The following is a 288,358-nucleotide window of genomic DNA, read 5'->3' as shown; positions in this document are numbered from 1 at the left end:
TGGTCATGTAATAGCGAACTGTTTCTGATTGAAGAGGAAGGAGAAGGAAGCAGTCCCAGATGCTTGTGTTCAACATACTGAAACCCTGTAAATCCACAGGGTTTGATAAACACAAATGAAGCTTTGTTTGGGTCTGACCAAGTTAAGAAGGAATATGATCATTTTATAACTGAAGGATTTGTATCCTTGAAAGAAGGATCTACTCCGGTGCCAATAAAAATCCTTAGGGATACTGGAGCTTCTCAGTCACTGATGTTAGACAGTGTGTTAAAGTTTAATGAAGAGTCTCATACTGGTGAGGTAGATTATATATGAGGTGTTGGGAGTGCCCTTATTTGCATACATTTGCATAAAGTAACTTTAAGGTCAGGGTTAGTTACAGGACTTGTTAAAGTAGGACTACAACTTAGCCTACCTGTGAATGATATTTCTTTATTGTTAGGAAATGATTTGGCAGGTGGACAAGTTTTTCCTGAAGTGCATTTGACAATAGAGTCAGAGGAACCATGGATGGATTCTAACACAGATTCTTCCAGTGTTGTAACTCGAGCTATGGCTAAAAAGATTAATGTGCAGAATGAAGTTGTTACCCATGACTGTTCAACTCAGGATTCGAGTTTTGAGGATGTGTCAGAAACTTTCTTACCTTCATTGTTTGAACAATATTCTTGGAGTAAGTCTGACCATGAAGATTTGTCTCTGTCTCAGAAGGAGATGATAGCAGAGCGAAGTAGAGAACCTGAGATTATCAAATTAAAAGAACAAACTCTTCTGATAGTGAAGTTGATAAGGTGCCAGTAGGATATTATTTTGAGAAAGGTGTGTTGATGAGGAAGTGGAGATCACCTACAATTCCTGCAAGTGATGAATGGAATATTGTTTACCAGGTAGTTCCTAAAGTTTGTCGAAATGAGATTTTAACTTTCGCCCATAGTGTGCCCTTGGGTGGACATCAAGGGGTAAGGAAACTGTGGACAAAATTTTAAAACATTTTTATTGGCCTGGTTTAAGAAAAGATGTGGTGACATTTTGCAGAACGTGTCATACTTGTCAAATTGTGGGTAAACCAAATCAAGTTACTCCAGTGGCCCCACTGCAACCTATTCCAACATTTGGTGAACCATTTTCTAAAATTATTATAAATTGTGTAGGTCCATTACCAAAAACAAAAACTGGTTATCAGTACTTGCTGACTATCACGTGCACTGCGTCTAGGTTTCCAGAGGCAGTACCACTTAGGAATATAACAACTAAAACTGTGACAAAGGCTGTTATAAAATTCTTTACTTATTTTGGGTTGCCTAAAGAAATACAATCTGATCAAGGCAGTAATTTTATGTCTGGATTGTTTCAACAGATAGTTTATAAATTGGGAGCTAAGCAAATTACTTCGGCTGCATATCATCCAGAATTGCAAGGTGCCTTGGAGAGGTTTCATTCTACCCTCAAGACTATGATTAGGACGTATTGTGTGGAAAATGAAAATGATTGGGATGATGGTATAATACTTACTTCTATTTGCATTAAGGGAGTCGGTCCAGGAATAATTAGGTTTCAGTCCATTTGAACTTGTATTTGGGTAGAGAGGACCTTTAGCCTTATTAAAAGAACAATGGATTAATAAAGAGGTACACACTAATTTGTTGGACTATGTTTTAAAATTTAAGGACAGATTACATAAAGCTTGTAGCTTAGCCAGGGAAAATTTAAAATTGGCTCAGGAGAAAATGAAAACTTGGTACGATAAAGAAGCTATAATGAGGATGTTTAAGCCTGGAGATAAGGTGCTGGTTCTTTTCCCAGTGCAAACGAATCCTTTACAAGCTAAATTTCATGGTCCTTATGAAATTGTGTCTAAAATTAATGAAGTGGATTATGTGATAAAAATTCCAGATCGTAGAAGGCCAACGCAACTTTGCCATATAAATATGATGAAACCATATTATGAGAAACAGTCTGCTACTGTGACTGTTGTGGTCAATAATAATGAGTCTGATCTCACCAGGAATGTAATAGATGATTCATCTGAAACTCGTTCTAAACCCAACGTTGTTTCTGTCAGATTACCAAACTCAACCATTCTGGAAAATATTGATGAGATATTAGCACATTAACAACCAGAGCAGAAGCAGCAGATGAAGCAATTAATTTTTAAATATAAGGATTTGATTCCAGACGTTCCTAGAAGAACCACTGTAGCTTCACATGATGTAGATGTTGGAGATGCCAAACCCATTAAACAGCATCCGTATAGGATGAACATGGAAAAGTGTGAACTTGCTGAGAAAGAAATTAAATATATGCTGGAGAATAATGTTATTAGACCTTCTAACTCGAATTGGAGTTCACCTTGTGTTATGGTGCTTAAGTCAGACGGTAGTATTAGGTTTTTTAGGGACTACAGGAAGGTGAATGCTGTGACGAAAACAGATGCATATCCAATTCCTAGAGTAGATGATTGTGTAGATAAAGTCAGAAAAGCAAAGTTCCTTACAAAGGTTGATTTATTGAAAGGGTATTGGTGTGTTCCATTAACGGATAGAGGTAGAGAGATTTCTGCGTTTGTAACTCCATCTGGGTTATATGAATATAATGTTCTTCCATTTGGGATGAAGAATGCCCCAGGTACTTCCCAGCGGATGATTAACTCTGTGATTCAGGGATTGAAAGATACAGATGCTTATATTGACGATTTAGTGACAGGAAATGATACTTGGGAAGCACACAGTACTGCAATGGAGAAATTATTTGAAAGGCTTTCAAAAGCTAACTTAACTATTAACTTAGCTAAAAGTGAATTCGGACATGCCACTGTGACTTACCTTGGTTATATTGTGCGTCAAGGCAAGGTAGCTCCTGTTCAGGCAAAAGTTTGGGCAATTTTAGAGATCCCCACTCCAACTGGAAAAAAAACTCTCAGAAGATTCTTGGGAATGGTAGGATATTACCGAAAATTTTGTAAGAATTTTGCAAATGTTGCCCTTCCATTAACTAACCTCTTGAAGAAGAATGAGAAGTTTGTGTGGACAGTGCCTTGTCAAGAAGCATTTGAAAATGTGAAAACTATGATATGTCAACAAACTGTGCTCAAGGCACCTAACTTTGAAAAACCTTTTTCATTAGCTGTAGATGCTAGCGATGAGGCTGCAGGAGCAGTATTATTGCAAAGGAATGAGGGTGATGAGGTTGATGATCCAGTAGCTTACTTTTCTAAGAAATTTAATGAGCATCAAAGAAACTATTCGACCATAGAAAAGGAATTGTTATCTCTTGTTTTAGCTTTAGAACATTTTGATGTGTATGTTGGTACAACTCAAAAAGCCACTTATCGTCTACACTGATCATAATCCGTTAGTGTTTCTGAGTAAGATGAAAAACAAAACAGGTTATTAAATTGGAATTTAATGCTACAGGAGTACAATATTTTGATAACTCATGTTAAAGGCAAAGATAATGTGATTGCTGATTGTCTATCTTGATGTTGAATATACAATGTAATTTTTTTTGGAGTGATATTTTAACACTTGTAACACTCCTGTGTAATAATTTGTAAGGTGCTGTATGATAATACTATGTATACTGTGTATATTGTAGCTTTTATACATTTGTATTTCTTCTCTTGTAAACAGTTAATTGTTAAAATATTGTTCATGACAGACCAAATGTTTTTTGGAGGGAGGTGTTACGTACCCATGGGAGTCTTGTGCCTGTCACATGACCATGATGTAGTTGAAGCTATGCTGGGTATGATGTAATGGTCTTGTGATGGTGGAGTGACAAGAGTGCTGATTTGCCCGAATACTCTCGCCCTAATACTCTAACCCTAAAACTTAATCCTAAGGTCCAAGGGAGTGCATACCCGCACTCACCCCCACAACTCCGATGATCTGCATCTGGAGGGGAAAGATCCAAGAAAGACAAGTGTTGGACCTGGTTAATGAAAGTGTGGGCCAGATCAAAGTTATTTTTTTAACATTAGGAGATTAACGAATATTGTTTACACTCCTTCACATAGTACTCCAGAATGTATCATTTCATTAGATGCTGAGAAAGCATTTGACGGAGTTTTATGGCCATATTTATTCACTGTATTAGAGAAATTTAATTTTAGTTTGACATTTATCTCTTGGATTAAATTGATATATAATACCCCAGTAGCTTCGGTTAACACTAATAATCAAAGATCTCCCTTTTTTCGCTTATTTCGGGGCACCAGGCAAGGTTGTTCTCTTAGTCCATTACTATTTGATATTGCTTTGGAACCTTTAACAATTGCTATTTGGGAATCATCTAATATTTTTGGTATTACCCATGGGAATGAGATACATAAACTATCATTATATGCAGATGATCTATTATTGTATATTTCTAATCCTGAGGAATCCATTCCCGCAGTTTTATCTTTGTTGGCTCAGTTTAGTAATTTTTCAGGTTATAAACTGAACCTTATTAAGAGTGAACTGTTTCCTCTAACTATGCAGATTCCAATTTATGGACATTTACCCATTAAATTGTTTATCGACTATTTTATACATATTTAGGGGTTAAAATTACAAAAAAACATAAAGATTTATTTAAGGCTAACTTTTTACCTTTAATTGATCAGTTTAAACATTTGTTTACTAATTAGTCACCAATGTCTTTGTCATTGATAGGTCGGATCAATGATATCAAGATGATTATATTACCTAAATTTTTATATTTATTTCAAGCGGTGCCAATTTTTATTCTGAAATCTTTTTTTAATAGTGTTGATTCTAAAATTTCTTCTTATATTTGGCAGAATAAAAATCTGAGGCTAGGTAAAAGATACGTACACAGGTCTAAAAAGGAGGGTGGTCTGGTGCTGCCAAATTTTAGATTTTATTATCGGGCAATTAATATCCGCTATTTGAAATTTTGGCTATGGGACTTGGATATAACTTCAAGCCCTCATTGGGTAAATCTCGAATGAAAATCAGTACAAGGGTTTTCACTGGGTTCTAATTTAGGGACTTTGCTTCCCTTTACTCTTTCTAAATTGTATAAACAATTAGATAATCCAATAGCTAAATACACTTTATGAATATGGTTTCAATTTTGGAAATTTTTTGGGTTGAATTGTTATGAGTGCTGAACAGACCTGATGGAAATGGGGTGCAGAGTTAACCATTCCCCCCTCCCCTTTAGAGAACCATGAACTATTGCTATTGCTATGCTGCTAATGAGAGAGAGAGATGAAGCACAGAGGCAGGGACATCTGCTGCAGATAAGAGAGAGAGAGACACACACATTTGATTTATGTATTATGGCTTCTTCCTGGATTGTTTACCTTGCGCTACAAGGACGTTACTTTGCTCGTTAATATTCCTAAGGAGACAGCAGGAGTGGCCTGATGTGATGGACATGGTCATTTTGAGTTGATTGATGGCTGATACCCCATCAATGGGGATAAAAGACAGGTGTGGGGAGACACCCCTCAGACACACCAGTGGACACTGACTGAGTGTTGTGCACCCACAGGAAGGTGGGGCCTTCGAGGACCAAATCAGGAGATCAGTCAACAAAGCTCACAGTGTGACGGCAGGGCCAGTGGGGACTTGTGTGTATGTCCACTCATGCCAGAGTGACGAGTCCACCACAGAAGAACGGTCTAGCCGAGAATGGAGAGGTCATAACCGAATGACCGCAACGGTACGACGGAGTAAGAAGACAACGGAAGGTTTGCCTGCTGCAGCTGTTACACCTCGCTCGCTCTCTCGCTCTCTCCAACAAATTACAATACAACAACCGCAACTACCTCAGCACACATGAACTGAACTGAACTTTATATTCTTCAATGACAATTCATTTACCCCTAGACATTGATAGAGCTTGTTTATTATTGTTGATTATTATTCTTACACTTCTAGGTTTATTGTTGCTAACCTGTTTTATATGTATATTTGCATTTTTGATATTGTATTGTGTAGTTTACTAATAAACACCTTTAGTTTTCGGTACCACCAGACTCCAACGGATTCTTCTATTTCTGCTGGTCTGTAAACCCAGTTACAGAGTACGTAACAGAATCAATTTATTCTAGAAAATCCTATTATATCTAATTTTTTTTTCTATCCCTCTATTATGGACCAAGCCTATTTGACTTGGAAAACTAAAGGCATATCACGATTTTGTGATTTATTTTTGGATAATTGTTTCATGTCATTTGAACAATTATCTAACAAATATAATTTACCTAGATCCCATTTCTTTAGATATTTACAGGTTAGAGACTTTTTAAATACCATCCTTCCTACTTTCCCGAATCTATACTCATAGATAGTTCAGAAAAAAATTTAGATTTAAATCCTTTTCAGAAAGGTGCAATAGCAACTACCTATAATATAATTATGAAAATTTGTTTAGATGCATCTAATAAAATTAAAAATGATTGGGAAAGGGAACTTAAGCTTACTTTACCTATCAAAAATGGGAAAAAAATTCTTCAATTAGTTAATTCATCCTCTATATGTGCTAAACATTCGTTGATACGGTTCAAAATAGTGCACAGGGCCCATATGTCCAAAGATAAATTAGCTCGTTATTACTCTCATATAAGTCCAGTGTGTGATAGATGTCATTCTGAGACAGCCTCTTTAACTCACATGTTTTGGTCATGCTTTGAAAAAATATTGGAAAGATATCTTTGACATTATTTCAACTGTTTTGAATATTGATTTACAACCTCATCCTATTACTGCAATTTTTGGTTTACCAATGATAGAACCACACTACTTAACCACTTCAGTGTGTTGGATGATTGCATTTCTTACATTAATGGCTAAAAGATCTATTTTGCTGAATTGGAAAGAGATTAATCCACCCACCACATTTCATTGGTTCTCTCAAACTATGTTATGTTTAAACTTAGAAAAAAATCAGAAGTGTTATATATGATCCATCTATTAAATTTGAAAAGACTTGGAGGCCTTTTATTCAACATTTTGATATGATGTAATTTGACCTCTTTCCAAACCTATTCTTGTGTTAATATATGCAGGGAGGTTTGGAGTTGATGATACTAATGGTCCTTTTTTAAAAAATGTTGCAAACAGCCCATGTTCTTTTCTGTTCTTAGTTTTTTTTTGTTAGTATTGGTTAGATTAGTTTGTTTGGGGGGGTATAATTTCTTTTTTTATTTTTTTCTCTTTTTGGATATGTTAATCTCTCTTTTTTTATATATTCTACATTTGTACTCGAAAATTTTTTGGGAAGTTTATTACCTTTGTATTAACTGAATATATAGTTATATATGCTATCCATTAACATTGTAATCCCAACAATTGTGTAGCAATGCTATTATGTTACATCCTTTATTTTGATATTAATAAAAAGATTGAAAAAGGCTTCACCCTGGCCATACCCCAAAAACCTGATGACCTGTGTAAAGAGGAGCAAGATCCAATAATGGCAAGTATTGGACCTGGTTAATGAAGGCATGGGCCAGATCAAAGTGGCAGGGTTGCGTGACACTGAATCTCAAGTAATGAGATGAAGAAGCAGAAGACTGCCGATTCATCCACTCCCTGTATAATCTCAACTTAATCCTAACCCTAACCCTCACAGTGACAAGCTCATCATTTTTACGATCCACGAAATGTCGAGATACCAGCGTGGTGCAAGATAACTAGTTGGTTAAACACAAGCTGAGACCACAGAAAACAAGTCATTACTGAACTGTATGACATATGTAGTGACACTGAATCTCCAGTAAACCCTGTCAATTTACCCCATCAATCCCATGCACAGATGCAAAATAAAGACCATTGTAAATTTAAAGTCAGGAAATTCAATCTTACTTCATATAATTGCTCATACGTTGCCCTCAGAACATACTACTCCCTCATAACTTGGCCTCAGAACATACTACTCCCTAATTGCTCAAAATAAAGCCCGGTAATGAAGGCAAAAATACCATAACCCTCAGAGTTACATGACTCTCATTATCTTGGTTCATGGGATAAACAATAACCAGGCCTGATCAACCCTGTCTGGGTCGTCAGGCTTAGGGTGTTATGATTAAAGACCCGAGACACCTGAGATACCTGGTTATATTACTGTTGATGTGTCCCAGTGCACATATACATCCATTAACCTTAAACTTAATTCTATTCCTAGCATCCAACAGCTCACACACCCCAACGTACTTTAACTACATCCTGACAAACTCTGGTCACTCCCCCCATAAACCAGCTGATGTAGAAGGAGGAGGCAGATCCAATAAAGGCAAGTGTTGAACCTTGTTAATGAAGGCGTGGGCCGGATCAAAGTGGCAGGGTCGCGTGACACCGACTCATGACTGACAAGATACAAGAGGGATGATTTTCCCACTGCCCAAATAATTGCATCCTAACCCTAACTCTAATCTCCCCTAGTCCCACATATACATCCCGCAACCTTATCTTTAACCCTCATCCTAACGTTGAAAGGTCTGCACACCCCTACTACCTGGGGAACACCCCGCCTAACTCTGGCCACTCCTCCCACAAACCAGCTGACATGTGTAAGGAGGAGGAAGTTTCAATAAATGCAAGTGTTGGAATCGGTTATTGAAGGAGTTGGCCAGATCAATGCGGCAGGGTTGCGAGACACTGAATCTCGAGTGATGAGATCAAGAAGCTGAAAGCGGCTGATCTTCCTAACCAATGTTACTCTTATCCTTTCTATTTTTTCAAGAACCAACACCATGCACCGTATTCCAGGTGTGGTCTCTCAGTGCAGGTAGGATGTCAGATATGGCAGTGGAATGTTCTTCCTGTAGGATCAAAACATAGAAACATAGAAAACCTGCAGCACAATACAGCCCTTTGGCCCACAAAGCTGTGCCAAGCATGCCATTACCACAGACAGACAGACATACTTTATTGATCCTGAGGGAAATTGGGTTTTGTTACAGCCGCACCAATTACCTAGGGTTACCCATAACCCTCTATCTTTCTGAGCTCCATGTACCTATCCAGGTGTGTCTTAAAAGACCCTATCATATCCACCTCCACCACTGTTGCCGACAGCCCATTCCACACACTCACCATGCTCTGCATAAAAATCTTACCCCTGACATCTCCTCTGTACCTACTTCCAAGCACCTTAAAACTGTGCCCTCTCGTGCTAGCCATTTCAGCCTTGGGAAAAAGCTTCTCTATCCACATGATCAATGGATCTGGGAATTTATGGAACCTGATAGTCTCCCTGATGACTACAGCTGCAGGAAGTGCAGCCAACTCCAGCTCCTGAAAGACCGCATTAAGGAGCTGAAGTTGAATGAACTAAGGATCACCCGGGAGAAAGAACAATTGATAGATACAACTTTTGAGTAGGTGGTTACACCCAGAGTGCAGAATTTGGGAGTAGACAGGTGAACACCAAGAGAGGTGAAGGGAGAAAGAAGTCAGTGTAGGGCATTCCACTCAGAAACGGGTATACTCCTTTGGACACTGCTGAACGGGATGACCTTTCTGGGCTAGGCAACAGCAGCCAGACCAATAGCACTGTGGTCAGTTTGGAGCTTCAGAAGGGTAGGGTGAAGTCAGGTGGAGCAATAGTCATAGGGGACTCGATAGTTAGGGGGAGATAGATAGGAGATTCTGTGGCAGCAAAATAGACACCAGGATAGTGTATTGCCTCCCAGGTGCTCAGGTCCAGGATGTCTCTGAGCGGTTGCAGAACATTCTCAAAGGAGAGGATGAGCAGCAGGAGGCTGTGCTACATGTTGGTACTAATGGCATAGGCAGAGGAGAGGTAGAGGTCTTGTGCAGTATGCTTCGGGAGTTAGGAAGGAAGCTAAACAGCAGGACCTCCAAGTTGGTAATCTCCGATTACTCCTGGTGCCATGAGCTAGGGAAGGTCAGAACAGGAAGATAGCACAGATGAATGAGTGTCTGAGGAGATGGTACAGGGGGTAGGGTTTCCAGTTTGTGGATCATTGGAAGCTTTCTGGGGAAGAGGTGACCTGTACAAGTGCGGCAGGTTGCACCTGAACTGGAACCAATATCCTGGGAGGGAGGTTTGCTGATGCTATTGGGGAGGCTTTAAACCAGGTTTATAGGGGGTTGGAATCAAAGTGAAGAGGCAGAGGATGGGGCAGTTGGTGCACAAGTAGAGACAGCTTGTAGGGAGTTTATGAGGAAGGATAAGCAGATGATAGAGCAAAGATGTTCTCATCCATATGGTCTATTTTAATGCAAGGAGTATCATAAACAAGGTGGATGAAAGAACATGGATCAATACATGGAACTATGATGTGGTCATTACAGAGACTTGGATGTCTCAGTGGCAGGAATTGCTGCTGCTGAATGTGCCAGTCTTTAGATGTTTCAAAAAGGACAGGGAAGGAGGCAAAAGAGGTGGGAGAGTGGCTTTGCTAATCAGGGATAGTATCATGGCTGCAGGAAAGAAGGAAGTCATAGAGGGATTGTCTACTGAATCATTGTGAGTGCAAGTTAGAAACAAGAAGGGGGCAATAATTTTCAAGGGTGTTTTTATATACCCCCCAATAGTAACAGAGAAATCAAAGAGCAGATAGGGAGACAGAACCTAGAACTGTGTAATAAATGTTGTTGTGATGGGTGATTTTAACTTTCCTAATATTGACTGGCGTCTCCTTAGAGCAAGGGGTTTAGATAGCGTGGAGTTTGTTAGATGAGTTCAGAAAGGTTTGTTGATGCAATATGTAGATAAGCCAAGTAGAGGGAGGCTACTTGTTTTGGGAAATCTGGTTTTGGGAAATGAATCTGGTCAGCTGTCAGGTGTCTTGGTGGGAGAGCATTTTGGTGGTTATGACCACAAGTCTATCTCCTTTATCATAGCACTGGAGAAGGACAGGAGCAGAAAATTTAGGAAAATGTTTAATTGGGAGGGGGGAAATATGATGCTATTAGGCAGGAACTTTGGAACATAAATTGGGATCAGATGTTCTCTGGGAAATGCACGGCAGAAATGTGGCAGATGCTCAGGAACATTTGCGTGGCGTTCTGCATTGGTATGTTCCACTGAGGCAGGGAAAGGATGGTAGGATAAAGGAACCAGGGTGTACAAAGGATGCAGAAAATCTAATTAAGAAAAGAAAGGCTTACGAAATGTATCTATTTTTAAGTATCTTAAATGTATCTATTTTAATGCTAGGAGCACTGTAAGAAAGGTGGATGAGCTTAAAGTGTGGATTGATACCTGGAATTATGATGTTGTAGCTATTAGTGAAACATGGTTGCAGGAAGGGTGTGATTGGCAACTAAATATTCCTGGATTTAGTTGCTTCAGGTGTGATAGAGTAGGAGGGGCCAGAGGAGGAGGTGTTGCATTGCTTGTCCGAGAAAATCTTATGGTGGTGCTTTGGAAGGATAGATTAGAGAGCTCCTCTAGGGAGGCTATTTGGGTGGAATTGAGGAATGGGAAAGGTGTAGTAACACTGATAGGAGTGTATTATAGGCCACCTAATGGGGAGCGTGAGTTGGAAGAGCAAATGTGTAAGGAGATAGCAGATATTTGTAGTAAACACAAGGTGGTGATTGTGGGAGATTTTAATTTTCCACACATAGATTGGGAAGCTCATTCTGTAAAAGGGTTGGATGGCTTAGAGTTTGTGAAATGTGTGCAGGATAGTTTTTTGCAACAATACATAGAAGTACCGACTAGAGATGGGGCAGTGTTGGATCTCCTGTTAGGGAATGCAATAGGTCAGCTGACTGATGTATATGTTGGGGAGCACTTCGGGTCCAGTGATCACAATAGCATTAGCTTCAATATAATTATGGAGAAGGACAGGACTGGACCTAGAGTTGAGATTTTTGATTGGAGAAAGGATGACTTTGAGGAGATGCGAAGGGATTTGGAGAGAGTGGATTGGGTCAAGTTGTTTTATGGGAAGGATGTAATAGAGAAATGGAGGTCATTTAAGGGTGAAATTATGAGGGTACAGAATCTTTATGTTCCTGTTAGGTTGAAAGGAAAGGTTAAAGGTTTGAAAGCACCATGGTTTTCAAGGGATATTAGAAACTTGGTTCGGAAAAAGAGGGATGTCTACAATAGATATAGGCAGCATGGAGTAAAGGAATTGCTCAAGGAATATAAAGAATGTAAAAGGAATCTTAAGAAAGAGATTAGAAAAGCTAAAAGAAGATACGAGTTTGGTTTGGCAAATAAGGTGGAAGTACATCCGAAAGGTTTCTACAGTTATATTAAAAGCAAGAAGATAGTGAGGGATAAAATTGGTCCCTTAGAGAATCAGGGTGGTCAGCTATGTGTGGAGCCGAGGGAGATGGGAGAGATTTTGAACGATTTCTTCTCTTCGGTATTCACTAAGGAGAAGGATATTGAATTGAGTAAGGTGTGGGAAACAAGTAAGGAAGTTATGGAACCTATGACAATTAAAGAGGTGGAAGTACTGGCGCTTTTAAGAAATTTAAAAGTGGATAAATCTCCGGATCCTGACAGGATATTCCCCAGGACCTTGAGGGAAGTTTGTGTAGAGATAGCAGGAGCTCTGACGGAGATCTTTCAGATGTCATTAGAAACGGGGATTGTGCCGGAGGATTGGCGTATTGCTCATGTGGTTCCATTGTTTAAAAAGGGTTCTAGAAGTAAGCCTAACAATTATAGACCTGTCAGTTTGACATCAGTGGTGGGTAAATTAATGGAAAGTATTCTTAGAGATAGTATTTATAATTATCTGGATAGACAGAATCTGATTAGGAGTAGCCAGCATGGATTTGTGCGGGGAAGGTCATGTTTGACAAACCTTATTGAATTTTTTGAAGAAGTTACGAGGAATGTTGACGAGGGTAAGGCAGTGGATGTAGTCTATATGGACTTCAGCAAGGCCTTTGACAAAGTTCCACATGGAAGGTTAGTTAAGAAGGTTCAGTTGTTAGGTATTAATGCTGGAGTAATAAAATGGATTCAACAGTGGCTAGATGGGAGATGCCAGAGAGTAGTGGTGGATAATTGTTTATCAGGATGGATGCCGGTGACTAGCGGGGTGCCTTAGGGATCTGTTTTGGGCCCAATGTTGTTTGTAATATACATAAATGATCTGGATGATGGGGTGGTAAATTGGATTAGTAAGTATGCCAATGATACTAAGGTAGGAGGTGTTGTGGATAATGAGGTGGGTTTTCAAAGCTTGCAGGGAGATTTATGCCGGTTAGAAGAATGGGCTGAACGTTGGCAGATGGAGTTTAATGCTGAGAAGTGTGAGGTTCTACATTTTGGCAGGAATAATCCAAATAGAACATACAGGGTAAATGGTAGGACATTGAGGAATGCAGTGGAACAGAGAGATCTAGGAATAACAGTGCATAGTTCCCTGAAGGTGGAGTCTCATGTAGATAGGGTGGTGAAGAAGGCTTTTGGAACGCTGACCTTTATAAATCAGAGCATTGAGTACAGAAGTTGGGATGTAATGTTAAAATTGTTCAAGGCATTGGTAAGGCCAAATTTGGAATATTGTGTACAGTTCTGGTCACCGAATTATAGGAAAGATATCAATAAATTAGAGAGAGTGCAGAGACGATTTACTAGGATGTTACCTGGGTTTCAGCACTTAAGTTACAGAGAAAGGTTGAACAAGTTAGGTCTCTATTCATTGGAGCGTAGAAGGTTGAGGGGGGATTTGATCGAGATATTTAAAATTTTGAGAGGGATAGATAGAGTTGACGTGATTAGGCTGTTTCCATTGAGAGTAGGGGAGATTCAAACGAGAGGACATGATTTGAGAGTTGGGGGCAAAAGTTTAAGGTAAACATGAGGGGGTATTCCTTTACTCAGAGAGTGATAGCTGTGTGGAATGAGCTTCCTGTAGAAGTAGTAGAGGCCAGTTCAGTTGTGTCATTTAAGGTAAAATTGGATAGGTATATGGACAGAAAAGGAGTGGAGGGTTATGGGCTGAGTGTGGGTAGGTGGGACTAGGTGAGATTAAGAGTTCGGCACGGACTAGGAGGGCCGAGATGGCCTGTTTCCGTGCTGTGATTGTTATATGGAAATATTCAGGAAACTAGGTACTCTTAGACCTTTAGAAAATTACAAGAGTGCCTGGAAGCAGCTCAAGAATGAAATTAGGAGAGCTAGAAGGGGCTATGAGAAAGCCTTGGTGTGCAGGATTAAGGAAAACCCCAAGACATTATATAAGTACGTGAAGAGCAAGAGGATGAGCCATGTGAGAATTGAACCGATCAGGTGCGATAGTAGAAATGTGTGTGTGTGTGTGTGTGTGTGTGTGTGTGTGTGTGTGTGTGTGTGTGTGTGTGTGTGTGTGTGTGTGTGTGTGTGTGTGTGTGTGTGTGTGTGTGTGTGTGTGTGTGTGTGTGTGTGTGTGTGTGTGTGGAGCTGGAGGAACTGGTGAAGGTACTTAATGAATACTTTGCTTCAGTATTCACCAGTGAAAAGGACCTTGGCAAGTGTGGGGATCATTTACAGTGGACTGAAATGCTTGAGTGTTTAGACATTAAGGATGAGGATGTGTTGGAGCTTTCGAAAGATATTAAGTTAGATAAGTCACTGGGACCGGAAATGATATACCCCAGGCTACTGTGGGATTAAGGGAGGAGATTACTGAGCCTCTGGCGATGATCTTTGCATCATCAATGGGGATGGGAGGGGTACCAGAGGATGGAAGGTTGCAAATGTTGTTCCCCATTTAATAAAGGGAGTAGAGACAACCCCAGAAACTATAGACCAATGAGTCTTTCTTCAGTAAACACAAAATACTCTGCAGATGCTGGGGTCAAAGCAACACGCATAACATGAGACGAAGGGTCTCGGCCCAAAACGTAAACTGTTCGTTTCCATGGATGCTGCCTAACCTGTTGAGTTCCTCCACTGTGTTGTGCATGAGTCTTTCTTCAGTGATGGGCAAGTTGTTGGAGAAGGTCCTGAGAGGCAGGATTTATGAGTATTTGCAGAGACATAATCTGATTCGGAATAGTCAGCATGGCTTTGTCGAGGGCAGGCTATGCCTTACGAGCCTGATTGAATATTTTGAGGATGTAATAAGACACATTAATGAAGGTAGAGCAATGGATGTAGTGTATACGGATTTCAGTAAGGCATTTGATAAGCTTTCCCATGCAAGGCTCCTTCATAAAGTAAGGAAGCATGGGATCCAAGGAGACCTTGCTTTGTGGATCCAGAATTTGCTTGTCCGCAGAAGACAAAGGGTGATTGTAGATGGTTTGTATTCTGCATGGAGGATGGTGATCAATGGTGTTCTGGGATCCTTCCTCTTTGTGAATTTTATAAATGACCTGGATGAGGAAGTTGAAGGGTGGGTTAGTAAGTTTGCTGATGACACAAAAGTTGGAGGTGTTGTGGATAGTCTGGAGGGTTGTCAAAGGTTACAGCGTAACATTTATAGGATGCAGAACTGGGCTGAGAAGTGGCAGATGGAGTTCAACCGAGATAAGTGTGAAGTGGTTCATTTCAGTATGTCAAATTTTAAGCAAAATATAGTATCAACGGTAAGACTCTTGGCAGTGTGGAGGATAAGTAAGATCTTGGAGTCCGTGTCCATAGGACACTCAAAGCTGCTGTGCAAGTTGACAGTGTTATTAAGAAGGCATATGGTGTGTTGGCCTTCATCAACCATGGGACTGAGTTTAAAAACCAGAAAGTAATGTTACAGCTATATAAGACCTTAGTTAGACTCCACATGGGGTACTGTGTTCAGTTCTGGTCACCTCACTGCAGGAAGGATTTGGATACTAAAGAGAGAGTGCAAAGGACATTTACAAGGATGTTGCCTGGATTGGAGAGCATACCTTATGAGAATAAGTTGAGTGAACTTGGCCTTTTCTCCTTGGAGCAAAGGAAGATGAGAGGTGACCTAACAGAGGTGTATAGGATGATGAGAGGCATTGATTGTGTGGATAGCCAGAGGCTTTTTCCCAGGGTTGAAATAGCTAACAGGAGGGGCGTAGTTTTAAGGTACTTGGAAGCAAGTACAAGGGGGATGTCAAAGAAAAGTTTTTCATACAGAGTGGAGGGTGTGTGGAATGCAGTGCCAGCAAAGGTGGTAGAGGCAGATGCAATAGGGTCTTTTAAGAAACTCTTAGATAGGTACATGAGCTTAGGGAAATAGAGGGCTATGCGATAGGGAAATTCTAGGCAGTTTCTAGAATAGGTTACATGGTCGGAACAACATTGTGGGCCGAAGGGCCTGCAATGCCCTGTAGGTTTCTATGTTTCCTTTTTCCATGTTATGGGACTGAAGTTTAATATTGTGGATCTAAAACAGATAAAGGAATTAAAGACCCGAAAAAATATTTATTGTCCTGCGTGTGTATTTTCCCAGACTGCAAAAACTGTTTTATTGGCACGTGGCGTGGAAGAGGTACTTAGATATTCCTACAATGGCACCCTGATTACCCAGAAACCTTCGCGCAATAGAATTCGCCGTTAGTGACCCTGTGATCAAATGCGCAGGCGTAAGGGTCACAGACAATTCCGGAAATCGCGCGTGCGCTCAGTGGACGAAATATTCTGGAGGATTGGCAGCAGGTAGGATTGGGGCACTGGGCAGGGCTTTTAATAGCATAGGGTCTGAGAGACAATTGTGGTGAGCTCCGGACACACTGTGGTCCCGCACAGGTCCGGTTTTTTGCCCCTCCATCAGCCCCACGATCCGTTCTCTGGGGCCCCGAGGGGCTTTCGGCTGATGAGCGAAGGCGGCGGAAAATGGGAGCGGATGGATCTCTAGGACGAAAATTATCTTAAAATTGCTCATCTGTTCTTTCCTGGTTCAGCTCAGTGTATTCGGATATATATTCACAAACAAAAGGGGACGACACACGTGTTTAAACCACAATAAAACACTTTATTAGAACTAGCGCAAATGCAATAGAAAGGTAGAAACAAATCTCTACAGCACTGAGACAGACAGACAGACATACTTTATTGATCCCGAGGGAAAGTGGGTTTCGTTACAGCCGCACCAACCAAGAATAGTGTAGAAATATAACAATATAAAACCATAAATAATTAAACAACACACACAAAATGCTGGTGGAACACAGCAGGCCAGGCAGCATCTATAAGGAGAAGCACTGTTGACATTTTGGGCTGAGGCCCTTGGTCAGGACTAACTGAAAGGAAAGATACTAAGAGATTTGAAAGTAGTGGGGGGAGAGGGAAATGCGAAATGATAGGAGAAGACCGGAGGGGGTGGGATGAAGCTAAGAGCTGGAAAGGTGATTGGCGAAAGTGATACAGAGCTGGAGAAGGGAAAGGATCATGGGATGGGAGGCCTTGTGAGAAAGAAAAGGGGAGGGGAGCACCAGAGGGAGATGGAGAACAGGCAGAGTGATGGGCAGAGAGAGAGAAAAAAACCAAACAACTAAATATGAAGGGGAGGAGAAGCATTAACGGAAGTTAGAGAAGTCAATGTGCATGCCATCAGGTTGAAGGCTACCCAGCTGGTATATAAGGTGTTGTTCCTCCAACCTGAGTGTGGCTTCATCGTGACAGTAGAGGAGGCCATGGATAGACATATCAGAATGGGAATGGGATGTGGAATTAAAATGTGTGGCCACTGGGAGATCCTGCTTTCTCTGGCGGACCGAGCGTAGGTGTTCAGCGAAACGGTCTCCCAGTCTGTGTCGGTTCTCACCAATATATAAAAGGCCACACCGGGAGCACCGGACGCAGTATACCACACCAGCCAACTCACAGGTGAAGTGTCGCCTCACCTGGAAGGACTGTCTGGGGCCCTGAATGGTGGCGAGGGAGGAAATGTAAGGGCAGGTGTAGCACTTGTTCCGCTTACAAGGATAAGTGCCAGGAGGGAGATCGGTGGGAATAATTAAATAATAATAAGTTAATCATGCCAAGTGGAAATAAGTCCAGGACCAGCCTATTGGCTCAGGGTGTCTGACACTCCGAGGGAGGAGTTGTAAAGTTTGATGGCCACAGGCAGGAATGACGTTCAGTGTTACATCTCGATGGAGTGAGTCTCTGGCTGAATGTACTCCTGTGCCTAACCAGTACATTATGGAGTGGATGGGAGTCATTGTCCAAGATGGAATGCAACTTGGACAGCATCCTCTTTTCAGACACCACCATCAGAGAGTCCAGTTCCACCCCCACAACATCACTGGCCTTACGAATGAGTTTGTTGATTCTATTGGTGTCTGCTACCCTCAGCCTGCTGCCCCAGCACACAACAGCAAACATGATAGCACTGGCCACCACAGACTCATAGAACATCTTCAGCATTGTCCGGCAGATGTTAAAGGACCTCAATCTCCTTAGGAAATAGAGACGGCTCTGACCCTTCTTGTAGACAGCCTCAGTGTTATTTGACCAGTCCAGTTTATTGTCAATTTGTATCCCCGGGTATTTGTAATCCTCCACCATGTCCACACTGACCCCTCAGTGTTGAAGTCTGAGGTGTAGATGGTGAAGAGAAAGGGAGACAGGACAGTCCCCTGTGGAGCCCCAGTGCTGCTGACCACTCTGTCTGACGCACAATGTTGCAAGCGCCGGTACTGTGGTCTGCCAGTCAGGTAATCAATAATCCATGACATCAGGGAAGTATCCACCTGCATCACTGTCAGCTTCTCACCCAGCAGAGCAGGGCGGATGGTTTTGAACGCACTGGAGAAGTAAAAAAACATGACCCTCACAGTGCTCGCCAGCTTGTGGGCGTAGACACAGTTCAGCAGGTAGACGATGGCATCCTCAACTCCTAGTCGGGGCTGATAGGCGAACTGGAGGGGGTCTAAGTGTGGCCTAACTTAGGCCGGAGCTGCTCTAGAACAAGTCTCTCCAGGGTCTTCATGATGTGGGAGGTCAATGCCACCGGTCTGTAGTCATTGGAGCCATTGGGGCGTGGCATCTTCGGTACAGGAATGAGGCAGGACGTAGTAGCAGTACAGAAGTCAAACTAATAGTTATCCTGTAAATGAGATGATCTGCGGAATGCTTCTACATAGCCTTTCCTCTCTTTCTCTGTATCTAACTCCAATTCGCATATTCTGACTCTTTGACGTACTGTTCCCTATCTTAGCACCAGTTACTATCAGTGACCTAGCCTAGGACAAAACTCTCTCCCCTTGCATCAAGGTGCCTTTTATACCCTTAAAAACCCCTCCCACAGGTACATTTCCATTTATTTAGAGTCACAGAAAAGTACAGCACTGAAACAGGCCATTCAGCCCACCTAGTCCACGCCAAAACATTTAGACTGCCTATTCCCCATCAACCTGCACCAGGACCATAGCCATCCATACCATGACCATCCATGTACCTACACAAACTTCTCTCGAACATTGAAATCAAGTTCGCATGCTGGTTCCCACTCTCGCAACCCTCTGAGAGAAGAAGTTTCCCCTCATGTTACCCTTAACCTTTTCAGCTTTCGCCTTTAACCTATGACATCTAGTTATAGTCCACTCAACCTCTGTGGAGTTTACCCTATTACCCCATCTATACCGCTCATAATATTGTGTACCTTGATCACATCTCAATCTTTTACATTCTACATTCTAAGGAATAAAGTCCTAACATTCAATTTTTCCTTGTATCTATGTCCTTCAGACCCGGGAACATTCTTGTAAATTTTCTCTGTACTCTTTAAACCTTATTTACATCTTTTGTGTAGGTAGGTGACCAAAACTGCAACAATATTCCAAATTAGGCTTCACCAATGTCTTAAACAACTTCAACATAGCATCCCATCTCCTGTACTCAGCACATTGATTTATGAAGGCCAATGTGCCAAAAGCTTTCTTTATGACTCTATCTACCTGTGTTACCACTTTCAATGAATTATGGACCTGATTTCCCAGATTCCACCACACTCCTCAGTGCCTTACTGTTCACTGTGTAAGACCTAACTTTATAGGGAACTGTGGATGATACTGATGGAGAGAGTCAAACTGAGTCAAGTCAAAGGTTAAAGACAGGCAGAAATGGGCAAATCTGATACAGACAGGAAGATTGTCAGAGAATTTGATGGTCGTTCCAGATGCCTGAACCATGTCCAGTTAGAAGATGAGAAGTTGTCCCTCCAACTTGTGCTGAACCTCACTGTAGCAGTGTGATGTCAGAGTTCAACATAGAGTGCCATCCTTCACCTATTGATGTTTTTTGTAATTTTTTTTAGGGATTGCAAATTTGTGAACAGGAATCTCAGACACAACAACACATCAGTTTTGCTGTGTCAACGCAGATATTTAAGGAGTGACCACATATTTCCTTTGTAACACCAAAATATTCATTGTTGATCGTAGCAGATGAAGTATCTCATTCCAGCTGGAAATGTGCTTTGTGCCTGAAATGAAGATTCCTGTTGTAACTAAATGAAATCCACTGGAACGGGAGTGCTGAGATCACACCAGATTTATTCACTGGGCAAGGGATTCACTACGTCTTACATTTGACTTTCTGAATTCCCAGAGAATTGATAGAGAACTGTGAGCCGGGATTCACTCACTCACCTACAGACACACCCTCGAGTTCACATGGAGGAGAGGCTGTTCACCTGTTCTGTGTGTAGGAAGGGGTTCACTCAGTCAGTTGACCTACTGGCTCACCAGCACATTCACACTGGTGAGACACTGTTTACCTGTTCAGATAGTGGGATGGGATTCACTCAGTCATCCGACATGCAGAGACACCAGCGCGTTCACACTGGAGAGAGGCCGTTCACCTGCTCTGAATGTGGGAAGGGATTTACTCAGTCATCTCATCTGAAGGTACACCAGCGCATTCACACTGGAGAGAGACCATTCACCTGTTCTGACTGTGGGAAGGGATTTACTCAGTCATCTCATCTGAAGGTACACCAACGCGATCATACTGGGGAGAAGCCGTTCACCTGCTCAGACTGTGGGAAGGGATTCACTCAGTCATCTCATGTGAAGGTACATCAGCGAGTTCACACTGGGGAGAAGCCGTTCACCTGTTCGGATTGTGGGAAGGGATTCACTCAGTCGGCTGATCTACTGGCACACCAACGCGTTCACACTGGTGAGAGACCGTTCACCTGCTCCGATTGCGGGAAGGGATTCACTCACTCTTCCAACCTACAGAGACACCAACGAGTTCACACTGAGGAGAGACCATTCACCTGTTCAGTGTGTGGGAAGGGGTTTACCCGCGCATCCAGTCTACAGACACACCAGTCAGTTCACACTGGGGAGAGGCCATTCACCTGCTCAGACTGTGGGAAGGGATTTACTCGGTCATCTTATCTGAAGGCACACCAGTCAGTTCACACTGGGGAGAGGCCATTCACCTGCTCAGACTGTGGGAAGGGATTCACTCGGTCATCTGATCTGAAGGTTCATCAGCGATTTCACACTGGTGAGAGGCCATTCACCTGCTCAGATTGTGAGAAAGGATTTACTCGATCATCTGACCTACTGGCACACCTGCGAGTTCACACTGGGGAGAGGCCGTTCACCTGTTCTGTGTGTGGGAAGGGATTCACTCAGTCATCTGATCTGAAAATACATCAGCGAGTTCACACTGAAGAGAGACCATTCACCTGCTCCAATTGTGGGAAAGGATTTACTCGGTCATATGACCTACTGGCACATCAGCGAGTTCACACCGGGGAGAGGCCATTCACCTGTTCTGTATGTGGGAAGGGATTCACTCGGTCATCCGGCCTACAGACACACCAGTCCGTTCACAGTGGGGAGAAACCGTTCACCTGCTCAGTCTGTGGGGAAGGATTTACCCAGTTATCTCATCTGAAGGTACACCAGAGAGTTCACACTGGGGATTGAACATTCACCTGCACAGACTGAGGGAAGGGTTGCACTCGGTCTTCTCAACTGATGGTTCGTCAATGAGGAGAGGCCATTCACCTACTCAGCATGAAGAATGGGATTTACTTGGTCATCTGACCTACAGACACACCAGTCAATTCACAGTAGGGAGAGGCCATTCACCTGCTCGGACTATGGGGAGGGATTCATTCAGTCATCTCATGTGAAGGTACATCAGCAAGTTCGCACTGGGGAGAAGTTGTTCATCTGCTCAGATTGTACGGAGGTATTCACTCAAGTCATCTCATCTGTAAGTACATCAGCGAGTTCGCACTGGGATGAGGCCATTCACCTGCTCAGACTTCGGGAAGGAATTCACTTAATCCACTGACCTATTGACACACAGTGAGTTCGCACTGTGGAAAGACCATCTTGCTGTTCTGATTGTGGGAAGGGACTCACTTTGTCATCTCAATTGAAGGCACATCAGTGATTTCACTAGGCATTTACCTGCTCTGAATGTGGGAGGGGATTTACTCAGTCATCCAAGCTTGTGCACAAGCCTCTAATAACTGTACAATATATAATTCTGGAGATTTCTTTGAACTGCATTAATTAAGTGCATTCTCATTGGTTAATTTTTGCTGCAGTGTTGGCTAAGTACTTTCTAATTATTATTTATAGAACTGAATGGATTTTTTAAATCTTTGGGTATAGAAATAGTTGTTTTATGTTAGGTGCCGTCTTTAGTTTCTCTCTCTTCAAGTTGTAGACCCCTGTCACTGTTCTGTTCCTGTTTGATCAACTTTGAATAAAATGATCATGAAGCAACGAGTTTTATGCCTCATTCTTGACTTCTAAAAGAACCTCAGATTTAAACACCAAAATCCCTCAATTTTGATAAGATTATTGAAATATACCATCGATGTTGAAGCTAATGAAACATGGCTCGTAGAAGATATTATGAAAGTCTGCGATAAGACCCAGGTAATAGCTTCTGTGGGTTCAATATAAGACTGGGTGGTCACTTGGATTGAATGTGTGAGCAAGTGAAAGAGTTTGCTAGATGAATAAGGTTAGGGTTTAATGTCACATCTCCCCCCTCTCCCAGTTTCATCTACCATCTTGTATGTCTTCCTTACCTTGACTCTAGCCCTAACTCTACAGAAGTGGAATAAATTACAAAAACAGCATGATAGAGACAGTAAAAAAAATGTCTAAAATGCAAATCTTTGCTTCAACTGAACGAGTGAAAGAACAAGACAATAATTCAGTCGAAGTCACACATACAAGATGTTGGAGGAACTTGTGTTTGTGTGTGTTATTTGGCATTTCTAACACTTGCAGAATTTCTTGTGTTTTTAATTTACTCAATGTACTTTGCTCAGAGCTCAGAAGCAAACAAACAATGTCAGAAAATGCAGGGGTGACTTCCAGTGGGCAGTTCTGCTGGTGACGCTGCTGGGTCACGACTGCTGGTGTTCCACCCACAGAAGCACCTACATCTCAAGCTCCACTTTCTAACAGTCTCCCTATTCAGCGCCACCATGCCAACTCTGGAGAATTACATCAAACAGTCATGGAGACAGCAACACCATCCTAATTCCTGAGAATTATAAACATGAGAAAATCTGCAGATGCTGCAAATCCAAAGCAACACAAACAAAATGCTGGAGGAATGCAGCAGGCCAGGCAGCATCTATGGAAAAGAATAAATAGTTAACATTTTGGGCTGAGACCCTTCATCAGGACTGGAAAGAAAGAGAAGTCAGAGTTAAGGGGAGGGGAGGAAGAAGTACAAGGTGGTAGGTGAAACTGGGAGGGGTGATGTGAAAGAGCTGGGAAGTTGATTGGTGAAAGAAATAAAGGGATGGAGGAGGGAGAATAGATCAGCAATGGTGAAATGGCAGAGTAGACTCAATGGGCAAAATGGCTTAATTCTGCTCTTCTACCTTATGGTCTTGTGGAATGGGAATAGTGAAGGAGAGGGGGACAATTACTGGAAGTTCAAGAAATTGATATTCATGCCATCAGGTTGACAGTAACCCAGACAGAATATAAGTTGCTCCTTTAATCTGAGTGTGCAGCCCTCATTGCAGCAGTAAAAGAAGCCATGGAATGACATGTTGTAATGGGAATGATAAGTAGTATAGAAATGGGTGATCACTGAGAGATCCAGCTTTTCAAGGTGGATCGAGTGGAGGTGCTTGATGAAGTGGTCTCCCTATTCACATCGGGCCTCACTGATATACAGGAGGCAACACCGGAAGCTCTGGATACAGTAGGTGACCCCAACAGACTCGCAAGCCAAGTGTTGCCTCAACTGGAAGGACTGTTTGCAGCCCTGGATGATAGTGAGGAAGGAGGTATAAGGATACGTGCTCCATTTGCAGTATGTGGGAAGTGAGGGAGAGCACAATTGTCCTGTAAAAGGTGCATCCAGCTGCAGCTCCTGACAAACCATGTAAGGGAGCTGGAGCTGGAGCTGGATGAACTTCGGATCATTTGGGAGACGGAGGCAGAAATAAACAGGAGTTACAGGGAGAAAGTCACCGCTAAGAGTCAGGAGACAGGTAGCTGGGTGACTGTCAGGAGGGGGATGAGGATTAGACAGAATGAGCAGAGCACCCCTGTGGCCGTTCCCATCAATAATAAGTATACCATTTTGGATACTGTTGGTGGGGATGACCTACCAGGCACAAGTTGCAGTGGTTCTGGCACTGAGACTGGACCCTCAGCTCAGAAGGGAAGGAGGGAAAAGAGGAGAGCAGTAGTGATAGGGGATTCAATAGTTAGGGGGACAGATAGGAGGATCTGTGGAAGAGATCGAGAATCCCGGATGGTCTGTTGCCTCCCTGGTCCCAGGGTCCGCGATATCTCAGATTGAGTTCTCAGTATTCTTAAGAGGGAGGGTAAGCAGCCGGATGTCATGGTCCATGTAGGGACCAATGACATGCGTAGGAAGAGTGAGGAGGTCCTGAAAGGTGAGTTTAGGGTGTTAGGCACCAAGTTAAAGGACAGGACCTCCAGGATAGCAATCTCAGGATTGCTACCAGTGCCACGTGCAGGCGGGTTTAGAAATAGTAAGGTAGCATAGATCAACATGTGGCTGAAGACATGGTGCAGGAGGGAGGGCTTCAGATTTATAGATAATTGGGCAGTTTTCCAGGGAAGGTGGGACCTGTTCCGGTGGGATGATTTACATCTGAACTGGAGGGGGACAAATATTCTTGCAGGTAGGTTTGCTAGAGAGGCTCTAGTGGATTTAAACTAGGTACTGGGGGGGAGGGGAACCAGAGTGTAGGAACAGATGTTGGGGAGAAGGAAGAAAAAGAAGATAGTAAAGTTGTTTGCACCATTAGTGATAAACAGAGAGTAAGAGGTGGAGAATTTCTTAAATGCATTTATTTTAATGCTAGGAGCATTGTAAGAAAGGTGGATGAGCTTAGAGCATGAATTGATACCTGGAAATATGATGTTGTAGCTATTAGTGAAACATGATTGTAGGAGGGGTGTGATTGGCAACTAAATATTCCTGGATTTCGTTACTTCAGGTGTGATAGAATCGGAGGGACAAGAGGGGGAGGTATTGCATTGCTTGTCAGAGAAAATATTACAGCGAAGCTCTGGTAGGATAGATTAGAGGGCTCGTCTAGGTAGGCTATTTGGGTGGAATTGAGGAATGGGAAAGGTGTAGTAACACTTATAGGGGTGTATTATAGACCACCTAATGGGGAGCGTGAATTGGAGGAACAAATTTGTAAGGAGATAGCAGATATTTGTAGTAAGCACAGGGTTGTGATTGTGGGAGATTTTAATTTTCCACACATAGACTGGGAAGCCCATACTGTAAAAGGGCTGGATGGTTTGAAGTTTGTAAAATGTATGCAGGATAGTTTTTTGCAGCAATACATAGAGGTACCAACTAGAGAAGGGGCAGTGTTGGATCTCCTGTTAGGGAATGAGATAGGTCAGGGGATGGAGGTGTGTGTTGGGGAGCTCTTTGGGTCCAGTGATCACAATGCCATTAGTTTCAATATAATTATGGAGAAGGATAGGACTAGACCCAGGGTTGAGGTTTTCAATTGGAGAAAGGCTAACTTTGAGGAGATGCAAAAGGATTTAGAAGGAGTGGATTGGGACAATTTGTTTTATGGGAAGGATGTAATAGAGAAATTGAGGTCATTTAAAGGTGAAATTTTGAGGGTACAGAATCTTTATGTTCCTGTTAGGTTGAAAGGAAAGGTTAAAAGTTTGAGAGAGCCATGGTTTTCAAGGGATATTGGAAACTTGGTTCGGAAAAAAAGAGATATCTACAATAAATATAGGCAGCATGGAGTAAATGAGGTGCTTGAGCAATATAAAGAATGTAAAAAGAATCTTAAGAAAGAAATTAGAAAAGCTAAAAGAAGATACGAGGTTGCTTTGGCAAGTAAGGTGAAAATAAATCCAAAGGGTTTTTACAGTTATATTAATAGCAAAAGGATAGTGAGGGATAAAATTGGGTCCTTAGAGAATCAGAGTGGACAGCTATGTGTGGAACCAAAAGAGATGGGGGAGATTTTGAACAATTTCTTTTCTTCGGTATTCACTAAGGAGAAGGATATTGAATTGTGTAAGGCAAGGGAAACAAGTAGGGAAGTTATGGAAACTGATGATTAAAGAGGAGGAAGTACTTGCACTTTTAAGGAATATATAAGTGGATAAATCTCCTGGTCCTGACAGGATATTCCCTAGGATCTTGAGGGAAGTTAATGTAGAAGTAGCAGGGGCCCTGACAGAAATATTTCAAATATCATTAGAAATGGGGATGGTGCTGGAGGATTGGTGTATTGTTCATGTTGTTCCATTGTTTAAAAAGGGTTCTAAGAGTAAACCTAGTAATTATCGGCCTGTAAGTTTGTCGTCAGTGGTGGGTAAATTAATGGAAAGTACTGTTAGAGATGGTATATGTAATTATCTGGAGATACAGGGTCTGATGAGGAACAGTCAAAATGGATTTGTGCGTGGAAGATCATGTTTGACAAACCTTACTGAATTTTTTTAAGAGGTTACTAGGAAAGTTGACGAGGGTAAAGCAGTGGATGTTGTCTATATGGACTTCAGGAAGGCCTTTGACAAGGTTGCACATGGAAGGTTAGTTAGGAAGGTTCAATCGGGAGACTAAATGGAGTAGGTCGCATTTTTGGCTCTGCACCGATCCTTTTTCAATATCCTAATCTCCCCTTTATTATATGTATCAAAGTGTCTTTAACATCTTTATATGTTTCAAATTTGAAGTTTAATTGACGGAAATGACTTCCAGTATAAGAAAGGCATTAGCCGAAGGCAAAGAAACCAGTAATGGAAACAGGAAGAAAGAAGACCAACCAACACAACCTCAAATTACTTTACAAGCTATTTCGAACTTACTGGATTAAAGATTTGCTGTATTGGATGAAAAACTGGTTGAAAAACTTGATAAAAGATTTGCTGCATTGGAAATAATGCTGAAAGAGAATAAAGGCAAATTGAAAGCACTCGAAGAAGAGAACACAATACAACGTCGGCAAATTACCGAGCTTACTGAAGCTGGGAAACAGAGGGATTCCAGAATGAACTCTTTTGAAAAGAAATTAAATTCGACTACTCGCACACTGGAGCAGTATAAAGCTAAGGTTATCGATTTGGAGAGTCGCAGACAGAATTTGTGAATAATAGGTCTCAATGAAGACATCGAGACCGGGGACCTTACTGAATTTTTCTCTAAATTCTTAATGGATGTTTTCGGATCGGAGGTTTTTAATTCACCCCCGATGCTCGATAGAGCGCACAGATCATTAAAATCTAAACCACCGAAAGAGTTAAAACCATGTCATGTTATTCTGCGGTTTCACTATGTGAGTACGAAGGAGCGCTTAATTCGAATTGCTCGTTGTAAAGGAATTATTGAATATTAGAATCTCAAGTTTCGTTTGGTTCAAGATTATTGCCCCGAGGTAATGCAAGAAAGAGTGCGTTTTAAAGAAGTCATGTCGCAATGTTATCAAAGGAATCTTCGACGGGCTCTGCTGCATCCTGCCCGCTTAAGAGGATAAATCAGTTAAATGGTTCACATCAGTGGAAGATGCAAAACAATTTCTTGAAGAGAGCTGGGATGTTTAATTAATCTTCCATTTCTATATATCTGCATACATCGGGTTTGTTAGTTAATAATTACTTATAGAGTCGGACATTTTAAGTTCGTGAAACTGTGTCCTTGGGCTGATGTTTTGGATATTTTGTTTGGGCTCATGTCTGTTTTATATTAAAGATTTCTTCCTTTTCCTTTATTATTTTACTCTTCTATTTTTAATTGTTCGTTTTAAAAAATTATTAAGACTTTTACATGGTGATTAAATACTATGAAGAATGTACTCTGTTTTATTTTTAAGACCTTGTTTTTTAAAATGGTCTACAAAGGTTTTTTTTCACTTAGTCTGTGTTTGGCATTCTTTTCATAATATTTTGGCTATGGGGAGTTTTCTTTCTCTTAAAATTTGGAGACTTGCTATCAAGAGAGATGGGGGTTGGGCGGGTCTGAGATAGCTTCCTGGCTGCCTACTTACCGGGTTTCTTGGCTTTGGGGAGGGGGCAGGGTTTTCTGTTACTCTAGTTTTTTTTTCACTTGGGCTGCCTTGAAACTACAAAAATGTCTCTATTGTCATAACTTCCAGTTCCTCTTTAAACTTTTTTCCTCTTCCTGGTTCATGAGTTTCCTATGCAACTGGGTTAACCCTTTACATACCATGTGGTTTATTTAAGGAAAGTGTATAAGATTAATTTTGTTTCATGGAACACAAATAGTTTGAATTATCCAATTAAACGGAAGAAGATTTTAAAGGTTTTTCATAGATTAAATGCTCAGATTATATTTGTGCAGGAGACTCGTGAGGAAGGAGGATAATCAGTTTTTTTTTTAGGTTTTGGAAAGGACAACAGTTTCACTCTAATTCTTCGACCAAAGTGAAGGGTGTTTCCATTTTTATAGACCCTTCGATCTCATTCGTTCATTATGACATAATTTCAGATCCATATGGTAGATTGCTATTAATTACTGGTTTACTTTGTAACCAAAAAGTAGTTTTGGCTAATGTTTATGCACCTAATACAGACTATCCTGAATTTTTTTAGGCAGCTATTTATATCTTTTCCCAATTTAAATGAATATAGGTTAATAATGGGAGGAGATTTTAATTGTTGCTTGAACCCTACTTTGGATAGATCTGCACCCAATCAGGTACCTCCAAATAAATCTGCAACTTTTATTAATTCCTTCTTAGCTGACACGGGAATTTTAGAAATTTGGAGTTTCTACATCCCAATGATAAAGAATTCTCCTTTTTCCCCCATGTTTATCACAATTACTCTAGAATCGATTACTTTTTTATTGACTCTCATTTAGTTTTGTCTGTCACTACCTGTGAGTATGATGCAATCGCCATTTCTGATCATGCACCTCTGAAATTATCAATTAAATTTAGTGATGTAACTTCTAATACTAGACAATGGCGGTTCAACTCTATTTTGCTTCAGGATTTAAATTTTGTTAATTTTATTAAAGAACAGATTGCATTTTTCTTTTCATCTAATTCAACCAAAGAAATTTCCAGTGGGATATTATGGGATACCTTTAAAGCATATATCCGTGGACAAATTATTTCATATTCTGCTGGATTGAAAAAATGAATTAATAATGAGATACGTGCATTGGCTGATAAGATTAAAGATATTGATAAAAATATTCTATTGCTCCCAATTTGGAGGTTTATAAAGAAAGAGTTAAACTTCAGATGCAACATAGTTTGTTATTAACATCGCCGATTAAAAACCAATTACTTAAATCTAGGAGTCAATTCTATATACATGGTGATAAATTGAATAAATTGTTGGCTAATCAATTGAAAGCAGCTTTGGCGAAGCCAGATTAATAAAGTACGTAGACAGGATGGTGTCTTGACGGTTAATCATGATGAAATTATCAAATCTTTTCAAGAATTTTATACTAATTTATATCAATCAGAATTTCCTGATGGTACTACTATAATGAATGAATTTTTAAGGAAACTAAATTTTCCGGAATTACCAGTTGATGAACGTTTAGTATTAGATGCACCCATTACTGAAGAGGAAATAAAGAAGGCAATTTTTTTGATAAACTCAGGTAAAGCACCCGGTCCAGATGGTTATATAGCTGAAATTTTTAAAACCTTTTCAGATTTACTCTCTCCCTGGTTATGTAAAGTTTTTAAAGATGCTTTATTATTAGGTAAATTACCACGATCCTTTTATGAACCATCAATTTCCTTAATTCCTAAAAAAGATAAAGATCCTACTGAATGTACATCATATAGGCCTATATCTTTGTTGAATGTGGATACTAAAATCTTTTCCAAAATATTAGCAATTAGATTAGAGAAGGTATTGCCTCAGATTATTTCTGAGGATCAGACAGGATTTATTAAAAATCATTATTCACATTTTAACATTAGGAGGTTAATGAACATTGTATACACTACTTCATCTAATTCTTCAGAATGTGTTATTTTGCTTGATGCTGAGAAGGTGTTTGATAGACTTGAATGGGAATATTTATTTAATATACTTGAGAAATTTAATTTCAGTTCAAAATTTATATCTTAGATTAAACTGTTATACACCCTTGGCTGCCGTAATTACCAATAATCAGCGATCCTCTTTTTTTTAGGCTTTTTCGAGGTACTAGACAGGGCTGACCTTTAAGTCCTCTATTATTTGATATTGCCCTGGAGCCCTTGGCAATTGCTATTTGTGATTCATCTAATATATTTGTCATTATTCGTGGGAACGGGACACATAAAATATCATTATATGCAGATGACCTGTTATTATATATTTCTAACCCAAAGAAATCCATTCCTGCGGTAATAACTCTACTTGCCCAGTTTAGTAGTTTTTCTGGGTATAAATTGAATCTTGATAAGAGTGTACTTTTCCCATTAAATATGCAAATCCCTGTTTATAGACAATCACCATTTAGATTGGCTACTGATTATTTTATTTATTTGGGGGTTAAAATTACTAAGAAGTATAAGGATATATTTAAAGTTAATTTTTTACCTTTAATTGATCTTGTTAAACAGCTGTTTACTAAATGGTCCCCATTGGTAGAATTAATGCTATTAAGATGTTTATTTTACCTAAATTTCTGTGTCTGTTTCAGGCAGTATCAATTTTTATTCCTAAATCTTTTTTTGATACTATCGATTCTAAAATTTCTTCATATAAGTGGCAATATAGAAATCCCAGGTTAAGTAAGAAATATTTACAGAAATCAAAAAAGGAAGGCGGTTTGTTAAAATTGTACAAGGCATTGGTAGGGCCAAATTTGGAGTATTGTGTACAGTTCTGGTCACCGAATTATAGGAAAGATGTTAACAAAATAAGAGAGTACAGAGAAGATTTACTTGAAAGTTACCTGGGTTTCAGCACCTAAGTTACAGAGAAAGGTTGAACAAGTTAGGTCTTTATTCTTTGGAGCGTAGAAGGTTGAGGGGGGACTTGATAGAGGTATTTAAAATTATGAGGGGGATAGATAGAGTTGACGTGGATAGGCTTTTTTCATGGAGAGTAGGGGAGATTCAAACAAGAGGACATGAGTTGAGAGGTAGGGGGCAAAAGTTTAGGGGTAACAGGAGGGGGAACTTCTTTACTCAGAGAGTGGTAGCTGTGTGGAACAAACTTCCAGTAGAAGTGGTAGAGGTAGGTTCGATATTGTCATTTAAAGTAAAATTGGATAGGTATATGGACAGGAAAGGAATGGAGGGTTATGGGCTGAGTGCAGGTCGGTGGGACTAGGTGAGAGTAAGCATTCAGCATGGACTAGAAGGGCCGAGATGACCTGTTACCGTGCTGTAATTGTTAATATGGTTATATGGTTATAAGTATCAGGAGGGAGATCAATGGGGAGAGAGAAGTGGACAAGGGAGTCGTGTAGGGAGCAATCCCTGTGGAAAGTAGTGGGGGAGGTAAGATGTGCTTGGTGGGAACCTGTTGAAGGCAGAAGTTATGGAGGATTATAGAACCATAGAACACTACAGCACAGTACAGGCCCTTCAGCCCTCCATGTTGTGCCAAACCATATAATCCTTAAAAAAAAAAAGTACTAAACCCACACTACCCCATAACCCTCTATTTTCCTTTCATCCATGTGCCTGTCCAAGAGGCTCTTAAATACCCCTAATGTTTTAGCCTCCGCCACCATCCCTGGCAAGTCATTCCAGGCACTCTCAACCCTCTGTGTAAAAAAACTTACCCCTGATGTCTCCCCTAAACTTCCCTTCCTTAATTTTGTGCATATGCCGTCTGGTGTTTGCTATTGGTGCCCTGGGAAACAGGTACTGACTATCCACCCTATCCATGCCTCTCATAATCTTGTAGACCTCTATCAAGTCCCCTCTTATTCTTCTACGCTCCAAAGAGAAAAGCCCCAGCTCTGCTAACCTTGCTTCATGTGACTTGTTCGCCAAACCAGGCAACATCCTGGTAAATCTCCTCTGCACCCTCTCCATAGTTTCCACATCCTTCCTATAATGAGGTGACCAGAATTGAACACAATACTCTAAGTGCGGTCTCACCAGTGATTTGTAGAGTTGCAACATGACCTCTCTACTCTTGAACTCAATCCCCCTGTTAAGCCTAGTATCCCATAGGCCTTAACTACCCTATCAATCTGTGCAGCGACCTTGAGGGATGTAAGGATTTGAATCCCGAAGTCCCTTTGTTCATCCACACTCTTAAGTAACTGACCATTAATCCTGTACTCAGTCTTCTGGTTTGTCCTTCCAAAATGCATCACCTCACATTTGTCCGGATTGAACTCCATCTGCCATTTTTCTGCCCAACTCTGCAGCCTGTCTATATCCTCTTGTAACCTTTGATAACCTACAACTCCATCCACAACTCCTCCATGTCATCCGCAAACATACTCACCCATCCTTCTGTCTCTACATCCATATAACCATATAACAATCACAGCACGGAAACAGGCCATTCCGGCCCTCCTAGTCTGTGCCGAACTCTTAATCTCACCTAGTCCCACCTACCCACACTCAGCCCATAACCCTCCACTCCTTTCCTGTCCATATACCTATCCAATTTTACCTTAAATGACACAACTGAACTGGCCTCTACTACTTCTACAGGAAGCTCATTCCACACAGCTATCACTCTCTGAGTAAAGAAATACCCCCTCGTGTTTCCCTTAAACTTTTGCCCCCTAACTCTCAAATCATGTCCTCTCGTTTGAATCTCCCCTACTCTCAATGGAAACAGCCTATTCACGTCAACTCTATCTATCCCTCTCAACATTTTAAATACCTCGATCAAATCCCCCCTCAACCTTCTACGCTCCAGTGAATAGAGACCTAACTTGTTCAACCTTTCTCTGTAACTTAAGTGCTGAAACCCAGGTAACATCCTAGTAAATCGTCTCTGCACTCTCTCTAATTTATTGATATCTTTCCTATAATTCGGTGACCAGAACTGTACACAATATTCCAAATTTGGCCTTACCAATGCCTTGTACAATTTTAACATTACATCCCAACTTCTGTACTCAATGCTCTGATTTATAAAGGCCAGCGTTCCAAAAGCCTTCTTCACCACCCTATCTACATGAGACTCCACCTTCAGGGAACTATGCACTGTTATTCCTAGATCTTTCTGTTCCACTGCATTCCTCAATGCCCTACCATTTACCCTGTATGTTCTATTTGGATTATTCCTGCCAAAATGTAGAACCTCACACTTCTCAGCATTAAACTCCATCTGCCAACGTTCAGCCCATTCTTCTAACCGGCATAAATCTCTCTGCAAGCTTTGAAAACCCACCTCATTATCCACAACACCTCCTACCTTAGTATCATCAGCATACTTACTAATCCAATTTACCACCCCATCATCCAGATCATTTATGTATATTACAAACAACATTGGGCCCAAAACAGATCCCTGAGGCACCCTGCTAGTCACCGGCCTCCATCCCGATAAACAATTATCCACCACTACTCTCTGGCATCTCCCATCTAGCCACTGTTGAATCCATTTTATTACTCCAGCATTAATACCTAACGACTGAACCTTGTTAACTAACCTTCCATGTGGAACTTTGTCAAAGGCCTTGCTGAAGTCCATATAGACTACATCCACTGCCTTACCCTCGTCAACATTCCTCGTAACTACTTCAAAAAATTCAATAAGGTTTGTCAAACATGACCTTCCCCGCACAAATCCATGCTGGCTACTCCTAATCAGATCCTGTCTATCCAGATAATTATAAATACTATCTCTAAGAATACTTTCCATTAATTTACCCACCACTGATGTCAAACTGACAGGTCTATAATTGCCAGGCTTACTTCTAGAACCCTTTTTAAACAATGGAACCACATGAGCAATACGCCAATCCTCCGGCACAATCCCCGTTTCTAATGACATCTGAAAGATCTCCGTCAGAGCTCCTGCTATCTCTACACAAACTTCCCTCAAGGTCCTGGGGAATATCCGGTCAGGACCCGGAGATTTATCCACTTTTAAATTTCTTAAAAGCGCCAGTACTTCCACCTCTTTAATTGTCATAGGTTCCATAACTTCCTTACTTGTTTCCCACACCTTACACCATTCAATATCCTTCTCCTTAGTGAATACCGAAGAGAAGAAATCGTTCAAAATCTCTCCCATCTCCCTCGGCTCCACACATAGCTGACCACCCTGATTCTCTAAGGGACCAATTTTATCCCTCACTATCCTCTTGCTTTTAATATAACTGTAGAAGCCAGGTCATTTATAAAAATCACAAATAGCAGGGGTCCCAGGACAGATCCCTGCGGCACTCCCACTAGTCACCGACCTCCAGCCAGAATATTTTCCTTCTTCAACTACCCTCTGCTTTCTTCCTTTAAGCCAATTTTTTTATCCAAACAGCCAAGGTTCCACATGCCTCATGACTTTCTGGATGAGTCTCTCATGAGGGACCTTGTCAAATGCTTTGCTAAAGTCCATGTAGACCACATCCACTGCCCTACCCTCATCACTTTCTTTTGTTACCTCTTTAAGAAACTCAATCAGGCTTGTGAGGCATGATCTTCCCTTCATAAAGCATGTTGACTATCCATGAGTAGACTGTAATTCTCCAAATGCTCGTAGATCCTATCCTTAAGAATCCTTTCCAGTAGTTTGCATACCACCAACGTAAGACTCACCAGTCTATAGTTCCCAGGTTTCTCCCTATTACCTTTTTTAAACAAGGGAACTACATTTGTCATTCTCCAGTCCTCCAGCACTTCCCCTGCAGCCAAAGAGGATTCAAAGATCATAGCTAGTGCTTCTGCGATCTCTTCTCTCAATTCCCACAACAACCTGGGGTGTATCATATCCAGCCCTGGGGATTTATCAATCTTAATGTTTTTAGGAAGATCCAGCACTACTTCTTCCTTAATCTCCACATTGTCCAGCACACAGGCCCGCTCTACTTCGACCTCATCCTGATCAAGATCCTTTTCACTTGTGAATACTGAAACAAAGTATTCATTTAGGACCTCCCCAACCTCCTCTGCCTCCAAGCACATGTTGCCCTCTTTATCCTTTAGCGGTCCCACCTTCGTTTTCATCATCCTACTCTTCACATACGCATAGAATGCCTTGGGGTTCTCCTTAATCCTACATGCCAACGCCTTCTCATGCCCCCGTCAAGCTCTCCTAAGTCCTTTCTTTAGCTCCTTCCTGGCTACCCGATATTTCTCATAAGCCCCTCCTACTTACTGCTACTTTTCTCTAACATATGCTTTTTCCTCTTGACGAGTTGCCTCGCATGTTTCGTCAGCCACAGTTCCCTTTTCCTACCATTTTTTCCTTGCCTCAGTGGGACAAACCTATCCTGAACTCAGCTCAAGTAGTCCCTAAACTTCTCCCACGTTACTTCTGTGCTTTCCCCTTTGAACATCTGTTTCCAATTTACTCTTGCTAGTTCCTGTCTCATCCCTTCAAAGTTAGCCCTTCCCCAGTTAAGCATTTTACCATTTCGTCTGATGTTATCCCTTTCCATAGCTATGCTGAAGCTAAGGGAGTTGTGGTCACTCTCACCAAAATGCTCCTCCACCAAGAGGTCTGTCACCTGACCAGGTTCATTACCCAGAACTAGATCCAGTATAGCCTCTCTTGTCGGCCGGTCCACATACTGTGTCAGGAATCCTTCTTGAACACACCTGACAAATTCAGCCCCATCTATCCCCCTTGCACTCGGGAGGTGCCAGTCAATATGAGGGAAGTTGAAATCACCCATAACTACTACCCTGTATTTCCTGCACCATTCTAAAATGTGCTTGCTTATCTGCTCCTCAGTGTCCCGAGGGCTATTTGTGGGCCTATAGACTACTCCCAGCACAGTGATTGATCCCTTCCTATTTCTGACTTCCACCCAGACTGACTCCATGGACAATCCTTCTGCAGCGTCCTCCCTTTCTATAGCTGTGATAATATCCCTGACCAGCAATGCCACTCCCCTCCCTTTTCTACCTCCCATCCTATTCCTTTTAAAACACCTGAACCCCGGGACCTGCATCATCCAATCCTGCCCTTCCTCCAACCAAGTTTCAGTAACAGCCACAACATCGTAGTTCCACCTACTAATCCATACTCTAATTCATCCTCCTTGTTCCTAATACTCCTAGTATTGAAATAGACACATATCAACCCCTTTAACTGGCTACAGTTATGTTCTGTCCCCTGCCTGTCCTTCCTCATCAACTCAACTCTTAGCATCATGCCCTTGTCCTTCTACCTTAATCCCTGCACTCAGATTCTGATTCCCACCCCCCTGCCAAACTAGTTTAAACCCGCCCCACCAGCTCTATCAAACCTTCCCGCCAGGATATTGGTCCCTCTGGGATTCAAGTGCAACCCGTCCTTTTTGTACAGGTCACACCTGCCCTAAAAGAGGTCCCATTGATCCAGAAATCTGAATCCCTGCCCTCTGCTCCAATCCCTCAGCCACGCATTTATCCTCCACCTCATTCTATTCCTATTCTCATTGTCGCATGGCACAGGCAGTAATCCCGAGATTACTACCTTTGAGGTCCTGCTTTTCAACTTCCTTCCTAACTCCCTGTAGTCTTCTTTCAGGACCTCTTCCCTTTTCCTACCCATGTCATTGGTACCAATATGTATCACAACTTCTGGCTGTTCTCCCTCCCACTGCAGGATATCTTGGACGCAGTCAGAAACATCCTGGACCCTGGCACCTGGGAGGCAAACTACCATCTGAGTTTCTTTCCTGCGTCCACAGAATCGCCTGTCTGAACCCCTGACTATAGAGTCCCCTATTACTACTGCCTTCCTCTTCCTTTCCCTACCCTTCTGAGCCACAGGGCCAGACTCTGTGCCAGAGGCACGGCCACTGTCGCATCCCCCAGGTAGACTGTCCCCCCCCAACAGTACTCAACAGGAGTACTTATTGTCAAGGAGTACAGCCACAGGGGTACTCTCTAGTACCTGACTCTTCCCCTTCCCTTTCCTGACTGTGACCCATTTCTCTGTCCCTCGTGGCCCTGGAGTGACCACCTGTCTGTAACTCCTCTCTATCACCTCCTCACTCTACCTGACCAGTCGAAGGTCATTGAGCTGCAGCTCCAGTTCCCTAACACGGTTCCTTAGGAGTTGCATCTCGACACACTGGTGCAGATGTGGCCATCCGGGATGCTGGTGGACTCCAGGACCTCCCACATCTGACACCGACCACAGAAAACTGGCCTCATGCACATGCCACCTCCTTCTGCAATCAACAACTGCCTCACCTCGTCCTGTTACCACCGAAGCCTGTGGAGCCAAAGCCCTTTCATTCTGCTGCCTCTCACTCCGCTGCCTGCTGGATATGGCTGCCTTCTTTTTAAACTGTTCACGCTCAACTGGCTGACACCACGCGCCTGAACAGTCTGGCCTCTCTTCTCCCCCGAGAACTCAAAATATCTTCCGGCTGGAAATCCTTAGGTGCTCTCCCACTGCCTTGTTCCGAATCAAATCAAAATCATAATTCAGATCAAAATCCTAAATTGATTCTCTCTTTATTAGCTTTTTTCTTAACACTTGCAGTATAATAAATGATTTGTCCTCTTAAAGGCGTCCCATATAACAAGGCTAGAAGTCTCCTCCACTGTATTCTCTTCAAAAAAGAGAATAATTTGTCTCTCCAAGAACTTTAAAAAATCCTTGTCAGATAACAAAGTTAGATTAAAATGCCAGTATCTGTTTGAGGAAAACCAGTAAGATTTAAAGATAAAAGCACAGGAGCATGAACAAAGATACCAATCTCTTTATATTTACAAGATCAAACTAGTGGATCATTTGGATATCAATAAAAAATAATCAATTCTGGAATACGTATGATGAACATACATATTCGGCACGGACTAGAAGGGCCGAGATGGCTTGTTTCTGTGCTGTAATTGTTATATGTTATATGGTTATACAACATGAGAGAAAAACAAACATTCTCTATCTGCTGGATGTAGAAAGCACCATACATCAACAATACCACATTTCATTAGAAATGAATGAATAAACAAAGCTGATTTATTAAGTGTCACTGGTTTAGAAGGTGACCGATCTAAAACTGGATCTAACCAGCAATTAAAGTCTCCTGCCATCACCAATGAGTACAAACTCAAATCAGGCAGAAATGAAAAAAAAATGCTCCAAGAATCCTGGGTCATCTATATTTGGGGCATATACATTAGCAAATACCATTAATTTATTCTCTAATTTCCTTGATACTATAACAAAACGCCCATTAGTATCAGAGACTACCTTGTGTTGAACAAAGGGAACTGTAATATCTATAAAAATTGAAACTTCCTTAGACTTGGCCTGAAAAGAAGAGTGAAAGTGTAATTCTCTCCATCGGCTAAAAAGGCATGAATTATCAGAGTTATGTACGCGAGTTTCTTGTAAAAAAAATAATTGGGACTTTAAGTTTTTTAATATAGGCAAAAGTTTTATTTAGTTTCACAGGGTGATTTAACCCTTTCACATTAAGACTAAGTAAGTTAGTAGTATAATCCATTTTAATACTATTTAAAAGAAAAGTTAGAGGGATAATACCTGAAATGATAAATAAAACTAAACAATAACCTTTGACCAAGTAACAGGTTTGGCTAAGAATTCAAAACAGCTTCCAGGAAAAAAACCCAACCCCCTCCCCCCTCCCAAAGAGAGAAAGTCGATGCCTACACCTAATGATAACATCCCCCCCAGAGAACCTACTGGCTTAGCTCCAAATTAATTTCAAGGTTAGAAGTATTCCAACCTAGTCAAAACAACAGATAAAAAAGAACACTTAATTCTAATATCAAGAACTCTAGAGAAATAAGTATAATATAAAATAATATGAACACACAAAGTATTAGCTCATTAAAGTATTATTCTCAAAATAAAGCCTTAAAAGGTTCAAAAAGAGAGTTGACTACAAGGTTTACCAAAGGTAAAATACACAAATATTCATGTAAAAAATAATAAAGAGTCAATTTTCTGACTCTAAAAATTTCTGAGCCTCTACACTTGAACAGAACCATTCCTTCAAACCATCCCTCAGTGTAATTCTGAGCCGAGCCGGATACTGTAAAGAAGATTTAAAATTTTTGTTGAACAGCTCTGACAGGACACTTTTAAACTTAGCATGCTCCCTCATGATCTCTGCTGAGAAGTCCTCGACAATCCTAATCTTCTTGCCATTGTAATTGATCATACCTTTCTGATGGGATTGATGAATTATAAAGTCCTTTGTTTGAAATTCATGAAAACAGATTAATACTGAAAGAGATCTGTTTCCAGGCATTCTATTCCCAGGCACTCTGTGAGCTCAGTCAATTATTGGTGTCGACTTTAAAATATTAGGGAATCGCTGAACCAGAAAATTTGCAAAGAATTCGGCAGGGTAATCACCTTCAGTTAACTTTTCGAGACCAAGAATTCGTAAGTTATTTCTTCTGCTTCTATTTTCTAGATCAGTAACCTTCTGTCTTAATTCTTCATTAGCCTTGGGTTGTGTTTCATAACGCTTTTGCAGGTCATCCATTTTCTCATCCAGAATTTCTTTATTCTCTTTTATTCATTTATCGTGTTCAGTTAAGGTTTTTTGAATAGAATCCAGTTTTATACTTAGTTGTTTAATTTCAGAGTTGAGTTGCTGGAACTCTTCAGAGGATTCTTCTCTGAATTGCTGAAATTCCTCGGATGCTTATTTTCTGTGTTTTTGCAGCAATTCAATAATAGAATCCAAAGATGTAGACGGATCTTTTTTAGTACCTTTAGCAGTTCTTGTAGCCATGGTAAGACAAAGTCACGTTCAAAAGTAAGGTTTCAAATCAGGTTGGAAAGTAAGAAAAATAAAGTAAACTAGGTGCATCTGCAAAAAGCTGTTATTCCATCCACAGCCAGCAGGAAAGTCTGGGGTCCCTTTCAAATGCATTGTTGAAATCCATATGCACTACATCTACTGCTCTTCCTTCATCAATGTGTTTAGTCACCTCCTCAAAAAATTCAATCAGGCTCGTAAGGCACGACCTGCCCTTGACAGAGCTGACTATTCCTAATCATACTATACCTCTCCAAATGTTCATAAATCCTGCCTCTCAGGATCTTCTCCATCGACTTACCAACCACTGAGGTAAGACTCACTGATCTATAATTTCCTGGGTTATCTCTACTCCCTTTCTTGAATAAAGGAACAACATCCCCCACCCTCCAATTGTCTGGAACCTCTCTTGTCCCCATTGATGATGCAAAGATCATCGCCAGAGGCTCAGCAATCTCCTCCCTCACCTCCCACAGTAGCCTGGGGCACATCTCATCTGGTCCCGGCGACTTATCCAACTTGATGCTTTCTAAAAGCTCCAGCACATCCTTTTTCTTAATATCTACATGCTCAAGCTTTTCACTTTGCTGCAAGTCATCACTACAATCACCAAGATCCTTTTTCATAGTGAATACTGAAGTAAAGTATTCATTAAGTACCTCTGCTATTTCCTTCGGTTCCATACACACTTTTCCACTGTCACCCTTGATAGGTCCTATTCTTTCACGTCTTATCTTCTTGCTCTTCACACACTTGTAGAATGCCTTGGGGTTTTCTTTAATTCTGCCCGCCAAGGCTTTCTCATGGCCCCTTTTGGCTCTCCTTATTTCCTTCTTAACCTCCTTCCTATTAGCCTTATAATCTTCTAGATCTCTAACATTAGCTAGCTGTTCTTCTTGACTAGATTTATTACAGCCTTTGTACACCACTGTTCCTGTACCCTACCATAACTTCCCTGTCTCATTGGAACGTACCTATGAAGAACTCCACACAAATATCCCCTGAACATTTGCCACATTTCTTCCATACTTTTCCCTGAGAACATATGTTTCCAATTTAAGCTTCCAATTTCCTGCCTGATAGTTTCATAATTCCCCTTACTCCAATTAAATGCTTTTCTAACTTGTCTGTTCCTATCTCTCTCCAATGCTATTGTAAAGGAGATAGAATTATTATCACTATCTCTAAAATGCTCTCCCACTGAGAGATCTGACACCTGACCAGGTTCATTTCCCAATACCAAATCAAGTACAGCCTCTCCTCTTGTAGGCTTATCTACATATTGTGTCAAGGTAACAAGCTAACAAGCTCCACCCCATCTAAACCCCTTGCTCTAGGGAAATGCCAATCGATATTTGGGAAATTAAGATCTCCCATCACGACAACTCTGTTATTATTACACCTTTCCAGGATCTGTTTCCCTATCTGCTCCTCGATATTCGTGTTACTATTGGATGGCCTATAAGAAACACCCAATAGTTATTGACCCTTTCCTGTTCCTAACCTCCACCCACAGAGACTCCACAGACAATCCCTCCATAGCGTCCACCTTTTCTGCAGCCGTGACACTATCTCTGGTCAACAGTGCCATGCCCCCACCTCTTTTGCCTCCCTACCTGTCCTTTCTGAAACATCTAAAATCCGGCACTTGAAGTAACCATTCCTGCCCCTGAGCCATTCAAGTCTCTGTAATGTCCACCACATCATAGCTCCAAGTACTGATCCACACTCTAAGCACATCCACTTTGTTCATAACACTCCCTGCATTAAAATAGACACATCTCAAACCTTCAGTCTGAGTGTGTCCCTCCTCTATCACCTGCCTATACTCCCTCTTGGCACTGTCTACATGCTTTCTCTATTTGTGAGCCAACCTCCTCTTCCCCAGTCTCTTCAGTTCGGTTCTCACCATCAACAATTTTAGTTTAAACTCTCCCCAGTAGCCTTAGCAAACCTCCCCACCAGGATATTGGTCCCCCTGGGATTCAAGTGCAACCCGTCCTTTTTGTACAGGTCACACCTGCCCCAAAAGAGGTCCCAATGATCCAGACATTTGAATCCCTGCCCCCTGCTCCAATCCCTCAGCCATGCATTTATCCTCCACCTCTTGCATCAAGCAGAACGCAACCCCTAGAGCCATTCTCACTGCACTAACTGTGCCCTAACAGATGAAGAATGAAGAATAAAGAAAAAGAAACTTACCAGGTACCTCGTCCAAGCTTGATGAACCTAAGCCACTCCTACACTGGCCCACTCACACAATGGCAGATCTTCCAATAGATGCTCCACTTTCCTTGCTTTATTTTTATTTGCCCTTTCTCATGAATTCCATTCACTGAATGGGCACTGTTCAACTCTGAAAACTGCTGCAAAGTGCTGCTTTTAAAATCTTCAGCCATTACCTAAGTAAAATTGCCATTTCTTCTCGTGCTCCCACTGACTGATTGAGTGCAATTTAACGTACCCCTTAGTCTCTATTCTCCAACACTCTCAAGGACTCTACTTGTTCCCACAGATACACCTCACTGTGCCCCCAACTAAAGAGATTCCTGTCACTGTTGCTCACCCAAAACATAGAATAGTACAGCACAGGAACAGGCCCTTCTTCCCACGACATCTGTGCAGAACACAATGCCAAATGAAACTGAATCTCTTCTGTCTACATGTGATTCCTATCCTTCCATTTCCTGTCTAAAAGCTCCTTATCATACCTGCTTCCACCATTCCCCATGGCAGCCCATTCCAAGCCCCACCACTCTGTAAGTAAAACTAAACTATTACTTGTTCAGCCCACAATCTTTAACTTCTCACCCTGTCATCTTCTTGTGTTTGACATTTTCACTCTGGAAATATTATTCTGTCTACCTTGTCTATACCTCTCATAGTTTTAAAACTACCGCATCTTTCCTCAGCCCCCTTCACCCCAGGAATAAAAAAATCCCTCTGTACTTCACTCGTGCAGTTTCTCTCCATAAAAATAGTCATCTGCCTTTTGATTTCTCCTACACCATCACTATTTACTACATTAAACTCCATTTACCAAGTGTTCTTCCTGTCACCCAAACTCTCTAAATCTGGTTGCAGAGACCAAATGTCCAAACACCTTGCCCCCAACCCCCATCTTTTTCCTATTTTTGATAGACTTGGATCCCTCACACTCTGACCCCTCCTCCAAACGATTAGTATCAATGGTAAATAGTTGATGACGCAGAACTGATCCCTGGTCTGCTCTACTAGTTACATCCTCTGAGTGTGAAACTGACCTGTTTATTCTATCTCTAGATGACCAGTCTTCAATCCTTGTTAACTCATTTCCCCCAGTCATGTGAGTTCTGGTGTTGTGCAACAGTCTTTCATATGGCACCCTGTCAAATGCCCTCTGAAAATCTAAGTCCATCACATTTCCAGGTTCCCTTCTAACTGTTAGGAAAATCTTTGACAGTTTGGTCAAACATGAGTTGCCTTTCACCAAACGTACTGACAGGTGTCAAACCAGGGCACAGGTAGACATGGTGGTGAAGTAATCTTTTGGCACACTGGCCTTCATCAGCCAGTGCACTGAATAAAAACATAGAAAATAGGTGCAGGAGTAGGCCATTCGGCCCTTTGAGTCTGCACCGCCATTCAGTATGATCATGGCTGATCATCCAACTCAGAACCCTGTACCTGCTTTCTCTCCGTACCCCCTGATCCCTTTAGCCACAAGGGCCATATCTAACTTCCTCTTAAATATAGCCAATGAACTGGCCTCAACTGTTTCCTGTGGCAGAGAATTCCACAGATTCACCACTCTCTGTGTGAAGAAGTTTTTCCTCATCTCGGTCCTAAAAGGCTTCCCCTTTATCCTTAAACTGTGACCCCTCATCCTGGACTTCCTCAACATCGGAAACAATCTTCCTGCATCTAGCCTGTCCAATCCCTTTAGAATTTTATATGTTTCAATAAGATCCCCCCTCAATCTCCTAAATCTTCTAAACCCTAATGTACAAGTTGGGATGTTGTTGAGGCCATATTGAAATATTCTTTTTTAGTTTTGGTTACCCTGCTGCAGGAAAGATGCCATTAATCTGGAAATAATGCAATGAAGATTTACAAGGATGTTGCCAGGAACTCGAATGACTGAGTATGAATAGAGGTTGAGCAAGATAGGTCTGTTTTCCTTGGAATCTAGGACAATGGAGGCAATGTAATAGGCAGGTATAAAATAATGAATATCATAGATATGGTAAATGTACAGAGACTTTTTAACAGGGATGTGGAATCAGTAACTAGAGGGAACAAGATGGTGAGAGGGCACATATCGAACAAGAACCTGATGTTCTTTCCCCCACTGGGTGATCAGGATATGAACCAGCTGCCAGAGGAAGTGGTTGAGACAGGTACATTAAAAATATTGTAAAGCTATTGGACAGGAATGTGGATAGGAAAGGCTTTGAGCAATATGTATGCAACTTAGATGGGAGCTTTGGCATAGACCAAGTGGGCCAAAAGACCCATTTCCATGCAGTGTGACTCAACAAATCTAAGCAATGTTGATTTGGTTTGATGACATTAAACTTCTCCAAATGACTTGTTATGCCTTCATAGATCATAGATTCCAGCATGTTGCAAACAACAGATGTAAAGCTAACAGTACCACAGTCCTGTATGTTTGCGTGCCTGTCTAAGTGTCTCATAAAAAGAACTATCATGTCTGCATCCACCTCCATGTGTGGTTGTGCATTCCATGCACCTAATACTCCCTGTGTAAAAGAAAACTTGCCTTACCCATCTCCTATTAACTTGGAGCTGTGCCACTTAGTATTTGATGTCTCTATCCTGAAGGTAAAGACCTAACACCACCTCCATGAACTCAACATTCTTTAGAGAATTAGCATTCTCCAAGTTGCTCTCACTCCCTTCAAGTCTTTCTCCTTGGTGAAGACTGATGCAAAATACTCAATTAGTATCTCAACCATATACTTTGGCTTCAGGTAGAAATCTCCTTGTTTATCCTTGAGAGGTCTTATGTTTTCCATGACAGCCATCCTATTTCAAGTTTATGTATAAAGTACCATTGTAGTTTCCTTAATGATCTTCATGTTTCATGAGTTTTAGGAATGTAGCACAAGCATATAGTCAGTGGCCACTTTATTAGGTTCAGGAGTGGAACCCGGTTCAGCCCATCCACTTTGATGTGTTGTGTGTTCAGAGATGCTATTCTGTACACCACTGTAATAATGTGTGTCTATTTGAGTTACTGTCACCTTCCGATCAACTTGAAGCTGTCTAGCCATTCTCCTCTGACATCTCTCATTGACAAGGCATTTTTGCCCACAGAATATTTTTTGTAAATCACACCATTCTCTGTAAACCTGAAAATCAGTTGTGTGTGAAATTACATCATCAGTTTCTGAGATAATCAAACCATCAACAACCATTCCACCATCAAAGTCACTGAGATCTAATTTCTTCCTCATTCTGATATTTGATCTGAACAACAACTGAACCTTTTGATCATGTCCTGCTTTTATGCATTGAGTTGGTGCCATGTGATTGGCTGATTAGACATTTGCATTAATGAGCAGGAATAGAGGTATATCTAATGAAGTGGCCATTGAGTGCAGAACAGATGATAAGACCTTAAGATATCAGAGCAGAATTAGGCCATTTGGCCCATTGAATCTGCTCTGCCATTCAATCATGACTGATCCTTTTTCCCCCTCCAAAGCCCCACTCCCCAGCCTTCTCCCCGTAACCTTTTACACTGTGGCCAATCAAGAATCTATCAATTTCAGCCTTAAATACTCCCAACGACCTGGCCTCCACAGCTGCCTGTGGCAACAAATTCCACAACTTCACCATGCTCTGGATAAAGGAATTTCTCCACATCTCTATGTAACTCCCTGGGGAATGTTTCACTGCTAACGTAATGGTCTTTCTGTAGAAGCAGTGTTTGGGTTATGGTTAGAGATAATGGGTGCTTTGGAATGTGAGCCATCCAATGAAGGGAGTGTGTTTTCACGTTGTATGCCTGACACTGGTGTGAGCTGGGTCTTTTGTTCGGCGGGAGATGAAGGAAGAAGACGCCAAAGAGAAGAGGTCGTAGGACTCGACCCGGAGTGCAGGGAGATTGAAGGAGTATCGACAAAAGGGAAACCATGAGCTCCAACTTGTGCACATTAGACTGTTTCATTAAAATGGGTCCTTTTTTTTTTGCTTTTTCTTTACTAACCCTTTAGTCAAATTAAGAATTGTAAAGCTAAATCGTTTAATTGTATGCGGTATACTGTCTATTATTTAGTGGTACTTATTTGTAACAGGGTAATGAATTGTGCAGCATCCACACAAACAGAAGGTTTTGGGGTAGGCTCACAACTCAATCTCAAAAGCTGGAGATTGTCTTCCCTAGACTTACGCAGCCAACGGAACCAGTGTGTTTCATCTGCTTTAAATGGATGCCCTCTTGTACTGGACTTCTCACCAAGGGAAACATCCTTTCCACATCTACTCTGTCTTGGCCTTTCAATACTCAAAAGGTTTCAATGAGATCCCCTTCATCCTTCTAAATTCCATCAAGTACAGGCCCAGAGCCATCAAATATTCCTTATATGATAACCCTTTCATTCCCGAAACTCCTCTGAACCCTCTCCAATGCCAGCACACCTTTTCTTAGATAAGGAGCCCAAAACTGTTCACAGTACTCAAGGTGAGGTCTCACCAATGCCTTATAAAACCTCATATCCCTGCTCTTATATTCTAGACCTCTTGAAATGAATGCTTACATTGCATTTGCACTCCTCACCAGCAACACAACTTGCAAGTTAACCTTTAGACTGTCCTGCACAAGAACTCCCACCTCCCTTTCCATCTTAGATTTTTGGATTTTCTCCTCATTTAGAAAATAGCACATTTATTTCTACTACCAAAGTGCATGGCCATGCATTTTCCAACATTGTATTTTATTTGTCACCTTCTCTTAACTTAGTAAACAGTCTCATGTGTCGCACCTTGTCAAAGATTTTCTGAAAATCCAAATATACAACATCCACTGCATCTCTTTTATCTATCCTACATGTAATCTCCTCAAAGAATTCCAACAAGTTCATCAGGTCGGATTTTCTCTTAAAAATCATGTTGACTTTGTCCTATCTTGTCCTGTTAGGTTATGAGTACTCCATAACCTCATCCTTAAGAAATGACTCCAACATCTTCCCGACCACTGGAGTCAGGCTAACTGGTCCATAATTTCCTTTCTGCTGCCTCCCTCCCTTATTAAAGAGTGGAGTTGTATTTGCAATTTTCCAGTCTTCTGGTACCATGCCAGAATCCAATGATTTTTTAAAGATCATTACTAACGCCTCCACAATCTCTACCGCTACCTCTTTCAGAACATTAGTTTGCAATTCATATGGTCCGGGTGACATGTATCCTCAGGTCTTTCAGCTTTTTGAGCACCTTCTCCCTTATAATAGTAACTGCACTCATTTCTTTTCCCTCACACCCTTCAACATCTGGCACACTGCTAGTGTCTTCCACAATGAAGACTGATGCAAAATAATCATTTAGTTCATCTGCCATCTCCTTGTCCTCTCTTATTGTTTCTCTGGCCTCATTTTCTAGTGGTCCTATATCCACTCTTGTCTCTCTTTCATTGTTTATATACTTGGAAAAGCTTTTTCTATCCATGTTGATATTGTTTGCTAACTTGCTTCAATATTTCATCTTTTCCCTCTTAATGATTATTTTAATGCTCTGTAGGCTTTTAAAAGCTCCCCAATTTTCTATTTTGCTTTTGTTTTTGCGTTTGTTGTATGCCCTCTCTTTTGCTTTTACATTACCTTTGACTACCCTTGACAGCCACAGTTGTACTATTTTACCATTTGGGTATTTCTTTGTTTTTGGAATACATCTATCCTGCACCTTCTTCATTTTTACTAGAAACTCAAGCCATTGCTGCTCTGCTGTCATCCCTGCCAGCATCTTCTTCCAATTTACTTTGACCAACTCTTCGCTCATACCACTGTAATTTCCTTTACTCCACTGAGTTACTGCTATGTCAGATTTTACTTACTCTCTATCAAATTTCAAGTTGAACTCAATCATATTGTGATCAGTTTCTCTGAAGGGTTCCTTTATCTTAAGCACCCTATCATCTCCAGTTCATTACATAACACCCAATCCAGTATAGCTGATCCCCTGGTAGGCTCAACGCCAAACTGCTCTAAAAAGCCATCTCATAAGCATTCAACAAATTCAGTCTCTTGAGATCCATTACCATCCTGATTTTCCCAATTGACCTGCGTGTAACATCATTCACACCATCATAACCAGACTACAAACCCAGCACCCGAGTGCCCTCATTACCATCTCGGGTGACTTCAACTATGTTACCATGGCTAGAACACTGCCCAACTTCACGCAGAATATGATCTGTACAACTAGAGGGGAAAGGACTCTGGACTTGATGTATGCTAACATTAAGGATGCATACAGCTCCTCTCCCCTCCCCCACTGGGAAGGTCAGATCACAACCTGGTACATCTCAAACCCTGCTACGTGCCTCTGGTGAAGAGTAAACCTGCAACCTCGAGGACAGTGAGGAAATGGTCGGGGGAGGCTTATGAGGCACTCCAGGGTTGTTTTGAGGTGACAGACTGGCAGGCAATTTGTGAACCACATGGAGAGGATATTGATGGGCTCACAGAGTGCATCACTGGTTACATCAACTTCTGTGTGGACTGCAATGTTCTGGCAAGAACTGTTCTTTGTTATTCAAATAACAAGCCATGGGTAACAAAGGACATCAAGGACATCCTGAACGCTAAAAAGAGGGCATTTAGAGATGGAAATAGGGAGGAGCTGAGAACAATACAGAGGGACCTGAAAGCAAAGATCAGGGAGGCTAAAGATGTATAGGAGGAAGCTTGAGTGGAAACTCCAGCAGAACAACATGAGAGAGGTCTGGAGTGAGATGAGGACCATCACTGGGTTCCGGCAAACTAGCAACAGAGGAGCTGAAGGCAGTGTGGACAGGGCCAATGAACTTAACTTGTTCTTCAACAGATTTGACAGTGTGGCCCCTGCCCATCCCCCGCATGATTAATCTGTTGTCGGCCCCCAACCAACACAAACTCCACTCTCCCCTCCTACTCCTCCTCACAGCCTCACACCCTGCTCTCATGACTACACCCCTCCCCCACCTGAAACCACCACGGTGGGCTTCACAGCTGAACAAGTGAGAAGACAGCTGAAACGTCTGCACCCAAGCAAGGCTGCAGGCCCGGATGGTGTCAGCCCCAGGGTGCTCAAAGCCTGTGCCCCCCAGTTATGTGGAGTACTTCACCATGTCTTCAACCTGAATCTGAGTCTCCAGAGGGTTCCTGTGCTGTGGAAGACGTCCTGCCTCATCCCTGTATCGAAGATGCCACGCCCCAGTGGCTCCAATGACTACAGACCAGTGGCATTGACCTCCCACATCATGAAGACCTTGGAGAGACTTGTTCTAGAGCAGCTCCGGCCTATGGTTAGGCCACACGTAGACCCCCTCCAGTTTGCCTATCAGCCCCGACTAGGAGTTGAGGATGCCATCATCTACCTGCTGAACCATGTCTATGCCCACCTGGACAAGCCGGCGAGCACTGTGAGGGTCATGTTTTTTGACTTCTCCAGTGTGTTCAACACCATCCGCCTTGCTCTGCTGGGTGAGAAGCTGACAGTAATGCAGGTGGATGCTTCCCTGGTGTCATGGATTATTGATTACCTGACTGGCAGACCACAGTACGGGCGCTTGCAACACTGTGTGTCAGACAGAGTGGTCAGCAGCACTGGGGCTCCACAGGGGACTTTCTCTTCACCATCTACACCTCGGACTTCAACTACTGCACAGAGTCTTGCCATCTTCAGAAGTTTTCTGATGACTCTGCCATAGTTGGATGCATCAGCAGGGGAGATGAGGCTGAGTACAGGGCTACAGTGGGAAACTTTGTCACATGGTGTGAGCAGAATCATCTGCAGCTTAATGTGAAAAAGACTAAGGAGCTGGTGGTGGACCTGAGGAGGGCTAAGGCACCAGTGACCCCTGTTTCCATCCAAGGGGTCAGTGTGGACATGGTGGAGGATTACAAATACCTGGGGATACGAATTGACAATAAACTGGACTGGTCAAAGAATACTGAGGCTGTCTACAAGAAGGGTCAGAGCCGTCTCTACTTCTTGAGGATACTGAGGTCCTTTAACATCTGCCAGACGATGCTGAAGATGTTCTACGAGTCTGTGGTGGCCGGTGCTATCATGTTTGCTGTTCTGTGCTGGGGCAGCAGGCTGAGGGTAGCAGACACCAACAGAATCAACAAACTCATTTGTAAGGCCAGTGATGTTGTGGGGGTGGAACTGGACTCTCTGATGGTGGTGTCTGAAAAGAGGATGCTGTCCAAGTTGCATGCCATCTTGGACAATGTCTCCCATCCACTCCATAATGTACTGGTTAGGCACAGGAGTACATTCAACCAGAGACTCATTCCACCGAGATGCAACACTGAGTGTCATAGGAAGTAATTCCTGCCTGTGGCCATCAAACTTTACAACTCCTCCCTTGGAGTGTCAGACACCCTGAGCCAATAGGCTGGCCCTGGACTTATTTCCACTTGGCATAATTTATTTATTATTATTTAATTAGTTATGGTTCTGTATTGCCTTATTTCTACACTATTCTTGGTTGGTGCGACTGTAACGAAACCCAATTTCCCTTGGGATCAATGAAGTATGTCTGTCTGTCTGTCTGTCTAACATCTCCCATGACTATCATAACATTACCCTTTTGACGCACCTTTTCTATTTCCCATTGTAATCTGTAGCCCACATTCCAGCTGCTATTGGGAGGCCTGCATATAACTGTCATCAGGGCTCTTTTACCATTGCAGTTTCTTAACTCAACCCACAAGGATTCAACAACTTCTGATCCTATGTCACATCTTTCTAATGATTTGATGCCATTCTTTACTAGCAGAGCCATGCTATCCCCTTTGCCAACCTTTCTATCCATTTGATACAACATGTAACCTTGGAGAATCAACTCCCAACTACAACCATCCTTCAGCCACAACATCATACCCGACAAACTGTAAAAGTGCAACAGGATCATCCACCTTATTTTTTATACTCCATGCATTGAGATATAATTCTTTTGACTACTGTATTTGCTAACCTTTTTGATTCTGTATCCCTAATTCACTGATACTCACCCTGCTGGCTGCAATTTTGTCCTATCATCTGCCTGCCCTTCCTGACAGTCTGCCTGTAAACTATATTTTCTTTTTTACCATTCATCCTATCCTGAGTTCCTTCACTCTGGTTCCCATCCCACTGCCAAATTGGTTTAAACCCTCCCCAACAACTCTAACAAACCTGTCCACGAGAATATTGGTCCCCCTTGAGTTCAGGTGCAATCCATCTCTTTTGTGCAGGTCATACCTCCCTCAGAAGAGATCCCAATGATCCAAGAACCTGAAGTCCTGCCCCCTGCACCAGCTTTTTAGCCACACATTTAACTGCCAAATCATCCTGTTTCTACCCTCACTGGCGTGTGGCACTGGTAGCAATCCAGAAATCACTACCCTGGAGGTCCTGCTTCTCAGGTTTCTGCCTTGGTCTTTAAATTCCCTCTTCAGGATCTCATTTCTTTTCCTTTTTATGTCATTGATATCCATAGAGTTGGCTCCACTGCAGTCTGTGCCAGACCATTCCACAGATTCCTACTCTCTGGCTAAAAAAATTCCTCCTTACCTTCATTCTAAAAAGTCATCCCTCAATTTGGAGACCATTTCTGGATACCCCCACCACAAGAAGCATTCTCTCCTCATCTACACTATCTTGTCCTTTCAACATCTGGTAGGTTTCAATGAGATTTCCCCCCCCCCCCCACCCAGCCCCCACATTCTTCTAAATTCCAGTGAGCACAGGCCCAAAGCTGCCAAATGCTCCTTATATATCCCCTCACTTTCATCTGATTTCAAAGCCAAACTTAATGCGTCTATATCACTAGAAGAAATATCTTTTGCAATTTCTGCACTGTCCTCAGGGAAATCTCCTGGACCTGATGGGTTCCCTGTGGAATTTTATAAATCATTCTCCTCACTTCTTTCTCCTCAGTTACTTTCAGTATTATCTGACTCGTTTAACTACGGCAAATTGCCACCCTCTTTCAATGAGGCATCTATTATTCTTCTTTTAAAAAAGGGCAAAGACCCAACAGAGTGTTCCTCGTACAGGCCGATCTCTCTGCTCAATGTTGATGTAAAGATCTTAGCTAAAGTGTTGGCTCATAGATTAGAAACCGTTATTCCCTCCATTATCTCTGATGACCAAACAGGCTTTATTAAAAACCGTCTCCCTTTTTTTAACATTCGGCGTCTATTTAATATTTTATACTCAGTTCCAACTGGGACTCCTGAATGTGTTATCTCCCTTGATGCGGAGAAAGCATTTGATCGTATAGAGTGGAACTACCTTTTTGCAGTCTTAGAAAAATTTGACCTCGGCCAAAGTTTCATCTCTTGGATCCAATTGCTGTACCTGTGTCCTACTGCTTCTGTTCTAACTAACTTTCAGAAATCCCAATCTCAAACGTGGCACCCGTCAGGATGCCCCTTAAGTCCCCTTCTCTTTGATTTGGCTATAGAACCTCTGGCGATAGCATTTCGAAAATGTCCTGAACTGACCGGGATTTGGAGAGGGGGTGTTGAGCATAAAGTCTCTCTCTATGCTGATGACCTACTACTCTTTCTCTCATATCCGTCTACATCCTTACCTCTAATGTTTTCACTTCTTGACCAGTTTAGCCAGATCTCTGGCTATAAACTCAACTTACATAAGAGTGAACTTTTCCCAATTAATAAAGAAGCACAAGAACTAATATTTCGTGATCTCCCTTTTAAAGTAGTCCATAATCAATTTACTTATCTTGGAATTACAGTCACAAGGAAGTTTAAAGATCTCTTTCGTGAAAACTTTGTCAATCTTTCATATGCTACAAAACAGAGTCTGGTACAATGGTCACCCCTATCTATGTCCTTGGTAGGTCGTATCAATGTTGTCAAAATGTATGTTCTCCCCAAATTCTTATACTTATTTCAATCTATCCCAATTTTTATTCCTAAATCTTTTTTTGATTCCTTAGACTCTATTATTTTGTCATATCTGTGGCAGAATAAGTGCTCTAGAATTAATAAAATCCACCTCCAAAAATCTAAAAAAGAGGGTGGCATGGCTTTACCTAACTTTCGCTTATATTACTGGGCAGCTAATATACGTTGTGCTGCCTTCTGGTCTTTCTTCCACGGTCAACCTGAGTGCCCTAACTGGGTGGCAATGGAGTTGAGCTCCACTAAAGAATTATCTATATCTGCACTTCTTGGCTCTGCACTCCCTAGCAGTCTGCCCAGATCAATAGCTAATCCTCTGGTTAGACACACTTTGCGTATATGGGCTCAGTTCAGGAAATGCTATGGTTTCCAGGGGTTTTCCATTTCTAGCCCTGTCGCACATAATCACCTTTTTTTTACCTACCACGTTCGATTCAGCATTCCATGTTTGGTACAGGAAGGGCATTAGACATTTTGAAGATCTCTTCATTGATAACCGCTTCGCTTCTTTTCAACAGCTCTCTGTTAAGTTCAACCTGCCTAACGCTCACTTTTTCAGATATCTCCAAATCCGACACTTTACTGCTCCTTTAATTCCTAACTTTCCTGAAATGCCTGCGAAAAATGCTATGGACCTATTTCTCTCCATTAATCCACTAGGTAAAGGTTTAATTTCAATTATCCAAGATAAACTAGCAGCCTTACGACGGGCCCCTGTGGATAAAATTAAAATGGCCTGGGAGCAGGATTTAAATATCTCCTTATCCGAGGAGAGCTGGGACTCAGTTCTCAAATCGGTTAACTCAACCTCTCTTTGTGCTCGCCATTGTCTCTTACAGTTTAAGATTGTTCATAGAGCCCATATGTCTAAATCTAAACTATCTCGATTCTACCCTGGCATTAGTCCGCTCTGTGATAAATGCAAGAGGGGCGTGGCCTCTCTCATCCATATGTACTGGCTCTGTCCTAGCTTGGAGAAATTCTGGAAAGATGTCTTCACTACACTATCGGGTATTCTGAATCAACACCTAGAACCTAACCCCTTAATTGCTCTGTTCGGTTTTTGGGGCGAGACAGACTTATGTCTGGGTCCGACCAAATGCCGAATACTATCCTTTGCCTCTCTCCTGGCGAGACGCTTGATCCTCCTTAGATGGAGAGATGTTGCCCCACCCACTCATGCGCAATGGCTTAACGACATTATGGCCTGCTTGGACCTCGAAAAAATTCATTACTCAGTTCTCAATTCGGATTTAAAGTTCTATAAGATCTGGGGGCCTTTTATCGAGTACTTTCATAACCTTCCTCTTGACTAGGGTTTTTTTTCTTTTCGGTCCCTTGCTTTCAGCTCCCTTTTTTTTTTCTGGTAGTAGGCATTATTATCCTCTGTTGCTAAGTGTATTCACAGTCTGGGAGTTTGACTGTCCGGACTTATACTCTCTATATTGTGTGGTGGTTGGTCTGGAATTGTTGTTTTTTTTTCTTGTGTTGTGGGGTTTGGGGAGGACACTAAGCTCACTTGTCTTTAATTTAGGTGCTTTTTTGTTAAATTCTCTTCCTCTGTAGCATATTGTTATTGTATGCTTAACCTTGCTCTGTATTAATGCTCCTCATTGGGATTTGGGGTTTTTAATTTTGTAAAATGTTTTGAAAAACTAATTTAAAAAAAATGCTCCTTATATGTTAACCCCTTCATTCCAAAAATCATCCCTGTGAACTTCCTTTGGACTGTCTCCAATCCTTTCTGAGATATGAAGTCCAAACTGTTGAAAAAACTCCAAGTGCAGCCTGAGTAGTGTCTTATAAAGACTGAGCATTATGTCCTTGTTTATATATATTCTATTCCCCTTGAAATAAGTGCCAACATTGCATTTGCCTTCTTTACCACAGTCTCAACCTGTAAATTAACCTTCTAGGAGTCTTGCATGAAGACTCCTAAGTCCCTCTTCACCTCTGATGTTTGAACCTTCTCCCCATTTGGATATAGTCTGCACTATTGTTCCTTTTACCAAAACACATTATCATTCATTTCCCAACACTGTATTTGATCTGCCACATTTTTGCCCATTCTTCCAATTTGTCTAAGCCCTGCTGAAAATCACATTGCTTCCTCACCAATACCTACCCCTTCACCTATTTTTGTATCATTCGCAAACTTTGCCACAAAGCCATCAATTCCATTATTCAAATCATTGACAAACGATGTGAGAAGTAATGGTCCCAATACTGACCGCTGAGGAACACCACTAATCACTGGCAGCCAACTAGAAAAGGCTCTTTTTATTTCCACCCATTGCCTCCTGCCTGTCAGTTGTTCCTTTATCCATGCCTACATCTTTCCTGTAATGCCAAAGGATTTTATCTTGTTCAGCAGCCTCATATCTGGCACCTGATCAAATGCCTTCCTAAAATCCAAGGAAATGACATCCACTGCCTCCCAGATGGTCACATCTGCACCAGGTGTATTGAGCTGCAGCTCCTTAGCAACTGCGTTAGGGAGTGAAGATGCAGCTCAATCACCTTCGTCTGGTCAGGGAAAGTAGGAGATGATAAAGAGGAGCTATAGGCAGGTAGTCACACTGGGGCCTGGGGAGACAGATAAGTGGGTAACAGTCAGGAGAGCGAAGGGCAGGAGTCAGAGGCTAGAGAGTACCCCTGTGGCTGTAACCCTCGACAATAAGTACTCCTGCTCAAGTACTGTTGGGGGGGATGGCCTACCTGGAGGGAGCAACAGTGGCCGCACTTTTGGCACAGAGTCTGGCCCTGTAGCTCAGAAGGGTAGGGAAGAAAGAGGATGGCAGCAGTGATAGAGGACTCTATAGTTAGGGCGTCAGACAGGTGATTCTGTGGACGCAGGAAAGAAGCACGGATGGTAGTTTGCCTCCCAGGTGCCAAGATCTGGGATGTTTCTGATCATGTCCACGATGTCCTGAAGTGGGAAGGAGAACAGCCAGAGGTCGTGGTACATATTGGTACCAATGACATGAGCAGGAAAAAGGAGGTGGTACTGAAAGCAAGCTACAGGGAGTTAGGAAGTAAGTTGAGAAGCAGGACCATAATGGTCACCATCTCAGGATTACTGCCTGTGCCACATGACAGTGAGTATACAAAGGCTCTTGTAAATCTAGTCAAGAAGAAAAGAAGAGCTTACGAAAGGTTTAAAAAACTAAGTAATCATTGAGATCTAGAAGATTATAAGCAGGAAGGAGCTTAAGAAAGAAATTAGGAGAGCCAGAAGTGGCCATGAGAAGGCCTTGGTGGACAGGATTAAGAAAAACCCCAAGGCAATCTACAAGTATGTGAAAAGCAAGAGGATAAGAATTGAGAGAATAGGATCAATCAAGTGTGACAGTGGAAAAGTGTGAATGGAACCGGAAGAGATAGCACAGGTACTTAATGAGTACTTTGCTTCAGTATTCACTACGGAAAAGGATCTTGGCGATTGTAGGGATAACTTACAGCAGACTGAAAAGCTTGAGCATGTAGATATTAAGGAAGAGGATGTGCTGGAGCTTTTGGAAAGCATCAAGTTGGATAAGTGACTGGGACTGGATGAGATGTACCCCAGACTACTGTGGGAGGTGAGGGAGGAGATTGCTGAGCCTCTGGCAATGATCTTTGCATCATCAATGGGGACGGGAGAGGTTCCGGAGGACTGGAGGGTTGTGAATGTTCCTTTATTCAAGAAAGGGCGTAGAGATAGCCCAGGAAATTATAGACCAGTGAGTCTTATCTCAGTGGTTGGTAAGTTGATGGAGAAGATCCTGAGATGCAGGACTTATGAACATTTGGAGAGGCATTGCTTTGTGAAAGGCAGGTCATGCCTTACGAGCCTGATTGAATTTTTTGAGGATGTGACTAAACACTTTGATGAAGGTAGAGCTATAGATGTTATGTATATGGGTTTCAGCAAGGCATTTGACAAGGTACCCCATGCAAGGTTTATTGAGAAAGTAAGGAGGCATGGGATCCAAAGGGACTGACCTGCCCACAGAAGGCAAAGAGTGGTTGCAGATGGGTCATATTCTGCATGGCGGTTGGTCACCAGTAGTATGCCTCAGGGATCAGTTCTGGGACCCCTACTCTTTGTGATTTTTATAAATGACCTGGATGAGGAAGTGGAGGGATGGGTCAGTAAACCTCCAGATGATACAAAGGTTGGAGGTGTTATGGATAGTGTGGAGGGCTGTCAGAGATTACAGCGGGACATTGATAGGATGCAAAACTGGGCTGAAAAGTGGCAGATGAAATTCAACCCAGATAAGTGTGAGTGAGGTGGTTCATTTTGATAGGTCAAAATAATGACAGAATATAGTATTAATGGTAAGACTCTTGGCTGTGTGGAGGATCAGAGGGATCTTGGGATCTGAGTCCACAGGACACTCAAAGCTGCTGCGCAGGTTGACTCTGGTTAAGAAAACATATGGTGCATTGGCCTTCATCAATTGTGGGATTGAGTTTAGGAGCCGAGAGGTAATGTTGCAGCTATATAGGACCCTGGTCAGACCCCACTTGGAGTACTGTGCTCAGTTCCGGTTGCCTCACTACAGGAAGGATGTGGAAACCATAGAAAGGGTGCAGAGGAGATTTACAAGGATGTTGCCTGGATTGAGGAGCATGCCTTATGAGAATAGGTTGAGTGAACTCGGCCTTTTTTCCTTGGAGTGACGGAGAATGAGAGGTGATCTGATAGAGGTATATAAGATGATAAGAGGCATTGATTGTGTGGATAGTGAGAGGTTTTTTCCCAGGGCTAAAATGACTAGCATGAGAAGGCTCAGTTTTACGATGCTTGGAAGTTGGTAGAGAGGAGATGTCAGGGGTAAGTTTTTTACGCAGAGAGTGGGCATGCAATGGGCTCTTGGCGATGGTGGTGAAGGTAGACACAATAGGGTCTTTTAAGAGACCCCTGGACAGTTACATGGAGCTCAGAAAAATAGAGGGCTATGGGTAACCCTAGGTAATTTCCAAGGTAAGAACATGTTTGGCACAGCTTTGTGGGCTGAAGGGCCTGTATTGTGCTGTAGGTTTTCTATGTTCTTCTTTGACCACCCTGCTTGTTACTTCCTTGAAGAACTCTTAGCAGATTTGTCAGGCAGGATTTCCCTTTACAGAAACCATGTTGACTTTGCCTTATTTTATTATTAGTCTCCAAGTGCCCCGAAACTTCATCCTTAATAATATACTCCACCACTTTCTGAATCCCTGAGGTTAGGCTAATTGGCCTATAATTTTCTTTCTTTTGTATTCCTCCATTCTTAAAGTGTGGAGTGATATTGTAATCTTCCAGTCCTCCAGGACCATGTCAGAATCAAGTGATTCTTGAAAGGTCATGACTAATGCATCCATTATCTCTTCAGCAACTTCTCACAGTACTCTGGGACATAGTCCATCTGGCCCAAGTGACTTAAGACCTTTGAGTTTGCCTATCCCCTTTCCTTTTGTAATAGCAATGGGCCTCACTCCTGCTCCTTGACACTTACGGACCTCTGGCACTCTGCTAGTGTCTTCCACAGTGAAAAATGATGCAAAGTACCTATTAAGTTCATCTGCCATTTCTTTGTCTCTCATTGCTACTTCACCAGCATCACTTTCCAGTGGTCCAATATCAATTCTCACCTCCCTTTTACTCTTCATATAACTGAAAAAAACTTCCAGTATCCTGCTTTATATTATTGGCTAATTTGCCCTTATATTTCATAGCATTTTAGTTGCCTTTTGTTGAATTTTAAAAGCCCAATCATCCAACTTCTCACTCACTTTTGCTACCTTATATGCCCTTTTCTTGGCTTTTATGCAGTCCATAATTTCCCTTGTCAGCCATGGTTGCCTACCCCTGTCATTTGGGAACTTGCTCTTCTGTGGGACATATCTATCCTACACCTTGTGAACTATTCCCAGAAACTTCACCCAGCTCTGCTCTGCTGTTATCTCTGCCAGTATCCTTCTCCAATCCACCAGGTCAAGCTCCTCGCTCATGCCTCTGTAATTCCCTTTATTCCATTGCAATACAGATATATGTGACTTGTGCTTCTCCCTCTCAAATTGCAATATGAATTCAATCATATTATGATCACTACCTCCCAAGGTCACAACACCCAGTCTAAGACAGTCTTTCCCTGAGTAAGTTCAAGCACAAGCTGCTCTAAAAAGCCATCTCATAGGCATTCAACTCCCTCTCTTGTGATCTGACACCAACCTGATTTTCCCAATCCCCTTGTATATTGAAGTTCCCCATTACAATTGTGACATTATCATTATTATATGCCTTTTCCAGCTCCCTTTGTAATCTCAATCCATGCTTTGGCTACTATTAGGAGGCCTATATATGATTCCCATAATGGTTTCAGTCATAACTCAGTGATACCCACAACGTCATACTGACCAGTCTCTAACTGTACCATGAGTTTGTCCACCTTATTCCGAATGGTACGCACATTTAAATACAGCACCTTCAGTCCTGTATTGTTCACCTTTTGAATATTGCATCTGTGGTAAAATTTAACTCTTTGCTCTGTTTGCATTTGTACCCAATCATTGGCTTGTCCTTCCTTACATTCATGTTACATCCATCATCTACTTGTAAACCTGCTGGCTCATCCTCAGCTCTATCACACTTGTTCCCATCCTCCTGCAATATTAGTTTAAATCATATTGTTCTCCTTTACACTTGTGTACTGAAAAATGACAATAGGCTTTTTTAAAATCTTGAATCAGATGCGCAACATTTTGAAAGTTGAAATGACAAAATACATTGATTATCAAAATATGTATGCTGTTACGAACCCCGTAACTGGGTCACTTACCAGCAAAGAAAGAGATGTCCGTTGAAGTCTGATGATACTATTTTTAACAGTATTTATTAGTAAAAATACACAAAAATAATATCAATGCAAATATACAGATAATATACGTCGTCAATACTAAATCTAAAAGTGCGGGTATAATAATAATCAATAAGAAATAAGCTCTATCGTTGTCTAGGGGATAATGTATTGTCCGATGGAAATATAAAGTTCACTCAGTTCATGCAGGCTGCAGCCATTGGGGACCGCTGTGTTGCAATTGTTGGAGAGAGAGAGAGAGAGAGAGAGAGAGAGAGAGAGAGAGAGAGATCATGGGAACATTTACCACTACGGGTTTTTCCAACCTTTATGATTTCGATCCGTCAGGTGTCTCATTGCCGTGGCCATTCAATTGTGGCCTCTCCTTTAGCTAAGCCGTTCTTCCGTGGTGAGCCCGCCACCCAGGCAAGGGAGGATGCACATGAGCCCCCACCGGCTTTCGCTATAAAACACTGTCACAGGATCTCTAGCATTTCTCCTGGTGCGTCTAAAGGGGTTGTTCCCCAGACCCCTCTTTTATCCTTACTCACGGGGTCTCAGATGTCAATCAGGTTGGGATGATGCAATCCCTCAACCAGACCACTCTGGTTGTCCCCTGAGGGGTTTCAATGAATAGTACAGTACTCAATACACAATTCCGTCTCCAAGAGACAATAGCCGTTATCAGTGGTTCCATTTCACTGATGTCAGGCCACATTCCAAACCTTGTGTATTCTGGATGTCTCTCTCTCATTTCCTGGGTCTCAGACCCGAATTAATAGCGATCTTGCGATTCTCAAAAAGGAGGGGGCGACTTTGTACCCTTCGGCCCCTCAGAGTTGCTTCACATTCATAACACCCCCTTCCTTCTGGGATTTTTGCCACAGGTAAAAATTAATTAATACAGAGTCTCACAGGATTTCAGAATCTAACACAATACAAAAGAGTTTTTTTCACTACAGAGTAATACAGTTATACATTCACTTCAGCATCTAACAGTTAGTGATTACATTGTCGTCCTTTAATATCTTAATATCTTGTACCTAAATAAATTCCTGTAGCATCAGACTCCAATTTAATAACCACCTATTTTTATTCCTTTTCTTCAGCAAACAAAAACTAAAGAGTTGTGATCTTAACTTACGTGTATATTACAAAAGTTCAAGCAAATACTAATCTTTATTTTACTTTTAAACTTAACAGTCAATCTTCCATGGGGTTGTCTTTATTAGTTACATGCTTTGTCGAAATCCCTTAAAACCGGATCCTGTTAATTAAAGTGGCATCCTGTCAACCCTTGCCCCTTTTCCAGTTAACTCCCACGTGGTTAGCTTGCACACCAGTGTGGAATAGGCTTTTGCATGCTCCTTTCATAGGAGTTATTTTATCAACAATGTTTTCCAAACTTAGCCCATTTGCTGAATTTCCACACAATTCTTTATTTTTAAGCAAGTCGTTAGTTTTATCTTCAGGACCCTGCATTCTATTAGTTTTCAGTTTAAGATCTGCAAGCGATCCCTCTTTGTCCAAACAGCATTTCAAATTCTGCCTCTTCACAGCACACTCTTGAATAACAATAGCGTGTGGGGCACCTTTACATTCCAAATCAACCTGTAATTGATTCGCAGGCACCGTGTTAACAAGCCATTGTCCCTTCAGCCTGGTTACTGCTTCTGACACCAATCCAGACTTTAAATTTTCTTCATTCAATTTAGGAACTACACTTTTCCCTTCTCCTTCAATAATAAGATTCACATCACCACCTTTTATCTCCTCACTAACTTTTAACACACCTTCAAACACAAACAACTGGGAATTCTCACTTCCCACTAGTACCACGGTTAACCCTTTCTTCACTGAACCAAGTCCATCTGACCCACAAGGACTGCATTCCTTTTTAACTGAATCAAATACCTCAGACTTTTCCTGTGTTTCATTACTAGGTTCAGTACCACGTGCATCCACATCTTGAACACACTCAAACGGGACATCTGCCTCTTCCAGGCTCTCAATACCCGTCCCCTTTTCAAATTCTAAGTTCCCCTGATTCTCCCAGTTACTCTCTGGGCAACTCCCTTCCGGAGTAAACTCAACCCTGCGGGCTGAAACAACCTCATCTGCCAACCCAGCAGACTCCTTCAAGGTAATGGCATCCTTTTCATCTAGGACTGCCCTCATTTCATTATCGGGAACACCTTTAAAATTTTCAACTTCTTTAAACAGTTCTGTCAAGCCAGACAGATCATCCATGTCCAACCCTGGACCTTCTAACAGCCTTATCTGTTTCTCATTTTTACTCCGTGCCTCTATAAATTTCCTCCTGGCTAAGGGCAGGTCTACCTCCTCTCCCTTACTCTCTTTCACCTCCCTATTCTCTGTTTTACCACCCTCTAACCCCTTTTGGTACAGGGTCGGTAAAAACGTCTCAGCCAAATCGATACTGGCCTCTTTCTCAGCTGCCTTTCTCGACATGCTGCGAGTGGTCGCGCATGCGGGATAGATCTTGGAATCTAGGGGCGGGTCCTCAACACTTACAGGCTGGCTTGTCAGCTCCATGGCCGACCAAACTTCACCACCAGCTAAATCGTTACCCAGAAGGATGTCTACGTCAGTTCTTGGAAATTCTCATCGCACCCCTATTTCAACTGGTCCAGATACCAGCTCACAATTTATAATGATCCTATGCAAAGGCACAGCTTCTGTCCCTTTTCCTATGCCTCTCAAAGCCACCTCTCCAGTCTCGGGACTAAAATCTAGTATCTTACTGCGAATCAATGACAGCTCAGCTCCAGTGTCTCTCCAGATCTGCACTGGAACTGGTGTGTTGCCCTCTTTCACAGATGCGGTTCCTTCTGAAATAAATTTCTCAGGCCCCTCTCATATTCTGTCTACCTGGGGCTTTCTCATCGATTTACTGATCACCACAATACATCCTGTAGGGACTGCTGCTTTCCCTTTTCCTGTCTCCTTCCTCAGAGCAGGCACTTAGATGCAATATGACCCACCTTTCCACAATTAAAACAGGTCAAGCCAGGACCCCTCCTGCCGTCTTGCCTTTCCTCCTCCTTATTTTTACCACTAGCTCCCAGCTGGATCTCTGCCTCAGCTGGCGGGCTTTCTCTACCGTTCCCACGGTCTTTCTGGTAACTCTTATTCGAGGAAAACTTTGTCTTGTGGGTTAGGGCATATTCATCTGCGAACCTAGCAAATTCGGATATGGACTTATTCGGCTTCTTGTTCAAATACATCCGGATATCATCCGAAACCCAACCTTTAAATTCCTCAATCAGAATTAACTCCCTGAGACGCCAAAAATCTTCTTCCACCATTTCTGCTGCACACTAGCGATCCAAGAGCACACCCTTCTCATAGGCAAACTCTGCATATGTCTGATTCCACCCTTTCTTTAAATTTCTGAACTTTTGTCTATAGGCCTCAGGTACCAATTCATAGGCCCAAAGAATGGCCTCCTTTACTCCCTCATAATTCTCAGACTCCTCCTCCATGGACAACACCGCATATGCCCGTTGTGCCTTCCCTTTTAACACACTTTGTAACAGCACCACCCACTGATCTCTGGGCCACTTCTGACTCACTGCCACCTTTTCAAAATGCAAGAAATAACTATCAACATCCTTCTCCTCAAACGGAGGTACTAACCTAAACTCCCTACTAACATTAAATCTCTCATCTCGGTCTGGCCCTTGAGCTCTTTGCTCTTACCTGAACTTCTCCATGTCCAACTCATGTTGCCTCTGTTTCTCCTTCTCCTCATACTCCCTCTCCTTTTCGGCTCTCTCCTTCTCTTTTTCAGCTCTTTCCTCTTTTTCAGCTGCTTCCAGCTGTTTTAACTTAATTTCATGCTCCCTCTGCTTCTCAGCTCTTTCCTGCTCCCTTTTCACCTCTAACTCCTTTAGCTGGATCTCATGCTCCCTTTGCTTTTTGGCTCTTTCTTTTTCCTTTTCGGCTGCTTCCAGCTGTTTTAACTTAATTTCATGTTCCAACCTTAATTTCTCCAACTCTAACTGAGCCGTCCCACTAGCTGGTACCTTTTCAGGGATATTTTCCAATACCTCAGCTGAAAACACATTCTTCACAATATAATACTGAGTTATGGCCCTCCACACCTCCTGCTTTTTCATTGACAACCTCACCTCTGCGAGGTTTAGTCCTTTCGCAATATTTATCAAGTTCGACTTTGTGGCAGCCTCTAGCGCCTCCAGAGTCGGGTTTTTTTATAAATTCGTCTATGTCCATCTTTGCTGGTTTCCCGTCTGGTTACCCGCGCAACCAGATCCAAGTTTGGACTTAAAAGCATGATTTACTGACCCTCCAATTTGGTATCAAATCTCGAGATGAGGCCTCACATTGTTACGAACCCCGTAACTGGGTCACTTACCAGCAAAGATAGAGATGTCCATTGAAGTCTGATGATACTATTTTTAACAGTATTTATTAGTAAAAATACACAAAAATAATATCAATGCATATATACAGATAATATATGTCGTCAATACTAAATCTAAAAGTGCGGGTATAATAATAATCAATAAGAAATAAGCTCTATTGTTGTCTAGGGGATAATGTATTGTCCGATGGAAATATAAAGTTCACTCGGTTCATGCAGGCTGCAGCCGTTGGGGACCGCTGTGTTGCAATTGTTGGAGAGAGAGAAAGAGAGAGAGAGAGATCATGGGAACATTTACCGCTACGGGTTTTTCCAACCTTTATGATTTCGATCTGTCAGGTGTCTCGTTGCCGTGGCCGTTCAATTGTGGCCTCTCCTTTAGCTAAGCCGTTCTTCCGTGGTGAGCCCGCCACCCAGGCAAGGGAGGACGCACATGAGCCCCCACCGGCTTTCGCTATAAAACGCTGTCATGGGATCGCTAGCGTTTCTCCTGGTGCGTCTAAAGGGGTTGTTCCCCAGACCCCTCTTTTATCCTTACTCATGGGGTCTCAGATGTCAATCAGGTTGGGATGATGCAATCCCTCAACCAGACCACTCTGGTTGTCCCCTGAGGGGTTTCAATGAATAGAACAGTACTCAATACATAATTCCGTCTCCAAGAGACAATAGCCATTATTAGTGGTTCCGTTTCGCTGATGTCAGGCCACATTCCAAACCTTGTGTATTCTGGATGTCTCTCTCTCATTTCCTGGGTCTCAGACCCGAATTAATAGCGATCTTGCGATTCTCAAAAAGGAGGGGGGCGACTTTGTACCCTTCGGCGCCTCAGAGTTGCTTCACATTCGTAACAATGTGATATACAACCTTGAGATTCACCTTCTTGCAAGCAACCACAAAACAAAGAAATGCAATAGAACTCACGGAAAAAAAACACAAAGACTGTAATATATCCAATATATGAGAAATAAAGAGCAATAAAAAAAAACAAACAATCCACTGAACATGAATGACACAGTCCCCAAAAGTAGCTACACAGCTATGTGATCAGTTCACTGCTGCAGCTAGTCCAAGAGGTGCTGTGGAAAATTTCAACAGCTGCAGGCCACAGCATCGGTCGAACATCGGTTTGTTATCCACTCTTAGGCCCAAGCGCTGCTTCAGTCCGGGTCAAAGATTTAGTCCAAGTTAAATTTGATCTAGTTTATCTACATCTTGTTGTAACCTTACTACAAATTTAGCAACTATCAGTGAATTGATTTATCAACATTCACATCTAAATCATTAATATACATGACAAACAGCAGGGGAATCACACCAATGGTCACATATCTCTGATCTGAAAATGGAATGGATGTGTAGATGCAGAAGGGCCACAGAGGGAGGAGAGTGGAGCTATGAGAGTTTGCCAGGATGGGAGGAAGTTACAAAGAGAGTGAGGGGTGAGGACCATGGAAGGATATAATCCTGAGGATGAGAATTGAAAATCAGAGGAAGGGAGCCGGTTCAGTAAGGCACTGACAGACACTTGCTGTTCCTGGGGTGTCAGGTAGAAAGAGAAGAGGCTGATGCCTACATTGAAGGAGCAGTCAGGCCCACCAGACTCTGTCAGTCCACTCACACATCCACATGGCAATGGCAGAGAGCAAGGAGCAGCTTGTCTGATCCAGTTTCTGCCTTCTCCATCTCTCCACATCAACCAAGAAGCCCATAACATCACCTCACATTCTTTAAAACTGCAACAAGCACAGACCGATTCCTCTTCAGTTCAGTTTCTGATGCTCTGCCTGAGGGCGTCACCTCTGCCCCTGGTCCATACCTGCTCGTTGCTGAGGCTATAGCAGCACTGACATTTTAGGTTTGTGATGTTACACACAAATACATTGGCATATCATTGGGCATCATTTGAAGGGGAAAGAGCAACCCAGGAGAGATGGAGGGTGGCAGAGTTAATTGTCAATCAGAGGAGCTGCTGGGAACCCAGCAAGTACTGTAAATGATTACAGAAACCTTCATGAGAAAAGGAGCTTCACCAACAAGCATTTAAGTGCTACATCCTTAACTGTGGATGGGAAATAGAAAGTAACAACTGAGGGAGATTACATTAAAACAAGCAAATTATTAAATAAACTTCATCATAAATGTCAAGAACAGTTTATATTGGGATTTATTACTAAGGACCTCCAAGAGGACCTCAGAATCAGAATCAGGTCACCTGCATGTGTTGTGAAATTTGTTAACTTAGCAGCAACAGTTCAATGTGATACATAATATAGAAGAAGAAAATAAATAAATAAATAAATAAATCAATCAATCAATCACAGTATGCATATTTTGAATAGATTAAAATCATGCAAAAGAACAGAAATGATATATATTTAAAAAGTGAGGTAGTATTCAAAGGTTCAATGTCCATTTAGGAATCATATGGCAGAGGGGTGGAAGTTCTTCCTGAATTGCTGAGTGTGTGTCTTCAGGCTTCTATATCTCCTACCTGATGGTAACAGTGAGAAAAGGGCATGCTCTGGGTGCTGGAGGTCCTTAATAATGGACACTGCCTTTCTGACACACTGCTCCTTGAAGATGTCCTGGGCACTTTGTAGGCTAGTACCCAGGATGGAGCTGACTAAATTTACAACCCTCTGCAGCTTCTTTTGGTCCTGTGTAGTAGCCCCCCCCCCCACCCTACCAGACAGTGATGCAACCTGTCAGAATGCTCTCCACGGTACTTAGAAACATAGGTACATCTATAGAAGTTTATGAGTGTATTTGTTGACATACAAAATCTCTTCCAGCTCCTAATGAAGTAGAGTCACTGTCTTGCCTTCTTGATAACTGCATCAGTATGTTGGGACCAGGTTAGGTAATCAGAGATCTTGACACCAAGGAACTTGAAACAGCTCACTCTCTCTACTTCTGATCCCTTTATGAGGATTGGTATGTGTTCCTTTGTCTTAGCTTGCCGGAAGTCCACAATCAGCTCTTTCGTCTTACTGACTTCGACGGCCAGGTTGTTGCTGCAACAGCACTCCACTGGTTAGCATATCTCGCTCCTGTACGCCCTCTTGTCACCATCTGAGATTCTACCAACAATGGTTGTTTCATCAGCAAATTTATAGATGGGATTTCAGCTATGCCTAGCCACACAACCATGAGTATAGAGAGTAGAGCAGTGGGCTGAGCACACACCCCTGGGGTGCACCAGTGTTGATCATCAGTGAGGAGTGGATGTTATCACCAATCTGCACAGGTTGTGGTCTTCCAGTTAGGAAACCTCAACATTGTAGCCATTTGTGAAACTTGGCTACAGCAGGGACAGGACTGGCAGCTTAATGTTCCAGGGTTCCAATGTTTCAGATGTGATAGAGGCAGAAGGATGAAGGGTGGGGTGATGGCATTGCTAATCTGGGAAAATGTTACAACAGTGCTCAGGCAGGACAGTATAGAGGGCTTATCTACCGAGGCCATATGGGTGGAGCTGAGAAACAGGAAAGTTATGACCACATTAATGGGGTTGTAGTCAGCGAGAATTGGAGGAGCAAATCTACAGAGAGATAGCAAACAACTGCAGGAAACATAAAGTTGTGATAGTAGGGGATTTTAATTTTCCACATATTGATTGGGACTCCCATACTGTTAAAGGTCTAGACGGGTTAGAGTTTGTAAAATGTGTTCAGGAAAGTTTTCTAAATCAATATATAGAGGTACCAACTAGAGAGGTTGCAATAGTAGATCTCCTATTAGGAAACGAGTTAGGACAGATGACAGAAGTGTATGTAGGGGAACACTTTGGTTCCAGTGATCATAACACCATTAGTTTCAACTTGATTATGGATAAAGATAGATCTGGTTCTCAGGTTGAGGTTCTAAACTGGAAAAAGGCCAAATTTGAAGAAATGAGAAAGGATCTAAAAAGCGTGGATTGGGACAGGTTGTCCAGACTAAACTCTGGCAGCTGTCCCCTATGTCCTTTCAAACCTTTCATCCCTCATCCTAAATTTATGCCCTCTAGTTTTTTTATCACTATTTTTTATTGCAACACCTACAAATTACATTCAATACAACCAGTTGCCAATTACATTTTGACTGCTTAACCCAGCCACCCCCAACCCTCATTCCCATCTCCCTCTCCACCCCTCCCCTCTCCACCCCTCTCTCTCACCCCCCACCCCTCTTCCCCTCCACCAAACAACTGAATACACAGACAGAGCATTCCTATTTTAACAGAAGATATTTTAGGTTAGATATCAAATTTGTCCACATTGAGATTGTGTTTGGTTGTGCATCATTTACTCTTGCTGATGATAGTTCCAGGTAAGAAATGTCCAAAAAGCTCTGAAGCCAGTGAGTACTTGAAATATCATGAAGAGGTTTCCAACGCTGGACTACAATCTTCTTAGCTGCAGTCAAGCCTGTCAGCCAGATATTGCGTTATTTTTCCGTAAGGGAAAGGTGGAAGTCATCATTTAGAAGATGTACAATGGGGTCCATTGGTAATTGTACCCCCATTAGTTCTATAAGAGTACTGATAACCTTCCCCCACAAACCAAAACCCCTGGACATTCCCATACAACATGTATAAAAGAGCCAACAGTTTCGTGGGGGCAAAATGAGCAATATGGGTCAGGAACCAGTCCCATTTGATGTCTAATTCTTGGTGTTAGATATGCTCTCTGACAAAATTTCAAGTGTATGTAAGGGGGTTTCTTCTTTTTCTTTGTTACTGCGTATGTTAATCAAAATGACTTCTTTGTTTTGTTAAAAGTAGGAATGCTTCTTTGTTATGATAAGTGCTTTCTCTCGCAGTTTGTTTGGGTTAAAATTACCGATAACGAGAATTGTATTCGTTTGTTAACCAATTGGGATTAATGTTATTCTTTCTTCTGGGTCTGTAAACTATTGTTGGTGGGCATTTTGGGGAGTCGGCGCGAGAGGGTGAGAGAGAGAGGAGATGCGATGTTGTAAACTGGGCGATGGAACGGACCCCGAGCAGGGGTCCGAGGCCAGGAGGTTCGGCGAGGAAAGGAGACAAGGAAGGACGTGCTTGATTGATCACTTCGGGTGGTCCTGAGCTACGAGTCGAGGAGTTTGGAGGAGATCGAATGGTGGCCAGAAGTCTTCATTAATTGAGCTCCAACGGTTGTGCACGAAGTGGTTTGGACTTTGATAAGTTTTGGCGTCTTTTCTTTATTTTCTTTTCCTTCATATATACTGTGTCGTTATTAATCACTTAGTTCTAGCAAGATCTATAAAGTGTAATAATTTAATCGCGTATGGTGTACTGTCTGTTATTCGGTGAGGTGGGGACATCACACAGCATCCACGCAAGCTGATTATCCAGTTTGGCGGGGCCGAAGGCTGCTCCCCCTAGACGGGAGTGAGCCTGAGGCGAGCCAGGGGGCTACATGTACATACCAATGATTTGGGTTTTTCGAAGCACTGGTAGCATTATCCAAAATCGCATCCCAGTCTAAGTCTTGTCCCAATTCAGATATGTCCCTATCCCAGGCTTTCATTCCTGATGCGGGCATATATTTCTGGGAGTTTAATTTATCATAGATATATGACACTATCTGTCTTGGAGCACTCTGTATCCAATTTAAGATGAGATGGTCCTTTAAATCTGACCCCTAGGGAACCCCGTAGGCTTTACAAGCTGATCTTACTCTAAAGTAGAAGAAAAGAAAGTGTTTATCAATATTATATCGAGATACCAGTTCTTGAAAGCTAAGGATAATACTTGCCCCATTAATATCTTGAAGAGTAGTAATACCTTTATCCTCCCAAGTTCTGTTAGTGAATGGTTTCCCTGCAGATAGAAAATGATTATTGTTCCATAATGGAGATGATTTGCACCATATGCATTTAAATTTTAGGAATTTTTCTGCTGCTCTAACCACTTGTAGCATATGGGTTAAAATCGGATCATAATACAAATCACATTTTTTGGTAGACATACCTATAAGGAGAAAGTCCTTCAACCTTATTGGTGCTATTAGTTCTTGTTCTATATTTTTCCATGACGACACTTTATCCTCCTGTCATGGTCCGGATCGGTTCCCCTTTAAATTTAGTTAGGTTGCGTTATGATCCGGACCATTGACTTATTGTTCCCTTCTAATTCCGTTTCACGTGTCCCTTGAGCTTGTCCATTAAGGTAATCTACTCTCGACCCAAACCGGCAGCTTATAAGCCCCTGGCTTTAGCTGCTTGGAGTGAGAGTGTTAGGAAGCATTAGCAAGTCTCCGCAGCCACCACAAGCCAGAGTTATCTAGCCCACATCGGAGTGCCGGCAATTCGCCTTCCTTCGCCAGAGTGGGTCCGGGCAAGGTCAAACTGCCGGTGCCTGAGTTGAAGGCAGAGTCCTGGCTCGATGTTTATGCCCAGTGTCCGTGTCTATCTCTCTAAGAAGAGTCCCGGCTCGGTGCCTGAGTTGAAGGCGGAGTCCTGGCTCGATGTTCATGCCCAGTGTCCGTGTTTATCCCTCGAAGAAGAGTCCCGGCTCGGTGCCTGAGTTGAAGGTGGAGTCCTGGCTCAACTTTCCTGTCCTGTGTTTGGTGTCCACGTTTCTGGCTGTGGTGATCCATGGTGTCCATGTTTCTGACTGCGGCGATCCAAGGTGTCCACGTTTCTGGCTGCGGCGATCCAAGGTGTCCACGTTTCTGGCTGCGGCGATCCAAGGTGTCCACGTTTCTGGCTGCGGCGATCCAAGGTGTCCACGTTTCTGGCTGCGGCGATCCAAGGTGTCCACGTTTCTGGCTGCGGCGATCCAAGGTGTCCACGTTTCTGGCTGCGGCGATCCAAGGTGTCCACGTTTCTGGCTGCGGCGATCCAAGGTGTCCACGTTTCTGGCTGCGGCGATCCAAGGTGTCCACGTTTCTGGCTGCGGCGATCCATGGTGTATATGTACTGGCTGCAGCAATCCACGGTGTCCACGTCTCTGGCTGCGGCGATCCACGGTGTCCACGTTTCTGGCTGCGGCGATCCAAGGTGTCCACGTTTCTGGCTGCGGCGATCCAAGGTGTCCACGTTTCTGGCTGCGGCGATCCAAGGTGTCCACGTTTCTGGCTGCGGCGATCCAAGGTGTCCACGTTTCTGGCTGCGGCGATCCAAGGTGTCCACGTTTCTGGCTGCGGCGATCCAAGGTGTCCACGTTTCTGGCTGCGGCGATCCAAGGTGTCCACGTTTCTGGCTGCGGCGATCCAAGGTGTCCACGTTTCTGGCTGCGGCGATCCAAGGTGTCCACGTTTCTGGCTGCGGCGATCCAAGGTGTCCACGTTTCTGGCTGCGGCGATCCAAGGTGTCCACGTTTCTGGCTGCGGCGATCCAAGGTGTCCACGTTTCTGGCTGCGGCGATCCAAGGTGTCCACGTTTCTGGCTGCGGCGATCCAAGGTGTCCACGTTTCTGGCTGCGGCGATCCAAGGTGTCCACGTTTCTGGCTGCGGCGATCCAAGGTGTCCACGTTTCTGGCTGCGGCGATCCAAGGTGTCCACGTTTCTGGCTGCGGCGATCCAAGGTGTCCACGTTTCTGGCTGCGGCGATCCACGGTGTATATGTACTGGCTGCGGCGATCCATGGTGTCCACGTTTCTGGCTGCGGCAAATCAAGGTCCTAGTCTCCAAGTCCAAGGTCTGCGACGATCCAAGTTCCCAATGTCCAAGTCCAAGGTCCGCAGCGATCCAAGTTCCCAGTTTCCAAGTCCAAGGTCTGCGGCGATCCCAAGTTCCCAGTCTCCAGGTCCAAGGTCCGCGGCGGTCCAAGTTCCCAGTCTCCGGGTCCAAGGTCCGCGGCGGTCCAAGTTCCCAGTGTCTAAGTCATAGCTGCGGCGATCCAAGTTCCCAGTTTCCAAGTCCAAGGTCCGCGGCGATCCAAGTCCCTAGTCTCCTAGTCTGAAGTTTGTGTTCCTCTTTGTCCTCCTTAATTTCCCGATTCTCTGTGTAGTGTTACGAAACCCCGTAACTGGGTCACTTACCAGCAAAGATAGAGAGGTCTGCTGAAGTCTGATGGTACTATTTTTAAACGTTTTTATTTATAAAGGGGCACAAAAGTAAGGTTAATACAAACATTCAGATAATATACGTCGTCAATACTCAATCTAAAGCGCGGGTATAGTAATAATCAACAATAAGAAGTAGCTCTATCATTTGTCTAGGGGTAAAACTATTGTCCGATGGAAATATCAAAGTCTCTGAAATTCCTACAGGCTTTTAGCCTTTTGGGGACCGCTTGGGTCTCACGTGGTGGAGAGAGAAAATAAACTTGCCAGCCTTTTGGACTCAACTCGTTGAATCAGGAACGTGGGTTCCCCGTTCCCAGTACGAAGTCCTTTTCAGGGTTATCAGCCACTCGTTCCCCAAGCTAGGGGAACCGAATCACACGTGGCTCCCGAACAGCTTCCCATCCTCCTGGGAGCGATGAGCGATGGTGTCTCCATCTGGTGCATCACTGGCGTACTGCCTCCTGCAGTCCCCTTTTTATCGTGACTGGCAGATTTGTAGATGTCAATCAAGGTAGGGTGATACAATCCCCACCCCACATTGCCCGAGGGTGTCCATGTCCCTGATAGCTGGCACGTACTATAGAGTGGCAATTCACACAGGTGTCTCTAAGAACAATGGTCAAATCCGTTGCATTGTCTCTCATTTCCTGGGTCCAAGACCCGAATTAATAGCAATCTTACGATTCTCCGGAAGGAGTGGGCTGGTCCCGCACCCTTCAGCCCCTCAGAGCTGTGGTACATTCATAACACCCCCTTTCTTCAAAGTGTTTTCACCAACGGTGAAAACGAAGTCATACAGAGTCTTACAGGATTTTTGAATCTAACACAATACACAAGCTTTTTTTTCTAACTACAGAGCCATACAGTTATACATTTAATTCAGCATCTAAACAGGTAACGATTACAGTGGCACTTCCTTTAATATTTCCCCCTTCTTGTACCTGACTAAAGGCTGGTAGCATCAGATTTCAACTTAACAGGCAGGTTCCAAGGGGGTTGTCTTTGTTATTCACATGCTTTGGCAAAATCCCGTACAGCCAGTTTTCCTATATAAAAATGGCGCCCCCATTAACCGTCACCTTTTTTTCGGTGAGTTTCTACGGGAGGAACTCGAGTAGTTTGGTGGGGCAAACTCCCGTCTGCCTCATTCATAGGAGTTATCTTATCATCACCGGGTCCCAGACCTAGTTCATTTCCACCCAATTCTTTAGTTTTAAGCAAGTTGCTATTTTTCTCTTCAGGACCCGTCATGCTATTAGTTTCCAATTTAAGATCTGCAAGCGATCCCGCTTTGTTTAGACAGCATGTCAAATGCTGCCTTTTCACACCACACCCTTGAATAACAATAGCGTGTGGGGCCTGGCAGCTCCCGGCTTACTCTGTAAGCGAGCTGCAGGGTTTAAAATTTTTTCATTCGATTTGGGAACTACAAACTTTCCGTTCCCTTCAATAATAATATTTACCCCCCATGGTCAAGTTCCACTTTAAGGTTCACCACCCCTTCGTGTACAAACACCTGGGAAACTTCACTTCCCCCAATTACCAGGGTTAACCCTGTCTTCACTGAACCCAGTCTATCTGACCCAAAAGGACGGCCGTCTCGTTCAGCTGAATCAGATACCTCAGACCTTTTCTGAGCTCTGTGACTAGGTTCGGGACCACGTGCATCCCCGTCTTGGACACTCTCAAACGGGACATTGATCTCTTCCAGGCTTTCAATATCCGTACCTTTTTCAAATTCCGAATTCCCTTGTTCCTCCCAGCTACTCTCTGGGCAACTCCCTTCCGGAGTAAAGTCAACCCAGCGGGCTGAAACAACCTCATCTGCCAACCCAGCAGACCTTTCCAAGGTAGTGGCATTCTGTTCATCTAGGACTGCCCTCATCTCATTATCGGGAACACCTTTATAACTCTCAACTTCTTCAAACAGGGCTGCCACCCCAGACAGATCATCCATGTCCAACTCTGGACCTTTTAACAGCTTTATCTGTTTCTCATCTTTATTTCCTACCTCTAGGACCTTTCTCTTCGCTAAGGGCAGATCTATCTCCTCTCTCTTACCCCCTTTCACTTTACTATTCTTCGTCTTTCCACCCTCTAAACCCTCGTGGCACAGGGTCGGTAAAGACGTCTCGGCTAAATCAAAACTGGCCAATTTTAAACTGCTCACGCTCTCAGCTGCCGCTCTCGACAGGCTGCGAGTGACCGCGCATGCGGTATAGCTTGGGGATGTTAGGGGCGGGGCCTCAACACGCACCGGTTGGCGGGTCATAGTCATGGCTGACCAAACCCTACCCCCTGCTAAATCGTTCCCAAGAAGGTCGTCCACGTCGGTTCTCGGGAATTCTGATGGCACCCCTATTTCAACTGATCCATACACCAGCTCACAATCCAAAATGACCTTACGTAAGGACACCATTTCTGTCCATTTTCCTATTCCTCTCAGGGCTACCTCTCCCGTCTGAGGTCCGAATTTTAACACGTTACCGCTAATCAATGATAGCTCCGCCCCCGTGTCTCTCCAAATCCATACGGAAATTGATGGGTCCCCTTCCCTCAAAGACACGGTTCCGTGTGACAGATAAATCTCAGACCCCTCGCGCACTCTGCTTACCCGGCACCCTCTTGCCGATTTTCTGATTACCACTGCACACCCGATAGGGACTGCTGCTTTCCCTTTTTCTGGCTCCTTTCTCAGAGCAAAGCACCGAGATGCAATATGTCCCCCCCTTCCACAATTAAAACAGGTCAAGCCTGGAAATCTCGGGCCGCCTGGCCTTTCCCCCTCAACCTTACCACTAGCTCCTGGCGGGACCTCTGCCTCAGCCGGCGGACTTTCTCGATCGTTCCCACGGTCTCTCGGGGTACTTTTATTCGAGGGAAACTTTGTCTTGTGGGTTAGGGCATATTCATCTGCGAACCTAGCAATTTCTGAGATGGACTTCTTCGGCTTCTCATTCAAATACATCCGGATCTCCTCCGGAACACACCCTTTAAATTCCTCAATCAAAAATAACTCCCTGATAAGCCCATAATCCTCGTCCACCTGTTCCGCGGTGCACCAACGGTCCAAGAGCACACCCTTCTCATGGGCTAGCTCGGTATACGTTTGATTCCACCCTTTCCGTAAATTTCTGAACCTTTGTCTATAGGCTTCAGGTACTAGCTCGTAACTCCGGAGAATGGCCTCCTTTACTTTGGCATAATTCTCCGCTTCCCCCTCCTCCATGGACAACACCGCATATGCTCGTTGTGCCTTCCCTTTTAACACACTTTGTAACAGCGCCACCCACTGCTCTTTGGGCCACTTCTGATTCACTGCCACCTTTTCGAAAAGCAAGAAATAACTATCAACATCCGTCTCTTCGAATGGAGGTACTACCCTTAACTTCCGACTAACATTAAACCTCTCCTCTCGGTCTGACCCTTGATCTCTTCGCTCTTTCCTTAACTTCTCCATCTCCAAGTCATGTTTCCTCTGTTTTTCTGCCTCCTCATACTCTCTCTTCTTCTCTTTTTCAGCTGCCTCCAGCTGTTTTAACTGAATTTCATGCTCTCTTTGCCTCTCGGCTCGGTCCTGCTCTTTTTTCACCTCTAACCCCTTTAGTTGGAGCTCATGATCCCGTTTCACCTCTAACTCCTTTAGTTGGAATGCCTGCTCCCTTTCTTTCTCTCTCCCAGCCCTTTCTTTCTCCTTCTCACTGCTTCCAGCTGCTTTACTTTAAATTCATGTTCCAACCTTAATTTCTCCAACTCTAACTGATCCGTCCCACTCGCTAGTACCTTTTCAGGGATATTTTCCAAATCCTCAGCTGTAAACACCTTCTTCCCAATGTAATACTGAGTTATGACCCTTCGCACCTCCCGCTTTTTCATGGACGACCTCACCTCTGTGAGGCTTAACCCCTTCACCAAATTTACCAAGTCTGATTTGGTGGCCGTCTCTAGCGCCCCCAGAGTTGGGTCTTTCATAAATTCCTCCACGTCCATCTTTGCTGGTTTCCCGTCTGGCTACCCGCGTACCAGATCCACGTTTGGACTTAAGCCCAATTCACTGGCCCTCCAATTTGGTATCAAAATCTCGAGACGAGGCCCCACGTTGTTATGAAACCCCGTAACTGGGTCACTGACCAGCAAAGATAGAGAGGTCCGCTGAAGTCTGATGGTACTATTTTTAAACGTTTTTATTTATAAAGGGGCACAAAAGTAAGGTTAATACAAACATTCTGATTATATACGTCGTCAATACTCAATCTAAAGCGCGGGTATAGTAATAATCAACAATAAGAAGTAGCTCTATCATTTGTCTAGGGGTAAAACTATTGTCCGATGGAAATATCAAAGTCTCTGAAGTTCCTACAGGCTTTTAGCCTTTCGGGGACCACTTGGGTCTCACGTGGTGGAGAGAGAAAATAAACTTGCCAGCCTTTTGGACTCAACTCATTGAATTGGGAACGTGGGTTCCCCGTTCTCAGTTCGAAGTCCTTTTCGGGGTTATCAGCCACTCGTTCCCCAAGCTAGGGGAACCGAATCACACATGGCTCCCGAACAGCTTCCCGTCCTCCCGGGAGCGATGAGCGATGGTGTCTCCGTCTGGTGCGTCACTGAAGTACCGCCTCCTGCAGTCCCCTTTTTATCGTGACTGGCAGATTTGAAGATGTCAATCAAGGTAGGGTGATACAAACCCCACCCCACATTGCCCGAGGGTGTCCATGTCCCTGATAGCTGGCAAGTACTATAGAGTGGCAATTCACACAGGTGTCTCTAAGAACAATGGTCAAATCCGTTGCATTGTCTCTCATTTCCTGGGTCCAAGACCAGAATTAATAGCGATCTTGCGATTCTCCGGAAGGTGGGGGCTGGTCCCGCACCCTTCGGCCCCTCAGAGCTGTGTTACATTCATAACAGTAGCAAGTAATAAACACTATTTTATTGAACCTAAGAAAGACATGTTTGTGTCCTGCTTGTGGGTCCTCTCCCAGCACTCTTGCCCCCACCTTGTGACACCTCCTCCATCCAATAGCTAAGACTTTTTAATACAAATGCCTAGTGATACAGTTTAAAATTCGGACATGCCAATCCCCCATCCGACTTTTTGAATTGTAAAGATGACCACTTTATATTGGGTCGTTTACCATTCCAAACATAGCATCGTAGTAAGGAGTCCAGTTTTTGCCAATATCCTGCTGGAGGTGCAAGTGGGATCATTGAGCTGATAAAATTAAAGCGGGGTAAGATGTTCATTTTAATGACTGATATATGGGCTGGGACTGATGCAGGCAGGTGTCTCCATCTATTAATATCTATTTTTTTCAAAATTAAAGAGTAATTTGTTTTAGCCACAGACGATAGGGAAGTATTAACTTTAATACCCAAGCAGAGGGGGAATAACTGGGGAATAACTGCAAGTATTTGCCTTACCTGTAACCCTAAAGATTTTAAACATCTTTAGAAGTTCACACCTCAATTTCATACTCTACTGGCCTGACCATCCCCCCACTATAATGCTCTTGATTCTCAGCCATGTTCTTCTAAATCTTCCTTACACTCTTTGCCACTTAAAGACATCTTTCCAAAAACAGGACAACCATGGCTGCATACAATATTCCAGGGGCAGCTTCATCATCATCTTGTAAAACAGAACATAACGGATATTTGCGTGGAGTTCTGCATAGGTACTTTCCAATGAGACAAGGAAAGGATGGTAAGGTACAGGAATCATGGTGTACAAAGGCTGTTGTAACTCTAGTCAAGAAGAAAACAAGAGCTTACGAAAGGTTCAAAAAACTAGGTAATGATAGAGATCTAGAAGATTATAAGGCTAGAAGGAAGGAGCTTAAGAAAGAAATTAGGAGAGACAGAAGGAGCCATGAGAAGGCCTTGGCAGACAGAATCAAGGAAAACCCCAAGGCATTCTACAAGTATGTGAAGAGCAAGAGGATAGGACCAATCAAGTGTGACAGTGGAAAAGTGTGTATGGGACTGGAGGAAATAGCAGAGGTACTTAATGAGTACTTTGCTTCAGTATTCACATCTTGATCAATCAGGGATATGGTCTGAGGAATGGCAAATAGGTTTCAATTTTGATCAGTGTGAGGTGGTGCAATTTAGGCTTTCAAAACAGAGTAGGACCTATACAGTGAATGGCAAGGCACTGATGAGTGTTGTGGACAGAGGGAGCAGGGAGTACAAGTGCACATTTCACTGAAAGAAGCTACACAAATAGACAGAGTGGAGAAAGCAGCTTTTATCATGCTGGCCTTCATTAGACAGAGCATCAAGTTTAGGAGTAGGTGCATTAAGTTGCAGTAAAATAATTTATTGTTGAGTCCACTCTTCAAAAATTGTGTGAGGTGCTGGTCACTTTACTGATCAGTGTTGGTCACTCCCTGTACCGACAATCTTCCTGGCAAATGTAGTCTCTGGTAAATAAGATTGAAGATCTCAGAGTTAGATTGCTATACCAGAGGGACATTAAAAGCTGTTGTCCTTTTTGTTTCACAGAATAACCCACCATTCCATTTGCAGTGATACAGCTTGATGGTTTGATGATTCACTGCCAAGCCAGGACTACTGAGTCTTTCAAAGGCTTGTGGTGCTTTTCCAGTTATGTTTACCCAAGCTAGAACATCTTGTGATCAAGTGTCATCCATTTTATCTGCTGTGGGAGATTCCAGCGATAATCTTGGTAGCAGTGAGCATCACACCTCAGGTCAGTGTCAAAAAGGTTCTAGATAAACTGAATGATGTAATAAACAGGCATGAATCAAAGCACCCTGATGCCTTCTCCATCATTTTAGGAGATTTTACCCAGGCCGGCTTGAAAAAGTCTCTAAATAATTATTATCAACAAATCACTTATAGTATCAGAAGAACCAACACACTGGATAATAGTTACACTACCATCATGAGCACTTACTGTGCTATCCCACACCCATACTTTAGCAAGTTTAATCACTCGAGTATACTTCTACTCCTTAAGTATAAATAGAGACTGAAGACTGCAGCACCAGTACAAAGAATGGACAAGGGAGGTGCAGAGGCACTTACAGGACTGCTTTGAATTAGTGGACTGGATTGCATTCAGGGATTCATCTTCAAGTCTGAATGAGCACGCCACAACTGTCACTGACTTAATTAAAACCTGTCTGGATGAGTGTGTGCCTATGAGAACATACTGTACATACTCAAATCAAAAGCTGTTATGAATCAGGATGTTCATGGTGTGCTGAGGGCTGCATCTGTGGCATTCAAGTCTGGCAATCCAGGACTATACAAGAAGGTCAGGTACAACTTATGGAGGGCTATATGTGGCAGGGTTTGCAGGCTATTAATTCCTACAAAGCGAAACCTAACATCATGAATAGCAGTAATGCTTCACTTCCAGATGAGCTCAAAGACTTTTATGAATGCTTAGAAATGGAAACTAAAGCCACATCTGTGAGGATCCCTGCAGCACGTGGTGACCCTGTGATATCTGTGTCGAATGCCAGGCTGTCTTTCAAGAGGGTGAACTCTCGCAAGGTGACAGACCTGATGGAGTACCTGGTAAGGCTCTGAAAACCTGTGCCAACCAACTGATGGAGGTATTCAAAGATATTTTCAATTTCTCATTGCTACATTTGGAAGTTCCCATCTGCTTCAAAAGAGGAACAATTATATCAGTGCCCAATAAGAACAGGGAACTACTTTATGACTATAGTTCAGTAGCACTCACATCTATGCTGATGAAGTGCTTTGAGAAGTTGGTAATGATTAGAATCAACTCTTGTCTCAGCAAGGACCTGGACCCACTGCAATTTATTTATCCTGACAATAGGTCTATGGTGAATGCAATCTTATTAGCTCTCCATGCAGCCTTGGAGGATTTTTTTAGCCAAAGACTGGTGAATCTGTGGAATGCTCTGCCACAGACTGTGGTGGAAGCCAAGTCTGTGGGTATATTCAATGCGGAAGTTGATAGATTCCTGATTGGTTGGGGCATCATGGGATATAGTGAGAGGGCAGGTGTATGAGGTTGAATGGGATCTGGTTGAAACGGCAGAGCGAACTTGATGGGCTGAATGGTCTAATTCTACTCCTATATCATATAGTCTCATAGTCTCCTCTCACCCTCCAACATCTCCACTCTCCTCACCCTGATGCCTCTCCATCAACCTACTATGTTGACTTCCCTCAACCTGCATATCCCCACCATATACCTTCCTTCAGCCCCCTTTGCCTCAGCCCAACCATCTCCCATTCCCTCAATCTCCCTTTCCCCTCTCCCACCCTCACTCCTCGACCATTCCCTCCCCTCTCCACACTCACCCCACAGTTCACCCGTTACCCTCTCTGTGTTCTCCAGCATTGTTCACCTTGACACAGTTTCCAGCAGGACTAAACCTGGCGCAACAGGAGGATCACCAAAGTCCTAGCCCCCGGTTTGGCGAATGCCTGTGATGTGGAGCTAGGGCTCACTTACCCCTAGCCCCAACCACCAATTTGGAGACCGGAGAAATTGGCTTATCCTAGCCTGGCAGGGTTCCCAGGGTGGAGAGTGGGTCCAGAAATCCAGGAAATGAGGGTGGGGTGGAGGATGTTGTCTCAGGATTAATTACCCCCATGCACAGCCTGAAACTTTACTCGGGATAGGCCATTCTGTCCATCGATCTGTTACTACCCTCAACTTCATTTAGAGGAGCCTGAAAAACAGAAGGGGGCCACTCAGCCCCTCATGCCTGTTGCTAGATGCTGCCTATGCCACATGCCAGTGAAAGTAAGAACAGGATGATTCATCAGATGAATGCGTGTCTGAGGAACTGGTTCAGAAATCCGGGTTTCAGATATATGGATCATTGGTATCCCTTCTGAGGAAGGTATAAATTACAAGAAGGACAGGTTATACCTGAACCCAAGGAGTCCATATCATTGTGGCAGGTTTGCTAGAGCTGTTGGGGAGGGTTTAAACTAATTTGGCAGGGGGATGAGAACTGGAGTGATAGGGCTGAGGATGGGTTGGTTGGTATACAAAGTCAATGCATGGTGTAGTGAGACTGTGAGGAAGGACAGGCAGATAAGAGGGTATAATTGCAGTCAGTGGGTTAGGTTGAAGTGTAACATGGGGGAAAAATCAAAAAAGGTGATGAATACATAACTGAAGAGGTTATATTTGAATGCACGTAGTATATGGAATAAAGTAGATGAATTTGAAGTGCAGTTAGAGATTGGCATGTATGATATTGTGGGCATCACAGTCATGGCTGAAAATAGGTCTTAGTTGGGAGTTTAACATCCAAGGATACACATTTTATCGAAAGGACAGGTATTTTTTTTTCCATTAGAACCACCACAACCCCTCTGCCTACCTGCACACACTCAGTGATTCAGAAACAGTTTCTTCCCCTCTGCCATCCGATTTCTAAATGGATTTTGAACCCTTGAACAGTACCTCACTACTTCTTTGTTTCTGTTTTTTTTGCACTACTTATTTTAACTTAAGTATCTATCTATAGAGTTAATGTAGCTCTTTTTTCCTCTATATTTATTTATCATGTTTCATTGTACTGCTGCCATAAAGTTAACACATTACATGACATATGCTGGTGATAATAAACCTGATTCTGATTCAAATTATTGGAAAGAAGTGACATTGAATCAGGTTTAGATCTTTGTGGATAGAGTTAAGAAACCACAAAGGGAAATAGACCCTGATGGGAATAATATACAAACCTCCAAACAGTAGTACAGATATGGGCTTGTGGGGACCCACTTTCTATGGAGGTGAACCGGCTCACAAAATGGCGCGCACATTGGCAGAGAGGCCAGCCCAGCCCCAAAATGGCGCTGGGCCTTCTTCTTCACCAGCAAGGGGTGAAAGCCCACGCATGGGAAGAGACTTTTGTTATGCACCTTTGACGTCATTTCCGCCCGGAGAGGGCAGGAACGGAACTGCGTAAAAGCCAGTGCCGCGAAGTTTTGAATAAACTAGTCTGGAGTGCAACTTACAGACTGCGTGTCGTTATATCTAGCTCTGTGTGTAGCACATCACTACATTGGTGACCCCGATGGTCCAAACTGGATTTGGACCAAAGATGATTGACTCTTCATCTGTTCACGCAGTTTAGCTAAAACTGCCAACTTTCTGGACACTGCGACCGCGCGTGTGGTTTGACCAAGCAGAAGCCCAGTTCCAGATTCGGCAGATATCTTCTGATTCCACGCGTTACTATTACGTGGTGAGCTTCCTTGACCAGGAGACAGCCGCCCAGGTTGAGAATTTCATACAGTCACGCCCGGAAGAAGGCAAATATGCAGCATTCAAAGTGCTGCTCATAGGGACCTTTGGCTTCTCACGGCGTGAGCGAGGTGCCCGCCTGCTTCACCTGGACAGTTTGGGAGACAGGCCGCCATCAGCATTAATGAACGAGATGCTGGCCCTGGCTGAAGGACACAAGCCCTGCCTCATGTTCGAGCAGGCGTTCCTAGAGCAACTGCCCGAGGACATACATCTGCTACTGGCCGACGCAGATTTCAGTGACCCCCGGAAGGTGGCGGCCTGGGCAGACGTGCTGTGGAAAGCCAAGAGGGAGAGCGGGGTGTCCATCAGACAGATTATCAAGCCATGCGCCCAACAGCAGGCCAGACCAGGCCCGGCAACGGAGCGCACACAACCCAGAGGTAGGAGTGAGGAAGCCAATGAACAGTGGTGTTTCTACCACCAGCGGTGGGGCACAGAAGCTTGCCATTGTCGCATGCCCTGCAAGTTCCCAGGAAACGCCAGGGCCGGCTGCCGCTAATGGCTGCAGTGGCTGGCCACCAGGACAGCCTCTTGTACGTTTGGGACAAACAGTCGGGACTCTGCTTCTTGGTCGATACCAGAGCAGTAATCAGTGACTTATCCCTGACGGGGTACGACATGCGCAACAGGGAGCCAGGATCCAACCTGAGGGCTGCAAACGACAGCACAATACGGACCTACGGCACCTGCACAGTGCAGCTGCAGTTCGGCACCAGCCGGTTCATGTGGGACTTCACATTGGCTGCCATGGCCCAACCACTCCTGGGGGCAGACTTCTTGCGAGCTCACAGCCTGCTGGTCGACTTGCAAGGGAAAAGACTGGTCCATGCCAAGACTTTCTAGACGTTCTCCCTGGGTGAAGCCAAGTTGCCGGCCCCACACCTGGACTCCATCATGCTGTCTGACAATGAATTTGCCAGAATCCTGGTGGACTTTCCATCGGTTCTGGCACCACAGTTCACGGCAGCCATGCCCAGACACGGAGTATGAAGGCTCGCACATGAAGGCTCCCCCTGGAAAAGCTCTGCCTGGTGAAGGAGGAGTTCAAGAGGGTGGAGGAATTGGGGATCATGTGGTGGTCTGACAGCCCATGGGCCTCCCCCCTGCACATGAATGAGGCTGACTGAGGCTACAACTCCAGACCGCTACCCCGTGCCGCACATACAGGACTTTGCAGCAAACCTGCACAGGGCAAGCATCTTTTCCAAAGTAGACCTCATCCGGGGATACCATCAAATCCTGGTACACCCTGAAGACATCCCCAGAACAGCACTCATCACCCCATTTGGCCTGTTCGAATTCCTTCGTATGCCGTTTGGCCTGAAGAATGCTGCAGAGACGTTCCAGTGGCTAATGGATGCAGTGGGACGTGACCTGGACTTTGCGTTCATCTATTTGGACGACATCCTCATAGCCAGCAGTAGTTGTCAGGAGCATCTGTCCCACCTCCGCCAGCTCCTGAGTGATTTCAGCCTCACGATCAACCCGGCCAAATGCCAGTTCGGTCTCGATACCATCGACTTCCTGGGCCACAGGATTACCAAAGTGTGGTAAACTATGTATACCTGTCTGGACACGCCCCTCTGCTGACTGCTCCTGTGGCTCCTCCCACAGGCCCCTGTATAAAGGCAATTGGAGGCACTGCTCCCCCCTCAGTCTCCGAGATGCTGTGCTCTGTTTTGCTGCTAATCAAAGCCTATTGTTTGCCTCCCATTTCCGAGAGTTATTGATGGTGCATCACAAAGACAGGGCAACACCTCTGCCCGCCAAGGTAGACGTGATCTGCCACTTCGTCCGGCCCAACACAGTCAAAGGCCTGCAGGAGTATGGTGAACTTCTACCACCGTTTCCTCCCCTCAGCAGCCCGTATCATGCGGCCTTTGTTCACCCTGATGTCGGGTAAAGGCAAGGACATTACTTGGGACGAAGAGCCCGCGGCCGCTTTCGTTAAAGCCAAGGAAGCCTTGGTAGATGCTGCGATGCTGGTGCACCCCAGAATGGACATTCCAACCGCCCTCACAGTGGACGCATCCAACACAGCAGTCGGTGGGGTGCTGGAGCAACTCATCGAGGGGCACTGGCAACCCCAGCGTTCATCAGCAGGCACCTACGACCACCCGAACTCAAGTACAGTGCCTTCGACTGGGAGCTGTTGGCACTATATCTGGCAATCCAGCATTTCAGGTACTTCTTAGAAGGCAGACCATTCACCGCATTCATAGACCACAAACCATTGACCCTCACATTAGGGTCCGATCCCTGGTTGGCCCGCCAGCAGCGACATCTGTCCTACATCTCCGAGTACACGACGGACATCCAGCATGTCTCGGGAAAGGACAACGTCATTGCGGACGCACTCTCCAGACCAGCTATCTAGGCCCTGTCCCTAGGTGTGGACTATGCAGCACTGGCGGAGGCGCAGCAGGCAGATGACGAGATGCCCAGCTACAGGACCGCAGTCTCGGGTTTGCAGCTGCAAGACTTCCTCGTAGGCCCAGGTGAGAGGACCCTCCTGTGTGATGTGGCTACCGGCCAACCTCACCCCACCATCCTGGCAGCCTGGCGGCGGCGAGTTTTCAACTCCATGCACGGCTTGGCACACCCATCTATCAGGACAACTGTCTGGATTGTCTCCAGCAGGTTCGTGTGGCACGGACTTCACAAACTGGTCAGTGAATGGGTCAAAATGTGCACGCAGTGCCAAACAGCCAAGGTGCAGTGGCACACTAAAGCCCCGCTGCAGCAGTTCGAACCCACCCGCCGGAGGTTCGACCACATTCATGTGGATATCATGTGGCCCCTGCCAGTGTTGCGAGGAGCGCGGTACCTCCTAACTATGGTAGACCGGTTCACGAGATGGCCAGAGGCGGTCCCACTCACCGACATCACCGCCGATTCCTGCGCCTGAGTGCTGATTGCAACTTGGGTAGCACATTTCGGGATACCGACCCACATTACCTCCGACAGAGGTGCCCAGTTCACCTCCAGCCTGTGGTCGGCTGTGGCTAGCCTGTTGGGAACACAGCTACACCACACAACTGCCTACCACCCAGAGTCGAACGGACTGGTGGAACGCTTCCGCCGTCACTTGAAGTCAGCTCTCATGGCCCACTTGAAAGGGCCTAGCTGGGTGGACGAGCTTCCCTGGGTCCTGCTTGGAATCCACACAGTGCCCAAAGAGGATCTGCACACCTCGTTGGCCGAGCTGGTGTACGGTGCACCCCTGGTCGTCCCAGGAGAGTTCATACCAGCCCCAAGGGGGCAAGAGGAAGAACCCGCGGCAGTCCTGGACAGACTACGCAAAAGGCTCGTCAACCTAGCCCCCGTACCAACTTCACAGCACAGAGAGATCCCGACCTGTGTACCCAAAGACCTGCAGAACTGTAAGTTTGTATCTGTACGAAGGGTTGCACACTGGGCACCGCTACAGCGGCCGTACAAGGGGTTGTTCAAGGTGATCAGGAATAACAGGTCCATGTACGTTCTGGACATTGTTGGGAAAGAGGAGATTTTCACGGCGGACCGACTCACACCGGCCCATGTGGACAGCGCAGCCGGTCGAGGTTCAGGCACCGTGGTGCAGAGGCAGACTGCCCAAACAGAGACTGATTCAGACTGTGGACATTGGGGGGTGTATCGCTGGTTCTGGGGGGGTGGGTTATGTGGCGACCCACTTTCTGCACAGGCGATCTGGTTCACAACATAGCATGCGCGTCAGCAGAGAGGCCAGCCCCAAAATGGCGCTGGGCCTCCTTCTTCACCAGCAGCACCTCTGACGTCATTTCCGCCCGGAGAGGACGGGAACAGAGCTGCGTAAAAGCCAGTGCCACGAAGTTCTGAATAAACTAGTCTGGAGTGTAACTTACAGACTGTGTGTTGTTATTTCTAGCTCTGTGTGTAGCACATCGCTACAGACTACAAATTACAACAGGAGATAGAAAATGCATGTCAAAAAAGGTCAATATTACCAAGATCATGGGGGATTTCAATATGCAGGTAAATTGGGAAAATCAGCTTGATGCTGGATCCCAAGAGAGACAAGTTGTAGAATGCCTAAAAGATGGCTTTTTAGAGCACTGTTAAGCCCATGAAGGGAAAAGGCTATTGGGTGTTGTGTAATGAAAAGAACTTGTCTGGTGGATTTGCACCTCCTTTCCGGGGAACGCGCTAAGACGGTAGCACAATATTAATACGCAGCAGCCTCTCTGGACTCTGGATTGGGGATTGCCAAACGTTGCATGGATTTTCTGGTGTAGTCTGTTTTGTCATATGCTTTTGTGATATCATTCTGGGGGAACGTTGTCTCATTTTTTAACTGCATTGCATTTGTGGTTTCTAAATGACAATAAACTGAATCTGAATCTGAATCTGAATTAGAGAGCTTAAGGAAAAAGACCCTCAAGAGGCAACTATCTTAATATAATAGAATTAATGCTGTATTTAAGAACAAGAAGCTAGAATTGGATATATTTATATTTCGATGGAGTAAAGCAAATTACAGAGGCATGAACGAGGAGCTGGCCATTGTTGAATGGATGGGACACAAGCAGGAATAATGGCAAAACAGCAATGGCAGGATGTTCTGGGAGCAATACAGAAGGTGCAGGATAGATACATCCCAAAGAAGTATTCTATTGGGAGGACGAAGCATCCATGGTTGATAAGAGAAGTCAAAGACATCATAAAAGCAAAAGAAGAGGCATATAATATTGCAAAAATTAATGGGAAGTTAGAGGACTGGGAACCTTTTTAAAATCAAAGGAGGCAACTAGAAAAGCAATAAGAAGGGAAAAGATGAAAACCGAAGGCAAGCTAGTTAATCATATTAAAGAGAACACTAAAAGTGTTTTTTTAGATATATAATGAGTAAAAGAGAGATGAGAGTGGATATCAGACTGCTGGAGAATGACATTGGAGTGGAAGTAATGGGGGAACAAAGAAATGGCAGACAAACTTAATAAGTATTTTGCGTCACTCCTCACTATGGAAGATACTAGCAGTATGCCAGACCTTCGTGTGTGTCAGGAGGTAGAAATCAGTGCAGACTGCATTTGGAGTACTGTGAGCAGTTTTGGGTCCGTCGACTGTACTTCCTTAGAAGGTTGGCGTCATTCAATGTCTGTAGTGAGATGCTGAAGATGTTCTATAGGTCAGTTGTGGAGAGCGCCCTCTTCTTTGTGGTGGCGTGTTGGGGAGGCAGCATTAAGAAGAGGGACGCCTCACGTCTTAATAAGCTGGTGAGGAAGGCGGGCTCTGTCGTGGGCAAAGTACTGGAGAGTATAACATCGGTAGCAGAGCGAAGGGCGCTGAGTAGGCTACGATCAATTATGGGAAACCCTGAACATCCTCTACATAGCACCATCCGGAGACAGAGAAGCAGTTTCAGCGACAGGTTGCTATCGATGCAATGCTCCTCAGACAGGATGAAGAGGTCAATACTCCCCAATGCCATTAGGCTTTACAATTCAACCGCCAGGAGTAAGATATGTTAAAGTGCCGGGGTTGATTGTATTTAATGTATTTAAGTAAACTACTTAAGAACTTTTTAAAAGCTATTATTAATGCTTTTTGAGAGAGTGATTTAGAGGCATATCATATTTTTACTGAGTTAAGTATTGTATGTAATTAGTTTTGCTACAACAAGTGTATGGGACATTGGAAAAAATGTTGAATTTCCCCATGGGGATGAATAAAGTATCTATCTATCTATCTATCTATCTACCTAAGGAAGGATGTGCTGGTATTGGAGAGGGTCCAGAGGAGATTCATGTGAATGTTTCCCAGACTGAAAGGGCTAACATATGAGGAGCGTTTGATGGCTCTGGGCCTGTACTTGCTAGAGTTCAGAAGAATGAAGGAGGATCTCACTGAAACCTATTGAATATTGAAATTTCTAGATAGAGTAGATATAGAGAGGATATTTCCTATCTTGGGCGAGTCTAGGACCAGGGGACACAGCCTCAGAATAGAGGGACAGAGATGAGGAAGAATTTCTTGAGCAAGAGCACTGGATATCTGTACAATTCATTGCTGCGGACAGCTATGGAGGCCAAGTCATTAGGAATATTTGAAGCAGAGTTTGACAGAGTCTTGATTAGTAAGAGTATCAAGATAGAAGAATGGATTTAATGGAGATAATAAATCAGCCATGGTTGATTGGTGGAGTAGACTCAATAGGCCGAATGGGTTAATTTTCTCATGTTTTGATGTCTTTTTATTTTATTCTTGGACATACAACATGACCATGGTTGATCTACCTGAACCCAGCTCCTGTGGCTGTTCCCCTACCCCTTGCTCAGTTTCTCAGTTCCTTGTTTTCTTAAATATTTATCTTTCTCCACCTCAAGTATATCCAGCTACCTGACCTCCCCACCCCTGGGAGCAGAGAATCCCAGAGATTGTACAGTCAGACATAGAATTCCAGAAATTTCTACACATCTGCATTTCAAATGAGCGGCCCCTTATTTTGAACCAATGGGCCCCCTGTCCATGGCTCTTTCACTGAGGAAGAGAGATGCTCTATCAAGCCTCTTTGGGATTTTATCTGAATATATTCTAACTTCAGGTTCTGAATTCATCCCAGGGATTATCCTGGAGAATCTCCTCTGGACTGCCTCCAATATTACTCTTATAATTTCTTTCAGTTCAGGGACCAAAACCTTGCACTGAATTTCCAGAAGTGACTTCACCAAAACCCTGTACAATAGTAACAGCACTGCCCCATTCCTAAACACTACTCTTCGTGCAGAAAAGGGCAAAATGCATCCGCCTTCTGAACCATTTTTTGCAGAATCACAATATCATCATCAGATCTCCATTCACCATTTCTGTGTCATCAGCAGACTTGGACATCTCACATCTTCTTCCCTCCTCTTGGTCATTAAACAGTGAGCAACTGTGAACTAGAACAGGTCCCTGGGTACTCCAAATGTAACCTCCTTACAGTCTGAAAATGTCCCATTAATTTCAGCCAAACACAAAAGGCTGGACGAACTCAGCAGGTCAGGTAGCGTCCATAGAGAGGAATGAGCAGTTGACAAAATCATTGCGTCACCTTTGCTCTTTTAAGAAATCAACTTTATTCACCATCCTGACTCTCTGATATTGAGATCATGTTTTTCTTCTTTTCTCTCTGGATACATAATAATGTACTGGGTAACAAGTGATCAGTCGTATTCACATTCCAAAAGTGGCACACAGTGTTAATCTGCAATGAGAAAGCCTGATCACCTACTCCTGAGGTTCAATGGCATTGCTGATTCTGAATTTGTCACTGTCAAATGCCAGGAAGGTCACAATAATCAGAAAGTCTCCAGAGTCAGCTGTGTAATTACAAAGTGCTTTTAGTAGATCTGTTGGACATGCCCAGAAGCTAGACTAATGGAGAAAGACAAAATTAGCCAAGTTACAGACTAATGAAGGGCGGAAATGACCTATTCAAATACAGTGAGGGTAGCAGAGAATTGGTTGTTGTGTCTGGATGCCCAAGCTCTGCTCAGTTAGAAGATGAGGTGTTGTTCCTCCAAACTGTGTTGAGCCCCACTGCAACAGTGTAATACTGGCAGTCACCATGGAGACGAAAATTAACTTAGCTAAAATGTTCTCCTTCATACATTGATATCCTTTGTAAACTTTACAGGGTAGAAAAGGCAAGGATTTATGTATGGGAATCTCAAACACAAAAGCACACCATGCTTTTCTGTGCAATTGAATGCCACTGATCCTTGAATGTGGGGTGGAAATGTTTGAGAGGACAGCGCATCAGCTGTAGCAAGGAAAACCTGAGTATGTATCCACACCCTTGACCTGGCCTGATAAATTGCCATAGAGTTGATGGTAATGAGATGTCATTAACTGGATCTCATTTAGGAAGGGATTCACCAGACCACTGCACCTGTAGATCCACTATCAAGTTCACACCTGGGAGAGGTCACTCATCTGGTCCATGAGTAGGAAGAGATTAATTCAGTTCCTTGGGATTCTCCAGTGAGTTCACAATTGATGTAAGCCACATTTTTGTCCTGTGTGTGGAAAGAGATTTACTCAATCATCCCACCTGCTGAAACACCAGCAACTTCACATCAGGGAGGAAGTTCAAAGAAGTTGTATGTTAAAATTTTAAGCCATTATGGTAGCTGAATCCAATTAGAAGTTCACAAGGGACTGTTAATGTCAGATTCTGCAGATATTATGTTGAATTTTTGTGGGTGGAATTAAGAAACTGCAAGTGTAAGAAAAAGCATTATGAGAATCATATATTGGCCTCCAAATAGTAGCCGCAATGTGGGGTTGAATTTGCAAAGGGAGCTGGAAAGGGCATGCAATAAGGTTAATGAGACAATTGTAATAGAGGATTTCAAAATGCAAGGAGATTGGGAAAATCAGGTTAGTGGTAATTGTAAGAGAGGGAATTTGTTGAATTGCTATGAGATGGCTTTTTAGAGCAGCTTGTACTGGGTGTTCTATAATAACCCAGATCTTATTAGGGAGCTTAATGTAAAGGAACCTTAGAAGGCAGTGATCATAATATGATTGAATTCATATTACAATTTGAGATGGAGAAGCATAAGTCACATGTATCAGTATCGCAATGGAATAAAGGGAGTTACAGAGGCATGAGAGAAGAGCTTGCCTAGGTGGATTGGAGGAGGTTACTGGCGGGGATAATGGCAGAACAGAGATGGCTAAAGTTTCCGGAAATAGTTCACAAGGTGCGGGATAGATATGCCCCATAGAAGAACAAGTTCTCAAATGGCAGTGGTAGACACCAGTGGCTGACAAAGGAAGTTAAGGATTGCATAAAAGCCAAGGAAAGGGCATATACAAGTATCTGGGAGTACAGTTAGACGAGAAGCTAGACTGGACTGCCAACACAGATGCCTTGTGCAGGAAGGCACAGAGTCGACTGTACTTCCTTAGAAGGTTGGCGTCATTCAATGTTTGTAGTGAGATGCTGAAGATGTTCTATAGGTCAGTTGTGGAGAGCGCCCTCTTCTTTGTGGTGGCGTGTTGGGGAGGCAGCATTAAGAAGAGGGACGCCTCACGTCTTAATAAGCTGGTAAGGAAGGCGGGCTCTGTCGTGGGCAAAGTACTGGAGAGTATAACATCGGTAGCAGAGCGAAGGGCGCTGAGTAGGCTACGGTCAATTATGGAAAACCCTGAACATCCTCTACATAGCACCATCCGGAGACAGAGAAGCAGTTTCAGCGACAGGTTGCTATCGATGCAATGCTCCTCAGACAGGATGAAGAGGTCAATACTCCCCAATGCCATTAGGCTTTACAATTCAACCGCCAGGAGTAAGATATGTTAAAGTGCCGGGGTTGATTGTATTTAATGTATTTAAGTAAACTACTTAAGAACTTTTTAAAAGCTATTATTAATGCTTTTTGAGAGAGTGATTTAGAGGCATATCATATTTTTACTGAGTTAAGTATTGTATGTAATTAGTTTTGCTACAACAAGTGTATGGGACATTGGAAAAAATGTTGAATTTCCCCATGGGGATGAATAAAGCTATCTATCTATCTATCTATCTAGTAGCAAAAGTGAGTGGGAAGTTAGATGATTGGGAAGCTTTTAAAAATCTGACAAAAGGCAACTAAAAAAGCTATATAGAAATAGGAGGGAAAACTAGCCAATAATATAAAGCACGATACTAAAAGTGTTTACAGTTATATAAAGAGTAAAAGGGAGATGAGAAATGATATTGAACCACAGGAAAATTATGCTGGTAAAGTAGTAATGGGGGACAAAGAAATGGCAGATGAACTTAATGGGTACTTTGCATCAGTTTTCACTGTGGATGACACAAGCAGTGTGCCAAAAGACCGTGAATGTCAGGGAGCAGGAATAAGTGCCATTGCTATCACAAAGCAAAAAGTGCTCAGCAAGATCAAATGTCTTAAGGTGGATGTCACCTGGACCAGATGGACTACATTCCAGAGTCCTGAGAGAGGATGCTGAAGAGATAATGGATGCATGATTTTCCCAGAGTCACTTGATCCTGGCATGGTCCTGGAGGACTGGAAGATTGCAAATGTCACTTCACTCTTTAAGAACGGAGTAAGGCAAAAGAAAGGAAATTATAGGCCAGTTAGTCTAACCTCAGTGGTTGGGAAAGTGTTGGAATCTATTATTAAGGACGAGGTTTGACTCTAAGTCAAAGTCAGCATGCTTTCTGTAAAGGACAAATCTTGCCTGATAAATCTGTTTGAGTTCTTCGAGGAAGTAACAAGCAGGGTGGACAAAGGAGAGGCAGTGGATGTTATTTACTTGGATTTTCAGAAGGCACTTGATAAGGTGCCACACATGAGGCTGCTCAACAAAGTAAAATCCTATCGCATTTCAGGAAAGATACTGGCATGGATAGCAGAATGGCTGACAGGCAGGAGGCAGCGAGTGGGAATAAAGGGCACCATTTCTTGTTGGCTGCCAGTGACTAGTGGTTTTCCTCAGGGATCAGTTTTGGGACTTCTACTTCTCACATTATTTGTCAATCATTTGGATAATGGAATTGATGGCTTTGTGGCAATGTTTGCAGATGATATGAAGATAGGTGGAGAGGTAGGTAGTGCTGAGGAAGTAATGCAATTGCAGCAGGACTTAGACAAATTGGAAGAATCGGCAAAAAAGTGGCAGGTGGAATACAGTGTTGGGAAATATACGCAATTTGGTAAAAGGAACAATAGTGTAGACTATTATCTAAATGGGGAGAAGGTTCAAACATCAGAGGTGCAGAAGGACTTAGGAGCCCTTGTGCAAGACTCCCAGAAGGTTAATTTATAGGTTGAGTCTGTGATAAAGAAGACAAAGCAATGTTGGCATTAATATATAACCATATAACCATATAACAATCACAGCACGGAAACAGGCCATTCCGGCCCTCCTAGTCCATGCCGAACTCTTAATCTCACCTAGTCCCACCTACCCGCACTCAGCCCATAACCCTCCACTCCTTTCCTATCCATATACCTATCCAATTTTACCTTAAATGACACAACTGAACTGGCCTCTACTACTTCTACAGGAAGCTCATTCCACACAGCTATCACTCTCTGAGTAAAGAAATACCCCCTCGTGTTTCCCTTAAACTTTTGCCCCCTAACTCTCAAATCATGTCCTCTCGTTTGAATCTCCCCTACTCTCAATGGAAACAGCCTATTCACGTCAACTCTATCTATCCCTCGCAACATTTTAAATACCTCGATCAAATCCCCCCTCAACCTTCTACGCTCCAATGAATAGAGACCTAACTTGTTCAACCTTTCTCTGTAACTTAAGTGCTGAAACCCAGGTAACATCCTAGTAAATCGTCTCTGCACTCTCTCTAATTTATTGATATCTTTCCTATAATTCGGTGACCAGAACTGTACACAATATTCCAAATTTGGCCTTACCAATGCCTTGTACAATTTTAACATTACATCCCAACTTCTGTACTCAATGCTCTGATTTATAAAGGCCAGCGTTCCAAAAGCCTTCTTCACCACCCTATCTACATGAGACTCCACCTTCAGGGAACTATGCACTGTTATTCCTAGATCTCTCTGTTCCACTGCATTCCTCAATGCCCTACCATTTACCCTGTATGTTCTATTTGGATTATTCCTGCCAAAATGTAGAACCTCACACTTCTCAGCATTAAACTCCATCTGCCAACGTTCAGCCCATTCTTCTAACCGGCATAAATCTCCCTGCAAGCTTTGAAAAACCCACCTCATTATCCACAACACCTCCTACCTTAGTATCATCAGCATACTTACTAATCCAATTTACCACCCCATCATCCAGATCATTTATGTATATTACAAACAACATTGGGCCCAAAACAGATCCCTGAGGCACCCCGCTAGTCACCGGCCTCCATCCCGATAAACAATTATCCACCACTACTCTCTGGCATCTCCCATCTAGCCACTGTTGAATCCATTTTATTACTCCAGCATTAATACCTAACGACTGAACCTTCTTAACTAACCTTCCATGTGGAACTTTGTCAAAGGCCTTGCTGAAGTCCATATAGACTACATCCACTGCCTTACCCTCGTCAACATTCCTCGTAACTACTTCAAAAAATTCAATAAGGTTTGTCAAACATGACCTTCCCCGCACAAATCCATGCTGGCTACTCCTAATCAGATCCTGTCTATCCAGATAATTATAAATACTATCTCTAAGAATACTTTCCATTAATTTACCCACCACTGATGTCAAACTGACAGGTCTATAATTGCCAGGCTTACTTCTAGAACCCTTTTTAAACAATGGAACCACATGAGCAATACGCCAATCCTCCGGCACAATCCCTGTTTCTAATGACATCTGAAAGATCTCCGTCAGAGCTCCTGCTATCTCTACACAAACTTCCCTCAAGGTCCTGGGGAATATCCGGTCAGGACCCGGAGATTTATCCACTTTTAAATTTCTTAAAAGAAATTCTAAAGAAATTCTTTAAATTTCAAGGGGAATAGAATATAAAACCAAGGAGATAATGGTGAGCCTTTATAAGACTCTAGTCATGCTGCACTTGCAGTTGTCACATGTACAATACAGTAAAGAGTTCGGTCAGTACAACTGTTCCCTGCTCGTGATTTTCTTCCATATCAGTATTTTAAAATCTAACCCTGCTGTTCAATTCTTACTCTCCTTATGGTAACAAGTGACAACAGGTCACCACTGTGGGTGAAGAGCTTTCACTTGAGTCTTCTGCAGACTGAATAAGACAATGAGATCACTGTGGTTTTCTCCCATATGTTCCTTGCTCCTCAGAACTCTGAGCTAAGGCAGAATCTCATGGGTGGATGAATTCCTTCTTCCCTTCTCTTTACAACGTTTTGGGTCATTTTCACTGATTTTGAATGGCTGTGCCTCACACAGCCCAGCTGCTGCACTCTCCTTTAAAGTATGAGAACAGAATGGTGGGTAAATCTTCAATGGAGCAGGGTCAGAAACCAAAGCAGGGCCAGCGTGAATCAGGGCTTTGGGACTCTAGAAAGAGATGAAAGGTAGAGTTTATGGGAAGGAGAAGGGGGGAGTCAGACCAGGAGGATGTGCTACAAATACATAATCAGCAACAACTGGAAACTGACTGGAAAAATGTTGTTTATTTCTGCAAATTGCTGGAGGAACTCAGCGGGCCAGGCAGCATCTTTGGAGAGACTGTTTATCCCTTTGCTTAAATGCAACCGGACCTGCTGAGTTCCTCCAACACTTTGTGTGTGTTGCTCTATATTTGCAGCATCTACATAATCTCTCGTGTTTTATATCTGCATTTGTAAGTAGACTGGACTTTGACATTTGACACTTCGGAATGCTTGTTGATATTTTATTGTTTGTGGAAGCTTGCTGCGTTAAAGTAGCCGCTGAGTTTTCTACATAAAACATTGACGTTTTTGAGGCATATGGCGTGGAGCGTGTGTTTGCAGGCTCTTATAATGGTATCTTATGTACCCAGAAACCTCCGCGCTTCAGAAGTCGCCGTCACTGACCCATCGTTGAAATGCGCAGCCGTCAGGGCCGCTAATGTTCCCGAATATTGCACATGCGCTCAGTGGACAAAAGGCTCCAGAAGATCGGCTGCAGGTAGGAATCAGGGTTTCACCAGCATGGGATCGCACCGGGTCTGAGGGACCGTGGTCTTGCATACTCTCGGTCATTTCACCCTTCGGGGAGTTTTCTGCTGATGAGAAAAGGCGGATGGAATGGGAGCTGATGCATCTCTGAAACATTGCCGAGCTCCAGCAGGATCTAAATCCAGGGATTAGTAACTTTGGGGAAAAAAGAACAAAATCCTTCAATCAGCTTTAGTTCTTGAGAAAATCACCTTTGTTCTACCTCCTCTTGTTCTGGATCTTTCTACTTGTGATAACATGTTTTGTACCATTCTCCTGGTACATAATGATATCGATACCTTAGTTCTGGGTAACAAATGACCTATAGCTTTCACACCAAGAAAATGCCACAATCCAGTGAGAAAGACTACTACCCTCCCCTTCATTTACCAAGGGTAAATCATGCTTGACTAATCTGTTGGAGTTTTTCAAGGATGTAACCAGGAAGTTAGACGGGGAGATCCAGTGGATGTAGTGTACCTCGATTTTCAGAAGGCATTTGATAAGGTCCCACATAGGAGATTGGTGGGTAAAATCAAAGCTCAGGGCATCGGGTGGGGGGGGGGGGGGGGGGGAAGGCATTGACATGGATAGAAAACTGGTTGGCAGATAGAAAGCAAAGGGTAGCGGTGAATGGGTGTTTCTCGGAATGGCAGGTGGTGACTAGTGGGGTGCCACAGGGCTCGGTATTGGGACCACAGCTGTTTACCATTTACGTTAACGATTTGGATGAAGGCATAGAAAATAACATCAGCAAATTTGCTGATGATACTAAACTGGGTGGCAGTGTGACATGTGATGAGGATGTTAGGAGAATTCAGGGTGACTTAGATAGGCTGGGTGAGTGGGCAGATACTTGGCAGATGGCGTTTAATGTGAATAAGTGTGAGGTTATCCACTTTGGGAGTAAGAACAGGAAGGCAGATTATCATCTGAATGGTATAGAGTTGGGTAAGGGAGTAATACAAAGAGATCTCGGAGTCCTTGTTCATCAGTCACTGAAGGTGAATGAGCAAGTGCAGCAGGCAGTGAAGAAGGCTAATGGAATGTTGGCCTTTATTACAAAGGGAATTGAGTACAAGAGCAAGGAAATCCTCTTGCATTTGTACAGAGCCCTGGTGAGACCACACCTGGAGTATTGTGTACAGTTTTGGTCTCCAGGGTTAAGGAAGGACATCCTGGCTGTAGAGGAAGTGCAGCGTAGATTCACGAGGTTAATTCCTGGGATGTCAGGACTGTCTTACGCAGAGAGGTTAGAGAGACTGGGCTTGTACACGCTGGAATTAAGGAGATTGAGAGGGGATCTGATTGCAATTTATAAGATTATTAAGGGATTGGACAAGATAGAGGCAGGAAATATGTTCCAGATGCTGGGAGAGTCCAGTACCAGAGGGCAAGGTTTGAGAATAAGGGGTAGGTCATTTAGGACAGAGTTAAGGAAAAACTTCTTCTCCCAAAGAGTTGTGGGGGCCTGGAATGCACTGCCTCGGAAGGTAGTGGAGGCCAATTCTTTGGATGCTTTCAAGAAGGAGCTAGATAGGTATCTTATGGATAGGGGAATCAAGGGATATAGGGACAAGGCAGGAACCTGGTATTGATAGGATTTGATCAGCCATGATCTCAAAATGGCAGTGTAGGCTCGAAGGGCCGAATGGTCTACTTCTGCACCTATTGTCTATTGTCTATTACCACTGGCATTGCCATCGATGAGTTCACCACCTTCAATATCTTGGGGGGGGGGTGAAGTGAGAAGGGAAGGGGTCAGAATAATTATAAAGTCTCCAGGGGCAGCCTTGTAATATATGCTCTTTGTAGCACTGTGGGACAGGACCAGAGCTTGAAATGATATCAGTGTTTCCTCTTTTTTACAGCTGTGCAGGCCATTGGTCTGAGCAGGAAATACTTACGGCATGAAAACTGTGCAGCACTTTAAATTAATATTTTATAGAAGAAAGTTCCAGCTATGCAGCAACGAAGGCTATCTGCCTGAAAGCATTTTGGTTACTGCTTGGCTGTGCACCAGTGCAGCTTAGAGGGAACATTGAATAATACTAATATAACCATATAACAATTACAGCACGGAAACAGGCCATCTCGGCCCTTCTAGTCCGTGCCGAACGTGTACTCTCACCTAGTCTCACTGGTCCACACTCAGCCCATAACCCTCCATTCCCTTCCTGTCCATATACCTATCCAATTTTACTTTAAATGACAATACCGAACCTGCCTCTACCACTTCTACTAGAAGCTTGTTCCACACAGCTACCACTCTCTGGCTAAAGAAATTCCCCTTCGTGTTACCCTTAAACTTTTGCTTTTGAGAGAGTCAGACTGAGCTGTCATAGATTGAAGACGGGCAGAAATTGCTAAATCTAATATAGACAGGAAGATTGTCAGAGAATTTAATGGTCATTCCAGATGCCTGAACTGTGCCCAGTTAGAAGATGAGAAGTTGTCCCTCCAACTTGTGTTGAACCTCACTGTAGCAGTGTGATGTCAGAGCTCGGTATAGAGTGATATCCTTCACCCATTGATGTCTTTTGTAAAATTTTTAGGGATTAGAAATGGCAAAGAATTTGTGAACAGGAATCTCAGACACAACAACACATCAGTTGTAATGTCTCTGCCCAGATATTTAAAGATTGACCAGATATTTCCTTTGTGACACTATTGTTGATATTTGGAGATGAAGAAGTATATCATCCCAGTTGGAAATGTGCTTTGTGTCTGAAATGAAGTTTTCTGTTGTAACTCAGTGAAATCCACTGGAACCATGGTGCTGAGAACACACCAGATTTATTCACTGTAGATAGTTCTTCAACTGCGTTGATTGCATAAGGGATTCACTATGTTCCACATCAGAATTGATGAATTGCCAGAGAATTGATAAGAGAACTGTGGGAAAGGATTCACTCACTCATCCCACCTGCAGGTACACCCTCGAGTTCAAATGGAGGAGATGCCATTCACTTGCTCAGACTGTGGTAAGGGATATCAGCAAGTTCACAGTGATGAGAGGCTGTTCACCTGCTCAGAATGTGGGAAGGGATTCCTGTGTTATCTAACCTACAGACACACCTGCAAGTTCACATCGGGGAGAGGCCGTTCATCTGTTGCATGTGTGGGAAGGGATTCACTCAATTATGCGCCCTATATGCACACCAGTCAGTTCACACTGGAGAGAGGCCATTCACCTGCTTAGATTGTGGGAAAGGATTTACTCGGTCTTCTGCACTATTGGTACACCAGCAAATTCACACTGGGGAGAGGCCGTTCACCTGTTCTGTGTGTGAGAAGGGATTCACTCGGGCATCTCAGCTGAAGGAACATCAGCGAGTTCACACTGGGGAAGGCCGTTCACCTGCTCAGAATGTGGGAAGGGATTCACTGTGTTATCTAACCTACAGAGACATCAGCGCGTTCATACTGGGGAGCGGCTGTTCACCTGTTCCATGTGTGGGAAGGGATTTACTCAGTTATGCACCCTGCGTGCACATCAGTCAGTTCACACTGGGGAGAGGCCGTTCACCTGCTCAGATTGTGGGAAGTGATTCACTTGGTCATTTCAACTGTAGGTATATCAGCGAGTTCACACTGGGGAGAGACCATTCACCTGCTCTGAATGTGGGAAGAGATTCACTCAGACATCCACTCTTGTGGCACACTGCTGAGTTCACACTGGGGAAGTAGTTTCAATAAGCTGCCTGCTGCATATTTGTCCATCACAGTTGCTCAATCCAGAGGCAAGTTCAAAAGTGACTTGGTGTCGAACTCTGCTGTTCATTTCTGCACCCTGGTCACTGGGCATGGGAGGAGTTTCATCTGATAATGTCCACCTTTATGGGGTCTGGAGTTTAGTATTCTGGACCTATGACAATTAAATCAGTTCTATGTTAAGTTCTGTCTCAGGTACCTAGTATACAACACACCCAGTGTACACTAGCGAGTCAACACAGCCCAGCTGGTCCCTGCCAGTGTTTCTGTTCCACAACAGTCATTTAAAATCCATCCCTGTTGCTCCTCTCTCGCTTTCTTTGTGGTGATGAGTTTCAAACAGTAACCACTCTGTAAGAGAAGTTTCTCTTGAATTTGCTGCATGACTTTCTACAGGAAGAATGACATTGGTAGTTAATTTCCTTATTCCATGTTCATTTCAACATTTAAGGTCATTTTCACTGCTTCTAAAGGTCTGTGTTTCACACAGCTGGGTTGTTACAATACACCACTGTCCTGAAAGCAGAATGGAGAACCATTCTGGTTCAATTGGATGTTCGATTGAGCAGAGCCAGAAACAGAGTTGGGTCAGCACAGGGCAGAGTTTGGGGCTCTGGACAGTGGTAGGGGTAAGAACATATGAGGAGAAGGGGAACAGAGCGGGCAGCGTGGCATTGAATGACACTAGCAACATTTGGAAACTGATTGACAGAGAAAAAGAGGTTGACTTTGACAGTTGACACACAGTGCCTGTTGACATTGAGTATATTGGTTGTTGGAGCTTGCTGTGTTAAACACTCCACTGTGTTAATGTATTTAACACTTTCAATGGGACTCTTCTTACCCAGAAATCTGTGAGCTTCAGAATGCACTATCATTGAATATAGTGCACAGGGCCCAAAAGTCTGTTGGATCCAACTCTTTAATTTTAGTTGTAATTTTCTTTGCAGTTTAACAATTAATTAAGTAGCCTTTGTATGCATAACAGCTTAATATGCATTGAGTGGTTGTACAAAGTATAATTCTGGAATTTTCTTTGTATTTTATTAAGTGAAAAAGTGTTTTCCCATTGGCTAATTTCTACTGCAGTATTGGCTAAGTACTTTCTAATTGGATTATTATTATCTTTAGATTTGAATAGAATTTTTCTTATCTGGGTATAAAAGTAGTTTTTTTTATGTTAAGTGCCATCTTTAGTTTCTTTTTCTTCAAGTAATAGACCTCTGTTATTATTCCGTTCCGGTTCTATCAACTTTGAATAAAATGATCATGAAGCAACAAGTTTTATGCCTCATTCCTGACTTTTAGAACTCAAAGAACTTTGGATATAAACACCAAAATCCATCAATTGATATAGTCGGCAGGATTTGGTGCTCAGAACACCCCAAGGTGAGAGAGCTATTAATGCACAACAAAAGGTGTAAGGACTTCCTTTTGTGTGCCAATTTATCTGAGAATAAATGGTACTGGATGTTTCATCATTGGATGTAAATCAGGATTGAGTACTGCTGTGTTGCTATTTTTAAAAACAGATTTGTCAAAAATAAATGCAAGCCAGTAGTGCCCTGTGCAAACCAATAGAGCCCTAACTAAATATGCAAGCTGGTAGAACATCAAAAATTTAATTTGTACAAATGGTATAGCATGGATAAAAAGATAATAAATTTGTGAGCCAGTGGGGTTCATGGGAAAACTTAAATACATGGTATGGGAAAAAAAACATAAATCGGGTTCCTGCTAAAATTTGTTTCAAACTGTTAAAATTTTGAGATTTCAGTCAAAGTAATAAAAAGTAGGTACAAATTAAGATAGAATCAAACAATAGCTAAAGTTGTGAAACCTGCTAAGAACTCTTACCTGAAGAAAACATTTAAGTTTGATAATGTAAAAGCCCAGATGAAAAATACCAAAAAAAGTTAAGTTTTTTTAAGAATAAGACGACATGTTAAGAAATAGAAAATGGCTGCTACTGATTAGAGATAAGACCGCATGGTCAGTTTGATATAATGTAGGAGTGATTGACAGTTAACAGGATGAGTAAAGTTTTACTAATTGAAAGAAACCTGAATCTAGCGACAAACTACAAAAGCAGCATGATAGAGATAGTAAAAAGTCTAAAGAGCAAATCTTTGCATTAAGTAAATGAGTGAAAGAACAAGGTAGTAATTCAATCAAAGTCACACACACAAAATACTGGAGGAACTTGTGTTTGCATATGTTGCTCAGGAATTCCATCATATGTATGTTTTTCTTGTGTTTTTAATTCAATCGATGTGCATTGTTCGGTGCTCAGAAACAAACCAAAAAAATGTAGCTGTGAATTCAGTTGGGCAGTCCTGGTAGTGACACTCTACTGGCCCTCCACTCAGGAAAACACCTACTTCTGAAGCCTCAGCCAAGGAATTACAGCTCATATCGAACGGTCTCCCTGTATCGTGCCACATGTGAACTCCAGAAAATTACAGCCTACATTAGACTGTCTGAGACAGCGATGTTATCTGAGCTCCGGAGAATTACAGGATGGACATGACATGGACACTACAGTGGCCCTTAGTGACTCAAGAGAGGATGACAGTGATGATAAACCGCACACTTCAACATATTCACCAATGCTAGACATTTCCGCAGATCAAGATGAAACATACACCCTCTTTATTAAACATTCTAGCAAAGGTGATGTTGACATTATATCTGTGATTAACTGTTTATTAATTTCCATTGATGCTGTCTGATCTACTGAGTTTCTCTAGTGTGTTGCTTTGGATTTCCAGTATCTGCAGAATTTCTTGTATTTATAAATATACAATGAACCTGCCCCCCTCATATAGTATTAAACCGAATCATTTACGTAAATGTAATCAGATAGCGCCAGCGAACAACGCTACATGGGCAACATCCTTGATATGATCCACGAAATAACTACTTTTACGTCTTTTTCTTTCAAATATGGCTTTGGTGCAGTTGGAGCCTGTGATCTACAGTCTGATGGTGTGTTTGTTGAGCCAATTGAGCGATCTAGCACTTCGCTATCACCAAGAGGGTTCTGAGAGGTGAGCCTTGAGGCCTCAAAAGTTGGAGATGGGGCATGAGTCCATGATTGAATCAATTTCTTGCCAATCTTGCCATTAAAGCATTAAGGAAGATTGAAAATATTGAGGTGAGTGCGGATGTTCCATGCTATCTACCAATTTCTCGCTTGCAGCTCCTGGAGGAAGGTGTCTGGTCTGAATTCTTTTTCTCTCCCATTCTCTCATTCTCCGTCTCCCCCTCCCTCTCCCTCTCCCTCAATGCTGACTGAGGATGGGCCCGAAGTTCTGTGATTTGTGAACTGGACTGTATTTCATGTTATGATGTGTTTTCCTGTTTTTCTCTCTTTTTTTCTTGCTATTTTGGGTGATTTTGATTCAGGGCGGCCTGCAGATAATGAACTCTGAGCTGAACTGAATATGTCTCGACTCTTTTGATTTTGTGTTTTATCTTTTATGTATTTTGCTCATTTTTTTTTGTTGCCATTTGTGCAATTACACCTAAATAGGGTAACATTCTGAAATTTTTATTGGTGCTCAGAAAAATAGTGCAATTCGACAAAGCTCCTGTCAAGTAATATGAAATGTTCTAAGTTCATGGAACAATACATACTTCATGTGCAGAAATGGAGCCTATACCGCTTTTTAATGTAATTGGTTAGGATCTTATTATTTAGGGTGTCTTTTCCTGCCACGAGACATACTCATAAAGGAGATAATTTTGTATCAATTTTACTCCCATTTTATGGTGTTGCAATGAGTATAATAGAAATTAAAAATGTTGTTGCACCTTTAGACAACAGAAATGGTTGCCGTGCGTAAGGTGGTTGTTCAAAATTGTATTGTATTAGACCTTAGCAGATAAGGGGGGAGCATGTGCATTTATTGACAGGAAGTGTTGCACTTGGATACAGCTCTGTGCAAAAGTCTTAGGCAAATATATTGTGTATAGCTAGAGTGCTTAAGACTTCAGCATAGTACTGTAGTAATTTTATGTATTGCACTGTACTGCTGCTGCAATAAAAAAAGACTTCATGACATATGTGAGTGATGATAAACCTGGTTCTGATATGGGTCTCTATTGTGCACTGAAAGTAGGAAGGAGCAGGGAGAGGGGAGTCATGGTTGGGAAAAGGGGAAGGAGGAGGAAGCAGCAGAGAGACGTTCTGTAATGATGAATAAACTAATTGTTTGGAATCAAATTACCTTGCCTGGTGACTCAGGGCTGGGCCTGTCTGCATCCGCACCATCTGCCAGCCCCACCCCTGGCACTCCTTCTCTACCACCTGTCCCATACTCCTCCGCAGTGTTTCATATTCACCATTCCCAACATCCTTTGCTCCTGCTCCATGTTGACAAGTGCAGTTTAGTGCAAAAGTCCTAGGTACCCGAGCTATATATATGTGCTTAACACTTTTACACAATACTGTAGCTGATGATTGTGAAGACATACTGTAAATAATTTGGCTGATCATTTTCATAAAGAAACAGCTGAAAATACATCTATTTGCACAGTTTGTTGTCTATTGCATACTGGTTGTCTGCTCTGTTGATGCGGTCTTTCATTGATTCTTCATGTTTGTTGGATTTTTTTGAATATGTCCACAAGAAAATGAATCCCAGGGTTGTATATGGTGACATATATGTACTTTGATAGTATATTTACTTTGAACTTGAAGTGATGGATTTCTTTTATTGGATTCATTCAAATCTCGGAAGCTGAATGTCGGAGCTTATGAAGTGCTCCTCTGCTGTCCGTTTGGTGCCAAAGTACAAGCAGAAGCTGGAACAAGAAGCGGCCATAGTTAAAACCATCCACTGTTGGTCCGACGAGTCAGCCTTCATGCTGCAGGACTTCTTTGATGACGTTGACTGGAATGTCTTCTATAAAGAGGATGTCTCCGAGTTCATGGAAGGGGTCACGAGTTTCAGCTGGAAGTGCATATAGGATGTTGCCCCCCAGAAATCCGTCAGGGTCTTCCCGCATCAGAAACCCTGGATCAATAGTTCCATGTGAGCAGCACTTATCGTGCGACGCAGAGCTTACATTGCCGATAACCAACATAAACTCAAGAAATGTAGCTACAATCTGTGCAAAGTCATCAAGGCAGCGAAACAAAAATACAGAGACAAGATTCAGACTCAACTTTCCACCAACAACGCATGCAGCTTATGGCAAGGTCTGCACACCATTGCAGAATGCAAAGCTAAACGCAGTGGAGTTTCCAACATCAATGGCTCTCTCCCAGACAAGCTAAATCTTTTCTATGCTTGATTCAATGTCACTAAAACCAAGCCCCTGAGGAGACCTGCAGATGATGCGACTGGCAGCTTGGTCATCTCTGAGGCTGAAGTATGCAGGTGTTTCCAATAAGTGGACAGCCGCAAGGCTGTGAGACTGGATTGCATCCCATTGCAGGGACCCAGGATGTGTGTGGTACAACTGGCAGGTGTGTTTACAGACAATTTTAATCTCTCCCCCTCCAAATGTAGAGTGCCCTCCTCCTTCAAGACATCCACCATTGTTTGTGTACCTAAAAAATATCAAGGTATCATGTCTAAATGGCTGGTGTCCTATCACACTCACCTCAAAATTAAGTAAATGCTTTGAGAGGCTGGTCAAGGACTACATCTGCAGCATGCTGCCACCTACACTGGACCCCCTACAATTCGCCTACTGACACAACTGATCAATAGATGACGCTCTACACGGCTCTACATACCAGCCTTACAGAGCTGGAGAAGAAGGATGCTTATGTGAGAATGTTGTTCTTGGACTACAGTTCAGCATTCAACAGCATACTTCCCTCCAGGCTTGACAAGAAGCTCAGAGACCACAGCCTTCACCTTGTCTTGTGTAGCTGGATCCTGGACTTTCTGTCAGATCACTGGCAGGTGGTAAGAGTGGGCTCCCTCACCTCTGCTCCTCTGACCCTCAACACAGGTGCCCCTCAGGGCTATGTACTAAGCCCCCCCTCCTTTACTCTCTGTATACCCATGACTGTGTCACCACCAACAGCTCGTCTGTTAATTAAATTTGCTGACAACACTACATTGATTGGCCTAATCTCAAAGAGGAAGTCATCATCCTGACACAGTGGTGTTGTAGCGATGTGCTATAAGTCGTTTCGAGACTAGTTTATTCAAACCTTGCGGCGCTGGCATTTAATCCCTAGCGCCCGCCCTCTCCGGGCAGAAATGACATCAGAGGTGCATTACCAAAGTCTCCCCCCGCCCACGTGCTGGCTGTTTGTGAGCCGGTTTGCCTGCGCAGAAAGTGGGTCGCCACATAACCCCCCCCCCCCCCCAGAACTGGCGATACACCCCACAATGTCCACAGTCTAGATCAGCCTCTGTTTGGGAGGTCTGCCTCTGCGCTGCGGTGCCTGAACCTCGACCAGCTGCGCCAAGTCCACATGTGCTGGTTTGAGTCGGTCCACCGTGAAAACCTCCTCTCTCCCCCCAATGTCCAGAACATACGTGGACCCATTGTTGTTGATCACCTTGAATGGCCCCTTGTACGGCCGCTGTAGCGGTGCCTGGTGTCCGCCCCTTCGTACAAACACAAACTTACAGTTCTGCAGGTCTTTGGGTACGTGGGTTGGGGTCCGTCCGTGCTGTGAAGTCGGTACGGGGGCCAGGTTGCCGAGCCTTTCGTGTAGACTGTCCAGGACTGCTGTGGGTTCTTCCTCTTGCCCCCTTGGGGCTGGTATGAACTCTCTCGGGACGGCCAGGGGTGCGCCGTACACCAACTCGGCTGACGAGGCGTGCAGATCCTCTTTGGGCGCTGTGTGAATTCCAAGCAGGACCCAGGGAAGCTTGTCCACCCAGTTAGGTCCTCTCAGGCAGGCCATGAGAGCCGACTTCAAGTGACGGTGGAAGCGTTCCACTAGTCCGTTCAACTGTGGGTGGTAGGCAGTAGTGTGGTGTAGCTGCGTTCCCAACAGGCTGGCCACAGCCGACCACAGGCTGGACGTGAACTGGGCGCCTCTGTCGGAGGTAATGTGGGCCGGTACCCCAAAGCGTGCTACCCAGGTTGCAATCAGTGCTTGGGCGCAGGAATTGGCAGATGTGTCGGTGAGCAGGACAGCCTCTGGCCACCACGTGAACCGGTCTACCATAGTTAGGAGGTACCGTGCTCCTCGGGACACTGGTAGGGGGCCCACGATATCCACATGAATGTGGTTGAACCTCCGGTGGGTGGGTTCGAACTGCTGCGGCTGGGCTTTAGTGTGCCGCTGCACCTTGGCTGTTTGACACTGCGCGCACGTTCTGGCCCATTCACTGACCTACTTGCGAAGTCCGTGCCACGCGAACTTGCTGGAGACCAGCCAGACGGTTGTCCTGATAGATGGGTGTGCCAAACTGTGTATGGAGTCGAAAACTTGCCGCCTCCAGGCTGCCGGGACGATGGGGCGAGGTTGGCCGGTAGCCACGTCGCACAGGAGGGTCCTCTCACCTGGGCCTACGAGAAAGTCCTGCAGCTACAAACCCGAGACTGCAGTCCTGTAGCTGGGCATCTCGTCGTCTGCCTGCTGTGCCTTTGCCAGTGCTGCATAGTTCGCCCCCGGGGACAGGGCCTGGACAGCTGGTCTGGAGAGTGTGTCCGCCACGACGTTGTCCTTTCCTGAGACATACTGGATGTCCGTCGTGTACTCGGAGGTGTAGGACAGATATCGCTGCTGGCGAGCCGACCAGGGATCAGACACCTTCGTGAATGCGAAGGTCAACGGTTTGTGGTCCATGAACGTGGTGAACGGCCTGCCTTCTAAGAAGTACCTGAAATGCTGGATTGCCAGATACAGTGCCAACAGCTCCCGGTCGAAAGCACTGTACTTGAGTTCCGATGGTCGTAGGTGCTTGCTGAAGAATGCCAAGGGTTGCCAGCGCCTCTCGGTGAGTTGCTCCAGCACCCCACCGACTGCTGTGTTGGACACGTCCACTGTGAGGGTGGTTGGAACGTCCGTTCTGGGGTGCACCAGCATCGCGGCATCTGCCAAGGCTTCCTTGGCTTTAACGAAAGCGGCCGCGGCCTCCTCGTCCCAAGTAATGTCCTTGCCTTTACCCGACATCAGGGTGTACAAAGGGCGCATGATACGGGCTGCTGAGGGGAGGAAACGGTGGTTGAAGTTCACCATACCAACGAACTCCTGTAGGCTTTTGACCATGTTGGGCCGGGCAAAGTGGCGGATTGCGTCTACCTTGGTGGGCAAAGGTGTTGCCCCGTCTTTGGTAATCCTGTGGCCCAGGAAGTCAATGGTATCGAGACCGAACTGGCATTTGGCCGGGTTGATCATGAGGCCGAAATCACTCAGGCAGGAGTAGAGCTTGCGGAGGTGGGACAGATGCTCCTGGTGACTACTGCTAGCTATAAGGATGTCTTCAGGGTGCACCGGGATTTGATGGTATCCCCGGACGAGGTCTACTTTGGAAAATATTCTTGCCCTGTGCAGGTTTGCTGCAAAGTCCTGTATGTGCGGCACGGGGTAGCGGTCTGGAGTTGTAGCCTCATTCAGTCTGCGGTAGTCGCCGCATGGTCTCCAACCCCCAGCTGCTTTGGGCACCATGTGCAGGGGGGAGGCCCATGGGCTGTCAGACCTCCATACGATCACCATTTCCTCCATCCTCTTGAACTCCTCCTTCACCAGGTGGAGCTTTTCCAGGGGGAGCCTTCGTGCGCGGGCATGGAGGGGTGGTCCCTGGGTCGGGATGTGGTGCTGAACCCCGTGTCTGGGCATGGCTGCCGTGAACTGCGGTGCCAGAATCGATGGAAAGTCCGCCAGGATTCTGGTAAATTCGTTGTCCGACAGCATGATGGAGTCCAGGTGTGGGGCCGGCAACTTGGCTTCACCCAGGGAGAACGTCTGGAAAGTCTCGGCATGTACTAGTCTTTTCCCTTGCAAGTCGACCAGCAGGCTGTGAGCTCGCAAGAAGTCCGCCCCCAGGAGTGGTTGGGCCACCGCGGCCAGTGTGAAGTCCCATGTGAACCGGCTGGCGCCAAACTGCAGCTGCACTGTGCGGGTGCCGTAGGTCTGTATCGGGCTGCCGTTTGCGGCTTCAGGGTAGGTCCTGGCTTCCTGTTGCCGGTGTTGTACCCCGTCAGGGGCAAGACGCTGATTTCTGCTCCAGTGTCGACCAAGTAGTGGCATCCCGACTGCTTGTCCCAGACATACAAGAGGCTGTCCTAGTGGCCAGCTGCCATAGTTATTAGCGGCAGCTGGCCCTGGCCCTGGCCCTGGCCCTTGCAGGGCGGGCGACCACGGCGGGCTTTTGTGCCCAAAGCTGGTGGTAGAAACACCACTGTTCACTGGCCTCCTCACTCCTGCCTCTGTGTTGTGTGCGCCCCCCTGCCGGGCCTGGTCTGGTCCGCTTTTGGGTGCGTGGCCTGGTAATCTGACCGATGGACGCCACGCTCTCCCTCTTGGCTTTCCACAGCACATCTGCCCGGGCCGCCACCTTCCGGGGGTCGCTGAAATCTGCGTTGGCCAGCAGCAGATGTATGTCCTCGGGCAGTTGCTCTAGGAACGCTTGCTCGAACATGAGGCAGGGCTTGTGTCCGTCAGCCAGGGCCAGCATCTCGTTCATCAATGCTGACGGCAGTCTGTATCCCAAACCGTCCAGGTGAAGCAGGCGGGCACCCCGCTCATGCCGTGAGAGGCCAAAGGTCCCAATGAGCAGCACTTTGAATGCTTCATATTTGCCTTCTTCCGGGGGCGACTGTATGAAATCCGCAACCTGGGCAGCTGTCTCCTGGTCAAGGGCGCTCACCACATGATAGTAACGCGTGGAATCAGAGGATATCTGTGGAATCTGGAACTGGGCTTCTGCTTGGCTAAACCACACGCGTGGTCGCAGCGTCCAGAAAGTCGGCAGTTTTAGTGAAACTACGTGAACAGATGAGGAGTTGGTCATCTTTGGTCCAAATCCCGTTTGGACCGTCTGTGCTACACACAGCGCTGAAATAACGACACGCAGTCTGTAAGTCGTTTCGAGACTAGTTTATTCAAACTTCGCGGCGCTGGCATTTAACCCCTAGCGCCCGCCCTCTCCGGGCGGAAATGACGTCAGAGGTGCATTACCAAAGTCTCCCCCCGCGCGCTGGCTATTTGTGAGCCGGTTCGCCTGAGCAGAAAGTGGGTCGCCACAGTGTCAAGAAAACAACCTCTCACTCAACGTCGCAAAAACAAAGGAGCTGGTTGTGGTCTACAGGAGGAATGGAGACAGGCTAACCCCTATAGACATAAATGGATTTGGGGTTGAGAGGGTGAACAGTTTTAAGTTCTCAGCATAAACATCACTGAGGATCTCACGTGATCTGTACACACCAGCTGTGTGGTGAAAAAAGCACAACAGCACCTCTTCCACTTCAGACGGTTGAAGAAGTTTGGTATGCCCCCCCCAAATTCTAAGAACTTTCTACAGGGGCACAATTGAGAGCATCCTGACTGGCTGCAACACTGCCTGGTATGGGAACTGAACTTCGCTCATTCGCAGAACTCTGCAGAGAGTGATGCAGACAGCCCAGCACATCTGTAGATGTGAACTTCGCACTATCCCACATTTAAAAAGACAGGTGTGTAAAAAGGGCCCGAAGGATTATTGGGGACCTGAGTCACCTCAACTGCAAACTGTTTCAGCTGCTACCATCCGCGAAATGGTACCGCAGCATAAAAGCCAGGACCAACAGACTCCGGGACAGCTTCTTCCACCAGGCCATCAGACTGCTTAATTCATGCTGACACAACTGTATTTCTATGTTATATTGACTGTCCTGTTGTACATAATATTTATTATGAATTACTATTATTGCACATTTGAACAGAGATGTAACATACAGATTTTTACTCCTCATGCATTTGAAGGATGTAAGTAATACATTCAATTCTATTCATGCATGTGTTTTCTATCTCCACTGTATTCTGTGTTTCACATTTGTTATGTATGTTATGGTAACTAGTCATCATGAGCAAGGCTGTGGTAAAATTGAAGGGAATAAGCTATTTATTCATGCTTTGTTCTGGGGAGTTTGGAGCTGGGAAGGCAATGAATGTATCTTTGACCAATGAATTTAGACTTAGTATGCAAAGTTATGCTTAAATTTCATCACTTCAAGATTGTATGTTTGCTAGTTGCTAATAAATAATGGAATAGAGTTCTTCGGCTTTTGGAATACCTTTATTGGAGTGATTGAAGGGTGCGTCATACAAGGATAACAATCCATGAGGGTTGCCAACAATGACATTGATTTGTTAGAATACCGTTAAATTCTGTGAACAAAAGATTTCAACAGCTATACAAAATGAACATCAGCATTTGGATGTGTCTGTAAAATTATAAGAGAAGCACCACAGTCTGGAGAAGCCTGTGGCAAGTAACGACCTTTTGTTGATTCATGCTGTGTGTTCCGGTGTGGAACACCGTTTAGAATGGCTGTCACTGACTGTAAGCTGTACAGTGTGTATTTGCTAAAGAATTCGGGACTTGGTTCTGTTGAAATGCTGAAATATTTTGATTGTTGACATCTGAACTAAATGCCATTGTTTTGTCTGGTTCACGTACATGGAAAACAACATGAGTCAAGCCAAGATGGTGGCGCGACGCAGCTTGCAGCGGCCACTCCGGAGCTGATATCTGTTATTTGTTAAGCGGGGTGCTGTGCGCAATCCTAATCTGATGAAAAATGGACGTGGGAACACGGAGGAACATCTGGAAATCTCCAGGAAGGCCCTCTTCGTTGCTGCTGCTGCTGTGAGGTCCGGGTCTCTGCTGAGAAGAACAGGCCCCCAGTCCTTGGGGTCACGTTGCCGGTGGCTGTTGGCGGGGGAGTCTTAATACGTTCGGTAGAGGATGGTGCTCGGAGAAGCTGTGCCGGAGGGGATGGTCGGAGGCTTGGAGGTTCGACAGACTCGGAGTCCGCTGCAGTTGGGGCACCTTCACTATGTGCTGTGTCTGCGAGGCTGGGTTCAACAGAGCTTTCATTGTGTGCTGCGTCTGCGAGGCTGAGTCCAGCGGCACTGTGGAAGTCCATAGTGGGGGTATTCCCTTCTGCCGCCTGTGTGGGATGACGAGTCTATTGGGACCCTGAGGACTTGTGAAAACAGTGTGGTGGTTTCTTTCGAACTTGTAGTCTTTTAACATCTTTGGACTATTTTTACTGTGCCCATGGTCTGTTTTTTTTAATCAATTATACTATCATTTGCACTGTTGTAACTATATGTTCTAACTATGTGGTTTTGTGCAGGTCTTGTAGCTTTAGTTTTAGGTCTTGTTTTGTCTGGTGGATATGGAGCTCCTTTCTGGGGAATGCGCTAAGATGGTAGTACGATATTAATACGCAGCAGCCTCTCCGGACTCGGGATTGCCAAATGTTATGTGGATTTTCTGGTGTAGTCTGTTTTGTCATGTGCTTTTGTGATATCATTTTGGAGGAACGTTGTCTCATTTTTTAACTGCATTGCATTTGTGTTTCTAAATGACAATAAATTAAATCTGAATCTGAATCTGATCTGAAGTCAGGACTAAAAGAGTAAATTAAACTTGCTGAGAAAGCTTCGGTGACTAGAATTGACTATAGTTGGAAGAACTAAAAAAAATTGTTAAGCAGATTAATGATTTTATGCTAATAGTTAGAAGTTTTCTCGTACCAGAAGAACAAGGTGTCTCACAAGTGCAGTCTCATTTGGATGATTTAAAAAATCTTCATGAAAATGTTGCTAAGCAACATAACTTGCTGTTGTCTTTAATGACTATCTCAGAGCAAGATGAACAAATCAACAATTATGAAAATATTGATACTCTTACTAATACAGACACAACAGAGGCTCAACAATGGGGTTCAAACAAACCTGTGATGTTGAAGGTCAAATTGCTAGAAGAAATGAAAATATTTATCAAATTCTTGGGCATGCTTTGACTACATATATAGTTAATGATTTTCAGGATGATGTACACGTGTATGTAGCAGGTTCTATTGCTAGCAGAGCCTCCTGTGCATCTGATACTGCCTTGGCACGCATTAGAATGGAGGTTGATTTAGCTGTGTTATGCACAAGGCAACAATTATTGAAAGATAAGCATGTATTGGAAGAACATATGAAAATGATGGAAGAATAGCTTCGGAGAGGAAAGGAGCAGATGTTGTAAGGGAGTGACTGGGGAGGAACACAAGTGCAGGACACAGGCACGGAGGCAGGGTCGAGAGGCACTAGCACAGTTGCGAATGTGGAACAGGTAACCAGGGGAATCTTGACTCAGAGACAAGGCTTACATAGAATATCCAGGGAATAGAGCGGAGCTTAGAACTAACAGTCCTAATGGATCAGGAAATTAGGTTTACACACACTAGAATCGACCAACGAACTGGCGACCTTTGACTGTGCCGCCAGAGTTCTTATCCTATATTCTCTACTGAGAACCAGGTGTGCTGTAATTAATTGAACTAGCAGCAAATGGGAATCAGACAATGGGAATTAAGGCACCATCAAGGAGATAGGAGTGAGATGGGGGATAGCCAGACGGGACCATGACAGTACCCTCTCTCAACGGGAACCTCCAGGCGAACCTCCAGTCTTGTCTGGATGGTCCCTATTGAAGTCATGGATGAGAGAAGGGTTCAGGATGAAGGAGCGGGGAAACCAGGAACGTTCCTCTGGGCCGTATCCTTCCCAGTTGACCAGGTATTGGAGGCCCCTGCTCTGACGGCGCACATCCAGTAGTTGCGGGATGGTATACATTGGGTGGTCGTCGATGATTCAGTTGGGTGGAGGAGTTTCGGTCAGAGGGCACAAGGGGCTGACGGAAACTGGTTTTAATTAGGAAACGTGAAATGTAGGGTGGATGTGCATAGATTTTGGTAGTCTTAAGTCGGACTGCTGTGGGGCTGATGATATTTTCAACCTCAAAAGGTCCCAGGAAGCGAGGGGCAAGTTTCTTAGGCTCGTTTTTGAGAGGAATGTCCTTGGACGAGAGCCACACCTTCTGCCCAGGTCGATACTCAGGTGCAGGAGTCCGATAGCGACCGGCAATCCTCTGGTTACAATCGGCTGATGGGAGCAGGGTTGTGCGTGTGTCCTCCCAAACCTTGCAGCACTGATCGATATGGGCCTGAAATGACGGCACCGCAATCTCCTCTCCTTGAGCAGGAAACAGTGGGGGTTGGTACCCAAGAGAGCATTCAAAAGGAGATCTTCTGGTGGCATTACTAACCAGAGAGTTGTAGGCGTACTCTACCCACGCGAGGTGGTCACTCCAGGTAAACGGGTTGTTGGTTGTTATGCAACGTAGCACCGCCTCCAAATTCTGGTTGAACCGTTCCATTTGCCCATTCGTCTGTGGGTGGTGTTACGTACCCGTGGATATCTTGTGACTGTCAAGATGAGTCGATTTTAGATATGTTTCCAATAAGTACTCTAGAGATGCAGTTACAAATTGAACAAATGAAGTTAGAACAAAGTAAAGCGGACTTGAAAATAAAAAGAGGGAATTTGAATATGTGATGGTGGAATTAAGTCTCCTGGTTCTAGAAAAATGTTTGTTGTTAGTCAGGAAATTAAATTGGTCCCTCCATTTAGTGAAACAGAAGTAGAGAAGTATTTTCAACACTTTGAAACTATTGCTCTGATTTCAGAGTGGCCGAAAGAGAAATGGTCGGTGTTGTTACAGAGTGTAATTAAAGGCAAAGCACAACAGGTTTATACAGCTTTAACTGCTGAGCAAGCACTTAATTATGATACTGTGAAATTGCACATATTGAAGGCGTATGAGTTAGTCCCAGAAGCATATAGAGAAAGATTCAGAAATTTGAAGAAATCTGTGGAAAAAACTTATGTGGAATTTGCTTACGATAAAGCTGTGTGTTTTGAGAGATGGGTTTCCTCTAAAAATGTAAATGGGGACTATAATAAATTGAAAGAGCTGATTTTAATGGAGGAATTTAAAAGGAGCATTCCTGTTGAAGTAAGGACATACTTAAAAGAGACAGACACTGCTACATTGCAGGACTCTGCTAAATTAGCTGATGAGTATGCTTTAATCCATAAGAATAAATTTCCTCAGGGCAGAACTTTTAAAAGGAAAAATAACACAGAGACTCAAGGTAAATCAGAAATTAAATCAGAAGTTAGTGAGAAAGGTAAGGAGGAAGAAAAACCTATGAAGGAAAGACAATTTGGTCCCATTTGTAATTATTGTAAGAAACCTGGTCATGTAATAGCGAACTGTTTCCGATTGAAGAGGAAGGAGAAGGAAGCAGTCCCAGGTGCTTGTGTGCAACATACTGAAACACCTGTAAATTCACAGGGGTTGATAAACACAAGTGAAGTTTTGTTAGAGTCTGACCAAGTTAGGAAGGGATATGATCATTTTATAACTGAAGGATTTGTATCCTTGAAAGAAGGATCTACTCTGGTGCCAATAAAAATCCTTAGGGATACTGGAGCTTCTCAATCACTGATGTTAGACAGTGTGTTAAAGTTTAATGATGAGTCTGATACTGGTGAGGTAAATTATATACGAGGTGTTGGGAGTGCCCTTATGCCTGTACATTTACATAAAGTAAATTTAAAATCAGGGTTAGTTATAGGACTTGTTAAAGTAGGACTACAATCCAGCTTTTCTGTGAATGATATTTCTTTATTGTTAGGTAATGATTTGGCAGGTGGACAAGTTTTTCCTGAAGTGCATTTGACAATAGAGTCAGAGGAACCATGGATGGATTCTAACACAGATTCTTCCTGTGTTGTAACTCAAGCTATGGCTAAAAAGACTGATGTGCAGAATAAGGTGGTTACCCATGATTGTTCAACTCAGGATTCGAGTTATGAGGATGTGTCAGAAACTTTCTTACCTTCATTGTTTGAACAAGATTCTTGGAGTAAGTCTGACCATGAAGATTTGTCTCTGTCTCTGAAGGAGATGATAGCAGAGCAGAGTAGAGACCCTGAGATTATCAAATTAAAAGAACAAGCTCTTCCAGATAGTGAAATTGATAAGGTGCCAGTAGGATATTATTTTGAGAAAGGTGTATTGATAAGGAAGTGGAGACCGCCTACAATTCCTGCAAGTGATGAATGGAATATTGTTTACCAGGTAGTTGTTCCTAAAGTTTATCGAAATGAGATTTTAACTTTAACCCATAGTGTGCCCTTAGGTGGACATCAAGGGGTAAGGAAAACTGTGGACAAGATTTTAAAACATTTTTACTGGCCTGGTTTAAGAAAAGATGTGGCGACATTTTGCAGAACGTGCCATACTTGTCAAATTGTAGGTAAACCAAATCAAGTTACACCAGTGCTCCACTGCAACCTATTCCAGCATTTGGTGAACCATTTTCTAAAATTATTATAGATTGTGTAGGTCCATTACCAAAAACAAAAACTGGTTATCAGTACTTGCTGACTATCATGTGCACTGCGTCTAGGTTTCTAGAGGAAGTACCTGTACAATGTACTTTGTATGTTAATCAAAATGGCTTCTTTGGTTTGCTAGAGTAGGAATGCTTTTATGTTTGCTAAGTGTTTTCTCTCGCAGTTGTTTAGCTTTGAACTTACTGATATGGGGATTGTATTCATTTTTTAACCAATGGGGAATGTTATTTTGTCTTGTGAGGCTGGGAACTTGGGGGTTTCACGGTCTTTTCAGGGGAGGCAGGAAGGAGACGCTGAGGAAGGTGGACGTGCGCTGCACTGCTTGGTCGACCACCAGGGGTGGTCCCAGGTGCGAGGACGTGGAGGTCGGAGGAAAGTGACGAGGGGTCGAATGGTTCGATGGCTGAGCTCCAACAATGTGCACTAAACTGACTTAACTTTGATAAGTTGGCGCCTTTTACTTTATTTTCTTTTCCTTCATATATACTGTATTGCATAGTACTCTTTTAGCTTTAGTAAAATCTTTAATGTATATTCCATAACAGTATCTGGTGTGAGTTTGATATTGTGTGTGTACGCGCGGCATAAACTTGATTCTCACAGCACCTGCGTGTACAGGAGGTGGGGTTGGTGAGTGGCTGGATCTCCTTTTCCCCTAGCCATATACCAGCCTGTTGGGTAAAATATAACAACTAAAACTGTGACAAAGGCTCTTATAAAATTCTTTACTTATTTTGGGTTGCCTAAGGAAATACAATCTGATCAAGGCAGTAACTTTATGTCTGGATTGTTTCAACAGATAGTTTATAAATTGGGAGCTAAGCAAATTATTTCGTCTGCATCCCATCCAGAATCGCAAGGTGCCTTGGAGAGGTTTCATTCTACCCTCAAGACTATGATTAGGATGTATTGTGTGGAAAATGAAAATGATTGGGATGAGGATATACACTTATTTCTATTTCAGTAAGGGAGTCAATCCAAAAATCATTAGGTTTCGGTCCATTTGAACTTGTATTTGGGCATAGAGTTAGAGGACCTTTAGCCTTATTAAAAGAACAATGGATTAATAAAGAGGTACACACTAATTTGTTGGACTATGTTTTAAAATTTAAGGACAGATTACATAAAGCTTGTAGCTTAGCCAGGGAAAATTTAAAATTGGCTCAGGAGAAAATGAAAACCTGGTACGATAAAGAAGCTGGAGTGAGGATGTTTAAGTCTGGAGATAAGGTGCTGGTTCTTTTCCCAGTGCAAACGAATCCTTTACAAGCTAAGTTTCATGGTCCTTATGAAATTGTGTCTAAAATTAATTATGTAGATTACGTGATAAAAACTCCAGATCGCAGAAGGCCAACTCAACTTTGCCATATAAATATGATAAAACCGTATTACGAGAAACAGTCTGCTGCTGTGACTGTTGTGGTTAATGATAATGAGTCTGATCTGACTGGGAACATAATGGATGATCCATCTGAAACTCATTCTAAACCTAACGTTGTTTCTGTCAGATTACCAAACTCAACCATTCTGGAAAATATTGATGAGAAATTAGCACATCTACAGCCAGAGCAGAAGCAGCAGATGAAGCAATTAATTTTTAAATATAAGGATTTATTTCCAGACATTCCTAGAAGAACTACTGTAGCTTCACATGATGTAGATGTTGGAGATGCCAAACCCATTAAACAACACCCATACAGGATGAACATGGAAAAATGTGAACTTGCTGGGAAAGAAATTAAATATATACTCGAGAATAATATTATTCGACCTTCAAACTCGAATTGGAGTTCACCTTGTATTATGGTGCCTAAGTCAGACGGCAGTATTGGGTTTTGTATGGACTACAGGAAGGTGAATGCTGTGACGAAAACAGATGCATGTCCAATTCCTAGAGTACATAATTGTGTAGATAAAGTTGGAAAAGCAAAATTCCTTACAAAGATTGATTTATTGAAAGGGTATTGGTGTGTTCCATTAATGGATAGAGGTAGAGAGATATCTGCATCTGTAACTCCATCTGGGTTATATGAATATAATGTTCTTCCATTTGGGATGAAGAATGCCCCAGGTACTTCCCAGCGGATTATTAACTCTGTGATTCAGGGATTGAAAGATACAGATGCTTATATTGACGATTTAGTGACAGGAAATGATACTTGGGAAGCACACATTACTGTGGTGGAGAAACTATTTGAAAGACTTTCAAAAGCTAACTTAACTATTAACTTAGCTAAAAGTGAATTCGGACATGCCATTGTAACTTACCTTGGTTATGCTGTGGGTCAAGGTAAAGTAGCTCCTGTTCAGGCAAAAGTTCAAGCAATTTTAGAGATTCCCCCTCTAACTGGGAAAAAACTCTCAGAAGGTTCCTGGGAATGGTAGGATATTACCGAAAATTTTGTAAGAATTTTGCTAATGTTGCCCTTCCATTAACTAACCTCTTGAAGAAGAATGAGAAGTTTGTGTGGATAGTGCCCTGTCAAGAAGCATTTGAAAAATTGAAAACAATGATATGTCATCAACCTGTGCTCAAGGCACCTGACTTTGAAAAACCTTTTTCATTAGCTATAGATGCTAGTGATGAGGCTGCAGGAGCAGTATTATTGCAAAGGAATGAGGATGATGAGGTTGATCATCCAGTAGCTTACTTTTCTAAGAAATTTAATGAGCGTCAAAGAAACTATTTGACAATAGAAAAGGAATTGTTATCTCTTGTTTTAGCCTTAGAACATTTTGACGTGTATGTTGGTACAACTCAAAAACTCAACTTATCGTCTGCACTGATCATAATCCGTTAGTGTTTCTGAATAAGATGAAAAACAAAAATAGAAGGTTATTAAATTGGAATTTAATGTTACAGGAATACAATATTTTGATAACTTATATTAAAGGTAAAGACAATGTGATTGCTGATTGTCTATCTCAATATTGAATGTACAATGTAATTTTTTTTATGGAGTGATATTTTAACATTTGTAACACTCCTGTATAGTAAGTTGTAAGATGCTGTATGATAATACTATGTATACTGTGTATATTGTAAATTTTATACATTTGTATTTCTTCTCTTGTAAATAATAATTGTTAAAATTTTGTTCATGACAGACTAATTTTTTTTTGGAGGGAGATGTTATGTACCCATGGGTATGTTGTGACTGTCACGTGACCATGATGTAATTGAGGCTATGCTGGGCATAAGGTAATGGTCTTGTGATGGTGGAGTGACGTCATTTTCCCGCCAGTGAGAGGTCATGTGATAGTTTTTTTTCAACAGGGTATAAAAGGAGAACCTCTCCCTGTGAGGTGGGGCAGTTCATGGCTGAATTCACCAGTAACTCCATGTTGCTGAGTATTTGATGTTATGATGCAGTTTTATTTTAAAGTGGAGTTTTACTTTCTGCCTTAAGTTTCAAAGGTTATTACCGGTAGTTTTGCTACAATACTGCCAGTTAAAATCCAGTCGGAGAGAGAAGATTTGTCAAAGTTCAGGAAGCTGAAAGATCAAGGAAAGTTGATATCGGCTGTGAAGCAGGTTCGATCTTTATTTAATCTTTGTACGAGGAATTAGTTACCTGCGTCCATGATAACTCCTGTTTTGCCAAAAAAGAGCAGAGAGTTAGACGCAGAGTTTCGCCAAGGAAAGGTCAGTGCCTTTAAGCCGTTTTATTTCCTTCAATCGTAAATCCCTCGGCAAGGCATACTTTGACTGGGATCAGCAGTAACGTTGTGAAAGAGGATTTAATTCAAGGAAAGTCTCCTTTAATTGACTGTAAATTATTTTGGACTTTTTGCAATACTACTTTAAAGAACTGAGTTTGGATTTCTCGCTTTAAGAACTGTTAGAACTGCCATATCGCAGCTGACTTCCGGTTAGGTTAGTCGTTTGTTTACTTTTGGGTTTTTTTAAGTGTTAATAAATGTTTTATTTGTTATTAAAAACCTGTCTCAATTATATATTCATTGTTGCTGGATCGTAACAGTGGAAGCTGGATGATAGGCTAACGGAGGCACCTAAGGCTTGACAAAAGGACTTCCATATGAGACAAATTGGGGACCCCGATCGGAGATGATATCTGCAGGAATTCCGTGGAGGCTGAAGACGTGGCGGATGAGAAGGTCTGCGGTCTCCTGAACAGGAGGGAATTTAAGGAGCTAAAGCACACCGCCATGGAGAGTCGGTCTATCACGGTGAGTACAGTGGTGTTTCTGTGTGAAGGGGTAGTCCCATGACGAAATCTAGGACTATGTGCGACCAAGGACAACTAGGGACAGGTAGGGGACGAAGTAATCCAGCAGGTGGCCAGTGGGAGGCTTTTCTGCGGGCACAGACGGAACATGCAGAGACATAGGAACAGGTATCCGCATCCATGGAAGGCTGCCAAAAGTGTCTTTTCAGGAGGGACAGTGTCCAATCACTCCTGGGGTGGCAGGCGAACCGAGATCTGTGCCCCCACTGGAGAACCTGAGACCTGACGGAATCAGGCACAAACAGGCGATTGGCGGTTCCGTTGCCAGGGTCAGGGTCATCCCGTTGGGCCTCTTTTACAATAGGCACGATTTCCCAAGTGAGGACTACCACCTCCTTGGAATTGTATCGGCAGGAGAGCGCATCAGGTTTCCTGTTCTTGAACCCCGGACGATAGGTGAGTGTAAATCTGAAGCGACCAGCAAATAATGCCCAACAGGCCTGGCAGGAATTCAGGTGTTTGGCGGTTTGGATGTACTGTATGTAAGGTTCTTGTGATCAGTCCAGACGATAAATGGGTGTTCCGCCCCCTCCAGCCAGTGCCTCCATTCTTCCAACACCAGTTTGACCACCGTAGCTCCCAGTTCCCCATGTCGTAATTTCGTTCAGCGGGAAACAGCTGGCGAGAAAAGAAGGCACAGGGATGAAGCTTCTGGTCAGCACTTGAATGTTGGAAGAGAACTACTCCCACCCGGGAGTTGGAGGTGTCGACCTCCACAACGAATTGACAGGAGAGGTCTGGTTGGACCAGGATGGGAGTGGATGTGAAACGCCTCTTCATTTCAGCGAATGCTGAGTCAGCCTCAGAGTCCCAAAGAAAGGGTGTTGTAGGGGAGGTAAGTCAGGTGAGGAGTGCCACCACCTGACTGTAGTCCCTGATAAATCAGTGATAGAAGTTCGCAAAACCCAGGAACCGCTGAAGTTGCTTGCGGGTCGTGGGTCTGGGCCATTCTTCCACCGCCCTGATCTTCTCAGGATCTGCCTTCACTTGCTCGCTCTGGATGATGTAGCCCAGGAAGCTGACCGAGGGGACGTGGAATTCACACTTTTTCCGCCTTCACAAATAACTTGTTCTCCCACAGTCTCTGTAGGATTTGACAGACATGATGAATGTGGTACTGGAGGCTGCTTTAGAATATCAGGATGTTATCTAGATAGACGAACACAAAGCGGTTAATAAAGTCCCTCAGCACATCATTCATCAGGGCTTGGTGATGGCAAAATGGCAGGGGCATTGGTGAGGCCAAACGGCATGACCAGATATTCAAAGTGACCTAGCAGGGTATTAAATGCCGTCTTCTACTCATCTCCCTCCCTAATTCTAACTAGATAATAGGTGCTACGAAGGTCCAACTTCAAGAAGATGGTGGCTCCGTGAAGTGGTTCAAACGCTGAGTTTATGAGGAGCAGTGGATACTTGTTCTTAACGTTACATTGTTAAAGCCTTGGAGATTGATACAGGGGCGTAGCGACCCATCCTTTTTCTCCACAAAAAAGAAGCCTGCACCCACCGGGGAGGATGAGGGTCGAATAATGCCTGCTGCGCTTCTCTCCATGGTTCTCTCTCAGGCCGGGACAAGTTATATAGGCGACTGATAGGTAATGAGGCCCCGGGGAGAAGGTCGATAGCGCAATCATACGGGCGGTATGGAGACAGGGAAAGAGCCCATTGTTTGCTGAATACCTGTCTCAGGTCATGGTATTCTGTCAGAACTCTGGACAAGTCGGGGGGTTCCAAAACAGGCGAGGTCGCAGTAGCCTCCCTAGGGGATAGGGCCGACTGCAGACAGGTGGCATGGCATAACGGGCTCCAGCTGGCTATCCTCCTAGTAGACCAGTCAATATGGGGATTGTGGTAGTTCAACCAGGGGTATCCCAGAACTATAGGGGCTTGAGGAGACTGGATTAAATTACATTGTATCCGCTCTCGATGGTTGCCCAACAAAATCAAGGTCGGGTGGCGTACAGTGGGTGACATGAGCCAGAAGTCTCTGTCCAGCGCCTGGGCCTATAGAGGGGTACAATGGTTCCCGAGGAATTCTGGCCCGGGAGGCCATGTCCTCGTCCAGCAGATTTCCCTTGGCACTGGAGTCCACCAAGGCGGATAGAGACAGGGATTGTTGGAGGTAGTTCATGGTAGCCTGGATCTGCATCCGGGCTTGGGGGACTGAAGGGAGTGTCGTCTGAATCACCAGAAGAGTTGGAGCGGGAGCTATGCTAGGAGCGGATGGGGAAGAAAGGCTGGCCGAAGATGGTAAGGTGGGCCGTGGGATGATCTGAGGAGCGGGGCGACCGGTCTTCTCTCTCAGACGCTCTCAAAGTTGATTATATAACCTGGTGGCTAGAGAGACCAAAGAGTCCAGGCTGTTCGTGTCATCCCTTGCCATTAATTCATCTTTTATCTTGTCAACGATATCCTGTCGAAATACTTCCTGTGGTGCCTTGTCATTCCACCCAGAGTTGGCCACTAATGTTCGGAACTAATGGAGTATTCAGCTACACTTCGTGAGCCCTGACAGAGAGTCAGTAGTCGCCTAGCAGCGTCCTTACCGTGAATGGGTTGTTCAAAAACCATCCTCATTTTGGAGACAAAGGTGGAGAAGGAGGAGCAGATCTCTGGCTGTTTGTCCCAAATCGCGGTGGCCCATGCTAAGGCACCCCCTCACAACAGCCACATGATGTGCATAATCTTCGATCTGTCCGAGGTGTACGTACGTAGCAGTTGCTCAAAAACCAAGGAGCTTTGCAGTGAGAAAGCCCGGCACTTTCCTAGGTCCCCAACATAGGGTTCCGGTTCGAGTACGTGCTGCTCTCGTGGTGATTGTGTTGCCGACCCATAGGGTGTTGCCATCCCAGGCTGTGTGGGTTGGTCAGACTGGATTCTCGGAAGGGACGGAGTAAGGGGAGCGGATACCCAGTCAACCTGCTCACTGACCTTCTTTACATTCTTGGACAGGGCACAAAGTTTTCCATGACATCTCAGAGCAGTTGATCATGTACGATCAGTAGGGAGCCCTGGCTGTTGCACAGGGTCCGTGTCCACTGGGTTCATTCTTGGCCAGTTCGTTCTGTTGCAAGGGAGTGACTGGGGACGAACCCAAGTGCAGGACACAGGCACGGAGGCAGGGTCAAGAGGCGCTAGCACAGTCGCGAACGTGGAACAGGTAACCAGGGGAATCTTGACTCGGAGACGAGGTTTACATAGAACATCCAGGGAAAGGAGCGGAGTTTAGAACTAACAGTCCTAAGGGATCAGGAAATGAGGTTTACACACACTAGAATCGACCAACGAACTGGCGACCCATGACTGTGCCGCCAGAGTTCTTATCCTATATTCTCTACTGAGAACCAGGTGTGCTGTAATTAATTGCACTAGAAGCAAATGGGAATCAGACAATGGGAATTAAGGCACCATCAAGGAGATAGGAGTGAGATGGGGGATAGCCAGACGGGACCATGACAGCAGATGGAAGAACAGCTTCAGGAGTAGCTACGAAGAAAGATAGAGTAGCTTAATTTGCAAAGAGAAATTGCAGTCAAGATGGCCAAAGTGAAAGTGCTGAAGGTTTCAAGTGCTGTGTGTGCTAAAGATGCTCCAGCAAGACAGTTCTATGGTATGAATTCCTAAGTAGACATGGCAAAGAGAAAATCCAACATACTCAATGTCAATGTGGATATATTTGCTCCTCAAATGTCTGTGAGTCACCAGTCTGGACTCCAGGAGGTAGTTGATAGAGTACACTCTCAGCCTCAACCAAGGAGGCACACTGAACCTATACCATATCCAATAGCACAAGGTGCTTCTGAGGACATTTTTATAGTATGGTGACACTCATGTTTCAGATGATAAAAGTCTAAATAGTGTGTTAGAGACCATAAGGATGCCAAAGGAAATAGCAAGCTTGGTGGTGCAACCACAATACATTGCCAAAACCTCTGCCAAAAAAAGAGTGATCCATTACAGTGTCATTCATTTATGAAGGCTTTAAAGGACAGCAGTGAAAGAAAGACTGGGGCTGGTGATCATGATTGTAAACTTCCTATAATTCTAGTTCAGGTGAAATCTAAGAAGAGTAACAAGACAGTGGTTACTTATGTTTTCCTAGATCAAGGAAGTACAGCAGTGTTCTGCACAGTGAGCCTCATGTATAAGCTCAGTCTAATATGAAAAAGAATATGCTTCTGGTACCATGGGTCAAGAGATGGTTGTGAGTACTATGTTCTTTCAGGATTGGAAGTGGCTGGCTTAGATAGTGTGAACTATTGTGAACTGCCTAATACCTAGATACGGGAACGTATGCCTATCCAGAAAGGGAAGATTTCTCCTCAGTAAGATTTTCAGAAATGGTCTCTTTCTGGTCAAGATGGTGCCCATGTACAGTGCTCTTTTGGTTGACATCTTCTGGATAGATCATGGAACCATTTTTTTCACTTTTATGTCCTTTACATTTATTTCTCATTTTGAATGTGATTCTGGAGCTGTTAGAGACTCTGTTTTGCTGTTTGGTGATTGTTTAGGTGCTTCAGCGCTCTGCAGTCTCCTAGAATCCAGGAGGCAGAGGCAGCATGAGCAAACCCCATGGTGAGAAGGCTACAGGATGGTGCATGAGCCAATGTTTGACCCCATTTCAGTAAATGAAGTTTCCATTGTGCGGGAGGAAGGACCTGGGTGGGGGGGGGGGGGGTTGATGTGTCTGGTCCATTTTGTTCATTATTTTGTACGTGGGAGCAGGGATTTAATAAAAATAATAATAATAATGATAATAATGTACTTTATTGATCCTGAGTGGGAAATTATTTCCTTACAGCAATAACATTTAAAAACACACTTATAAATAATAATAAATAAAAATAATAATAACTGGTAATAAAGTACAGAATAATATACACAATAATATTTTACCAACGTGCAATAATAATGTATGAAATAATATAATAGAGACTATTGTACTATGATGTATGTTCTCCTGTTGCACAGAGATGAACTGTTTTATGTGCTTATTACGTTTGGTCGGAAAGATTTTCTGTAACAATCCTTGTGACAGTGGAGCTAAGTGAGTCTGTTCGAAAGGATGCTTCGCTGCTTATTCAGTAGGTCATGAAGAGGATGTGCCTGATTGTCCATAATGGATAACAGTTTCTTTAGTGACCTTCTCTCCATCACTAACTCAAAAGGATCTGGGTTGTAGCCAAGGACAGATTCAGGCTTCTTGATGAGTTTATTTTGTCTTTTTGTATCACCAGCACCAATACTGCTCCCAAAACATAAAGCCCTAAACAAGACTGCATTCGCTATAACAGACTGGTGAAAGATCTCCAACTTCATGCTGCACACATTGATGAATCTCAGCTTCCTTAGAAAATAGAGTCTGCTCATCCCTTTGTAAACAGCCTTGGTGTTGGTTTTCCAGTCAAGCCTGTTGTCGAAGTAAACACCCAAGTATTTGTACTCCACCACCACCGCACTTCTTCACCCAGAGTGTATACAGGACTCATCACAGTCCTCTTTCTCCTAAATTCGATCACCAGGTATGAGGGTAATTGGTCTGTAGTCATTAAGCTCAGATAGAGTTGCTTGCTTGGGTACAGGAACCAAGCAGGAAGTCTTCCACAGCACTGGTATCTTTTTCAGACTCTGATTGTAAAAGAGCTGAAATTACCAGGCAGCTGGCTCGCACAGGCCTTCAATTCCCTGGAGCTGATACTGCAGCCTTGCCTTGATCTAGTGTCTCCAGCTGTCTTTTAATCTGACCTGCAGACACAGTCAGCTGGGGGAGGGAGTAGGCTTCGGGGCAATGAGGGTGTGTGGTTTGGGCAAGTGGGGGAAGGCGAAGCAGGAGGCCCCATGCTGAACCTGTTGAAAAACAAGTTCAATTCATTGGCACTATCCAGGTAGCCCTTGATCTTCCTTTCCTTAACCTTGAAGCCAGTGATCTGCTTCATGCCCAACCACACGTCGCTTATGCTATTCTGCTGGAGCTTGTACTTCAGCTTCCTCTTGTAGGATTCTTTGCACTCCATCAGCTTTATCCTCAGTTTTCTCTGTAATTGTGGTAGGAGGAATTTGAGGTTGATGTGCCTGATCCACTTTGTTAGTTTTTTTGTGCGGTAGGAGGGATTTGGGGGTTGATGTGCTTGATCCGTTCTGTCCATTTCTTTTTATGCAGGACAAGGATTTGGGTTCAATCTCCTGTCTTCTCATCCAAATCCCACCTCACTGCAAAACAAAAATGAACAGAAACAGATTTCTGTTTAGAAGTTGCAATTTTGTTCATGCTCACTTTCATTCCTGACTGCAACTCAATTCCGTCTCTCTCTGCTGTATCCATTGATGCAGCTGTTTCAACTGCTCTTTTAAATACAAGTTGTGGTAGTTAGGAGCCATTTTTGAAAGCTTTCTGTTAAGATTCCTCAAAGTAACTGATCTCTCAGTGCAACATTAAGCCCATTACTGAACTGATAATGCTTAGACAATGTCTTCAATTCAGCCACATAATCAAATGTACTCAAATGTGTCAGTCTTTTTGATGTAGCCAATCATTTCTGATCTTTATAATCATTATCACTCTGTATTTAATGTGTATGAACCTGTGAATTCTTCTGTTTCTGGCCTTTTTTAACTTTATTGACTCTGTACGTGCTTTTTTTTAACTCTAGTGTCTAGCTGCACTTCATCAGGTAAATTTCATTTTAAAAATACCTTGTCGCCACTGTTATGTTTTCAAAAATATTTTTAAAAATTGCAATGAATAGATGGGAGTAAGATATGATGCGAGTCTTAGCTTGTGTTTAGCAAGGGACACATTTATCAGGTGGCAATGTGATGACTTAAGCCTTCCACATACTTTACATATAACCCACAATACATTATGTAAACAACAAAAAGAATGCTTCATCAAACAATATATTTAAAATATTACTCAAATGTTACTGAAATATTAAGTGCACAACACCTGTGTCCCCAATTTCAAGGAACTATACACTTGTACCGCTGGGTGTCTCTGTTCAACCACATTCCCCAGGGCCATACCATTACCCTGATTAGACTTACCACACTGCATCATTTGCACTTACATTAATAAAATTTCTCCTAACAACACATAAAATGCCGGAGGAACTCAGCAGGCCAGGCAGCATCAGTGGAAAAGAGTACAGTCGATGTTTCAGGCCGAGACCCTTCATCAGTACTGGGAAAAAAAAGATGAGAAGTTAGAGCAAGAAGGAGGAGGGAGGAGAGGAAGAAGTACAAGGGGGTGAAGTAAAGAGCTGGGAAGCTGATAGGTGAAAGAGATAAATCTCATGGTCCCTTCTGGCAATCCCCCACCTTGCTATTTACCTCAGGAATTGGGCCTCAATCCCCTCGTTTAGTTTCTGATCATTTCCAGGTTCCACTAACTACACACACCTGCTTCCCATCAGAAAATGCATGATAAAGACTCTATGATCACAACAAGGAGCTGCCAGTTCATTGGTCGACTCCAGCGTGAGTAACCTCGTTTCATATGATTTTTAGGACTGCCAGTTCTAAGTCCAGCATCGCTCCTGGATACCGATTCCATGCTTGCCACATCAATAACGCCTCCTGACTCTGTCTCCGTGCCTGTGTTCTGCACTTGGGTTCGTTCACTGCCACACTCGTGTACAATAAAGAGCTGGAGAGGGAGAATCTGATAGGAGAGGACAGATGGCCATGGATGAAAGGGAAAGGAGAGGAGTACCGGGGAGGAGGTGGTCAGGTAAGGAGATGAGGTGAGAGAAGGAAATGGGAATTGGAATGGTGAAGGGTGGGTGACAATTACCAGAAGTTCAAGAAATCGATGTTCATGTCATCAGGTTGGAGGCTACCCAGGCGGCAGTACAGGAGGCCATGGACTGACAGTTCCACCTGTTATTCCTTTGCCCACTTCCCCTAATTGACTTACATTTTATTATAAACTCAGACAACATTCTTCACTGTCCATAATTGCACCAACTTTGTTGTCGTATGCAAATATACTAATCATGTCATCTACATTCTCAAACAAATCGTTAAAATAGATTCATACTCTTCAATATGATCACCTCTCAATCTCTGACCTGAATACATCTTCTGCCCATCTTCTCTCTGTATTGAGCAAAGATAATTACAGAGAGGGATAAGAGAGAGGAGCTGCCAGAGTTCATTGGAAAGGGCCTCCACATGGAAAACAGTGGAGCAGCAATGACAAGAATTTTGAGAGTATTTCAAAACGCATATCAAAACGGGCGATCAAAATAGATATTTTTAAATGTGGAAGGGCCTTCAATTTCACGCTACTTGTCAAAATAAAATGAAGGGAGTATCTATTTTTATTAAATCTAATATTTTATGCATCCAAGAAGACATTATATCTGATATTAATGGTAGATTTTTAATTGTTAAAGGAACAATTTGTAATAGAAAAATTGTTCTGATTAACCTACATGGACCTAATGTAGATGATCCTTTTTAAAAAATTGTATTTGCTTTATTGCTGGATTTAAATGAATATATGTTGTTAATGGGTGGTGATTTCAACTGTTGTTTAAATCCTTTGATTGACAAGAGTTCAACCAGTCAGCGGCTTCCGAGTTGTTCTGCATCACTTATTAACTCTTTTGTAATTGATTTTGGCCTGGTTGAAATTTGGAGACATTTACATCCTAATGATAGAGATTATTCTTTTCTTTCATGTGTTCACAAAAAATATTCAAAAATCGATTATTTTATAGCTGATCCCCGATTTTTGTCCAAAGTCCAGAAATGTAAATATGATGCTATAGTTCTTTCGGATCATGCACCTTTAAGCTTTGCTTTTGAATTGAATGACATTGTTATTGTAAATTTGCCTTTGTGTATTCCAGAAAATTTATTACAAAGTTCGGACTTCGTCAAATTTATTGAGACTCAGATAAAAGATTTTTTTCTTTTTAATAACACGGGAGATGTGTCAAAATTGATTATATGGGATACATTTAAAGTATATTTGCGCGGTCAGATAATCTCCTATTTAGCTCAGCATAAGAAACAGACAAAAACAGAGTTAGATAAGATTTCCAAACAAATTAAAGACTTGGATAATATTTATGCAATTTCTCCTAACATTGATTTATTCAAACAAAGAGTTGAACTCCAATCACAATATAATTTATTATTAACTTATCCTATGTCTCTGAGCGGCTGCAGGACATTCTGGAATGGGAGAGTGAACAGCCAGTGGTCGTGGTGCACATGGGTACCAATGATATAGGTAAAAAACGGGATGAGGTCCTACAAGGTGAATTTAGGGAGTTAGGAGATAAACTAAAAAGTAGGACCACAAAGGTAATAATCTCTGGATTACTACCAGTGCCACGTGCTAGTCAGAGTAGAAATAGGAGGATATTTCAGTTGAATACGTGGCTTGAAAAATGGTGCAAGGGGGAGGGATTCAAATTTCTGTGGCATTGGAACCAGTTCTGGGGGAGGTGGGACCGGTATAAACAGGATGGTCTGCACCTGGGCTGGACTGGAACCAATGTCCTAGGGGGAGTGTTTGCTACTGCTGTACAGGAGGCTTTAAACTAATGTGGCAGGGGGATGGGAACAAGTGCAGAGAGACAGAGGGGTGTAAAATGAGGGTAGAAGCAAAAAATAGTAAGGTGAAAAGTAAAAGTGGCAGGCAGGCAAATCCAGGGCAAAAAGCAAAAAGAGCCACTTTTCAACATAATTGTATAAGGGCGAAGAGTGTTGTAAAAACAAGCCTGAAGGCTTTATGTGTCAATGTGAAGAGCATTCATAACAAGGTGGATGAATTGAATGTGCAGATAGTTATTAATGAATATGATATAGTTGGGATCACAGAGACGTGGCTCCAGGGTGACCAAGGATGGGAGCTCAACATCCAGGGATATTCAATATTCAGGAGGGATAGACAGGAAAGAAAAGGAGGTGGGGTAGCATTGCTGGTTAGAGAGGAGAGTAACACAATAGAAAGGAAGGACATTAGCCTGGAGGATGTGGAATCAATATGGGTAGAGCTGCATAACACTAAGGGGCAGAAAACGCTGGTGGGAGTTGTGTACAGGCCACCTAACAGTAGTAGTGAGGTTGGGGATGATATTAAACAGGAAATTAGAAATGTGTGCAATAAAGGAACAGTAGTTATAATGGGTGACTTCAATCTACATATAGATTGGGTGAACCAAATTGGTTAGGGTGCTGAGGAAGAGGATTTCTTGGAATGTATGCGGGATGGTTTTCTGAACCAACATGTCGAGGAACCAACTAGAGAGCAGGCCATTCTAGATTGGGTATTGAACAATGAGGAAGGGTTACTTAGCAATCTTGTCGTGTGAGGCCCCTTGGGTAAGAGTGACCATAATATGGTGGAATTCTTCATTAAGATGGAGAGTGACATAGTTAATTCAGAAACAAAGGTTCTGAACTTAAAGGAGGGTAACTTTGAGGGTATGAGACGTGAATTAGCTAAGATAGACTGGCAAATGATACTTAAAGGGTTGACGGTGGATATGCAATGGCAAGCATTTAAAGATCGCATGGATGAACTACAACAATTGTTCATCCCAGTTTGGCAAAAGAATAAACCAGGGAAGGTAGTGCACCCATGGCTGACAAGGGAAATTAGGGATAGTATCAAGTCCAAAGAAGAAACATATAAATTAGCAAAAAAAAGCGGCACACCTGAGGACTGGGAGAAATTCAGAGACCAGCAGAGGAGGACAAAGGGCTTAATTAGGAAAGGGAAAAAAGATTATGAGAGGAAGCTGGAAGGGAACATAAAAACTGACTGTAAAAACTTTTATAGATATGTGAAAAGAAAAAGATTGGTCAAGACAAATGTAGGTCCTTTACAGTCAGAAACAGGTGAATTGATAATAAGGAACAAAGACATGGCAGACCAATTGAATAACTACTTTGGTTCTGTCTTCACTAAGGAGGACATAAATAATCTTCCGGAAATAGTAAGGGACCGAGGGTCTAGTGAGATGGAGGAACTGAGGGAAATACATGTTAGTAGGGAAGTGGTGTTGGGTAAATTGAAGGGATTAAAGGCAGATAAATCCCCAGGGCCAGATGGTCTTCATCCCAGAGTGCTTAAGGAAGTAGCCCAAGAAATAGTGGATGCATTAATGATAATTTTTCAAAACTCCTTAGATTCTGGATTAGTTCCTGAGGACTGGAGGGTGGCTAATGTAACCCCACTTTTTAAAAAAGGAGGGAGAGAGAAACCGGGGAATTATAGACCGGTTAGCCTGACAGTTATCAAAGATGTGATAACAGCACATTTGGAAAGAGGTGAAATCATTGGACAAAGTCAGCATGGATCTGTGAAAGGAAAATCATGTCTGACGAATCTTATAGAATTTTTTGAAGATGTAACTAGTAGAGTGGATAGGGGAGAGCCAGTGGATGTGGTATATTTAGATTTTCAAAAGGCTTTTGACAAGGTCCCACACAGGAGATTAGTGTGAAAACTTAAAGCACACGGTATTGGGGGTATGGTATTGATGTGGATAGGGAATTGGTTGGCAGACAGGAAGCAAAGAGTGGGAGTAAACGGGACCTTTTCAGAATGGCAGGCAGTGACTAGTGGGGTACCGCAAGGCTCAGTGCTGGGACCCCAGTTGTTTACAATATATATTAATGATTTAGACGAGGGAATTAAATGCAGCATCTCCAAGTTTGCGGATGACACGAAGCTGGGCGGCAGTGTTAGCTGTGAGGAGGATGCTAAGAGGATGCAGGGTGACTTGGATAGGTTAGGTGAGTGGGCAAATTCATGGCAGATGCAATTTAATGTGAATAAATGTGAGGTTATCCACTTTGGTTGCAAGAACAGGAAAACAGATTATTATCTGAATGGTGGCCGATTAGGAAAAGGGGAGATGCAACGAGACCTGGGTGTCATTGTACACCAGTCATTGAAGGTGGGCATGCAGGTACAGCAGGCGGTGAAAAAGGCAAATGGTATGTTGGCATTCATAGCAAAAGGATTTCAGTACAGGAGCAGGGAGGTTCTACTGCAGTTGTACAAGGCCTTGGTGAGACCCCACCTAGAATATTGTGTGCAGTTTTGGTCCCCTAATCTGAGGAAAGACATTCTTGCCATAGAGGGAGTACAGAGAAGGTTCACCAGATTGATTCCTGGGATGGCAGGACTTTCATATGAAGAAAGACTGGATCGACTAGGCTTGTACTCACTGGAATTTAAAAGATTGAGGGGGATCTTATTGAAACGTATAAAATTAGGGTTAGGGTTAGGAAAATCTTCTTCACACAGAGAGTGGTGAATCTGTGGAATTCTCTGCCACAGGAAACAGTTGAGGCCGGTTCATTGGCTATATTTAAGAGGAAGTTAGATGTGGCCCTTGTGGCTAAAGGAATCAGGGGGTACGGAGAGAAAGCAGGTACAGGGTTCTGAGTTGGATGATCAGCCATGTTCATACTGAATGGCGGTGCAGGCTCGAAGGGCCGAATAGCCTACTCCTGCACCTATTTTCTATGTTTCTATTTCATTTGCAAGGGTGAAGTTTAACAGTTAAAAGCCATTATTATTTATGAGACCAACGTGTTTAAACAACATATGGTAAATAGGCTGAAATCCAAAATGGGCTTTGAGCCAGGGCTAACAGCAGGAGTGACGATTGAATGCTCGGCCAATAACGTGACTTTCAAGGAGGAGGACGAGGAGGCAGTAGAATACTAACTGACACAGATAGTTCAAACTTTGACGCCCAGCTGCAAAACATGAAAGTCTTTGGAGGAACTCAGGGTGACAAGTTAATAGTGACATTTTCAAATTTCTCCTTTTCAACAAGAGTGAGGGAACACATGCTCCTGACTGCAGTTGGAGAACAGGCAGGCAACACTGCCTTCTTGTGGAAATACAAGAACTTGCCAAATGCTCTACCTTAGAACTCATTTTCACTACTCAGAAACTCCCCCCCCCCCCAAATATCAAAATGGGGTTTGTCAGACATACGACAGAATCATGTAAATATACATTTTGCATGTAAAATGAAATGCTGCTTGTTATTTATGTATACCAAACCATCTAAGCAGAGTGCAAATTAGACCCTCAACAGTTTTCAGTGGCATAGAGATGGGCACTTACTTTGGCACAGCACGGCAAGCTGCAATAGCAACGACGACGCACATGCAAGCTGTTCAGAGCAGGTAAGAACACCCTGCTGCTCGGCCTGGGGTGCAGTGCCCCTATTATATTGACCCTGAAGCAGAATTGGGTATGGCTCAGTGGAGTGTGGTGTGGAGGGACCAGAAAAACTGCAGAGGGCTGTAAACTCAGCCAGCTCCATCACCTTTTGCACTACCCTCCCCACCATCTAAGTCACCTTCAAAAGGCAATACCTCAAAAATAATTACCGGTATTTAATGTTTTAGTGGAATTCGGCTTTGGTATTAATTTTAATAAGTGGATCAGAATGATATATAGAAGCCCTATTGCTACTGTTATTACTAATAATAGCAGATCTTTTTTTTTGGCTTTTGCAGGGTACGAGACAAGGACGAGACAAAGTCCTTTGTTATTTAATTTGGTGCTGGAACCCTTGGCTATTGCACTTTGTGAAGCTAAAGATATTCATGGAAATGGGACTGTTCATAAGATCTCCCTTTATGCTGACTATCTCTTAGTTTATATTTTGAATCCTGAAGAATCCATTCCTAGTTTATTGAAACTATTAAATGATTTTGGAAAGTTTTCGGGATATAAACTAAACCTTCATAAAAGTGAATTATTTTCCCTAAATGATTCTGCTTCTATATATGATGACATTCCTTTTAGAGTTACGGACTCATTTAAATATTTAGGTATTATTATTACTAAAAATCATAAAGACCTTTATAAAGCTAATTTGGTTCCTTTAGTGGATTTTATGAAGCAATTATTTTGTAGATGGAATCCACTTACACTTTCACTAGCTGGCCGAATTCATGCAGTTAAAATGATGATTTTACCAAAATTTTTATATGTGTTTCAAAATATCCCTTTTTTTAAAATAAAGTTTTTCGATCAGGTTGACTCTATTATTTCATCTTTTGTTTTGAATAGTAAAAGACCAAGAATTGGTAAATATCATTTACAAAAATTAAAATAAGATGGAGGTCTAGCTCTGCCTTATTTAAGAATGTATTATTGGGCTGTTAATATATGTTATATGTGTTTTTGGTTATATTGGACTGATAAAAATGAACGACCACCTTGGGCTGATTTGGAATTGAATGCTGTGAAACAGTTTCGCTTAACCTCATTATTAGGAGCTTCTCTACCTGTACAACTGGCCAAAATTACTAATTTAAATTGATACCCTGTGATTAAGCAGTAATTACAAATTTGGTTCCAGTTCCAGTTTTTAATCTCAAAAAATTTAACCTTTTTAGTTTAATTTATCGGAATTATTTATTTAAGCCTTCACTAAGTGATCCTACCTTTCTTCTTTGGAGGAATAAAGGACTTTATTCCTTCATGGATCTATTCCAAGTTGGCCGATTGATGTCTTTTGCGAAATTAGTAACTAAATACTCTCTCTCGTATTCACATTTCCTGCAATATCTTCAGGTCAGACACTTCTTACAAGAATATTTAAGCAATTTTCCATATATACAGGATTCTGACCTGTTAGATTTTATTTTAAAAATGAATGCTTTAGTGAAGGGGAAACTTATAATTTATTGTTACAACAGCACAATTACCCTTCACTTAAGATTAAGCAAGATTGGGAGAGAGAGCTTAACATGACCTTGATAACAGAAGATTGGTTGCGGATTTTGAAGTTGGTTAACTCTTCTTCGATCTGTGCCAGTCACTATTTAATTCAATTTAAAATTTTACATCATTACTATTTGACAAAGGGGAAACTGTCTAAAATGTTTCCTACTGTTGATAGTCAGTGTAACAGATGGAAAACCGAGACAGCCACATTGACACATACGTTTTGGTCGAGTTCTGTACTGAAACATTTTTGGAAGTCTACTTTCTCTACAATTTCTAAAGTTTTAAAAATTAATTTACAACCTAATAAATTGACAGTTTTATTTGGTATAATTCCTCAATATATTCATGGTATTTCTCCATCAGACCGACATGTAATTGCATTTATTACATTATTGGCCATAAGGGCTATTTTGTCGAAATGGAAAGATGCTTCTGCTCCTACTTTGATACAATGGTTTTCCCAGGTGATGCTATGTCTTAATTTGGAGAAAATCAGAAGTCGAACTTTTGATCCTTGATTTGATTTTGAGAAAAGGTGAGATGCTACTATCATCTGATTTGAGTTAATTAATATAGTTTCCTTCTGATTTTTCTTTAAATGGATTTGAATTGGTGGATTGATGTTTTTCTTTTATGGAAGCTTGTATGATGTATAGCTCTAGGGCTGTGCTCCCAATGGGGTTTTTTTTTCTTAGTTAGTAGGGGTTCTTTTTTTTTCTTCCTTTTTTCTTCTTTCAAAAAATATTCTTAATACTATTTTTTCTTCTTATTATTGATATATTGCTTAGCTTTGTTAATCAGTTATTTGCTAATTTAATTCTTCATTGTATATAATGACGTATTGACTTAATGTATCTTCTTTTTGTTGATCTTGATCATTAATAAAAAGGATATAAAAATGAAAAAATGAGAGTATTTCAGGAGACAACAGAATTTCATCCCAAGGAAGGATAGTGCTGTAAGGGAAGAATGAGGTAACTGTGGCTGATTAAGGAAGTCAGTGACAGCATAAAAGGAAAAGAACAAGCATACAATACAGCAAGGATTTGTGGGAACCCCAAAGATTGGGAAAAACTTTAAAAGCCAACAGAGTACAACTAAAAAAAAGGAGGAGAAGATGAAATACAATGGCAATGTAGTCCATAATCTGATTCCAAAACATGTTTTAAGATACATTAAGGTTAAGAGAGAGGCAAGAGTGGACATTGGACCTTGGAAAAGTAGTAAAGAGAAGGGGAATAGTGGAGGCTACGGAAAGGAAGGAGGAGGGAGAGATTCCTGTCTCAGGATGTGGGTGAGTGTATGAAAGGCCAAGGACTGGTGGCAACTTATCCTGGGGTGGAGGCCTTTCTGTGTGTGGGAGGATGAGGAAGGGGCTTGTTTTGTTACTGTTGTCTCGTTCAGTGCTGCTGAATATTGTAATCTTGCTATGTTGTTGCCTGAATATGTTAACACAGATAACCATTTCACTGTGTTTTGATGTACATGTAGTAAATAAATCTAAATCTGAATCAGGATATCCACAGTGAGTTGGATGGCATTGACATGAACAAAAATCCCACAAAGGCCTCACACCGACCCTTTCCTCACCATTCCCTAGCCACAGTCTGTTGTTACCCACACAGACCTCACACTATTCCCTCCCTCACTGTACCACACCTACAGTTTTGCCTGTTCCCCAACCCACAGTGTGATCTCACCCACACAGCCAGTGGTACAGAGCAGGAGGGGACCCTCATCAAGGGGATCTCCACCCCTTCATTTTGAAGGGTTTCTGGCAGTCTGGAGGCTGGGAAGTTATCAGAGGAAGTTGGGGAAAAGTGAGAAGGGATTTCTGGTTACATCCAGCCATCATTTTCTAAAAGGGAAAAGGTGGGAGCCAGGAATCGGGTGGCAACCTCACAGAGGGCTCTCGTCTGTATCTCCATACTAACCAGCTTTACCTTTACCCACAGTTTTTGATTGCTCCACCTCTCCTTCCCATCATTCCCCCCCACAACGTCTCTCTTTCACTCCTTCTCACTCACTGTCCCATTCTCTCTCCCTGTCTTCTCAACCCCCACCACCAAGAACCCCCAACAGTCTCAGAATAAGTCCCATGTGGTAGTAGAGTGTGTTGGAAGTCCTTGGTAGGTACAGGCTGGGGATTTGGACAGACCAGGATAGTGTGTTAGTGTGTTGCAGTAAGGACCAGGGAGTGCTGGGATCAGATTTTGCCAATGTATTTTATTCTGGGCTGTAGCTGGTGAAAGAGGGCCAGATGGAAGTGTTAAGCTCACCATTTTTGACCTGCCTCAGGCCAACATTACCAGCACTGGGGTCCATTTAGGGAGGGGAGTGAGAGGAGATTAAACAGGACTCCAGGATGATGTGTTACCTCCTGTAATGAAAAATTATTTTAAATTTCATTATGTGTTCTTTCCTTATTCAGCTCTGGGTATTTGTATATGCATCCATGAACAAAGGAGACACTTCACATGTATTCAACCATAAGAAAACATTTTATTAGAACCGGCACAAATACAATACAGAAAGCAAAACAAATGTCTAGAGCAGTAGCAGTACAGAAATCAAAATAATACTACCTTTCACTAAACAAGCCAAACTCTGCAATGTCGGGGGGGGGGGGGGGGGGTCTCAGGTCCGACAATCTCACACAGCCTGTTCTCTGTCTAACTCTGATTCAACATATTTTGACTCTCTCGAAGTACTGTCTCACAACCCCCCCTCCCCAATGCACAAAGAATGTGCCCCTTTTTATACTGTTTATATTTCTTTCAAAGCATAACATGATTTTCACTGCAGTACTTTTTCAAACTCTCCATGGTACCAGCTGTACCTCCTTATCACTTACAACCTTCTGACCAGTCACAATAATTTAGGAAAATTGGCATAATAGATCTGTGAGGAAGAAAACATCATTCAGTATTTCATTTCAGGGAGATGCACTCGTGCACATCTCCAGCACTTTCCAAACTGACATCATTTTGTCTTTGAATTTCCATTTTATTCTGGCATCTACTTTGGAGGAATCACAATTAACTCCTTCCTTACACTCCAATCCTTGATTCCTCATTGGTACATTAAAAGATATTAAAACCAGTCGATAATTTTCTTTCTTCTGCCTCTCTCCTTTCTTGAAAAGTGGATGAAATTTGTAATTTTCCAGCCTCCTGGAACCATTAGGATTAGGGTCCTAGTGATTCTAGAAAGGTTGTTACTAATACCTCCACAATCTCTTCAGCTACCTAATTCAGAACCTGGGATGTACATCATCTGGTCCAGGTGACATATTTGCCTTCAGACCTTTCAGTTTCCCAAGAACCTTCTTCCACTTAGTAACGGTAACTTCACACACTTCATTACCCCTGACACCTGGAACTTTCACCATACCGCAAGTGAAGACTGATGCAAAATACTTACTCAGTTAGACAATAGACTATAGGTGCAGGAGTAGGCCATTCGAGCCAGCACTGCCATTCAATGTGATCATGGCTGATCATCCACAATCAATACCCCATTCCTGCTGCCTTCTCCCCATATCCCTTGACTCCACTATCTTTAAGAGCTCTATCTAACTCTTTCTTGAAAGCATCCAGAGAATTGGTCTCCACTGCCTTCTGAGGCAGAGCATTCCATAGATTCACAGCTCTCTGGGTGAGAAAGTTTTTCCTGAACTCCGTTCTAAATGGCCTACCCCTTATTCTTAAACTGTGGCCTTTGGTTCTGGACTCCCCCCAACATCGGAAACATGTTTCCTGCCTCTAACGTGTCCAATCCCAGTTCATCTATTTTATTTTCCCTCATTATTACTTCTCTAGCATCATTTTCCAGTTTTTTTTTTTAACTTTTTTTGGGTGTTTTGATTTACTTTTTAGCTAGTTCAGCACAACATTGTGGGATGATGGGTACTGTTCTATGTTCTATATTTTATGTGGTATTGATAATGGCTAGGGGTACCCGTCTTGTAAATACATTGCCGAGAAGAAGTCACTGGCACACTTTTTTATAAATATTTTCCAAGAACAACATGGTTATGGATAAACCTTGATCACCTATGTCATAGAACATGCATGTAATGTTGATTCTCCATCTGCAAAGAGCGTTATCAGTCCAGCCAATGTCAGTCAAAGTCCTTGAAGACAGTGGCATAAAACTGCACAGGGCTAGAGAATAGCTTAGACAAATAACACAGACCCAGGTTTACAGTCCTTCAGTCTCCTTAAGCATGGTTTAGACAAAGAGGGTTGGTAGTTGTGGTGGTGGGAACAAGGAAAGAGAGAAAATCAAAGAAAGAGGCCATCAGTCCCACACTCTCTTTGACCTCTAACCATCAGGCTGAAGGTATTGCAGTATAAGAAGGACTGTTATGCTGGGTTATAGCTTCTTCCTCAGACAGTGATACTTAAAAACACCCGTGTACATCTACAGAATACTTTATCTATTAAAATAATTCTGTTAATATTATTGGGTTAATATTATTGTATATGCTGTACGTTAAATATGTACTCTGTTTTGCACCTTAGTCCCGGAGGAATATTGTTTCGTTTAGCTGTATACATGTGTGCAGTAGAATGATAATAAATTTGAACTTGGAACAAGAGGAATATGGTGAGGGTTTGGAAGCTGCAGTGTAAATATTTATGGGAGATGGAGATCACCAAGGCAGGTGAGGGGTTTATTTTCAGCAAAGCTCAAGGAAAGATCGCAGTGGGGAATACAACAGAATGAAGCTGGCAAATGCATTGGGGGGACGAGGGGATGTTCAGCTCAGCTCTGGCTTGACTGGTGTGAATGTGGATAGAGATAAGAAAAGGGGACAGGAGGTGAGAAAGATCAATAATCTTCCCCTCATGTGGCATTCAAAAGACTGCAAACATCCATCTCATTTGGATGCTCTCTGAACCAGTACACAGTGCACTGGTGACGTGTTCGAGGCTCACCTTCTCAGAGTGGGGGCTGAAACATTTCAGTGCAGCACCCTGTACATCAACTCTGGTTCTACACAGTGCTGGGGGTGAGGGAATTACTCTTGGATAGTTCTTAAAGTCTGGCACAGGCACAAAGGGTTGACTTGATTCCCCCTTCACTACCTGTTTCTGTGGTTTGAAAAGCAAATCCTAGAAAGGCCCAGTTTGGGGAGATACACGTTCACACCAGAGGGATGTGTTCCAACTGATCCACTCCTGGCACTTTCTGGACCAAGTTTGCATCAGAGCTCTCCAGGATATTAACAGAATCAGAACTCCCCTACAGGCGAACAGTGAGATACAATTAACCCCAGAGACTTTGTCTGATATCTGTGGGTCCAGATAGGTGATGGATGCTGTTTAATCCATTGAGTCTGCTGCCCTTTAGATACTACAGTTTAGCTGTATTTATTTGACACAATTCAGATTCAGATTCGTTTATCACACATACATTAAAACATACAATGAAATGTGTTGCTTGTCTTAACAACCACCACAACCTAAGGATGTTCTGGGAGCAGCCCACAGTCTCTCTCAACTTAAACTTAAACTAGAATAAAATCATTACAACCTTATCCCCTTGATCATTCTGTACAAGTGTCCAACTTGTTGATCTCAATGATCATCTCGCCAGAAGACTACAGTCATTGCGTATAGCAAATAAGATCACCACCTCACTGACAATCTACACTAGTACAGCTCAAAGATGCATTTTTAGTGCACTCCTCTACTTAGACCATAAGACATAGGAGCAGAATTAGGCCATTTGGTCCATTGAGTCTGTAATGTCATTCAATCATGGCTGATACTTCTTATCACTCCTCAGCCCCACTCCTGGCCTTCACCGTGTAACCTTTGATGCCGTGTCCAATCAAGAACCTGTTATGCTCTGCCTTAAATACACCCAATGACCTGGCCTCCACAGCTACCTGTGGTAATAAATTCCACAAATTCACCACCCTCTGGCTGAAGAAATTTCTCTGCATCTGTTTTAAATTAACACCCCTCTATCCTGAGGCTGTGCCCTTTTGTCTTAGACTCCCTCACCATGGGAAACATCCTTTCCACATCTACTCTGTCTAGGCCTTTCAACATTCAAAATATTTCAACGAGATCCCACCTCATCCTTTTAAATGTCAGTGAGTACAGATTTCTTGAAATTAATGATAACATTCTTTCTAGTTGTTTCTAGTTATGGTAACTTGACACACTTCATGCCTCCTGACTCTTGGAACTTCCACCATACTGCCAGTGTCTTCCAGTGTGAAGACTGATGCAAACATACTTATTCAGTCCGTCTGCTATTTCATTGTCCCCCAATACTACCTCTCCAGCATCATTTTCCAGCAGTCTGATATCCCCGCTTGCCTCTCTTTTACACTTCATGTATCTGAAGAAACTTTCGGTATCATCTTTGGTCTCCACCTTTACCTTAATGACTTTTTAAATTGTCTTCTGCTGGTTTTTAGAAGTGTCCCAATCCTCTACTTCCCATTAATTTTTACTTTATTACATGTCCTCTCTTTAGCTTTTATGTTGGCTCTAACTTCTCTTGTTAGCCACTGTTGTCATCTTTCCTTTAGAGCACTTCATCTTTGGGATATATCTATATCCTGTGCCTTCCGAGTTGCTTTCAGGTGTCCAGCCGTTGCTGCTCTGCAGTCATTCCTGCCAGTGTTCTTTTCTGATCAATTCTAGCCAACACCTCTTCATTGGCCCTGTAATTCCTTTTACTCCACTGTAATACCAATACATTGGACTTTGGTTTCACCTCAGATTTCAGGGTGAATTCATATTATGATCATGTCACTAAGGGCTCTTTTATCTTAAGCTCTCTAATCAATTCTGGTTCATTGCACAACATGCAATTCCTCTCCTGTAATCCGGCACAAATCTGATTTTCCCAATCTACCTGCATATCAAAGTCCCCCATGATTATTGTAACATTAAATTTAAATCTTACATCCATCCCACGTGAGGGAATAAAAAATCTTTGTGTTAATGACTCCATCACAATGTATAGACGTGAATTTATAAGTCTAGTAACTTGCAGAAAGCAGCTGAAACTGTTTATAGTTGGGGTGACTGGTGTCCCCGAATTGCCCTTTTGGCATGCATTTATTGTCAAGTTTTATTGTTCTTATCAATTCTTTTAGGTTCCCCCAAAATAATATTCTACTACCTCTGCCTACCCCCAATTAAAAATTTTGTGCATAGCTTCCATTTGCCCTTGTTGATAGTATTCCAATTGCCTTCCCGATTCAATGGAACCTTTCCCAGTAGGGGAGGTCCTCTCTATTGTATTAGGTGCACGTTATTCATAATTCCAATAAAAAAACAATTAAATCCCTTCAGTAGACCATTTGTGGATGATGTTTAGTGACTTATAATGGTACTAGAAAGTTTTCAAACCCTTTAGAATTTTCTGTTTCTGCATAAATATGACCTAAAATGTGATCAAATCTTCACACAAGTCCTAAAACCAGATAAAGAGAACCCAATTAAATAAATAATACAAAACATTATACTTGTTCTTTAAGTTATTGAGAAAAATGAACCAATATTACATGCATTTGTTGGAATAAGTATGTAAACCTTTGTTTCTCTAACTCGTATGAACCCCTTGTACAGCAACAGCTTCAACCAAACCATTTCTGGTCACTGTCGATCAGTCCTGCACATCAGTTTGGAGGAATGTTAGACCATTCCTCCTTGCAAAACTGCTTCAACTCTGGGATGTTGGTGGGGTTCCTTGCACGAACTGCTTGCTTCAGGTCCTTCCACAACATTTCTATGGGATTAAGGTCAGGACTTTGACTCGACCATTCCAAAACATGACATTTCTTCTGCTTTAACCATTCTTTGGTCGACTAACTAATGTCGTCGTCTTGCTGAATGACCCACTTCCTCGAGCTTCTGTTCTTGGACAGATACCTTGACATTTTCCTGTAGAATTTGCCGGTACAATTCAGAATTTATAATTCCATCAATGAGGGCAAGCCATCCTGGTCCCCAGGCAGCAAAGCAGGCCCAAACCATGACACTGCCACCACATTTCACAGATGGAATCAGGTTCTTATGCTGGATGTAGTGTTTGCTTTTCACCAAACATAACTCTTCCCATTTAATCCAAAAAGTTCTATTTTGGACTCATCTGTTCACAATATTCTTCCAATAGCCTTCTAACTTTTCCACATGGTCTTTAGCAAACTTTAAATGGGCAGCAATGTTCTTGGGGAGTAGTGGTATTCTCCTTGCAATCTTACCATGCACGCCATTGTTGTTCAGTGTTTGCCTGATAGTAGACACATGAACACTGACATCAGCCAATGCAAGAGAGGCCTGTAGCTCCTTAGATATTAACCTGGTATTATACGCCTTGCTCTTGGAGTGGTTTTTATTGTTTGACCACTCCAGAGAGAGTAACAACAGTATCTAATTTCCTTCATTTCTACATCATCTGCCTGACTGTGGGTTGGTGGACCCCAAAATCTTTAGAAATGATGTTTTATCCTTTTCCTGCCCAGTGAGAATCAATAACTTTTTTCCTGAGGTCCTCAGAAATCTCCTTTGATCAAGGCATGGCACACTTCCAAAACCTGTATGGTGAAGATCAGACTTTGATAGTAAAGACACAGGTTTATGTTTTTTAAATAGGACAAGGCTTCCCATATTCACACCTGACTGTCATCCCATCGATTGAAACACCTTTTATTTCCCCTTTAAATGAACTGATAATCCAGCTGTTCATATACTTTTTTCCAACAAACATGGATAATATTGGATATTTTTTCTCAATAAATAAATGAACAAGTTAAATGTTTTTTGTGTTATTTATTTAATTGGGTTCTGTTTATAAAGTTCTAGGGCTTACTTGAAGATCTGATCACATTTGAGGTCATATTTATTCAGAAATAGAGAAAATTCTAAAGGGTTCACAAAACTTTCTAGCACCACTGTATCTATGTAAATAGATGCAGTAACAACCTGAAAATCAAGCCAAAGAGAACTGATTGCATTGTTTATGTGGTAGATAATTTATTCTCTCACAAATTATATTTAGACAATTTCAACAGGCCTGAAGCTGTCAATCCTCTCAACTGCAGAACTAGGCAGATTGGCTTGTAGCTCGTAGAACATATGCAATATATTATAGAAGTGAACATTAGGGTAGATTAGGGTAGTGAACATTAGGTAGATGTAACATTGAAGATAAAAAATAATATACATGAAACTGGAGTTCAAGAAAAAGTGTGATAACAAATTTATTTGTTACTGTGTTCATAGTTTCTGAAGGGATAGAAAATGTCATTCAAGTTAAGCCATAAACATTGTGTACAATTGTTGATCTTGAAAGATCAGCAAAGCATTCATTGTATTTACCCCAATGATGGGAATACTCTTTCAGATATGTTATCTCATCGATCCAACTGATTGATTCTGTTAGAGAGAGAAATAATTTGAGGGTCTGATGGGGTAGATGAAGAAAGATGAAGTTAGAATTGCAAATAGGATAACAAAAATATACCCAACAGGAATATTTCTTTACTCAAGCTGGCTAAATTTGCCGATGATACAAAGATAGGTGGAGAAGCGGGTAGTGCTGAGGAAATGGAGAGCCTACAGAGAGACTCAGATAGTTTAGGGGAATGGGCAAAGAAGTGGCAAATGAAATACAATGTTGGAAAGTGTATGGTCATGCAATTCAATGGAAGAAATAAATGGGCAGACTATTATTTAGATGGGGAGAGAATTCAAAATGCAGAGATGCAAAAGGTCTTGGGAGTCCTTGTGCAAGATACCCTAAAGGTTAACCTGCAGGTTGAGTTGGTTGTGAAGAAGGTAAATGCAATGTTTGCATTCATTTCTAGAGGTATAGGATATAAGAGCAGAGATGTAATTTTGAAACTCTGTAAGGTACTCGTGAGACCACGCTTGGAGCATTGTGTGCAGTTTTGGGCTCCTTATTTTAGAAAGGATATACTGATAGTGGAGAGGTTTCAGAGAAGATTCACAAGAATGATTCTAGGAATGAAAGGGTTACAGTATGAGGAATGTTTGGCAGCTCTTGAGCTGTATTCCCTGGAGTTCAGGAGAATGAGGGAGGATCTCATAGAAACATTCCGAATGTTAAAAGGCCTGAACAGATTAGATATGGCAAAGTTATTTCCCATGGTAGGGGAGTCTAGGACAAGAGAGCACGACTTCAGGAATGAAGGACGTCCATTTAGAACTGAGATGCAGAGAAATTATTTTAGTCAGAGGGTGGTAAATCTGTGGAATTTGTTGCCACGAGTGGCTGTGGAGGCCAAATCATTGGGTGTATTTACAGCAGAGATAGATAGGCTCTTGATTAGCCAGGGCATCGAAGGGTATGGGGTGAAGGCAAGGGAGTGGGAATGACTGGAAGAATTGGATCAGCTCATGATTGAATAGCGGAGCAGACCCGATGGGCCAACTGGCCCATTTCTGCTCCTATATCTTATGGTGTAACAGGTGGAACTCAGCCCTACAAATAACTGCAACAAGAAGATAAATATACTTGCACAAAGTACAAGTTGTTGCAGGATACACTGAAGTTAGAAGGAGGTAGCAATGTGAAACTCAAGCATCTGCTGGGATGAGTGGCCTGTGTTCCACCATACATGAAGAACAGAAAATCTAAAATTGAAAAACAAATGCACATTCAATTTCCATATTTAAAATATAACAGCCATAGAATTACTATTTCCAGAATTTGATACAATCCTGCCAAATCCATGAAATTGACTTGGGACAAATTTTGTTCAGATGGCAATGCCATGCTATCAAAATGGAATTCCAGCTCAAAGATAAAGGACTTAGACAGGATTCCTCCAAAGCCTCAATTTCAGGATGTATATTGTATACATTTCTCTGACATTAAATGTACCTATTGAACATTGAAAATGCAGAATTTAGTGCCACATAGTACACAGCAATATTTTATTTACAAAGTGAACTCATGAATCAAGATCCAGATAAAATGAACAGATGACACATTATAAAAAGAGCATGAACAATTTGGAAAAAGAGTGGACACTTTTGTTTTTGATTCTAAGTTAAATAAAATAATCTGCCATAGCACCAAAACTCCGAGGAATGGAGCAGGCCAGGCAGCACCTATGGAAAAGAGAGAACAATTGACGTTTTGGGTTTGAAACGTTGACTGTTTACTCTTTACTATAGATACAGCCTGTGCTACTGATTCCCTCCAGTGTTTTGAGTGTGTTGCTTTGAATATCCAGCATCTGTAGATTTTCCCCTCCCCCCCAACAAACTGCACAAGTAAGAAGACTCCAGCAAATGGAAAAAAAGGAGATGGACATTTTCCAAGAGCGAATTGGTTTGGATTTTTCAGTGATGGTTCTCACTACCTGTTGCAACTGTACTGACTTAGCTGTCAATAAAATACATCTCGAACAAAGTATGCCCTGTCTCCAAAAGCTTGACAGCACCACTGATGCTTCTCCGTCTCTCAATTTGGTAATGGGGAGGGCGGGGGAGAAGGAAGGTGGTAGCAGTTAGATTTAAAATTTAGCTCACCTACCTTACCTCAGGATTGAGAAAAGATCCGAAAGGGGATACAGAAAAGATTCGAAGGAACAGTTTGAGAATGAGGAGTACAAAAGACTGCAGGAATCTGGAGCAACAATCTGTGGAAGGAACTCAGTGGACTAAGCAGCTATTTTGGAAGGAAAGGAATTGCTGACATTTCAAGTTGAAATCCTGCAACAAGTCTTGGATTCATCTTAGTTCACTCTCCCCTCCTGATTAAGAGGAGATTTAGTTGCAGCATTAGAGGCTTACAATTACTTACAGGCCAATAAGCTGAGGGAAGTCGGTAAACACTTTACAAGGAGGAAACACCTCACACATTGAATAGGATCTGGAATGATTGTGGACACATATTGAATGCCTTTCATATAGAATGTACGAACCTGATATCAAAAGTGAAATATTACAAGCATTACTCAACATTCTGCCAGTCTTAAGCTACTTGGGAAAATTAATTTCCTGCAACAATCACTTGTTTATTTTAGTTAATGCACTAAGATTAATTTCTCCAAAGAAACTACTTTCCAATGGTATAAATATACTAGCAGGGCTTAGCAAAGTACAGCTGGGATGTATCCTACATGCTATCCAGCCAGGAGCTACACTTAGTGGATGAGCCAACCACTGACAGAATAAGCTAAGGAAAGAGTCGCTACTACCTGCAGCAAACGAGAAACCCAGTGGGAAGCCTGACTGAGCAGCTGTGATATTCACCAATTGGGTCACTGATGCTGAAATGTGCCCCAAGATGGAGTTAATGCAAGCTTTATTTAGTGACTGGTCTTGGTGTCTCAACCCTGTTCAGTAGAAACGGGATTTTAAAAAAAACAGAAGCAAGTCATGCAAAGTGGAAAGTGAAATTAGAAATGCAATTCATTTAACTGCAACATTTATTTTCCACTTGAGATCACTGAGGAATTTTATAGTTTACATTTTCCCTCAAGTTTTCTGTTCAATTTCTGCAGTGGAATCTGGACAGATAACCCTTGTTCAACCTCAGCTTAACATGTTTGATCTGTGGTTAAATTCATCTAGTTTGCATTGCTCAGAACCACATTGCTTTATTTTCTTCAAATGGTGTATAAGTGTATTCAAAACAATACTTATTAAAACATTACTTTTGAGTAGGGTGTGCTTTTCAATCAAGGACAAAGGTAGCAGAAACAAAGGAACACCTCCCATGGATTCTCCTCCAAGTCAGGCTGATGTGGGGTCATTTCTTCATCATCACCACAGGGTAACACCCTACCCAACAATGTGAAAATATTTTTACAGCAAGAATACATACATTTTAAGACAATTATTTTCAACTTCTTAAAGGCATTTAGTGTTGAGAACAAGTACTGGCCTTTCCAGACACTTCATAAATTAACAAACAAAAATAAACCACAAGAAACAAACACGAGGAAATCTGCAGATGCTGGAAATTCAAACAACACACAAAATGCTGGTGGAACACAGCAGGCCAGGCAGCATCTATAAGGAGAAGCACTGTCGATGTTTCGGGTCGAGACCCTTCATCAGGACACAAGAAACCACAAGAAGTCCTTATTTGTCTCACTCATGCTACCCAACAAAAACCATTACTTTAAACCAAATCTCAGCTTTTCAAGGATAAACTTTGAAGATCTGTACATTACTGGGTTAGGAGACTGCTGGGGCACAGGAAGGACAAAGATATACAGTATGGGAACACACTGAATAAACATTGGTGCAGACTCTTACAGGACACCTGCAGCCCAGGGCTTCACACAGCTGCTGCTGGAAGCTACTTTTGTTCCAACCCCCCCCACCCCCCCCCAAGAAGTTAATGCTCATCATTCCTAGCAAAGAATTGCAATTTGACTTGTACACTAGCATGTGTCTGTGTGCTCTCAAGGTGCAGTCCACTGATCAGGTATGAAATTGTCCTGGACAAATTTGAAATGAAAGCAATTTTTTTTAATAAAAGGAAAGTGTAGCAGAGGTGTGTTAAATTCTGAGCAAGACAACAGTGCTATTGCTCAAAAGCAAATCAAGCGAATATTCTTTTCTGTTCATAGTAGGCTTCCATTCTGCACAGGGCATAATCCTGAAACAAAGAAATTGCATGTCAATACTTCTGAGCGTATGACTCTGAATTACCCACAATTTTAAAATGTGAATAAGAATGGAAAAAGCACTACAGCCAGCAAGAATGAAAGCTGGGGTTGAAAGGGAGAGGGAGAGCATAAGGTGGAAAGGGAGAGCAAACACTGAGAATGAGAAAGCACAAGGGCTGCAGTCAGCTAAACTGGTCTCTCATGTCTTGCTCCACCATTCAATAAAACCATGGCTTCATACTTTGGCCTCCACATCATTCTTTTAACTCCCTTCTCATACCTATTGACACCCCTTTGCTGACTATATTTATCATGACAATGGCAATGTATTGGTCTCTAACGCTCTCCAGGGTTAAGAATTCCAAAGTTTCATGACTCTTCATAAGCAGGTATTCTGCCTTCTGTCTGAAGTGAATGAACACTAAACTAATTATCAAACGTGCCCCTCATTTCACCTCTCAACATCCACGCTGTCAACCTCTGACATGATCTTAAATCTTTCCATAAGATCACACCTCTCACTTTGCTGCAGATGAATGAGTATAGGCTCAACTTGTTCAACATTTCAGATATCATCTCCCAGAATGAATCTTGTGAATCTTCTTTGTAGTCCTGCAGTACAAACAAATTCTTCTTCAAACATGGAGCTCACAACTGAATACATACTCCTGTACTTTCACCTGCTCCTTGCAAAAGAGCAAAACATCTCCATTTACACTCCATACCAATTACAATAAAGGCTAACATCCCATCAGTGTTCCCAATTAGCTGATATAAACATCTACTCATCCACTCCGCTCCCTGATCCTGTGTCACACAACATTCAGTTGCCTCCCTGTAGTGTAAGTGATACTTCACGTTTTTTCTTTCTGAAATTAAGAACTTCACATTTTCCCATATCAGACGTCATTTGCCACCTCCTTGTCCACCCGCCATATCCTTATGCAAGCTGTGTGCTCCCCAAGACTTGCTAACACCCACCTGTGTATCATCAGCAAATCTGCTTAAGTCCCTCACACCCAGTCTGAATTGCAATTATTAATAGTTGAGTCCCAGCACTAATTCTTGAGGCTTTGATGGGCTAGATGGCCTAATTTTACTCTTATGGTCTTGTGGTCTTATGGCTTTGCTCTGTTTATTGACTATTATTCTAAAACTAATCCAGTTATCTCAACTTACTTTTCTGTTAGCTACTTTCCATTCCATGTCAACACAATTCTTCCAGCCCTGCTGCCCTCTTAACATAGAGGTGGGAGAAGAAAGTAATTGAGGTGGCTGTATAATCAGGAGTGGCAGAAATATACCCACACAACTCACCATGTACCCAAACTCAATTGTGGAAATCTTTGCTTGTATAATAGCCCAAAGTGCCCACAGGTAGTGAGAGGCTAGGGCATACCTTTTAAAAAGAAAGGTATATTGCATTAGTTGAGCCTTCCAAAACCAATCTGTTATCATTTCAAGGCAACCACCTCCCACAATGTGCACAGGTCTCAGTTACACAGCAGAGCAGCTTAGATTAAGAGTAACAAACCCCCAGGCACATTGCCCTTCAGTCTCCTTCACAGCATTTTGGTTGGTGGGGAAGAAGTTACTTGTGGCGATATGAGAAAAAGTCAAGGAGGAGTGTGCTGAGGGATTGGAAGATGCAATATAACCATTAAAGCAAAATGGAGATTACTGAGGCAGGTGAGGAGTTTATTCTCTGAAAGGCTCAGGAAAAGGTCTCAGTGGGGTCAAGGTGCAGATACAACAGAATTAAGCTGCCAAGTATTAGGGTTCAGCCAAGCTCTGGCCTGCATGGTATGAAGGTGGACAGAGACAGGAGAAGAGGTCAGGAGGTGAGTAAGATAAACAAAACTTTCCAGGTGTTCAGAAGGCTGCCATCACATTTCTTCAAGTGCTCTTTTGCTCAAGTATGAAGTGCAGTGAGATCAGTTTCCTCCTAAACGACATTATTTTATGGTTTGAAATTGTCAGGAAAGACACTGTATTGTTCGATGCACATTTTAAAACTGATGTACCTCTTTAGCACACTTGAGCGACATGCAGTTGCATTTTTGATAACATGCCAGTGCACTCTGAGGCTTCAATAACTCCCCTGTGGGTATAAAGTGAGGTATACTTGTATACCTGAGGTATACAAGCAGAATCTTATATTTTTGGATTCTGAGTGGATAGTGGATTAAACAGCATCTACTGAGTCTACCAATCTTCAGATTCGAGAAGTTAACTGTGCAGAATAAGAATCACTTAACTGCTTGCCTCACAAACTTAATACCCTATGTCAAAAAAAACCTCTCACCAACTTAATCCCTTATTTACTCCACACAAGTGCCCAACCTGTTGATTTCGATGATCATCTCTTCTTCAATTTTTGTTTGGTCCTCATGCACCGAGTCCCCTTTATTGCCAGAGTATTCAGAAAGATAATGGCGGATAAAATGAAGCTGAGGAGATATAGGAGAGTTCAATGTTATTTAAGGGGAATGCATAATCACATTTGCTCTTCAAGCTGACTGTGAATACTTTTAAGACAGACAGCAGACCTCCTGATGGCAAAATGCTCCTAAACAACTTCTGCAGGCGTTTCTTCACAGAGACATTTTATTACCAAAACATGGTCATGAGTCAGTGTCAGATATTCTGGTATCTGAGAGAAAGGTGCACTTATACTATACAAAAATGCTGTGGGAACTCAGCAGGTCAAGCAGCATCTATGGAGAGGAGTCAACATTACAGGCCGAGACCTTCATCAGGACTGAAAAGAAAGGGGGAAAGAAGCCAAAATAAAGTGGGATGGGGAAGTAGTACAAACTGGAAGGTGATGTGCTAAACCAGGTGGGGGTGGGTGGGAACTAAGAGAAGTTGGGAGATGATAGTTGGAAAATGTAAAGGGCTGAAGAAGGAATTTGATTTCCACCATTCGTGCGGATTCCCTGATATCCTTACCTGCTGCTGTTGGTTGGGATATTTCTCTTTATTAGCTTTGAAGAATGGCCATTGGTCGTAAGTGTAATCATACATCCATTCACAGAAGTGATTCCCAATATCAAAGCCTCTGAAAACACAAAGTTAGTACACCAGCAACAATCAAGCAGCCTCTTCCCAATAGCAATCCAGATACCCATCACATCTCCTTCCCAATGCATTCCTCTCCCAAAGATAGCCATTGTAGTTAGTGATCAAATCCAGCTGAACTGTGTACTAAAATATAAATAGTCCCCCACCCCAAGAACAAGTAGATCTTTTTATTTGCAAACATGGCTTGGTTCTAGGTAATACTGCCAAACCCAGGATGTGGTGGTGGTTCCCAAGCTGTTACTTCATCTGGGGGTGGGATATGGTAATAATTGCTTATATCAAAAGTACAGCAGCTCAAGTTGGAGCTCCAGACTTCACCTCAACCTCTCCAACAAGAAGATGCTATTGGAACATGCATTATAATTGACAAAAACAATACTGGTTTAGTGACTTGATAACAGTACAATGCTGAGAGTTATCATTACCTGTAGTTATAGCTGCTGTACTCAAAATCAATTAACATCAATTTCTCTGTGGATGCAGCGTCTTTGTCTGCCAAATAGAGAATGTTACCTTGAAAGAGAAACAAAAATAAGAAAACTAATTCAATAGAAGAACTGTCTCAGTACTAATTTAGAACAAATTCAAAGCAAATTCATTATCAAAGTACAATGTCACTATACACAACCGAGAGATTAATTTTCTTATGGGCATTCACAGTAAATACAAGAAACATAATAGCATCAATGAAAGACTGCATCTAACAGGATGGACACACAACCAATGTGCAAAAAACTAAAAGACAGAAAAAAAAATAATAATCTGTGAGGGCATAGCTAGAGCAGTGAGAATAACTCCGGGGCAGTGTTGTGTTCTTTCTGTAAGATGTGGGAATTCTGGGAGACCTCCAATCTCTCAGATAACCACATCTGCAACAGGTGCACCAAGCCACAGCTCAATGACGTTCAGCTCATACAGGAGACTGAGGAAGTGATTAACAGGAGCTGTAGGGAGGAGGTCACCCCCAAGTTGCAGGAGGCAGGTAACTGGGTGACTGTCAGACGTAAAAGAGCGCTGGCCAGCCAGTACAGAGTATCCCTGTGGCTATTCCCCTCAATAATAAGTATACCGTTTAGATACTGTTGGGGGGGTGGGGGGGGGGTGGAGAACGACCTACTGGGTGGAGCTGCAGCAACTGGGTCTCTGGCACCAAGTCTGGCACTGTGGCTCAGAAGAGAGGTGAACAGGATTTCAGTAGTGATAGGATATTCCACAGTTCGAGAAATAGAGATGAGATTCTATGGACGCAATAAAGACACCTGGATGGTACTTTGCCTCCCAAGTGCCAAGATGCTTTGGATCAGGTCCGTGGTATTCTAAAGTGGGAGAGTGAGCAGCCAAAAGTCTTGGTGCATATTGGCACCAAAGACATAGGTAGGAAAGCACAGCAGGCTTTGAAGAGAGAATTTAGGGAACTAGGTAGAAAGCCGGAAAGCAGGACATCCTGGGTAGTAATCTCTGGATTGCTGCCTGTGCCATATGCCAGTGAGGGCAAAAATAGTAACATTTGGCAGGTAAATGTGTTGAGATTCGGCAGGAGGCAGGGGTTCAGATTTCTGGATCATTATGATCTCTTCTAGGGAACTTGCAACCTGTACAAAAGGAGTGGGTTACACCTGATTCTGAGGGGAATCAATATCCTTGCTGGCAGGTTTGCTAGAGCTGCACAGGAGGGTGGGAACCATTGTAATAGGGCAGCTGGTTTACAAACAGAGGTAGTGTCCAGTGTGACTGCAAGCAAGGACAAGCTGATGATAGGGCAAAATCAGTCAGCAGGATGAGTTGCAATGCAAAAGGGGGAAAAATGAAAAGGGTGATGAATACAGGATTGAAGATGTTATATTTGAATGTATAGAGAATAAGGTAGATGAACTTATAGCACAGTTAGAGATTGGCAGGTATAATGCTGTGGGGATCATCCAGTCGTGGCTGAGGGAAGACTATAGCTGGGAGCTTAACATTGTATCAAAGGGACAGGGAGTTAGTCAGAAGGGCTGGGGTGGCTCTGTTGGTTAAGAAATGAAATCAAATCCTTAGAAAAAGGTGACAGAATCACAAGGTGTAGAATCGTTGTGAGTGGAGCTAAGAAACTGCAAAGGTAAAAGACCCTGATGGGAGTTATATACAGGACTCTAAACAATAGCAAAGGTGTGGACTACAAATTATATCAGGAAATAGAAAAGGCATATCAAAAGGGCAATGTTACGATAAATATGGGGGATTTCAGTATGTGGGTAGATTGGGAAAATCAGGTTGGTGCTGGATCCCAAGAAGGGGAATTTGTACAGTACCTACAAAATGGCTTTTTAGAGCAACTTGGGTTTGAATCTAATAGGGGATCAGCTATTCTGCATTGGGTGTGGTGCACAGAATCTGCATTGATCCGAGAGTTTAAGGTAAAGGAAGCCTTAAAGGCCAGTGACCATAACATGACAGGATACACTCTGCAATTTGAGAGTGAGAAGCTAAGTCAGATGTATCAGTATTATAGTAGATAATGGGAATTACAGAGGCATGAGAGAAGGGCTGGCTGAAATTGATTGGAAAGAAACACTAGCAAGATGACGCCAGACCAGCAGTGGCTAGAACTTCTGGGAGCAATTCAGAAGGCTCAGTATATATACACATCCAAAGAGGAAGTAGTATTTCTAAAGGCAGGATGACACAACCGTGGCTAACAAGAGAAGCCAAAGCCAAAGAGAGGGTATCTAATAGAGCAACAAATAGTGGGAAGTTTGAGGTTAGAGAAGCTTTTAAAAAACAACAGAAGGTCATAAAGGAGGAAAAGATGGAACATGAAGGTAAGCTACTCAATAACATTAAAGAGGATACCAAAAGTTTCTTCAGATATAGAAAGAGTAAAAGAGGCGAGGTAAGTTATCAGACCGCTGGAAAATGATGCTGGATAGGTCACTATAGGGGACAAGGAAATGGCAGATGAACCAAGTAAGTACTTTGCATCAGTCTTCACTGTGGAAGACACTAGCAGCATGTTGGAAGATTGAGAGTTTCAGGGGGCAGAAATGAGTGAAGTTGCCATTAATAGGGAGAAGGTGCTTAGGAAGCCGAAGGTAAATAGGCCACCTAGACGAGAGAGAGAGCGAGAGAGAGCGAGAGACATTAGTAATGATCTTGCAAGAATCAGTGGATAGGAAGATGTTGGAGTCAATAGTTAAGGATGTAGCTTCGGGATACTTGGAAGCACCTGGCCAAAGTCAGCATGGTTTCCTTAAGGGAAAATCTTGCATGACAAATCTGCTGGAATTCTGTGAAGAAATAATAAGCAGGATAGACAAAGAAGAACCAGTGGATATTGTGTTCTGGATTTTCAGTAAGCCTATGACAAGGTGCTGCATTTGAAGCTGCTCCAAAAGTTAAGGCCATATAATATTCCAAAAAAATACTAGGGTGAATGGGGCATTGGGTGATTGCCAGGAGGCAAAGAGTGGGAATAGAAGGAGCCTATTCTGGTTGGGTGCCTAGTGGTGTACCACGGGGGTCTGTGTTGGGACAGTTTCTTTTTACATTATATGTCAATGATTTGGATAATGGAATTAATGGCTTTATGGCCAAACTTGTGAATGATATGAAGATAGGTAGAGGGGCAGTTAGTATTGAGGAAGCAGGGAGGCTGCAGAAGGACCTAGAAATTAGGAGAATGGGTAAAGAAGTGGCAGATGGAATACAGTGTTGGGAAATGTATGGTCATGCGCTTTGGTAGAAGAAATAAAAGATTATTTTCTAAAAGGAGAGAAAATTCAAAAATCCAAGGTGCAAAAGGACTTGAGTTCTTTATGCAGAATTCCCTAAAGGTTAACTGCAGGTTGAGTCTGAAGTGAGGAAGGCAAATACATCGTTAGCATTCATTTTGAGAGGACTAGAATATAAAAGCAAGAATGTAATGTTGAGGCTTTATAAGGCCTCACTTGGAGTACAGTGAGCAGTTTTTGGCCCCTTATCTATGAAATGATGCACAAACATTGAGGTTCAGAGAAGGTTCATGAGAATGAAAGGGTTACAACGAGGACTGATTGATGCCTCTGGGCCTGTACTGACTGGAATTCAGAAGAATGAAGGAGTGGAGAATCTCATTGAAACCTACTGAATGTTGAAAAGCATCAACAGAGTGGATGTGGAGAGAATGTTTCTTATGGTGGGATAGTCTAAGACCAGAGGACACAGCTTCAGAATAGAGGGGCAATTTAGAACAGAGATGAGGAGGAATATCTTTAGCCAGAGACTCGTGTATCTGTGGAATTCGCTGCCACAGGTGGCCATGGAGGCCCTGTCATTGGGTCTCTTTAAGGCAGAGGTTGATTGGCTCTTGATTTGTCAGGGGATGAAGGGATGTGGGGAGAAGGTAGGAGATTGGGGCTGAGAGGGAAATTGATCAGCAATGATGAAATGTCACAGCAGACGTGATGGGCCAAATGGCTTAATTCTGCTCCTATATCTTATGGTCTAAATAAATAAACAATAAATATCAAGAACATAAATGAAGAGTCTTCGAAAGAGTCTACAGGTTGTGGGAACAGTTCAGTGATGTGGTGAGTGAAGTGGAGTAAAGTTATCTGTTCTGGTTCAAGAGCCTGATGGTTGAGGGGCAATAGCTATTCCTGAGCCTGGTGGTGTGAGTCTGGAGGCTCTTGTACCTTCTTCCTGATGGCAACAGTGAGAAGGGAGCATAGCCTGGATGGCAGGGGACAGCTCTTGACTACATGGATTCAATGCTGGGGAGGGCTTTACCCTTGATGGACTAGACCGTACCCACTACCATTTGTAGACATTTCCCTTCAAGGTCATTAGTGTTTCCATACCAGTGAAGCAAACAGTCAATATACTCTCCACTGCATATCTATAGAAGTTCTTATCAAAGTTTTAGATGACATGCCAAATCTTCACAAACTTCTAAGACAGTAGTTTTAGTATGGCCGTAGGCCTGAAAACGCCCGATTTCGTCTGATCTTGGAAGCTAAGCAGGCTCAGGCCTGTTTAGTACTTGGATGGGAGACCGCCTGGGAATACCAGGTGCCGTAGGCTTAAACTTTTTCACCCAGAGAGTGGTGGATATGTGGAATGCTCTGCCCCACAAGGCAGTGGAGGCCAAGTCTCTGGATGCATTCAAGAGAGAGTTAGATAGAGCTCTTAAAGACAGCGGGGTCAAGGGATATGGGGAGAGGGCAGGAACGGGGTACTGATCGTGTATGATCAGCCGTGATCACAGTGAATGGAGGTGCTGGGTAGAAGGGCCGAATGGCCTACTCCTGCACCTACTGTCTATTGTCTATAGTAGATACACTGTCATGTTTTCTTCATAATGGCACTTACGTGCTGGACCCAGGACAGATTTTCTGAAATTAATATAGAGGGTTAGGGTTAGGGTTAGGTGAAGAACCAATGAAGTGGCATCTGCTGTTGACCTGTTATGACAATAGGCAATTTGGAGTAGGTACAAGTCAGTTCCCAGGCAGGAGTTGATATGTTTTATCATCAAACTTTCAAAACATTTCATCACAGTGAATTTAAGTGTTACTGGATGAATCATTATGGCAGGTCATTCAGTTCTTCTCAGGCACCAGTATAGTTGAAACTTGCTTGAAGCAGGTGGGTACCTCAGATTGCTGAAGTGAGAGGTTAAAGATATTGGTGAACACTGTAGCCAGTTGATCAGGATAGTCTGGGCCAGTTGCTTTCTGTATGTTCACTCTCGTAAAGGATGCTCTCATGTCATCCTGGATTAAGGATTTTCATCACCAATTTAGTGTTGGAAAGCATTAACTCAGCGAGTCTGTTATAGAAACACTTTGCAATGGTTAACCCAAAACAAACTAGTCCCAGCTTCAATTTGAGTCACTTGTTTCCATTCAAATACTGAAGTCCAAAATCTCTTCCACATGTATTCCTACTAAGGCAGTCACTTCAAATGATGGTTAGTACCTTCAGTGTGAGGTGGGTGCAAAGACAAGTTCAAGTAGATTTCATCCCCTGTCTGTCATTTCTCTTACCGCAGGCTCCAACTAGTGGCACTGCCTTTCAGGACTATCAGCAGCAATGGACTGTTTCACTAGTAATTGTAACTGAAGTGCAGATAGCAAAAACAAAAAAAATCAAAATAATTGATGAGATGGGGAGAAAGCAGGAAATTATGAGGTCTAACTGTTTTACTTTGAAGGTTACAAATAGAAAGCTCTGACTGCACCTGTTATAGCCAACTATATAATTCTCCACTTACGTGGGTCTTAAAACAGGATCCAAAGCCATTTTTAGTTTTCTTTTCATTTTGACAGTACTCAAGACATACCATCTTCTCCCAATGTTGAGAGAACAGTTTAATTATTATTGAAGTTTATTCAATTTGTTGACTATGCAAACTCACACCCTCCATTCTATTCAGCCCATCTTGCTGGTATCAAGCCACTGGCCCAAAATTGATTGTTACTTTTTGTTGTTATTTCAATCCATCACAGGTCTGCTATGCATTCTGCCAATTTAAAGTTAATTATAAAAGTGTACTTATTCTACAACACATTCTTACCTTCCTGCACATCATTGTGGCAAAAAACCACAGGTGACCAAGTGGCTTCAAGAAGTGCCCTGAAAGAAAATGAATCAAATTAGTAAATTCCATTGATTTCAGAAAGTAGTGAAGAAAAAAAGATGAGGAATTATTTTAGAAACAATAATTTGCTTTTCTCCCCAAAATACAAACTTTAGATCATGCCAACGACCAAGGTCTCCTGTATATTAAGCAGCAATGATTAAATAATAGTTAAATTCTTACTTTAAACTTGTCAACTCTCCTGGTAGGTTGAAAGTTTTCAGTTTATTAAACTTTTTGACATGTGCCTCTCTGATGAACGTCAGCCCCATTATCTGCTTGAGATACCTTTACAATAGAGGAAAGATTTGGTCATATTAGAAGTACTTCAGATCAAATCACAAGACTGCTCACTCAGTTCCAACTAAGACCTGGAACCATTGTTCAGAAACCAGAAAAATTAGCCATTTGATCCATCGACCTGATCTGCCATTCTAACTGCTCCTGGCTGATCTTCTATTATAATGTCTTGTACTCATTCTCTGTTGAGTTTTGGGTCCAGAAGCCACATTACCACAATCTTCTTTAATGGAGGATTCCATAGATTCTTTGTCAGTCTTAAGTATATGGAGACTGAACACTGCCGCTACTCCCACCCCAATTCCCACTAACCAGAGGAAATATTCTCCCTGTATCCAATCAAGCATGCAAGTATTTGGTGCATTTCAAAGAGATCTCAACTCACTCATCTACAGTGGCCTGATCAACCTGATCTTTTCTCACTCAATGGATCAGCCATCCCAGAGATCAGTCTAGTTAATCTTGTTTGAACCCCTTCTATGGTCTCTTAAGTAAGGGGACAAAACTTCATCCAATGCTCCTGATGTCATCCAAGTTTCATGCTGTATAATTGCAGCAAGGCTTTCTTGATCCAGTACTTGCATTTTGTAAAGACGAACAACATACTTTCATATCTGGCTATGTGGTTAAGTGAAGGGTGTACCATGACACTCAGATTCCATCAACATTTCACAAACCAACAAGGTTTGGATGGTGGATGATAATGGCCTGCAAAAGACCAGCATCCACCCATACTTAGCAGCCACAAGACAAGGCAGAGCTAGGAGAAGACGACAGTTCAGGGAGTATATTTAGCGGCAGTATCCTGCACCTAACTACAGACAGGGTGCAGCAGCTAATGTAATCTTTTAAAGCACCGGTGGACAGGGTTCAATTCCGGTTCTGCTTTCTGCTTTTGGTAGATGGAGTGGAGGTGCTCGATGAAGTGGTTCCCCAATTTATAACGGGTCTCACCTATGTAGAGGATGTCACTTCAAGAGCACCAGACACAATAAATGATTCCAAAGCATTTGCAGGTGAAGTGATCCCTCACCTGGAAGGACTGTTTGAACCTGAAGTATATGATTGTTTTGCAATTACTGTTGCACTGGCCAGTTCAACAGCCTACCCTTGATATCCATTCCACACAACTTGATACATATTCTTGTTAACCATACCTGTCCATGGTCTCAAACAGCCACTTTGGTTCCTTGTTGAAGGGCATGACCATTCCATGGAATCGTGACATTTTAACAGCAATCTCTGCTGAAATATCTGGAAATCCCAATTCTTCAGTCAACAGTCGACGGCTCTATTCAGACAGATTTGGAGGATGCCAAATTAAACTGTTTCAACTTCAATGCATTATTTTAGTCCATCATTAATGTTAGTTACACACTCTTGCCTAGTAAAGTGCCCCCTCAGATACAAGAACAAACACAGAAAAATGGGATAGTGGATAGAAGTTGCAGGAAAGTTTGGGATTCACATGCTACCAACTTGCTACCAGTCAACACAGGGAATGGGTTAGGACTTATGCAGTGCTATCACACGTAGAAATACTTAGGTCTTTCCATGCTAGGGTCAGAATCAGCTATTCACTCTTGGTCTATATTCAAACACTCCTAGATGCTACAGAATGCGGTGTTATCCAGCACATATAATAAAAGAATATCAGTCAAATGAAATTGTGATCTACATCTCAGCAATTTGAAAAGAGCAGCCTATGTTCTGGTAGACCCCTTGATATATGCTTCAAACATTAACTCTAAATGTATCCAGAACTTAAAGCTAGCTTTGATCTGACATCACTTATTCATTCTAAACAAGAAGAGCTCCTCCAGTTGGGGTTCATACTACCACAAGGATAACTGCTCCTAGTTCATACTGAAAAAATATATCTATTATCATCAATGAAGGATGAGGAGGGGGTTTTAGATTGAATACTTAATGAGGAAAGTTGTAATACAAACAGAAATAATTCTTTCCACTGTCAGGGAGACTGCAAACCCTTCCAACCAAGGGGTAGTATTATCAGTGCCAGAGAGTAGCCAGGGCACATAGATTAGTACGCCAACAAGAGATCCTGCCCTCAGAAAGTGGTGGAAGCTAGATTGGAGAAGAGAGTGTTGAAGCTGCAGGGGACAAGGATGATTTATACAAAATAAAGATTTGGTCTACATAAAGATTCTGGAAAAACCTCTTATCAATGAAGTAAAATAAAGTTTAATTGGTTCCCATACCATTCATAAGGCAACAGTGATTTACAACACATTGGGAAAAAATTGAATGTGGGTAAAGACCTTTGGAAAGGATAAAATTTGATATTCATTCACCTGTATCAGCATTTTACATGGGCACCATGTCAAATTGCTCCAACAGCTTGTGGAGATCTTACATTTGGTGTGCATGTACTGAAAAGATTTAGTTTCCTATCAACTACAAGGCACCAAGGTTAGCAAGTGAAAAAAAAAACACTGTTCTAGCCACAGTGAAGAATGGCCTGATCTGTCTACACTGACAAGATCTGAAAATAATTGTGTAAAGAGAATAGTAAGTAAGTTGACATACTTCAAAGAGAAAGAACAAGTTAATTCCATTTTCGATCAGTTACCATGCCAATACTTCAAAACCAACTCCAACTGCTAATCTGGAGACAGCCTTGGTCGCCAGGCCCAACAAAATAAACCACTTGCAACCAGTTCAGCAAGGCCTCTGAGGTGTAGGATTTTCCCACAGAGGATGAATGATCGTGCATGGATGATACAGTTTGAGAAATGTTCCTGTAACAAATTTAATAATAAAAATGTGACACTGGAAAGTAATAACTTCATACTGGAATGTATTGCTCCAAACGTCCCTGTGGAAACACTCCATATAATCTTGGTCCTAGGGCACGTTCTGCCAAAACTGCAAACATCACGCTCTCCAATACCAGAGAATCCACACCCTGTGAGGGACAACAAAAGTGCTTACAGTCAACACAGCAGAATTCTCATCCAATACAGTGATCATTAAAACACATTCTGGAAATGGTTTTTCAAAATAAGCAATACGCATGTGTGAAAAAAGTTCAAAGTAAATTTATTATCAAAGAACATATGTCATCATGTACACCCTGAGATTCATTTTCTTGCAGGCATACTCAACAAATCCAAAATAGAATAATAACCATAATAGAATCAATGAAAGACCATACCAATTAGGAGATTTCAACCGGTGTACAAAAAACAACAAAATGTGCGAATAAAGAAAGAGAGAAATAATAATACTGATAATACAATAAACAATAAATATTGAGAACATGAAAAGAGTCCTTGAAAGTGAGTCCACAGGTTGTAGGAACATTTCAATGATGACTGAGTGAAGTTATCTCCTTTGGTTCAAGAGCCTGGTGGTGTGAGTCCTGAGGCTCCAGTATCTATTCCTGACGGTAGCAGTGAGAAGACAGCACGTCTTGGGTGGTGGGGGTCCCTTATGATGGATGCTGCTTTCCTGCGACAATGTTTTGTGTAGATGTGCTCAATGGTGGGGAGGGCTAGGCCAGTGAGATTTGACAATTGAAATAGCATCAGGTTAGAGTAGTCTTGCAGCACAGAAACAGACCCTGTAATCTACCGTGTCCATGCCAACCATCAGGTATCTATCCATATTAATCCCATTTACTTGCTCCATAGTTTTCTATGTTCTGAATTCAAATACTTGTCTGAAGCAAAAAAGTTGTCAATGTACCTTCCTCTATCACCTTATTAGGCAATGAGTTCCAGATTACAATCATGCTCCAAGTGAAAACATTTTCTTCAGATTTCCTCCAACCCAAACTTATGCTCTCTATTTTGTGATACCTCTGATGTTAGTTAATGTGGTTAAGGTTTCCTACCATCATCAGCCTTACTTTGACCCCTCAGGATTTTTCATACCTCTATATCAGCTTCCCATTCTCCCTCAGCTCCAAGGAAAACAAACCCAGCCTTTCCAGTTTCTCTCATAACACGAATTTCCCATCTAATCACTTCCTTTTACACGTTGAAATGTGTACTATTCCAACTGTAGACTAATCAATGCTTTATAAAGTTTACTATAACTTCACTCACGAATGAAGACAAGCATCCCATATGTCTTCTTCTACCAACTATTTACCCATGCTTCCATCTTCAGGGATCTTTGGACTCATGCAGCAAGGTCACTGTTGGTACTGAAATCAAGAACCAGAGTAACCAACAGCTAAGCAAGCAAACCCCAATCTCAGTGTTATCAAAGAAACTAAATGAACGCAGGATGCCTGCAATGATAAAATATGGCTGTTCAGCTGCAGAACAGCTAACCTGAACTGTATTTACATCAGGAGAACATACAAAGGAAGGCATGATTTTCAGTCAAGGGCTGGAAAATACTGGATTTGACTTGAAAGCTGTGTATAAACAGCCGTTGCAATGGGCTATTGTTTTGTTTGGTGCCAAAACATGAGGTTTTCCCAATGGAGAGGTGGGGAAGGGAGATGAGAATTAGGCCAGAAGTATAGCCAGAAGGAAAAAGGAAACTGACTCCTTAGAAAGCTTAAACTAGAATAAAATAGACTAAAGTAATAAACTGGATCCCAGTTTATACATTTCTCAATAGTGTACAACTCATTTGACAGGCATACAGAATTACGTTGCATCCCCAAGATGCACTATTGGTTAATGAGAACTAGACAGAAAAAAGGAGGGGATGGTAATTGTGAACTGTAAGACATTGTTTAGCAGAAGTCATGGTAACATGGAAACAGAACCACTTTTTTTTTTAATTTAGCAGCAGAAATCCCAACTTCAGAATTATCCCTTTTCTTTGATATTGAGGTGTCACACTTTGATAAATCAAATGGCTTTATTTTGCATAATCTGCAACACAAATTATTGTGTAGCATAGCACTGAAGTGTCTAAGTCATTTGGAATTATGTGAATTTTCCCTTGCCTGAATTCCATCTTCTCCTGTTCCAAATTAGGAAAATTTATTGCAGCAAGGCACTACCAATTCAAGTCCTGATGCACTGCTCAAGTCAAATCTAAATGGGACTGGAAATAGTTAAAAGATTAGACAGATACTTAGTTCAATGGTATTAACAGGCTCATTATACTACAAGTCCCTGAACTTTAGCACAATTCAAATAAAGGTTTTCCTTGCTTCTATTGGGAACAAAGATGTCAGTATTCAGCTATGCAACTAGAGACAGCATTTTGCAAACATTTGCTATGTTGATTCTGATGTGGTTACAGAAGTGAACATTGCAGAATTATGTGCAAGCAAGAGCAAATGTATTAGAACTGGAGAAAACAGGTGAAGCAAAAATAAGAGCAAAATAACTGATAATTATTTTAAACAATCCGGATTTGTTATGGGAAACACAAATTTAAAAGCAACTCAAGCAGATCTGCTATCATCAAATGAGTCAGTTACACTGACCTGTAGGATGGCTCCATAAACACGCAGCAGTACCTGGCGAGGCTCATCGCCCACACTTAGCACATGATCTGGCAGAGTGCAGAGATACAACAGGTTACTGAGGCCTCCACTAGAGACAAAAAGGACACAGGCACAAGAAAAAAAAAGTTAGCTATTTGGGAACTGATGATAAGATTTTCTAGCATTTCATTTACTCCTAACAGGAAAGTTTACTTTGTAGAGGTTAATAATTTATAGTATTCTGAAACCAAAGGTTCAGATCACACCATGGCCTCAAATGACTGACATGCTGCCCAAGACAAGAGACGAACAGCCAGGATTTCGGAGAACACTGACTAGCTGTATCACTGCCTGGTATTGTGGCTCTAATGTGCAAGATCAAAAGAGGCTGTGGAAAGTTGCACACTTATCCAACTCTATCATGGGCACAACCCTGCACACCATCTAGGACATCTTCAAAAGGAGGTGCCTCAGGAAGGTGATAGCCACCATCCAGGACGTGCCTTCTTCTAGTTACTACACAGTTAATGCTTTCGGAACAGTTTCTTCCCCTCTACCAATAGATTTTTGAACTGTCCATGAACACTACTGCATTATTCCTTTTTGGCAATATTTATTATTTACAATTTCTAGTCATTTTTATGTCTTGCACTGTATCATAAAAGAACAAATTTCACAACATGCCAGTTACTAAACCTAATTCTGATCGTGAAGATTTCCTCTCCAATACTGAAGTCATTTAACAATTACAAGTGATCTCCCTCAGTTACAGCTGACCCATCCAGTTGTAAAATGAACACTACTGAAGGGACACTCAACTTGGTGTAAAGAAATTTAATTGCTCCAGGTCCCAATTCCAAATCTGAATCAATGAGTTTAAATATGCACATGACCAATTATTCATTTTGAATTGGTGTTCCAGCTTCTTTTCCAAATACCTGAAATCATGGCTGTTTACATATGCACCAAGGTTTACACAATTCCAACTGCTAGGCAGAGATCAAGATCACATTAAGCTGGATAAAACACACCTGCCTAGGTTCTCATTATGTGATCCCTTTGACACTGGATCTACCCCTCAGATTGACAAGTCCATGTGCTGACTGGTGTGTAACACCTACCTCATATTAAATTAGACACAAGCTACTTTCACTCCCCAATATGAAGCTTTAGACCAGCAGTTATAGATCCTTCAAGGGTACCTCTAAAAACATGACTGCTACTCTGGGATACTACCTGGGAACTCAAGATTCTTTGTTATTAACAATACTCTGTCCCTTTATGAGGCTGAGGGCAAGGAGGAGAGAGCGTGCGTGTGTACGCCTGTGGTATGTTGAATTGTCAGGTGAATGATTAGTTTTTATTGCACTGCAGATCATGGTCTTTCTTGCAGGCTTCGCTACTACTTGCTAGGTGGGTGGTGGGTGTTGACACTTTTTTTTGCTGAAGTAGTGGGGAGAGGGGAAGGGTGTTGCTTTGCTGTTGCGCGTGTGTGTGTGTGTGGGGGGGAAGTAGGGGTCCTTTGGGGTTCTAACATTTTTACTGTCACATTCTTTGGGGCACTCTTCTGTTTTGGTGAATGTCTGTGAGGAATAAGGATTTCAGGTTGCATATTGTATACATTCCCTGATATGAAATGGAACTATTGAACTTGAATGACACTGTGCAGGAGTTGGCCAGTTCAAAGATAACAAGACAGAGGAAGGTCACACCGATAGGGGAATGCTGTCTTTCCGGGATAAGGTAAGAATGAGCTTGTCTGACATCTCAGTAATTTCTCCTGTGCATTATGTGCATGTCTCATGACGCTGGCTCGCTATACAGATTATCAGCATTTGCCCCAATAGTGGGCAATACATGTTGAGAATGAGGATAAAATGACCTTTCAAAAACAAAACCTTGCATGCATCCCTATGTGACATCAATGCCAAGGTTATGAAAAGGAGTGATCTTCTGGCAAAGTGATTTGCCAGGAGGGAGCAGGGAGCAAGCACCAACTCCAGTGGAAACATCTGGTGATAAAATACTTGGAGCATGTCTTATTACTTGCATTTTGAAACAAAATGCAGGCCCCAATGCAAAATTTCTAATCCAGACATTGCACGTATTGAAGTACAACATCTTCTGAGCAAATATAAAGGTACACAAAGGTATCTATAAATGATGATTCTGTTTATCCACTTATCTCCATCACCCTGGCTCATTAACAATGGCAGCAACAGAAACTTTGCTGCAATCAGCCAAGGATCATACAACACAGGAGCAGAATTAGGCCATTTGGCCTATTGAGTCTGCTCTGCCATTTAACCATGGCTGATCCTTTTAGATAGATAGATACTTTATTCATCCCCATGGGGAAATTCAACTTTTTTCCAATGTCCCATACACTTGTTGTAGCAAAACTAATTACATACAATACTTAACTCAGTAAAAAAAATATGATATGCATCTAAATCACTATCTCAAAAAGCATTAATAATAGCTTTTAAAAAGTTCTTAAGTCCTGGCGGTAGAATTGTAAAGCCTAATGGCATTGGGGAGTATTGACCTCTTCATCCTGTCTGAGGAGCATTGCATCGATAGTAACCTGTCGCTGAAACTGCTTCTCTGTCTCTGGATGGTGCTATGTAGAGGATGTTCAGAGTTATCCATAATTGACCGTAGCCTACTCAGCCCCCCTCTTCAACCCCACTCCCCAGCCTTCTCCCAGTAGCCTTTGATGCTGTGTCCAATCAAGAACCTATCAAGTTTTGCCTTAAATACACCCAATGACCTGGCCTCCACAGCTGTCTGTGGTAACAAATTCACCACCTTCTGGCTAAAAAAATTTCTCCGCATCTCTGCTTTAAATGGATGCCCATTTATCCTGAGGCTGTACCCTCGTCCTAGACTCCTCCACCATGAGAAACAAGCTTTCCGCATTTATTCTGTCTGGGCCTTTCAATATTCAAGAGGTTTCAATGAGATCCCAATTCATCCTTCTAAATTCTAGCAAGTACAGATCCAGAACTATGAATGCTAACCCTTTTATTCCCAGAATCATCCTTGTGAACCTCCTCTGAACACTCTCCAATGCCAACACATCTTTTCTTAAGTGAGGACCCCAAAACTGTTCACAATTTTCAAGGTGAGGCCTCACCAGTGCCTTATAAAGCCCCAGCATCACATCCCAGATTGTGTATTCTAGACCTCTTGAAATGAATGCTAACATTGCATTTGCCTTCCTCACCACCAACTCTACCTGCAAGTTAACCTTTAGGGTGTTCTGCACAAGGATTCCCAAGTCACTTTGCATCTCATATTTTTAGATTTTCTCCCTGTTTAGAAAATAATCTGCACATTTAGTTCTACTACCAAAGAATATTACCATGCATTTCCTACATTGTATTTCATTTGGCATTCTTACCATTCTCCCAAACTGTCTAAGTCCTTCTGCAGCCAATCTGTTTCTTCAATACTACCTAATACTCTACCAATCTTTGTAACATCTGCAAACTTGGTAACAAATCCATCTATTCCATCATCTAAATCACTGATACATCATTAGACAACTCCCAATGTCTAACTGCCCTAATGAGCATCATAATTAACACCTAGTGTTCCCCACTAGAAATACCAGAATTGCTTTGGTAAGAGTGATCAGAAAACCAGGAAGGGAACCTGAAAGTGGTGTCACAGGTAGACAGGCTGAAGATGACCTCTGGCCTCAGGATTCTCTTTAATTCTACTTGACAAGCACCTTCTCCAATTGAACAATCCACACACTGTTTTAAGAAACTCTCTGGAATGCACCTACATATACCTCAGTCCCAACAGCTATGGAGGTAGGGGTGATCTATAGTTTCATCCCATCACAGCAAGTACACTTTACTTATTTGAGATCTACTTACATTGTGTCATTATGCCCTCTGAGTGTAGCCGTGATATAATCTCACTAGCAGTGCAACTCTTCCCCCTCTTACCTCCTTATCCCTTCTGAAAATTTAAACCCTGGAATACTACATCAATCAGTTCCACCCCTCTCTTAACCATGTCCCTGAATATCCTCCAAAATTCCACAATAGTTCCCATAAACCAATATAGAGGAAATGTAACCCTATTATTAAAGTAGGGAGAGAGGATGCAAGAAATGATCAACAATTGGTTTGTTAGAGCAAGGATAGAATCTATTACTGAGGAGGCAATAGCAGGACATTTAGAAAATTATAGGTTTGAGCAGATTGAACAGGCAATTATGAAAGGAAGATGTTTGACAAATTGTTGGAATTTGTAGTAATTAGCTTAACAGATAAGGGTGAATGAGTTGTTGTGGGTTCAATTGGACTTTCAGAAATCCTTTAATAGGTTGCTGTGCAAATGATTGAGCAAAAGATTGCTTAAATGGACAGAAAACTTTAAGAATGAGCAGGTCATTTTTAAAATGAAAGATTGTAACCAATGAGGTGCTGCACTGCTAGGGCCTTGACCATACACAAACTATGTAACAAATTAGTTGAGTAGGTAATACACTCAGTGGCCAGTTTATTACTTCAAACATGAAATTTGATAGGGAGAAAGTAAAGTCTGACATGGCATTATGTCAGTGGAGTAAAGAAAATTACAGTGGTATGAGAGAGGAGTTGGCCAAAGTAAATTGGAAGGAGATAAAAACAGAAACCTACAGCACAATACAGGCCATTCGGCCCACAATGCTGTGCCGAACATGTACTTACTGAGAAATTACCCAAGGTTAAACAGAGCCCTTTATTTTTCTAAGCTCAATGTACCTATCAGGAATCTCTCGCATTAGGGTTAGGGTTAAGACCCTATCTTAACTGCCTCCACCACCATCGATGACAGCCCATTTCACGCGCTCACCACTCTCTGCGTAAAAGAAAAACTTACGCCTGACATCCTCTCTGTACCTACTTCCAAGCACCTTAAAACCGTGCCCTTTTGTGTTAGCGATTTCAGCCCTGGGAAAAAGCCTCTGACTATCCACACGATCAATGCCTCTCATCATCTTACCTATCAGGTCACCTCTCATCCTCCACTGCTCCAAGGGGAAAATACCAAGTTCACTCAACCTATTCTCATAAGGCATGCTCCCCAATCCAGGCAACATCCTTATAAATTTCCTCTGCACCCTTTCTATGGTTTCCACATCCTTCCTGTAGTGAGGTGACCAGAACTGAACACAGTACTCCAAGTGGGACCTGACCAGGGTCCTATATAGCTGCAACATTACCCCTCAGCTCTTAAATCCCATGGCTGATGAAGGCCAATGTACCGTATGCCTTCTTAACCACAGAATCAATCTGCACAGCGGATTTCAGTGTCCTATGGACTCGGAACCCAAGATCCCTCGGATGCTCCACACTGCCAAGAGTCTTACCATTAAGACAATATTCTGCCATCATATTTGACCTACCAAAATGAACCACCTCACACCTACCTGGGTTGAACTTCATCTGCCACTATCCACAACACCCCCAACCTTTATGTCATCTGCAAACTTACTAACCCATTCCTCCGCTTCCTCATCCAGGTCATTTATAAAAATCACAAAGAGAAGGGGTCCCAGAACAGATCCTTGAGGCACACCACTGGTGACTGACCTCCATGCAGAATATAACCCGTCTACAACCACTCATTGCCTTCTGTGAGCAAGCCAATTCTGGATCCACAAAGCAAGGTCCACTTGGATCGCATGCCTCCTCACTTTCTCAATACGTCTTGCATGGAGTAACTTATCAAATGCCTTGCTGAAATCCATATACACTACATCTACTGCTCTACCTTCAATGTGTTTAGTCATATTCTCAAAACATTCAATCAGGTTCGTAAGGCATGACTTGCCTTTGACAAAGCAATGCTGACTATTCCTAATCATATTATGCCTCTCCAAATGTTCATAAATCTGCCTCTCAGCATCTTTTCCATCAACTTACCAAGCACTGAAGTAAGACTCACAGGTCTATAATTTCCTGGGCTATCTCTACTCCCTTTCTTGAATAAAGGAACAACATCTACAACCCTCCAATCCTCCAGAACCTCTCCTGTCTCCATTGATGATCCACAGATCATCGCTAGAGGCTCAGCAATCTCCTCCCTCACCTCCTACAGTAGGCTGGGGTACATCTCATCCAGTCCCAGAGACTTAATCAACTTGATGTTTTCCAAAAGCTCCAGCACACCCTCTTTCTTAATATCTATATGCTCAAGCTTTTCAATCCGCTGTAAGTCATCCCTACAATTGCCAATGTCCTTTTCCATAATGTATACTTTGCTTCAGTATTCACTAAGTACCTTAGCTATCTCCTCTGGTTCCATCCGCACTTCTCCACTGTCACACTTGATTTGTCCTATTCTCTCATGTCTTATCCTCTTGCTCTTCACATACTTGTAGAACACCTTGGGGTTTTCTTAATCCTGCTCATTAAGGCCTTCTCATGGCCCCTTCTGGCTCTCCTAATTTCAGGCTCTCTATTGCTAGCCTTATCTTCTAAATCTCTATCATTACTTAGTTTTTGAACCTTTCGTAAGATTTTCTTGACTAGATTTTCAACAGCCCATTGTACACCACAGTTCCTGTACCCTACCATCCTTTCCCTGTCTCATTGAGACGTACCTATGCAGAACGCCACACAAATATCCCCTGAACATTTACCACATTTCTGACAAACATTTCCCGATAACATCTATTCCCAATTTATGCTTCCAAGTTCCTGCCTGATAGCTTCATATTTCCCCTTACTCCAATTAAACACTTTCCTAACTTGTCTGTTCCTATCCCTCTCCAATGCTATGGCAAAGGAGATAGAATTGTGATCACTATCTCCAAAATGCTCTCCCACTGAGAGACCTGACACCTGACCAGGTTCATTTCTCAATACCAGATCAAGTACAGCCTCTCCTCTTGTAAGCTTATTTACATATGTCAGGGTAAGTTTTTTTTTCAAAAACACAGAGTGGTGAGTGTGTGGAATGGGCTGTTGGCAGCCGTGGTGGAGGCGGAAACGTTGGGTCTTTTAAGAGACTGCTGGATGGATACATGGAGCTTAGAAAAATAGAGGACTATGGGTAAGCCTAGGGAGTTCTAAGGTAAGGACATGTTTGGCACAGCTTTGTGGGTGAAAGGGCCCGTATTGTGCTGTAGGTTTGCTATGTTTCTATATTGTGTCAGAAAACCTTCCTGAACACACCTAACAAACTCCACCCCATCTAAACACCTTGCTCTTGGGAGATGCAAATCAATATTTGGGAAATTAAAATCTCACACCATGACAACCCTGTTATTATTACACCTTTCCAGAATCTATCTCCTATCTGTCTCCCTAGCAGCAGCAAAGATGCTAGCAGGGATGACAGCAGAGCAGCAATGGCATGAGTTTCTAGTAAAAATGAGGAAGGGGCAGGATAGATATATTCCAAAAAAAGAAATACTCAAATGGCAAAATGGTTCAACTGTGGCTGACAGGGGAAGTCAAAGCTAATGTAAAAGCAAAAAAGAGGGCATATAAAGCAAAAATTAGTGGGAAGACAGAGGCTTGGGAAACCTTTAAAAACCCTCAGAGAGCACCTAAATGAATCATTAAGAGGAAAAAGATGAAATATGAAAGCAAGTTAGCAAACTTTATCAAAGTGGATAGTAAAAGCTTTTTCAAGTACAAAAAGATAAAAGAGAGATGAGAAAGGACATAGGACTGCTAGAGAGTGAGGGCAGAGAAATAATAAGGAGATGGCAGATGAACTAAATGAGTATTTTGCACCAATCTTCACCCTGGAAGACACTAACAGTGTGCCAGAAGTTGAAAGGTGTGAAGGAAGGGATGTGAGTACAGTTACTATTATAAGAGAGAAGGTGCTTAAAAAGCTGAAAGACCAAATGGTACATGTCACCAGGACCACCCTAGGGTTCTGAAGGAGGTAGCGGTAGAGATTGTGGAGCCATTAGTAATGATCTTTCAAAAATAATTGAACTCTGGAGTTGGTGCCAGAGGACTGGACAATTGCATATGTCCCTCCACTCTGTAAGGAGGAAGGCAGCAGAAAAGAAATTATGGACCAGTTAGCCTGACCTCAGTGGTTGGGAAGATGATGGAGTCAATTGTTAATGATGAGGCTATGGAGTACTTGGACACAGGACAAGACAGGAGAAAGTCAGCATGCTTTTCTTAAGGGAAAATTTTGCCTGATGAACCTGTTGGAATTCTTTGAGGAGATTTCAAGTAGGATAAATAAAGGGGATGCAATGGATGCTGTATATTTGGACTTCCAGAAGGCCTTTGACAAGGTGCCACACGAGGCTGCTTACCAAGTTAAAAGCCCGTGGTATTACAGGGAAGTTACTAACATGGTTAGAGCATTGGCTGATTGGTAAGGGACAGGGAGTGGGAATAAAAGGATCCTTTTCTGGTCGGCTGCCAGTGACTAGTGGTGTGACAGGTGGATGCTTCCCTGGTGTCATGGATTATTGATTACCTGACTGGCAGACCACAGTACATGTGCTTGCAACACTGTATGTCAGACAGAGTGGTCCGCAGCACTGGGGCTCCACAGGGATCTGCCCTGTCTCCCTTTCTCTTCACCATCTACACCTCAGACTTCAACTACAACACAGAGTCTTGCCATCTTCAGAAGTTTTCTGATGACTCTGCCATAGTTGGATGCATCAGCAGGGGAGATGAGGCCGAGTACCTGACTATGGTGGGAAACTTAGTCACATGGTGCGAGCAGAATCATCTGCAGCTTAATATGAAAAAGACTAAGGAGCTGGTGGTGGACCTGAGGAGGGCTAAGGCACCAGTGACCCCTGTTTCCATCCAAGGGGTCAGTGTGGACATGGTGGAGGATTACAAATACCTGGGGATACGAATGGACAATAAACTGGACTGGTCAAAGAACACTGAGGCTGTCTACAAGAAGGGTCAGAGCTGTCTCTATTTCCTGTGGAGACTGAGGTCCTTTAACATCTGCCGGACGATGCTGAGGATGTTCTACGAGTCTGTGGTGGCCAGTGCTATCATGTTTGCTGTTGTGTGCTGGGGCAGCAAGCTGAGGGTAGCAGACACCAACAGAATCAACAAACTCATTCGTAAGGCCAGTGATGTTGTGGGGGTGGAACTGGACTCTGACAGTGGTGTCTGAAAAGAGGATGCTGTCCAAGTTGCATGCCATCTTGGACAATGACTCCCATCCACTCCATAATGTACTGTTTAGGCACAGGAGTACATTCAGCCAGAGACTCATTCCACTGAGATGTAACACTGAGCATCATAGGAAGTTATTCCTGCTTGTGGCCATCAAACTTTACAACTCCTCCCTCGGAGAGTCAGACACCCTGAGCCAATAGGCTGGTCCTAATGTTGGTTTCTAATGTTGAAAGGCCTAAACAGAGTAGACGTGGAAAGGATGTTTCCCATGGTGGGGGAAGGGGACACAGCCTCAGAATAGACGAACGTCCATTTAAAACAAGTGTAGAGAAATATTTTTTAGCCAAGGGTGGTGAATTTGTGGAATATGCTACCACAAAAGCTGTGGAGGATAGGTTGTTGGGTGTACTTAAGGCAGAGTTTGATAGGTAATTGACTAGACACGGCATCAAAGGTTACGGGAAGAAGGCTGCAGAGGGGAAAAGAGGATCAGTCATGATTGAATAGCAGAACAGACTCAATGGGCCAATTGCCTAATTTTGGTTCTATGTCTTATGGTCTTATTAGGTACAACTTCTTGTTAATGCAAATATCTAATCAGAGAATCATGTGGCAGAAAGACAATGCATAAACGTGTGCAAACATGGTCAAGTGGTTCAGTTTTTGAACAGACCCAACATCAGAATAGGGAACAAATGTGATTAAGTGATTTTGACCACCGAATGATTGTTAGGACTGGATAGAGTGGTTTGAATATCTCAGAATCTGCAGATCTCCTAGGATTTTCACGCATAATTGTCTCTGGAGCTTATAGAAAATGGTGTGGGAAAAAATATTCAATAAGCAGCAGTTCTGTAGGTGAAAATGCCATGCTAATGAGAGGTCAGAGGAGAATGGCTAGAATGGTTCAGGTTGACAGAAAGGTAACACTAACTAAAATAACCACACACTATAACAGTGGTGTGCAGAAAAGCATCTCTGAATGCACAACCCAACAAACGTTGAAGTGGATGGGCTACAAAAAACGATCACAAGTATATAGGAGGTACTGTACCTAATTAAATGGCAACTGAGCAGATATTCAAGCATCTTGATGATACAAGGACAAGTGGCAACAGGGGCTGAGGACAGTTTAGAAAAGTGTTAAGGGAACAATGAAGTGAATGGTTGAGGGCATGGCAGATGGAAACATTTTATTACGCATTTTGACAGAAAAATAGGAAAAGGAGGCTGCTTTTAGAATGTCAAGAGAATGAAAGTGTTGGTGTTCAGATGATATCATGGATAATCTCTGAAAGGAATAGAGAGTCAATAGCCAGGTTCAGCAAACTGTTGGGAAGTTTAACAGTAGGTTACTCATTATTGTGAAAAGATTTGAGAACAAGAATTAAGACATCTTGCTCCAATATAAGGAAGCACATACTTGCAATAGAGGGGAGTATAGTTAAGGTTCACCAGACCACCTCACTACAGGAAGGATGTGGAAACTATAGGAAGGGTGCAGAGGAGATTTACAAGGATGTTGTCTGGATTGGGGAGCATGCCTTATGAGAATAGGTTGAGTGAACTCAGCCTTTTCTCCTTGGAGCAACGGAGGATGAGAGGTGTCCTAATAGAGGTGTATAAGATGATGGGAAGCATTGTCGTGTAGATAGTCAGAGGCTTTTTCCCAGGGCTGAAATGGCTAGCATGAGAGGGCACCGTTTTAAGGTGCTTGGAAGTAGGTATAGAGGACATGTCAGGGGTAAGTTTTTTTTTTATATGCAGAGAGTGATGAGTGTGTGGAATGGGCTGCCGGGAACAGTGGTAGAGATGGATATGATAGGGTTTAAGAGACTCCTGGATAGGCACATGGAGCTTCAAAAAAATAGAGGGCTATGTGTTACCCTAGATCATTTCTAAAGTAAGTACATGTTTGGCACAGCATTGTGGGCCGAAGGGCCTGTATTGTTACTTTGATCCTGGAAACAATGCAATAAGTATCTAGCAACACATACTAAATGCTGGAGGAACTCAGCAGGCCAGGTAGCATCTATGGAAAAAAGTATTGTTGACGTTTTGGACCAAGACCCTTTGGCTGAGTTCCTCCAGCATTTTGTGTGTATTGCTTGGATTTCCAGCATCTGCAGATTCTCTCCTGTTTGCAAAAAGTGATTAAGCAGATTAGGCCTGAACTCTTGGAATTTAAGAATATGAACAGGAATCACAATGAAACTTCCTAAATCCCTACAAAGCTTGATAGCAAAAGTAGAGTTGATGCTTCTGCCAGCTAGGCTGCTTCTAACTAGAAGACAGAGTCTTAAAATAAGCAGCCAGCTATTCAGGAAATGAGAATGAAGATATTTACTTGGAGGCTGATGAATCTTTGGAATTCACTACTCAAGCAAATTGTAGAGAGTAGTCATCAAATATTTTCATGACAGAATTCCTGGATATTTTTGGGCATTAACAAGTAAAATAATATGGGTTAGTACAGAAAGAAGTTAATGAGATGATAGGTAAACCACAACATCCCAGCATTGAGACCAAATTTACACTGTTGGCTCTGATGGACAGCTGTGTCACTTGCAGGTCCAACACCAGATGCCTAGAAGACACTATATTCTGTACTCTGTCACAGTAAGTAATTGCCAGGAAAACTGAGGAAATGATTCAATGTTTTCTCAAAACCCCCAGGAATAAAGTTCATTATTCCCACCAACTCACGGGAATCCTGGCCCATAATGACATGCAGTGAAGGAGCAGTATGTAAGATGGGTTTGAAAATTTATCAGAAAAGCTGAGAGCAAATTATGCAAGGAGCATACCATCTCCCAAACTAGCCACCCAAGCCCAGACAAGCAGCACTTGATATGCAAAACAGGACATTCATTCACCTCAGCAACCAACACTGAACAAGCAGGAATGGAGCAGAAGAAGCATCTTCCTCAACTAAGCATCTGCCTGAAGGAATAGGAGAAATATAGATGCAATGCTTGAAAGTTGTCACCACTGGAGCGCCTTCTGGTCAATATTTTCATACTAGAATTCATTTAAGCATCTGTAATGTCAGTGTTCAGGAGTGTGACAATATTTGCTCATGATATCAGGCTTAAAAAGCAACTGTGCCCCGTTTTTCCAGATACTGCTTTAGAAGTGGTGTTAGTTTGTCATCTATGCAAGCAAACTTTGGCAAATCTGATTTAGTAATGTCACTTACACATACTTTACATCCCTGTAAAGCTCACCGTTAAAAGTCCACATTGCTGACCTCTTCGCCAAGATGACTACTGCTGCTGAGCACTGTCATATACTTCAAAACCTCATGTTCATTCAACAACAAAAAAAGTGTTCTTCCATTTCCACTCAAAGTTCATTCCAAAGTTGGAATCAAAGGGATTTCATCCTGGCAGCACTCTAGTTGTCCAAGATCAGCTTTTCCTTTGGCAAGGTGCTTCCTGATCATCTAACTCTAATTAAGAATGGCACATGCAAGGATCTCATATGCTATGCAAAAAGAAAGGGAGATTGGTCTTAAGCTCCACCTCTACCTACTTCGATTATACCAGCCTTTACTCATTAAACACATTTCATCCTCCATATAATCCATCTCACAAGGAACTAAGAAACCTTTAGAAAGGAAATTAAAACACTCAATGCAAACTTCGTCAAAAGCAAAGCTGATAATCTAACATGCTCAGGTCTTTGTTAGTACCTGGCGATTAGATTTTCTGGACTAATTATTGTTTTTAGAAAAGATCCTGAACAGTAGTATAATAAATTTTCCAGTGCACCATATTTAAAGAGTACCTCTTTAAAGGAGTATCATTTCATGAGCCAAATCAAGAACTGTTAGGCTTTCTGATAAGTTAGATAGCAGAATAGTAAATCTTTACTGTGTGTGGTGTCATTTGTCAAATTCTATGTGCTCTATTGATCTATCATATTGAAAGCCAGAAAAGGTAAAATTCAGTAACAGGTTGATACAAGTTTTAAAATCTTAACCAGCTACAGATATCTTTTTTGTCCTTCCCTTCTAACCTTTGCCACACTGTCAATCTGCTTTTTGGAGTGTTTGTTAATTCCATTTCCCTTTCATCCTAAAGTCCAAAATCCCCATCCAATTAACCCCCTCATCCTGTGGATTGGACTCTCATGAACAATGCACCTGTTTTTGAATAATATATTATGCAGCTCTTACATAAACATGTTTTAAAGACAGCCCGAATGGCAGCTCAAGCTTCATTGGGTACAAATGCTGTAACAGTGATAAGAGGTGGAGGTAGGGCAGTTGTATTTTTGATTAGGGAGAACATCAGGCAGAAATTTAAGGATATCCCTGGAAGGAAGCTTGGTGAGGCTATGTGGGTACAACTAAGGGGTGATCACTTTGATGTTGTGCACTATAAGCACCGCCAAATGAGAAATAAGAGCAGCAAACCATAGGAATAATAGGGTTGTAAAAGTAGGTAATTGTAACTTCCCTCTTGACAAAGACACACATAGTACCAAAGAACGCTGGTGAGGTAATGGGGGACAAAGAAATGGCAGATGAACTTAAGTGTGGAAGACACTAGCAGTGTGCCAGAGGTCCATGAGTGTCACTGTTATTACAAAGGAAGAAGTGCTAGGCAAACTGAAAGGTCTTAAGATGGATAAGTCACGTGGACCAGAGGGGCTACATCCCAGGATTCTGAAAGAGGTTGCTGAAGAAATAGCAAATGCATTGGTTTTGATCTTTCAAGAATCACTTAATTCTGGCATGGTTCCAGAGGACTGGAAAATTGCAAATGTCACTCCACTCTTTAAGGGAGAAAGGCAAAAGAAAGGAAATTATAGGCTAGTTAGCCTAAACTCAGTGGTTGGGAAAGTGTTGGAGTTCAACACTTATTAGGAGGATTTGGAGTACTTAGAGAGTCAAAGTCTGCTGGCTTCTGTAAAAGGAAATCTTGCCTAACAAATCTGTTAAGAGTTCTTAGAGGAAGTAACAAGTAGGGTGGACAAAAGAGAGCCAGTGGATGTCATTTACTTGGATTTTCAGAGGCATTTGATAAGGTGCCACACGTGAGGCTGCTTAACAAGATAAAATCCCATGGTGTTACAGGAAAGATACTAGCATGGATAGAAGAATGGCAGACAGGAAGGAGGTAGCGAGTGGGAATAAAAGGGGCTTTTTCTGGTTGGCTGCCAGTGACTAGTGGTGTTCCTCAGGGATCAGTATTGGGACCTACTTTTCATGTTGTTCGTCAGTGATTCAGATTATGGAATTGATGGCTCTGTGGAAAGGTAGGTAGTTCTGAGGAGTTAATGTTATTTCAGAAGGGCAGACAAATTGGAAGAATGGGCAAAGAAGTGGCAGATGGAATACAGTGTTGGGAAATGTATGATAATGCATTTTGGTAAAAGGAAGAATAGTGCAGACTATTATCTAAGTGGGGAGAAAATTCAAACATCAAAAGTGAAAAGGGTTTTGGAGTCCTCGTACAAGATTCCCAGAAGGTTAATTTACAGGTTGAGTCTGTGGTAAAGGCGGCAAATGCAATATTGGCATTTACAAACGTATTTCAAGTGGAATAGAATATAAAAAGCAAGGAGATGATGCTGAGGCTTTATAAGACACTAGTCTTGGAGTATTGTCAACAGTTTTGGGCCCCATATCTCAGAAAGAATATGTTGTCATTGGAGAGAGTCCAGAGGAGGTTCATAAGGATGATACTAGGAATGAAGTTGTTCACATAGGAGGTGCATTTGGCAGGTTTGGGCCTGTACTCACCAAGAATTTAGAAGAGTATGGGGGAATCTCATTAAAACCTACTGAATGTTGAAAGAACTAGATAGGGTGCATACTTCCTATGGTTGGAGTATCCACAACTAGAGGGGACAGCCTCAAAATTGAAGGGCGACCCTTCAGGACAGAGGTAAGGAGCAATTTTTTTTTAGCCAGAGAGAAGTGAATATGTGGAATGTTCTACCATAAACAGCTGTGGATGCCAAAACCATGGGTATATTTAAAGCAAAAATTGATAGTTTCCTGGTTGGTCAGGGCATCAAAGGTTATGTTGAGATGTAATAGTGGAGCAGACTTAATGGGCTGAATGGCCTAATTCTTCTCCTATATATCTTATGATCTCCTATGGAATTAGATGGAGGAGAATTTGTCAAGTGTACCCAGGAAGATGCTCAAATAATATGGAGATGACTTTACTAAGAGGGGGATACTTGACCTCTTCTTGGGAAATGCAGCCGAAGTGTCAGAGGGGGCATAGTTTGGAACCAGTAAATATGTTTAATTTTAAAGTAGGTTTGGAAAAAATGATAGTACTAGTACACAAGTGAAAGCCCTAATGTGGGGCATAACTCATTCTGATGGCATTAGACAGGAACTTGTTGAAAGTTTGTCAGCAGTTACAGACATCTGGCAAGGTGACTATAAAAATGGCTCAGGGAGTGAAGCAAGGGCTGGCAAGGGTAGGAAAGCCTGGCTGATGAAGATCATTAAGGCTCATCAATGAGGCAGCAAATGTCAGGTAAAGGCAGATAGGACTAAACAAACAAGGGAAGTACACTTCGATATTAACAGGAGTTTGCAGTCTTAAAGTGTATAAAGCAAGATTTCTGATTAGCTTAACCTGCGTGACAGCGATTATACTCTAAACGTCTTTATTCTTTGTTGCGCAGAGGCTTGCTGTATTAAGTGACCTATATGAATTCTAGAGAATATTTTAATGGATTTGTACCTACCTAACAGTTGAGATTTGAAACTCATCCACAGTAATCAACTTCCAGGACCCACCAAGAAACTCCTTACACCAGGCATACGCTTGAACTTTGGCCTCCCAGTTCACTTCCTCGCTCCGACCATCCTTATACTGCTCGGCCTCGGAATCCTCGTACTCCTCATCGCTAATTCTGGGCTCCTCCCTTCTCAGGTTGGGGTTCCTGGAGTGCTCTCTGTTCCCAATACTGCGTAGCCGATGAGGCTCCGGGGCCACTGCGTAACAAGCACCATCTCCTTCACATAAAGCTTTGGCCTCCATGTTCCCTTTACTATCAGTTGTTAGCCAGGGAGCAGAAATACAAAGAAAATTATGTATAACAAATATCAACCAACGTTCAACGGTTCTGACTGACAACAAGCACCCCCTTGAAACATTAACACGCTGAGTGTTTAACTAAATGGGCTTAGGGTCTCTGACTGTCCCCTCAAGCGAGGACAACTATACAACTTAAAGCAGATAGAATGATCGTCACACTGAAACGACGACCAAAAATTTTGCACCTCCAGAATATAGATGCCACAGCTGCCTAACACAGCGACTACAACCGAAAACACATTCCGAACTGAACAGGTCCACAGATCACAAGCCCCACTTCCTCTGCGGGAAAGCAGTCGGACCAGGAAGAGGCGGAGACACGCATCTCATCGACAGCTATTGTCTACGTCTCAACGTGACCCCTTACGGAGGTTGAATAGTTCAGGGGGAACCAATTGATTGACACCAATTTTTATCCAATCAAATACAGCAACTATAATCGCAAGATAGCTGATGTTGGGCGGAACGATGGCACTTTTAGCCAATAGTGTCGAAGAGAAGCAATAGTATGCTCCGATTCGTACAGCAAAGTGAAGAAAAGGCGCGTCTCATTGATTAACAGGAAATTTTGCCAATCAACAGTGAAGATCGGGGTAATAGAACAAAGGAAAAGTCCAGTTCATTTAGGCGGGGTCATTTGGTGAATGGTAAGGCTGTTGACAAATGGGAGTGTGAGAAAGAAAAGGGCGCGAAGTCACGATCGGCCGCTACAGAAGGCAAAGGTAACTGCGTAGCTGGAGGTGAGGTGGGGGTGGCAATTCGATATCTTTACCTGCGTTATTGACTGCTTTTAAATGTTGTTTTGTTTGCTGAACGCTTCGATTTCATCTCAATGTTTGTGTTTTTCTCTTATGTTTTAGCCGAACATTGATTCGGAGATTTGTAGACGGCTAATAACAGTTGTAATCTCGGTGGTGTCTCAAAGTAAATTTGTTTCAAAAGTACATATATGCCACCCTGAGATTCGTTTTCTTGCAGCCATACTTAGTATTTAATTAGTCATGGCGGAAATGTTGGCCAACAGATGTTGTTTTGGCTGTTGAGTTATTTTTTACAGATTATTTTCCCATGTTTATTTTATTTTTCGAATATTAAGGGCTAATTACGAAGTGGAATAAACTGACACGAGGAAATCTGCAGATGTTGGAAATTCAAGCAACACACACAAAATGCTAGTGGAACACAGCAGGCCAGACATCATCTATAGGGAGAAACACTGTCGACGTTTTGGGCCAAGACCCTTCGTCAGGACTAACTGAAAGGAAAGATAGTAAGAGATTTGAAAGTAGGAGGGGGAGGGAAAATGCAACATGATAGGGGACCGGAGGGGGTGGGGTGAAGCTGAGAGCTGGAACGGTGATTGGCAAAAGGGATACATAGCTGGAGAAGGGAAAGGATCATGGGACGGGAGGCCTAGGGAGAAAGAAAGGGAGGGGAGCACCAGAGGGAGATGGAGAATAGACAGAGTGATGGGCAGAAAGAGAGGGGGGGAAAGGAGGGGGAAAAAAACTAAATATATCAGGGATGGGGTAAGAAGGGGAGGAGGGGCATTAACAGAAGTTAGAGAAGTCAATGTTCATGCCATCAGGTTGAAGGCTACCCAGCCAGTATATAAGGTGTTGTTCCTCCAACCTGAGTGTGGCTTCATCTTGACAGTAGAGGAGGCCATGGATAGACATATCGGAATGGGAATGGGACGTGGAATTAAAATGTGTGGCCACTGGGAGATCCTGTTTTCTCTGGCAGACAGAGTGTAGGTGTTCAGCGAAACAGTCTCCCAGTCTGCGTCGGGTCTCACCAATATATAAAAGGCCACTCTGGAGCACTGGACGCAGTATACCACACCAGCCAACTCACAGGTGAAGTGTCGCCTCACCTGGAAGGACTGTCTGGGGCCCTGAATGGCGGTGAGGGAGGAAGAATAAACTAACGTCGTCTTCGCTGTGTGTGTTGGTATCAGGGTGTAATCTGCTGCTAACATTGTATAGTCTAATGATGTACATTGTGGCCTACTGGAATACTCTCTGTAACCCAGACTATGCACAAAAAATGGCCAGTTCTCATACAAAAAAGGTTATCTAAAGCTGGAGAATTTAGCACTGAGTCCTGCATAGTTCCCGTGACTTGTATTTACTGCTATCTTGCGTGCCTTGTGCTGTGTATGACTTGCTGTGTTTTGCACCTTGGCTCTGGAGTAACGCTGTTTCTTTTGATTGTATTCATGTATGGTTGAATGACAAACTTGAACTTGAAAAGCTCCTGATATATTAACTTTTTTCATGGGATCATTCTCGTGAACCTTCTCTGGCCTCTTTCCAATGCCAGCGCAGCCTTTCTTAGATGGCGGTGGGTGGGGTCCAAAACTGCTCACAATAAAAGGGTTCTTTGGGGCCTATTTCATGTAGAATGGAGGTACAGAGACTTTGTATATGCATGGTGCAGAATTACCAGTTAGGACTAGAAAATTGAAATATTCAAATTACAGAAGGCCCCAAGTGTCATGGATGTAAGTACAACTGGCCCTTAATGGCCACATCAGTTTAAGTTATTATAAAAACTTTATTTCATCCATTACTGTCTGCTGGCTTCCTTAATTAACTTATTTATAAATCAGTTCTGATAAAGGATCTTGGACTTAGAACAAAATAAAAAAACACAAAATGCTGGCAGAACTCAGCAGGCCAGACAGCATCTATGGGAGGAGGTAGTGACGACGTTTCGGGCCGAAACCCTTCATCAGGAGTGAAGTAACATGGGATGGTCGAGGGGGGGATAAGAAGTGGGGGGAGGGATGGAGTAGAGAGCTGGGAAGTGATAGGCTGGAGGGAAATGGGCTAGGGGGAAGGTGGAGAATATGGGAAATGAAAGAAAGAAAGGTAGGGCTGGGGGGAGATTATAGTGAGGGGGAAAAAAAGAGAGAAAGAGAACCAGACTAACCTTACCCCATCCCTATCTATAATTTTAGTCTGGTTCTCTTTCTCTTTTTCCCCCCTTACTATAATTTCCCCCCAGCCCTACCTTTCTTTCTCTTTTATTTCCCATATCTCCACCTTCCCCCTAGCCCATTTCCCTCCAGCCTATCACTTCCCAGCTCTCTACTCCATCCCTCACCCCACTTCTTATCCCCCCCTCGACCATTCCATGTTACTTCACTCCTGATGAAGGGTTTCGGCCCGAAACGTCGTCACTACCTCCTCCCATAGATGCTGTCTGGCCTGCTGAGCTCTGCCAGCATTTTGTGTTTTTTATTTATTTCCAGCATCTGCAGATTCACTGGTGTTGCCTTTGGACTTAGAACAACTGTTTCTCTCTCCACAGAGGCGCCCAATCTGATTTCTTTTTCTCATTAATATTTGTTTTAGAATTCAATGAGAAAAAGGATAGGCTATTGAAAGGAAATCGTGTCTTTAATTTTATTAGAGTATTTTATAACAATCAATGGGTTGGAAATAATGACAGAGGGACAAGGAAAGGGACATTTAAAATAAAAAGTGAATGAAGAGGCAGTATGGGCAAGAATGTGTGTGCTTGTGTACATTTGTCTTGCTGTCTGCATTAGTAGGCATTGCCTTTGTATTTGCAGTGGCATGCAAAAGTTCAGGCACCCCTGGTCAAAATTTCTGTTACTGTGAATAGCTAAGCAAGTAAAAGATGACCTGTTTTCCAAAAGGCATAAAGTTAAAGATGACACATTTCTTTAATGTTTTAAGCAAGGTTACTTTTTTATTTACATCTTTTACGGTTTCAAAATAACAAAAAAGGAAAAGGGCCCAAAACAAAAGTTTGGGCACCCTGCATGGTCAGTACTTAGTAACACCCCCTTTGGCAAGTATCACAGCTTGTAAATGCTTTCTGTAGCCAGCTAAGAGTCTTTCAGTTCTTGTTTGGGGGATTTTCACCCATTCTTCCTTGAAAAAGGCTTCTAGTTCTGTGAGATTCTTGGGCCATCTTGCATGTACTGCTCTTTTGAGGTCTATCCACAGATTTTTGATGATGTTTAGGTCAGGGGATTGTGAGGGCCATGGCATAAAATTCAGCTTGTGCCTCCTGAGGTATTAATATTCCATTGTGGATTTTGAGGTGTGTTTAGGATCATTATCCTGTTGTAGAAGCCATCCTCTTTTCACCTTCAGCTTTTTTTTTTACAGATGGTGTGATGTTTGCTTCCAAAAATTGCAGGTATTTAATTGAATTCATTCTTCCCTCTACCTGTGAAATGTTCCCCATGCCACTGGCTGCAAAACAAGCCCAAAGCATGCTTGATCCACCCCTGTGCTTAACAGTTGGAGAGGTGTTCTTTTCATGAAATCCTGCACCCTTTTTTTTCTCCAAACATACCTTTGTTCATTGCGGCCAAAAAGATCTATTTTAACTTCATCAGTCCACAGGAGTTGTTTCCAAAATGCATCAGGCTTGTTTAGATGTTTCTTTGCAAACTTCTGGCACTGAATTTTGTGGTGAGGACTCAGGAAAGGTTTTCTTCTGATGACTCTTCTGTGAAGGTCATATTTGTGCAGGTGTCGCTGCACAGTAGAACAGTGCACCACCACTCCAGAGTCTGCTAAATCTTCCTGAAGGTCTTGCAGCCAAACGGGAATTTTAATTTGCCTTTCTAGCAATCCTACGAGCAGTTCTCTTGGAAAGTTTTCTTGGTCTTCCAGACCTCAACTTGACCTCCACCGTTCCTGTTAACTGCCATTTCTTAATTACATTACGAACTGAGGAAACGGCTACCTGAAAACGCTTTACTATCTTCTTATAGCGTTCTCCTGCTTTATGGGCATCATTTATTTTAATTTTCAGAGTGCTAAGTAGCTCCTTAGAGGAGCCCATGGCTGCTGATTTTTGGGACAAGATTTGAGGAGTCAGGGTATTTATAACGCTTTGAAATTTGCATCACCTGGCCTTTCCTAATGATGACTGTGAACAAGCCATAGCCCTAACAAGCTAATTAAGGGCTGAGATCTTGGTAAAAGTTATCTGAGAGCTCAAATCTCTTGGGGTGCCCAAACTTTTGCATGGTGCTCCTTTCCTTTTTTCACTCTAAAATTGTACAAAACAAAAATAATACACTAATCTTGCTTAACATGTTGAAAACAATGTTTCACCTTTAGCTTTATGACTTTTGGAGATCAGTTAATCTTCTACTCACTTAACTATTCACAGTAACAGAAATTTTGACCAGGGGTGCCCAAACTTTTGCATGCCACTGTATGTCTGTATACAAGTGTACAGTGGTCCTTGTTACTAATGCAAGAACTCATTATGTCCAGACTAAGTGAAAGCTGAAATGTGACAGTTAATCCATGTTACAAGGAATCATGTACTGTCATCTTGTACTCTTCAAGTTAATTCCATTAATCAGGCTGCTAAACAGCAGCAGAAATCATGCTGAAGGAAAATCAATATTGAAAGAGTCAAACAATGCAAAGAAAGCTGATTTAATAGATGAAAAACAGGCTTTAACCTGATTGTTTTACGTTCCAGTTGGCAATGCCTAAAAATGTGGAGATCAAGGCTGCAGTGCATGACTGGAATCGGCTTGTAGAAAATGCTAAAAGACTAAGCAAATCAGAAGGCATTTTAATAATGCAGGAAGACACGTTCTTCAATGTTTCTAAAGGACGCCTTAAATTGCGAAATCTGAAGGTGAGGGAATTGTCTTCATATTATGATTGATAGAAAGTGCTAATCTTGTGTACATGTGTGAGCTGTGTATTGGCTCAGTCAAGAATTAGGAAATCCAATGGGAAATGCTTTTCTCCTGTTGGGTGATGATGTGGGGTCACAATCTTGAGAGGACTGCCAACTTTTCATGCTCTATTATATCTCATTACCTTTTGCTTTTTATAACTTGCAACTTTCCAATCTACTAGATTTTTTTTTGGAAGCTTGTTAATGTATTTCAAGTCTTTGGGACTGTTTACCCAAACATACAATGTAAGTGGAGTGCACCAGTTTTACTGTATATAGTCAAAACAATTCTAAAGATGTTCTAGTGTCCTCTTTACCTTTAACCATTCAATATGGTTTATTCTAATCAATTCTCATTCTTTTAAATTTGCCTTCTAAATTTAAACCCTTGATTTATGACTCCACCCAGGCAAATTTAATCATGTAATGGTCAATATTTACAAGCATCGGAATGTCTACTGATCCTGGTTTGTTGCTTATCAACATTTCCTTTACCTTAACAATTCTTCAATATTCTGATCATTGAAAATACTGCTCTAGGAGCCTTTCAGATCCATGTTGTTGTACCTCAGAATGAATATTAAAAGCTATTATTGTATTTGCATTTTTATTCTATATATTTTGTGATCTCACAATTTACAGGAGTGTCGTTAAGTTCATTCTCTGAATTTGGGTCTGTAACAGCCTCTAATTGTCTTGGAAAAAGTAGTGATGAGCAACCCTTTTGAACACCTGGTTTATAAATTCCTACTCAACAATATAAGGTTGGCATTGCATATCCCAGTCCTGCTAGCATGTGACCTGGACTTAGAGCTGTGTCTTAGTTGTATGAGAAATTTTAAGTGGCAGATAAACTCCCTTGATGTGAAGGACAGTCATTCAAATCATTATATATAATTGGATCCATTTTTAACCAACGTAATAACAGTATATGCATTTTAAAATCTATCATGTTAATCTTTAACTGTGAGAAGTAGTTATAATTTATCTCCTGTTTCTATTCCTTTATGATTTCTGCTTTGCTTACCAATTGTTGTTTTTGTTTCAGAATGAAGATGGAGGCCAGCTCATATTCTATAACCGAGCTGATATGGATGGACCCAAGCTCTCAGACTATTCTATATACCCCACTGGGAATCCAGATGCACTTACGGTGGGTACTGGAATCTTCCAATCACCTTGAGATCTATTTTTGTCATGAATTCTATTTGATGTGAGTTGTGCAAACCAATATAAAATTCTCTATAGGGGCTCTGATTTGTTTAGGAAATTGTGATTTTTGAAAGAAAAATGCTCTAAATGTTGTTTGTGTGTCTGACCTTTCAACTTGAATCAGAATCAGGTTTATTATCACTGGCATGTGATGTGAAATTTGTTAACTTAGCAGCAGTTCAATGCAATTCATAATCTAACAGAAAAAATAATAAATCAACAAGTAAATAAATATATTGAATAGATTTTTAAAAAATGTACAAAAACACAAATACTATTTTTTTTTTAATAAGTGAGGTAGTGTCCAAAGATTCAATTTAGGAATCGGATGGCAGAGGGGAAGAAGCTGCTCCTGAATCGCTGAATGTGTGCCTTCAGGCTTCTGTACCTCCTACCTGATGGTAACAGTGAAAAAAGGGCATACCATGGGTGCTGGAGGTCCTTGATAATGGGCACTGCCTTTCTGAGACACTGTTCCCTAAAGATGTCCTGGGTACTTTGTAGGCTAGTGCCCAAGATGGAGCTGACTAGATTTACAACCTTCTGCAGCTTCTTTCGGTCCTGTGCTGTAGCCCCTTCTTACCAGACAGTGATGCAACCTGCCAAATCTCTTCAAACTCCTAATGAAGTATAGCCACTTAGCACATGCTTTCTTTATAAGTGCATCCATATGTTGGGACCAGGTTAGGTAATCAGAGATCTTGACACCCAGGAACTTGAAGCTGCTCGCTCACTCCACTTCTGATCCCTCTGAGGATTAGTATATGTTCTTTCGTCTTACATTTCCTGAAGTCCACAATCAGCTCTTTTGTCTTACTGATGTTGAGTGCCAGATTGTTGCTGTGCCACCACTCCACTAGTGCTGTATGCCTTCTCGTCACCACCTGAGATTCTACCAACAATGGTTGTATCATCAGCAAATTTATAGATGGTATTTGAGTAATGCCTAGCCACACAGTCGTGTATATAGAGAGTAGAACAGTAGGCTAAGCACACACCCCAAGGTTGCACCAGTGTCAATCGTCAGTGAGGAGGATATGTTATAACCAATCTGCACAGACTGGTCTTCCGGTTAGGAGGTTGAGGATCCAATTGCAGAGGGAAGTACAGAGGCCCAGGTTCTGCAACTTCTCAGTCAGGATTGTGGCAATGATGGTATTAAATGCTGAGGAATTGAACTCCAAACTCCGACCTGAATTGTTGTGCTAACAGCTATGAGCTCCGCTACTGCTATTCGCTAAAGTCTAATTCAATTCCATTTTCAGCATTTTCTTTTGTTCATATTTATTCTGTGCTATTTGCTCTGTTTTATAGATGTCTTTACAGCCTTTCTCACTAAAGGAAACACTTCTGATTTACTCAATCTTTTTGTACTAGATTTATGAAGCTTTGATAACATTCTTATTCGGTTCACAGAATTGAGTGCAGTATGCTGAATTGGAAGTGGCTGCCTCACCTTGAAAGAGTATTTGTGTCCCTGGGTGTCAGATTAAAGGCTAGGTTTTGCACTCCTTTGGATGAATAGCAAGAAAATTTGCTATAAGAACATCATTGGCTTTCTGTGTAACTTAATGTTGTAGCGGTGTGCTACACGCAGTGCTGCAATAACGACACGGAGTCGGTGAGCTGCAGTTACAAAAGAGGTTTATTCAAACTTCGCGGCCTCGCTTTAAAGCCTTCCTGAGCCCGCCCTCCCCGGGCGGGAATGCTGTAAAGGGCGCGTATTCACAGTCCTGTCCCGCGCGTGGGCTTTTCCCCTTGCTGGTGAAGCAGGCTTGGCGCCCTCCTTGGGCCCTGCCTCAATGCTGGCGCGTGCCGCTTTGTGAGCCGGTTCGAGTGCGCTGGGAAGTGGGTCGCCACAATGTTTTATTTCTACTTTAGTTGTGATATTTGATTCCATCCAGATGTATAATAAAATAGACACTTCTAATAATAATCTAGGCCAAAAATGTATTGAGGCATGTAAAGAAGTTGCAAATGTGCTTATTTCTTTGCAACACCTAAATTGAAAATTGCAGGAATAGAACTCTGAAATTTCCTGTTGTTATTCTTTAGTAGACTATACCATAGGACTGTGTCCAGAAATGTATAAAAGTGCTCAATCAACTGCGTATATAGGTTATCATTTATTTCCCCTATAAATAATTAACCTAGTATCAAGACTAGTTCTTATAGATGCATACAGGATAACTGACTAGAAATAATAAATTCAATACCCCTGATAAGTATACTTTTATCAAATCTTCCCTTATTCTCCATTGCACTAGGAAGTAAAGTCCTAACCTGTTCAAGCAACACACACAAAAAAATGCTGGTGGAATGCAGCAGGCTAGGCAGCATCTATAGGGAGGAGCGCTGTTGATGTTTTGGGCTGAGACCCTTCATCAGGACTCACTGAAAGGAAAGATAATAAGAGATTTGAAAGTAGGAGGGGGAGGGGAAAATGCAAAATGATAGGGGACCGGAGGGGGTGGGGTGAAGCTGAAAGCCGGAAAGGTGATTGGCAAAAGGGATACAGAGCTGGAGAAGGGAAAGGATCATGGGACAGGAGGCCTAGGGAGAGAAAAAGGGGGAGGGGAGCACCAGAGGGAGATGGAGAACAGGCAGAGTGATGGGTAGAAAAAGAAGGGGAAAAAAGGAGGGGGGGAAAAAACTAAATAAATCAGGGATGGGGTAAGAAGGGGAGGAGGGGCATTAACGGAAGTTAGAGAAGTCAATGTTCCTGCCATCTGGTTGGAGGCTACCCAGCCAGTATATAAGGTGTTGTTCCTCCAACCTGAGTGTGGCTTCATCTTGACAGTAGAGGAGGCCATGGATAGACATATCGGAATGGGAATAGGACGTGGAATTAAAATGTGTGGCCACTGGGAGATCCTGTTTTCTCTGGCGGACAGAGTGTGCATGCAGGAGGCAGCGCCAATGCAGTCATCGATGTAGCAAAGGAAAAGAGAGGGACGGATACCTGTATAGGCTTGGAACATGGACTGTTCCACAAAGCCAACAAAAAGTCAGGCATAACTGGGACTCATGCGGGTGCCCATGGCTACACCTTTGGTCTGTAGGAAGTGGGCGGAGCCAAAGGAGAAATTATTGAGAGTAATAATTAATTCCGCTAGACGGAGGAGAGTGGTGGTAGAGGGGAATTGGTTAGGTCTGGAATCCAAAAAGAAGTGGAGAGCTTTGAGACCTTCCGTACCCCTCTTTTCCTTTGCTACATCGACGACTGCATTGGCACTGCCTCCTGCACGTATGCTGAGCTCGTTGACTTCATTAACTTTGCCTCCAATGTTCACCCTGCCCTCAAATTTACCTGGTCCATTTCTGACACCTCCCTTCCCTTTCTTGATCTTTCTGTCTCCATCTCTGGAGATGGCTTATCTACTAGAAGCCTACAGACTCTCACAGCTACCTGGACTATTCCTCTTCCCACCCTGTCTCTTGCAAAAATGCTATCCCCTTCTCACAATTCCTCCGTCTCCGCCGCATCTGCTTTCAGGATGAGGCTTTTCATTCCAGGACGAAAGAGATGTCCTCCTTTTTTAAACAAAGGAGCTTCCCTTCTTCCACCATCAACTCTGCTCTCAAACGCATCTCTCCCATTTCCTGCACATCTGCCCTCACCCCATCCGCCCACCACCCCACTCGGGGTAGGGTTCCCCTTGTCCTCACCTACCACCCCACCAGCCTCCAGCTCCAACATATAATTCTCTGTAACTTCCGCCACCTCCAACGGGCTCCCACTACCAAACACATCTTTTCCTGCCCCCCCCCCCCGCTTTCTGCTTTCCGCAGGGATTGCTCCCTACGCGACTTCCTTGTCCATTCATCCCCCCCCCCATCCCTTCCCACCGATCTGCTTCCTGGCACTTATCCTTGTAAGTGGAACAAGTGCTACACCTGCCCTTACACTTCCTCCCTCACCACTATTCAGGGCCCCAGACAGTCCTTCCAGGTGAGGCGACACTTCACCTGTGAGTCGGCTGGTGTGGTATACTGCGTCCGGTGCTCCCGGTGTGGCCTTTTATATATTGGTGAGACCTGACGCAGACTGGGAGACCATTTCGCTGAACACCTATGCTCTGTCCGCCAGAAAAAGCAGGATCTCCCAGTGGCCACACATTTTAATTCCACGTCCCATTCCCATTCCGATATGTCTATCCGTGGCCTCCTCTACTGTCAAGATGAAGCCACACTCAGGTTGGAGGAACAACACCTTATATACCGGCTGGGTAGCCTCCAACCTGATGGCATGAACATTGACTTCTCTAACTTCCGTTAATGCCCTTCTTCCCCTTCTTACCCTATCCCTGATATATTTAGCTTCTTTTCCCTCTCCTTTTTTTTCTCTCTTTCTGCCCATCACTCTGCCTGTTCTCCATCTCCCCCTGGTGCTCCCCTCCCCCTTTCTTTCTCCCTAGGCCTCCTGTCCCATGATCCTTCCCCTTCTCTAGCTCTGTATCCCTTTTGCCAATCACCTTTCCGACTCTCAGCTTCACCCCACCCCCTCCAGTCTTCTCTTATCATTTCGCATTTTCTACCCCCTCCTACTTTCAAATCTCTTACTATCTTTCCTGTCAGTTAGTCCTGACAAAGGGTCTCGGCCTGAAACGTCGACAGTGCTCCTCCCTTATAGATGCTGCCTGGCCTGCTGCGTTCCACCAGCATTTTTTGTGTGTGTGTTGCTTGAATTTCCAGCATCTGCAGATTTCTTCATGTTTCCTAACCTGTGCAACCTTGCCCTATAACTCGGGTCGTCAAGCCCTGACTACATCCTTGTAAAGTTTCTCTGCACTCTTTCAATCTATATTAATATCTTTACTGTAGGTAGATCAACAAAACTGCATACAATGCTTCAAATTAAGCCTCACCAACATCTTGTACAGCTTCAACATAGCATCCCAATTCCTGTATTCAATACTTCGATATATGAAGGCCAGTCTGCCAAAAACTCTGACACTGTCTACTTGTCATGCCACTCTCAAAGAATTATGAATCTGTATTCACACTCAGTGCCCTACCACTCACTGTAAGACCTATTCTGGTTTGTCCTCAAAGTGTAGCACCTCCATGTGTCTGCATTATTCTCTATGCATTAGTGCCCCTGAACTATTAAGCAGAGGACAGCTGCAATAAAGAAAGAATACTGAAATGTACAAAATGGCTGCACTAATAAGAAGCAGTGGTTTAATTGATGCTTGTTTTTTTTTGTTTAGAAATTGCTGTCTGATGCTCTAGGAATAAAGGGTTTTGTGAAGAAGGAACGTTGGTTATATATGGTTGGGCAAACGAGAGTTCATGCTGATTTGGTAGAAGGGTTGGGGCAATTTGTGGAATTAGAGGTGAGATTTTTAATACATTAAAATTAACCAAAGATGTTTTTTGTTGTCCTGTTGTATACATAAGTCAATTTGATACAGTTCTATTTAGTTGCAATTAGTTAACCCTAATGCAGATTTAATCCAATTGCCCTTGTCAGTTGCCTCTATTGTACATTCATTAGGAGTCATTAATTAGTGATTGGGAATTTGAATCTTGCTTCTCTTCCATCCCACCCTTAACATTTTTGTTGACACCTGGTTCTGATCAACTGTAACATATCAGGAATCCAGTTTGAAATAACTTAGTTTCACATTAGCTGATGTCTATGCCCACTGAGAAGCCAAAGCAATCTATTAGTGCTAGTGCTCTCAATTTGTTGTTGATCTCGTTTTTCATTTGTACTTACTGTATGTGCTAATATCATTTAATAAGTACTGAATGTATATTGTATTCTTATCATATGAATTGTCCTTATCAATGGACCAAACACCAGATGGTGAGAAGTTTCAACGTATCATCTGGTAATTACTTGGGGAAGGAGGTTGTGAAGGGAATGGAATAGACAGATAAATCGATTATAGGGAGTATCTGTAGAAAATGGTGTTCATCTTCTGGAATTTGGTGGAGTCTGACACATGGAGATGGAGTTAAGTGTGAATTAAAAGTTGCATTGGCCATGTGGCATAGGTGTTTTTAAATATTAACATATTGTACTGATTTTTGCTTTTCACTTCATCTTAAAGGTTGTTCTCAGAGAAGACCAAAGCCTAGAAGAAGGAGAAGCCATAGCCCAAAAATTGATGGGCAAGCTGGGGATAAAGAAAGAAGATCTTGTGACTGGAGCTTACATGGACTTGCTATTAGCTGACCAATAATATTCTCTGGGAGGCTGGGGTAATGAGGCAATTTATACAGATATTAGTTCAGAACCCTATGATTGTAGAGAATAGGAGACCAAATTCAAGAACCAATAACAAGTCAGTTGGCAGGGGCTGGTGTAGTATTCATATGGAAGTTTTATTGAAGCATAGTGGCCAGTGGCACCAAATACTACAAATGGGGCTTAAAATCGGATTTCTAGTTTGATTATAGCAATAGTCTTCAAACTGGCCTACACTGAGGTGGGAGGTTATAATCAAAACTCTTGCTGGAAAGTGTACCTCTATATTATGCCACTGATTCGTCCCACTGACAAAGCACTGGTGGGACCGAAAAACAAGCACTTCAACATTGTACCTAGAAGGCTATAAATGTTCTGGAACTATAATTTAAATTACCTGAACAAAATGCAAACACCCAGATTTGCCACATTTTTTTGCTTTTATGCTTTGGCACAAAACATCTGTTACAAGAATACTATCTGATTTCCTAATGGCTTGGTCAAACTCATTGACTCTGATTCCCATTAATTTCCCACAATTCCTGAGTGTTCTGTCTTCTGTCCAAACTAATTAAGAGGCCTTGTTAAGATACCGAGACCATTTTCTTTAGCTTATCCACCAGAATCTGAGGTAATAATTTGAAGCTGATGTTCCTACTCTTGGATCAGTCTCCCTGTGAGCAACAAGGGCCCTTAAATAGAGTTGGATAAGTATGGATAGGAGGGGTTCAGAGGGACATGGACTAAATACAGGCAATTAGTACAAGCTTGCTGGACACCATGGTCAGCATTGGTGAGTTGGGCTGTATAGCTCAGTGACCTGGCCATAATTTACTGTAGTACACAAGACAAGAGCAGAATTGGGCTGTTCAGCCCATTGTGTCTGGTCTGCTGTTCAATCAGGGCTGATTTCTCTCCCAGCTGCATTCTGCTGCCTTCTCCCTTGTGTAATTCATTAACATAATTATGTAAGGAAGGTCTCAATATTGGTGAGATAGTGTCTGCCATTTTTCTAAATCCAAGGCTAAAAGGAGGAATAAAAGAAATTCATTTACACGAATTGTTATCCCTTTCCCAACCAAATATATTTCTGCTGAGCATAATTAATTCTCTTGTGCATTACTTGGGATTGTATTGTAATGGAATTCACTTTGATGTAAACAACTGCAAACCTGTATATTAAAAATATTTTTAATGAAAGGTCTTTGGCACTATTTGTCAACTTTATTTAAGGAGCTTTGTAATGAATGACATGCTTTCATCCTTACTTTTGGTTAATTTCTGTCTTGGTACCAATTTAATTTTGCGTTATTGTATCATATTGGGCATGTTGTTTTCCATTTTACTCTCCCCTCTTGCATTAAGCACATTGTTGTTTTCAAACAGCTGGCTCTGGTATTTTCAGTGTAGGGTGCTACCCATGTCTACATCCCAAGTGGCAACAGTTTCTAGATTGACCTGTAGATCACTGACTAATGCCATGGGAAAACTGGCATTTTAAACATAGAACTTAGAACAGTACAGCACAAGAATAGGGCATTTGACCCACAACATTATGTCAAACCAGCTAAAAGCCAAATCAAAAACTCCCAAACACGAATCCCTCCTACCTACACCATGCCTTATCCCTCCATCTTCCTTACATCTATGTGCCTATCCAAACATTCTTAAAAGCCTCTAATGTGTTCACCAGAAGTTATTAAATTGAAAGCAGAATTTGTGAGGAGTGCCAAAATTACATATCAGTAACAAGAGTGGAATATTTTTAAAGCTTCCTGATTTGTATCTTAATTCGCAGAAATTCAATATATATATATATCTCAGTATTCTTTGTTCTGATCTCTGTTTCTTTAAATCTTTAACTTAATCCTTGACTTCATTTGTAAATACTTCGTTGCCTGTGAGGCCCTTGGTTACGGGTTGAGGGGTGGGGAGTGTAATTGGCGAAGGAATCCGATATGCTTGAGAGAAAGAAAGCATTCTTTCAAATCATAAGCCGTCTTGCCTGATTCAATGTGAAACTGCATTAGTGAACTATTGCCGAACGTTAAGTGTTATATAAATGCACTTTTGATTCTGTGGTCCGGATGACTTGTTATAGTAATTATTGTTGCGTCTCCTGATCGAGTTGTTGATTAATTCAGCACCTAGCGGCTGCGGACAGCGCCTATTTGAATACTGTCTGAATCTATTCTAAAGTCCGAGCGCTGCTCCGAGGCAAACTCGGCAATCCACGGATTATTTGCAGAGAATCGTGGGGTGGGGGTGGTAGAGAGAGAAAAATTATTTCCTCTTTCTATTTCACGGTGACGTGTTAATTCCCCCTCCCTCCCTCCCCCGTCGTTTTATCTGCAGCATCCCTCAGTACAGTCAATGTGAGGAACTGGATGCAGCACGAACCGAGTTGGTTTGCAATGCGGTTATGTAAAATCTAGCTCTGCAACAAAAAAAAACTAACCACATACTCAGGATTTTCGACGCAAACCAGTGCCCTATGTACGAAGGGCAGTCAGTCCTAGGACACGGCGGGAATGCAGCCGTGTTAGTACGAGAGTCTGGATGATCCGCAGTGCTGATCGTTTCCTCGTACATTAGACATCAGTTTACTACATCTGGAGGTTTAAAAATTAAAGCGTAGATAACGTGTTCCTACAATCGGCGCTCCTGATGCTTGTGAAGAATTCGGATTGCTGTCTGTTTGCGGCGTCCCCCTGAATTGGAAGCTTTGATTTTTTTGTTTTTCTCCCTCCTCCCATCAATTGCAAAACCTCTTGTGTCCTTGGCTTTATTTTTTTGCGTCAGAAGATGGCGGATCCCACTGAGATGTTTTCACTTTCAACCTTCCACTCCCTCTCGCCTCCAGGCTGCAGGTAAGAGTATATAATATATGTATTATAAATTTAACGAAGTCACATTTGTACGATCTTTGCTTCAGTCACTTTTGTTTGTAGTTCGCCACGGAAACTGGCGTTATTTCATATCAATAATTAACTAAATCCAGACGCAATATCTTATCTAATGATGAGTTTATTTTAAATTATGAACTTGAGTTTTAGATTTATCGGCAGGGTTACAAACTATGTCAGGGAATATCCCAAGTATAAAAATATTGCAGGCAATGATTGGAACTGCTAAGGTAAGTCAGCCATGGGCCTAGCAGATTGGCAGTGATATTTATTTATGTTTGATGGCACAACAGAGCGTTGCGGGGCTTGTTGTTGGCCATAACAGTCTGACTTGAAATTAGGGAATAAAATTTTAATGTGATTTGTATTGTTATTTCCCAGTCGAATTTAATTAACCCTTCCCACCCCCATTATCCACACCCTTCTGCATACAAACACACACACAGTTTTATACACTCAGACCAGTATGAGAGCACAGGGCTAACTACTCATCACTATGCAATCAGCCATACAGTCATCCATCTGTACACACCCTATCTGTCTAGATGCCTAACAACGCACACTGATCAAAACATGCTCATAAAGCCACAAATAAAAGGACACATCCACTCATCCAACTATATATAACAGCAAAGCAACTTGCTTCTTTCACCTTTAATGTGATAAAACACCCTAAGATGCTTTGATCCACTAAAAATGAGGACAGGCAACCACAGCCTTTAACCAACTGATTTTACGAAGCATGTGAGATGTGGGAGAAGTAATATTTAAAGGGAACCTTCATAAAAACTTGAACGGTAAGGACTAATAGGTGATTTAAAAAAAAATAAAGATGGGTAGGAAGAGGTTCATGTGGACTGTAAATACCCCTAAAGCCCTATTGGGATGAGCGGTCTTTGTTGTGTTATTGCGCAATGTAATACTGTAACGTATATTCACATGAACGTTATCAAACAAAATTTTCCACAGTCTTGTAAAGAAATATTTGGACAAATTGAAAGGTAGTTAAGCTTTGAAAGGAGGTGAAATGGTGAAGAACTTGAGGAATGTAATTCTGGAGCTGTGGAAGACACAGCTCACAGTGGCAGAGAGATGAAACCTGGAGATGGCAAAAAGACCAGAATTGGAGGAGCACAGAAATACCAGAGCATTATAGGAATAGAGAAGATGATACACAGTAAAGGAGAGGCAAAATCACAGAATAATTTGAAAATGATGAGAATTTAGTAATCAATATTTGCCTTGAAGCATAAGGGTTATGGGTAAATAGGGCCTGGTGTGGGTTAGAATGTGGACACCAGTTTACATTGATCCATGGCTGGTACCGGACCTCCCCAACATTGGAATAGTTGTATCTAAAGATAGCGTAGTTATGCAGAGTGGTGAGAATGGGGTTCAATAGTGAATGTAGAAAGTGGTCTTAATAATAGAGATGTGTGGGGTCAGTAGAATATATATAGGAGCAGGAGTAGGCCATCTGGCCTGTCGAGCCTGCTCTGCCATTCAATAAGATTATGCCTGACCTGACCATGGACTCATCTCCACCTACCTGCCTTCCTCCCCACCCCCATAATCCTTTATTCCCCTTGTGTAAAAATCTGTCCAACCTTGTCTTAAATATATTAACTGAGGTAGCCTCCACTGCTTCATTGGACAGAGAATTCCACAGATTCACCACTCTCTGGGGAAAGCTGTTCCTCCTCATCTCCGTCCTAAATCTACTCCCTCGAATCTTGAGGCTATGTCCCCTAGTTTTAGTCTCACCTACCAGTGGAAACAACTTTTTTGCCTCTATCTTACCTATCCCTTTCATAATGTTGTATGTTTCTATAAGATCTCCTCTCATTCTTCTGAATTCCAGTGAGTTCAGTCCCAGGCGGCTCAATCTCTCCTTATAGTCTAACCCCCTCATCTTTGGAATCAACTTGGTGAATCTCCACTGCACTGCCTCCAAAGCCTTCCTGAAGTAAGGAGACCAGAACTGCACGCAGTACTCCAGGTGCAGCCTCATCAGTATCCTGTACAGTTGCAGTATAACCTCCCTGCTCTTAAATTCAATCCCTCTAGCACTGAAGGCCAACATTCCATTTGTCTTCTTGATAGCCTGCTGCACCTGCAAACCAACCTTTTGTGTTTCATGCAGAAGCACTCGCAAGTCCCTCTGCATAGCAGCATGCTGCAATTTTTTTACCATTGAAATACTCTGCTCTTCCACTTTTCCTTCCAAAGTGGATGACCCCACATTTACCAACATTGTATTTCATCTGCCAGACCCTTGCCCACTCACTTAACCTATCTATATCTCTCTTCAGACTCTCCATATCTTCTGCACAATTTGCTTTTCCATTCAATTTAGTATCATCAGCAAACCTAGATACATTACACTTGGTCTCCTCTTCCAGATCGTTAATGTATCTTGGTATTTTGAACAGTTTCAAGTAGATTCAGGGTAAAAGAACGAACTTAATGGTTAGGAAACAGACTTGGGCTGCCTGAAATAAATGCCATCCATTGTTAAGGACCCCTGTCACCCAGGACATGCCCTCTTATTGCTACCATCAAGGAGAGGTACAGGAGCCTGAGGGGAGACACATAATGTTTCATTAATAGCTTCTGCCCTCCACCATTAAATTTCTGAATGGACAATGAACCAATGGACACTACCTCAGTTTTCTTTGCTCACTTTTTGCATTACTTATTTAGATTGTGTAACCCCTGGGTCGCCTCAGGCATCGCTCAAACTCGTTCTAGTCTAGGGGGAGCAGCCTTCGGCCCCGCCAAACTGGGTAATCAGCTGGTGTGGATGCTGTGTGATGTCCCCGCCTCGCCCAAAAAACAGACAGTACACCTTATGCGATTAAATGAGTACAATTTATAAAGATTACTATAACTAAGCGATTACTAACGATACAGTATATATGAATAAGAGAAAAAAAGAAAAGGCGCCAAACTTATCAAAGTCCAAACCACTTCGTGCACAACCGTTGGAGCTCAATTACTGAAGTCTTCTGGCCACCATTCGATCCCCTCCGACTTCCTCGACCCGCCTCCTGGGACCCCCACGGTGGTCGACCAGACGCTCCACACTCCTCTGTCTCCGTCTCCTCTCATCACCGAAAACCTTGGGCCGGGGACCGTCGCCCAGCTTCCAGCATCCCATCCTCTCTCTCTCACTCCATCGCGCTGACTCCCCAAAATCCCCGCCAACAATCAGTTTACAGTCCCAAACAAGCTTCCAGCACTTATCATAACAAAGACGCTAGCATTCCTACTATTAACACAGGCGCCAGCATTCCTACTTTTAACAAAGACGCCATTTTGATTACATACACAGTAACAAAAAAAAGAAACCCCCGTTACACTCTCCCCCCACCAAATAAAAGTCATGTCCTCATGACTATTAGATAACTCGTCACCTTTCCTGCCAACACACCGTAACCCAAGCACAAGCAGTGACATCTCCTCCCCACACAGTAAACCTCATGCCCTGTTCCTTAGGCGCTATATAGGCCAACTATCTGGGCGTTCCCTAACCCTTCTGAGACCTCCGTACCCCCCTCACCTAAACCCTTAGGCTAGGACACAGCTGGGGATACCTCAGGTCCACTACCAACTCCTCTTTCAACCTCTCACTCATGCCCCACACTGCACACAGCTAACCCTCCCCACTACACCTGACTCAGTGGAAGAAGGGCCAACGGTCTCTTCCTCAATCGAGGGAAAGTCAGCAAAAGGCAGCATGTACCACACATCCAGCAGATCAGTCTTTGAATCCATATTCTTCCTAATTTCTTTGATCGGTAGCTGCTGTTTGATCTTCTCCAAACAGAAACACGTGACCTGCACTGCTCCTGCAGTCTCTTCAGCCTCCTGCAATTGAGATTATCATCTTCTCTGGCCCCTGGCTCAGCAGTTCTGACTCCTGCATCCCGGCCATCTCAATCTGGAATGCAGTTACTCCAACAGCTTCTTCCATCCCGACCTGAAAAGCAGCAGTTAAAGATTGGTCACCCTCCAGTTCAGTATTCACTGCACTTCTCTCCAGCTTTTTTTCTCCTCATGACTTCTTCCAGATCAACCTTCAGGTTTTGCACTTCATTTGAACTGTCGATGGTCATCTTCAGGTTCCCTTCAAGCTACCGCTTCCCCCTTCCGAGATTTGTCCGCAATTTCTTCACCTCCGCAAACTCCCTTCTCCAGGCTCTCAGTTTGCTGTGGCCCTTAGTCAAACAACTTTCTTCGTTCTCTCCAACTTGTAAGTCTTTCAAATGGTTCCAGATCACTCTCTCCGGTCTCTCAGTCTTCATTTCAAACTTGATTCCGTAGAGACAGACACTCATGAGCTGCGATCTTCGCCAGCCCTGGCACGTGTCCAGAAAACACTTTAACTCTGTAGTTCTCAGCTGCTCCTGCAACGACCTCACTTCATATTCTCCTGAGGCAAATCCAAATACCAAGAGATCATCCACATACGTCAAAATTCCAAACGCCTCCACACCCCCAGGGTCTTCCACATGCCCTGCAGGAAGGTTGCAAGGGCTCCGGAGATACCCTGTGGTATCTTTTCGGACCGGAAAGACTCCTAGGGAACTTTTAACCGCCGCCTTCTCCTTGTCGGCCTCACTCATCGGGATCTGGCAACATCCACTCCTCAGATCCAGCACCTTAAACCTCTTCGCACCACTCAGATGGGCCATCGCCTCTACGGCCCAATATAATCCACACACACGCTGCCTACGTCTGCCACGGCTGTAGGGGCCAGTCACCGCAACCTCTGCCTCACCGAGGTATCTTCAGCAGTCAACTCCCCTCCCTGGTGGTATTTCGCAACGTCCACTAAGAGGGTCTCACCCTCAGATACTCCTCCAGGCCATACCACCACCGGCTCTTGTTTGAATTCGGTATCGGCCCAATGCTGCTACACACGTCCGCACAAGCAGCTCGAAACTCTGGGTGCATCGATAATGCCTCCAAACAGCTCGCACCCGCCTCCTCCGGGCAGGCCCCCAAGCGCACCAACAGGATATTGGTTCTCTCCATAACCGAAACGCTGCCCGTCTCAACAGGGTCCGGACACATCAGCATTAACGATTCACGAACCTCAGTCACCTCCACATTTGCCTCTAAGAACTCCATTTTCACTGACCAACAACCGTCGTCTTTATAATCACCGGCACTGGTACCCCAAATCTCCAGTGCCGTCAATGTCATCAAGGGTAAAGGCTTCCAAAAACGGTTATGAAACAAACTGTACAGCAACTTAACCGGTGCCCCGGTGCCGAGGATGGCTTTAACTTGACTTCCATCCATCCGTAACAACACCTGAGTGCGTGGTCCCTCTAAGCCTTCAGGAATAGGGTCTGTTCCTTGCAGGAGTTCCTTGGTACATTGCTGGGAACGTGCTCCCCCAGAGACACCAAGCCGTTCCCCCACTGGGCCTCCTCTAAGTTTCCCGACATCTCTCGGATCAACGGAACAACTGATCCCCTTGACAAATCCCCCTGTCTCCGCAAGCAATTTATCTGCCCTCCTAACCAAAAGGGATACCCTAAAAACTTCCCACCAATCTCCTGCCACGGATATGATAAGCCCCCCAGCTGCGGCATTTGACTTCCAGTCGAACCACACACATTTTCCCACACTTTCCCAGAACTGGCAGCTGTCACTTCGAGATAATTGCGCCCGACAGTTCTAACAACGCTACCAGCCCGCCTACTCAAACTTTCAACCAATCCCTGTCGCTTTCCCTCAGCCAAGCACTGCCACTCACCCAACAACTGAGAGGTCTGCTCCGCCCATGTCTCTGCCCCTTTAGGGCTGGACATTATTCCAACAACCGGACGGAGCCTACCACTGCTGAAACATCCCAACCTGTCACTCCTCACTCTCCAAACAGTACGGACAACCCATGGTACCACCACCATTTCGTCAGCGCTAGTCGGAACTCGAACAACGACCTCCGGGCTACCAACAGCAGCCACCCCACCCAACACACATGCAGAGATAACCGGCAATCGCACACCCACAAAGGCACACCAGCTCTTCGCCGCAGACTTAATTTAAAGAGGGCGATCACACAGCTTCCACAGAAATCAATCCCGGACGAGCCCACACAATGTAACCCCTGGGTCGCCTCAGGCATCGCTCAAACTCGTTCTAGTCTAGGGGGAGCAGCCTTCGGCCCCGCCAAACTGGGTAATCAGCTGGTGTGGATGCTGTGTGATGTCCCCGCCTCGCCCAAAAAACAGACAGTACACCTTATGCGATTAAATGAGTACAATTTATAAAGATTACTATAACTAAGCGATTACTAACGATACAGTATACATGAATAAGAGAAAAAAAGAAAAGGCGCCAAACTTATCAAAGTCCAAACCACTTCGTGCACAACCGTTGGAGCTCAATTACTGAAGTCTTCTGGCCACCATTCGATCCCCTCCGACTTCCTCGACCCGCCTCCTGGGACCCCCACGGTGGTCGACCAGACGCTCCACACTCCTCTGTCTCCGTCTCCTCTCATCACCGAAAACCTTGGGCCGGGGACCGTCGCCCAGCTTCCAGCATCCGTTCCTCTCTCTCTCACTCCATCGCGCCGACTCCCCAAAATCCCCGCCAACAATCAGTTTACAGTCCCAAACAAGCTTCCAGCACTTATCATAACAAAGACGCTAGCATTCCTACTATTAACACAGGCGCCAGCATTCCTACTTTTAACAAAGATGTCATTTTGATTACATACACAGTAACAAAATAAAAGAAGAAACCCCCCGTTACAATTGTATATATTTTTATTGTAATTTATAGTTTTTACATTATGTATTGCAATGTACTGCTGCCACAAAACAACACATTTCACAACATATACCAATGATATTACATATGATTCTGATTGAAATCAGAGACAGCGGGTTTGGTCATAAATCAAGGAAATCTCTGCTAAAGCAGTGATAAATCAAGGCAGCAGGGATGGATATAGATGGTGGTGTGGTATGGCTGAGTATCTTCAGCTCACTGATGATGCCTCCAAAGGCCGTATGTAAACCAGCACTGGAGAGGGACAAGCCTCAATGTTTGGAATTCTACAGAGGTATTGATGCAGGGCCTAGAAAAGAAGCTATCTGAGGTTTTTGAATGATGGAGCCAGGCAAGTAATTACACCCAGCTGGGTGTTACAGGGAGATTTTGGAGGAGGGTGTTTTGTCAACAATTTCATCTCTCCCTCTTCCCCCTCTCTAACATACAATAGTAAAAACCCAATATTCCATTTCAACAACACTTATTATTTCAAATACTTTACTTGAGGGAATAGAACCAAACTCTATGCAGCCTTTTAAACATACTGTAATTCTGCTAAATGACCATTATACCTTCTACACTCTACTTCCTCAGAATTGGGGCCCAATAAAGCTGAATAAAGTGCTTCAGCTGGGGTCTAAACAATCTTCTGGGTAACTTAGGGATTTCCTCTCCTTTGGAGCTGATTTGAGCTCAAGGCAACATTTCTTTGGCTTTCCTGATTAATTTTAAATGCTTGTAATACCTTTTTTTATGATTACCTGTATTATATTTTTTCTTTAATAATGATATGATTGAAGAAAAATACTACAGTGGATCTAAGATGATTGATATTATTATTAAACTCACTTTTTCAGAATGGTTTCAATTGTTATAGTTTTCGTAATGTTATGGCCCTCCATAGATACCCCTTTGCAACTGTTTTACATCTACACAACTGTCCTTTCTAATTTTGTGTCATCTACAATGATTCAAGACATTATCAAAGGCAGTGAAAATCAGTGGTCCTAGTAGACAGCCCCACTCCTGGAATTGCCAAGTCAGATTCTGCCAATCAGAGAATATTTCTTTATAGAAAGAAAATATAGTAAAACAGGGTTTGTCAGGAATCAAGTCTGGAAATCCTGAATTATGCAGTCATACATTTCTGGGGAGGAGTTTCAGAACTTGGAACAGATATAGAAAGTTAATGGCATTCTAGCACTAATTTTGGGCATTTTTGGAATTGCTTCAGAATTTTTATTTATTTATTTAGATATGCGGCATGGAACAGGCTTTTCCATCTACCAAGCTGCACCACCCAGCAAAGCACCTATTTAACCCTAGCCTAATTACAGAACAATTTACAGTAACCAATTTACATACTAACCTGTATGACTTTGGAATGTGGGAGGAAACACGCATGGTTTATGGAAGTACGTACAAACTTATTACAGGCGGCTTCAGAATTGAACTCTGAACTCTGATGCCCCAATCTGCAATGCTACCATGTCCATCAGGAGCAAGAGCCCTGTGACACATTTTTGCATGTTTCACCATTGTTCAAAATCATGGCTGACCAAAGTTAATGTTCCTGTTTTAATAGCAAATCATCTTCGTGAGTGAAGTTTTTTCTCCGTTTGGCCTTAAATCCAGCTGCAGCTCCTTGAAGACTGTGTTAGGGATCTGGAGCAGCAGCTGGGTGATCTTTGGTTTGTACAGGCGAGTGAGGAGATAATTGATCAAAATTACAGGGAAGTAGTCACCCCTCAGTTGCAGGAGACGATTAGCTGGGTGACTGTCAGGAGAAATTGAAATGTGAATAGCAAGTTAGTGCAGAGCACCCCATGGACATTGCCCTCAATAGTAAGTATACAGTTTTGGATAATGTCCTGGGGAATGACCTCCCAGGGGAATGCCATGGAGACCAGGTTACTGTAATGAGCACGGGTCCATGGTGTGGAAGGGAATGAGGGAGAAGAGGGAAGTAGTAGTGTTAGGGAACATAATAGTCAGAACAACAAACAGGAGATTCTGTAGACATGAATGGGACACCTGGATAGTATGTTGCCTCCTAGGTGCCAGGGTCATGGACATCTCGGGTCATGTCCACAGCATTTGGAGGGGAGGGAGAACAGCCATATGTCTTGGTATATACTGGTACCAATAACAGGCTGAGAAGTTGGTGCAGGGGGCAGGGCTTCAAGTTCTTGGATCATTGGGATCACTTCTGGGGGAGTATGACCCGTACAAGAGTAACGGGTTGCACCTGAACCTGAGAATCAATATTCTCATAGGCAGGTTTGTTAAAGGTGTTGGGGAGGGTTTAAACTAATTTGACAGGAGGGGTGGGAACCATAGTGAAGGGACTTAGGAAAGGATGGATGGTAAAAAAGCAAAGATAGCATGCAGTTGGATTGTCAGGAAGGGCAGGCAGATAATAGGACAAAATTGTAGCCAGCAGGGTGAGTATCAGTGCATTAGGGATGTAGAATCAAAAAGGGTAGCAAATACAGTACTTTAATGTTGTATCTCAATGCACAGAGTATAAGAAATAAGATGGGTGATCTTGTTGCACTATTACATATTGGCAGGTATGATTAGCCACATTGAATCAGGGCTGAAGAATGTTAGTAGTTGGAAGCTGAATGTCCAAGGTTACACATTGTATCAGAGGGATAGGAAGGTAGGCGGAATGTGTAGGCATGGCTCTGCTGGTAAAGAATGGCATCAAATCATTAGCAAGATCAGAAGATGTTGAATCCTTGTGGGTTGAGTTAAGAAACTTCAAGGGTAAAAGAACATTAATGACAGTTATATTTAGGCCTCCCAACAGTAGCTGGGATATAGCCCGCATATTACAATGGAAAATAGAAAAGGTGTGTCAAAAGGGTAATGTTATGATAGTCATGGGAGATTTTAATGTGCAGGTCGATTGAGAAAATTGGATTGGTAATGGATCTCAAGAGAGTTAGTTTGTTGAATGCCTATGAGATGGCTTTTTAGAGCAGTTTGTCATTGAGCCTACTAGGGGATCAGCTACACTGGATTTCAACTTGAAATTTGATAGGGCAAAAGTAAAGTCTGACATATCAGTATTTCAGTGGTGTAAAGGAAATTAGTGGTATGAGAGAGGAGTTGGCCGAAGGATATGATGGCAGGGATGACAGCAGAGCAAAAATGGCATGAGTTTCTGGGAAAAATGAGGAAGCTGTATTCCAAAAACAAAGAAATACTCAAATGGCAAAATAGTACAACAGTGGTTGACAGGAGAAGTCGAAACTATTGTAAAAGCAAGTGAGAGAGCATACAACGAAGCAAAAATTTGTGGGAAGATAGAGGATTGAGAAGCTTTTAAAAACCTACAGAGAGCAACTTAAAGAATCATTAGGAGGGAAAAGATGAAATATAAAAGCAAGCTAGCAAACAATATCAAAGTGAATAGTAAACCTTTTTCAAGTATGTAAAAAGTTTTAAAAAACGAGATGAGGGTAGATATAGGACTGCTAGAAAATGACATCGGAGAAATAATGACAGGGTTAAGGAGATGACAGATGAACTAAGTACGTAACTTGGATCAGTCTTCACTGTAGAGGTCACTAGCAGTGTGCCAGATGTTAAAAGGTGTGAGGGAAAAGAAGTGAGTACAGTTATTATTACAATGGGGAAGGTGCTCAAAAAGCTGAAAGACCCTTGGGTACATAAGTCACCTGGACCAGATGAACCTAAGGATCTGAAAGAGATGGCGGAAGTGATTGTGGAGGCATTAGTAATGATCTTTCAAGAATCATTACTCTATGCTCTGGCATGGTTCTGGAGGACTGGAAAATTGCAAATGTCACCTAACACGTAGTCCTTTATTTTTCTAAGCTGCATGTACCTACGTATCTAAGAGGTTTTTAAAAGACCCTATTGTATCTGTCTCCACCACTGCTGCTGGCAGTGCATTCTACACACTCACCACTCTCTGTGTAAAAAAACTTATCTCTGCCATCCCCCTTGTACCTGCTTCCAACCACCTTAAAGCTATGCCCCCTTGTGTTAACCATTTCAGCCCTGGGAAAAAAGCCTCTGGCTATCCACATGATCAATGCCTCTCATCATCTTTTACACCTCTATCATATCTCCTCTCATCCTCTGTCGCTTCAAGGAGAAAACATAACATTTTTGGAGAAAGAGCAGACAGGTGTCCTGACACATATTGGTATCAATGAAATAAAAAGGAAAAGCAATGAGGTCCTGAAAAGAGAATTTAGAGAGCTAGGTAGAAAGCTGAGAAGTAGGACCTCCCGAGTAGTAATTTCTGGATTGCTGCCTGTGCCACACGTCAGTGAGGGTAGAAACAGCTTGATTTGGCAGATGAATGCAGTTACTATTACAAGAGAAAAGGTGCTCAAAAAGCTGAAAGGGTTAAAGGTATGTACGTAAGTCACCTGTACCAGATGATCTGCACCCTTGGTTTCTGAAAGAGGTGGCATTAGAGATTGTGGTGGCATTAGAAAAGATCTCTCAAAAATTATTGGGCTCTGGAATGGTGCCAGAGGACTGGAAAATTGCAAATGTCACTCCATTCTGTAAGAAAGGAGGAAGGCAGCAGAAAGGAAATTATAGACCAATTAGCCTGACCTCAGTGCTTGGGAAGATGTTAGAGTCAATTTTAAGGATGAGGTGATGGAGCACTTGGTGACACAGGACAAGATAGGACAAGTCAGCATGGTTTCCTTCAGGGAAAATGCTGCCTGATGAACCTGTCGGAATGCTTTGAGGAAATTACAAGTAGGACAGATAAAGGGGATGCAGTGGATGTTGTATATTTGGACTTTTAGAAGGCTTTTGACAAGGTGCCACTCATGAATCTGCATACCAAGTTAAGAGCCTACGGTATTACAGGAAAGTTACTAACATGGTTAGAGCATTGGCTGATTGGTAGGAGGCAGGGAGTGAGAATAAAAGGATCCTTTTCTGGTTGTCTGCCAGTGACTAGTCATGCTCTGCGGGGGTCGGTGTTGGGACCACTTCTTTTTATGCTGTATATAAATGATTTAGATGATGGAATAGATGGCTTTGTAGAAATAAATGTGTGGACTGTTTTCTAAATGGGGAGAAAATCCAGGAATCTGAGATGAGGGACTTTGGAGTCCTTGTGCAGAACATCCTGAATGTTAACTTGTAGAATGAGTTGGTGGTGAGGAAGACAAATGCCATGTTGGCATTCATTTCAAGAGGTCTAGAATACAAGAGCAAGGATGTGATGCTGAGGGTTTATAGGACACTGGTGAGGCCTCACCTTTAGAATTGCGAACAGTTTTGGGCCCCTCATCTTAGAAAAGATGAGCTGGCATTGGAGGGGGTCCAGAGGAGGTTCACAAGGATGATTCCAGGAATGAAAGGGTTATTATATGAGAAATGTTTGATGCTTCTGGATCTGTACTAGCTGGAATTCAGAAGGATGAGGGAGGATCTCATTGAAACCTTTCAAATGTTGAAAGCTCTAAACAGAGTAGATGTGGAAAGGATGTCTCCCATGGTGGGAGAGTCTAGAACAAGAGGGCACAGCCTCAAGATAGAATGGCGTCCTTTGAAACAGAGATGCGGAGAAATTTCTTTAGCCAAAGGGTGATGAATTTGTGGAATTCGTTGCCACATGCAACTGTGGAGGCCAGGTCGTTGGGTGTATTTAAGGCAGAGATTGATAGGTTCTTGATTGGATATTGCATCAAGAGTTACAGGGAGAAGGCCGGGAACTGGGGTTGAGGAGGAAAGAAAAAAGGATCAGCTGTGATTGAATGGCAGAGCAGACTTGATGGGCTATATGTCCTAATTCTGCTCCTGTGTCTTATGGTCTTATGAAAAGGCCAAGTTCACTCAACCTATTCTCATAAGGCATACTCTCCAATCCAGGCAACATACTTGTAAATCTCTCTATAGTATCCACATCTTTTCCACATCCACATCAAAAATGAACAGTATTCTAATTGGGGCCTAACTGAAGTCTTATATAGCTTTAACATTACCTCACAGCTCTTGACCATGTGCCTTCTTAACAACACTGCCAACCTGTGCAACAACTTTGAGTGACCTATGGACACGGACCCCAAAATCTCACTGATCTTCCACTCTGTCTTACCATTAATATTATATTCTGTTTTCAAATTTGACCTACCGAAATGAACTACCTCACATTTAACTGGGTCGAACTCCATCTGCCACTTCTCAGTCCAGTTCTGCAACCTATCAGTGTACTGCTGTAACCTCAGACTATCCACAAAACCCCCAACTTTTGTGTCATCAGCAAACTTACTAACCCATCCTTCTACTTCCTCATCCAGGTCATTTACAAAAATCACAAAGAGGAGGCATCCCAGAACAAATCACTGTGGAACACCACTGATCACTGTCCTCCATGCAGAATACGAACCATCTGCAGTCATCCTTTGCCTTCTGTGGGCAAGCCAGTTCTGGATCCACAAAGCAAGGTTTCCTTGAATCTCATGCCTCCTTACTTTCTCAATAAGCCTTACATGGGGTACCTTATCAAACTTCAGCCTTACTCAAATCCATGTACACTACATCCACTGCTCTACCTTCATCAATGTGTTTTGTTACATCTTTAAAGAATTTACTCAACTTAGTAAGGCATGACCTGCCCTTGACAAAGCCATGCTGACTATCCCTAATCAGATTATGTCTCTCCAAATGCTCATAAATCCTGCCTCTCAGGATCTTCTCCAACAACTGGCCCACCACTGAAGTAAGGCTCACTGGTCTATAATTTCCTGGGTTATCTCTACTCCCTTTCTTGAACAAATGAAGAACATTTGCAACCTTCCAATGTTCTGGTACTTCTCTTGTCCCTATTGATGATGCAAAGATCATCACCAGAAGCTTAGTAATCTTCCCTTGCTTCCCACAGTAGCATGGGGTATATCTCAGCTGGTCCCAGCAACTTATCTAACTTAATACCTTTCAAAAGCTCCAGCACATCCTCTTTCTTAATGTCTATACACTCAAGCATTTCAGTTCGCTGTTAGTCATCCCCACAATTGACAAGGTCCTTGTCCCATTTATTCCCATTTATCACTTTCTGATTGATAACTAATTCTGTTCATGCCAATATATTACCCCCAACTTCCAAGTACTTGAACCTTGTTGTCCAACCTCTATCTGGAACCTCTTCACCCTTTTTTTCCATGCAATAGACTTAAAAGACTCTTGAATGAGTCCAGCAAAATGTCTAAATGTGATGCCTTACAACAGTAAATATTGACAGAAGTTGATTTAACTCCGTCCACTCTTCTTGGACCCTGTGTGTGATGTTACTAAGTTGCCCTAAGGACTCCAAAAGCTTTGATCCAGAGGGAAACATAAAGCCAGAGTATCAGGAGGAAATTTTACACAGATTCCAATTGTACTAAATAGAAGAACTGAGAGTACCAAGATCTCCCTCTGCATCTTCCATATTGCATATAATTGATGGAGAAACAGGATGATGTAATGTGTTTACACAGAGGTTAACTGCTCAAATACAGAGTGCAGCAGGTTTGATTTTCCTGACTCCTTTGTTCCTCCACTATTTTCATTCCCAAAGGCTCTGTGTTGTACTGGCAACACTGATTCTCGGGATAATGGTTGCTATTGTACAGTTTGGGGAAGAAATCATTATTTGTGTGTGTGCTTAGGTAGTAAATCTCAGCAGAATATTGGAAGTGGGTTGACTCAGAATTGAGTATCTCCTTAACTGCAGGAAATGAGGGTATAAGAAAAATATCATAGGATGTCCCTACACACAAACTGATTAAAGCATGTGCATCACTAAATGTCTCTCTCACATCACATCACTAGTCCCACTATACTGTCGCAGTGGTATTGTTGAATCCCTTGTTTATGGTCCAAAATCCTTTAATAACCCATACGGTATTACCTAAATACTGTTTTTTACACTGAACTTTTAATATTGCATCCAATTTAATCATGTTCAAGTCCTTTAATATTCAATGCATTTTTCTACTCATTCCTCATTCCATTTTCGGTGTTACCTCACCTAGTTACAATAAAATACCAGGCAAGTTGAATGACTTTGTAGATGATCATATCCTAAACTATATTCAGGATATGACTACCTAAACCCCAGCATTATTCTGGTTACTACATTGTGCTGCATTTCCAAAGTTAATGTATCCTCTGTATGATGTCAAGAATTGAATGCATCACTTCAGTTTTGGTCTGAGCAGAGTTTTGTTAAGTTAAACATTATATTCTGTGCTCCTTGAGATAAACTGTGGCGTAAACAAGGTCGTGTTCTATTTATTTATTAGCTCTGTATGTTTCCAGTTGTAGAACTGCTACCACAGAGAAAGGTCATCCAAAAGGTCATTCTGCTTATACCAGCTCTTGATGGAGCTATCTCTGGATTTTTGTATTTAGTGCCTCATGTATGTAAGTTGTGTATTTTATACACACTTTTACCTGTCTTAGAAACATTCCTGACTACCTTTTCTATTTGTCTAGGTGCAAAACCAAGAATTTAATTTACCTTTTCATGGCCTTAGCTATTTGATTTGTCACCCTTAGTGACTTTGGTAAATGGATTCCAATCTTCCTGTTCCTTTATTATTTGTTTTTAAGGAGTCTTTCTTACACTATACTTATTTCCAAGTTTATCACTTTATATCTTTCTTCCCTGAATTATATCTATTGCCTCTGACCATCTAGTTCACCCATCTCTGTCCTCCTATGACTTATAATGTTGGATCCTGAACCAAAGGTAATATTTACAAATACAGTATACAATCTAAAGGTTCTTCAGCAGTTAAGAATGAGGCATAAAACTGGCCTCAAAACTTGTTGCTTACAATAGTTTTATTAAGTGTGACAAGAACAAAGAAGATGAAGGGAGAAGGAGCATGAGGAGGGAGAACAAAGAAAGAACAGCTATAGAGAGGTCTAAGGGAAAGAAGAGAGCAAAACAAAGGTGATGCCAGACCACTGATAACATTAAATTCAATTGATAACATAGACCAATCAGATAGCCAGATTCAAGTAATATTATACCCACTACTGCAACTAAAAAGTTTCATGAAAAATATAGAGGCAACTGTAACCACTGAAAAGCTCACTGTTATCACATTTGTATAGGTGATTATATAAAAACACAAAAAGGTACAGGCATGTTAAACTACAAAAAAATAACAATGATACAGCCCAATCCACAACAATATATGTGCCGTTCTTACATCTATTATCACTAGCCTGCCTCCCTCTTTGCCCTCCACTCTCGTCTCTTTGTTGTGTTATTAACAAAGGTTAGTGTAGATTCCTCATTTCCCAGAAATGACCATTATCCCTTCATGAATGACCAGCTACAGGCATTATCAATATAATAAACTCACGCAGAATAAACATAACTGCAAATGCTGGTAATCTGAAATGAAACCAGAACATGTAGAAAGTACTCCGCAGTTAAGGCAACATCTGCAGAAAAAGAAACAGAGTCAGCTTTTTGGGTCAGTGCCCATTCATTGGAGCTCTTGTCTACTGAAGAAGTAGAAAATGAAAAGTTATTGATCTCGTGTATTAATGCAATCTGGGAAAGGAGGCAGAAGGAAGAAGCTCTTCACAATCTGTTTTATTATTCTGAAGTTGTTGAAGTAATGTTAAGTATCTAATATTTCTCAGCACTTGAGCCTTTGGAAAGTTGCTGAGAGTACAGGATTAGCTGTGGTGCAGAATCCCTGAGCCTTTCACATTAGAGTTTTGGATTGCCAGGTTGATTTCTGTGTGTCAGGATAACTGAGATATTAAACCCCATTCATTTCTGAATAGACGGCCCTAACCAAGGCAGACCCAGCCTCATTTAAATCCTCACCAGGACCAAAAATACTGTGGCACTTTATCTTCACCTCCCAGCCCTAAACCCATGTCCACTTCCCAGGTAACTCACTACATGTATATCCTTATTCTAAACCACCTAGCACTGAGATCTGAGTTGTTGGATGAAAAGCTAGACAAATTCATAACTTTTTTTTCTGATTTGGCTTTCAAGTTTAGGACTCAAACTGGTTTCAGTATGTGCAGTAGACCGTGGGCTGTGTATAATCATCTCTGAACGGCACACTGCAGTTGTAGCTGTTTTCTTCAAAAACAGAAAATGAAAGAAGATCCTACTGTGAACATAGTTCAGTCCAATCTGTTCATTGCATAACTGACCAATGTATTATACACTTACACAGAACATAGCAGCCCTTTAGTTTTGAGTCTTGTATCTTGCTGAGCTCAGCATTCAATTCTAACATTGAATTTTCAATTGAAAGAATTGGCTGTGATCAGCTCCATCTGAAATGAATGGTGCACAAAATGTAGTCCTGGTAAAAGGAGTGTGTAAGTGTGAGAGACCCATTTCAATCACTTGGATTTATCAGGTTGAAGCAAAAGGGAAGTTTGGACTTAAGAGGATGAGTTGTATCCAAGTATACCATCAACCTCTGATTACTGCTGGCTGCTGACTTTATGAATGCCTGCACTCTCTGTCCATCAGTTGTGGCTTCCTTCACTGTATTATTCCAGTTAAGAGCTGCAGTGAAGTGCTAGGGCACACTCAGAGCTGGCCATGGCTAAATAGATGTAAATCTGTGTAGGAGTAGAGTGCCATCTGTATTGAAGTACAGTATATGCATTTAGTTGTGTTGATCTGAAGTATCAGCCATTTCTCTCTTCACAGATGCTGCCTAATCCACAGAGTAATTCTAGCTTTTTTTTTGTTGTTTTAATTTCATGCCATGTTATATTGCTTCTTCACAACAGACCTGCACATGATATCAGTCTGGAGGAGTTTGATGATGAAGATTTGTCTGAGATTACTGACGATTGTGGAATCGGCCTGAATTATGACTCTGATCCTTACGAGAAGGTAAGAGGCCTGTGTTTTTTGAAACATTCTAAAGTGTGTTCTCTGATTTCAAAGTTACTCTAATCTTAAATGCAAAATTAAAGTTGTGTTCTAAGGAATTCTCTGCACATGTAGCTAGGAACTAGTTAATGATGTGCTGGTTGGTGCTGTTTTCAAAAATCTGGCTGTATAATTGGCTGAGTCAATGAATGGGAATTACAGAAGAGAGAGATTGCAAAATGCATAGGGCACAATGACAGATAAATGTTAGATTATAATAAGTGCTTGATGGTGAAATATTGGATGAAATTATTGGATTTTGTATTATTTTTACCAAAGGCAGTGGTTCTCTGAATCTCTGCACATGACAGAGAGCTATTAATAAGTCTATGCAATGGAATTATTAATAGAGACATTGAAGTCATTCATAACTACATGAATTTGGTGTTCAATCATTCAAGAAGAAGCTAAAGTACTGCTAAACCTGTTATACATAAAAATTTACAGCACATTACAGGCCCTTTGGCCCACAATGTTATGCTGACCATGTAACCTACTCTATAGACTGCCTAGAATTTCCCTAGTGCATAGCCCTGTATTTTTCTAAGATCCATGTACTTACCTAAGGGGCTCTTGAAATGCCCTATTGTATCCACTTCTGCCGCCGCCGGCAGTGCATTCCACGCACCCATGTGAAAAACTTACCCCTGACATCCCCTTTGTACCTACTTCTAAGCACCTTAAAACTATGCCGCTTCATATTAGCCATTTCAGCCCTGGGGAATACCCTCTGGCTATCTACACGATCAATGCCCCTCATCATTTTATACACCTCTATCAGGTCACCTCTCATCCTCTGTCACTCCAAGGAGAAAAGGCTAAGTTTCAACCTATTCTCATAAGGTACACCCTCCAATCCAGGCAACATCCTTGTAAATCTCCTCTGCACTCTCTCTATAGTATCCACATCCTTCCTGTAGACAGGTGACCAGAACTGAAGACAGTACTCCAGGTGGGGTTTGACCAAGGTCTTATATAACTGTAACATTACCTCATGGCTCTTGAACTCAGTCGCACGGTTGATGAATGCCAACACACCATATGCCTTTTTAAAAAAACTTTCTACCTGTGCAACAACTTTGAGTGTCCAATGGACATGGACCCCAAGATATCTCTGATCCTCCACACTGCTAAGAGTCTTACCATTTATATTATATTCTGTCTTCAAATTGGACCTACCAAAATGAACCAGTTCACACTTATCTGGGTTGAAGTCCATTTGCCAATTCTTAGCCCAGTTTCACATCTTATTGATGTCCTACTGTAACCTCTGACAAACATCCACACTATCCAAAACACCCCCAACCTTTGTGTTATCAGCAGACTTACTAACCCACTCTTCTACTTCTTCATCCAGGTCATTTATAAAAATCACAAAGAGGAGGGGTCCCAGAACAGATCCCTGAGGAACACCACTGGTCACCAACATCCATGCAGGATGGAGGTGAAATTTGTTAACTTAGCAGCAGCAGTTCAATGCAATACATAATCTAGCAGAGAAAAATATAAATAATAGTAATAAATAAACAAGTAAAAAAATTACGTAAATTGAATAAATTTTTAAAAAACGTGCAGAAACAGAAATATTGTGTATTTAAAAAAAGCGAGGTAGTGTCCTAAGATTCAATGTTCATTTAGGAATCGGATGGCAGAGGGGAAGAAGCTGTTCCTGAATTGCTGAGTGTGTGCCTTCAGGCTTCTGTACCTCCTACCTGATGGTAACAGTGAGAAAAGGGCATGCCCTGGGTGCTGGAGGTCCTTAATAATGGACACTCCCTCTCTGAGACTCCGTTTCCTGAAGATGTCCTGGGTACTTTGTAGGCTAGTACACAAGATGAGCTGACTAGACTTACAAACCTCTGCAGCTTCTTTCGGTCCTGTATAGTACCCTGCCTCGATACCAGACAGTGTTACAGACTGTCAGAATGCTCTCCATGATACAACTATAGAAATTTTTGAGCGTATTTGTTGACATGCCAAATCTCTTCAAACTCCTAATAGAATATAGCTGCTATCTTGCCTTCTTTAAAACTACATCGATATGTTGGGACCAGGTTAGATCCTCAGAGATCTTGACACCCTTTTTCATCTACAACCAATCCTTGCCTTCTGTGGGCAATCCAGTTCTGGATCCACAAAGCAAGGTTTCCTTTGATCCCATGCCTCCTTACTTACATGGGGAACCTTATCAATGCCTTACTGAAATCCATATACACTACATTCACTGCTGTACCTTCATCAATATGATTTGTTACATCTTCAAAGAAGTCAATCAGGCTTGCAAGGCACGATCTGGCCTTGACAAAGCAATGCTGACTACCCTAATCAGAGTATGTTTCTCCAAATGCTCATAAATCCTGCCTCTCAGGATCTTCAACAATTTGTCCACCGCTGAAGTCAGACTCACTGGTCTATAATTTCCTAGGTTATCTCTGCTCCCTTTCCCGAACAAGGGAACAGCATTTGCACCCCTCCAATACTCCGGTACTTCTCCTGTCCTTGTTGATGACGCAAAGATCAGTGCAAGAAGGTTAGTAATCTCCTGCCTCGCATCCCACAGTAGCCTGGAGTATATATCATCCTGTCCCTGTGATTTATCCAACTTGATACTTTTCAAAAGGTCCAGCATATCCTCTTTCTTAATGTCTATTTGCTCAAGCTTTTCAGTCTGTTGTAAGCATCCCCACAATTGCCAAGGTCTTTTTCCCTGGTGAATATTGAAGCAATGTACTCATTAAGTACCTCCGCTACCTCCTTTGACTCCATGCACAGGTTTCCACTCTCATTCCTGATTGGTCCTTTTCTCACACGGCTCATCCTCTTGCTTTTCACATACTTGTAGAATGCCTTGGGGTTTTCCTTAATTCTGATCACCAAGGCCTTCTCCTGGCCCCTTCTGGCTCTCCTAATTCCATTCTTTAGCTCCTTCCTAGCAACCTTGTAATTTTCTAGAGCTCTAACAGTTAAGAATAGGACCTATCAAGTGTGACAATGGGAAAGTGTGTATGGAACCTGAGGAAAGAGTAGAGGTACTTAATGAATACTTTACTTCAGTATTCACTATGGAAAAGGATCTTGGTGATTGTAGTGATGACTTGCAGCACAGTGAAAAACTTGAGCATGTAGATATTAAGAAAGAGGATGTGCTGGAGCTTTTGGAAGGCATCAAGTTGGATAAGTTGTTGGGACTGGATGAGATATAACCATATAACAATTACAGCACGGAAACAGGCCATCTCGGCCTTTTTAGTCTATGCCAAATGCTTACTCTCACCTAGTTCCACCGACCTGCACTCAGCCCATAACCCTCCATTCCTTTCCTGTCCATATACCTATCCAATTTTTTTTTAAATGACAATATCGAACCTGCCTCTACCACTTCTACTGGAAGCTCATTCCACACAGCTACCACTCTCTGAGTAAAGAAGTTCCCCCTTGTGTTACCCCTAAACTTTTGCCCCCTAACTCTCAACTCATATCCTCTTATTTGAATCTCCCCTACTCTCAATGGAAAAAGCCTATCCAGGTCAACTCTATCTATCCCCCTCATAATTTTAAATACCTCCATCAAGTCCTCCTTCAACCTTCTACGCTCCAAAGAATAAAGACCTAACATTACATCCCAACACCTATATTCAATGCTCTGATTTATAAAGGCCAGCATACCAAAAGCTTTCTTCACCACCCTATTCACATGAGATTCCACCTTCAGGGAACCATGCACCATTATTCCTAGATCACTCTGCTCTACTGCATTCCTCAATGCCCTACCATTTACCATATATGTCCTATTTTGAGTAGTCCTACCAAAATGTAGCACCTCACACTTATCAGCATTAAACTCCATCTGCCATCTTTCAGCCCTCTCTTCTAACTGGCATAAATCTCTCTGCAAGCTTTGAAAACCTGCTTCATTATCCACAACGCCACCTATCTTAGTATCATATGCATTTTTACTAATCCAATTTACCACCTCATCATCCAGATCATTAATGTATAAGACAAACAACACTGGACCAGTACAGACCAGCGAGGGAGGAGATTGCTGAGCCTCTGGCAATGGTAAGACTCTTGGCAGTGTGGAGAATCAGAGGGATCTTGGGGTCTGAGTCCATAGGACGCTGAAAGCAGCTACGCAGGTTGACTCTGTGGTTAAGAACGCGTACGGTGTATAGGCCTTCATCAGTCGTGGAATTGAATTTAGGAGCCGAGAGATAATGTTGCAGCTATATAGGACCCTGGTCAGACCTCACTTGGAGTACTGTGCTCAGGTCTGTTCGCCTCACTACAAGAAGAATGTGGAAGCCATAGAAAGGGTGCAGAGGAGATTTACAAGGATGTTGTCTGGATTGGGGAGCATGCCTTATGAGAAAAGGTTGAGTGAACTCGGCCTTTTCTCCTTGGAGCGACGGAGGATGAGAGGTGACCTGATAGAGGTGTATAAGATGAAGAGAGGCATTGATCGTGTGGATAGTCAGAGGCTTTTTCCCAGGGCTGAAATGGTTGCCACAAGAGGACACGGGTTTAAGGTGCTGGGGAGTAGGTACAGATGAGATATCAGGGGTAAGTTTTTTACTCAGAGAGTGGTGAGTGCGTGGAATGGGCTGCCGGCAATGGTGGTGGAGCCGGATACGATAGGGTCTTTTAAGAGACTTTTGGATAGGTACATGGAGCTTAGAAAAATAGAGGGCTATAGGTAAGCCTAGTAATTTCTAAGGTAGGGACATGTTTGGCACAACTTTGTGGGCCGAAGAGCCTGTATTGTGCTGTAGGTTTTCTATGTTTCTTGAACCTTTCGTAACCTTTTCTTTTCTTCTTAACTAGATTTTCTACATATTTTGTACACCATGCTTCTTTAACTCAACCATCCTTTCCCTACCTCAGTGGGACATACCTGTGCAGAACACCATGAAAATGTTCCCTGCGTATTTGCCACATTTCTGCCGTGCATTTCTCTGAGAGCATCTGCTCCCATTTTATGCTCCCAAGGTCCTGCCTAATAGCATCATATTTCCCCCTACCCCAATTTAATGGTTTCTCAAATTGTCTGCCTCTTCAGCGCTATGGTGAAGGAGATAGAGTTGTGGTCACTACTTCTAAAATACTCTCCCACCGAGAGACCTGACACCTGACCAGGTTCATTTCCAGATCAAGTACAGCCTCTCCTTAGTTGGCTTATCAGAGTTAGAATCAGGTTTATTATCACAGGCAGGTGTCTTGAAATTTGTTAACTTAGCAGTAGCAGTTCAATGCAATACATAATATAGAAGAAAAAAAATACTAGTAATAAATAAATAAGTAAATCAATTACAGTATACGTGTATTGAATAGATTTTAAATTGAGCAAAAAACTAGAATTAATATATATTTAAAAAGTGAGGTGGTTCAAGGGTTCAATGTCCATTTAGGAATTGAGTGGCAGAGGGGAAGAAGCTGTTCCTGAATCACTAAGTGTGTGCCTTCAGGCTGCTGTACCTCCTACCTGATGGTAACAGTGAGAAAAGGGCATGCCCTGGGTGCTTAATAATGGACATTGCCTATCTGACACCCTGCTCCCTGAAGATGTCCGGAGTACTTTGTAGGCTAGTGCCCAAGATGGAGCCGACTAAATTTACAATCCTTTGCAGCTTCTTTTGGTCCTGTGTAGTAGCTCCCCCACCATACCAGAGTGATGCAGCCTGTCAGGATGCTCTCCACGATACAACTATCGAAGTTTTTGAGCATATTTGTTGACATGCCAAATCTCTTCAAACTCCTAATGAAGTACAGTTGCTGTCTTGCCTTCTTTATAACTACACGATATGTTGGAATCAGGTTAGATCCTAGGAGATCTTGACACCCTTTGACATCTACAACCATTCTTTGCCTTCTGTGGGCAAGCCAATTCTGGATCCACGAAGCAAGATCACCATAATTTTGGGGGATTTTAACCAGGCCAGTCTGAAAAAATCACTAAGCAATTACCATCAACAAACAACACACTGGAATATTGCTGCACCACCATCAAGAATGCCTACCATGCTATTCCACACCCTGACTTTGGGAAGTCTGATCACCCGGCTGTACTTCTACTCCCTGAGTATAGGCAGAGACTGAAGATAGCAGTACCAGCAGTGAGGACCAAAAAGGTACGGACAAGGGAGGCATAGGAGTGCCAACAGGACTGCTTTGAATTAGTGGACTGGACTGTATTCAGGGATTCATCTTCGAACCTGGATGAGCATGCTGCAGTAGTTACCAACTTCATTATAATGTGTGGATGAGTGCGTGCCTACAGAGATTTACTATACATTCCCAAACCAAAAGCCGAGGATGAACCAGGAGGTACATTGCCTGCTGAAGGCTAGATCTGTGGCATTCAAGTCTGGCAACCCAGAAAACCAGGTATGATTTGTGAAGAGACAATTTTGAATGAGGTTGGAGGCGACATTGGATGTACAACAACTCTGGCAGGGTTTATAAGACATTACTTCCTACAAAGCGAAACCCAACAGCATGAATGGCAGCGATGCTTCACTACCAGATGAACTCAGCGCCTTCTATGCCTGTTTTGAAAGGGAGAACACAACTACAGTTGTGAAGATCCCTGCTGTACCTGGTGACCCTGTGATCTCTGTCTCAGAGGCCAATGTTAGGCTGTCCTTAAAAAGAGTGAACACTCGCAAGGTGAAGGTCCCGATGGAGTACCTGGTAAGGCTCTGAAAGCCTGTGCCAACCAACATAGACATTTTCAACTTTTCACTGCTACGGGCGGAAGTTTGCACTTTCTTCAAAAAGGCAGCAATTATACCAGTGCCTAACTGTTGTGTACATACATCTACTGATGCCTCTGGACACATCTTCAGTGATGCTCCTGGAATCATTGGGTGTTTCGAGTCTTTCAACATCATACACCCTCCTCCAGGTGACCCAGCCGGGGCTGATCAGACCCCAGCTAGTGTCCAGATGACTAGCTACTTATGACTCCATGGCTCCCCTTTTTTGAGCCACAGCCATCTTGAGGCCCTCTCTGATGCATTGGTGGTACTGCGGTTGGCTCTTCTCTTCCTCTCTCTGAAGAGTAATGTGGGCTGCCTTAATGACTATCGCCCGGTAGCACTCACGTCAACAGTGACGAAATGCTTTGAGAGGTTGGTCATGACTAGACTAAACTCCTGCCTCAGCAAGGACCTGGACCCATTGCAATTTACCTATCACCACAATAGGTCAACGGCAGACACAATTTCAATGACTCTCCACATGGCTTTAGACCACCTGGACAACATAAACACCTACGTCAGGATGTTGTTCATTAACTACAGCTCAGCATTTAATACCATCATTCCCACAATCCTGATTGAGAAGTTGCAGAACCTGGGCCTCTGTACCTCTCTCTGCAATTGGATCCTCGACTTCCTAACCGGAAGACCCCAATCGTGCGGATTGGTGATAACATGTCCTCCTCGCTGATGATCAACACTGGTGCACCTCAGAGGTGTGTGCTGAGACAACTGCTCTACTCTCTATATACACATGACTGTGTGGCTAAGCGTAGCTCAAATACCACCTATAAGTTTGCTGAAGATACAAATATTGTTGGTAGAATCTCAGGTGGTGACAAGAGGATGTACAGGAGTGAGATATGCCAACTAGTGGAGTGGTGTTGCAGCAACAACCTGGCACTCAATGTCAGTAAGACAAAAGAGCTGACTGTGGACTTCAGGAAGTGTAAGATGAAGGAGCACATACCAATCCTCATAGAGGGATCAGAAGTGGAGAGAGTGAGCAGTTTCAAGTTCATGGGTGTCAAGATCTCTGAAGATCTAACCTATTCCCAACATATCGATGTAGTTATAAAGAAGGCAAGACAGTGGCTATACTTCATTAGCAGTTTGAAGAGATTTGGCATGTTAGCAAATACACTCTAAAATTTCTATAGATGTACTGTGGAGAGCATTCTGACAGGCTGCATCACTGTCTGGTATGGGGGGTGGGGTCTATGGCACAGGACCAAAGGAAGCTGCAGAGGGTTGTAAATCTAGTCAGCTCCATCTTGGGTACTAGCCTACAAAGTAACCAAAACATCTTCAGGGAGCGGTGTCTCAGAGAGGTGGCATCCATTATTAAGGACATCCAGCACCCAGAGCATGCCCTTTTCTCACTGTTACCATCAGTTATGAGGTTCAGAAGCCTGAAGGCACATACTGAATCAGTGATTCAGGAACAGCTTCTTCCCTTCTGCCATCAGATTCCTAAACGGACATTGAATCTTTGGTCACTACCTCACTTTTTTTAATATACAGTATTTCTGTTTTTTAGCACATTTTTTAATCTATTCAATATACATATACTGTAATTGATTTGTTCATTTATTATTATTGTTTTTGTTTTCTTTATTATTATAATTTTTATTATCTTTCTCTTCTGGATTATGTAATGCATTGAACTACTGCTGCTAAATTAATACATTTCACGTCACATGCCGGTGATAATAAACCTGATTCTGATTCTGAAGAAACATTTCAGGATGTATATTAGAAACATAGAAACATAGAAAACCTACAGCACAATACAAGCCCTTTGGCCCACAAAGCTGTACCAAACATGTCCCTACCTTAGAACTACCTAGGCTTTACCCATAGCCCTCTATTTTTCTAAGCTCCATGTAGCTATGCAGGAGTCTCTTAAAAGACCCTATCGTTTCTGCCTCCTCCACCACCACTGGTAGCCCATTCCACGTACTCATCACTCTTTGTGTAAAAAAACTTACCCCTGACATCTCCTCTGCACCTGCTTTGGTCCAAGCACCTTAAAACTACGCCCTCTTGTGTTAGCCATTTCAGCCCTGGGGAAAATCCTCTGACTATCCACACGATCAATGCCTCTCATTATCTTGCACACCTCTATCAGGTCACCTCTCATCCTCTGTCACTCCAAGGAGAAAAGGCCTAGTTCACTCAACCGATTCTCATAAGGCATGCTCCCCAATCCAGGCAACATCCTTGTAAATCTGCTCCGCCTCCTTTCTATGGTTTTCACATCCTTCCTGTAGTGAGGCAACCAAAAATGGGCACAGTACTCCAAGTGGGGTCTGACCAGGGTCCTATATAGCTGCAAGATTACTTCTCGGCTCTTAAACTCAATCCCAGGATTGATGAAGGCCAATGCACCATATGCCTTCTTAACCACAGAGTCAACCTGAGTAGTAGCTTTGAGTGTCCCATGGACTAAAACCCCAAGATCCCTCTGATCCTCCATACTGCCAAAGGTCTTACTATTAATGCTATATTCTGTCATCATATTTGACCTACCAAAATGAACCACCTCACACTTACCTGGGTTGAACTCCATCTGCCACTTCTCAGTGCAGTTTTGCATCCTATCAATGTTCCGTTGTAACCTCTGACAGCCCTCCACACTATCCATGATACCTCCAGCCTTTGTGTTATCAGCAAATTTATTAACTGATCCCTCCACTTCGTCATCCAGGTCATTTATAAAAATCACAAAGAATAGGGGTCCCAGAACAGATCCCTGAAGCACACCACTGGTTATCGGCCTCCATGAAGAATATGACCCGTCTATAATCACCCTTTGCCTTCTGTGGGCAAACCAGTTCTGGATCCACAAAGCAATGCCCCCTTGGATCCCATGCCTCCTTACTTTCTCAATAAGCCTTGCATGGGGTATCTTATCAAATGCCTTGCTAAAATCCATATACACTACATCTATGGCTCTACCTTCATCAATGTCTTTAGTCACATCCTCAAAAAATTAAATCAGGCTTGTCAGGCACGACCTGCTTTTGACAATGCCATGCTGACTATTCCTAATCATATTATGCCTCTCCAAATGTTCATAAATCCAGCCTCTCAGGATTTTCCCCATCAACTTAACAACCACTGAGGTAAGAGTCACTGGCCTATAATTTCCTGGGCTTTCCCTACTCTCTTTCTTGAATAAGGGAACAACATCTGCAACCCTCCAATCCTCCGGAACCGCTCCCATCCTCATTGATGATGCAAAGCTCATTGCCAAAGGCTCAGCAATTTCTTCCCTCACTTCCCACAGTAGCCTGGGGTACATCCTATCCAGTCCCGGTGACTTATTCAACTTGATGCTTTCCAAAAGCTCCAGCACATCCTTTTCCTTAATATACATGCTCAAGCTTTTTAGTCCAGTGCAAGTCATCCCTACAATCACGAAGATCCTTTTCCGTAGTGAATACTGAAGTAAAGTATTCATTAAGTACCTGTATACAACTTGTATACATTTCTCTGACATTAAATTGTACCTTTGAAACCTTTGCTCTAGAAGAGATCCCAATGATCCAAAAATCTGAATCCCTGCCTCCTGTTCCAAACCTTCCACCATGTTTTTATCCTCCACCTCACTCTATTCCTATCCTTACTGTCACGTGGCACAGGCAGCAATCCCGAGATCACTACCTTTGAGGTCCTGTTCTCATTTTCCTTCCTAACTCCCTGTAGTCTGTTTTCAGGACCTCCACTCTTTTTCTACCTATGTCGTTGGTACCAATATGTATCACAACCTCTAGCTGCTCACCTTCCCATTTCAGGATATTGTGGACGCATTCAGAAACATCACGAACCCTGGCACCTGGGAGGTAAACTACCATCCTTGTTTCTTTCTTGCGCCAACATAATTGCCTATCTGTCCCTCTAACTATGGAGTGTCCTATTACCACTGCCCTCTTGTATTCCTTACCCTTCTGAGCCACAGGGCCAGATTCAGTGCCAGAGGCACAGCCACTGTTGCTTCTTCCAGGTAGGTCAACCCCTTCAACAGCATTCAAAATGGAGTACTTCTTGTTACGGGGGACAGCCACAGGGGTGCTCTCCACTGCCTGATGCTCTCCTGACGGTCACCCACTTATCTATCTCCTGTGGCCCTGGGGTGACTACCTGCCTGTAGCTCCTGTCTATTACCTCCTCACTCTCCTTAACAAACCAAAGGTCATCGAGCTGCAGCTGCAGTTCCCTAACTTGGTCTCTAAGAAGCTGCAGCTTGATGCACTTGGTGCAAATGTGACCATCAGGGAGGCTGGAAGTCTCCCACATCTGACACCCAGAACAGAAAACTGGCCTTGCAGTCATACCCACTATTCTAATGTGCCAAGCTCTGTGAAACACTCCTTTTTTAAAGTCTTCTCCTTGACCAGTGCAAAGCTCTCGCTCTCTTTTCGTATTGATTGGTCCGCCGTTATGTCACAGATACTCCACATGTGCTAGGAGATTCTTCTTGAGCTTATTTCTAAAAGTTAATTTTGTTTTTCTTTCTGTGTGATTTGAAATTGCAGAAGTTTTTAGTCAAGATGACAAGATTGGCAGTGGAAATCAGATGGCACAATCATTGATTTTTTTTCCTGCATCTCTAGCACTCTGTTCCTTCTTGTCTTTGCTGGAGGTCAGCTGAAGTAGGAATTTCTTGACACTCCATGTTCAGATAAAAGTTAAAATCATCAAGAACCAATCAGGAAACAACACCGTCAATTACGTAAACCTGTGCCCTCTTCAGGTATGCCTGGATCAAAAGGGCTGATTGGGGTGGTGTGTGGCATTATAGCAACAGCCTTACCACTTCCCTGCCGATTTACTGCTCCCATTTATTGGCACTTGGTTCATAGGCTTCAATGCATTAATAGTTCAAAATATATTTAGAATTTCTAAATTCTAAATGTACTTAGAAATACATTTCCTAAATGAAGTTCCAATATTGAGGAAATTATGGATAAACCCCTTCCCATTATTGAGCACATTTTCACAGGGAATGCTGTCACAGGAAACCAGCATCCATCGTTAAAGCCCCACCATCCAGGATCTGCTCTCTTCTCACTGCTGTGATCAGGAAATAGGTACAGGAACTTCAGTACAATATGTGGACATGCTCTTCTAGGTATTACATAAATGTCGTGTGATACTTGCCTCCATCACCCACTCAGACTTCGTGTTCCAGGTTTCAGCCACTACTCAGGAAAAACGTTCTTCCTCCAATCCTTTCTAAACCTTACATTCCTTACCTTTGCTGTCTAATTTCACATAGCTGTTATAAGGAAAAGCTTCCTACCATGTACCCTATGTTTACCCCCTCATGCTGTTGTACACCTCTATCAGGTACCTGCCTCCTTCACTATAAGGTAAATAAACCACACTTTCCAATCTCTTTTCATAACTGGAACTTACATCCTGGTGATCCAAGCAACACACGCAAAGTGCTGGAGGAACACAACAGGTCAGGCAGCATCTATAGAAAAGAGTACAGTTGGCGTTCTGGATGCTCTTTTCCATAGATGCTTCCTGACCTGCTGAGCTCCTCCAGCAGTGTGTGTGTGTGTGTGTGTGTGTGTGTGTGTGTGTGTGTGTGTGTGTGTGTGTGTGTGTGTGTGTGTGTGTGTGTGTGTGTGTGTGTGTGTGTGTGTGTGTGTGTGTGTGTGTGTGTGTGTGTGTGTGTGTGTGTGTGTGTGTGTGTGGGGGGCTTGGATTCATTCCAATGCAATCACATTCTCCCCAATGTGTGGAAAGTAGAATTGTACAGCTCTGTACTCAGTTCTCCATCAAAGGAATTCCCAAATTATTTATGGCTTCATCGTTATAGACTGTCCCTCCAAATGTAGCCTGGTCAGATATATGAGAGGTTTATTATAGTTTTATCTACCCTAACAGTGAGTTATCAGGCCCTTCCCCCTGTCATCAGATTAAAGTTGCATCAAATGATTTTCCTTAAATCTTTTTTCACTAGCAGCATTCAGTGGATAGAAGACAATGGAATTAATTTTCAGAAGTGAAGTGCAATATTACATTACTCATTTACTACAAATAACCAAATGTGAGTTTCTACTTTGAACTCTCCAAAGGACGATGTGGTCCCCATGCCCATTGCCTGTAGTGGCACACTCCTTCACTGCTGACCCAGAGCTCTAGAATGAGACTACAACCCACTACCTTCTGACTAGATAGCACTAAACCAAGCTAACACCAGAGTGGTAATGGTTCTGGATCACTGGAAAAAAAGTAAAGCAAAATTAACAAGTGTCAAAATTACCCATTGTTGTTACTGTCGGGTTCTTGTGAGTGTTATCTGTTGTTTTCTGGCTGAAGATAATAAGTACAAAATATTGGCTATTGTCTGTAGTTTAAAAATAACATTATTGCTTGAAGCAACACACACAAAATGCCAGTGGAACGCAGCAGGCCAGGCAGCATCTATAGAAAGAAGTACAGTCAACATTTCGGGCCGAGACCCTTTGTCAGGACTAACTGAAAGAAGAGATAGTGAGAGATTTGAAAGTAGGAGGGGGAGGGGGAGATCCGAAATGATAGAAGACAGGAAGGGGAGGGGGATGAAGCTAAGAGCTGGAAAGTTGATTGGCAAAAGAGATACACAGCTGGAGAAGGGAAAGGATCATGGGATGGGAGGCCTAGGGAGAAAGAAAGGGGGAGGGAAGCACCAGAGGGAGATGGAGAGCAGGCAAGGAGTGATTGTGAGTGGGACAGAGAGAGAAAAAAGAGAGAAAAGAAAAAAAAGGGGTAAATAAATAAATAAATAAATAGCTAAATAAAGGGATGGGGTAAGAAGGGAAGGGGGGAATTAAAGGAAGTTAGAGAAGTCAATGTCCATGCCATCAGGTTGTAGACTACCTAGACAAAATATAAGGTGGTGTTCCTCCAACCTGAGTATGGCTTCGTCTTGACAGTAGAGGAGGCCATGGATAGACGTACTGTATCAGAATTGGAATGGGACATGGAATTAAAATGCGTGGCCACTGGGAGATCCTGCTTTCTCTGACGGACAGAGCATAGGTGTTCAGTGAAACGGTCTCCCAGTCTCCCAGAATTTATTGCTTGAAATTCTGTTTGTTGCACTTATCCAGGATAGTTCAGAATCAGAATGAGAATCAGGTTTATTATCACCAGCATGTGACGTGAAATTTGTTAACTTAGCAGCAGCAGTTCAATGCAATACATAATCTAGCAGAGAGAAAAAATAATAAATAAAAAATAATAATAAATAAACAAGTAAATCAATTATGTATATTGAATAAAAATTTTAAATGTGCAAAAACAGAAATATATATAACAATCATATAACAATCACAGCACGGAAACAGGCCATTCCGGCCCTCCTAGTCCGTGCCGAACTCTTAATTTCACCTAGTCCCACTTACCCGCACTCAGCCCATAACCCTCCACTCCTTTCCTGTCCATATACCTATCCAATTTTACCTTAAATGACACAACTGAACTGGCCTCTACTACTTCTACAGGAAACTCATTCCACACAGCTATCACTCTCTGAGTAAAGAAATACCCCCTCGTGCTTCCCTTAAACTTTTGCCCCCTAACTCTCAAATCATGTCCTCTCGTTTGAATCTCCCCTACTCTCAATGGAAACAGCCTATTCACGTCAACTCTATCTATCCCTCTCAACATTTTAAATACCTCGATCAAATCCCCCCTCAACCTTCTACGCTCCAATGAATAGAGACCTAAATACCGTATATTTTTTAAAAAGTGAGCTTGTGTCCAAAGTTTCAATGTCCATTTAGGAATCGGATGGCAGAGGGCAAGAAGCTGTTCCTGAATTGCTGAGTATGTGCCTTCAGGCTTCTGTACTTTCAACCTGATGGTAACCATGAGAAAAGGGCATGCCCTGGGTCCTTAATAATGGACGCTGCCTTTCTGAGACACTGCTCCCTATAGATGTCCTGGGTACTTTGTAGGCTAGTGCCCAAGATGGAGCTGACTAGATTTACAACCTTCTACAGCTTCTTTCAGTCCTGTGCAGTAGCCCCTCCATACCAGACAGTGATGCAGCCTGTCAGAATGTTCACAACTATACACTATATAGAAGTTTCTGAGTGTATTTGTTGACATGCCAAATCCCTTCAAACTCCTAATAAGGTATAGCCACTGTCTTGCCTTCTTTATAACTACATCAGTATGTTGGGACCAGGTTCGATCTTCAGAGATCTTGACACCCAGGAACTTGAAGCTGCTCACTCTCTCCACTTCTGATCCCTCTATGGGGATTGGTATGTGTTCCTTCGTCTTACGCTTCCTGAAGTCCACGATTAGCTCTTTCATCTTACTGACATTGAGTGCCAGGTTGTTGATGTGGCACCATTCCACTAGTTGGCATATCTCACTCTAGTACATCCTCTCATCATCATCTGAGATTCTACCAACAATGGTTGTATTGTCAGCAAATTTATAGATGGTATTTCAGCTATGCCTAGCCACATAGTCATGTGTATATAGAGATTAGAGTAGTGGGCTAAGCACACACCCCTGAGGTGCGCCAGTGCTGATCGTCAGCGAGAAGGATATGTTTTCACCAACCCACACAGACTGTGGTCTTCCGGTTAAGAAACCGAGGATCCAATTGCAGAGGGAGGTACAGAGGCCCAGGTTCTGCAACTTCTCAATTAGGATTGTGGGAATGATGGTATTAAATGCTGAGCTATAGTCAACGAACAGCATCCTGACGTAGGTGTTTGTGTTGACCAGGTGGTCTAAAGCCATGTGGAGAGCCATTGAGATTGTGTCTGCAGTTGACCTATTGTGACAATAGGCAAGTTGCAATAAGTCCAGGTCCTTGCTGAGGCAGGAGTTCAGTCTAGTCATGACCAAGCTGCCAAAGCATTTCATCACCGTTGATGTGAGTGCCACTGGGCGATAGTCATGAAGGCGGCCCACATTATTCTTCTTACGCACTGGTATAATTGTTGCCTTTTTGAAGCAAGTGCAAACTTCCACCTGTAGCAGTGAGAAGTTGAAAATGGTCTTGAATACTCCCACTAGTTGGTTAGCACAGATTTTCAGAGCCTTACCAGGTATTCCATTGGGACCTTCTGCCTTGTGAGGGTTCACTCTCTTTAAAGACAGTCTAACATCAGCCTCTCAGACGGAGATTTCAGGGTCACCAGGTGCAGTAGGGATCTTCACAGCTGTAGTTGTGTTCTCCCTTTCAAAGCGTGCACAGAAGGCATTGAGTTCATCTGGTAGTGAAACATTGCAGTCATTTATGCTATTGAGTTTTGCTTTGTAGGAAGTAATGTCTTGCAGATCCTGCCAGAGTTGCTGTGCATCTGATATTGCCTCCAACCTTGTTCGAAATTGTCTCTTCACCCTTGAAATAGCCCTCCGCAAATCATACCTGGTTTTCTGGTACAGGCGTGGGTTGCCAGACTTGAATGCCACAGATCTAGCCTTCAGCAGACGATGTACCTCCTGGTTCATCCACGGCTTTTGGTTTGGGAATGTACAGTAAGTCTTTGTGGGCACACACTCATCCACACAGCTGCAATAAAACATTGCTAAGTAATGGCTCAGTGGAAAGTGAGATGTTCCCTAGTCCCACACCCAGCCTAACTCCCATTCCAAAATAGCAGTTTCCCTGCACCCATCCACACTGATCCTGTCCCTAGATCCCTGTTTCATTCCAACTCTCACTGGCCTACTCCCAATGTCCCTGTCCCTTTTTAACAACAAATATCCTATTCCCAACTAACAGATACCCTAATCCCTATTCCATTCCCAATTTCCCCATGCCATTCCTAACCAACAGATACCTCAGTTACTGTTCTATTTCAATCTCAGTGACACTGCTCCATGTCCTATTTTCCAATTGATAGTGGCCCAAATCCAAGCATCACTTCCCAGCCAACTGTAGACATTGATTCAGTGATAGTGTTCCAGGCTCCAGTCCCAGCTAGTTATCTTGGCCTTGTGTTGGTGCAACTCAGCAACTTGCTGTTTATCCAGGAGATCTTCAAAAGGAAACTAATTTTCACAGTATTTTGGGAATAGCCATGATCTGCATCACTGTCACCAATCAGTCAAAGACTGGTCTTTATCTGTTCTACCTGAGTTACCTGCAGCAGTGCAGTGCAAAACATATTACTGGCAACAGTGAAATAAAAGTCCGTGCAAATGGAAAATGTTTTTGGTGCTCAATAGAAATACATTATTCCCTTTAGTAGATCAGGTTCAAAAGTTCACATTCAAAATACATTGATTATCAAAGTATGTGTGCCATATACAACCTTGGGATTTATCTTCTTGCAGACAACCACAAAACAAAGAAACACAATAGAATCCTTGGAAAATCCCACACAACAAAGGCAGCCGGGCACCCAATGTATGAAATAAAAGAACAAATCAAGCAAACAATAAAAATATAAACAAATAACAGACAGAATATGAATAGCCGGGTCCCCAAAAATGAATCCATAGCCATGGAACTTGTTCAGTGCTGAGGTGAGTTCAGCTGGTCCTTGAGCTCAATGGCTGCAGGCCATGTTTTTATTGGAGGAGATAGTATTATGCTTCGAAGTTGTCAGATGTATCTCTAGATGCGTAAAAATAAAAGAAGAACCCTAATTCTCAACACAACACTATGCCACATTCCTGAGAAAGGTTAAGAGGAGTGTAGGGGCACAGTGGTAGATCAGTCAGCAGCTTATGAAAAATGTGAGCCATCCACTTGAGTACAACCTTAGCTACCATGCCTGCTGGGATAAACTGCAGTCTCTCTCACCTCCTTTGCATGTGACAAAAGGAAATTAAATTAGAATTAAAAATGGGGTAAATTAGAATTGTCATTCCTGTCAAGGTATTGTCCTGCCTAGTTCAGTGTTTGGCAAAGGCTGATGAAGCTGTCAACAACATGACTCTCACTCTTGGCCTCTTCAGCCACCGTCATTCTCAGCAAGCCCAATACCCAGGCAATAAACAGAATTGACTGAATTATTCATGAGCTGCAGGGTTCATTAGTGAAACACGAGCAGTCCCTCAGGAGCTAGAACTCTGGGCGGAGAAGATTGAGTTTCGTCAGCAGTGTTGATTCAGCACATTGATTTCCTCAGTGTCATCATAAAGGAGAATATTCCTGACATTTAGCTCTTGTTTAAAGGGACCCAGCTCTTTAAATCTGTCATCTAATGATCTGAATCTAAAACAATTATTCCACTGCTCTGAGGAACCTGGGTAATTCACTGACCCCCAGCAGAAGATAGGTGGGGGGGATGGGGGAAACAGTTGAAGAAGAAATCTGGAAAATATATTTGATTGGAAATGGTGCAATGTGTAATTTTCTTAACGAGTATAAAGCTTGAACTCATGGGAAGAGGTGGGCTGGAAATTGGTATATGTTATACCTCCTTCTCAGACATAAAACAGAATATAATCCACTTAATTTAGCAGCTACTTTGCCCAGACTGCTTATGTATTTACTGGGCACACTCTTTAAATCACAGGCTTATACATAAAATGCAGCAAAATGAAACAGGTGCCAAGACCCTTGTATGTTATGGCCTGATGCTTGCTGCACAAGTCCTCTTCAAAATTATTCTGATCCCATGAGCTCAGATTTCTTTGGATATCAGTTAATATTTCTTTTTAACATTTTTGTCGAGGCAAAGCAAGAAAGAGATTTCCTCTTCTTCCAAAGCATGTTCCAATAACATGTGCCCATCTTTGCTTCTGGAATTCTGCTGAGAATGGTTAGCAGTGAGGGAGACAACCAGAAATTGAATGATGTTTACATGAATCTTGTTGGACCTGAACCACGCAGGTCCCTATGCTTACCTGGTCTGGATGCAGAGGGTCCATCTTACTGACTGTTTGCCCTCTACACTCAGATGGTAAAGTCTGAATGCTAACTTGGCTTTGACCTGTGCAGTGCAAAGATCCTGTCCTAGAACACCCCTGACAGACCACCAGAAGGCAAAACTCCATACAGACATACAAATTTGAAGAAGGAGTAAGCCATCTGAGCAGACTCTGCCATTAACCAAGATGCAGTTAATATAGACCACTGATTAAATGAGTCAAACCAGTTCAAAGGGAAATAGAACTTGGCCAGAAGGACCAACCTCAGCATTGAGGGACTGTTTTGAAAATACATACTGGAACATGTTCAGGGAGGTAGCTACATACAACCATGACATTAACTTAGAAGAATCTGTGAAATCTAGGACTGGCTATATAGGCAAGTGCATTGAGGATGTCACCATAATTAAGCATATTCATGTGAGGGCATATCAGAAACCATGGCTGAGAGATTGGGATGCTGCCTTAAGATCAGGGGGTGGGGGGGAATAAGATGGTAAGAGTATTTTCCTCCACTATCAGGAAGGCAAAACTGGATTATTCACAGAGAATATAGTATACAGCCATTTCTGTGACAGCAAGACCCGTGCATGTGACCATAACTGATTACATGTCCACCCTGCACTTCAACGATGGCAATGACTCCCTTCCTGATAGGCTGAATATATTTTACACTCGGTTTGATGCACAGAGCAATGTACAAGCGAGGAAGGCCCTTTTTCCCCCAAGGAGCAGCTGATGTGAGAAAGGCACTAGCGAGAGTCCATCTATGAAAATAGTCAACCCTTTTATTTCTTCTACCAAAGAGCATGGCTAGACACTATGGAGACTCCCTTCCATCTGCCATTTCTTTGCCCATTCTCCTGATCTGTCTAAGTCCTTCTACAGCCTCCCTGCTTCCACAAAACTACCTGCCCCTCCACCTACCTTCATATCATCTGCAAACTTTGCAACAAAGCCATCAAATCCATCCCTCTGCCATCTGATTCCCAAGTGGACATTGAACCCTTGGACACTATCTCAATTTTTTTTATATACAGTATTTCTGTTTTTTGCATGTTTTTAATCTATTCAATAGATGTATACTGTAATTGATTTACTTATTTACTACTATTATTATTTTTATTTTTTTCTCTTCTATATTATCTATTGCATTGAACTGCTGCTGCTAAGTTAATAAATTTCACGTCACATGCCGGTGATAATAAACTTGATTCTGATTCTGATTCTAATCATTGGCATATAACGTAAAAAGAATCTGTCCCAACACAGACCTCTGTAGAACACCACTAGTCATCTGTGTTTAGGGCGGATTGTTCTCCAGATGCAGCGATACTTTCACAGGTGAGTCAGAAAATCTATGAGCTGAGATCTTCAACATGCCACCTCTGTTTCAGAGTACTGTTTTTCACTGGCAGCAGTAGCAAGCAGCAGTATCTTCCCATCAGAAGATTGTAGACCACCTTCAGGTTGAAACTGTTCATCAATATTCCCCTCACTGCATTTAGCAAACTGCCCATATGGTGTATCATTTGTGGCAATAACTTCTTAAGTGCTCTTCTTTGCTGCCCCAGTTTCCACTATGCATCAACTCCAATGCATTCCTTCCTATATCTGGGTGCATTGATTGCACCTTCATTTCCTACCTACTTCCTAAAATATTGCCACTAAAATATTTAGACCCTCTTTCACCTACACGGAAGAGATTCTTCTGATGCTGGAAATCCAAAGTAACACACACAATATGTTGGAGGAACTCAGCAGATCAGGCAGCATCTATGGAAAGGAATAAACAGTCGACGTATTGATCTCAGAACCTGACTATTTCTTTCCATAGATGCTGCCTGACCCTCTTTCACCTTTTCCAAAGCCATCTTGTGTCTGTAAACTCTCATAGATTTTTTGACTCAATTTATTAATGCCATGTTCTTATTAGAAGAAAAGACATTTGAAGCACAGAAGGAATCCCTTCACCCAATTGTGTCCATGTCAACCAAAGAGAAGCATTTGGTCTTGGTCTGTAGCTTCAGGTGATGTCTTTTGCTTATCCAGGTATATTAAATGTGATGTAAGTTTTGCATCCCGTGTCCTTTCATGCAGCTGAAGTTTTGCTCAACCTCTCTCCAGTCCTTAAATCTTCTCATTTTTGTAACCCCAATATTGGCCACTTTGTTCTGGGAAACCTCTGCTTTATTTTCCCCCTCTCAAGTCCTTTCAGACTTTCCATTTGATTAATCTTCCCTCAACCAACTTTAATTTCAACACAACTATGGAGCTCTTTGTTTTCCTTTATTCCTGTATCTCCGTCACTTTTTCCCTTACCCTCCCCTGCCCTTCATGTCCTGACCATCACCTCCCTTTGATATCCCACTTCCTTCCCTTTAGTCTATGGTCCACTGTCCTCCCCTCTCAGATACATTCTTCTTTAGCCCTTTGCCTCTTCCACCTGTCATCTCCTAGCTTCTCACATTATTCCCTTTCATCCTCCCTCCTGCATCCACCAACCTTCCCCCCTCACCTGGTCGCCCCTGTTGCCTGCCAATTTGTACTCCTCCCCATCTCCCTACTTTTTAAATTCTAATTCTGACCTCTTCCAGTCCTGATGAAGGGTCTCTGCCCAAAATATTAACTGTTCATTTACCTCTATAGATGCTACTTGACCCGCTGAGTTTCCTTCAGTCTTTTATGTGCATTGCTCAAGATCTCCAGCACCTGCAGAATCTCGTGACTCCGTTGTAGTTCATTTTCTTTTTGGCTAAGCTTCTTCTGCCCTTCATGAATCTCTGTACTGCATCTGATGCTGCTTTCCAAGGTCCCAATGTAATAATTTCATTAACCTTGCATTGGCTTCTTGTCGACTTGTTTGTAAATCTCTCTTTATTGATTTATCCTATGTTTTCTGAAATTATTCTATGGTGTGCCTTTTCTAGGACTGTTTGATGGATATGAAGGGTGCACCACAGGCTGTGACAGAGGTCTGCTCCTTCCAGGATGATCTACAAGAATTTGAAATGATTGATGATACTGATGACATGGAAGAACGAGAGTTGCTGCCCTCACCCTCTGCAACGACTGCCCAGCAGACACGACCTACCACCTTAAACATTGCCACTCCCATCTCCCACTCACAGGTTGGTGAGACACCAAACACCAAACATCTCAGGCTCACAGATTGGTGAGACACCAACCAGCTCACAAAAAAATACTGATAATAATAGTAGAAGACCATTCACCCAATCCAGCACTGAGAGATGTTGAGAACTGCCCATTGTCATGGAGGTTTTAAAAACAGATAGCTGAGGGGTACACTGAATGTAAAAACTGGTACAGATTTAGAAGCACAGAGTTTTAAGATTTCCTTCTGTGTGAACTTAGCTGAATTAAGTTGTGGTGATAAAATTAAACTCAAATTACCTCAGGTCAGGGAAGTAACCAAACTATCAAATATTCTTGATCATTGTTCAGTGAACTCCACAACTCCTCACCAATCACCTCCCACTACCCAGCCCCTCTCCCCCACCCCCAAAATTGGCACAAATAGTGACATAGCTTTCTACTGATCACATTTGAGGGAAACCATGGTGGTAACTCATACCAGGAACCAGATTACTAATGTCTAATCTTGAGTAACTAGAGAGGTAAATTTTTCAGCATATATCAGAATTGTTCTTTTTATTTCCAGGATTCTCTCAATAACAATGCCAGTTTCTCTCCAAGGAAAGCTAGCTGGCAGGAGACACTGCTTCATTCCTCTAGTGGTGAGTACCAATCTATTTTTTATTTCTTTCCCTGAGGCTATTTACTGATGGTTGTTAAAAGAGAGGGATTTACGTATTGCATTTTCCAAATGGCTGAGGTTCAGCTGGAATGAAATGTAACACTTCCCTCCAATTTTGCTTACATATCCTTGCCACTGCTCATTGGTATGGCAAAGGTTACTCATATAAGCTTTTTCTCTGCTTTTCAATTGCGGCCCATTCCAATAATACATAAAATAGGGTGAAATAAGCATTGTTTCCTTAAGGGAAAATATTAGTCAGATCACATTTGGAGTACTGTGAGCACTATTAGTCACCGTATCTAGGAAAGGATGTGCTGGTATTGAAGAAGGTCCAGAGGTGTTTCATGAGCATTAGGGTTAGCCTTAATCCCAGGAATTAATGGGATAATGTATGAAGTGCATTTGATGGCTCTGGGTTTATACTAGCTGGAGTTTAGAAGACTGAGGTGGCATCTCATTGAAATGCACCAAAGATTGAAAGGCCTCGATAGAATGGCTGTGGAGAGGATTCTTCCAATACTGGGAAAATCTAGGACCACAGGACATAGCTTCAAAATAAAAGGATGTTTCTTTAGTACAGAGATGAATAGGAATTTTTTTAGTCAGATGTTGGTGAATTTGTGGAATTTATTGCCAGAGACAACAATGGAGGCCATGTCATTGGGTATATTTAAAGTGGAGTTTGATAGGTTATTAATTAGTCAGGGGTCAATAGTTACGGGGAGAAGGCAGGTGAATGGGGTTGAGAGGGAAAATAAATTAGCAATGATTAAATGGTGTAGCAGAGCTGATGGATTTCATGGCCTAATTATGATGCTAAGTCTTGTGAATGACTGTTTTGTGTTGGTCTTCATGATGAAGGATACATCTAACATGCCAAAGAGAGATGTTATGGATGCAATGGGAGGTGAGGACCTCGATACAATAGCTATCCCTAAAGAGGTAGTGCAAGCAAACTTGTGCGCCTGAAGGTAGATAAGTCCCCTGGTCCTGATGAAATGCATCCCAGGGTACGGAAAGAAATGGCAAAAGTTATAGTACTTTGGTGATAATTTACCAAAATTCTCTGTACTCTAGGCAGGTCCCAGCAGATTGGAAGACAACAAATATCACGTTACTGTTCAAAAAAGGATGTAGGCAAAAGGGAGGTAACTACAGGCCAGTTAGTTTAACATCTGTAGTTGGGAAGATAGCTTGAAGCTATCATTAAAGAAAAAATAGGGAGGCATCCGGAAAGAAATAGATCCATCAGGCGGATGCAGCATGGATTCAACAAAGGTAGGTCATGTTTGACAAACTTGCTGGGTCCACAACTGTTCACACACAAATTGTGCAGAAGATAAGGAGAGTCTGAAGAGAGATATAGATAGGTTAAGTGAGTGGACAAGGGTCTGGCAGATGAAGTACAATATTGATAAATGCAAGGTCATCCACTTTGGAAGGAAAAATGGAAGAGCAGATTATTATTTAAATGGTAAAAAATTGCAGCATGCTGCTGTGCAGAGTGACTTGGGAGCACCGGACAGTCCTTCTAGGTGAGGCGACACTACACCTGTGAGTCAGCTGGTGTGGTATACTGCGTCCGGTGCTCCTGGTGTGGCCTTTTATATATTGGTGAGACCCGACGCAGACTGGGAGACCATTTCGCTGAACACCTACGCTCTGTCCACCAGAGAAAGCAGGATCTCCCAGTGGCCACACATTTTAATTCCACATCCCATTCCCATTTTGATATGTATATCCATGGCCTCCTGTACTGTCAAGATGAAGCCATACTCAGGTTGGAGGAACAACACCTTATATACCGGCTGGGTAGCCTCCAACCTGATGGCATGAACATTGACTTCTCTAACTTCCGTTAATGCCCCTCCTCCCCTTCTTACCCCATCGCTGATATATTTAGTTTTTTTTTGTTTTTTTCCCCGTCCCCTTTTTTTTCTTTCTATCTCTGCCCACCACTCTGCCTGTTCTCCATCTCCCCTCCCCCTTTCTTTCTCCCTAGGCCTCCCGTCCCATGATCCTTTTCCTTCTCTAGCTCTGTATCCCTTTTGCCAATCACCTTTCTGGCTCTCAGCTTCACCCCACCCCCTCCGGTCTTCTCCTATCATTTTGCATTTCCCCTCCCTCCTACTTTCAAATCTCTTACTATCTTTCCTTTCAGTTAGTCCTGATGAAGGGTCTTGGCCCGAAACGTTGACTGTGCTTCTCCCTATAGATGCTGCCTGGCCTGCTGCATTCCACCAGCATTTTGTGTGTGTTGTTTGAACATCCTTGTAAATCTCCTCTGCACCCTTTCTATGGTTTTCACATCCTTCTTATAGTGAGGTGACCAGAACTGAGCACAGTACACCGAGTAGGGTCTGACCAGGGTCCTACATAAGACCATAAGACAAAGGAGCAGAAGTCAGCCATTCAGCCCATCGAGTCTGCTCCGCCATTTGATCATGAGCTGATCCAATCACCCCTTTAGTCCTATTCCCCCGCCTTCTCACCATAACCTTTGATGCCCTGACTACTCAGATACCTATCAATCTCTGCCTTAAATACACCCAATAACTTGGCCTTCACTGCCGCCCGTGGCAACAAATTCCATAGATTCACCACCCTCTGGCTAAAATAATTTTTTCGCATCTCTGTTCTGAATGGGCGCCCTGCAATCCTCAAGTCATGTCCTCTCGCACTAGACTCCCCCACCATGGGAAACAACTTTGCCACATCCACTCTGTCCATGCCTTTCAACATTCAAAATGTTTCTATGAGGTCCCCCCTCATTCTTCTAAACTCCAAGGAGTACAGTCCAAGAGTGGTCAAACATTCCTCATATGTGAACCCTCTCATTCCCGGAATCATTCTAGTGAATCTTCTCTGAACCCTCTCCAATGTCAGCAGATTCTTTCTTAAATAAGGAGCCCAAAACTGCACACAGTATTCCAAGTGAGGTCTTACCAGTGCCTTATAGAGGCTCAACATCACATCCCTGCTCCTATTCTCTATTCCTCTAGAAATGAATGCCAACATATCATTCGCCTTCTTCACCACCGACTCAACCTGGAGGTTAACCTTAAGGGTATCCTGCACGAGGACTCCCAAGTCCCATTGCATCTCAGAACTTTGAATTCCCTCCTCATTTAAATAATAGTCTGCCGGTTTATTTCTTCTACCAAAGTGCATGACCGTACACTTCCGGACATTGTAATTCATTTGCCAGTACACTTTCCGACATAGCTGCAACATTACCTCTCAGCTCCTAAACTCAGTCCCACGATGGATGAAGGCCAATACACCATATGCTTTGAGTCAACTTGCGCAGCAGCTTTGAGTGTCCTATGGACTCAGACACTGAGGTCCCTCTGATCCTCCACACTGCCAAGAGTCTTACCGTTAATACTACATTAATACTATATTCTGCCATCATATTTGACCTACCAAAATGAACCACCTCACACTTAGCTGGGTTGAACTCCATCTGCCACTTCTCAGCCCAGTTTTGCACCCTATCAATGTCCCACTGTAACCTCTGACAGCCCTCCACACTATCCACAATACCCCCAACCTTTGTGTTAGAAGATTTACTAACCCATCCCTCCGCTTTTTCATCCAGGTCATTTATAAAAATCACGAAAAGCAGGGTCCCAGAACAGATCTCTGAGGCACACCACTGGTGACCAACCTCCATGCAGAATATGACCCATCTACAACTGCTCTTTGCCTTCTCTGGGCAACCCATTTCTGGATCCACAAAGCAATGTCCTCTTGGATCCCTTGCCTCCTTATTTTCTCAATAAGCCTTGCATTTGGTACCTTGTCAACTGCCTTGCTGAAATCCATATACACTACATCTACTGCTCTACTTCATCAATGTGTATAGTCATATCCTCAAAAAATTCAATCAGGCTCATAAGGCACAATCTGCCTTTCACAAAGCCACACTGACTATTCCTAATCATATACCTCTCCAAATGTTCATAAATCCTGCCTCTCAGGATCTTCTCCATCAATTTACCAACCACTGAGGTAAGACTCGCTGGTCTGTAATTTCCTGGGCTATCTCTACTCCCTTTCTTGAAGAATGGAACAACATCCGCAACCCTCCAATCCTCCGGAACCTCTCCCGTCCCCATTGATGATGCAAAGATCATCATTTGAACCTCAACGATCTCCTCCCTCACCACCCACAGTAGCCTGGGGTACATCTCGTCTAGTCCCAGTGACTTATCCAAGCTGATGCTTTCCAAAAGCTCCAGCACATCCTCTTTCTTAATATCTACATGCTCAAGCTTTTCAGTCTGCTGTAAGTTATCCCTACAATTGCCAAGATCCTTTTACGTAGTGAATACTGAAGCAAAGTACTCATTAAGTACCTCTGCTATCTCCTCCGGTTCCATGCACACTTTTCCATTGTCACACTTGATTGGTCCTATTCTCTCATGTCTTATCCTCTTGCTCTTCACATACTTGTAGAATGCCTTGGGGTTTTCTTTAATCCTGTCCATCAAGGCCTTCTCATGGCCCCTTCTGGCTCTCCTAATTTCTTTCTTAAGCTCCTTTCTGCTAGCCTTATAATCTTCTAGATCTCTATCATTACCTAGTTTTTTGAACCTTTCACAAGCTTTTCTTTTCTTGACAGGCAGACAGACAGATAGACATACTTTATTGATCCCGAGGGAAATTGGGTTTTGTTACAGTCGCACCAACCAAGAATAGTGTAGAAATATAGCAAAATAAAACCATAAATAATTAAACAATAATAAGTAACTTCTTGACTAGATTTACAACAGCCTTTGTACACCATGGTTCCTGTACCCTACCATCCTTTCCCTGACTCATTGGAATGTACCTATGCAGAACTCCATACAAATATCCCCTGAACATTTGCCACATTTCTTCCGTACATTTCCTAAGAAGATCTGTTTCCAATTTATGCTTCCAAGTTCCTGCCTGTTAGTCTCATATTTCCCCTTACTCCAATTAAACACTTTCCTAACTTGTCTGTTCCTATGCAATGGTAAAGGGGATAGAATTAGGCCTTATACATAGAATTAGCCCTTATACATAATTGTATAAGGGCTAAGAGTGTTGTAAAAACAAGCCTGAAGGCTTTGTGTGTCAATGCGAGGAGCATTCATAACAAGGTGGATGAATTGAATGTGTAGATAGTTATTAATGAATATGATATAGTTGGGATCACAAAGACATGGCTCCAGGGTGACCAAGGATGGGAGCTCAACATCCAGGGATATTCAATATTCAGGAGGGATAGACAGGAAAGAAAAGGAGGTGGGGTAGCGTTGCTGGTTAGAGAGGAGATTAACGCAATAGAAAGGAAGGACATTAGCCTGGAGGATGTGGAATCGATATGGGTAGAGCTGCATAACACTAAGGGGCAGAAAATGCTGGTGGGAGTTGTGTACAGGCCACCTAACAGTAGTAGTGAGGTTGGGGATGGCATTAAACAGGAAATCAGAAATGCGTGCAATAAAGGAACAGTAGTTATAATGGGTGACTTCAATCTACATATAGATTGGGTGAACCAAATTGGTAAGGGTGCTGAGGAAGAGGTTTTCTTGGAATGTATGTGGGATGGTTTTCTGAACCAACATGTCGAGGAACCAACTGGAGAGCAGGCCATTCTAGATTGGGTATTGAGCAATGAGGAAGGGTTAGTTAGCAGTCTTGTCGTGTGAGGCCCCTTGGGTAAGAGTGATCATAATATGGTGGAATTCTTCAAAAAGATGGAGAGTGACATAGTAAATTCAGAAACAAAATTTCTGAACTTAAAGAAGGGTAACTTTGAAGGTATGAGACATGAATTAGCAAAGATAGACTGGCAAATGATACTTAAAGGGGTGACGGTGGATATGCAATGGCAAGCATTTAAAGATCGCATGGATGAACTACAACAATTGTTCACCCAGTTTGGCAAAAGAATAAACCAGGGAAGGTAGTGCACCCATGGCTGACAAGGGAAATTAGGGATAGTATCAATTCCAAAGAAGAAACATACAAATTAGCCAGAAAAAGTGGCACACCTGAGGACTGGGAGAAATTCAGAGTCCAGCAGAGGAGGACAAAGGGCTTAATTAGGAAAGGGAAAAAAGATTATGAGTGAAAGCTGGCAGGGAACATAAAAACTGACAGTAAAAGCTTTTGTAGATATGTGAAAAGAAGATTGGTTAAGACAAATGTAGGTCTCTTACAGTCAGAAACAGGTGAATTGATCATGGGGAACAAGGACATGGCAGACCAATTGAATAACTACTTTGGTTCTGACTTCACTAAGGAGGACATAAGTAATCTTCCGGAAATAGTAAGGGACCGAGGGTCTAGTGAGATGGAGGAAATGAGGGAAATACATGTTAGTAGGGAAGTGGTGTTAGGTAAATTGTAGGGATTAAAGGCAGATAAATCCCCAGGGCCAGATGGTTTGCATCCCAGAGTGCTTAAGAAAGTAGCCCGAGAAATAGTGGATGCATTAGTGATAATTTTTCAAAACTCCTTAGATTCTGGATTAGTTCCCGAGGATTGGAGGGTGGCTAATGTAACCCCACTTTTTAAAAAAGGAGGGAGAGAGAAACCGGGGAATTATAGACCGGTTAGCCTGACATCGGTGGTGGGGAAAATGCTAGAGTCGGTTATCAAAGATGTGATAACAGCACATTTGGAAAGAGGTGAAATCATTGGACAAAGTCAGCATCGATTTGTGAAAGGAAAATCATGCCTGACGAATCTTATAGAATTTTTTGAAGATGTAACTAGTAGAGTGGATAGGGGAGAACCAGTGGATGTGGTATATTTGGATTTTCAAAAGGCTTTTGACAAGGCCCCACACAGGAGATTAGTGTGCAAACTTAAAGCACACGGTATTAGGGGTATGGTATTGATGTGGAGAGAGAATTGGTTGGTAGACAGGAAGCAAAGAGTGGGAGTAAACGGGACCTTTTCAGAATGGCAGGCAGTGACTAGTGGGGTTCCGCAAGGCTCAGTGCTGGGACCCCAGTTGTTTACAATATATATTAATGATTTAGATGAGGGAATTAAATGCAGCATCTCCAAGTTTGCGGATGACACGAAGCTGGGCGGCGGTGTTAGCTGTGAGGAGGATGCTAAGAGGATGCAGGGTGACTTGGATAGGTTAGATGAGTGGGCAAATTCTTGGCAGATGCAATTTAATGTGGATAAATGTGAGGTTATCCACTTTGGTTGCAAGAACAGGAAAACAGATTATTATCTGAATGGTGGCCGATTAGGAAAAGGGGAGGTGCAATGAGACCTGGGTGTCATTGTACACTAGTCATTGAAAGTGGGCATGCAGGTACAGCAGGCAGTGAAAAAGGCAAATGGTATGTTGGCATTTTTAGCAAGAGGATTCGAGTACAGGAGCAGGGAGGTTTTGAGGCTGTGCCTTATAGTTCTGGATACCTCCACCACAGGAAACTCCATATCCTCTCCATATCCACCCTGTCTAGTCTTTTCAACATTCGATAGGTTTCAATGAACCTTTCAACATTTGGTAAGTTTCAATGCGATCCCCACGCATTCTTCTAAATTCCAGTGAGTACAGGCCCAAAGCTTTCAAACATTGCTCATATGTAAACCCCTTCATTCCCAGAATCATCCTCGTGAACCTTCTCTGGACTCTCTCCAATGACATTGCTTCCTTTCTGAGATATGGGGCTCAAAACTGTTGACAATATTCCAAGTGCGGCCTGACTGGTGTCTTATAAAGGCTCAGCATTATTTCCCTGCTTTTATATTCTAATCCCCTTGAAATAAATGCCACTGGGAAGATCTTTCAGTTTGCCTTGCACTTTTTCTTTTGTAATAGCAATGGGGCTCACTCCTGCTCTCTGACACTCATGGATCTCTGGGCATACAGCTGGTGTCTTCCACAGTAAAGACTAAGTAAAGTACTTATTTAGTTCATTTGCCATTTCTTTGTCCCCCGTTACTACCTCACCAGCATAATTTTATTCCATTATGATACTGATACATGTGAGTTCTGCTTCTCCCTCTCAAATTGCAGTATGAGTTCAATAGTCTTATGATCACTGCCTCCCAAGTGTTCCTTTACATTAAGCTCCCAATAAGATCTGGGTTATTGCACAATACCCAATCTAAGATAACCTTTCCCTGAGTAGGCTTGAGCACAAGCTGCTCTAAAAAGCCATTTCATAGGCATTCAACAAATTCCTTCTCTTGCGATCCGACACCAACCTGATTTTCCCAAATCCCCTTGCATTTTGAAGTGCCTCATTACAATTGTGATGCTACCCTTATTATATGCCCCTTCCAGCTCCCTTTGCCAACTCAATCCCATATCTTGGCTACAATTTGATGTCCTATATATGATTACCATAATGTTATTTTTACTCTTGCAGTTTCTTAACTCCACTCACAAAAATATGACATTCTCTGCCTCTGTGTCACCTCTTTCTAAAGATCTAATTATATCTCTTACCAATAGAGCCACACCACTGCCTATGCCTTCCTGCCTGTCCTTTCGATACCAAGTATATTCTTTGATAGTGTGGTGCGTGGCCAAGTGGTTAAGGTGTTGGACTAGCGATCTGAAGGTCGTGGTTCAAGCCCCAGCTGAGGCAGCACATCGTGTCCTTGAGAAAGGCACTTAAATACACATTGCTCCAGTCCACCCAGCTGAAAATGGGTACCGGCAAAGTGGGGGTTAACCTCGTGGTAGACTGGCGTCCTATCCGGGGAGGGGGGAGACTCGTACTCTCAGTCGCTTCATGCCACGGAAACCGGCATAAGCACTGGCATGATGAGCCTATAAGCTTGGGACAGACTTTAACTTAACTATATTCTTTGATGTTAAACTCCCAACTGTGACCTTTCAGCCATGACTGTGATGTCTCACAATGTCATACCGACCAATCTGTAATTGCGCCATGAGTTCATCCACTTTATTCCGATGCAATGCATATTTAATTACAACACCTTCAGTTCTGCGTTCCCCCTTATGGATTTTGCCTCTGTGGGACAACTTAGCTCTTTGCTCTGTCTACATTTGTACTCAATCATTGGCTTGTCCTTCCTTACATTCAAATTACATATTACTTCTTCTACTTGAAAACCCTGCTGGCTCATCCTCAGCTCTATCATACTGGTTCCTACCCCCCAGCCATATTAGTTTGTTTCAACTGGAACTGCATTTAAAAAATCTTGAGTGTGTAGCATATTGGCATCTGCACAGATCCTGAATGATGTATCCATTCTTTCATATAACATAATTTCATTTGTCATTACAGGTCATTTATCTCCTTCACATCAGTGTATTCAAGACAGTGTTCATCCTGCTGGTTGGTGTATGAATTCCCTTAACTCTGGGACACATGGTAATGGATCACCATTAAAATGCATGGAAACTGCATCAGCCCAGTCACCTCTGAAACCACTACTATATGATTTTGAAGGAAATCACCGGGATACTCTGGAATACGGTAACAGCAAGGCTGACCAACTCATAGAGGATCATAATAAGAATGTTGTATCGCCATCGTTGCCATATCCGTCATTGCATGCAAACAAAGAACTTGCTAAACACTGTCTCTCTCCGACAGGGTCTTTTGGTTTTCATAGAAAGTCACCAAGCCCCTTCGCAGAGATGGAACCAGGTCATGATGGCAATGTGCATCCAACTCCTGCAGCAGACGATATCACATTAGCAAGCTCAGACACCGAGCTGGAACAGGATCTGACTAACAGCAGCTCCAAGGGTCATTTTTGCTCTGGTAATAGATGCAGTGAAACATACACTTTAGCCTCTGAATTAGGGGTGAACATTGATGTTGAAACTGATCACTCTTTTGCTGCCACTGGTAAATGTCTATCATCTTCCAATCTCAGCAATGGTTCCTGCACTCCTGTGTCTGATGTAGAACTGGAACAAGAATTTGGCATTGAGATTGTAAGTAAACCCCATAGAACACACTTGGAACAAACAACTTCTGTGAACCATCTTCTCGAGGGAACTGATTTGAAGTCCACTACCACCACTGCAATGGGTTCTTCTGATCCTAATGTGACCTCAGAGTTAGACTCTGATCACACTGCATGTGTCACAACTAGTGACCAGGCACAACTGTCTGGCTCCAATAGTGACACAGCTTCTCCTTCTTCTGATCCAGGTATAGTGGCAGATCTCACCACAAAAAGCAGCAAAAACTTCATACAGTCATACCAAAGTGAGGATGGTGGTTCCTCTGGTTCAGACTCAGAACTGGAGGAGCTGGAAGAAAGACTTACTTGTGACAACAGTGCTGCATGCAACATGATTTCCTCTATCTCTGAGACAGAGTTAGATCTTACCAGCGAGAGCAGCAGTGGAAGGTCATCACACTTAACCAACTCGATTGAGGAAGCAAGTTCACCCAACTCTGATCCTGAAATTGACTGGGAGGGTGAAATCAGTACAACAAATGTAAAAGACCGATTGTACTCAATCAAGATGGCAAATAGTCCCACCATCAATTCTTTGGAACCATCTGTCGAATGGGACCTTGAGAGTGGATATACTAGGAGATTCATTAGTGCTGTGGACCAAAACAATTCAGATACTTCCACAGAAATCCTGGAGTCAGAACAAATAACTGACCCAATTACTGATATTACTGATAGATCATTGCAAAATCCTGAGGAAATGCAAGATGAGGATACTTCAGCACAAGCTTCAAAGTTCAGAGCAGACAGTCAGAATGAAGATACCACCAGGCCAACATATCTAGACATTGTTCCAAATCAAGGAATAAGTCAAGTTCCAGCCCCTAAATCACAAATGTTAGAGAATGTTGAAGAGAATAGTGACGATGAACTGAGTAATGATTCTGACTCTTCATGTTCTGATCATGATTCAGATCCTGACCTAAGTGAAAGTTCTGACTCTCCTTGGCTCCTCAGTAACATGGTCAACACAATGATCTCACAAAGTTCGCACACTATCAAAGATGAGTACTGGTTGCAGACAAACTCTTTCAGTGAGACCACTTCCTCATGCTCTGACATTGAGATCGAACCTGTCAATAATAGTGGTCTATTGCTCACTTCAGACCATCAGGTCAACTTGGATGAGGAAGCCTGTGAAGGAGCAGATGTAAAATCAATCATAGTGAATAGTAGCAATGACTTTGGTGACTCTATGTGTTCTGAAGATAAAGAGAAAGAGACTGAAATGGAGGAACTGGAATTGGAACCAATTCCTGCCAACAAACCACCCACACTCTACATGGCTTTGAGTAGTCCACCTTATGATAGAGCATCAGCTGAAGATAACTGTAGTGTAATACTCACTCCAACAAGAGTTGACTCCAGCGAAACAGAAACAGGCATCAATATTGATTTAAAGAACCCTTGCACAAATGAATGTGACCACACAGGAGCTTCACGGGCTACAGCACCAAGCTCCACTCTTAGCTTCAAATATGAAGAGTCAGTTGATTCACTTCAAGGGGAGAAGCCAAATCAGGATGTCAAAACTCCAAGTTTCAGCAAAGAGCTAGAAGCTGCAATTACTCCAGAAGATAAGTTGACTGAACTCAGTCAATATTCAAGACCATCAACTTTGGAGATGCAGATGAAATCAAAGCCAGTAAACAAAGAAACTGACTCTACCAGTAAATGCTCGAGTCCATTTTCTCTATATAATGGAAACCCCAAAATACCTATATCATTTAGTGACCCATCAAATGGACCTTTCAGCCTGAAGGAACTGTCCCCATTACACAGGACAGCCAGCACACAGTTAGACCAGTCACTGGCTTATGATTCTATTAAGTATACACTGGTGGTAGATGAGAACACTACTTTGGACCTTGTTAGTTTGAAGCGCTGCACATCTATTTTGAGTGATGACAGTGAGGTCTCAACATTGTGTGACAACTGTGAGCTGGAGATGGACAATGAGTTTGGTGACTGTACACAGGGACAGGATGTTGAGAACTCATCAGAGGATTCATCGCCTGAAGCTGATACACAGTTTTCTAAGAAATTCCTCAACGTTTTTGTCAACAGCACTTCTCGATCTTCGAGTAAGCTGCGCTGTCTTCTTTCAAGTATGGCAGATCCATTATGGACTACATGACAATAAATAATTCCACATTGATAGCCCTTGTTGTAAATTGGCAAAATGTGCTATATATGCCATGTTAACCTTGGAAGTTGTTCTATATTTGTCTGTCTAATATAAAAAGTGAGGATTCTTTGTGCTGGGAAAGGTTTCATAGAAACAATACAGGCATAGTCTTTCAGCTTCAATAATCTGTTGAGACAGGAAAATCTACAACTCTTGTTATAGTCCATTTGTAACTGAGCTGACTGAGCATGGCAGTAATCAAAGCAGGGATGAAAGCCTGTTATGTGGAAAGCTGGAGAAGCTGGTATTGATTGGTATTTAATTACAAGATATGGACATTTCGGACAAGGACAGTATTTTTGTCCTTGGGTTATGCTTTAGCTTCATGAATGCTGCAGATTACAAATCAAAATCATGCTTGATTTAGGCAGGAATTTGTAGGTAGTGATATTTCCATAAAGTGGTCCTTTTCTGTTTAGGAATTGGAGAATTGGCTGTCAAGGAAGCCTTGTTCTGTGGTTGCAGTGTCTGCATATTATGGCATTGATGAAGGGAGTAAATATTTCCATTGGGCTTCTCCTCAATGACGTTGAGCTTCCAATGTGTTATTGGAGCTGCAGTTAACTCGGCAATGAGCAATAATCCATCACACTCTTGACCTGTGATTTGTATGTGGCAATAAGGCCTTGGTATGTCTAAATTTGGGTTACTTGGTGTAGTGTACCCAAACTCTATTGTAGTACCCACTGTAATTGTGACTAGTTAAGTGCCTAATAGATATGTTGGGATATTCTTGGAAGCAGCCTAGGCAATGTTGAGCAATTTGGTTTTAATATTTAAGAAAGATTATACTTGTGTTTATTCAGTTTGGGAATTATTTTCTCTTAGTTCCTGAAATGAAGAGCTTGAAGAAAGTTATTCAATGCTCACTGGAGTCTAGGTGAATGAGAGATAATCTCATTGAGGTATGCAAAATTCTTAGAAGGGGAAATGGCATTAAGGGACATGGAGGACAAGCATCAAATTATCAAGATCTGTGTGAATGGAATATTATTTAGTTGGGTGTTGTGAGCTACTTTATTAATTGAGGAGAAAGAGCAATTGAAAAATGTGGAATGTTCATTGAATCACAGCTAATGAGTAAGGGAAGGGCGTTGACAAAGCAGTTGAAAACATTTAAATGTAGAGCACTACCCCAGGCAAATCCTGCAGTAATATCCTAGGGCTGAGATAATGAACTTCCGTCAACTATTAACATTTCTGTGACTCCAGCCAATGCAGTGTTTTCCCTTTCATTCCTAATGACTTTACTGTACTAAAGCTCCTTGGTGTCACACTCATCAAATGTTGCCTCTTTTGAAGCAGACCTTCTTCCCTGACCACAAGAATTCAGCTGTTCTATTATAAGTTTGTTTACTGATGGCAGCACAATCTTCGCTTCCATTCTCCACTCCTCACTGTAGCAGCTCTTGCGTTTCATGCAGTGGTGATATTAAAGCACAAGCTAATAAATGTTAAATGATTTTCATGTGACATGAGTCCCAAGTGGAGACCAACTTCATTTTCTTATCTCCCCTTAATAATCACTGACATTGATAAAGAATATAAAAGCTTGAAAAGTGAAAGTTGACATTGTCCTCACACGAAAATTAGGAAGTTTGAAGCCAAGTGATTGAACAACTTTCAAACTGTTCATCAGTGATAAATTTTTTTTGGTGCATAAATGATGGTTCAAGCTGTTGCATATGACACCTCTATTACTGTCCTGATACATGAGATCAGGTGAAAAGGAAGGTAACTACCTGGATTGGCAGAGAAGACCAATGGAAAGATAGCTAACTGGATTGGCATTATTTTGATTTTTTTTGGAGGGGGGTGAGGAGACTGGGATAATTTTACACAGTGTGATCTAAATACAAATGTTGTAATTGTGCTGGTATAACTTTGTTTGAAAAGCAAATATTTATGTTCTCTGTCTTCTTCACTAATCCAGGATATTGCCCAGTCCCATCAACTTCTGTTGTTTCCAATGTTCTTCTGTTTCTCAGAAGCATCTAGATGGAATTAAATTGGCCAAACAACAGTTTCTGTAAGGTTGGGGTCCTGAGGAGGAGGTAGAAACGGATTATCAACTTGCCAATACTGGGTGAAGATGATTGAAAGTGTCCATTTTGTCTTTCATGTTGGCATGCTGGCCTCCACTATCTTTATGGACAGAGTTGCTCATGGAGTGTCTTCTCCTGTCAGCTATTCAGCTGTCCACCATCAGAGCTTTGATCTGAGCCTCTTGTTGTGAAATTATGTAACACCAGCAACTACAAGGGTTGCTGTGTTGTAGGTGTGCCTGGTGATTTCATGAGCAGGCATGCTTACCATTCTTCACTTGAACTCAAGTTATGTCCTTTTCTCAATGATAACTGTAGAGTGAGGAATGTGTTGGGCTATGTTTATAGATAATTATGCCATCTGCTGCTATATTTGGCCTCATTAGTGTCTGGTTTGGTGCTGTTTGATCTACTTTGTATCAGTCCCGTTAAGCATAATGCTAATACTATACATCCTTCAGGCTCCAGTGGCACCAATGTGATAGTAGGTTTGCTTCATGTGTTGTTTCATCATCATTTGCAACAGACTCCAGTTGGACAGTGTTTCATGTGTAGTTTGATAGAACAAGGTAGCTTGTCTCATTGTATTGAAGGGAAATTATGAACCACCATATTGTTGTAGATATGAATCACATGTAAGCCAGATATTTAAAGTGTCAAATTTGTATCCCTAGAAATTAGTAGGGGTTTGGATATCTGAATGTTTATTATGGTGAAGAATGGCAGTGCGTGAGCATTGTGTAAGTGTTGGGTATTTACAGAAGAATTTGTTCTTTGTGTGTAATACACTGATGCAGCAAGGAGAGTGGAATTTAGGGTGAGAAATAATTGCTGGTGTTGAAGTGCATGAGTGAATTGTAGCAGGAAGTGCATGCCTGGCGTTGATATGAGTGGTAACATTCTCATGGTAGGTTAACAACTGAACATGAGGTGGCTATTTTGAAGATGGGTGGGTGTTACTAATTGAGGTGAGTTGATGGGGGAGTGGACATAGGGGCTGGGGTTCCTGCTTACTGGGGTGACTTTGTGCTTTCTTGTCTGATCAGGTACCGAGTCTTTTGGCCTTTACTCATGCACGATAAATGGTGAGGAACGGGATCAGACTCATCGAGCGGTGTTCCGGTAAGTGTTGATTTCAAGTGAAAGGAGATGCTTATCAGCACAGCTGCTATACAGCATCACTTACTACAGAGCAGAGTTCAGCGTCACTAAAACAGCATAAGGCCAAGATTAACTTTATTTTAGCTAATGCTTCCACAACCAGTAATGATGACAATGAAGAACTGTTATAAGTGGTAACACTAGTTAGCCACCATGTTCAAGGACCACAGATTATGTGGTATGTGTTGTAATACAAGGCATTAGTACCCTGTTGCAAGTCAGACGTGATGAGAAAAGGAACGGAGTTTCTCAGTGCTTTCTCCCATGTCTTCCTTATTGCACTAGCTTTATTGATCCAAGCAACTGAACGTCTTTCTTTTGAAGAAATTCAAGAGTTTATACTTGCTTCCATGTGGAAACTGCCTGTATTAGCTGGTGCTGTGGATCAGCTGGTATTTTCCTTCGCAATGAATAGCTCCATGTATTAGCTGAGATCAGCCTTGGCAAGGGGGGTCTTCAATGGGGACAGATCAGGGTCACCATATGTAGGCCAACTGCCCATATCATCTCTCACCCCCTCCTGCTGGATATGATGGAATGTATAGACTCCCCTCTCTCATGTTATTTGCCTATGGTTTCTCCATGGGAACATGCTCAACAGTAGTTACTAGCCATGGAGCTCATTGCCATAGGGAAACCCCTTGGCTAAAGAGACCTGTGTAGTCAAACAAGTAAATAGGAGGCAGAAGCTTCCATCATGTCCAACAAGAGAGGATGATTGAGATTAGATTCATGGGCTATAATTATCCTGCTGGATTTATTCTTTTGGCATTATTGGGCAGATATCAGATACTTGAACAACTTGAGTAGAGGTGTAGCTCTTTCTATGGAAAGGACAGAAATTATTTTCTATCCCCTGGTGTGCTGGGCCTTGAACTCCTGTTAATTGTATTTTATAGAGGCTCCCATGTTTGATATGGGATTAGTGTTAGTATTTGGTCTTTTCCCTTTTCTCTGTGACCTTTTGCTGTCGTTGTTCCCAACATTAAACACCCTGAACACTCTCCAGATAAAACAAGAATTTACATATATGACCACCATGCACTGTTCACAATATGATCTCCTCCACATTGGAGATCCCAAATATAGAATCGATGAACACTTGGTGGAATGCTACCATTCATTGAGAAAGAATGAGCTTGAGATATTAGTCAACTGTCTTTAATTCTCTATCTCATTCCCACTCTGACTTCTCTGTGCTGTGCCTCCTATACTGTTTCATTCGAGCTTAATATAAACTGAGGAACAGGATCTCATCTTTCAACTCTCAGCATATTGCAACCTTCAGGACTCAACAGTGAATACCAGCAATTTCTAATAACGATTCGACTCTTTTCACCTCCTGTAGACACACCATTCATTTATTTTTTTACGACTCAGAAATTGAATCAAGATCTAAACCACATCCATATGTAGACTGAAAATCACAAGTTCAAGCCATACAATAACTTCCTCCAGTAAGAGAGACACTAACAATTTACACTGGCCATTACCATGATCATTACATCAACATTTTGAGTTTTACCATTTAATTGAAACTTACGACACAGGCCACGTAAATATTGTGGCTGCTAGTGTATGTTAAAAGCAGAGAATTAATTGAATGGCTCAGCTCCTGATGTCTCAAAGCCTTTATATACATCATGCTAACAGAAAGTTTAAATATTCTGTTTTCCTTCATCTGTAGCTTCAACAACACTTAAGAAGCCTGAGAGCATTGAGGAAAAGTAGCCTGCCTGAATGATACCCATCCTCCCCCAAACCTTCATTTCCTCCACCACCAATGTACAACAAAATGCACTGCACTGACTCACCTGTGCTATTACCAACAGCATCCCTCTAATCGGAAGAGTCTGTCACCAAGGACACAGCAACAGGTGCATGGAAACGCCTGGATGTCAGAAACTGCCCTGATCTGAAAACGCATTACTGTTCCTTCATCATTATTGGGTCTCAATCCTGGAACTCCCAACCACACCTCTGGTTTCAAGATGACAGATTATAGTCATCTTCTCAAGGGCATTAAAGTCTGGCCTTGCCATAACTCTCCACATTCATTAAAGTGAAGAAATGAAATTAGAAGTGAAAATGTAAACAAGTACAAAGTTATCATCCTTTCTTACCTGTCACTATTGTCCTTGTTGTGATTTAATTTCTCCGTCTTTCTCTCTTCTCCCCTATCATATTTGTCTCAGCATAGAATTTAATTTTGCTATCTTTTCCTGGTTCTAGTGACATTAATCCTGTTCTGCTCTCCATACTTGCAGAATGCATTCAATGTTTCCTGTTTTCATTCCAGTCTTTGAAGAGTGTTATTGTCATTTGCACAGATACCAGATCTTAAATACTGATCTCCATGCTCCTGTTTGAACCTGTGTTCTTTTGATTTCTGGTCTTATGACCTGATACTATATTGTAGTTGTCCTTGAACAAAACACAGCATAAATACTTAGTAATCTGTCTGAATTATCCTCCATTGTTTGTTGTTCAGTAAAGTATAGACTTTGACCTTCCTCACTGACTAAAGCAGTTGAACACTGAACCTACTTAAACACTTGATTAACTTCATTCTTGGGCCAGATGAATGTTGTCCATGGAATACCCCCATTTCCCCTTCCTGTGTGCCATTCAATTTAAAGATCATTTATTGCTAGCATGTGAACTGAACACATTTTGCCAATTTATTCTTCCAATTCAGCTGCTCTTTTGATCTGATAATCTTTTGCTTTCTAAAGGTTTATACCACGACACCAGGATGAGTTGGAGTTGGATGTTGATGACCCATTGTATGTTGAAGAAGAGGAGGATGACTATTGGTACAGAGGCTACAACATGAGAACAGGGGAACGTGGAATCTTCCCAGCATACTATGCACATGAAGTAGTCAACCAGGCCAAGGAATTTATGGGTAGGTCCTAAAGTGTTTAAGTGCCTAGAATGTTCCTGGCTGATATTTGAGAATGTAACTCCCCCTCCTGCCCATAACACAGCATTTTCTGCAGTCTTAAACAAAAATGTGTTTCCTATGTCCACTGGTGTGTTTATCGTTTGCGAAAGTACTTTGAGGTAGAGTGTTCTAAGTTGGAGCAGGAATAGCTGATGTGGCTCATCAAGGCTGATCTGCTGTTCCTGATCTGCCCGTGGACTCAACTCTATATCTACTTTTTCCCCATAACCTTTAATTCCTCTGCTATATTATATATAAAAAAATCTATCTATATTTAATGAGGTAGCCTCTACTGCACCCCTGGGCAGAGAATTCCACAGATTCACTACTCTGAGAAAAGCATATTCTCCTCATCTCTGTCCTTTGTCTCACCTATTCCCCTGAATCTTGAAGCTATGTCCCTTAGTTCTAGTCTCACTTATCAGTAGAACCAACTTTCCTGCCACTATCTTATCCAGCTCTTTCATGATTTTATTCATTTCTATAAAATCTGTTTTCTTCTGAATTCCATAGTCCCAGGTGACTCAATCTCTCCTCTCCCCTCATCTCTGAATCAACCCCTGCTGAACCTCCTCTATACTGTTTCCAAAGTTAATATATCCTTCCACAGGTAACCTAGAAGTGCACACTGCACCAGTACTCTGTACAATTGCAGCATAACCTCTCTACTCTTACAATCAATCCCTCTGGCAATGAAGGCCAACATTCCATTTGCTTTCTTGACAACCTGTTACACCTGCAAACTAATTTTTATGATTTATGCACAAGCATTCTCAATTCCCTCTGCATAACAGCATGCTGCAATCTTCCATCATTTAGATAGATAGATAGATAGATAGATAGATAGATACTTTATTCATCCCCATGGGGAAATTCAACTTTTTTTCCAATGTCCCATACACTTGCTGTAGCAAAACTAATTACATACAATACTTAACTCAGTAAAAAAAAAATGTGATATGCATCTAAATCACCGTCTCAAAAAGCATTAATAGCTTTTAAAAAGTTCTTAAGTCCTGGAGGTAGAATTGTAAAGCCTAATGGCATTGGGGAGTATTGACCTCTTCATCCTGTCTGAGGAGCATTGCATTGATAGTAACCTGTCACTGAAACTGCTTCTCTGTCTCTGGATGGTGCTATGTAGAGGATGTTCAGAGTTATCCATAATTGACCGTAGCCTACTCAGCGCCCTTCGCTCAGCTACCAATGTTAAACTCTCCAGTCCTTTGCCCACGACAGAGCCCGCCTTCCTTACCAGCTTATTAAGACGTGAGGCGTCCCTCTTCTTAATGCTTCCTCCCCAACACGCCACCACAAAGAAGAGGGCGCTCTCCACAACTGACCTATAGAACATCTTCAGCATCTCACTGCAGACATTGAATGACGCCAACCTTCTTAGGAAGTACATTCGACTCTGTGCCTTCCTGCACAAGGCATCTGTGTTGGCAGTCCAGTCAAGCTTCTCGTCTAACTGTACTCCCAGATACTTGTAGGTCTTAACCTGCTCCACACGTTCTCCATTAATGATCACTGGCTCCATATGAGGCCTAGACCTCCTAAAGTCCACCACCATCTCCTTGGTCTTGGTGATATTGAGATGCAGGTAGTTTAAATTATTTAAATCATTTAAATATGAATCTGATCTTCTATTTTTCCTTCCAAAGTGGATGACTTCACTTTATCAATGTTGTACTCCATCCGCCAAAACCCCTTGCCCACTTACTTAACCTATTAATCTCTCTGCATCCTCTACACAATATGCTTTTGCACTCAGTTTAGTATCATTAGCAAACAAAGATGCACAGTTTTTCAAGAAGGTTTAGGTTGCTGCTCTAAACTGTAAGCAGAACCCCATCTCCATCCAGACGCAAAGCCAATCTTCTGCCCAAAAGGGTTAGGGTTAGGCAGCTCATACGCAGCCTTCCCAATCATGGAGCAAGAGCTAGACTACCTGCAACAAACTGGTATGATCAAAGCTGTCAACTACACACATTGGGTAGCTCCAGTAGTTATTATCAAGAAAACCAATGGTATAATGAAGTTGTGTGCAGACCTTTCAACCAATGTTTCTTCTAATTTGTAATGACCAGTGTGCACAAAAATCTTGTGCTGTGCAAATTTTTGCCTATTGACAACAACACATATGCACTGAATAATTTCCTCAAAAACAGTATAAATAAGCTAGTTCTAAAATGTGCAGACAAATCATTGTTAACTCTGTGTTGTCAACACAGTCTGCATCAGAAACCAGAAAAGGAAAAGTGATTGTGTATAATTGTGGAATATACTTAACATGGTAATAGAGTTGAGGGTGACAACCTTTTGTGTGCAGTTTAAGTTTTTTTGTGTGCAAGTAGCAAATGATGTGTGCGCATGCACGCCTTAGAGGGAACATTGTTCTCAACTGGTCTCAAAGGGGCTCTGAAGACACACTGTACCTATTACTGATACCAGCAGATCTCTTTGCAAAATTGGATGATGGTCACTACTTTGCAAAATTGAACTTGGCTGAAGCCTGCCTCCAGGTAAAAGTGGCAGAAAATTCACAGGATCTTCTCACCATTACAACACATAAGGGACTGTTTCCCTTCCTCCTTCTGCCTTTTGGAGTAAAGGCGCCTCCTTCAATTTTCCAGTACTGTACTGAGTGGTATTGACGGTGTTGAATTTTGAGTTTGCAATTTTGTAGTTGCGGGTTTTACTGAATAATGGAGTATTTCAAGTTCCAACTTTGTCCTGACTCACAGCTTCAGGTCTCATCAGTAGTTAAAGGGGAGTGAACACATAATTCCTATCTTATAGGTTAGGTGAGTGGGCAAATTCATGGCAGATGCAATTTAATGTGGATAAATGTGAGGTTATCCACTTTGGTTGCAAGAACAGGAAAACATTATTATCTGAACGGTGGCTGATTAGGAAAAGGGGAGGTGCAACGAGACCTGGGTGTCATTGTACACCAGTCATTGAAGGTGGGCATGCAGGTACAGCAGGCGGTGAAAAAGGCAAATGGTATGTTGCCATTCATAGCAAAAGGATTTGAATACAGGAGCAGGGAGGTTCTACTGCAGTTGTACAAGGCCTTGGTGAGACTGCACCTAGAGTATTGTGTGCAGTTTTTGTCCTCTAATCTGAGGAAAGACATTCTTGCCATAGAAGGAGTACAAAGAAGGTTCACCAGATTGATTCCTGGGATGGAAGGACTTTCATATGAAGAAAGATTGGATCAACTAGGCTTATACTCACTGGAATTTAGAAGATTGAGGGGGGATCTTATTGAAACGTATAAAATTCTAAAGGGATTGGACAGGCTCGAAGCAGGAAGATTGTTTCCGATGTTGGGGAAGTCCAGAACGAGGGGTCACAGTTTAAGGATAAAGGGGAAGCCTTTTAGGACCGAGATGAGGAAAAACTTCTTCACACAGAAAGTGGTGAATCTGTGGAATTCTCTGCCACAGGAAACAGTTGAAGCCGGTTCATTGGCTATATTTAAGAGGAAGGGATTGTGGCTAAAGGGATCAGGAGGTATGGAGAGAAAGCAGGTACAGGGTTCTGAGTTGGATGGTCAGCCATTATCATACTGAATGGCGGTGCAGGCTCGAAGGGCCAAATGGCCTACTCCTGCACCTATTTTCTATTTTCCTATGTTTCTATGTTTCACATTAGTTATACTTTTCCACATTATATAATTCTTAAAAACTTTTACTATATGTTTTAATATATTGTGCCACTCTGAAAAATCTATTTGAAAGTCTACCACTGTTCCTCAACTGCTCCACCATACACTGTAGCTGGTGTTTCCTGTCTCTGCTAGCCAACTCCTCCCTCATCTTGTTGTAGTCTCCTTTGTTTAGTCATAATACATTGGTTTTGGATTGAACTTTTACACCCTCCATTTAACCATATAACATATAACAATTACAGCACGGAAACAGGCCATCTTGGCCCTTCCAGTCCGTGCTGAATGCTTATCTCACCTAGTCCCACCGACCTGCACTCAGCCCATAACCCTCCATTCCTTTCCTGTCCATATATCTATCCAAATTTTTTTTAAATGACAATATCGAACCTGCCTCTACCACTTCTACTGGAAGCTCGTTCCACACAGCTACCACTCTCTGAGTAAAGAAGTTCCCCCTCGTGTTACTCCTAAACTTTTGCCCCTTAACTCTCAACTCATGTCCTCTTGTTCGAATCTCCCCTACTCTCAATGGAAAAAGCCTATCCTCGTCAACTCTATCTATCCCCCTCATAATTTTAAATACCTCCATCAAGTCCCCCCTCAACCTTCTACGCTCCAAAGAATAAAGACCTAACTTGTTCAACCTTTCTCTGTAACTTAGGTGCTGAAACCCAGGTAACATTCTAGTAAATCTCCTCTATACTCTCTCTATTTTATTGACATCTTTCCTATAATTCGGTGACCAGTATTGTACACGATACTCCAAATTTGGCTTCACCAATGCCTTGTACAATTTTAACATTACATTCCAACACCTATACTCAATGCTCTGATTTATAAAGGCCAACATAACAAAAGCTTTCTTCACCACCCTATCCACATGAGATTCCACCTTCAGGGAACTATGCACCATTATTCCTAGATCACTCTGTTCTACTGCATTCTTCAATGCCCTACCATTTACCATGTATGTCCTATTTTGATTAGTCCTACCAAAATGTAGCACCTCACACTTAGCAGCATTAAACTCCATCTGCCATCTTTCAGCCCACTCTTCTAACTGGCCTAAATCTCTCTGCAAGCTTTGAAAACCTACTTCATTATCCACAATGCCACCTATCTTAGTATTATCTGCATACTTACTAATCCAATTTACCACCCCATCATCTAGATCATTAGTGTATATGACAAACAATATTGGACTCAGTACAGATCCCTGAGGCACACCACTAGTGTCCGACTTCCAACCTGACAAACAGTTATCCACCACTATTCTCTGGCATCTCCCATCCAGTCACTGTTGAATCCATTTTACTACTTCAATATTAATACATAACGATTGAACCTTCCTAACTAACCTTCCGTGTGGAACCTTGTCAAAGGCCTTACTGAAGTCCATATAGACAACGTCCATTGCTTTACCCTCATCAATTTTCCTAGTAACCTCTTCAAAAAATTCAATAAAATTTGTATGAGAAATTTAATCATAATCCGATCATTCTTTCCATGAGGATCCCTAATGATTCATTTTATCTGTCTCATTGCACGAGACCAGATCTAAGATTGGATTTTCCCTTGCAGGTTGATGACCATGTTGTTCAAGAAGGCTTTTACGGATGTATTTTTAGAAGTCCTTCTCAAGGCTGCCTCGACTAAATTGATTTGTCCAATCTACATGCAAGTTAGACCCCATGACAACTACTGTTCCATTCTTACATGCATCAGATATTTCTTTGTTTATTGCCTGTGCCACAATAAAGTTATTATTCAGTGACCTACGGACAACTCCTACCAGTGATATTCTTCCCCCTGTACTATTCCTAATCTCTACCAGGAGGACTCGACATTCTGCTCCTTAGATCTTATATTGTCTCTCACTATATCCCTGATTTCATCCTTAATTAAGAGTTCTATCCCACCTTCCATATCTCCTGCCTATCCTTCAATATTACTTGATATCTGATAACTCAGCTATCTACAGTTATAAAATAAGTGTGCTGTTTTTTCAGCTCAGATTGCTTTCTGTCTATCAAGCAGTAAGTGCCTTCAGTAAATATTTTTCATTCAAAGAGCCAGTTAAATGGCATAGCCTATTGCTGAACTGACCTTGTATTATCCATGCAATTGTTGCTGCATGTTTCCCAAAATGATATGTTTTTAATTGAATCTAGGAGAGCTCAACACTTCAAACTATCTTTTATGTACTAAGGCAATAAAGATAACACAATGGTACCATCTGCATATTACTGTGATTGATAATTTTAGCTATTATCTAGGGCAACACAGTATCGATTAATGTAATGCCAGTGAAACACCAGTAACACGAGCTGCTGTCTGTAAGAAGCTTGTACGTTCTCCCTGTGACAGCAAGGATTTCATCCAGGTGCTCCTATTTCCACCCACGTTTCGAAGATGTGTGGGATAGGATATTAATAGGACACATGGACATAATTGGGCAGCATGGGCTTGCTAAGCCAGAAGGGCCTGTTAGTGTACTATATCAATAAATAAAATACATTTTACGTTTTCTCAAATGTTTGATCTTTACCATATGGAGGAATAGAACAGAAAGTATTTACAGCTTCATTCCAAGATACATACTACTCTGAAATTTAAATCTGGTTCTTCATTGCCACTGGGTCTAAATTATTAACAGTACTGGGCATGTATCTTCATTGGAACAAGCATAGTAATTCTTAGCATTCTTCATCATCACTTCCTCAAGAGCAGTTTGGGATGGGCAATAAACACAGGCCTTCTAGCGATTAATGTGAATTATTTTTTAATGTTACTGGGCTGCTATTGATTAGTCCCTCCATCCTGACATGTAACTTCTGATAACATTACAAATTCACTAAAAGGTGGTGTGGAGATGTTGTGGATAGTGTGGAGGGCTGTCAGAGGTTACAGTGAGACATTGATAGGATGCAAAACTGGGCTGAGAAGTGGCAGATGGAGTTCAACCCAGATAAGTGTGAAGTGGTTCATTTTGGTAGGTCAAATATGATGGCAGAATATAGTATTAATGGGTAAGACTCTTGGCAGTGTGGAGGATCAGAGGGATCTTGGGGTCCGAGCCTATAGGACACTCAAAGCAGCTGCGCAGGTTAACTCTGTAGTTAAGAAGGCGTACGGTGTATTGGCCTTCATCAATTGTGGAATTGAATTTAGGAGCCGAGAGGTAATGTTGCAGCTATATAGGACCCTGGTCAGACCCCACTTGGAGTACTGTGCTCAGTTCTGGTCACCTCACTACAGGAAGAATGTGGAAGCCATAGAAAGGGTGCAGAGGAGATTTACAAGGATGTTGTCCGGATTGGGGAGCATGCCATATGAGAATAGGTTGAGTGAACTCGGCCTTTTCTCCTTGGAGCGACGGAGGATGAGAGGTATCCTGATAGAGATGTATAAGATGAAGAGAGGCATTGATCATGTGGATAGTCAGAGGCTTTTTCCCAGGGCTGAAATGGTTGCCACAAGAGGACACGGGTTTAAGATGCTGGGGAGTAGGTACAGAGGAGATGTCAGGAGTAGGTTTTTTACTCAGAGAGTGGTGAGTGCGTGGAATGGGCTCCCAGAAACGGTGGTGGAGGTGGATATGATAGGGTCTTTTAAGAGACTTTTGGATAGGTACATGGAGCTTAGAAAAATAGAGGGCTATAGGTAAGCCTAGTAATTTCTAAGGTAGGGACATGTCAGCACAAATTTGTGGACCAAAGGGCCTGTATTGTGCTGTAGGTTTTCTGTGTTTCTTCTATGTTTCTATGTAATGAGACTTGAGCAGTACATTTCATAATTCAAGAAGCATGTTGATCTATACTTTTTGTAACAATTATAATTCTATTGTATTAAACTAAATCTAATTTCAGTCCTCCCTCCAGTTAATTGTATTGCCTTGTGCATGAAGTGCTAAGGTGCTATGTGAGTGTACTTCTTACACTTGATATTCTAGTCATCTGAAGCCATGGTCTCAGCAACACAGACCTAAAACCTCTGATGGAGCAACTCTATCAGCCACTTATTAAGGTGATCTTAAGTTAACTCATTTTCTGGTGTGTGTTGATTCAGGGATAAAGAAGAGCAGTATCTGGGTGGAGAAGTTCAATGTGCAATTCCTGGGATCTGTGGAAGTGCCCTATCACCAGGGTAATGATATCCTGTGTGCTGCAATGCAGAAGGTGAGGCATAACCATTAGGTGGAGGAAATAATTGCTTTATTAAGAAATATTGGTGGAGAGTAAGTTCATTATTCAGATAATCAAACTTAAAGTCCAAGGAAGAGAATAGAAGTGTAGTGATAAAAGACTGTAAACGAGGGAAGAAAGTTTTCTGGCTGGACATTTGCAAGTCTTGTTTCCTTGGGAATATTGTCTTCCTAGTCCATGGGAGGTTGATCTTATTTCAGTTTTTGTGGTCGGGAAATTTGGAAAAGTGCTCTAGTGAATAAATCGTTAAAATAAATGGAATATGGAAATAAACTAAAATAGGAATTTAAGATCTACACAGGATGACTTGGAAGAGAGAGGGGAGAGACAAAGACCCATGCCGGGAGGAGTGCAGTGACCAATGCAAATGGTAACAGATAGTGATCAGATTTTTCTTCTCTCATTATTCTAGGAATGCAAAGACCAAATACAACAATCGGGCTACAGATCTGATTGAGCTCAGCTCAAAAGTTCAGTGTAATTCTATATCTGTTGTATGATACATACAAACTGTGATCCTAATCAGGGGTCCACCACTGTCAGTCTCAAAATGGAATCAAGCAAGTCTGTCATAACACAACCTTCTCTATATTTATCTATCATACTGCTTTCCCCTCCAACCTACTATAGCACTGGAATACTACTATCAATTTGTCTTTCCAAAGTCCAAGAAACCTGTTAGCAGGGTAATTAAAATTGCTTCAGTGTTTTATCCCAGACGGACATACCCAGTATTGAGACCTTAATCATACTCTGCCAGCCAGGCTTGAAGTATTCCTTCTCCTGTCAAGGGTGGCATAGTAGCACAGCAGTTAATGTAATACTATCACAGCGCCTGCGACCCAGGTTCAATTCCTGCCACTGTCTGTAAAAACTTTATATGTTCTGCCTGTAACCGCGTGGGTTTCCTGTGGGTGCTCGGGTTTCCTCACGCATTCCAAAGATGTTTGAGTTAGCAGGTTAATTAGTTATAGGTGTAAATGGGTGGTGCACGTTTGTTTGGCCAGGAGGTAGAGATATTTATTATATTTCTAAATGAATAAATAGTGTTGCTGCATATACTGAGCCACTTTGCCCTCAAGCCTGACCTTAGATTCCTTGAGCAGGCTGTCTGCACAGAGTTCCATCACATCAAGTGGTTAGTGGAAATGTTTTGAGGATGGGTACAGATACACTGGTGGCGTAGTGGCATTGGCATTGGACTTCGGGGTGAGAGGTCCCGAGTTCGAATCCGTGCCTGGAGAGGGATGGGCTCCCTTAGGTTTCAGATGCCCAAGACACGCCAAACGATGAGCAATCACCAAAAATATTGGTGCAAAAAGCTTGTCATGATGGTGCCCCGACGACTTCACCAGGAGTTAAGGTGGAGGTCTGAAATTCTGAAATGGAAATTCTGAAATGGTTCCAGAAGACTGAAAGATTATGAATGTCACTCTCCCCTTCAAGAAGGGAGAGAGGCTGAAAGAAAGAAACTATAGACCAGTTAGTAGGACCTCAGTGGTTGCAAAAATGTTGGAGTTGATTATTAAGGTTGAGGTCTCAGGGTTCCGGGAGGCACATGATAAAATAGGTTGTAGTCACACCATAACTCCACAAACACGCACGCACGTACACACACACACGCACACACACACACACACACACACACACACACACACATGCACGCACGCACGCATGCACGCACGCACGCACACACACACACACACTTCTCTGAAAGTGGTGACACAGGTGAACAGAGTGAAGAATACTTGCCTTCATCAACTGATGTATTAAGTACAGGAGTTGGAATGCCATGTTATAGTTGTACAAATCATTGGTTAAGTTGCTCTTGGAGTATTGTGTGCATTCTGGTCACTGCAGTAGGAAGAATATGATTAAGCAAGAGGATGCAGAAAAGATTAACAGGAATTCTAGTAGGACTGGAGGGCTTGAATTATAAGGAGAGGTTGGATAGGTTGGGTCTTCTTTCTTGGAACAAGTAGCTGAGATATTACATGCACACATTTGCCCATGACTCTTTAATATTTTGGCATCCATGTACCTATCTAAATGACTTTTAAATGTTGTAATTGTACCATGTTCCAAATACCCTCCATGTATAAATCTTGCCCTTTGTGCAGGATTCTCCGCAGTGTAGAGGAACAGAGGGATATAGATCCCTTAAGTTGTTGTGCAATTTCATAGGGTGTTTACAAAGGTGTATGGTGTGTTGGCTTTCATCAGTCATGAGATTAAGTTCAATAGCCATGATGAAATATTGCAGCTCTACAAAACTCTGGCTAGATTATATGTGCAGTATTATGTTCATTTGTGGTTGCCTCATTATAGAAAGGATGTGGAAGATATAGAGATGGTTTAGAGGAGATTTACCAGGGTGCTGCCTGGATTAGAGAGCATGTCTTATGAGGATACATTGAGCAACATAGGTCTTTTCTCTTTGGAGCAAAGGAGGATGAGAGGTGATTTGATCAGAGGCGTACATAGTGTGGACAACCAATGCCTTTTTCCCAGGACAGAAATGGCTAATACCAGAGTGTCCAATTTTAAGGTGATAGGAGGAAAATATAGAAGGAATGTCAGAGGTAGGTTTTTTATACAGATTGGTGGGTGTATAGTATGCGATGCCAAGCATGATGGTAGAAACAAATACGCTAGGGATATTTTAAAAATGGCTCTTAGATAGACACATGGATGAAAGAAACATGGTGGACTATGTGGGGGAGGACAGCCTCAGATTGATCTTGGAGTAGGTTAAAAGATTGGCAGGACATCATGGGCTGAAGGGCCTGTACTGTGCTATACTGTTCTACATTAAATCAAAACTATGGGTTAATATTGTGCTAATTCTTGGGTTTAACATTATGCATTGTTATTAATCTATACAACATTATACAATGTTGTAGAGTTGAACACCAGAGTCTGACATGATGTGGGAAAGTATCATGCATAGACTAATAACTGGTTTAAAATTGCACTGACTAATACATGGATTTAATATTAATTTCAACCTCATTCTTTTACAGATTGCTACCACTAGAAAGTTGACAGTTCACTTGCGCCCTCCTGCAAGTTGTGATTTAGAGGTCAGCATTCAAGGAGTTAAGTTAGCTATGAGTTTGAACGAGTATGGATTGGAGGACAAGGTAGGACAATCAGTTTATCTAATGAGGTACACTTGTCTTTCCATACATCTGTGTGGTGAACTACATATACCTGTTTGGACATGCCTCCCCTGCTGACTGCTCCTGTGGCTCCTCCCATAGACCCCGGTATAAAGGCGATTGGAGGCACAGCCCCTTCCTCAGTCTCCAGGATGTTGTGTGGTGGTCACTTGCTGCTTATAGCCAATAAAAGCCTATATCTTGCCTCATGTCTCCAAGAGTTATTGATGGTGCATCAATCTGTCAGCCTATCTTCTTGTCTACCGCTTATCTACTGATGAATCAGTCCATTCATAGAAGACAAAAGGGGTATTAGTATGAACACCTGACATTGCACTCAGCCATGTCTGTTCAATTTCAAATAATTTCTCAGTTTTAGTTTAGATTTCCAGAATCAGTAGTGTTTTATGCTTTTGGAACTGAAATATTAACATGGTTACACTCTCTCTCCCAGAGATAAGTGACCTGCTGGTTCCAGCATTTTCTATTTTTATTTCAGAATTCAGTGGCCTCTGTAGCTTATAAATATATGCTTGGACTGGATTTGGTAATGATACATTGATGTAAGATAGTCTCTGGACATTCATACTCATTAAATGAGATTGGCTAGTTAAGTGAGATTCAGAACCTCAATAAGTATCAGTATCTTCAAGGCAAGATGAAATCTGAAGTTTGGAATGATCTTAACTTGTACTGTTGTCCACATGCATTCCTAAATGAGAGAATGAATAACTGGAAAAAGCAGCTTTGGGGTGAATGCAGAACATTTCTCCCTCTGAATTCTGTACAATAAGACAAAATTTCTGTGACAGCTAATACAAAGCATTGGATGAATGCTGTTCTTTCCACTATAATGCAGAGTAAAGTACCTGTCATCCTGTGGTATTTACATTAGAGGTTAGCTGAACGTCTCCACATAGTTAATTATTTGGTGCTTGGTCAGTGGGAGAGTGACTGAATGTAACTTTATGTCTGTTTGTTCTTCTTTTCTCTCAGAGTGAAAGATGCAGCCATTTTTTCCAAATGAAGAACATTTCATTCTGTGGATGCCATCCCAAAAACAGCTGGTAAGGATGAGATCAATTCATTAACTCCTGATGTCCTTTTTGTTAAATTAAAATGTTGGATGATTATAAGGTGCTATTATTAGTGAAGTAATTTTTTTGTTGATGTTTTACATCAATGTTAATCCCAACTAACCTCACACCATTGATAGTTTGTGACCTAGGCCATCTAAATGCCCGCTGAATAATCATCGATATATTCATTAGTCTTAGCAGTGAACTAAAATCAACCATCATTGTTCATCCCTTGAGCAGTTCAGAATTAGGTGTTGATTTCTGTGAACCCCCTGGAGGTCACTTGAAACACAATTATTCTGTATTTATTTCCATCATTTTACAAGCCAACAGAAACAGATTTCCAATGTGGAAGCTCTCTCTTTGTTTTTCACTAATCCTTTTCATTTAGTCTCATATCTTGTGGAAATGTTTTCTTTCTGGTAACTGCTATCTTTACCAATTTATTCATTTTCAATCTACATTCCAGACTTGTTATGCTTAGAGTTAGGGTTATGTTGGTCTTCGTGTGTATTTGGTGATTTACTGGTTTAAAATTGGAATGAGTTAAAAATTGGTTTCAAATCAGATTGCATCTGCAATTAATAAAACCCATATAGTTGCAATTAATAAAAAACCCTCTGAACTTTGTACGTATGTTTTCATTATTAAAGGTGCATAGCACCTTTCACAAACTTCGTACCTTCCAAAACTCTCCAGAATCAATGAAGTATTTTTGAAATACATTTACTATAGTAGGAATTGCAAATGTAAGCTTACATACAGCTTCCTCTTAGAATCAGCTGTCAAGTAATTAGATAATTAGATGCTCTTTCTTTTTTAAGTGTTGATAATTGTGGTATAAATATTGGCATCAGTACAAAGTTCTGTGTATGTATTTATTTTTCGATGTGCCTGTATTATAATTGCTTGTTACATTCTGTTCCTTTTAATATATTCCTTCTTGTAGTGACTACAAGAAGCTATGCTCTCAGGTATATAGTAGACCCATGAGAGCATAACTAAAACATGACTGTTCTATGTCCTCTAAGCTCGTTTCTAGCTTAACTCATTTGGCAGGAAGGCACCTAATACTCCTACCACTTTCATCATTGACGTGGATGGAGATTAAAACTGCATTATTATCAAATGGGCATATGACTCAGTCATCCAAGTGAGTTTGGCTAAATTTGTCTCTAATGGGAGGTCTGTATTGTTCTCCCTATAGTATGATCTCTAATATTAATGTGATCTCCTAGTTTAGAACAATTTTTAACGTTCTAGGATCACAACACTGTGTCCACATTCTCTATTCTTCTGCTCCATGCCACTCATTGTGTCATATCTCTTTCAGCTACTTTGGATTCATCACCAAGCACCCAGTAGTCAATCGCTTTGCTTGCCATGTGTTTGTATCCGAGGAGAGCATGCGCCGTGTCGCTGAGTGTATTGGGTAGGTGTCATGCAGGCAATGGGAACTGAGGTGGTGATGGCATAGGGTGGTGGTGTATCGAAGGAAGGCAATTCTCCAAATTTATAAATTTATTCTGACTTCCTGCAGATCTTCCCTTCTGCAATTCCATAACTTAGTAAAAATCCTGAAAGTGTCTGCTTATGTAATACTGAAGCCTTTGACAATGGCAGAGCTCGTTCACCTGACCAGAAGTCCACTTCCTCCAAGTGATCTTCAGGATGGTCTGTGATACCATAGAATTCAGGGGCCCCATGAATTTGTATCCAATTAATACTTCTATTGAGAAGGCCAAGTTCTTTGATGCAATAACAGGCAGGATAGACAAAGGACAGTCAGTGGATGTTTTGTACTTGGATTCTCAGAAGACCTTTGACAAAATGCTGCATGTGAGTCCACTTAAACAAGATAAAAGCCCATGGTATTACAGGAAGGATACTAGCACGGATAGAAGATTAGCTGACCGGCAGGAGGCAAAAAGTGGGAATAAAGGGGGCCTTTTCTGATTGGCTGTCAGTGTCTAGTAGAGTTCCACAGTGGTCAGTGTTGGGGCTGCTTCTTTTCATATTATACGTCAGTGATTTAGATGACAGAATTGATGGTTTTGAGGACAATACAAAGGTAGGTGGAAGGGTAGGCAACACTGAGGAAACAGTGGGTCTGCAGAAGGACTTAAAAAGATTAAGAGAATGAACAAAAAATTGGCAGATGGAATATAGCGTAGGAATTGTATTGTCATGCATTTTGGTAGAAGGAATAAAGGCATAGGCTTTTTTCTAAGTGGAGATCAAATCCAAAAATTAGAGATGCAAAGGGACTTGGAAGTCCTTGTGCAGGATTCCTTAATTTGCAAGTTGAGTTGGTGGTAAGGGAGGCAAGTGCAATGTTAGCATTTATTTCACGAGGACTAGAATATAAAAGCAAGAATGTAATGCTGAGGCTTTTTAAGGCATTGATCAGACCACACTTGGAGTATTGTGAACAGTTTTGGACCCCTTATCTAATGTTGGCATAGGTGAGGATCCAGAGGAGGTTCACAAGAATGATTCAGGGAATAAAGGGGTTAACATTTGGGAGTATTTGATGACTCTTTTCCTTTACTTGTTGGACTTTAGAAGAATTGGGGTGGGGGGGAATCTCACTGAAACTTATTGAATATTGAAAGGACTAGTTAGACTGAACATGGAGAAGATGTCATAGTGAATGAGTCTAGGACTAGAGAGCACACCCTCAGAATAAAAGGGCATCCATTTAAAAGAGAAATGAGGAGGAATTTATTTAGCCAGAGGGTAATGAATCTGTGGAATTCATTTCCACAGATGATTGTGGAGAGCCAGTCATTGGGTATACTTAAAGCAAAGGTGGATAGTTTCTTGATTAGTCAGGGTATCAAAGTTTACAGGGAGAAGGCAGAAAAATGGGGTAGAGATGGAAGTCAGCCATGATAGAATAGTGGAGCAGAATCAATGGGTTTAAATGGCCTAATTCTGCTTCAGTGTCAATGGTCTTATGTATAAAGGGTGAAATGGGATGGAGTGCTCACCTAAGTCAAGTGTTGTGAAGAGGGAAATCCACCTGTCCTCTGTGAAAATGAACACAGGAGTAGGAATAGATGTTAAGCATTTTGATCAGTGGCTTTTTTTATGCCATGGACCAATAATTAAGCAAGGGCTATATGGACCCCAGGTTGAGAACCTTGGTTTAGATCATACCTCATTTATTCTTTCAGTTTCATTTTGTTATCTTTGATCCATATTCTAAACAATTGTCAGCTATATCTCTTTAAAGTTTCATTTTTCATCAAGGAACCACAGCCTTTGCATGAGTACCTGATTTACGCTGCCCCAGGATGAAAATTAAACTTTCAAAATCACCCCACCGGAAAAGATCACTGCTCATAATTTAACCCTTTAAGATGTGGTAAATCATCAGATAAAAGTAGGGAATAGATTCAGGCAGAAGGTATTGCAGGGGAGATTGTTTTAAGAAAGAACATATAAGTGTCTTGTTTTGATTTTACATTGAGATATACTGGCCATATAACTAACAAGATATAGACTGCAAGAACCAGTTAGTCAGAAAATAGGAAATTGTTCATTCTAGAAACTTTGAATAATACATTGATACATTGAGAAGGACAGATAACAAAGGTGTTGAGAAGACACATGGGATATTGTAGTCATTGAAGTACAGAATGTAAAAGCAGGGAGGGTGTTAGATCACAGTTGGATGGTCTCTGTATGTTGTTCACCATCATGAGCAACATGCTTGATATAGAAGAGATTTACAAGGCCATTGTCAGGATGCAAGAATTTAAGCAATTAAAAAGATTGATTAGGATAGAGCATGGATTGAAATGAGGGAAATATGAATTATGAGAGGCCAGATCAGAGTAGATAGGTCAATAGAAAAGGGTAAAGGAAATTTGATTTGCAGCATTAATGGAAACACTTTTCATCCCAGAACTGATGCAGTGTGAAATCCAGTGTCTGAAAAGATAGCTGGGGCAGGAAGTCTCCTTACATTAATAGATATCTGGATGATCATGAGAAACGCCTTAATTTTCTAGGCTTCACAGTGAAAGTTGGGAAGTAATATTAGGTTTAAAGGCCATTATGGACACAATTATCCAAGTGGTCTGCTTTTATGCCATAAATATTTATTGATTCTATCAGAATAAAATAAAGATACTTCAGAAAATCAGAGTGATGTTGCCCAATGGTGGGTGGAGATGAGGACCTGAATTCGCAAAGTACACCTTGGTTTTATTTTTTGTCTGTAGTTGCTATAATTAGTGGCCATTGGTGTTACTAAATTTACCTTGGCCCCACAGATCTAGGGAGAAACAAAAGAAAGTAAAATCTTCAGGCATTTTGCTGATCCTAATTACCGACCACTTTTGGAAATCATCTTTGACTGGTTACTGAATATTTGTCAATAATTGAACATTCACCAATTGTGTGCACATTCATCAGTTCACACAAAGCAAGACTCTTAAGGGATATAATGACGGGCTGATAATGGTTATGGAAATATGCATCCTGCAGGAGTGGTTGGGGAAACAAGGCAACATAGATTGTACTTAGTAATATTTTGCACCTTTTCTCCTTTACAGCCAAGCTTTTCAGGAATACTATCAGGAACACCTGGAGTATGCTTGTCCAACGGAAGACATTTACCTGGAGTAAGAGTTTGATAGCTCTTGCACTGAGATACTTGACATTTTCTTAGGACCTGAGCTCGGCTGTGAGCTGTATCTCTGTTCCCTGTATATAAAGAAAATTAAACTTCAATCAAACTAAGAGAATCCCAGGAAAAGTACAGGGTACTTGGGGACCCCCTGTGAGTTTTTGCATTAACCCTGGAAGTGCACCATATCCAACCTGTGTTTGCTGCACATATTCATTACATATCCAACTTTAGCCTTCACGTCCTTCCTGTGCTGTTGTTCTAGATAGCTTCAGAATCATCTTAACACCAAAATAAACTGATATAGTTCAGACAGACAGAAAGCAAAGTAGCCAGTGGGCGCAGCATAGACTGGAGAATGCCATATGTGCTTGGAATTTAGATGGCTATTATTTGTTTATTGTTGATTTATTTTAGCTTGACAGCTATTTTCCTTGAATCTTATCCATGAATAAATCCCCCAAACTGCAACTGCCTCATTGTAGATCGGGCAAACAGCAGGGGGGGGGGGGGGTGATGATGATATCAGGATGATTTAATTGTGCTACATTATGTGTCTCTTTTTAATATTAGTCGGTGCTACTCAGAAGCTTGCAGCTGATGAAGTCTGCCAGGATGCAGAACTTGTCTGTATGATCAGGTGGACAATGCCTTAGACCAGGAAAAGATTTCTTGTTGCAGAGTGAACCTTGACTTTGCTAACGTCATGTTTACTTCTGGGGCAGTTGACTTTGCTTCACACAAGCCATTAACACTTCTGTCCCCACCAACCACATCAACTTTCCTCTTTCTTGCCTTAGTTAAAATGAACAGATTTGGTCCAGAACACAGGGAAGCTTGGCAATGGCATAAGTTTACCCAACTGTCAACAGGAAAGTGATTGCTCCCTGTATAAAAATTTATACAGCTTTAGAGATGATTTCTGAAGGACTGTTCCCTCCTTGATTGCAATAGTCCCACTATGAAAACAAGTTTTCCTGGGTCACTCTCCTACCCAGAAAAAAAACCCAGTGTTCTGGATCATTGAGTCCAATTACTCCAATTCACATCCCTGCCCTCTCTTCTGCCTTGCGTGAAATGGGATCTGTTCATTGCTGAGAGAAATCTGTGTGATCACTTCTTGCCCACTGCCAAGGAGAAACTAGGAATTCAAAATGTTCGTGCCGCAGTGACTGACTCAGTCTAGCAGGTTTATGTTCACAGTGTAGCCAGAGAGAGAGAGAGACCATGAAGTACCTTAAACTAATTTATTGCCCTCACCTTATCAAACTCATGTAATCAAACTTTAGCCAAGTTATTGCACTTCCTCATTACTCATTTACATAAATTGTGTGATAAATACTGGCAGGAACAGTGCCTTCTACATGCTGTCATTTAAGGGATGTTTTCCACCTGGAGCTGACAGTAATCCGTACTGTGCCAGCATTCAGTGAAAGGGGCAAATCACAGATGTGGCAGTGAAGAGTAACTTCAGTTGTACTCAGAGACATTTTGTTTGTTATCCCAGGCTTTCCTTGGGAACCTCCATTTATGTGGTGTATTAATTGATATAATTATAGAGTGGTGTGGAGGGGTAATATGTGAACAGACAGGAAAAGAAATTCTAAAATATTAAGATCTTCTCAGCACTTACCTCACAGGCTTCTTATAGCATAGCATCAGGTGCCAGAGGAAGGGCCTAAAGGGAATTGGGAAAAGCTAATTTGGAGCACCCATCAGCTGCTGCCTACTAAGTAACCAGCCTCCCAGAAGCAGGGATGATGCTGTGGGTGATTTGGTGTTTGAAGTCAAGTTAAGGGTAGAAGGGGAGGGAAGTGAACAGAAGATGAATTGGCTGAGAATGAGAGGAACAAAACAGCTGGATGGAGCCAGAGGAGGAAACTTCAGGGCTGCTCTCCTATAGATATGTGAATCAATCAGTATGATTTGCAGTGTAATAGTAATTAACCAGCATACAAGCAAAATTGATTTTATGAATGCAATATCTGCTCCTCTCATTCAGTGGGAATTCATACAGTGTGGTTTCTGTTCAGCTAAAATTGAAGATGAATCTATGTTTTCTTCTGATGGATAGATAAAGGTGTGAATCTTGAAGCAGTTTAAGACGCAAGATCCCTTTTGGACTGAAACCAGACTGCGAGCTCTCAATAACTTCCCCAAGTCTGAAATAAGTGTTACTGAACCCACCATCTTGGGCACTGCAAATATGGCTACAGAATAACAGTACCTTGGAAGTGGGGATGGGGTGTAAATGAGACATAAATATCTGAAATGAGAGGGATCTCAAAAAGAAACAAACATCTGCTTTGGTATTGATAAATATCACTTCAGCATCTTGTGCTCCTCCGTAATGAGTTGGGAGCACAGGAGCCTCTTGAGTGCAAAGAGAATCATTTACGCTACAGAAGGGGTAAAGGAGAATGTCAGGACCACTAAATTATAGCTCTAGTTATAGATAGTCAGGTAGATATGTTTGTTTCTTGTTTGTTGTTTTCTCAATTCCTTTTCCAGAATTGCTAATGTATTTGGTAAGTAGAGTGTAAGTGGCATGGTTCCAGGTTGTGGGTGGTATTATGGTGTGTGATAGATTTCCACAGTAGGTAATTAGCAATTACTTAACAGAAATGTTCCAGTATATTGAACAAAAATGTTTGAAATTAAGAGACAGCCAAAACAAATGCTATTCAAATGAAAATTGCTATCTATTAATGTGACAGTTAATTTTACAAAAGGATGAGGCTCAAAGAAAGAGGGGAATTATCTTCAATAAGATTGGATCCCAGGAGCACTTTAATGGGAATATAGTGGGACAGAGTACAATGTGTATCATTGTAAGGCTTTAGTACACAGTGTACTAGTTTGGATTCAGTAGCAGATTTAATCTGGCTGTGTTGAGGTTTGTTTACTCATTTAGGGAGTAAATGTTTCAGAGAGACTGATCACAAGTGGAGAGTCTGGGTAACATCAGGATATGATTTGCTGAGGAGAAATAGAGGAGATGGCTTTGATCAGAGTCAGTAGAGAGATGAGCTTTGATGGGAACATTAGAATGGCAGCAACATTAGTTTTGAAGGGAGAGCAAGGTAACCAGAAGAATTGACTAAATAGAGTAGATTTTGATTGTAGAGTCAAAGTTCTGGAGCATTGGACTTGATCACAGGACATTTAGGGAATTTAAAGGAAGGCATCCAACAGATAAGTTGAGGTGCAGCAGGGATGGGTTTTGATAAGTTATTATAATAGAAAAACAGACTTACTTTCATGAGAGAGCATTGGGTGCTGTGGGTTCAACTTTGGGAATATAATTCTTGAAGGCATGAGCTTCAGTGGGATACTAGTTGATGGTTTACAATGAAAGAATTAGTGTACCAGAGGCTTGCTGAGAGAGTACTAAACAGAAGAGTTTCACATGGTTGAAAGGGTAAATGAGTATTAATGGTAAAATAGGAGTACTAGACAGATGGGATGAAATGTGGAGACAACACAAAAGCAAGGCTTGACATGATTCATTTGGATCTGCCTTTCAACCAGACTGAGTGAATTACTCTGACTGCAGACCTTTCCTGTGCCTAAGAGAGAGTCAGGTTTTGACGAGCACCTGATGATCTTAGCAGTGACTAATCATGACCTCAGTGACCCTGGATCAGGGAGAAGAACATCCTGCTTTTGTTCAGTGCTCTGTGGTTCCTCTTGACCATGGGTATATGGTGAAAACAATATTCTAATCAGCTCTCAACTTCAACTGACTGTTGCCACTATCTAACGAAATTCATATGTTTTTGAGTCTGATTTCAAAGGGCCTTTGGTGGCCTTAAATTGCAAATCCCCAGGAAGAGTGAGAGCTTTTGTAAGAAAGAGAAACTGATGAGATTTAGGCCAAGTGCTGATTACAATAATAGGTCATCCTTTCAGGAAATTAGTGCAAACAATTCACCAACCTGTCTGCAGCACTGGTTAAAGTAACCCTAATGCATTATTCAAAACAGGGACTTCAAACTGTACTAATCCAGTTGTAGGTAGAGTTTAAATGCAGTTTTGAGGGTGCGCGTGTGTGTGCGTGTGTATGTATGTGTTTAAAAAAAAGTAAGGGTTTTAAGATTTCTCTTGTCCCTAACTTCCAGCAAAACCAAATTTGCATCTGAGATGAGGATTGTCCAGAACTACAAAACCATTTACATATTACAGAATATAAAATTAGGAGAGGTTTAGGTAGAGTAAATAGTCAAACCTTTGTCCCAGGGTGCCAATGACAAATATTAGAGGGATTAATTTTAAGGGAAGAGGGGGAAAGTTTAAAGGAGATTCTCAAGGCAAGCTTTTATTTTTACACAAAGTAGTAGATGCCTGGAATGCACTACCAGGGGAGATGGTGGAAGCAGATACCACAGCAAGAGATATTTAAACAGGCAGGGATGGAGGCTACAGACCATGTGCAGGCAGATTAAATTGACATTGTGGGCCGAAGAGTCTGTTCTTGCGCTGTATGGAAATGCTTCCCAGTGTACCTGTGTAATCTGTTAACAAGTGATAGGTTTCTGACTTCAAGCTATGTAAATTACCAATTTACAAATAACAATTATCACAATTCTTGTCCCTTTTAAATTAAAGGACTGAGTGTGGGATAAAATCTCAGGATCAATCATTACTGTAGTTTCTAGGTCTCAGTTCGTCTTTAATCTTGTGGTTCATAAAATAGATGGAAAAACCAACCTGTGAATTGCAGCCTACTCTAGCTTCTATTGGTTGTCAGTCATCCTCATTTAGCTGCATTCTCTATAGTGGTTTCAGATCCACGGGTTTTAGAGTTGAGAGGGAGCCCATTTAATCTATAGTTACTATTGTGGCCATGGCTTTGGCCATGAGGTCAGTAAAGTGATTAGAAATGCCAACACAGCTTCTAGTGAACAACACACCACAATTAACATCTCTTCCACCTGTCCGGTGACCATTAGATTGATATCCCCTGGAAAAGCATGTCCTTAGACAGGTGCAGGCATCGAGCCCTGGATTATGCTTGTTACTAAACTGGTTGCCTGTATGTTAGCTGCATTTGCCTGTATGTAATGTTGGATTATGCTAACCATTCATTCTATACTAAACACATCAATATGTAACAAATTCAAGTAATTTATCATCTAATTGTATCAATGAAAAACTGATCACAAAGCCTTGTCATGTTTTTGATCGTATGATTAAAAATATGGTTATTGAACTTCCAGACATCCATTTACTTTCTCTCATTTAATACATAGGAAAGCTGAATAGTGGCTGTACAAACAGAGAAGCAGCCCATCACAGTGCAAGAAATTTAGCTAAATGCGAAGGTAAGACCAACAGGAAACAAGGTGGCTCCTTCACAACTGTATTAGTCAAGTACCATAGTCATAGCTCAACATGGATTGTGTGGAGGATCAGCAGTCAAAACTGGGAGAATCTTTATTCATCCCCATATTTTGCTAAATTTATTGACCCTATTACATGCCTAGATTGACCAGTACATTTAAAAACCAAAACGATCCTGTTTCCCCCCAAATCATTCAGAAATGGGGGTTCAGCTGGGATTCTACTTCTCAGCAATATCCTATCACTTGTCCTTCCCCAAATTCTGACTGGGTTACACCATAAAGTAAAGCTTATGTGAACATGACATTCAGCATCATTACATCCCAAACTGCATAAACCACACTAACTTGGTGCCAGAAGTGCAGTTGTCATCTGTTATTTATTACAGTATGTTGTGCCTTATGGTAGATTCTATCAGAAGTTTTATAATTATGTAACACTTACCCAACAGGCTGGTATATGTCTAGGGGAAAAGGAGATCCAGCCACTCACCAACCCCACCTCCCGTACACACAGGTGCTGTGAGAATCAAGTTTATGCTGCGCGTACACACACAATATCAAACTCACACCAGATACCGTTATGGAATACACTTTAAAGATTTTACTAAAACTAAAAGAGTACTATGCAATACAGTATATATGAAGGAAAAGAAAATAAAGTAAAAGGTGCCAACTTATCAAAGTTCATTCAGTTTAGTGCACATCGTTGGAGCTCAACCATCGAACCATTCGACCCCTTGTCACTTTCCTCCGACCTCCACGTCCTCGCACCTGGAACCACCCCCGGTGGCTGACCGAGCAGGGCAGCGCACGTCCACCTTCCTCGGCGTCTCCTTCCTGCCTCCCCTGAAAAGACTGCAAAACCCCCAAGCTCCCAGCCTCACAAGACAAAATAACATTCCCCATTGGTCAACAAATGAATACAATCCCCATATCAGCAAGTCCAAAGCTAAACAACTGCGAGAGAAAACACTTATCAAACATAAAAGCATTCCTACTCTAGCAAACCAAAGAAGCCATTTTGATAAACATACACAGTGCATTGTACGATTATCTTACTGGTGGAAGACACTGAAGTGGTTTTCTGTTGCCTTTTTTTGTGGAGTTTATCTGTGTGCTCCAACCAAATGGAAGAAACAGCCACTCCTTCCCCTCCCACCATCACTTCCCTTTACATTAGTAAGGCGAATATTGGCATCGATATGATATACTGTATGTACCATTACTAGATGAAGAACTAGATTTCAGAGTCAATGCTCTAGTCACTGCTCCCTTGCTTGGAATAGGGCTTAATGTTTTCAACTACTGCCAAGAGCTGGAGACATGACCACTTAATTGTATTTAGGAATCATCAAATCATGTAGAATAAAATCTTAGTTTTGATTTCTCACTATAATCTCCAAATTCATTCCAAACAGATATTCATCTTTAATCTTTTGTGTGTATTAACTTCCATGGCTATTTGACTGGGACTGAGAATTAGAGGTTTGAAAGTATCAATTTCAAAATGAGAATTTGCTCCTTTACATGCAGTACAAATGCAGTCAATTCACAGCAAGAAGTCATTTTCTATGGGAAGAATGCCTTTGCAGTGGGTGTTGTCACATGGCCAAAGCAATGAGTAGTCTATCTTTCCTTTTCTCACATCAATTCATCCATTCACCTGCCCTGAACTCTGGTATATTTCAATGTTGCATTTGGTCATAATTGTTGTACAAATACCTGATCACATTACACAAGATATTGCACCATGAAGATCTGATGAACAGTGAAATTCCAGAATAATCTTCTTGTTTAATATATGACATAGATTTTCTGTCAGATAAGATTTTTGCATGGAGATCTATGACTTAACCTGATACTAATAAAGCTAAGAACATTCAACCTTACTTGACCACAGAAAGTTAATACGCATTAAAATGATCATTTACAATACTGCAACAGATACAGTGTTAAACAGCTCACCTTGACGTTGGATGAAACATCACGATTATCAGATTCATGAAAGCATTACAGCTGATCATAGCCAGCATTTGCCGCATTTCCATAAAGTTTACTTAAGGTGCATGATTATCTTTCTCAAGAACCCTAGTATGGTTTAGTCTTTAATGGCAGGATACCCATTGTTCCATTACTAATTTAAGCTAATTAAATTTTGCTGAAATAAACTAAATAATAAATGGAAAATATTTTTCCCTTGGTGATCAGATAAATTTGACCATCTCTTAATTACTTCTGTCATTAATTTCATTATCGTTCAATCTGTTCCTAATGAATGTGTACACATTCCTTTGTGGTCAGCTGCTAGGACCGACTTCATTCACACAGCCTTTGCAGGCAGCATTCTCAGAACCAGCTCTTCTGTTCAGCTGTCTCCAGTCTGTGTTACTGTTATATTAGAGCTTATTCTTACATGATGCTTTACCTGTGATGGAGAATTGAACCAAAAAGAGATATCATTCTAAACAGAGCATTGAAGAAAAAAGTGAAATAGCTATTCTAAAGTGAGCAGAAAAACATGGAAGGAAGGTCTGGTGCATTTGTAGTCAGAGAATGTTGATAATACTACAGTAAGAATTCTTTTGGCTCAGCAGAGGCTGCACACTGTCACTTCCATATTGACTGGGATGCCTGAATCCAAGTCTAATCCCTGGCCCTTCTTCTTATAGAACCATAGAACATTACAGCACAGAAACAGGCCTTTCAGCCCTTCTTGGCTGTGCTGAACCATTTTTCTGCCTAGTCCCACTGACCTGCACCTGGACCATATCCCTCCATACCCCTCTCACCCATGTACCTGTCCAAGTTTTTCTTAAATGTTAAAAGTGAGCCCGCATTTACCACTTCATCCGGCAGCTCATTCCACACTGGCACCAATCTCTTTGTGAAGAAGCCCCCCCTAATGTTCTCTATAAACTTTTCCCCCTTCACCCTTAACCCATGTCCTCTTTTTTTTTCTCCCCTAGTCTCAGTGGGAAAAGCCTGCTTGCATTCACTCTATCTATACCCATCATAATTTTATATACCTCTATCAAATCTCCCCTCATTCTTCTTCGCTCCAGGGAATAAAGTCCTAACCTATTCAACCTTTCTCTGTAACTCAGTTTCTCAAGTCCCGGCAACATCCTTGCAAACCTTCTCTGCACTCTTTCAACCTTATTAAAATCATAGAACATAGAATAGTACAGCACAGTACAGGCCCTTTGACCCACAATGTTGTGCCACCCCTTAAACCCTGCCTCCCATATATCCCCCCACCTTAAATTCCTCCATATACCTGTCTAGAAGTCTCTTAAATTTCACTAGTGTATCTGCCTCCACCACAGACTCAGGCAGTGCATTCCACACACTAACACTCTCTGAGCAAAAAACCTTCCTCTAATATCCCCCTTGAACTTCCCATCCCTTACCTTAAAGCCATGTCCTCTTGTACTGAGCAGTGATGCCCTGGGGAAGAGGCACAGGCTGTCCACTCTGTCTATTACTTTTAATATCTTGTACACCTCTATCATGTCTCCTCTCATCCTCCTTCTCTCCAAAGAGCAAAACCCTAGCTCCCTTAATCTCTGATCATAATCCATACTCTCTAAACCAGGCAGCATCCTGATAAATCTCCTCTGTACCCTTTCCAATGCTTCCACACCCTTCCTATAGTGAGGCAACCAGAACAGTACTCCAAATGTGGCCTAACCAGAGTTTTATAGAGCTGCATCATTACCTCGCGACTCTTAAACTCTATCCCTCGACTTATGAAAGCTAACACCCCATAAGCTTTCTTACCTACCCTATCTACCTGTGAGGCAACTTTCAGGGATCTGTGGACTTGTACCCCCAGGTCCCTCTGCTCCTCCACACTACCAAGTATCCTGCCATTTACTTTGTACTCTGCCTTGGAGTTTGTCCTTCCAAAGTGTACAACCTCACACTTCTCCGGGTTGAACTCCATCTGCCACTTTTCAGCCCACTTTTGCGTCCTATCAATGTCTCTCTGCAATCTTTGACAATCCTCTACACTATCCACAACACTACCAACCTTTGTGTCATCTGCAAACTTGCCAACCCACCCTTCTGCCCCCACATCCAGGTCGTTAATAAAAATCATGAAAAGTAGGGGTCCCAGAACCAATCCTTGTGGGACACCACTAGTCACAACTCTCCAATCCGAATGTACTTCCTCCACCACGACCCTCTACTTTCTGCAGGCAAGCCAATTCTGAATCGATCTGGCCAAACTTCCCTGGATCCCATGCCTTCTGACTTTCTGAATAAGCCTAGGGTGTGATTCTTCCTGTAATTAGATGACCAAAACTGCTTACAATACTCCAAATTCGGCCTCACCAATGTCTTATACAACCTCACCATAACATTCCAACTCCTATACTCAATACTTTGATTTATAAAGACCAATGTACCAAAAGCTCTCTTTATGACTTTATCTGCCTGTGACGCCACTTATAGGGAATTATGTATCTGTATTCCCAGATCCCTTTGTGCAGTGTCCTACTATTTACCTTCTATGTTCTAACTTGGTTTGTCCTTCCAAGGTGCAATACCTCACACTTGTCTGCGTTAAACTCCATCTGCCATTTTTCAGCCCATTTTTCCAGCTGGTCCAAATCCCTCTGCAAGCTTTGAAAACCTTCCTCACTGTCCACTACACCTCCAATCTTTGTATCATCAGCAAATTTGCTGATCCAATTTACCACATTATCATCCAGATCATTGATATAGATGACAAATAGCAATGGACCCAGCACTGATCCCTGTGGCACACCACTAGTCACAGGCCTCCACTCAGAGAAACAATCCTCCACTACCACTCTCTGGCTTCTCCCGTCAAGCCAATGTCTAATCCAATTTACTACCTCTCCATGTATACCTAGTGACTGAATCTTCCTAACCTCACATGCGGAACCTTGTCAAAAGCCTTACAGGAGTCCATGTAGACAATATCCACTGCCTTCCCTTCATCCACATTCCTGGTAACCTCCTCAAAAAACTCTAATAGAAGGGTTAAACATGACCTACCATGCACAAAGCCGTGTTGACTGTCCCTAATAAGTCCCTGTCTATCCAAATACTTGTAGATCCTATCTCTTAGTACTCCTTCCAATAATTTACCTACTACTGATGTCAAATTTCCCAGATTACTTTTAGAGCCTTTTTTAAACAACGAAACAACATGAGCTATCCTCCAATCCTCCGGCACCTCACCCGTAGATACCAACATTTTAAATATATCTGCCAAGGCCCCTGCAATTCCAACACTAGTCTCCTTCAACGTCCGAGGGAATACCCTGTCAGGTCCTGGGGATTTATCTACTCTGATTTGCCTCAAGACAGCAATCACCTCCTTCTCTTCAATCTGTATAGGTTCCATGACCTCACTACTTGTTTGCCTTATTTCCATAGATTCCATGCCAGTTTCCTTAGTAAATATAGATGCAAAAAAACATTTAATATCTCCCCCATTTCTTTTGGTTCCATACATAGCTGACCACTCTGATCTTCAAGAGGACCAATTTTTATCCCTTTTGCTCTTAATATACCTGTAGAAGCTATTAGGATTATCCTTCACCTTGACCGCCAAAGCAACCTCATGTCTTCTTTTAGCCCTCCTGATTTCTTTAAGTATTTTTTTGCACTTTTTATACTCCTTAAGCACCTTATTTGCTCCCTGTTGCCTATACATGTTATACATCTCTCTTCTTCTTTATCAGAGTTCCAATATCCCTCGAGAACCGAGGTTCCTTATTCTTATTCATTTTGCCTTTAATCCTGACAGGAACATACAAACTCTGCACTCTCAAAATTTCACCTTTGAATGCCTCCCACTTACCAATCACATCCTTGCCAGAGAACAACCTGTCCCAATCCACGCTTTTTAGATCCTTTCTCATTTCTTCAAATTTTGCCTTTTTCCAGTTTAGAGCCTCAATCCGAGGACCAGATCTATCTTTATCCATGATCAAGTTAAAACTAATGGTGCTATGATCACTGGAACCAAAGTGTTCCCCTACACACACTTCTGTCACCTGTCCTAACTCATTTCCGAATAGGAGATCTAATATTGCAATATCCTCTCTTAATAGGCATCTAATATCCTCTCTTATAGGCATCTGTTAGTCTCGTGAGACTATGGATTTGCACCTTGGAAGGTTTCCAGGGCGCAGACCTGGGCAGGGTTGTATGGGAGACTGGCAGTTGCCCAAGCTGCAAGCCTTCCCCTCTCCACGCCACCGATGCTGTCCAAGGGAAGGGCACTAGGACCCAAGCAGCTTGGCACCGGTGTCGTCGCAGAGCAATGTGTTGTTAAGTGCCTTGCTCAAGAACACAAACGCATTGCCTCAGTTGAGGCTTGAACCAGTGAACTTATCCACTAGGCCACGCACCAACACACATCCTCTCTAGTTGGTACCTTTATATATTGATTTAGAAAACTTTCCTGGACACATTTTACAAACGCTAACCTGTCTAGATCTTTAACAGTATGGGAGTCCCAATCAATATGTGGAAAATTAAAATCCCCACCTATCACAACTTTATGTTTCCTGCAGCTGTCTGCTATCTCTCTACAGATTTGTTCCTCCAATTCTCGCTGACTATTGGGTGGTCTATAATACAACCCCATTAATGTGGTCATACCTTTCCTGTTTCTCAGCTCCACACATATGGCTTTGGTAGACAAGCCCTCTAATCTGTCCTGCCTGAGCACTACTGTAACATTTTCCCTGACTAGCAATGCCAACTCCCCCCCCCCCCCCCCACCCTTCATCCCTCTGCCTCTATCACATCTGAAACATCTAAACCCTGGAACATTAAGCTGCCAGTCCTGCCCCTCCTGTCGCCAAGTTTCACTAATGGCTATAATGGCATAATTCCACGTGTCAATCCATGCCCTCAGCTCATCTGCCTTCCCCACAATATTCCTCATATTGAAATAGACACACCTCAGAAGGTTATTACCACCACACACAAACCTTCTATTTGTGACTTTGCATGAACTTCTAACATCATTTATTTTCAACCCTGCTCCACTATCTGCTCTGTCACTCTGGTTCCCATCCCCATGCAAATCTAGTTTAAACCCTCCTCAATAGCACTAACAAATCTCCCTGCAAGGATATTGGTCCCCCTGTAGTTCAGGTGTAACCCATCTCTCTTGTACAGGTCCCACCTGCCCCAGAAGAGGTCCCAATGATGCTGCAATCTGAAACCCTGCCCCCTACACCAGTTCCTCAGCCACATTCTTGAAAAGAAAGTGCTTAAAGAGTTTTGGATTTTTAGGGTTAGGATTCCTGACAGCTGCAAACCGATGCATTCACATTTGGTTGGTTTGAGAACTTTGTCCTCTGAAAAACTTTGTGACCTATCATAGGTATGCTAAGCACCATGTAACTTACCCATATTCTCTCACACAGCTGGTTTCTGGACACATCTGCACTTGTCTAGAGGTGTTGCAGGTGCATAGAGCCAGATGGACTGGGGCTTATGGAGCCTAACTCGTTTTGAAGAGATAGTCAATAAATTATGTGAGTGCTTTTAGCAGAGTCTGTATTTGGAGCTTTAAAAACAGTTGGAAACACAATATCACACTATTGTAATAAGACTGGAGCTGTTTAGGGGTGCATACTGTGTTGAGTAAAGAGCCATAATGGAATGAAAAACAACTAATGCCACTACTGGATCTCATCACTGCAGTCTTGGATTTGCACAGTTATCAGTGACAAAGGAAGAGACAGGTTTCCTGCACATGTAACACAGAAAGAGCAGGAATAGACAGTAATTGAGCTTCCTGCGAACTGGCTTATCTGGGAAACACACTTATTTGGAAACTGCACTATGATAATTTTTGCTGTGCTCAGAAATTGTTGTTTTTAGCAGTAATGCTAAATTGGGTTGCCTGAAACAAATTGAGGTCACAAAAAAAAAACAAAGTCCACTGAAGTGTTATGAGCGTTTTATATCCAGAGAAGATCACAAAAGAAAGATTTGTGAAGTTTCTACAACTGTCAAAGCTTGGCTGTGTATCATTCACAAAGGGGCATTAAAAGTACACTCCCCATGGCAGCCACTCAAACAAACAATGATGCCATAGATGAGAAAAGATCCTGTAGGGATTATTGTAAGAGACATATGGCAATAAATTCGATTTCATCCTTATTTAGTACTCCTAACATCCAACTCAGGAGACCCTTCCCCCCACAATTCACCATGGAAATAGTCACTTTTTAAAAATCTCTAGTGTGTTTTTCATCATGACCGCATGATGGCTCCTTCTTAAGCAATCCACATGGTTAGGAAAGAGCAGCTCTCTGCTAAGATGACAGTTGCAATGTCTTAGCCTTCGAGAAGCCCAGAATGTGAGTATTAACATTAAGCAGCCCTCTCCATAGATCCATGGGAAGTGAGTTATAGGGCATTGTGGATTAAGAATGCCTGACTGTGGACATCTCGACATACAAATCAGCTGCCATAATACAATCAAACTCTGAAGTTCAATGTACATATATACAAAACAAATTATCTCTCAGCACTTTTCATAATTGTTCTTCTATCAGTTTCACATGTTTTTGATATCATTCATTGCAGTATTGTAGATGTATGGTTTCAGTACAGGTTGATACAGGCTGTATTTTGTGACTTATGGACAAAATCAATTTATAGCTGGGGTTAGCCTGTATAAACTTTTTAAGGGCCCACAGGCTGTCATGGAGTTGAGGAAAGGGAGGAAGTGGTGTCATTTCACCTGAATCTGTGGCTATATCCCATCACCCCTAGTGTAACCCTCCTATAGACTGATAAGTGCCCCCACACCATTGCTGTGCACCCACACATCATGCAGATAAAGATCTCAATATCTCTGTGTTGTGCATGAATTTGAAAGGCAGGAATAATCACCATGAACTGGCAATTATGCACCACTGAAAACTCAGGGACTTGCAAATAGAACACATCAGTGTTCCAGACAGGACTGTTTTAATTTGTCTTTTTGGAAAGCTGCTGATTGGTTTGTACCTTATTTACTTGGAGTTAAAAACAAAGGTCATAAGTTGCACACTTGCTCCATCTTTTGTTGATGAGGTAGTTATTCAAAGATTCAAAAATTCATTTATTATCAATGCATACATCCATATACAATTTGTATTCTCTACCTAAATGCAAAGGTGAAAAGACAAAAAAGAGAGTGCAAATGCTGAAATCTGGAGCAGAAGATGAACTCAGATCTCACGGTAGCATAACACTATTACAATGCCAGTGACCTGGGTTTCATTTCACTGCTGTCTTTTAGGAGTTTGTACATTCTCTGTGACTGCATGGGTTTACTTTGATGTTCCAAAGCTGTACAAGCTAATAGGTTAATTGGGTGTAATTAGGCAGTGAGGGCTCATTGGGCCAGAAGGATCTTTTATCATGCTATATTTCTAAATAAAACTATTCAAAAACTATGATGTCAGCAATGCTTTGGGACAGAGGGAAGAGGAATTATTTTCAGAATGGAGACTGGTAGATGTTAGGTGGAACCAGATGGGGAAGGGGTGATGGACAGATAGATCCAGATGGGGGAGGGGTATGAAAAAGGAGAACAGAGGAACAAGAAACCTCTTTTTTTATGAGAGCACTTGGAGTGTGGATTCCTGAAAGTGGAAAATACAATATTCCATTGGGTCGTAAGTTACCCAGTTAGAATAAGCAATTCCAGTTTGTATCTGGTCAGTGTGGGAGTGGGAAGGAGAGTTAAAATGATAAGCAACTAGAATGTCAAAACGTCGGCCTGATCTGTGGTCATACCTGGATGTGACCAGTCCAATTTCCTGATGGGACACATGACAAGGAGTGAAGTCTTGCATACCAGAATCACCAGTGCTGCATTTAGAAGAGTCTGGCTGAAGGCTGATCTCTTCCAGGTGTCACGTGGTCTCTTCCAGAAGTGAGAATTCCTATAGCCTGGAGCAAGGCAGCAAGTAGTATCATAATCTTGTGGACCTTGAAATGGTCAATGGTCAATGGATGCAATGGTTTCATATTATCCTCACTTGAAATCCCACGAGGCATTCCTTATTGCCGAAAGGTGGTGGATTTCAATGGCTAGGAACTATAGTCCTGTAGTACATCTCTCAGCACATTTATACTGATCATTATGTTGCAATATGCATGATCCTTGACCACTATGCTTATCTTGCTGAGTAACCACATTTGATATTAAACCCAATGCATTTAACCAATGATTAGAGCTGCAATGTGGATTAGATCTGAGGAGAGTACAGAAGTTGTTGTGGTACTTGAAATAAGTTAATAATCTGGAATTTGGAAGGACATCAGCTGGCCTAACAAATGATGGCCACAAAAACTGCCAGATTATCATAATAATGACCTTTAAGGAGGAATTTTGCCATCTTTACTCATCCTGGTCTATAAGTGCATGAAGACCAACCCTATGTGGTTGAATCTTAAATGTCCCCAGAAGAGGCCTTTGTATCATTAATGTTAAATTCAAGTTAGAAATTGACAATTTAAGAAGAGGGCCGACAACCAATTTTCAGTAAAAATTAAGGGTTTTGCAGTAAATGATGGCCTTACTGCGAACATCAGGATCCCATGAAATGAACCAATAGTTGAAAAAATAATCTCCAGTGCATTTGATCCCACATTTAAATTAAAATTCAATTACATAGCACTGAAATTTCCAAGGCTAGTCAGAGCTGTGACAACAGTTCTATCAGGAAGATGTGTATTTAACTCCTGATTGACCAATATTCTAACCAGGATGCCATGAAAAACTGCAGCATATTTAAAAAAAGAGTTAAATTACCTGAGAGGAATTTCTTTCTGTACATAAATGAGAGTTACCCAAGGACTCATGTTATCTGTCTTCTCCATAGTCTGACTTCTGTGGAATTTCATTGGAGTTAAAACACTTCAAGTGCTGATAAATACAGGGCACATACTCATTAAAACAAATTTTCAGTGATAGGATGATTTATTGGATAAACTGGGTTTGAGTACAATGTGAATAAACTGGGCACACAGGGACAATAACAAAGGGAGCTGTTTGAATCAACCAGATGTCACCAACTTAATTCATTTGTGTTAAATTTGAAGATGATTTGAGGTGAACCAGGTTTGCAGAGAA

At 42.4% G+C, this 288,358-nt stretch overlaps 5 protein-coding genes, 1 long non-coding RNA gene and 1 pseudogene across 9 annotated transcripts in view; 6 read left to right on the top strand and 1 right to left on the bottom strand.

Moving 5' to 3' along the window:
* LOC140738212 (uncharacterized) overlaps positions 1-3,938 on the top strand; it is a 16,312-nt gene extending 12,374 nt beyond the window's left edge. Inside the window, exons 2-3 of the mRNA XM_073065318.1 lie at positions 1,358-1,464; positions 3,842-3,938. Of these exons, the coding sequence (XP_072921419.1) occupies positions 1,358-1,464; positions 3,842-3,938 (204 nt within the window). The remainder of the gene's footprint in view (positions 1-1,357; positions 1,465-3,841) is intronic.
* A 12,518-nt stretch (positions 3,939-16,456) lies between these two features.
* LOC140738907 (uncharacterized) lies at positions 16,457-23,468 on the top strand. Its single transcript, XM_073066922.1, has 2 exons — positions 16,457-16,509; positions 20,114-23,468. The coding sequence occupies exon 2, from the start codon at positions 20,472-20,474 to the stop codon at positions 21,741-21,743; it is 1,272 nt and encodes a 423-aa protein (XP_072923023.1). The 5' UTR covers positions 16,457-16,509; positions 20,114-20,471; the 3' UTR covers positions 21,744-23,468.
* Positions 23,469-102,609: 79,141 nt separating this feature from the next.
* Positions 102,610-129,652, top strand: LOC140738906 (uncharacterized). The gene is made up of 3 exons (XR_012101479.1): positions 102,610-103,241; positions 120,458-120,665; positions 125,968-129,652. It is a non-coding gene; the product is annotated as an uncharacterized lncRNA (long non-coding RNA).
* Positions 129,653-148,923: 19,271 nt separating this feature from the next.
* Positions 148,924-181,007, bottom strand: chkb (choline kinase beta). The gene is made up of 12 exons (XM_073066921.1): positions 180,882-181,007; positions 180,344-180,649; positions 164,490-164,598; positions 161,883-161,996; positions 160,225-160,358; positions 158,951-159,055; positions 158,705-158,763; positions 152,595-152,682; positions 152,038-152,146; positions 151,429-151,535; positions 150,403-150,484; positions 148,924-149,075 (listed from the first exon to the last, which is right to left on the bottom strand). The coding sequence occupies exons 2-12, from the start codon at positions 180,637-180,639 to the stop codon at positions 149,019-149,021; spliced, it is 1,260 nt and encodes a 419-aa protein (XP_072923022.1). The 5' UTR covers positions 180,640-180,649; positions 180,882-181,007; the 3' UTR covers positions 148,924-149,018.
* On the top strand, positions 157,093-157,209 carry LOC140739037 (5S ribosomal RNA; annotated as a pseudogene).
* Positions 181,008-181,181: 174 nt separating the features above from the next.
* On the top strand, positions 181,182-195,001 carry LOC140738904 (uncharacterized). Of its 3 annotated transcripts, none has more exons than XM_073066918.1 (5): positions 181,182-181,418; positions 186,184-186,345; positions 187,439-187,543; positions 192,816-192,941; positions 193,665-195,001. In XM_073066918.1, the coding sequence occupies exons 1-5, from the start codon at positions 181,341-181,343 to the stop codon at positions 193,794-193,796; spliced, it is 603 nt and encodes a 200-aa protein (XP_072923019.1). In that variant the 5' UTR covers positions 181,182-181,340; the 3' UTR covers positions 193,797-195,001. The 3 variants fall into 3 exon arrangements, with proteins under 3 accessions (XP_072923019.1, XP_072923020.1, XP_072923021.1); XM_073066919.1 differs by having other exon boundaries at positions 181,182-181,436; XM_073066920.1 differs by lacking the exon at positions 192,816-192,941.
* Positions 195,002-196,161: 1,160 nt separating this feature from the next.
* On the top strand, positions 196,162-277,091 carry mapk8ip2 (mitogen-activated protein kinase 8 interacting protein 2). 2 transcript variants are annotated; one of them, XM_073066917.1, is made up of 13 exons: positions 196,162-196,671; positions 214,282-214,387; positions 235,968-236,168; positions 236,720-236,795; positions 246,085-246,276; positions 246,397-248,859; positions 252,055-252,130; positions 254,905-255,077; positions 262,864-262,973; positions 266,024-266,143; positions 267,158-267,228; positions 268,574-268,672; positions 271,806-277,091. In XM_073066917.1, the coding sequence occupies exons 1-13, from the start codon at positions 196,607-196,609 to the stop codon at positions 271,876-271,878; spliced, it is 3,825 nt and encodes a 1,274-aa protein (XP_072923018.1). In that variant the 5' UTR covers positions 196,162-196,606; the 3' UTR covers positions 271,879-277,091. The 2 variants fall into 2 exon arrangements, with proteins under 2 accessions (XP_072923018.1, XP_072923016.1); XM_073066915.1 differs by having other exon boundaries at positions 246,085-248,859.
* Positions 277,092-288,358: the final 11,267 nt, after the last annotated feature.

This window comes from Hemitrygon akajei, chromosome 14 (assembly GCF_048418815.1).
Source record: "Hemitrygon akajei chromosome 14, sHemAka1.3, whole genome shotgun sequence".
In the NCBI taxonomy this organism is placed as follows: Eukaryota; Metazoa; Chordata; class Chondrichthyes; order Myliobatiformes; family Dasyatidae; genus Hemitrygon; species Hemitrygon akajei.
Note: the sequence above shows the minus strand (reverse complement) of the source record. Positions and strands in the feature narration are given on the sequence as shown.

Bases quoted from the DNA above. Each gene is read 5' to 3' on its own strand.
- LOC140738907 (XM_073066922.1), top strand. From the start codon at position 20,472: ATGGAGGAGAGGCTGTTCACCTGTTCTGTGTGTAGGAAGGGGTTCACT.
- chkb (XM_073066921.1), bottom strand. From the start codon at position 180,639: ATGGAGGCCAAAGCTTTATGTGAAGGAGATGGTGCTTGTTACGCAGTG. The intron at 160,359-161,882 runs GTATGAAGTTAT...CTGTCTGAATAG, and splicing joins GTTTGGAGCAATACATTCCA to AGCCGTCGACTGTTGACTGA. The intron at 152,683-158,704 runs GTAAGAATGTGT...TTCTCTTTCAAG, and splicing joins CCACAATGATGTGCAGGAAG to GTAACATTCTCTATTTGGCA.
- LOC140738904 (XM_073066918.1), top strand. From the start codon at position 181,341: ATGGTAAGGCTGTTGACAAATGGGAGTGTGAGAAAGAAAAGGGCGCGA. The intron at 187,544-192,815 runs GTGGGTACTGGA...TTTTTTGTTTAG, and splicing joins GGAATCCAGATGCACTTACG to AAATTGCTGTCTGATGCTCT. The intron at 192,942-193,664 runs GTGAGATTTTTA...TTCATCTTAAAG, and splicing joins GGCAATTTGTGGAATTAGAG to GTTGTTCTCAGAGAAGACCA.
- mapk8ip2 (XM_073066915.1), top strand. From the start codon at position 196,607: ATGGCGGATCCCACTGAGATGTTTTCACTTTCAACCTTCCACTCCCTC. The intron at 236,796-246,084 runs GTGAGTACCAAT...TTGTCATTACAG, and splicing joins ACTGCTTCATTCCTCTAGTG to GTCATTTATCTCCTTCACAT. The intron at 268,673-271,805 runs GTAGGTGTCATG...TCTCCTTTACAG, and splicing joins CGTGTCGCTGAGTGTATTGG to CCAAGCTTTTCAGGAATACT.